Here is a 241910-nt window from a genome sequence, read left to right on the forward strand (position 1 = left end):
CAAACCCAAGGACAAGAGGTGAGTTAGATCTCGGGGTTCGTACAGCTGGAGGGCGGCTGTCCTGCGTGTTCCCTCGAGCGCGTTCAGTCTGACCTCTGGAGATCCCTGTCCCCAGGAAGAAGATGAGCGCCCCCCTGGACTCCATCGGAGGGTCCTTTGTTTCAAGCCTACGGAGCAGAAAGGTGAGGGAACTCACTGGACCACGTTTCCTTTAGCTGCATTATTGTTACTCAACGGTCAAGGCGGTTCCACTCGCTCCGCCGCCGCCTGGAGCGCAGCCTTGCCCACGTGTGACAAAAGCCGACGATTGCTGTGTTGCAGGACGACGGCGAGGACCGCGGAGAAGTCGTCAACAGTGAATGAGAGAAGAGCGCGGTCACACACTGCGCCTGGGCCTCCCGTCCAAGGTGGGCCCTGAATCCTGTGACCGCCTCCTTGCGACTTCTCTCATTCTTACCCTGTCCTTCAGTCTAGCAGAGTGCATTCACATGAAAAGACCACCTTCCTAGATTTAACGCAGTCTAACAATACTATGAACAACTTTCTCGACTTCAGTGTGGCTTGAAACCTCGTTCTCACTGTAATTAACCAGTACAGAATTACAAAGAAAGCGTAATTCTAATCGACGCAAGCGACAGCTAAAGTTCAAGAAATGTGTATTATTTATTGCTATTTATATGATACAAAAATATTGTAGTGTTCAATCTTGCTCTTCATGAAGGACTCTCTTAATGTATGCATTGAGATACTGGCTGTTAAAAATGATGAATGTGAAATACAAAGTAAAACAAATAAAAATAACGAACAAAGAACACTTGAGTAAAACTGCATTTATGGGTAAGAGACACTGGAAAACACAACCAGTATCTTCAAAAAAGAACAATTTATTTTTCACACTAACATTAATAAGAAAACAATATCAGATGTCAAAAATATTATGTGCTTTTCTTAATTTCTTGTTCTTTGTCATATATACAGTTAAAATTTAGAGGCAGGGTTTGTGGGTATACATAGACAACACGAGAGGGGTAAAAAAGATGGTAATTCACTATGGAGACAATCTGATCCTGCCAAGAAAAGTAATAAACAGAAAAGGTCAACTCTGTTCAACACAGAGACACAATATCAAACAAAAAAGTTCCTTCTACCGTTCTGGAAAAAAGTGTCAACCGTTTCACAGAATGGGCCTTTAAAATGAGTCAGTGATGAACAGAAGCCAGTACATGGTTCCTCCATCGTTCCCACGCACCAGTCCAGGTAAAAACACACTGCTCAGAATCAGAACCTTTCCGCTACAGGAAAGGCGTAAAAAAGTAACTTTCTCTGACACGGCTTCTTGAACTGTAGCATACTCCAGCTACCAAATTAACTCCAAATACCCAATAAACTGGAGCTCCAAACTCCACTAAGCAATGGCTCAACGCTCTCCAACTCAAGCACCTAATGAGCTGGGATGGACTCAATAATTTGAGTAACCAATGGATTGAGTCTAATTGGTTTAAGTAACCAATGTGCTGAGGCTCCCAGCTCCAGGAAGCAACGGGTCAGCGCTCTCCACATCGAATAACCAATGGGCTGGCACGTGATCCTCAAATAGCTACTGGGTCGGGGGCCTTTGAACTCAAGTAACCCATGGGTTAATGTGCTCCAACTGGAGTTTGGAGTCCCAGCGTATTGGGTACTCAAGTAACCAGCAGCTTGGACCAAATTTCCATCCCAGATTCCCCAGATTCTTCTGCATTCCTCGTGTTGGATTTCTTTTCGAGGTGCCGGAACTCAGGGTACAGTAGACAGCTTCTGGGAAATGAGGATGATGAACACCCTTCCTAATGTCAGCATGTGGACCAAACCTTAGAGCTGTACTCTGTCAGAACTGCAGTCTCATCAGTGGCTGCAGTTCTGCGCGTACAGGGAGCGAGTTTGCGACTGAAAGGGCAACATGAACTGGAGAAGACACTTGGCATGACACAAAAATTAGTAACTTTCAACAGAAAGGTACAGCAACCCACAGCAGCAGTTTCTTGACCCACACAAAATGCGCTTAACTTGAAATTACAACTATTTTGGCTGATGATGTGACTGCTGTGTCATTGCTTGACAGACAGCCTATCTAATGGATGAAAATTAAATTGAAACAAGGCACATCCTAACATCCATGTCAAATTTAACAAAAGGAAACAGTGTGCAAAGTCAGAGCATTTTCAGAAAACCTCAGTTTACCGAAATATGTTTCCATCATCACACATGTTAAAATTCCTGAATTTTCCCTCCTCTGTTGTAATTTTTAGTCCGACAGCTGAGCGTCTCAGAGCCTTGAATTACACCTCAGTCAACAACAGACTTGGGAAGGAGAAGGCTGAAATGCCACTGATAAAACTAGGCATTAAGAGGCACAGGAGTCCTGACGGTCATGGAGAAAAAGGCTCCTCAGAACAGTGCTTCTCTTAATAAACAGAAGGAAATGGGCGATAGGCAGGACAGTCCCTCCTCCGTCTGGACTCAGGTGTCTTTCTTGTGCCCAGATCGCCGGTCCTGGCGAGAGTCCCTGCACTTGTGGCAGTAGAAGATGTCGGGCACGTTGGACTTCTTAATCTTGGCGCATGAGAGGTGCACCCAGACTGCACACTGATTGCACTCGATCATTGGTCTCCCGGCGAAGGGTTTCCCACAGTAACAGGTGATCAAATCCCATGAGTCATCACCTGCAAGGGAGGAGGAGAGCTGCAAAGGTACGTGCACAAGCCCTGAGGGGCACCCACACGAGGAGGGAAGCTTGGCCGGGACCAGTGCTGGCAACCAAAAAGGACAACGGTGTTCCCTTCGCAACGCATCACCAACAACCTTCTTCTACCAAGGCAGAGTTGCCCTCCCCTCCCCTACTCACCTGATTCCACCATGATGTCCTCGTCCGTGATCCATGCCTCGCTTTCACTGGAGCTCATCTCAGTTTCCTGGGGAGACTCGTCCTGCGGGACGTCCTGCTCTCCCGCCTTCCGGCCCACAGCCTGCCCGGCCTGCCGCGCGGAGCCACTCTCGTACCCCAACTTGAGCTTCTTCACGTCTTTGGGCACTTTGGGGTTCTTGCTGCGTTTAATCCTCGCCCGCTTCTCCCCTGGCATGTCTCCACCTTCGCTCTCTCTTGTGCTCAGAGAAAACTTCTTAAGCTTTTTGTCCCTCTTGCGCTCAGTCTTTCGAGCGTCATAGGAAAAGTCCTTCAGACGCAGACCGTCCAGCAGGGAGTCGTCCACGTGCAGCCGGTGCAGCTTCCCGCTTTTGTTGGAGCGCGCCTTGTGCACAAAGGCGTGGAGGTCTGACGGGCTGTCCGCCTCCCCAGAAGAAGCAGAATCACGCGAGGAGCTCGAGGAGGCTGGGGACCAGGTGCTCTCCTACAGGGAGAAACCAAGGTTTGACAGGACTGACAAAAAGCAACAGGCTCCTGCCCCACGAGACAGCACAAGGTTTAGAGTAACTCAGGCCCTCCCTGAACAGAGTCAAGAATTTTCATAGACACACACAAAACCCAAGGTGTGTAAACTATTAAATCAGTGTAAGCAGCTTATCACTGGATTACGCATCAGATAAATGAATAAATGCAAATTGAATGAATGAGTCAACAACCAGCACAGAGAGGGATACGGTCATATTTCCATTTGACATTTAAAAACAGTTTTACATTTAAAGTAGGTCAAAATTAATAAAACTGATTTTAAAAAACAATGTATGACCACTATTTCCAGCATGTGCTTCAGGGATAGGCTCCAGACCACCCCAACCCAGTAGTGGGCATAGGGAGTGTGCGAGTGAGTACTGGAAAGACTTGACAGAATATGATGGATGGAAACTCTCAGGACGTTTCTGTTCTGAACTGTGTATCGAGGAGTTTGTAGTTACAGTGACGTTGGAGTTACGAATTCGCTTGTTTTGTTCGTAAGCGGAGGGTCCGGCGCACAGCGGTTACAGCAGGTCACGGCAAGGGTCGCAGCACAGAGCCAAAGAGCGCAAGGTCTGGACTCCCGAGAGTCGGAATGTCGGGGCCTCGAACCCACCTCCTCTCGGCTCGGCGCGTAACCGGCGTAGGCGAGCACGACGCTGCAGAACCGGTTAAAGTCCTCCACGGTCCTCCTCCGTGGGGGCTGCAGGGAGAAACACACAGCGAGTGACAGTCAGCGGCAGTAGAGAGAGAGAGAGAGAGAGAGAGAGAGAGAGAGAGAGAGAGAGAGAGAGAGACACACACACAGAGAGAGACATTTCCACTGTTTACACTCACCAGGGCCTCTGTTTTGCATTTCACTGCTGTATCTGTGAGAAGAAAAGAAAATTAAAGGCTGTTTTTCCGTCAAGTTCACAAGTTTCAGTCACAAACCTGTTTAGCTAACGGCTAACAAAGGAACAGATTCTACTTCGTGTCGTTATTATTATTCGTACAAGTATTTATCCGCATGTTCTTTTGTTCTATAGACACACGAAGAAAAAAAAGAGAAAGAAAAAGAGAATAAAAAGTGTTTTCCAGCCGAAGCTCCGCGGACACGAACGGAACGGGACGGGACGGGACGAGACGAGACGAGACACGTCTTCGCCGCCCACACACACAGCGCTACTAGCCGAGAAACCGCTGCAGACCGACGAGCTGCACGTTATTTTCACACACATATATTATATGATATTATTATTACACTCTAATTACTCTCTACTCAAGTTTTTTTGTCCGGCTTCCAACGTCGTATAATAAGTACATGGCATGGTGGAAACGCCGGTTATTTATTTACTAGTCTAGAGTAGAGAGTTAATCACATCCGCATTTCACACACTCCTCGGCGGGACGAAAATACACACATAAGTTGCAAGAGACAAATTACAATATTATCATGAAACACACATGACATGGTATCAGGTATAAAAACGACTGAGTAAAAGTTACGCCCCTGGCTTGAGTTGAAGTCACCGTGTGGTAAACACCAAATTCTCGTCGTGTTAACAGCATCGATCGACGACAGCGGGCCTTTTCCTCAAGTCAAGAGACCAACTTGGGACTAAGACAAATTTCTTTCTAAACAACAAGGAAGGCGAACAACAAGTGCGGGATTTATTGACGCGATTAAAGAACTTATCTATCCCTTAGGCTTAACACGTAACAGCTGCGTCCGTCGCGCACTAACGTACAGAGTAAGTTACACAGTGATTACACACACAGTACACGGTACGTTAAGCCATACAGACTACAGAGTACACAGTCAGTGATAGTAAAACGCGGTAACACGTGTAGCTGTCAGCAGCGGCTCACCACGACTCCTCAGAGCGGTTCAAAAGAGACCCACCTACCTTGGCTTGGTGCTCCCCCATCGGAACATGACATGATGATGATGATGTGTTGCATGACATGGATGGTGTACTAGTATCCACACAGTCAGAGACGCGCTCATCAGCCGCGGAGCCGCAGCCCGTCTCCTCTCTCATCCGGAGGAGGCCCGGGCGTGGAGCTGCCTGGAGCTCCAGCGCTTAGTTCTACCACTGCTCCTCCGCTCCGGCATCCTTCGCTTTGGAAAGACGGGGCGGGACGCCGAGATCCGGGAAACCGCTGACTGGGTCAAGCGGCACCCAGCCTGGGTCCCAGGCTGCCAGGCATGAGCCGAGAGAAAAAAACGGGGCGCTGCGGCGGGACGACCCGAAACCGGCTCCAGTCCCGGGAAAACAGGTTGTTTTTCCCTCGGCAGAAAGCAGCGGCTCCACGCCACACGGGACCGTTGCTGTCCAGAGATCCGCCGGCGGCCCCTTGTGGCGAGAGCAGCACAGCATGACGGGAAGTGTAGTCTTTCCAGTGTAGTCTTTAGAGTGAGTGTCCTGCACCGCTGCGGCGGACTATACTATAGTCCCGTGTACTGTACTGTACTGTACTTTTCCTTTTGTACACACTTTTCTGCAGAGCGCGGTGCCCAGTAGGTGGCGGTATGTCGTCCGCAATGAAATCCACTGCCGAAGAAGAAGGATTTCCGGCGCGTGAAGTCCGAACGTACAGAAACGCAAGCCAATAATAGACTATTGTTTTCGCCTGCAGATTAATTGGAAAGAAATATATCTATTCTAGCAAACGTTGTCATTTATTCCGTACGGAATATATATATATATTATATATATATATATATACACACAATATTATAGAATCATTAGTTATTTCTCAATGTCTGGCGTTAGTAGGCCGCGGGGAAGCCTCGGACTCGATTGGGCAAAGTACCTGTAGAGCGGTCGCACTGCGCGGGTCGGTTCGTGTCTACCGAGCAGTCATGTTGCTAGACGTCATTCAGTGTGTGGAAAGCGGAAGATTCGTCATCATCCAAGGTACAACAGCAGCAGGTGCCTCTGTATCGCTCTGCTCCGGTAGTAATACTAGGCAGAGTGCCTGGAGGTTCCTCTTACTGTGTGTGTAATGATGAAGAGCAGCGAGGTGTTTCGTTGTTCTCCTCTTTCCTTTACAGAAAACTGAGCACTTTGCCTTTTTCCAGACTCGGTGCAGTGCTGCGGGCGGCAGCTTCTCCAGAGCTTCATGTGTGCAGCGCTAAAGCGGTGAGGAGTCGCCCTGCACTACAGCCAGGCATCTTTACCCAGAAGTTTACTCCTTTTTACTGCATTCTCTCGTTCTCCATTCCTTGCTCTGTCCGAATACAGAGTAAAACAAGGCACTGCTGGAGGAAGCTGCATGCGCCAGGCTTACCGCGCTATGTTTCAGGGAGGAGGTTGTCCACGTGTTGGCGTTCGATGTTGCAGAAGAGGACTTGCGGGTGCCATCGGACAGCGGCTGTGCGCAGAGGTAACCGGAGACCGGAGAGGGTCGCGAGCTGGACCGCACAGGTGTCCTGAGCTCGTGTGACACAGTGGCATCGCTCACGGGGATGCAGTAGGTGGCGCAGCAGTTAGAGCCACAGCCTTGCATTGGAGCACCCAGGTTCAAATCCCACCTCCTGCTGTCGTGCTCTTGACTGAGGTTCTTACAGTAAAATGACCTTGCAGTGTAAATGGGGAAAATGGCTGCAAGTCACTTTGGAGAAAAGCACCAGTGGAGTGAATGAATGAATGAATTAATTCAATTCATAAAACCTCCCCGCGTTTATGTCTCTGAACTGAGTTTTAAACGTGTCTCTTGCCTTTTCTGTTGTGTAGGCTGTGTTTCCACGATGGGTACACTGACCCCCTGGGCTGGAATGACAGCCCACCGCTCACGGTACTCCAGTTCAGTCCCGGTGAGATCCACGCCCTCCTCAGCCGCTCGGAGCATCCGAAACCAGTGACACTGGTCATCGACTCGCTGTCCTGGGTCCTGAGGCATCACCCTCCGGCGGTTGTCTGTCAGTGTCTCCAGGAACTCAGGAGAGGTTTGTGTCTCCGTTGGTCTAGACTGTCCTGGGAAAGTGTCAAGCAGAGCGTCAATAATGGGAGTTGATGGGAGCGAGATGCTCTCCTCATGGCTCAATGTGCCTTTTCACCCACAAGGTGGCGCAGTGAGAAGCATTGTGGCGCTTCTGCACTCTGACTTGCATCAGCAGGGCATTGTGGGTAGCCTGTGCCACCTGGCTACTGCCATTGTGACTGTGGCACCAGCGCTCAGGGGCCATCATACAGTTGCCAAAACTACACGACGCACCAGATCCGGCAGAGTTACTCAAGAGGTGAGGAGAGCTGAGATGTCACACTGGTTGGTTGTGAACGTATGGTAAAGGTTAGGCACAGTGGTGATGGTGGTGGTCCTCATTTTGGCAGCTCCGATCTGCTTTATTTTATGGTGGAAACATGCAGGTGTTGTCAGTTATTGGTGGAACTGTTCTCCACTCTGTCACTAAATGTGTGTGTTCACCTCATCAGGAGGAGTGTTTCATTATTAAGGAGGACCTGACAGTCACTGTGCAGAAACAGACACATCACCCTGGACAGAGAGACACTGAACAGGAGGAGCCTCAAGTAATAATCGTGCTGTTACACACACACACACACACACACACTGAAACAAGCAACCAAACACATACACACTTATGCTCTGACTACAGACAGTGATCTTGTCCCTAATGAATTGCGCTGTAGGAATTTCCTCTTGCGTCTACGAAACAATATTGTATTCGCTGATTTACAAAAACTTGAGAATGTTGTTTTTGCTTATCATGAACAAATAATGTAGGTCTGAACTTGTGTTCAGACATTTGTGTAAATCTTTAATCTACGACATTTTTTACATTTGTTTATTTAATTGACAGGGGTGTGGTGGCGCAGTGGGTTGGACCACAGTCCTGCTCTCTGGTGGGTCTGGGGTTCGAGTCCCGCTTGGGGTGCCTTGCGACGGACTGGCGTCCCGTCCTGGGTGTGTCCCCTCCCCCTCTGGCCTTACGCCCTGTGTTGCCGGGTAGGCTCCGGTTCCCCGCGACCCCATATGGGACAAGCGGTTCTGAAAGTGTGTGTGTGTGTGTGTGTGTGTGTGTGTGTGTATATTTAACTGACACTTTTCTGTAAGAAGAGTCTCTCGTCTCTAAAAAGAGTTAACATACCTACAATGATTTACACATTTATCCTGTGGGGTATTTTTTACTGTATCAGTTCAGAGAAAGTACCTCTCTCAAGAGAGGAATATCACAAGGTGGGATTCCAGCTTGATTCCCGTGGGTGAAATTCAGCATGTCTAACCACTGTGCCACCAGCAGCCCTATGTGTTGTGCGTGGAACGTTAATCGGTGGGTGTGTGTCTCCGTACTCAGGCAGACCCTGCTGCACACTTGACTTTCAACCTTCGCCTGTCCGAGGCTGAGAAAGAAGCCAAGGATAAACTGTCTCTGCCTTTTGTCTTCAGCCAAGAAAAGTAAGATTTCTTTGTTTCTGTTACTTTTGCACCACTGGTAATTGTGCTGCATAAACTGTGACATCCAGTCTCTGTAAGGAGACAAGATGAGGTCATTTGACGTTGTCGTGATGACGGGATGGTGAATTTGGTCTCCCTGTGGTCATTTTTCCTAATGGCCAGCAGACTTTTGTGTAACCTGGTCTCTTGAGTTGGATATTCCTGCCAATGACTACATTAATCGTATGCCGTTCAGACTTATGACCTTTCCCTGTCACTCAGAACTGCGGAAACTCAGTTTATTTTCAAGAAGGGTCTGAAAACTCACCTTTTCCAGATCCACTTTGCCCAAGATCTCTCCAGCTCATTTACGGTGTAACTGTTCACGCATCGTAACTCCATAAGCATCCCCAGATAAACCTTTATTCAGCCACTACTCTGGCATTGTACTTGCTTATTTGTGTATCTTACGATATTTAAAAAAAAAAAAATGGTGGGAGGGTATCGGGATTTGTCTATCCTGTGTTTCATGCACCTACTCGATCGATGAACATTGGTGCAGCAAGTGGTAAGTAATGAACTAGGTTTGCTTGAGACTTTCTTGTCTGCCTCTATGTCTCCTCCTCTTAATGTAATGAATACATTGTACTTTTGCTGAGCTGTACATCGCTTTGGACAAAAGTGTCTGCTAAATGAATAAATGTAAATGAAGTGGGTATAGAGCTGGTCCAGTGTTCCACGGCCAGGGCGAAAACCGCATTGCTCCTCCTGAATCCGAGGTTCGACTATCGGTCGGATTCTCCTTTCCAGTACCCTGGCATAGACTTTCCCAGGGAGGCTAAGGAGTGTGATCCCCCTGTAGTTGGAACACAATCTCCGATCCCCCTTCTTAAAAAGAGGGACCACCACCCCGGTCTGCCAGTCCAGAGGCACCGTTCCCGAGTGCCACACAATGCTGCAGAGGCGTGTCAGCCAAGACAGCCCCACAACATCCAGAGACTTGAGAAACTCGGGGCGGATCTCATCCACCCCCGGAGCCTTGCCACCGAGGAGTTTTTTGACTACCTCAGCAACTTCAGCCAGAGTAATGGACGAGTCCCCCTCCGAGTCCCCGGCCTCAGCTTCCTCTACGGAAGGCGTGTCGGAGGGATTGAGGAGATCCTCAAAGTACTCCTTCCACCGCCCGAGGACATCCTCAGTTGAGGTCAGCAGCGCACCACTTCCACTGTAAACAGTGTTGGCGGAACACTGCTTCCCCCTTCCGAGTCGCCGGACGGTTTGCCAGAATCTCTTTGAGGCCGACCGAAAGTCTTCCTCCATGGCATCACTGAACTCCTCCCAGGCCCAAGTTTTTGCTGCGGCGACTGCCAGAGCCACGTTCCGTCTGGCCCGCCGGTACCCATCAGATGCTTCAGGAGTCCCATGAGCCAGCCAGGCCCGATAGAACTCCTTCTTCAGCTTGACGGCATCCCTTACCTCCGTTGTCCACCACCGTGTTTGGGGATTGCCGCCGCGACAGGCGCCGGAGACTTTATGGCCGCAGCTTCGAACCGCCATCCCGACAATGGAGGTGTGGAACATAGTCCATTCGGACTCAATGTCCCCAGTCTCCCTCGGGACCTGGTTGAAGCTCTGTCGGAGGTGGGAGTTGAAGACCTCTCTGACAGGGGCCTCCGCCAAACGTTCCCAATAGACCCTCACTATGCGTTTGGGCCTGCCAGGTCTGTCCAGCTTTTTCCCCTGCCATCGAATCCAATTCACCACCAGGTGGTGATCAGTTGACAGCTCAGCCCCTCTCTTCACCCGAGTGTCCAAGACATGTGGCCGAAGATCAGAAGAAACGACTACAAAGTCGATCATCGACCTCCGACCTAGGGTGTTCTGGTGACAAGTGCACTGATGGACACCCTTATGCATGAACATGGTGTTCGTTATGGACAAACCGTGACTAGCACAGAAATCCAATAACAACTCACCACTCGGGTTCAGATCAGGGAGGCCGTTCCTCCCAATCACGCCCCTCCAGGTGTCACTGTCGCTGCCCACGTGGGCGTTAAAGTCCCCCAGTAGAACGACAGAGTCCCCACCAGTGGGAGCGCTTTCCAGCACGCCCGCCAGGGACTCTAAAAAGGCCGGATACTCTACACTGCCGCTAGGCGCATAAGCACAAACGACAGTGAGAGACCGTTCCCTGACCCGAAGGCGCAGGGAGACAACCCTCTCGTTCACCGGGGTAGACTCCAACACATGGCGGCTGAACTGGGGGACTATTAATAAGCCCACACCGGCCCGCCCCTCTCACCCTGGGCAATGCCAGAATAGTGGAGAGTCCACCCTTGGTCGAGAAGAGTGGTTCCAGAACCCAAGCTGTGAGTGGAAGTGAGCCCGACTATATCTAGACGGTATCTCTCAACCTCCTGCACTAGCTCAGGCTCCTCCCCCGCCAGTAAGGTGACATTCCAAGTCCCAAAAGCCAGAGTTGGCGCCCGAGGTTTGGGTCGGCCGGGCACTCGGCCCCGACCACTGCCCAAATCACAACGGACCGGCCCCTTATGGCCTCTCCGGCAGGTGGTGAGCCCACCGAAGAGCAGCTCCACGTCTTGGCTTCGGGCTGAGCCCAGCCAGGCCCCGTGGGCATAGACCTGGCCACCAGGCGCTCGCATGCGAGCCCCCCAGCCAGGCCTGGCTCCAGGGTGGGGCCCCGGTGACCCTATACAAGGTGGGGTAAACAAAAACCTTGATTTAATAGTCATAAGGGGGTTACCCTCACTAGGGTGTTGGAGGGTTCATGGGAGTTTGCCCAACCAGTCCATATGTGTTTTGTGGACTTGGAGAAGGCATTCGACCGTGTCCCTCGTGGCATCCTGTGGTGGGTACTTCGGGATTATAGGGTTCAGGGCTCGTTGCTACGGGCTGTTCATTCCCTGTATGACCGGAGCAGGAGCTTGATTCGCATTGCCAGCAGTAAGTCAGACCTGTTCCCGGTGCATGTTGGACTCCGCCAGGGCTGCCCTTTGTCACCGATTCTGTTCATTATCTTTATGGACAGAATTTCTAGGCGCAGTCAGGGAACGGAGGGTGTCTGTTTTGGTGGCCGCAGGATCTCGTCTCTGCTTTTTGCGGACGATATGGTCCTGTTGGCTTCATCAAATCAAGACTTACGGCGTGCACTGGAGAGGTTTGCAGCCGAATGCGAAGTGGCGGGGATGAGAATCGGCACCTCCAAATCCGAGGCCATGGTTCTCAGTCGGAAAAAGGTGGCTTGCCCCCTCCGGGTAAGGGGGGAGTTTCTCTCTCAAGGGGAGGAGTTTAAGTATCTCGGGGTCTTGTTCACAAGTGAGGGAAAAATGGAGCAGCAGATTGACGGACGGATCGGTGCGGCGTCCGCAGTAATGCGGTCATTGTATCGGTCTGTTGTGGTGAAGAAGGAGCTGAGTCGTAAGGCGAAGCTCTCAATTTACCGGTCGATCTACGTTCCTACCCTCACCTATGGTCTCGAACTCTGGATCATGACCGAAAAAATGAGATCGCGGATACAAGCGGCGGAAATTAGATTCCTCCGCAGAGTGGCTGGGAGCACCCTTAGGGATAGGGTGAGGAGCTCGGAGTAGAGCCGCTGCTCCTCCGCATCAAGAGGAGCCAGTTGAGGTGGCTCGGGCATCTGTTTCGGATGCCTCCTGGACGCCTCCCTGGGGAGGTGTTCCGGGCATGTCCCACTGGGAGGAGGCCTCGGGGCAGACCCGGGACACATTGGAGAGACTATGTCTCCCAGCTGGCCTGGGAACGCTTTGGGGTTCCCCCAGAGGAGCTGGAGGAGGTGTGCGGGGAGAGGGAAGTCTGGGGGGGGCCCTGCTTGGACTACTGCCCCCGCGACCCGGTCCTGGATAAGCGGAGGAAGATGGATGGATGGATGGGTGGATGTAAATGAAGTGGAGGCGCTGCAGTGGTTACTGGCCAATAATGTGAAATATCTCTTCATATGGTATAATTAGTTCAGGTTACTAGCCCAATCACTCCAGCTCCTCTGTCCTCTTCCCTCTGTGCAGGAAGTCCGCTCTCCTTCAGCCTCGGCCTGGTGCTGGCCAAATCATCTACGAACCTGACGCCAATGATGACTTTGACCAGGAGGACCCAGACGATGATCTGGATGTGTGATCTGGAGAAGTGGACCCCAGAAGCCCAAGCTGTGAGGGACAGATTCGCCATAGGTTCACTGGGCAGAGTGGAGGACAGTGCGTACAGCCATGGAGCCAATGAGGGCCTTTACTCTCTCTTCTGTGTGATCCTTTGGGGTGTAGTAGATGTTTCATAACTACTGTGACTTGGATCATAATGCTGTTGGAAATCCATTGGGAAGCGAATGAGCTTATTCTGTTTAAAAAAAATTGTTGTATTGTTTACATTAACCACTGAATGTGGGTGCAAAGAAAGGGGCTCTAAATGTTATATTTTGTTTCTACAATAAAATACATTTATTCATTTATCTGACATCTTTCTCCAAACCAATTTAGAATGTCAATCTGCCTATAGTTATTTACCCATTTGTACAGCTGGGATTTTTTAACTGGAGCAATTTGGGGTAAGTATCTTGTTCAAGGGTTTCACAGCCAGAGGTGAGATTTGAACCTGTGACTTTTGTGGCTAAAGACGGCAGCTCTAACCACAAAACTACCAGCTGTTCCTACATTAAACACTTAAAACCCTGTTTATATTGTGTTCACTTCATTTTCATGTTCAGATTATAACAAGATTCATCTTTGGTGACAGTGTCATGTCTTCACACCAGGGTGAGAAGTGAGCTTATTCTCTGCCCACAATGATCTGCAGTTCCAAAAATGGTCTAAAAATCATTTAAGATGATCCTCATGTGGGAAGATTGCTCAGTGAGGGTTGGGTTTGTGAACTATCTCATATGTCTTAACGTTCACTGAAGGGAAAAATATTAACCATATAATATATACTTTAGAAATAAATACAGATTAGTCCTTTACTGAAGATTTTTATAACTGAACAATTTAACATTTTATCCTGTACTGTACCTCCTGCGGCCCCGCCTCTTTGCCCGTGGCCCCTCCCCTCCCCTCCCCTCCCCTCCCCTCCCCTCCCCTCCATGCCTTGCTCTGTCGGCGACGGCTCTCTGCAGAGGACATCTGTGACCGGAAGTGACATCAGGGCTACGATGGCGGCTCGCAGTTTGGTTCCGGTTCTTCCGTGAAGTCGAGGAGGTATTGATGGCGACCAGTTTGAGCACCGGCGTGTGCTGAGGTTTTCTCGCGTTTGCGACGAGAAACAACAAGTGAGAGGCGGTCAGCTTCGGCTCATTGTCCTCGCAGCGACGCCGGTCGCGTGCCTCCTCAGGCACTGAGGCAGCTGCCGCCCGCGCGCTCTCTCTTCTCCTCGCGCCGGCCGGGACTCGCTCGGTTCTGCATCCGGACGGAGTCGGAGAGAATGGAGCTGAAGGAGCTGCAGGAGCTTCTCCGGACAGCCTCCCGCTGAGGCGCTCCGCCGCTGTTTCGGCGCCTCCTTTTCGCTCTCTCTCCCGGCTGTGGAACTTAGACAGTCACACAGTGCCCGCCGGGGCTGCGGGCGGAGTGAACCGCGTCCGCACCGCACCGCTCTGCTCTCCCGGCGCCGGCCGGGACCCGCCGGGTGCCGCCGACATCATGCTGAAGAGCCGCCAGTGGCTCCTGGGGCTCCGCTCTCTGCTCAGCCTCACGTCCCGGGTTTGGGCCTTCGTCGTGTTCCTGCTCAGGAAGCACCTGCGCACGGTGAGCACGAGCGCAACGCGGAGTGTCGTGTGTGTGTGTGTGTGTGTGTGTGTGTGTGTGTGTGTGTGTGTGTGTCAGACTCTGTCTGTGTGTCATACATACATACATACACACACGGGCAGCTGGTAGTACAGTAGTGTAGTGGCTGGAGTTGCTGCCTTGGGATTCGAACCTGCGACCTTTCTTTGGTTCCCCTCTCCAGCTGTAGTACCAGCCTGGTACTTACCCTAAATTACTCCAGTAACGTTACCCAGCTGTATAAATAGGTCAGTAGTAAAATACCTTAACATTGATTGTAACTTTTTGGAGAAAAGTGTCCGCTAAGTGTGTGTGTTGTACGGCAGGTCTGCAGCACCGACACCCTGAGCAAAACACAGTTCTTTCCTTTCGCTTTCTCTTCGGCGGATGCTCTCGTGCATCTGTTTTCGGGTCACTGATCATCTACTTTGCCGCACTCTTTACCACACGTGTGTCGCATCCTTGATTTCCTCCCTCCTCTCAGCACAGCTCCTTCTGTTTGAACCCGAGCGCCGGGGTGTTTTCTTCATTTTACTGCTCTTCAGCTTCATTTACCAGAGGACACGTGGTCAGGGACCTTGGTGTGTCACCACAGGCAGCAGCACAGGGGATTTTGTGTGTTGTGTGACAAGGAACACAGAGCTAGTTTGAGCGACACCCCCCCCCCGCCTATTCATTGGTGTGTGGTGTCTCCAGTGGACCCTGCTGACCACAGAGGGTGTGAAGAATTGGTGACACGATGCCATACGTCCACCCTGTGTCTAACCTGAGCTACGTGGACACATTAAATACCGGTAAACGCAGTGTGAACCTTAAATGCAGGGAAGAAACTCGAGCACCACAGGTCAGTTACAATACTTTTAGTAAACCTGTGTGTCCAGTTCCAGCCAAGTGGCTCTCGCTACAAAGGGAAAGTAGGTGATGAGGAGAAAAAACCTTTGAATATTTATATGTTGTATTGTGGCTTAAGACCCCCCCCCCTCCCCAAACCTCTTGAATTCAAACCGTGGTCCTCGGGGTTCTTCTGGCCTCTGATCGCACCCATTTATAAAAAGCTCCAAAAATGGCCTTTCCAGGGTTCTGACATCAGTCGTGCTGCCGAATGATGTGTTTTAAAGCACTGGCTGTGCTGGCTAATGATCAACAGTGAGGAGAGCTGTGTGTTTGACTGACCCAGAAACACGACCTTGAAGTCTGTTATATGGAATTCAATGGCTCCTCATGGGATGTTTTTAGCATGAGTTCAAAGATGTAACAACCTAAAGACCGTGGCCTTCACTGTTTAAAAAAATAAATAAATAAATTGGGCCATCTTGTTTGACAATGTAATTCAGGATACCTTAGTTGTGTTGCTGAACCACAAAGACAAGCGATGCGGTCCCCACCTCCCGTTCCCTAACTCCCCGGTGGACCTCGATCCCGCTTTTCCGTGAGGTTCTCTGCACTGGGATGTTGTTTGGTTTAGACCGCAGTCCGTGTCCTGTTGCGCTACAGATGTGGTACGAGAGGAGGAATACAAGCAAGTTGAGGCTATAAAGCTGTAAAAGAAATGTTAAAGAAAGAAGGCCACCTGTGACACTTTTCTGGCCTGGTTATTTGGTGAACGTTAGGAACACATCTGTGCTAAGGTGAGGATTTTTTTGGTCCAGTTCATTCTAGGGTCGACAGAAGAGCACAAATGGAGTGTAAGGGAACAGCTCAGAGATGATGGTGAAACGAAGGCTTTGCACAAGCAGAAGGTGAAGCTTGTCGTACTGGGATCGGTCACGATCCTGCGAGGACCCAGAGGCTGTGCAGAGAAGGACTTTGCCCTTTATGAAAGGACACAAACACGTGTTCATGTGTGTTCTAGAGTTACACTGGATTTGTTAACCCTTTGTGACCTTTGATGTAACTTGCTTTATGTAACTGATTTCCTAACACTGTGATACATTGTGCTGTGATGAACAGATGTGAACGATTTATAAGCTGGTCTGTATTCACACATGTTTAGTGTCTATGTAGAAAACAAAGGGGGGGGTTTGCCCCATTTACCACTTTGAGTGTTTTTTTGTGTGTGACTGCAGCCATGTGGAAACATTTAGGGAAATTGCATAGGGGAGCTCCAACTCTTGTCAGCTGCATGTCAATGGGGACACTTTGTTGTGAGCTTGAGAAGTGGTTCACAGAGCTCCTACACACACACACACACACACACACACACACACACACACAGAGTCTAGTTGACATACTTGGACAGCTGGAGAGCTCTAAGAATATCCTCCTGGAGTTTGGGACACTGGGCTGAGCAACAGGGAACAGATGTGTGCTTCTGTGTGTGTGGATTCCTGGGCTACTCCTAGTGTGTCCCAGGCCAGCAGCGAAGGCTGCGATTTACCACGTTGCTGGACAGGACTGATTAGCACATGTATGCGTTAAGAAGTGTCTTTGTTATGTAAATAGGGGCTTATTTGAGTTTGGAAATAGAGATGTGGAAGTCTTTCAATCCGATGTCCTTTGAGTTGGACTGTGATAAAAGCTTGTCAGAACTTATTACAACTGTAATCAACCTGAAACAGTTTATTTTAGATTTACTGTGTTTGCTGGATGGGCATAAGTTTCTTTTTGCATTTTTGTTGCTTTGCATGATAAAAGCTACATGAACTGTGTCTTTAGCAGAGCATAACCAAGGATTCAGTAACAATAGAACATAGTTTACTTCTTTAACGTGGGTGCCCTGTTCTCATCTGATGAGTAGAGCATTCAGTGATTACTTCGGTCTTCTGCTCTGTGTGTGTGTGTGTGTGTGTGTGAGAGAGAGAGTGTGAGAGCTGGAAAAGGTGTTCTGACTGCATTTTCTGCTGTTTGAGAGGTGCAGATAAGATGAATTTGGCCTGTTAATACCCCATCTACCTTTGCCTGTCACCATTACTTGTACCTTTTCCTGAGACTGTGTTCCCTGTGTCCTGTTTCAGATCATTCAGTACCAGACAGTGCGCTATGACATTTTACCCCTCTCACCCATCTCCAGAAACAGATTGAGTAAGTTTTACCAGGGACATGTGGACACAACACAACATTAGAACACAGCACTGCTCATCTCTGTGACTTCACCTTATCTAGATTCATTTAAAAAAGTAGTGGCCATGTTTTCATTTTAATTATTATTAAATGTTATTGTCCATTTTAAATAGGATTTAAACAGTCTGTTTTATGTGACCTGATGAAGTATGATGTACATACAGAATATTCCAGTTATGCAAATGTTGCTATGAATTACCCCCACGCTCTGGTTTACCTGAATTATTTGTGAAATTTGAATTTAGTCAGTCATAACTGGAAACTCGGAGAAACCTGAATTGCATTGGGCATTTTTTGAGCTCCTCTGAAATGAAAAGGAGCCTTCAGAAAGGATTTGGATTTGTACAGATGAGAGCACATGGTTACGTGTTCAACAACACACTTCACGTGGGTCTGCTAATCAGGGTCTCAAGGTGGCAGGATCACACATTCTAGGTACAGATGGGTCAAAGGTTTTGTGTGGACGTTTTAATGTGAGCGTAATGACCAGATGCGGTGAAGAGGAAGATCCTGGTGCTGGATCTGGATGAGACGCTGATCCACTCACACCACGATGGGGTCCTGAGGCCCACTGTACGACCTGGCACACCGCCTGACTTCATCCTCAAGGTAAACAAAGAGATGGGCTTCTGCATCTTGCAAGCTCTCGTCTCTTTCACTCTTGCATGCAATTTGGTTTAGTCTTTCTCACACACAGCATATTTGTATGATGTAACCCTGAAGGTAAGTAAGTGTAGGGTACACTATTGTTTCATATTCCTCTGATATGGCAGCTTTCAGTGTTAATGAACTGAATAACTGGGTAGTAGCAACTGTTTACAGAGCCATACCTACAGAAGTGTCCCATGCACATTTAAGAGGTGTGTGTGTGTGTGTGTGTGTGTGTGTGTGTGTGTGTGTGTTACAATGACCTTTTCCTCTCTCTCCCCCATTTCAGGTTGTAATAGACAAACACCCAGTCAGGTTCTTTGTGCATAAAAGACCGCATGTTGACTTCTTCTTAGAGGTGGTGAGTATAAAGGAACGTCTGAGTGGATGTGCACTCGCTGTAATTGTGTCTTGGCACACAAGGACCAGTTAGTTGGCTGCTGCATACATGTGGATGTTGCTGGTCAAGAATATGACTCCCCAGGTTGTTGGAGCCTCCTTTCTCACACTAGTGTCTCTGACTGCCTCAGGTCAGTCAGTGGTATGAGCTGGTTGTGTTCACTGCCAGTATGGAGATCTATGGCTCAGCAGTAGCCGACAAACTGGACAACAACAGAGGCATCCTGAGGCGGCGATACTACAGACAGGTGATCCTCTGCTTTGCCATCTCACTTGCTGGTTGAAAAATGGGTTTTGCTGGCAACGGTTCAAGATTCAAGAGTTTATTGTCATGTGTCCAGTAAACAGTTTTACACCATACAATGAAATTCTTACTCTCTGAATCCTCTCAGCAGCCTATGACATAAATTGTAAGGACATAAGGAAAGATGAACACAAGGCATAAATCACAAATTTACAAAAATTACTATTAGTGCAAAAATTCAAGAAACAAAGTTTATATATGTATATAAAGTGTGGCAAACACAGAAAATTAACTTTGACACCGGAGACGAGGGAAGTAATGTTACAGGTAATCTTGTAGCTTATGCATGCAGCGCTGCAGGACCTTCCTTCTCGCTCCTCTGTTGAATGATGGTTTTAGTAACCAGTCGTCCCCCTTCTGCCCTGTGTGTCCCCCACAGCATTGTACCCTTGACCTGGGCAGTTATATAAAAGACCTGTCGGTAGTACATGGCGACCTCTCCAGTATAGTCATACTGGACAACTCGCCCGGCGCTTATCGAAGTCACCCAGGTGAGTGGCATCACACCTAGACCGTGACCAAAATAAAAGTGCAAATGCTTTCTCTGTTTCGCCACTTGTTGTGGTGCAATCTGCAGAGAAATCACACAGCAACTGTATGCAGCCTACACACAAAGTGCTCATGTGCTATTTGTTCAGCAAGCGATGAAGCATCAAGTGAATTTTGCCTTGAGATGTTTGTTTTCCCACTGAATTTCTCCAGCCCTGGGACTGTATAGTTTATCGTCTGTCATTCAGATCTTTTAAAGAGATGAACTGGGGAATTTTTTTGCAAACCCAGCTGTTGTCGGAGACCATCTGTAGAACAGTTTCCTTAGAGCACTGACCGCTCGAGGAGATCTGGAGGTTGTGAGAATGTACTCCCTTATTTGCTTTTTACTGCTCATGCTTCTCCAGACAATGCAATACCAATAAAGTCGTGGTTCAGCGACCCCAGCGACACAGCGCTTCTCAATCTGCTGCCCATGCTGGATGCACTAAGGTGAGGGACGACCGGTGCCCACCCCCAAGGTGGGAGCAGCCTTTTCCCGTTAGCGCAGCGCTAACCCGTTCCACTTGGCTCTCTCGCAGGTTCACCGCTGACGTCAGATCCGTCCTCAGTAGAAACCTCCACCAGCATCGACTCTGGTGATGGTCCTCGGGGCTTCGTCTGCACTTCGAAGCCCCTGTGGCTGCTGATGCCCCCGACCGCTGGCCCCCACCTCTAATCCATTATCTGTCCGTAGCCCACCTCAAAGATGGGGTGGATACAAAGACAAAGGTGGAGGAGGGATGGAGCAGCATCAGGACTGGAGGAACTGGAATCAAGTCGGGAGGCGAGCTGTCCTCCTTTTCTGCAAAACAGAGTCTCTGCCTAACAGTTCCGGGTACCGTGTGTGTGTGTCAGGGTAGAGGGGGAGTCTGAGAGCGTGTGTGCTTGGAGTGGTGCTTATGTCTGTAACCACATGTGTGTGCGCGTTTGCAGGGTGAGCTTGAATATCTTTTTTGCAGCAAGTCTTTTTCACTCAGAAGAATAAGATCCAAATGGACAGGGAAGGATAGAGAGACGATGAAACCAGCCTTACGCTTTCTCTCCTGGATACACGTTGCCCTGTGCCCAACCACACACCCAGCCACACACCTAGCCATCCCTGGTCTTCCTGATGAGATGAAGAGCCATCATTCCCGCTCAGTGAGTTTGTTCCACTGAACATGGCCAAGGGTGATGGGACATGGCACCCCGGAGGTGTGATCTGTTTGTCTCCCAGAAAGTGACCTGCGTACCGGCTGCCGTGTTGCAGACCGAGTGTTGATGACACACAGATGTATGACATAAGGAAAGTGAGGTGTGGGGTTACCTTGCTTGTGTGTCTAGTGAAACTACCGGATAATCAGTGCTCACTTGATTTTTTTTGGTCAAAATTATTCATAATCATGAAACATGGACAGAAAACAAAAACTAAAACGCGACGACTATGGAAAAAGGACAATGTAGAACTGGAAGGCCATACCTCATTTTCCTTCTGTGTGCCTCAGTCCATGTGCAAAACTGTGAACCACAGCCCAAAGAAGACTGGAAAGTGGTTTCATGTTTATTTTACATTTCTTTCATTTTAAATATTTTCTTCATTTGTCTATACTTTTTTGTTTTATGCTGACTCAGCATCCATCTTGACAGTATCAGCACTCTGGTATTGTTGAATTTATCACCCCTTTCCCTGAAAATGCCAGTTGAACAATTTTTAGTCCAGTGCTCCAGGTGGCCTCTGTTTGGGTTGGTTCCCAGGTCTGATGTTTGAGGTCTGTGCGCGTTACTAATAAAAGAACTCGTCTGATTCGCCTGCCCTGCCCAGCTCGTTCGGCCATGTGAACGTGGTGTTGGTGTCATTTCGGGTGTGCAAGGTGAGCTGTCCCACTGCAGTCTTATTGAAGAACCACCTTCCATCTCATTATGGTTACTGGGTTAAGTGGAGCCCTGTACTAAAAGTATTGTGATGGTAAAGTGGGTATTTTGTTTAGTAGGTCTGTTTCAGGCATCAGATTGGGTCTTGTTCCATGGTGGTGTTAGAGGTAGGGAGACTCGACACGAACGCTGAAAATGACCTCTCAGAGCTACGCCGTCGCCCTGACGTGACAGTCCACACTTTGGCAACTTGACTTACCCCAAGTGTGTAAGATTAATGGATCTATTGATTATGATGATGAATAACAAAGTAATGAGATGCAGCATCTCTTTCCTTGAAAGACTTGGAACAGCAGTCATTAAAGTGTGTACTTTGGGGTGTGAGCGGTATGATTCATCTCAGTTGAAGTCGCATTTGAACTCTATAGTTGAGGTGCGCGTGAGTCTTTGGCCTTCGGGCCGGTGCATGTTGTAAATCTTGCACTATTACCGTTCGCTGCTTTCGTTTGTTACCGCCATTAATTTAATTACGCTTTTTACACAGCTGTATATTTTAGTATCGTAACTGAAGGTGAGCTGCTCCAGCAGTTCGTCAAACTGCAACCACAAGCCTACAGCTTACAAGGTTTTAACCGCTACGCCCCCTGCTGCCCTCTTCACGTTTAATAGTGCTAACGCCTGCTGCTGCAAGCAACTTCAGTAGCTTAGTAGTCCTGTCAAATGAGAGCATTTGTGTTGCAGTTTAAAGATAAGCTGTAGTGAGCGTTAAGCCTTTGTGTTTCTACAGTATATTAAAAATGCGAACACGTAGATCCCCGCGAACACCCCGTGACAAGTCACATGGCAGGTCCTCATCACCACCTCTTCTGCTTTCTCCTTCCGCCTTTCCGGAAACGACAGAACATATCAAAACAAAATAGTCCCCGTTTGAAAGGTACAGAATAGATGTTAATTTCGACAATGGGCAACAAGTCAGCGTGACTGCACGTAACCATAGTGATCAAGCTAGTACATTCCAACTTTCAGTGTAGCGCAGTGCAAGGAGTTTAAGTATTTCCAACGTCTTACACTGACTCTCGACTACGCATCCAGCAGTTAGAAATGCAGTTAGCGCAGACGAATTTCTGGCGTACAGGTATGTGCGAAATCCCTGACAGAATTGGTCAGTAGATATTTCGAGCTTCCTACCTAGGGTATTTATTGTCAGAACAATTCTTTATTTAAAAACTAATAGGGTACTGTTAGACTGCTGCATATCAAGGTAATACAGTGTTTACGGTACAGACGTCAAACGTCAGAGAGCGGAAGCCGGAAGTGATGCTTGGGAGGCGTGGAAGAGGTCACGAGGAGCGCGTCACGTCTGATTCGTCATTGGTGACGTTGTTTTTCAGCCAAAGCGACTGATGGCAGAAAAACTGGAAAAGTAGCCTGCCTCATTTGAACAGGTGGTGCGTTTTCTTACTATTATAATAAACAAACACATAAAGGTTACCACAATAAGTTACTGTGCTATCAAACATGTCACATTTGGAATTCCACGGGGTTTAGTTTTGAAAATGCTACCGGCCTAAATGATATTAATTTTGGAACTTTGTAAAAAAAAACAATTGCAAAATGATCACATTTCACTTGGCATACACACAGAAATCGGGGCCGCTTCCGCAAACAAACAGGTCGGGGTTTCCCAGAGCCGCGCGCCGCTGAAATGCGCCGTCTGCGTAGCCGCGCAGCCAATGGGCTTCGGCGCGTGACGCCAGACTGAGCGCAGCTGCGCTCTGTGAATCGCACCGTTACGTTACTACGCGTTTCGCTTCACCTGTTGTTGTCATCACCGACCTCGTCGTCGTATCCCTCCGCCGCAGCGCAGCAGTAGCACTCGGCCTCGAGAGCGACCCGTAGAGACAGACGACGTGCAGCTGGGAGCCCCGCACGGAGAGCCTCGTCAGGCAGCTCGTTCACGGCGCCCAGGATGAAGTTTCAGTACAAAGAGGAGCATCCGTTCGAGAAGAGGCGGTCAGAGGGAGAGAAGATCCGAAAGAAGTACCCGGACCGGGTCCCGGTGAGTCTTTCCGGGCCGAACGGGGCCGAACGAACGCCGCCGGGGCCTCGCTGAGGTAAATAAATGTTATTCATGAGGCGGCGGAACGAGCGAAGCAGGGCGAAGCTTAGTGCGCTCGAGCCCTCCGGCGTTCGCGAGGCGAGGCGGCCGGGCTTTCCGGCAGTGCACGTGCAACTCGGAGGCGGCGCGGATTCACTTCAGGAGCCCAAGAAGAGTCTAGAAGAAGAGTCCGTGGGACCGCGCCGGGACTGGAAGACAGAGACACAGAAACAGGGCGGCACCTGCATGTCAATCAGCTACTCTAGAAAGAAGGCGAAGGTTCATCCAGCAGTTCCCACCACCACTCCACAAATCACGTCGAGATCGTCCTTAAAGGCTGCTGGGAGGGAGAGAGAGAGAGAGAGAGAGGGAGGGAGGGAGGGGGTCACTCACTGTGTGTGTGGGGTTTAAACAGCTGAATGGCCGCAGGAAGCGTAGTGCCGGCAGCGTAGGTCACCTTGGCTTGGACAGAGTGAATATATAATTGATTCGTTTGGAAGGTGCTTTTCTGCAATGTAGAAATAAGAAGAGTCCCAGGAGGGTAGGTGCTCGAAACCCATTTTCTCTTCTTATCGTTTGGAATCGGTAGACGTGTCCAGCCTGGATGCGTGTTTTTCAGAATATCGTCTTCAAAGGGCTTTAGTTGAACTCACCACTTGGTTGTGTGTGTGTGTGTGTGTGTGTGTGTGTGCGCGTGCGCGCCTCGTTGGCGGGACTCATATTTTCAAGTCGTTTCTGGTCCTCTCTGTAAACTTTTGTTCATTTCAGTTCTGATGCGACCTTTTCTTCTAGGTGATCGTAGAGAAAGCTCCGAAAGCCCGGATAGGAGATCTGGACAAGAAGAAGTACCTGGTGCCCTCGGACCTCACAGGTGACATACCTGTACTCTTGTATTGCAGCTCCTTCAGATCCATGCTGTTCATGTGTAGCACCTCAACACGTCTTCTACTCAGAGCAGCGCCATGTGGACAGTGCTGGCATTGAGTAGAAGTTAAACTTTACAAGCGTTTCAGATGCTCCTCGACTTAGGATGGGTTTCGCTGACCGTAACCCCATCGTAAGTCGGGGACCACCTGTATATTACATAATCGACAGTCAAAATGCTTATTAACTGTAGGTCCAAATGCTGTGCGACATTCACGTGACACGCATACAATTCGTGTTAGTCGCGGTATGTCGCACAGCGCTCGGACAGTTTCTTTGACCTCCGCAGTTATAAACTGCAGACGTGCTGGTGTCTCAGGCATCTCGGTATAAATAAGTTTAGTTTGTACTTATTTTTCTACATATTCAAATATTTCTAGTTTTTATTCAGCAGAGATATTGTAAAACAAGGATGCAGTGTTAGTATCTAAAGCTTGTGTCTGTTGTTGATGCCCTTCTGTTTACCCAAGTTGTACGTCGCTTTGGAGAAAAGCTTCTGATAACTGTCAACATACGTGCAGCGAGACGCACTGAACTGGTCACGGTGAAGGCAAGGCTGGCGTAGCAACGTTGCGCTCTGTTCTCTGTGCTCCTCCTCAGTGGGCCAGTTTTACTTCCTCATCCGAAAACGCATCCACCTCCGAGCTGAAGACGCCCTCTTCTTCTTTGTGAACAATGTCATTCCGCCGACCTCCGCCACCATGGGCCTCCTTTACCAGGTAAACTTTTTCTCTGTGCCCTGTTTCATCTGTTTGGCTCTATTCTCCTGCCCTCCCTCTCTCTGTCCTCTAGTCCTTCCTTTGTGGCAGCTCCCTCTGATCACCTGTTCTATTTACTTTCTCATCATCGTCACTGCTGAATGTGTCCGCTTCCGTCTTGCTGAACCATTAATGACTGCGTTTCGTCTTTCCCAGGAACACCACGAAGAGGACTTCTTCCTGTACATTGCCTACAGTGATGAGAGTGTATACGGAGGATGCCAAAGGGACGCATGAAACCCCTCTGTCCCCCCCCCCCCCCCCCCCCAATCCCCCACCATCTGTTGAGAGATGAGCCCAGCTCAGCAGCCTAGAGTTCTCTCGCTAAAGAGACACTCCTTTGCCCCGTTCTGCTCTTTGTCTGTGTTCTTAAAGTTTGAATTTTACTGTCTTACTCTTTTGTAAGAAAGCTTTTGCCATTGATGAGTTTGACGTCCTCATTGGCGTTCGATGACCAAGGCAGAGAAGTATCACCGGTAAGGCTGTAATTAAAGAGCTAGTTTAGGTGGCGCTGTTTTGAAGAAGTGAATTCCCTGTAGCCCTCTGTCAGGTGCATTGGTAAGTTTCAGCAGCTTTATTCTTAATTTAGCACGCAAGTGTTAAAAAAAAAAATTCAGACGGGATGAAGAGCTTCCTTTGTGTTTCCACTTTAAGTAGTGCTATTATTATTGTTATGGTTACTGTACCTAATTTTTAGGTTGCTTGGTTGTAACGCATTGTGCCGTTTTTCTTTTTATTATTTTAAACCATGACTGTATGCAGCAGGATTATTGGCTCCAAGTGCAACCATATAAACTTGCCAAAATTATTTCCTTGATTCTTTGTGATGTCTGTTTTGGGAACTTTCCCCATGCTGTAACAGTTTTAATGACAAATGATCAGTTTCAGAAAATTCATTCTTGAAAGAATGATCACAGCACAAACAATGCAGAATATGGAATCATAGTGCAGTTCTAAGTGTGTAGGGGTCTTGTGTAGCTTTGTTAGCTCCTAGTTTCAGTGGGGTGGACAGTACGTCGGAGCAGGACAGTGTTGGAAAGAAGAGCAACAACTGTTCTGCGAGAGCAGCAAGTGGCTCTGGAGGAAGAAGAACTTAGAAGACGGAAAACTGCTGCTTCTGGATGATCCCTTTTGTGTTGGAGCTAAAAGTGCTGTGTGTAGGGGTGGGGGGGGGATCCAGTACCTGGAGGAAGGTCTGTCCTACGCGTTTTGTACCAACAGTGAGCCCGTGTGGCTTTGCGCTCTGCAGTGCCACTCCTCACTTAGTCCAGGTGCAGCTCTGCTGCTGGGATGGTCCACGCAGCCACGTGAGCGATACTCGAGCCCTCAACAGACCGCTACCTGTAAATATTTGTACTTGTTCAAACCCTTCAGTTGCAGTATTAATGGGTAAGTCGAGTCCTGTGACCTGAATCCTTACCATTTTCAAAACCCCTTTGTAGCTGCAGAAAGAGTGGAAGGGCAATAAGAGCACATGCTTCAATAAAACCTCTTGTCCTACTGTGTTCTACGTAGGATGGATTGAGGAGAAACACAAAATGTTTTCCACACACACACACCATTTAAATAATTTATAATCTATTTCACTTAAGGTTTTCCATTTCATATGCATATTACTGCTGCCTTCTTTTCTAAAACTACGCATATTTACGTCTCTTTCATTGTGATTAAACGTGAAATACATCAGGGCAACTCCGTGAAAGGAGTCGAGCGGCTCACTGTAAAAACTACAACACCCAGTACCGCCTGCGCTCAAATAGGAAGTTCCTTATTTGACCCGGGGCCCATGAGTATTACGTCACCGGAAGTGCGACTTCAACGACTCGAATACCTGAAATTGGTGAGGGAAATTACCGCCAGTTATTTTTCTACATACTGCTGTACATTTACATATACCGCCAGTGTGAATACAGGATTTGTGCTGAAATAAAGTCGGGGTTAGGAGGACTTGTCCTTCGTTGTAGCTCAAGTGGCTGCTGAAGTGATGTACAGTATATTATATACAGTGTAGACTGGGTGAGATGTCAAACTTTAAATAATTCCATTTCTCAAGCTAATTGAAACTAACCTTTCTGCTCCTGTAATTAAGTGCTTTTGTGTCCAGCTGTATAATCGTGTACTGTAAGGCCTGGAAGAAGGCTATGCATGTGTTTGTGTTTTTGTTCACCCAATCCCAACTGTGTTGGTTGTCTATGAGCAGGATGTAATATGTAATAACAGCAGCCCCCCTGTCCCACCCCAGGGGTCACTATGCCTGCCCTGCTGGACAGACCCCAGCTGTCCAACGCCATGGCCAGAGCGCTGCACCAGTGCATCGTGAGGGACCGAGAGCGCCGCCGACAGGGTACGCAGCGTGGTACAGGTTAGGACGGCACGCACACGGACGAGCGCTGTCCTGCTCGTGGCGAGGCATCGCTTCATTAACTCCTCTCTAGGGTAATAGTGCGGTAAAGATACAGGTAGAGTACACTGTGGCGACTGCGGCCCTAGAGCACTGGCGTCTCTCACCCGTTCCACTCAAGGCAGAGTGGAGTACAGCGCGCAGCTGCTGAATGGCACTTTCAGAACCCGTCCCATGTCGGCAACTGTTGTACCAGCTGCGTAACGTCTGTGTGGAACCGAACACCTTCACGCCCTTCCTGCTGTAGAGTCACACCGATGGTCCTCGAGCTGACGCTGCATCACGGGACACGTTACAAAACGGGTTCCGTGTCATTCCTCAGCCCCTGTACCAGGGCTGTGCTCACCGGCTCTCTCTGTGCCACAGAGGAGGAACAAGTGGACAAGATGATGGAGGAGAAAATGAGGAAGGAGGAAGAAAGTAAGAGAAAGAAGGAGATGGAGGAGAGGATGTCTCTGGAGGAAACGAAAGAGCAGGTCAGCGGACGCCTCTTTCCTCCAGCACTGAAAGCTGGGTGGAGCCTTCAGAGGTTGGCTTGGACTCGGTGCCCTGGAAGGCTGTTGTGCACAGTGCGCTTGTGTGTTGGCGCACACCAGGAAAGGAGCTCTCTCTCTCTCTCTCTCTCTCTCTCTGTCATACATTTGCTTTCAGATCTCCAAGATGGGAGAGAAGCTGGCAGGTCTACAAGAGGAGAAACACCAGCTTTTCCTCCAGATCAAGAAAGTGCTCCACGAGGAGAAGAGACGTCGAAAGGAGCGAAGATAACGTCATTTTGAGCTCGTAAGTGCGACACAAGCCACGCGTTTCAGTTCCTCAGGAAAAGGCTCACGGTGCACGAGTAGCTCGGCTCTGGGTTCTGCTAAAAGTGGTGCTTCGTCCCTGTCCACTCCAGTGATGTGACGGCTCATAGCTCGGCCGCGTACCATGTCGATTGCTCAGCCACTCTGCGCAGGCCACACTGCTGAGCCCTCAGGGTACGAGTGTTCAAGTAGCACTAAGTTATGAATGAAAACTAAAAATATTAACAATCAATATGAATTCAAGGTCCCAGGGAAGAGTTTCCAACCCAAATTAAATGTAATTAACTGTTGGGCACTGATTCCCCCCCCCCCGGCAGCGTGGTGAGTCCTGCTCAAGCCGGCACCATTCTGGGGCAGCGCGGGAAGCAACTCTTCCAAACCTCTGTGATCCAGGTTCGTATGACTTGTCCTGCAGACTTATGTGACACCACCAGGTACTTGTGTGCAGCTTAATGTGCCGAGAGTGCATGTCCAGCTCTTTGTTAGCAGCGCAGATGCTCCCGTGTAGAGCGTGTGTTGTGTGTGTTCGCCGGACCCCAAACCCATTAGCGCATTGCTGACCCGAGTGTGTTGTTGTGTGACAGGGCCATTATTTCCAGGTGCAGCCAGGTCTCAGCCCGGGAGGTTCTGAGCGGAGAGCTTTCCCTTCGAGCTGGTTGGCACATGGGCCCCGTGGTGCCCTCCCTCCTCGGTACGGCTCTTACACCCACAGCCCGGTTGTCCCAGTTGGCTTCGCTGGTAGTTTGTAGCTCTCAGGTACCGGGGTGTGAGTGTCTGGGACTGGAAAAGTGCAGTGGCGACATCCCTCTTTCTGTAGACAGCTTCTCAGCGGGGACTCGTGGCCCCTAAGGGGCCGCAATCTCTGTAAACGCACCCACGCGTCATCATGGCACCCAGGTAATGACCTCACCCGTCTCCAGGTGTGTCAGCGTTCCAGATGGTGCCGTTTGTGCCGCCCCAGCAGCAGGCCTCCTCAGTCCACAGACACTTCGTCTCCCAGTCAGGTCACTGGCCCGCTGGGCTAGCGGTCACCTTTTCAATGGCTCTCTCGGGCACCCTGTCGTCATCGTCTTCCTCAGATAGAGCTCTGGTTTCCTTCTTGCTTTCATTTTTTTAAAATGGTTCATATTGTAGCCTGGGGGTGTGCTGGCGCAGCGGGTTTGACCGGGTCCTGCTCTCCTGTGGGTCTGGGGTTCGAGTCCTGCTGGGGATGCCTTGTGACGGACTGGTGTCCCGTAATGGGTGTGTCCCCTCCCCCTCCAGCCTTACACCCAGTGTTGCTGGGTTAGGCTCCGGTTTGCCGCGACCCCGCTTCGGACAAGTGGTTTCAGACAACGTGCGTGTGGGTTCATATTGTAGTGCTTCACAAATTGACTGAACTTTCCTGAACCGTAGACACACCAACAGTCTCTAAGAAGTGTGTCGTCTCTGGCGCCAGCAGTCTTGCGCTGTTCAGTGTCACGAGGCTCATTCTGACACACTGAACGCTGCTGCACCTGACAGTCACTTCCAACTTGGTTACATTGTTTTACCATTCTTTTTTGTGCTTCCTGTCACTCTAGGGTTTGCTGAGTCTCGTCCACCTCCCAGCACTCCTGTCCAGCTCCTCCACCACAGTGCAGATCCTGTAGCTAAGGTGTGCTGACTGTCCTGTGCGTACACACACACACACACACACAGTGCGATGCTGTCTGAGAGAACTGATCACTTCAGTCACCATTGTTGTACCGTTTTCTGCAGCTCACCCTACCATGTACCCACTCTTCCCAACCTGCTGCTCCTGGGATATTTGCTCAGCAGAGCCAGGCGGTGAGTCCTGCAGTGGCCTGATACAATTGCATGCTTGGCTGAGGGAGACCCTGTCCTGTTTGGCTCTTTCCCGCATGTCTCTCTGTTGCGTGTGACACACAAACAGCAGTATTTTGAACTCCCATAGGCAGCGTTCCAGGTGCCTCCACAAGCCTCCTCCTGGCTTGCCTTCGTACCCCAGCCGCAGGCAGGACAGCGGCCCCGAGATGGTCGGGGGAGGGGGCCTCGTGGCTGATGAGGACACCTTCTGTTGCGGATGCACTCAGGTCTCTGTGGGGACCGTGACGCTGAGCACAGTAGTCACCTGAGGACACTGTGTACAATCCATTGTCCTACAGGAAGTTCTTTACAGCCACTGACATGTAGAAATACAGCATCTCTGGTATTTTACCCTTTGCTCTCATTCTGAACGACCACTTTGTGGCTCTGCCAGTGCTTTGAAAATGAGTCCAATACTGTAGCGGAGTCATGGTGGACACTGGGCCCCTCTTGCTGGCGCTGTAAGAATGAGCTGCTGTTCCAGTGTGTGTCCTCCTGTGGGACCTGGAGCTCTTTGTGCTGGATGAGTGAAACATGTCCTGCTGCTTTAGTGAGCGGTGGGGGTTCCTTTCGCCCCCAGAGATGGAGACTGAAAAGTGTTGAATTATTTGTCACCTTTCATCACATCCCCTCTTCCACACTGCGTTAAAGCAAACCTGGTGGTGAACCCCTCATGCCCCCACGAGGTCTAAAGGAGGAGTCAACCACCATGGCTTTCACTGCTACCACAGAAGAACAGTTCTGCTTTATTAGGTCCATTTGGGTACGTTTTATTTAATTTCAGAGAGGTCTTCCTCACTTGCCTCCGTCTTTTCCTTCCCAAACTTCAACATAAGTGGGAGTTGTATATGTAGAGGACAAACATGAGGATTTTGTACTTTGGGCTCCCAGATCCTCACTGTGTTTTTGCCAAAAATAAAAGCAACTGGACCCTCCTTTTGGCGATGTCCACCTTCCTGCCTCCACGGTACCATGGGAGACGAAGAGCGGGGGGGGGGGGGGGGGGGGGGGGGCAATGCTAGCGGTAAACAAGTCCCCCATGCGCACAGTAGAGCAAGGAGATGGGAAAACAGCAGTGCTCTGCCACGTAACCCATGAACCCCCCATGGTGACTAATAAGCACATAAAGCAGATGAATGAAGACATTACACTTCACAGGACACACCCATGAAATTCTAGTCTTGCTCGGCGGAGAACCAAGGCTCACTTCACACAACGCTGTGCGGTCACTCGGCAGGTTGCCGTAGGACACCTAGAGGACATGACAGCGAGGAGAGAACGAGTCACACGTGTCCCTGGAGCAGCTCACACCTCCTTTCTGACACAAAGAGGGCAACTTATGGAGGTCAAAAAGGTTTCCTCAAGTCAAACAGTCGTTTCTTTTCAAAACGCCCAAAAGTAGCAGCAGATTCTGACCAAATCAACCTGAACAATTACTCACACATTTATCCATGAGTGAAGGGCTCACCTCTGGTGGCTCCAGCCCAAGTCACCTGTTTACGAGAACGTTACAGCTTTGCACGTGCAACACGACAGTAAGTTTGTATAAACAATACAGCTGAATATGTAAACAACAGATCTGCATTACGATGGGGTTTGTGAAATTCAAAGCACGATGATTCCGTACACGTGGTATTTGGCCATAGCCGTGGACCAGTCCGTCCTCAAGCAGCTCTCTGCTCAGGGTCACGGTTGCCCAGGGAGTGGGACCTGCTTTGAGTTCACGCCCATTTTGGCAAAGACCCAATGTGCGCGGGAGCTCAACACGCATTGGCGTTTAGGAAAACACATTTACTCTTTACTGACTCTTCTCCAGCCCCCGCGGTCCGTATCTGCATCAGTTCCTTTCCCCATCCCCGTGATGGTGCCAGTGGGCTACAGTTGAGTGGCCCACAGCGCCCCTGGACACCGGTCGGCAGAAACATAGGATGCCGCGTGAAGTGCTGCGGCCATTAGAAGCAGCAGGCTGACCTCAACGCGGTACACGGCCGTGTACAACACCCCATCTCCGCTGTAGGGCGAGCACGAGAATATGCACCTTCCACTTCGCTCACCTGCGTTCGTATACCTTGTATATGTGGACATTTTTCCCCAATTGTTCACCACATTTATTGTCTAGTGCCACTCGAAAGGTGAGCAGAGAGAGAAAGAACAAGAGTCGGGAAGAGAGGAAGCAGAATCGCCATAGAGGTCATATGCTCTTCTTTAAACAAGCTGTGTGTGTTGTCAGTTCCTGAGAAGGAAGCAGCAAGCAGCAAGCAACAGAAGAGACAAAAGGCAAAGTTTCAGGAAGGAGAAGACTGAAAATGCCACAGAAGTTCTCACAGACCGATCACATGTGAGCAAATGCATCAAGAAACAAACCACCAAACATGCCCATCCTACAACTGGACAGTTAGAACACCTTCTGGGGCCCAATTAGAACAGTCAATTATTTAATTATTAAATATTGATGTGGGACGACAATGAACATGAACTCACGGTACCCGCGGTAGTGTACGGTCCTCCTCGTATCGTGATCTAAATATCAGCTCATTGACTACAGTGACATGCGGTCAGAATTTCATGCACATACACACTGGTGTAAGGAAACAGCAGCTCAGTTGCCGGTGATACTTGGACCTACCAGGTGATTCATTAGAAGCTGGATGTTATGAAAGATGTAGGATGTAAAACAGTGTAAACAGACTCCTTGTGTCTAGTGTACAGAACACAGCAGGAGTTATATTACATATTTGTGATGCACTTCTTGACCAAATGCTACCGCGGTGCAGCTGCTGCCAGTGCAAAGTTTTGATGACTTCTTGTTAGTGTAGCATGCGTGGGCCAGCCGGGCAGCCGCAGCGAGATGACAGGTGAGCTCCATTTACCTGTAGCGCCTCACTTAGCCATAGCTTTGATGGCAACTGCAGCCTCTTCGTTCATTGCAGACAGAACCGTGATCTGTTGCACACAAACACAGTAAATGATCCCCAAAGTGCACACAGGCCCTGGTGGCACAGCGCAGCTTAAGAAAAGACCATGGGAACCCACCAGAATCTCCTCTGCGGCCTCAAACTTGCTTTCGATCTCTCTGCCCAGGTCTCCGTCGGGCATCTTCAGGTCCTCCCGCACGTCACCACTGTCCTGGAGCAGAGACAGGTACCTGTCTTGTATTCCAATCAGCTGCACAGGAAACACACACAGTGGAATTCGAGTCATCAGAGGAACACACTCCTCCCTGTACACCCCTACGGTTCTGGACCCAGAAGCCTGGCCACCCTCTCCCTCTCTCCAGCACCCACACCTGGTAGTCCATCCTCTTGATATTGGGCACATCCATGTTGTGAGTGGAGGGACAGATGTCCTCATACTTCTTCCCAGTGAAGATGTCTATACCCACCATGTGAACCTGGAAGCGCGCACACACACACACGAGCTGTAAACACTGCAGAAGGCAGGTGAATCAAAGTGCTGCCACACTCCATCGGCTCACTGGAAACCATTCATACTTTTGAAAATCCATAAGTTGACTGCTGCTAACACGAGGACCAGTGTATCCACAGAAACGACCGTTTCGTTCAGTCATTTACTTTACATCTCAAATTAAGGCAACTAACAGATTGAGAGGAGTGAGAGGAGAACTTGACAAGAGCAGGAACGATGTTTCCACAGCCAGAGCGGAGTGTGCAGGGTAAACGTGAATGTTTCTTTTCCCTTCTTCAGCTTGTCCATGTTGACGTATGATGTCAAGAACAACATCCTACAACAAGAACTCTGCACAGCAGCAGCATTTCCTCTACTGCAGCTGATCTTAGTAGCGCTTAAAACCAGCAGCAGGACAGCAGCTGCATGAGCTACAGAGTAATGCGAAAGAGAAGTAGAAAACCAAACGTCTTGGCTACGACACTTGTGTGTTTTCCCCGTCGGGACTGCTGGTAGAAGTGACCTGATGGGTGGCTCTCAGTGACACAATACAGTATGTTGACATCATGGGGAGGACTTGGCATTTACGCCATGATCAGCTAAATCAACACGAACACTGCAGTGTCACTAATGTCAATACTGGCCTCATGTGATCTGCCCAGATCTCCAGGCAACACCTCACTGGAACAGCCAGAGACACAATGAGGCTGGGAGCAGAATCGATGTCCAGTGCCTGCGCGCGCTTGCTCTTGCTCGCTCTCTCGCTCTCTCGCTCTCTCTCTCTCTCTCTCTCTCTCTCTGCGTGTGTATGCGTGAGATTCAAAACCAGAAACACACAACACACACGCTGGAGGAACACCTACCTTGGCGTGACCGTGCTTGCCGGTCTTGGAGGTGGACATCTCAACGATCTTGCAGGGCCGCCCCTTCAGCACGACGAAGCCGTTCTTGCGCAGGGCCGAGCACTGCGTGGGGAAGGTGGCCGAGGCCCCGGCGTCGCCCGTCCGGAAGTCCAGGTCTGCGTCTGCCATGTCGGCCCTGGAGGATGGAGGTCAGGCAGTTGTCTCAGCCGCGTGTGGGAAGAGTGAGCGGCTCCCACAGACACCACACGTACACTGTGGATGAAACTCTTACTGTGTGTCTGTGTTGTACAGTTTCAAATGTTACCTCTGCTTAGATTTTACCGTGACCCTTTCAAGTGGACGAACTGAAAAGATTTAATCGCTGAAGGCAATTGACACCATATTTTGCACACGCAAATGGTGCAAGTGAAGCCCAGTCAGGGCTGTTCCGTGTGTGTGTCTGTCTGTATGCTGTCAGTCTACACACTCCGGTGCTTGATGTGTGTCCACACCAGACACATATACATTCATTTGTCCAGCTGACACTTTTCTCCAGAGCGACTTCCAATTTTTTACCCATTTGTACAGCTGGGTAATTTTATTGGAGCAATTCAGGGGAAGTGCCTTGCTCAAGGGTACTAGAAGCAGAGGTGTGATTTGAGCGTGCGCCCTTCGGGTGCAGCTGCCCCGATGCTCCATGCCAGGTGCTACAATAAGGATAAAGAGAAGCACGCGAACGCACGTTGTTCCCGGACTGTGCAGAAACAGCACTCCGTAGGAGAGCTCGAGGGGATCGTGCTTCAGCGAAGAAACGAAAGCCCCGAAAAGACGAAAGGCGTTTGGAGGAACTTCTCACCAAGAGGGCAGAGAAAGGAGGGAAGCAAACGCTCGGCAAAGGTATCACGAAAGCGCAGTTGCGCTCACAGGATGCGCGAAGCTCCCTTCAGCAGACTCTGCGAAAGCACTACGTCTACGGTACCTATTCGGTGCTGTGGGTTTTTTAATACGTTTGCGTTCGGTTTCCCCCGCGAGACTCACGGCAGTAGAGACGTTTCGTATCTGGGACGTCTAACAGCGCGTTACGATGACGACGTTCATCCGTGCGTCCGCTGTGAAACAGCCCCTGGGCCTGGCGGGAGGACAGCGGTGCCCGTTAAGCCAGGCCCCGGGCGGGACGGCCGACGAACACAGGACGGGGCCGCTTCGCACCTCTCCCAACGGCTGCGTTGTGACCTGACGAGCGTGTGTTGCGCGAGCGTGTCGTGCGTGCAGGAACGCGGAGCGCGGGTACGGCCGGCGAGAGCACCGGCGAGAGCAGCGACACACACCATGGGCCACGGTGAAGGTGAAAGTTGTACTGTGTGTACCGTTTAGCCAAATTCAGTGAACGCGGCGCCACATCACATCATGTCCCCAAACAGCGGTGAGCCGAGGATCCCCAGAGCTGTGCTGCAAACACACACGCGCACCGGTCAGTTGAGTTTTCTTCATAAAACCATTCTCTGATTCTGTTACGGTTCATAAAGTCCACACGTCGCCATGATTATCTGGCAGCAGTGCGGGAGCGCCTTCCGTCCTCAATGCTCATCAGCACGTGACGATGCGGATGAGCGAGAAAGATGAGGGACACCGCCGGCGGAGATTATTGGGACGAACCGCCAACAACTCAACTGGCACGCGATGATGATGATGATGGTGGTGGTGGTGGTGGTGTCTGGACAATCTTTCAATTTCTCCTTACTTGTTTTTACATGCCGCTTGTGTCGTCCCAGCGAGTCTCGATCCCATTCTAGCGCCAACTCTTCTCTGTCGTGTGTAACGTTATTGTGCTGCAGCCGACGCGACGCGACGCGACACGGCCACCATCGCCGATCGCTAAGCCCCGCTTAGTTGTAACTCCGGCGGAGCCGCTCTGCGACCGCCAAACTTTACACGACGAGCGAGCGAACTAACTCACTCACTCACCTGTTTCGAGAGCTTTTCTCCACAACTACTAGGCTAGGTGAGCGCCGTGCGCGCGCGCTGTCCCGCTCTCGCGCTTCCCGCCGCCGCCTGCAGTCGGTGGCGCCTCGTCTCGCTCCGTCGGCGCTCTACCGCGCTCTCATTCCACTCGTGCTGTGTTGTCGCGCGGCGAACAGGCGCTAGGTCCGCCGGCGGTAACCACAAAAGCCAGCGTCGAGACGGCGTCGTCGCATCTGCGCAGGTGCCTGGTTCGGCGGAGCCGGTGCGTGGACGCGCACGCACGAAACGTCGGCAATCTCGCGATCACGTGACGGACACCTTTCTGCGCGAGCCTTCTCATTCTCCCGGATGCCGAAGCGGAATATTCGTCTGAGGCGCAGCGGGAGGGCGAGTGTTTGGGGGTCGGACGCGGTTCTCTTACACACAAACACACACACGTGTACGGCGGCACAGGTGAAAAGGGGATGGAGCGCAGAAGTGGAAGAGAAGAAGGTCCCGACACACTTCACTTGCCTTGTTGTTTAGTAACTGTGTTAGTTGGCGGAGAGTCTGGAAGGCAATCATGTGCCGTAACTCGAGTGTCTCTTGCAAACTCCAGTCTCGGAAGAAAAAAGTGAAATATTTAACGGGGAAAAAAATGCAAGTAACGAAATCTCTACTTTTAAAGACCCAGTTTTCCCCATTATTGCACTAAAGTTTTCTCTCCATTTGCTGCAATGCAAAGAAATAAAGACGCCACAGCACGGCAGCGACTGGCCTGGCTTCAGCAAACAAACATACAAGTATTCAGTGTAAATTAAATTAAATTACCCGGCAGTCTTATCCGCCTCTTGGAGTTGTGTCTCGCTTTGTGCCTTCTTACTTTTGCATGGTGTGTGAGAGGAGTATTTATCTCTTTCATTTTTGCACAGCTGAAAATATCCCCGATATGTAAAATATTGTTATATACTGTATTTATTTCTATTGCTTAATTTTCTGACGTTTACACGCTGACCACTGTAGTAGTATTATTACACACTCTATTAAGCGCTAACAGAGAGAGATGTAAAACACTTCAACAAAATGTGGACAGAGGTGCTGTGAAAGTTTGAGTTCTAAACAAATCCAGAGTTTTTGTGAGTTGTGGTAGGAGGGCTGTGTGTGTTATACCCGGAGTTTAATTATGGCCTCCAGTCTTAAATGTATTCCAGGATAATATCACTGTGTTTATACTATTGTTACCTTCTTTTTTGTCTTTTACGCATCTTTCATTGTAATGTAACTACTGTAACACTCCATTGTGCTGAATGGGAAGTTCCATCATTTCATTTTAATAAAAATATAACTATTTTCTCAACAGAGTAACACAATTGAGCTCACGGAGTAATAAGTGACGGAAGAAAACAGACATTTCACGTTTTCCAATTAGGAAATAAACGAGCCAAGTGGCAGCTGAGGAGAGGAAAAAACCCCCCCCCCATCTGTGAATTCGCTGTAACAACGTCGGTTTCAAACGTGCCCGATTTCCCGCGGTCGCTCCACGCCCTCCGCGCGCCCAATCGCCACGCGCCTCCCGGCCAATAGGGCTCCTGCGATTGGAAGGTGCGGCCCAATAAGGGCCGAGCGCTGATAGCGTGGCTCGTGAGCGGAGCCGCATAAGAAGTTTGGCAGCGCGGCGCGGGCGCGAGGCACACGCGCAGTTACTGAGCGCGAGAGGGAGATGAGCGACGCCGAGGGACAGAGCGTCCAGCCGCCCGCGCCGGGGGACTCGCAGCCGCAGCCCGAGCGGAAGGTGATAGGTAGGGCAGTCGGGCGGTGGCGCTGGTGCCGCTGGTGCTGGTAACTAATTGACAGGCTGACTCGCTTACTACTTCCTAAGTTAGTAAGTAGCGCCGCCGCCCCCCTCCCGCCACAAACTAGCTGTTCCTTCTTCTAGCGGTGCCTCTAGTTACTCCTCCTTTATTTCTCTGGACGGAGCTCCAGTCCCGGTGGCTGTGACCCGCTACCTGTCAGACCCCCTGCGGTCCGTATTAAACACAGGCCACGGTGGGCGGCTGACGCGCTTTCCGCGGCGCGTGCCCGGGGTCAAAGTCCTGGTGCGGGTTAATGATTGATGGCGCGGCCGGAGACGCGCGCTGATAAGCGCTCTCCTCACTGGGAGGTGAGGAACCGCTTTGTGACCTGCATGTCTCTCTCTCTCTCTCTCTCTCTCTCTCTCTCTCTCTCTCTCTCGCGCCTGTCCTTTCAGCCACTCTGGTCCAGGGTACCGTCAAGTGGTTCAACGTGCGGAACGGCTATGGCTTCATCAACAGGTACCATTTGTTTGCATCTGTCATCACCGGGCAGCAGGGGGGGCTGTGGTTAGAAGTGCTGCTTCCCCCTTGAAGGATGTGGGTTTAAATCCCTGCTCCTGCTGTGGTGTCGCACCTCTGTCAGGGTGCTTGGCTTGAGCTGATTCACTAAGAATGACCCAGCTGTACCTATGGGTGTAAGGTGCACTTAAATCTGTGTGATTGTTGCTCTCCTCATTGTACAAATGGACTCTGGCACATCAAAGTATAACGTTCCCTGTCTCCCCTCCCAGGAATGACACCAAGGAGGATGTGTTTGTCCACCAGGTGAGTGTTCGTGCTCGGTGGGGACCTGCCCCCCGTCACGGAAGAGCACCACCTTCACACGCTTGTCCCTCTCCAGACGGCCATCAAGAAGAACAACCCCAGGAAGTTCCTCCGCAGCGTCGGAGATGGCGAAATCGTCGAGTTCGACGTGGTTGAGGCGGCCAAGGTGATCCAGTGGCTTTCCTGGGTGCGAGGGCTTTGAATCGGTGTAGAAGTGCTCTGGGGCACGACTGGACCGTTCTCTCAACGATCCTCAGGGTGCGGAAGCTGCCAACGTGACCGGACCAGGTGGCGTTCCCGTCAAAGGGAGCCGCTACGCTCCTAACAAACGGCGATTCCGTCGGCCCTTCATCCCTCGTGGGCTGCGCCCTGCCCCGGGCGACCAGACCAGGCCGGGAGAGGTTCCCTCTGCCCCCGCTGCTGCAGGAGAGGGGGGTACTGCTGCTGATGGAGGTCCGCAGCCCATTCCCCGACGACGAAGACCACGTCGAAGGCCAGACGCTCAAACGGTCGTTGTACTGCAGCGGTTCACCGGTGCTCCTGGGGAGCGCTGGTCTCATGTCCACTGGGATTGACAATGTGGTTCTGAAACCTCCAGTGTGACCAGTGTTCTCGCTCTCGCTGTTCACAGGCAGCAACTACGGAGCAGAAGGAAGGTGGAACTGCTGCAGGAGGAGACGCACCTGTCCAGCGGAGGAGGTTCAGGCCCCGGTTCCGCAGGTCAGGTGCTGTGTGTGTGTGTGTGTGTGTGTGTGTGTGTGTGTGTGTGCGCGCGCGCAACGTGCTTGGTGCGGCTCGGCTTCAGTTTCGGTAAACGGCCGTTCCTTGCGCTCAGGCCTTTCCGCCCCCGTCCGCCTCCCGGGGAACGTGTAGAAGGGCAGCAGCCCCTCCCGACCGAGTCGCCAGCGAAGCCAGTGTCGGAGGGGCAGAGCGAAGGGGCTTCTCCCGGCACCCTGGGGCAGAGACCTCGGCGACAGTTCAGCCGCCGCAGGCAGAGGACCTCAGAGTCGTCAACAAGCAAGGTGACGAGGGGAAGGGAAATGGCTACTAAAGGAGGAGCAGGGGGCTGTAGGTTCCAAACCTGATGGTGAACGGCTGCTTTTCACTCGTGTCTTGTATCTGCTTCTTTAAATAAAGTGGTGAAATGAACAATTTGCAATATTGTGTAATGCTTAAATTTGCTGGATCTGCATGTTCATGTCCACGAAGTTCCCCTCCGTTGCTGTTGGCTGTGAATACATCTGAGCTCTTTAAACTGCTGTATGCGAGTGCGGTCCCATGTGACTGGTGTCCCCCTTGTTCTCCAGGAACCAGCAGACAAGCAGCCCAGCAACCCTGACTCCACCAGCCAGACTGCACAGCTCACAGAGCCAAAGTCCCCTGGCAGGATTTCACCCAACAGCTCCTCCCAGACACCACCAGAGACTACCAAACCATCAGATGAGGCAAGTGCTTCAACTAATGAGAAGGAGCTGTAGCAGCTGCATGCATACTTCGACTTAGTGGTAGAAATGTTCACATGCTCAGTAAAGCTGGACAAGTGGGACTTGCAACATGGATAATGAAGCACTTTGCTGCAAAGAGTAAAATGGTGTCATGGCACAAGTGGAGATGAAGTGACGATGTAGCTCAGCTGAATCTGTCCTGTCGATACAGCGTGCCCAACCAACCTGCTGGTGGTCCTGCCTCTTGTCTCATAGCTGCCCGTTTCCCTGACAGGTTCCGGTGTCTGCGGCAGGGCCGCCATCAGACTGACTCCGGCACTCGTGGAACGCGTGGTGAGCCTAGCGAGAGGTGAGGAGCCATGTGCTCAGCTGACCGTCCTGTGTGAGCAACAGGAGCCGCTCGGCAGCAGGTGGATGTGTAGCTCGGGTCTCGAACGCAAGCACTTGATGGTGTGGGAGCGAATGGCCTCCAGTGCCTGTGGGTTGGAACGCCTCACGTTTCAGTGTCTTTGGGGGGGGCACCTCGTGTTCAATCACGGCTCTAAAGGCTTTAGCACTCAGTCTGTAGGGCTCAAACCACGTAGTCGTCTTTGGGGTCAGAGTGAGTTGTGCCAATGGTCATAGTGACAACGCTAACCCTTTTCTCAACCCTCCTCTCTCACCCTGTCTTCTCTGTAGGTCCCAGGGTGGGGTAGCTGGGGGGGTGAGCCTGGCCAGTCTCTCAGCTTGCCCACTGTGCGCTCTACTCTCCCTCCCCTGACCCATCCTACCCTTACCTGTCTTGTTTGGACCCTTCGGCAGTGCATGGGGAAGGGGAGGGGTAAGAACACTGGATTGTGGAAACTGAACTTGTACAAAAAAGGACCTGCATGAATGCCCAGTTACTCCATGGTGCCCCGGTTTAGTTTGATCTACTGAAAATGGGCAGAGCAACAGGAAGCAGCCCAAACTGGCTATTTAAGTTCATCAAGGGGAAGTGTTGAGGGTGGTCATGTGTTGGGCTTCTTGGATCAGGACCACCTCAAGGGACAAACTATGCTGGTTAAGGAGGTCCCTTTCCCCAATTTTTTTTTTTCTTTGGAGGGGATTATGTGTCTAATATATAAAATTTGCAAAACTTGCTCTTTGCTGTCCTGTGGTTATTGTGTACAAAGCAGCCACAGGCCTGTGCCACCACTCCCACTTGGCTTTGCCTGGTCATTGCCAATAATACACATATCCTGTATTAAACACTCTTTGAGTATTGATGTCAGTGCCCTCCAGGTCTCCAACCTGTCTACCCTTTGATGGGGTTAAAGGGTGTGGATTACCAACCTCCTAAACTCCCTGTTACTGAGGCACCTGTAGCAGAATGTGGCCACTCCAGCGCTTGGCCAAGCCCTCCGTCCTGGAGGATGTGACCATGACTTATGCAGAAGTGAAATGCTGTTGTAGAATCTCTGCTTCATGTCTGTGTCCCCATCAATGACTTCAGTGCCCTCAGACTGCATTTAAACAAAGGGGTCACTATTGTAGTTAACTTGATCACACAATGAGTTGGTGACCATTTGTATAAAAGCCTTGCAGTGGACAGCAGCAACAGCTTATTCCTTTGGGCCCTATGCCTGGGGGCAAGAATCTCTCTGCTGCCTTTCTATTGCTATGTAGTGAAGAGCCCCAAAGGAGCACTTTCCAGAGTACTGGAGTTGGAAAGGCAACGGAAAGCCTTACCTCTCAATTAAGGTCATGATAAAGGGCACAGCTTAACACTATTACAAATGACTTTGTTTAGCTGGCTGCTTAGTCCTAAAGATACTTTATGGACACAGGGTCAGAAGTGCTTTGTCATGAAGTTTGGATGTTCTGCACAGGGTTTCCAGTGAGATTTTCTCTATTGAAAAAAGGCATTTTGCTAAATCCAAAAACAGTTTGTGGATCAAAAATGCATTTATTTTTCCCATTTGAGCAAGAATTTTAACCTAAGTGAGTTTCCAGCTATGGATTGTATTGTGCAATGGAAGACTTGTCTTTCAAAAATGTTTTTACTTTTGCGTGTAGTCTGTGTGTTTGTTCCTAGACTAGCAGTTTTTTTTAATGACTCCAAATGCCATTCAATGAATGGCTCAATCAACGGTCATTGTTTTCTAAGTAAGTTCAACACCAGCATATATGGTGTCTGCAAAAAGCAGGCTTGGGAACTGATGGATGTTCTGTGGCTTTTTACTATGGTCACTCCATGCTTCTCAGCGTGGGGCTCTTTACACCCATCTTGTTTCAGTGTAATATGGGAATTAGGACTGTAACGCTGCTTTTATCCGCACTGCTTCACTACAGTTGAATTAATTTCCTCATTAGAGTGACCCACAATGACAACGACCATCCAAAGCTGAGTGACGAGTGACTCGGACTGAACGAAATCCCAGATACCCTGCAGCGGAGGGTACCCGGGAGCAAGCTGGTCGAACCCGCTGTACTGTATTCCGTCCCTTTCGCTTGGGTAGCGAAGGAGTTTCCTGGTGGCAGACTTTACCACTGCTGTAGTAACATTGCTGCGGGGTCAGTGCTCTCTAATTGTCGTATAAACACAGTGTTGTCTCAGGCAGGACTCATTACATAATTTATAGTACATTCGCTTTCTTTACAAGGCGCAATAAAATGTCGTTACAAACACTAGTAACAGATGGCAAACATCTCAGTGTAAATGTGTGGCAAGGCTGTGAATGAAACAGAATGCAAACAAAGTCAATGTTGGCTGAGAGGCCCTTGCACTGGCAGTATGACGAACTTCTGCTCAAAGGGAAATGTGTAACTGTGAGATGAGTAGGCATGTGGAAAAGCTGTAGAGTGTCATTTCTGCGTAACGTTCTGGAAAATTCCCATTGATGAGCCACGACGCCGTCTACGTTTACTTCTCCGTGTTCTGCGTGCACTGCGTTTGGCCTGGAAGCCTGAAGACAAGACATGTGCCTTCTTCTCAGGACACTTCGGTAGAATCAAGAGCAAGATTCAGTGTCATCGGAAAGAATGTTATGTACATACAGCAGATTCAGTAGTTTTGTGCATCCACAAGCGCTACCTACAGAATAAAGTGCAGGAATCTCGAAGTGTTTTGTAGAAAAATACGTGTTGCATGCTTTCATAATGCAGCTTTCTCCCTGGTTCTCACCTCAGTTCGTGCAAAGTGTGCCGACACCTCAGTTCCCGTCTTACCCCGCACCAGGCTCCTCTTTTCTCCAGACTACCCCCTTCCAGTTAGCCCTCCCCAATACCTTGTTGAGTTCCCCAAATACTCGAGGTCTCAGGATGCACCTCTCTTTGCTGCCTTTCCTTCTTCACCCCTCGACCTTAGCTGAGGTTGGCCTCGCCCAAGTACTCCAGCTCCGTGCTGGCCTTTCCCAGGTCAGGGTCTAGGTCCATATCTGTCCTGGCCACGGAGCGCTGGAAGCCTGCTGAGATCTGGTCAAAGGTCTTGCCCCGCGTCTCGGGCACTTTGAAGAAGGTGAAGAGAAGGAAGAAGAGGAGGAGAGCTGCGAAGATGAGGAAGACATAGGGGCCGCAGAGCTCCTGTGGAGGGGGAAGGGAGCCAGCCGTTAACATCGCTGAAGCGTGCAATGAGTTGCGCTCTGTCTTGATGAATAAAAAACAAGATTACTGATCATGAAACTCTCTGCTGAGGTTACGTTGAACTTAGACAGTCGGTGGAATGCTCCCGTTCACACTCACGGCAATGTACTGGAAAGCCATGCCGACAATAAAGTTGGCGGTCCAGTTGGAGCAGCCGGCGACAGCCATGGCGGCGGGTCTCGGGCCTTGGGAGAAGAGCTCAGCCACGAAGAACCAGGGAATGGGTCCCGGTCCGACTTCGAAGAAGGCCACGAAGCCAAAGATGGCCACCATGCTGATGTAGCTCATCCAGGGCACGTTCTCCTACAGGGACGAAGGCTTCATGGAGACGGCGAGCAACAGGGCGACTGGCCGCTCGCTCAACGTGCAACATTTCATAAAACGTCTCATTGGTGGGCAATAAAAGAGCGAGAAAAGACTGACCAAGAGTGAGAGAGCCACGGTCATGACTACAGCAGAGACACACATGCCAGCCAGTCCCAGCATGTGGAGTGTCCGCCGACCCGTCCTCTCCACTAGGAAGAGCTGTCAATTGCACGGAAACAGAGAGAGACGAGTCAGGCTGCTGCTGGGTGACGATGTCGCATTAATACCTGTCCACAGTGGCAGCCACACCTACGCACACACACGTAATTTTACAGTACCAGTCAAATGCTTCACTTTACCTGCTTGAAAGCAGACTTTCCTGGGCCTAAAACCAGAAACCGTACGTTTGAGGAGTGCAAGTCCGTCTTACGGACCAATTTACTTTGAAACACGGCAGCTCTCGATTAACGCGGCCATCGGTTAATCTGGCAGCCATTAATTTGGGACAAATGGAAAGAAAAAGAAACAAATTGACAACAGACAGCGGAGCGATTGCTCAGATCTTCCTGATTTTGTAACGTTTGAGACCCTTAGCAAGATACCACAAAGAGATGTGACGCCAGCTAACAGGATGGTCTTACTTGACGAGCGAATCAAACGGCAGATTAATGTTTTTAGCATTAAGATTTTTCTCTGACTGGTACCATTTGGTCCAGAATTAATTTCATTCATGTACAGAGTTCTGTTGCTCAGTAAACACAACTTTGTCTTTCACTTCCCAGGTTTTTAACCCCATGGTAATATTGACATAATTGGCCCAAAGTGTTCGAATCCCGAAGTGTCCCACTGAACCGGAATCTGCTGTATTTGAGTCCAACTGCTGAGTATTTGCAAGACACGCAGAGGCTGAGTGTATGAGTTGTCTGTGTGGTTCCTACTGGTCAGGAGCTGCTTTGCTGGTCATAGAGTTGGTGAGCTTTACCAAGTCCATAGCAATCTCAACCAGAAGCTGTCATTGCATTCTTCGAAAGGATGCCTTTTCATCGGGATTACAGATAGTTGAGCAGTCCTTCGTTCTCGTGCAAGATCCAGACCCAAAACAAGCTCCACATTTATGCAAGAACTCTCTGGACAAGAAGGAAAGTGAAGGACACCTCAAACTACTGACCTGGACACAAGGCACCATCAATTATTAAAAAGTAGTTTCAGAAAGTGTACAAACAACCTTTGACTGCACCCATATACTGTTTCATCACTTTCATTCATCCAAGTAAAAGCCGGCGGAGTGTTGCTCCCATCACCGTTACCCACCGAGAGCACGGTGAAGGCACAGTTGACAAATCCAGCTCCAATGGTGGCGTAGACAGGACTCTGCACTCCAGCCTTCTGGAAGATGCTGGTGGAATAGTAGAATATCTGCACAGGAAATGGATGAAGAACTCATGTGGTCAGACTGAAGGAGGCGTGATGGTGAAGGAGATACTCAAGGACATCAGTTTCCACGAATCCATGCATCCAGATCCTGTCTGTCTTCTCCCAACTTCTCCCACTTGACTGAGAACCTCATAGCTCCACTCCCAGTGTTCCCAGTGTTCCCACCCTCAGAACTCACGGCGTTGATCCCAGAGAGCTGCTGCGACAGCTGGAGCAGGATGGCGATGATGATGGGCTGCCGGTAGAGTGGGGAGCGGAAGAGCTCGGCGATGGAAACCTTCCTCTCCATGTCCATCCTCCTCTTCTCCTCCTTCATCTCAGCCAGCGTGTCCCCCACCTCCTGTCGGCCTGTGAGTCGCCGCAGACCTGCAGAAAGGCGGAGCGACCGGAGTGGGTTCCGCTGGGCAGGGAGCGCGGGCGCGGCCAGAGACACCGCGTCTACTTCCACGTAGAACGCGGGGAGTCGAGGATGGTCTTTACTTTTTCGTTACTTTGCTGGAGTTAAATTTCAAACTGTGACTTTCGGTAAAGCATCGAAAGTCTGCTGCTTGTGCCCACGACTAGCAGCAACGAGCGCGCAGTGGAAACGGTTCTGTTCGCCTGTTAGAGTGGGTTTCGCCTCTTAGTCTCTTCAGTGCTCATCACGCTGCCCTCACCGCTTTTGGCATGGTGCTCCTGGCAGCGGATGATGTACAGGTAGCGGGGGCTCTCCGGGCAGAAGGGCAGCAGGGCCATCTGCAGGACGGTGGGCAACACTGTGACCCCCAGGAGGACCGGCCACAGCTCCTGGCTGCCAAGGAGGGAGTCCAAGCCCAGGATCTGGAGAGCAGAGGAAAGCGGAGCGACAACAGGAGGGGGCAGCGAAGGGATTAGCGCAAGGGAGCACGATAATGTATCTCGTCAAGTATGCGACTCCCACGTGGTGGAACGAGCTCCCTCTGTCACTCAGAACTGCTGAGTCCCTCCTGGCATTCAAGAAGGCTCCTAAATCACATTTCTGCTGGAGTTGCTTCTCCCCTGACTTGTTGTCTCCTGCATGCGCGGCGAACGTGTATTGTTATACCTTCATTTTAAACGAAATACAGTCAATAAAACCCCTGTATGCGCAGCTCCCCGTCAAGAGGACTCTGCTGATGCTCTGCTCTGCATCCACACCTCTCTCTCTCTTGGTGTATTTTTGTGCTCTTCAAGCAGGCGCCGGTCACTCTGAGGAGAGGAGCGCGCCGAATGAAGACGCGTAAATGTCAGCGTAACTACGTTTGCTTCTGTGTCGCATGTTTCCGGTACGTGGAGCTTACGCTGATGCTTTGATCTGTAAACGTGTTTCGACAAGTGTCACGAAACGAAGAGAAGAGCCTCATCGCAGCAGCACGACCGCCAAGTGTTTCCTCGAAACGCTCCGCCGAAGCGCAGGTCCCTGCCGCGCGCTTGAACACGCACTTGCGGACGCGTACCTGAGCCACGAGAATCCCGGTGACGATGGCCAGCTGGTGCAGGGTGCCCAGGGCCCCTCGCAGGCTGGTGGGGGAGATCTCGCCCACATACATGGGGACCAGGCCAGACGCCAACCCTGCGAGGCGCAAAGGCGAAGGAGGGCATTTACGTCACGCGCTACAGCGTTACACGCAGAGGAGCCCCGAGCTTGTTTCCTCGGCGCGTCTCCGACGACGCGATCGATAACGGACGCTCGAGACGCTGCGTGCGCAGATGAGCCGTGTCGCGCGACGCTTGAACGTGTGCGGCCGAAGAGCCGAAGGACTCACCGCAGTATGCGCCGATGATGAAGCGGCCCAGTATCATCATCTCGAAGGAGCGGCTGATCTTGGACATGCCCATCATGCCTCCGCCGATGAACGCCAACAGGTTGTTGACGAGCATGGCTTTCCTCCTGTCAGAACAACGGGCGAAAGACGTAGTAAAAGACGTAGCTGTGGAAGCAAAGCTTCTTTGGCCAAAGCCCTTCATTCACCACACTTTTTCCTCCCAGTTCAAATGTGGTCATTTCACCAGCTCTACCACCCTGCGGGGTGTGGAGGGGCGAGCAGAGACGCACACGCTTCCTGGGTGCTGCACCGGTCTGTTCGGTCTGCTGGCTGCACTTTGTTCCAGCACCAACGGACAGGTTGATGTGACAGTGAGGAAGGAGACTCAGAGCCATTTAACTCCCTCACCACACCACAGTACTTTACCATTTCATTACCTTTATTTATCCAGCTCACACTTTTCTCCAAAGTGACTTACACTGTTAATGTACCTACAGTTATTTACCCATTTAAACAGCTGGGTAATTTTACTGGAGCAATTCAGGGTTTGTACCTTACTTAAGGGTACTATGGCCAGAGGTGGGGATCAAACCTACAACCTTTGGGGTGAAAGGCAACAGCACTCACCACTCCACTACCAGCACAATGTCATCGTGTACATCATAATAAAATGTTGTTACCCTTCACTGCTTTAGCAGAGCAATTGGTTTAAAAAAAATAATTGAATTGCTGTAACTGCTTATGTGAGAGATGACCGATGACGTTCTTTCCACAGCAGTGATGTCCTCCAGCCACTAGAGGGAAGGAGAGTAACGAACGGATGTGACTCTCAGAAGCCAAAAGTTGGGCTTTCATGCGTTAGAAGAAAAATCGCAGCATCGGTGGACAATGTGAGAAAACGCGAGCAGCCCTGGACAGTCTGTCTGAGCGTCAGTTACCCTCCCTGGGTCACGTGACTCGCTCAGCTGTGGCCTCCGTCAGCCTTGTCCTGGCGAGGGATGCTGGCGGGGGTCAGGGAGCGGGGGGCAGGGGACGGTGAGTCAAAATAAATACTCTGCTTTTCTTGCCCTGAGGGTCACGCTGGCTTCAGTTCGGAGTCCTGCTTCGGTTACCATGGAAACCCGGCCCAGTATTTGGTTTGGCCGCCTGTGACTTTTCAGTACACGTGTGTCATGTGACACGTGTCAACGGGGCAGCTCGAGAGCACCACACTCCCGCGTGGTTCCCTGCACCATTCACAGCAGATGGCTTCGTCCACCGTGCCTCTCGGAGCCGTTGAAAGCGAGGCCAAACCACGTGGAAAGTGCGCAGCCCGTGCAACTCGAAATTGTCATGGAGCCGCTTTCAGGTGTCCCTTACCTGCCCAGCCATTCGGAGAGGAATCCCACAGTGAAGGAGGACAGCATGCCCCCCACGGAGAAGATAGCCACTGAAAGGGACCACAAGGAGGTGAGGGTGCTCTGGGGAATGGGTGCGTCATACCTGTGGAGCCATGTGGCGTTGTAGTCCCGCTCGATAATCTGGGGAACAGAGGACAGAGGACAGGGGACTGAGCCAGGTGGACCGTGTCTCGAGTGAGGAGGACCACAAAGGACAAGGCTGCTACGACTGACACGGGGCCTGTCGAGATGTCACTCGGACAGGGCGAAGCGAAGACGAAGGACGCACGCAGAGGAACGCGAGGAGCGTTTGCGGACGACGTCGTGCTTCTGTTGCAACGCAGTCGTTACGGAACGGAGAGGAAGGACTTTTGGCTCTCCGGCCACCGATACTTTCTGTCCGAAACCCCCTTCGCTGCAGTATTCCACCGAACAAGGTACGTCGCTGTCACGTGAGCGGCCTTGCTCGCTCCGACCGCGTCGCGATTCCGTCAAGCGCACGCTCTCATTTCGAAACGCGTGCGTTCGTGTCGAAACGTCCCCGAAACGTACGGCACGGTCTTTCTCAGAGGTGTGAAGAGCACCGGGGATGCGTTTGTGAAGCGGAAGTGAAATGGAGCCGAGAGCCGAGCCATCGGTGGACCTGCGTTCGCAGCCTGCTTCGAAGGACAGGAAGGACAGCTCCGCTGCGAGCTCTCGTCCGCGTGGCCTGCGAGAGGCTTTCGAGGCCGAGGGCGCGGGGGCAGAGTTGCCGCAGATCGGCGTGTCCCTGTGCGAACGTTCGAGCCCCTTCGCGCGTCGCTGAACGGACGCCAAGCAAACCCCGTGAGCCCCCGTCCCCAAAATAGCCATCTTTCCCATGGCGCCACGTTCGGGACGTCCCTCCCTCCTCCAGTTGCACCGCAGCTGCGGCGGACACCGGAGCCGGGGGTATTTGGAGAGGGCGAGGCGGGCGGACGGCCGCACGGATGGACGGACAGATGGACGGACGGGACGGTGAGGTCCTGGGGCTATTTTTGGGGGGTGCCGTTTCCGCAGCCACACGCTGTACACAGGCTGCCTTTGTTGACGCTACCGGAACGGCGCCTCTTCCTCGAGGTCCATCGCAGCGCTCGCCTTCCTCTTTCTCCCTTTCCCTCTTTCTTTTTCTATTTCTGTTTCTATCTCAAACACTCCTGTTCTGTTCCGCAGCGGCCGCTCTGTAAAGGTGAAGGTAAAGGAAAGGTACCTGCGCGGTACTGCAAGCAGTCGCTCACCTGCTCCCGTCCACTTACTTTCCCCTCTTTGCACGGCAGGCTCGGACGGCACCCGCTGCGCGGGGGGCCTGGGGTTCAAGTCCTGCTTGGGGTGCCCTGCGATGGACTGGCATCCCGCCCTCGGCGTCCTCCGCACGCCCTCCCTCCCGGCTCGCCGCGACCCCGCTCAGGACAAGCAGTGGCAGACAATGGATGGACAACCCTACCCGTACCCCCCACTGTGACACCAGCGGAAAGGGGCGAGGGGGAGCAGTACTGAGTACTTGTCCAAAAAGCTACTTGAGCACAAATAGAGTAACTGCCTTGGTGTCAACCTACTTTATTAGTCCTTTTCACATTCTCAACGCTAACAGCGCTCACACCTTCAATATGCATTTTCAACTCATATTATATATAAACATTATATTGGGTATTGGGTACAAGGCTGAGGGGGGTATTCTCTGGATGGGATGCCAGTCCATCACACTGTAGCCACACACACCTGAACTGCACGTCTTTGGACTGCGGGAAGAAACCAGAGCACCCAGAGTAAACCCAGCAGACATGTGAAGGACATGAAACCTCTACGCAGGCTGAGAAGGGATCGAACCGGCATTGTTTTGCGCCACCCAGGTGCTCACTGTGGCGCCGCATCACCCTTCAAACTAGTGAAATAATTAGAAAAGAATTAAAGCAGCGCAGTTTGGTGGTAAAGTGTCATTCAGAGCTATTTATCTGACCCTTTTCTCCAAGGTAACTTGCAGTATTAGAGTGATACGCTTTATGTGCCCATTTCGACAAGTGGGTGATGATTCGCTGGTAAACAGCTGGCTACTCAGTCAGTGCAGCTCATGTGACAGTTATATTATGGTGTGTAGAACTAGTTACCTATTATGGTACCTAAGATGCCAGGGGGGCGACACGCCAGTTTTACTATAAGTGTGGGAGAAACGCTGTGACAGTACAGTATTGAGTCTTTACATTCAACGTGAAATTGCTGTAAATGGTAAATATTCACGGAACGTTTCACGTTACATAATCGGAGGTGAACGTGCGTCCTCAGCCGACCCCGGGTGCGAGATTCCTTACGAAGGGACGCGGGCAACGCAGCTCACGGTCGCCGTGCCCCTCGCTTTGTGTTTTCAGTTGAGACCTTTCTTAAATTGTCTGTTTTTGTACTGCAAAGAGTTCTTACCTTCTGTGGAGCGTTGATGACTCCAATATTGTACCCAAACTGGAGGGATCCCAGAACCGCAGTGAACACTGAGAGGGCAAGGGTTCCAGTGACAGTCTGTGGGAGAAAACATAATCACACTGCGCCCTGCTGTTGCCATGGCGACACAGGATGCTGCGCTAAAAATCATGAGACAGGCCACAGGTCGTCACGGTGGACGTCACGCGGCCCTGATATTCGTCCGGCACCGTGTGTTTCTGTGACGAGCAAACTCCCAACAGCCCGTTGACGACCATAAGAGCTCGCAGGAGAAGAGAACAGCCGTTTGTAGAGCACGATTACTCTATCGCTCTCTTATGGTTGGGTTAGGGTTAGGACTTTGGGATTAGGGTTAGGTGTTAGGAGTTGGGGGTTAGGGGTTGGGGTTAGCCTTAGGGCTCGGGGTTGTATCTTTCAGGCATGCTATCTGCAAGGGCCCATGATGAGAGCGAACACACTCTGCGCGCGTGTGTATGAGCGCGTGTCTTCGGCTCAACGTTCGGCATCTGCTCCTAAGACACACTCGTGACGGAGTCGTAATTCCTGCCCAAGACTCCCTGCGAAAGGCTATATTTGCGCGTGCCGTGCGGCCCCACCCAGCTAAACAGCGGGACGGGCAGGGTGCCTGTACAACAAAGAGCGTTTGTTTTGGCACGGAGGCACGTGGAAGCGGTGCGACGCCCCGCTGAGGACGGAACTCGTGAGCACGAGCTGCACTTTGCCCCGCGAACCGCGCGTCTGCCGACCTCCTGCTATATTTAAGAGTGAAGGTCGGCGGGAGGATTCAGGGACGTGGAGCGAGCACAGCGCTCTGGGCAGCGCGAACCCTGACGCTCCCCCCCCCGCCGTTAGGTAACGCACAGCTGTCCCCACGCTGACTGACGGTCCACGGGACCAGTTGGATCGACCTCCGCTTCGCGCCTCTTTATGTACTTTTATATCTATACCGACGCACCACGTTTAGGAAAATCTCTCTAGCACGGTAAACGGTGGACTCGTACCCTGCGAGTACACCCGCAATGCGCTGAAGTTGTATTTGTAAAAAGTGATACATTATTCATTTGGGTCTTTTCATTCCAAAAGCGCGTCTACATCTCGATCTCGGTATGAGCGCACGTCGAGCGCTGCGTTCGTACCAAGGCTGTAAAAAGAGAGAGAAAAAGCGGAATTCGTTTCTCTAGCCGTCAAATATTGAGGCGAACAAGGAGAGGTGTCGTGTAGGAAAGAGCTTATGGGCGTCGTTTTCGCCTTGCTTTGACCTTGAGGTGCTCATGCAGGAGCCACATTGTGTTCAGTAAACAGAAGAGTGGGAGGGAGGGAGGCAGCAAAAGGCGGAACCCAGAGGGGCTTTCCTTAAAGACTCTCAGAGCGCCGGGCGCAGCTCAGGCTCTTTAAACGCCGCAACAAGCAGGACGGCACAAACACACTAGCGGAGGCCTGCGGGAAACTTCACGCTGACTTCACGTACGAACGTGCCCTCGGCGCCGTGTCCCTCGAACCCGTCGATCCCGAACCTCCCGGGACGCAATATTTTTATCGGTCGGGTGGCTTCTCCGAAAGTGCGGCTACGTGCACACCTGCGCTGCGCCGCATCCGTTCCCTGTTAGATCAGTGCCTAACAGGGGCGTGCAAGGGCCGACCCCCTCCCCGCAGCCCGCAAACACTGTGTGCGTGGAAACTAAACAGGGACGAGTGTCTCGTAACGCAAAAGCAGGTTTCTCCTTTGAGCCAAGTGAAATACACACGCACACAGTCTGAACCACTTCTCCCATTGGGGGTCGCGGGGAGCCGGAGCCTAACCCGGCGACACGGGGCGTAAGGCCGGAGGGGGAGGGGACGCACCCAGGACGGGACGCCGGTTCGTCGCAAGGCACCCCAAGCGGGACTCGAACCCCAGACCCACCGGAGAGCAGGACCCGGTCCAACCCACTGCGCCACCACCCCAGGTAAAATACCACTTTGGATTTGGCGGTGTGGGTCACGCAAGTATTTGCCCAGTTTGCACCCATCAGTGCTGGGGGTAAACAGAGAAACATCTGCTTACCTGGCAGAGTTTTCACTGGGATTACAGTGAGCTCGTGCTTTTTCTCATCCAGTTTTTATCATCATTTTCACAAGTGGATCATTTGTCCCGGAGCACTTCGGGGAAGTGTCTCGACCGAGGACGACGCGGCAGAAGCCGGCAGTTCAAACCTACAACCTCCGAGTCGACCTCTACGCTACCTGCTGCCCTGGGATGAGACCCCATCGGGGCTCGCAGCGTTGCCCTCGGTGGGAACATATTGATCAGGAAAGACTCTTCCCATGTAGCACAAATGTATAATGGATTCAACTCACATTTATCTGACACTTTTCTCCAAGGTCACTTACAGTGTTCTGCTTACTGCTGTTTACCCCTTTATACAGCTGGCTAATTCCACAGGAGCAATTTAGGGTCAGTGCCTGGCTCAAGGGTACTATAACTGGAGGTGGGGCTCAAACCTGCAACCTTTGGGTCCAAGGACAGCGGCTCAGACCCCTGCACTACCACTCCCGCTGTACAAGTACGCAGTAAGAATTACCCTGCTGTTTTAATGGGTAAACTGGTGTAAGCAGCTTAGTGCATTGTAAGTTACCTTTCGGAAAGTTATAAGATAAATGATTAAATGTAAATTTTTATGTTCCGACGAATAAAAACAGCACAGCGAAAGAAGAGGCAACTTTTTCCGTGGAATTAAAGTTAGGACAGAACATGTATGATATTCGTTCGGAAAACGGCGCTGAATAAAAGTACAGGATCCCCAATTTAGTGCTCTATGTATCACATTTGCTCCACAAAATCCTTGTTCATTTATAACGAATCGCAGAAAAGGATTCGCATCCTAACAGAGGGCTCCGTGTGCCCGGGATACAGGTGAGCGCCGTGAGCCGAGCGAAGGCGACGCGCCAGCCGAACCTTTCAGAGAACAACTGTCTCCTGCGTATAGATAAGAAATCATTTCAGTAGAGTTTTTACCCGCAGAGCGCAGGGTAAAATACACCACACCATGCCACGGCCCAAGGAGGCAGCGAGCGCAATCATTTACTGACGCCTATTTTGAGAAATAATTGCATATTGTAGATATGGTTTTATTTTATTATTATTTTTAAAGAAAACATCTGTTATAAATAAGGCACTATTTCCTAGCAGCACCCAGAAAGTGAAATTTGCATTAGGCTTAGGGTTACTTCCACACACCGCCGTATGTAATAACCCGTATACAGTACGTACGTATAGCACGTTACCTTATTGATAATCATATGTCAATATGCTCCCTCTGAAAGGCAAACGTCTGCATGTTTTCCTCTGCTGTACAGTGAACTGAAGAAATCACAGCATTTTTGCAGCCCGGCGAAGGTCTGACTTCGCAGGGCTGCTCGCATTACCTCCCCTCCGAGCTGCTGAAACCCAGCCGGCATGTCTCCGAGAGCCCGACGCGGGGCTGCAGCCTTGTCCCGTCGCGCTGGAAGGCGTCCGCAGCCGTGGAGAAGCACCTTCGCACCTTCAAGTCCGCACCGTCACACCTGAACTTGAGGCAGAGGAGGGCAGAGCAGCGCGCTGCAGAGGGAGCAGCAGATCCTCATGGAGGACCGGAGTGAGACGTGAGCAAAGCACACACAGCCTGTTTATGCCCTACACAAGGAGGGTTAGGGAGAGAGAGAGAGACACACACACACACACACACACACACACACACACACACACACACACACACACACACACACATACACATACATACACCTCCCTCAGTGGGTTCCAGGAGGGGGAGGGAAAGAGGGTCATTTCCATGAGGAAAAAGAAACTCAGAAAAAGAAGAGTGACCTTCCATGTCCTTGCGCAGTTTAGAGAAGCGACTGCGAACCAATAGAACTCAGTCAGTCAGTCAATCAATCAATCAATCAATAAAACTGCATCACATTTACACTTATTCATTTAGCAGACACTTTTATCCAAAGCGACTTACATCACATTACACCAATGGGGGGAGGTATCAGGATGCAGACATGTGATTTTGGAGTGCAGTCATTTTGTGTCAAACTACAGTAAAAATTAGTGTACATCACACTAGTAGCTGCATATGGGTGTTTTATATTATAAACAGACGAGACAGCACACATTTATTGAGCACTTCGGCGATCAAGGAGAAGGGAGTCTGAAAGAGGTGAGTTTTGAGACTCTTCTGAAACGTACAGAGGGATTCAGCAGTTCTGAGTGAGAGCGGGAGGTCGTTCCGGCACATCGGAGGCAGAACCGAAAACGTTCGGCCCTTTTGCGCGCGGGACCACGAAGCGAGCGGAGCCGGAGGAACGCGGCGGTCCGGCGGGGGTGCGGCGAGCGATGAGCTCTTGTAGATACGAGGGAGCGGATCCGCTCGTGCGCCGCTCGCGCGAGTCGTAACCGGACTGTCGAGTTTGATCCGGGCAGCGATAGGAAGCCGACGGAGAGAGACGAGGAGGGGGGTACACGGGAACCCTTCGGTAGGTCGAACGCGACTCGTACCGCGGTATTCTGTATCAGCTCCAGAGGCTTGATGGCAGAAGCTGGAAGAGCAGACAGGAGAGAGCTGCAGTGTCCAGGTGGAATGTTACTATGTATCTATGTACCTATATCTTATGTATCTAGCTGTCTGTCTGTCTGTCTGTCTGTCTGTCTGTGTACTTGGCAGCTCTTTTTTGTCAAGGTGATCTACAACATCGGGACAAACTGACCACATTACTGTGTTTAAAGAAGCAGAAACAGCAACAAGGTAATACTCTTTGCTGAAGTATAACAATGGCTGTTTACACCTGCTGATGAACCTGCCGATAAAATCAGAGTGTTAACTGGAACACGGTGTCACGGACATGCGGCGTGTCCTCGGTCTACGACGTGACCGGACACCTCCGAACGGCCCGGTCGACCCGGCTTGCGCGGGTGGCCATTGTCTGTCTTTCCATTGGCCATAAATGACCTGCTATTTCAGGACACATGCCAAAGAGGTCAGCGGCTCTAACGGCCGAGCACAGCTGACCGCCACGCCCCCTCGCGAGCTCCGCACGGAATCCCGGTCCAGTGCAACAGGTGCACGACAATCGTGGAACGTACCGCCTCCCCCCTGAAAGAAAAGGGGCTCCGAGCACGGCGGCGCTGCGGCTCACTGGGGAATTACTGCGCTCCCGAGGTGAGGCAGAAAACGTGGTGGAAAATCGCCCGGCCTGTGGTTCTCCTGTAGCGCTGGACCCGGCCCCCACCTCCCCCAGTCGCCTTGTCTGCATCTCCAAGCCCCCCCTTCCCATCGTACGCTGAACGGAGCCCCCGATTGAGAAAGAGGGCGTGAACATGACACCTCCCGTCTCAGGCCGGCGCTCCGGGCACAGTCACGTGTGGCTCACACTAAAAAGAGAGTAACCGGACCCCCGGCGACGAGGGCGCCAGGTCCAGCAGAGGGGCTTAAAGGAGCATAATGCTGCTCATTATCACATATTATGAGGGTTGCGAGCGGCCAGAGGAGAGCGGCGGGCAGCCGAGAGTCCTCCGCTGCAAAGTGAACGCTGGGCACAGCGAGAGTTCTCCTCGGACAACATGAGCTGAGAACCTTCCGAAAGCAAACAGGTCTTGGGTTTGGATGACTCATCTACTCTCTGCCCCCCCTTCTTTGTTCTCCTTTTGTATTTCATTGCACAGACTTCCCTCATGTAACTAGTGCAGTGGCCAGGAATGGAGCACTCACTCTCTCTCTCTCTCTCTCTCACACACACACACACACACACACACACACACACACACACACACACACACACACACACACACACACTCACGCACTCTGCATCTCCGCTTTCCATCTCAGCCGGGAACTACCTGCACTTGGACACAGCGGCGATTTGTGCCCCTTCTGGAAAGCTGCGGAAAGATGTCCCCTTCTGGTGGGAAACACGCAGTGCCGGCTGTGAGGGTCACTTCCATCCCAGACGTTCCTTCAGAACATGAGCCGGCGGGGTGGGGTGGGGTGGGGGCACCCCTCCCCAACCCCCCCCCCCCCCCCTCCGGGTCACAGCACAGTGATTTTTCGGGAATGAGCCCTCACCGAAATTGAGGACATAATCTGGCAAGCAAAGGAACTGCCTCTTTTTAAGAGGACCAAAGTAGCGCAAAATTGATTTGATGACGCAAAACGAAATTTTCTTCGGAGTAGAACAGTTTACAGGCTGGGCTTTGAACACACAGCATCCCGGTGCAGCTGCGTGCAGTGAGCTCCGATGTGAACGCCATGGCGAAGCGAGGGCGCAGAACAGAGCGCGCGGTCCGAACGCTGCTGTCGTTACTGCCTAACAGGAACTGTTGAGTAATTCAATTTAAAAAGACGCGGCTTTCAAAAAAATGCGTGGGGGCGCACGGCCACAGGATGACGTTTTAATGCGAAAGCAGCTCCTCAGCAACAGGTCCCCGATTGGCTGCAGGCCGTTTCCTCCGCTGGCGCTCGGCTTCACTCGGCGTGGCGTCCGTCACACTGACTCACTTCCACCGTCGCTCGCTGCTGCTCTCGGCCCTCATCTCGGCGACACGCCGTGCAAATTGAGCGAGCCCTTTGTTACCCCCCCCGGGTCACACAGAGTTACAAATTAACCCAAGTCCTTTGGGTCCAGACAGTGGACAGCTTTTTTTTCTTTTTCTTTTTCTTTTTCTTATTATAGCGGACAGCTTGCACACTCTGAGTGTTTCCAAATAAACGGAGAAGATTGACATTTCCAAGAAATGTCTGCGAAACACTTCCTGGCTCCGTTTTTCACACACGTGGGTTCTGAACTCATCACACGTCCACGCGTCGCCGTGGCGCAGTTGAAAAACATCGCACGCCCATTGGTCCCGTTGCACAAACAAATGCGAGCCCTTCGTGGCGCGACCACGCTGCTACGATGTCATGCTGGTTACACGTGACATGTGTGAGGTAACGGTCCGCGGTAAACGCGACGCTGACGGACAGCTCCCGACAGCCAATGGAAGGACGCAGTTTGACGCAGTTAGTCAGCTGAGAATGAGGAGGCGCTACTGAACGCCCAACAGTCACAGTGACTTGACCGGATTTTGGGGCAGCCGGTAGAGCAGTGATTCGAGGCCCTGCTGCCGCGCGCTTGGATGTCACAGGTTCGATTCCACGCCATAATACCTGCTGCTGTGGATAAATCAGTGTAAACAGCTTAACATTGTAAGGTTCTTCAGAGAAATGCATGAGCTAAAAAAATAAATGTAAAGAGCTAAATGAATGGGCTGGATGAAGCACAAATCGATGGGATAGACAGGATAGTAACAAGTGAGTGTGACACATAAGGGCAGAGAGAAAACAGGCCAGGTCCTGACCCTTTTTCTATTTATAATACCTAAGAATGTGTATGAAAAAAGAGCCGCTCCATTGTTTCAGCTGCATTGGGTCATTTCCGGGAGGGATGGGTTTGTGCTGATGACACAGAGCGTGTAGGTGTGCGTGGTTTTGTGTGTGCATGTGCGCGCGTGTGTGTGTATGTGTGTGTGTGTGTGTGTGTGTGTGCTTTCAGACAGCTTGGACGCGGGTGTGCCAAGGTGGAAAAAGTAAACAAGAGTGTTAAAGTGAGATGAGCAAGCGAAGGGTGTGATGAGAAAAGGAGACGGAGCAGGCGGCGTGGATCCGGAGAGGGGGGAGTGCGGAGATAAAGGAGAGGGATGTGCGAGGCCTCTGACGATGTGACAGGCAGAGAGGGGGGCGTGGCAGTGGCGTCAGAGCTGCAGGAGCCGGTACGAAGAGGAAGAGAGACGTTGAGAGAGAGAGAGAGAGAGAGAGAGAGAGATCGACTCAGCAATAACGAAAAAGGCTGCCAGCACGCCGTGATGCTCTCCGAAGAAGCCGAGAGACGGAATAACTGCGCGGGACTCCCGGCGTGTGCGGGCAGGGCCTGAGCAGAGAGGGGAAACTGAGCAGAAGATCCAGTTGCGTGACATTTCGGAACTGAAAGCGGCTGCAGCGCGAATTCATGAGTCGCTGAACAGAAACAGAAAGGGGAGAGATGACCGCTTTAGCGTTGCTGCCTCACCCGTGTTGTTCTCCTGCGCCGTTTTGATTTCGGGGCATCTGAGAATCTGGTGAACTTGTCAAGTAAATATATGTGGTTTATTCGATGAGGTTTGCTCATTCTTGCTTCCTGGTCCTCCTTCCTTCAGCAGTCTTTGCTCCCGGTGTCACCAAATGGCAGATGCTGTGCTAACCTCGATCTTTCTTGGGCAGGCTTGGGGCATCCTGTCGTCACAGCAAGATAAGTTTAGCCTCACGCGACCTCCCGAATTTCCCGAAATTTCGATTGGGTGATTGGGGCCTTTGTTTTTCATCGCTGGTCCTGATGTGTTTATGGTAGCCACCACCACCTCCCCTTCCAATATGTGACTACCTCCCCCTTCCGGTTTGACTTAGAGTAGAAGTGAGGGCAATCGGCCTGTTTTTCCATCCAGAAAACGATGATCATGGAATCGGACACGATCCCCACAGCGCTTTCGAACTTCGATGCTAATGTAGGGGAACTTTCTCAACCTGCAGACTTCTTCCCTGGCAGGTGGGTAACTCCATTTTAGAAAGAAGTAGCTCACTGCTGTAAGCATTACCCTGGATTCCTCTTCACGAAATATTAAAGCACTTGAGCTCCTAACTTGTATTTAATTTCAATAATTTCCTTTAATTTTAACAAATCGCCCACAACCGCCCCCATCAGAGCATTCTGCCTCTTAAGAGTTTGTTTGTTCAGCAGTGCAGAGCAGAGGAGACATGTGCTGCGTGGTGACGTTTGGAGGCAACCATTTTCCTCATGAAACCAGCTCATGTGTTTCTTTCTTGCCTTTTTCATCCAAAATAGTCTTATATTGCTTCGAAAATTGCTGGAATAGCTGGGGATTGTGTTTTAATCTTCCAGGCCCCTCGAAACCTTTGCATTTGTCCAGGCAGGACAGTGCGCACCATTTTACGATTCTCAGTATACAAAACAGAGAGGGGTACTGCAGCTTTATACGTTTCATTCCCGGAAATTTGTTCTTGTTTCGGAGTTTTCTGTGTTTTTCTTTGAACTGCTTTGTTTTTGGTTATACATATTTTAAAATCTATGTTTAAAATTGTTCATGTAAGTTCTGCTGGGATTTGTGGTACAATGCAAGGAAAACGTGGTATCGGCATCGCAGGAGGGTAGGCTATTCAGTGTGAGGAGCCATCAAAACAGAAATCATTAAAACAATGCATTCATTACTATGCAGACAATTTCCACATTTTAACATATTCACTTTCAAAACATTCCAGTAGTTTTATGACACTGTTGTGTCCAAATACATGCAGTAAGACTTTAAAATGGAATCACTCTGCTCCTCCGTGCAGGTAAACCATAAATGATGTACATATCAGTGTGAATGTTGAGAATGTATTTGCCTTTCCTTGTCTGCTTTTTCCTTTTCTTTCTTTCAGCTTCTCCTTTGTTTTGAAAATAGAGCAATGATCACCAAAATGCACTAAAGCAAATCCTAAACTTAATTGTGATCATTGATAATGGGGTCTAATACTATAGCATTAGGCAGCTGGTAGTGTAGTGCTTAGAGCTGTTGTCTTTGGACCCAAAGGTTGCAGGTTTGAATCTCACCTCCAGCTGTAGTACCCTTGAACAAGGTATTTACCCTAAATTGCTCCAGTAAAATTACACAGCTTCATAACTGGGTAAATAACTATGAGTTATTTTAGAGAGAAATGTCAGGTAAACGCACTCATTTCATTGCAACCGAATCTTATTTTAATCTACAATTTGCTTTTGTAGCAATGTATATTATATTATATTATATTATATTATATTATATTATATATTTTTGCACTGAGGCTTTTGCCACTGAATGTAGCCTTTATGTGAAGAAATGTTGTGAATAGTTGACTTTCTGAAAACTGTTATTAGAGTGCTTATGAAAACTGAGACTAGCTAAAAATCCATTTATCTCCTTACATCTGGCTTAGGAGCTCATATTTTCACTCGATTTCAGATCGAAACTCTTTAAATGACTATCCACCTGGCAAAAACTGATCTCATTTTTTTAACCATTTGAAAAAGCTTTGTCTGACGCAGTGAGCCTCACCACCGTGGTCTCAATGGTTTTAGTTGTGTCGTGGAGTTATGAACAGAGGAGTATATTAAACAGTCAATGTGGGAGTGTGATATGAGTGCGTGTATCCTTTAGTTCGTAAATTGCGGTTTATTGTAGGAAACGGTTACTGCTAGTGGCCGTCAGGGCAACGTGGAAGCTGGCTGACAGGTGTAGCACACATTTCACAATGAGAACGAGTTCTAGAAAGAGAAAATGTGACTATAAACATGAAAACACATGGGGTCATCCTTAGTAATACTTTCTAGTTCAGATGTAAAGAAAGAAATACTTGGTTAATACCCTTAAATATAAATCTCAACAATCTTTTAATATCAATGTGTTTTGAGATTTTCATTAAAACATCTATAATTATGGATTAATTGGTATATATTCTGGAATACACTTCGGAAATGTACAACTGGTGGTCCCTGAAAGGCAGAGTCAGTAAAATTCAGGGAAGGACTAACTCGTAACTGGAGGGAACTCAAACTAAGGCAGCAGAGAACTAAGCAAACCAGTTAGTTAACCAGCTGAATTTTAAAAAATTAAATAAACACACGCGCCACGCACACGCACACGCACACGCACACGCACACATTTTCGGAACCGCTTGTCCCATATGGGGTCGCGGGGAACCGGAGCCTACCCGGCAACGCAGGGCGTAAGGCCGGAGGGGGACACACCCAGGACGGGACGCCAGTCCGTCGCAAGGAACCCCAAGCGGGACTCGAACCCCAGACCCACTGGAGAGCAGGACCGTGGTTCAACCCACTGCGCCACCGCACCCCCCAAAAATTAAACAGTGACTATTAAACATTCTCGACTACAGCCTTGGCGGTTAAACAGAGAGAGGAGTATGGTTTTATGATGAGAAGACACATTTTTTACAACGCCACTAATGCGCGTTACATATCTAGTCTAGAAAAATAACATAAAAAATTACTTAATAATATAAAATTAGCACTTATGAAGTGGACTGTGTACAAAGAGTATTAATATGCATGAGGGCTGTTTACAGGTACGAACCTCTAACTAAAGCGCTGGAAAGTTCTCTGAATGACCGTTATCACAGCCTGCAGCCCAAGACAAAAGCGCGCGGTTTTCGTTTCCTGCTCTCTGATTGGACGATTGGATCACCTGACATGTAACCTATGAACTCTGCTTGGCGGCTTCTGAAGTTTTAATCAATCATATTGTCGTTGTTTTGGAGGTGAATTCATCATGAAGTTGTAACTGACTGAAGAAAGTTTTACTCTGTATAGCAGTTAGGACTGTGCAGAGGGAGCGAAAAACAGCTAAAACGTGAAATGTTTTAAGTTTAGCAAGAAGACGTGAGCTCGCGCTGTGTGGAATCGCGACGTTCTCATTTCCTCTTCTGAGGCGAAAAATCACGGTTGAGTTTTTCTACACCCATTCATTCCTCTTTTTCTTTGGGTCACAACAAACTCCGACAAATCGTAGAACACCAGATTTCGGTGAGCTGCTGGCCAGGTTCTGCCCGTGGAGTCTTGTGTTAGCTGGTTTGTATTCTGCTTATTTGAATTACTCTGCCTCAGTCATTATGCACCTAGGTTTTATGCAAGTTAGTAACTAGTTGGGCGTGTAAGCAAGAAGCAGTTGATATGTTAAATTAAACTACCTCATCATGATGAAGCCAGATGAAATGTTAACGCACATGACGACTCTCATGTAACAGGATAAAACTAACTGGTTATTATTGGTTTTCATCCGGTTGGAAACATCACCTAGTCGCTTTTCCATGAAAATAACATGTTACATCGGCCTCATGAGTGTCGGAATACTGGCTGCTGCCATTTCTGATGCCAAGTGTGTCTTTCTCAGTGGCTCGCACCCCTTTCTCTTCTGCCTCTCCACCTTCTTTTTCTGTTCTGTCAGTTTCTGTGTGTGTGTGTGTGTGTGTGTGTGTGTGTGTGTGTGTGTGTGTGAGAGAGAGAGAGAGAGAGAGTGAGAGAGAGAGAGAGAGTGTGAGTGAGTGAGTGAGTGCAGGGGGAGGAGGTCGACATGGCTGAGCAGGAGGCCGCGGACCTTCCCTTGAGCCAGGAGACCTTCCAGGAGCTCTGGAACCTGATGTAAGTTTGCAGCATATATGTGCAGGATGCTGCGTGCGTCTCGAACCCAGGGCCGCCCCGCCACCGTGCCAGGGCCCCCCTCTCTGTGCTCGGATGAGAGGTGTGGCAGCCTCTACATTTGACCCGAGCAACGTATATACATTTGTTTTGTAATTATTCTATGTGGTTTCAGGTAGTCGCTAGCTTGAAGTGACTGAAGAAAAATCTTTATCATCTTGCAGATCCCCTGAGTTTGATGCTCCTCCAGGTGAGAACAGTGATGTGGAAGAGAGCAGGAGCTGGGAAAACCTGGAAAATGTAAGTTCTTCATCCTTGTTCACGCTCAAGCACTTCCTAGCCATGTTTATCTTTAGTATGCTGTCGATAAAGTCGACAAATTGATTATGAATAACTGTTTTACTGTGACCTTCTCTTGGGCAAGCAGAAGGAAACTAATTATTCTGAAACTTTGATAATAGAGTAGTATTTTTGTTGTAAAATAATAAAATACTGATATGTAATCTGTAAACCTTAAAGAGGAATGGAAACATATGTATATATATCATTAAGTGTCACTGCATGAGAAGAGCACTCTATAAAAATAAATAAATTTAAAAAGTCTGATTTTACAAAAATCAAGTTAAAAAGCTGGATTTTCCTGCCATATTTTGTCCTTTTTGGAGCATTTTGATTTTCTAAATTCAAATTTTTATATGCACAAGTCTAAATTGGATAAGTATATGTTGTACTGTCCTGTGAATGTTGGAGTAAGGGTTTTTTGTATGATGTATTCAGAATTCATTAGTTTTAAATAAGCACTTTTTGGGTTAAGTGACCCCACTTTAGGTGTGGCTGATGGGTCTTAAATCCAGTAATGGTAGGAAGTTGATGAAAGTAAGTTTTGTAGTTATTTAATGATGGTTGCCACAGCAGCTGGCACCAGTGTCTCATAGTACCTGCACTGCACATTTGGATGTGGGTTTGAATCCAGCACAGTCTGTGTAGCTTGCATAGTCTCCTTGTGTTTGTGTGGGTTTCCTCTTGTAGTCTGTCATATATTTCAGGTGAACTGTAAATTTGCCTGTGTGTGTACAGTTACCTATTTGTTACATTACTCTGATGTATGTATTTGTGAATGATTGTAGAGACTTTACTGTAGTCTACCAAATACATTATCAAAGTTTTACTTAAATTTTTAAACTGTATATTTTTCTTATTAATGTTACTATTAAATACTAGTTACTGGAGATGTGCTTAGTTTTTTTTTTTTTTGGTTATATAAAATATTAGAAATTAAAATTAGAGGACCTCTTTGGCACAGCATTTTCTGTATTTAGGAGAATAGGGTTTATTTGCATGCTCACTGATTTAATTTTCAATATAAAGATATATAATAATTTGTTAGACTTCTGTATTCTGAAAAGACGTATACTACACTATATACTAGTGGTCCTCAACTTACAAATCGGGTATTTTCTGACAGCCTTGTAAGTAAACATTAGCAATTAATACACACTCAAATACTTGCTAAAACAAGTTATTTTTAAATTTACAGTATTTATTGGTGTTTTGTAACAGATGGCTTCAGAGTGTTGGAGTAATGGTCATGATTTAAAATGTCTTAAAAATGAACAAGTTCACATTTTCAGCAAGTTACTGAGATCTCTGTGCTGTCACTATGTCTCCTGCAATAGAACAGACTAACTCAGTTGGAATGGATAGATAGATGTGATTTGGCCAGAGGAGCAAGCCTTGCGAATCTGGTCGCATTGTCTTTCCACCAATCAACAGCACTGCTGTTGAGAGCAATACAAGCCATTGCACTGAACAACTTCACAGCACTCGTATGTACCACTTATCAGTGTGTGCTTTGGTCCCAGGAATTTCTGCTTTGATGTTAACACAACCAACGCAATGGCGTGGCAATGGGGGAAAACAAACTTGTGAGTCACTGCACTTGGCTGAGGAGCCAATTCAATCTGGATACCTACAACCCCCTTTGGGCTGCTAAATTAAGAGTGTGCTGTATCTGTGTGTGCATGGTGCCTGTCATGATGGCAGTTCCATGGTTTGACTCCTTGAGCTCCCAGGGTTAACAAAGGGAATTTGTTAGGAAAAGACTCCTGCAAACTCCTTTGTTCTGTCTTTCTCGCAGCTGTAATGCCTGCTTGTTTAACTTCTTGCAGTGATGACGACACAGATGTGCGGTTATTTTTGTCATATAACTGCTATTGCAGAGGAGCATGGTTTTGTGACTTTGTTAAATTTTTGTGTCCTTTTCATAAATAATAGGGAAACCAAAATATTGCCACACTGACTTATAATGAACTGGTGTATTGTCAGTGCATTTCTGAAATTAGTGTTATGAGCATTGAGGTGTATGTAGTATAGTAGTGACTCACAGAAATTTCAACTCTCGTTACAGAATACCGGACTAATTTTGCTAGCATTATTATGTATAGCGAAACCTTATCTGAAAAACCTACAGGTTTTATATTTTTTCACACATTCATTTTAAAATAATACGAATATGGAATATTAATAAAGTAACAGCACTATTTTCACTTTCATTTCTAAATCTGTTTTATTCAACGTTCGCTTTCCTGAAAAATGATTTAGCTCTGAAAAAAGTAGCTCTCATCACTACAGCATGTCACACTCTTTTCATGCAGGTACAGTCAGAGCCCCCTGAAGCCCTCTTCCAAGAGGAATTAGAAGAGGCTGTGATTGAGAGGCCTTCCACCTGCAGCCCTCAGCCTTTTCTGTCAACTGCTGATACCACTCCCTCCCCTGCCCTATCCGTGATTTCTACTGCCAACTACATGGGGGAGCTTGGCTTCCAGCTTCACTTCCATCAGTCCGGCACAGCCAAGTCTGTCACATCCACTGCAAGTGCCTTAATTTGCATCCACTTTTATAAGCACCCTCCTTATCTATAGTCCATTTGTAACAGTGCTCATGTTCACACGTACGTCCACATGCTCAGAATGTTCGTCTGAAAGGATAATAAGAATGCTAAACTTTGACCCTGATTATCTTTCATCTAGTGGAATAGACCACAAATGCTTTTCATCGTGGCAATGATCAGACACTTATTTGTCCGTGTCCTTTTTTGAAAGTGTGTGTGTGTGTGTGTGTGTGAGAGAGAGAGAGAGAGCGCGCGCGCAAATGCTGATACTCTAGGTGTCTATGAATGTCTAAAAGTGTGACTCCTCTCCCCAGTATTCTCCAGACTTGAATAAGTTATACTGCCTGAGTGGGAAGACATGTCCTGTTGAGATACACGTGGACCAGTCTCCGCCCCCAGGTGCTGTCCTGCGTGCCACTGCTGTCTACAAACTGCTGGAGCATCGGGCAGTAGTGGTGCGTTGCTGCCCCTACCATGAGGGTGCTGCAGAGAATAATGAAGGTGAGGACGCTGGTCCCAAAGTGTGCAAACCTCTGACCAAATTTCAGCTATTGAGAATCTTTTGTACTGCCACTCGCCTCAGGCCCGGCTAACCGTAGTCACCTGATACGGGCAGAAGGCTGTCAGCGAGCTCAGTACATAGAGGACAGTGCCACTGGAAGGCATAGTGTCCTGGTGCCCTATGAACAATCCCAGGTAGGCTGTTCCTTAGCCTCTCCCATGCTAGTTCGCACAGTGAGTTGTTCAGAAGTGTACTGTCGATAATCAGACCCCTGTCTGTCTCTAGCCAGGCACAAAGTGCTACACAGTGTTCTACACTTTCATGTGTAACATTAGCTGCAGGGGGGGCATGAACCGTCGACCCATCCTCACAATCATTACGCTGGAGACCCAGGGGTAAGTGACTATCTGCACGTGCCTCTGGGCTCCTGGCCACTTTGTGTGACCTTTATTGCTTTCTACTAATGCTGATTCAGAGGCACTTGTGATGACCTCTGCCAATCTCGTCTCATTCAAGGGGTGAGATTCTGGGACAAGGCTGTTTTGAGGTGCGCGTTTGTGCTTGTCCCGGCCGGGACAGGAAGAATGATGAGGAGAACTTCAGGAAGCGCAATGCGTGTAAGTCCTCTGTAAAGGACAAGTAGCAGATGACAAAGTGTTCTGGAATACTGTTGCTGAAACTTACATTTGTGTGTGATAAGGAAACCAGAACTTGTACTACTATTAGCTTTATCAGGTACCAGAATAAGTCTGTCTTCCCTGTGCCTCTAGCTTTCAGCGAAGTGTCTCATCTTGAAGTCCAAAACAAAAAGATCAAGTACAGCAACACTAGTGCTGATGATGGGGTATACACACTGCTGGTGAGCTATACACATGCAAACACACAGGTTCTTATTTAACACATTGAGTGTCTGAAATCTGTGTATTCTCCTGACAATGTACATTTGGCTCCCCAGGTCCGTGGGAAGGAGCGATTTGAAATGCTGAAGAAAATAAATGACAGTTTAGAGCTGTCAGACAGCATTCCAGCTACAGAACTTGAAAAATACAGACTGAAAGTGTGAGTTTTTATATAGATATAGACCTGCCCATCATTTTATATACCACAAGCCTTTTATATGAATCATTTCAACATCATTCTCAAATTACCTGTTTTAGTGTGTATGCACATTCAAGTAATTCTGTATGAATTGTATTCAGTAGATCATTTCCGTTAATTTTATTTTATGTATTATACCCTTTCCAGCATTTTGGTTCAGGTTACTGAATAGAGTAAAATTTTACCTGACCTTACAAAGGAAATGCGTTCCTTAGAAACCCTTTGTAAGGTGAATTCTCGTAACTGATAATTACAATTAGTTTAAATGGAAACAACTTATGTGTTCCTGATCCCAAAATTTACAACAGTTTATCATGAAATATCACTAATCCCATTAAAATTAAGTTACTTCAGTAGTAAATGTTAGCTATAACAAAACAAGGCAGTTTCCCTTTATTAATTACTCTGATGCTGTATGGCTGCCTGCCTGCACTCATTCAGCTCTTTTATAGCTAGTAGGTATTACAGAATTAACAAACGGTCACAAATGAAACAGACACATGTTGCTCGGTGTTTATGTATTAGTTTAACCTTTTATTGGGGGGAAAAAGGCAGGACGGTAGAGAGACAAGAAATCAATGAGAACTACAGATGAGCTCACAATTGCTGGGTATATTGTTACATAGCTGCTGTATGTGAATGACTGTAGGGAGTTTACTGCAGTGTATCTAACACTAAGCCACTTTGGATAAGTGTCAGCTAAATACTATAGAATAATTGTTGTATGTTGCTTTTGAGAAAAGTGTCTGTCAAATGAATAAATGTAAATGGCTAGGGCTGTTTGGGTGCCAGGAGGAAGGCAAAATCCAAATTTAGTTAATAAAAATGCAAAGAAAAGCCTTGCAGGTTGAAGTAGGGGTATTCAGTGAAACTCTTTGTAATGTCATATTCCCATAACGCTAATGAACATATACATGGCTGTATGATTAAAAATAAAATTAGCTCAGAGGCATTGAACAGTTAATATGACAGACAACGATCATGAATAAAGTGTAGATGGTGACCTCTAGGGGTGAGGCCTGGTGGTTTTTTTATTAACTACAGCCTTGGCACTGTTTCTTTCCTCTGACACAGTAACTCAGGAGTCCACAAGCATGAGCGTCAGGCCCCAGAGCCAAAAAAAGGGAAGAAGCTGCTGAAGAAGAAAAGCTCTGACCGTGGGGGAGAAGCTGACAGAGATCCTTAACATCCACCCCAAAGAACCTTGTCCTGTCTGTGGTTAGAAGGTGTTTCCCTGCATTTCTTGTACAGTCAACCCGCTATGTTTCTGGACAGAGTGACTTTTTTGCATTATTCATGTGCCAAAAATAAACTGAAATGATGCAGCTGAAATTGGTGTCAGTGCCCAGGTATTAACTTACCAGATATGGAATACTGGGCCCATACGTTTGTCAGTTTTATTCTGTGCTCAGTTTACTGTGCATTCAGTTTATTTTTATAATATGCATTGTCCAGCTTTGGTAGTAAAGTGATAACTGATTGATTAAAAAAAAAGAATGATGGTTTAACATGCTTTTGCCATATTTACAGGTAAAATGTTTGAATTTCTGTAAATATTCTTTTTTTAAATTTTCTATAAAATGTAAGTTTTGATAGGTTAGACTGAAGAATGCAAAGCATTACTAGTTTGCAAATAAATCAGCTTCAGCTGAGGACTTGCTGTGGTATACTTTCGTGTTTGTCAGATGCTGAAAACAATTCTTAAAACCTGTTTGAGATCTCAGAAGCTGTGAATAAAAATCAGCATTTAGGCAGGTGAAAACAAATAATCAGCTTAAGACTTATCATTTACTAACAGTGTACAGACACCCTTTGACTTAGGAAGATACAACCCCAATTCCAAAAAAGTTGGGACAATATGGAAAATGCTAATTAAAAACAGAAGGAGTGATTTGTAAATTGACTTGTATTCAAACAAAAACAGTATAAAGATGAGGTGTTTTCCTGTTTTACCTAATCAGCTGCATTTTTTTTTTTTTTTAAAAAATGTACATTTATTCTGAAATTGATGCCTGTAACACGTTCCAAAAAAGTTGGGACACTCGAGTGTTTACCACTGTGTAACATCACTGTAGGGTGTTAGTAACACTTATGAAGCGTTTGGGAGCTGAAGACACCGGTTGGTTAAGTTTAGCAAACGGAATTTTCTGCCATTCATCCGTTATACAGGTGTTCAGCTGTGTAACCGTACAGGGCCTTCGTTGCTATATTTTGTGCTTCATAATGTGCCACACATTGTCAGACACAGGTCACGACTGTGGGCGGGCCAGTCTAGTACCTGCACTCTCTCTTTACGCAGCCATGCACTTGTAATGGGGGCAGGATGCGGTTTGGCGGCGTCCTGTTGGAAAATGCAGGGACGTCTCTGGAAAAAACGACATCCGGATGGCAGCATATGTTGTTCCGAAATGGACTTAACTATACAAAAGAAAGGCATTAAAAACCCAATATACTTAATACCAAAAAGTAGTAAACGGCTGAGAAACCTCGCTTATATCGTCAACCCAATTTAAGAAAAACTGGTGATACCTCAAACACAACCAGATCAGTCAGGGTCCTGTAAACATTCCTCCTGCGGTATCTTCCAGATCACTGCTATGTTATGCTGAACTTGACAAACTCGGCTGACTTTCGTGGTTTGCATACTTTGCAATATGTAAAGCAGAAGGTGAGAGGCATGTGAGTGTGTAACAGTATCTATGTTTCCAGCAGGTCTGCACTAACTGGAAATGTACGAAGAGGTGGAACAACAGTTTTCTGTTTTAATCTCTCTAAAAGTTATTGTTGAAACTGGTTCCTGTGTCGGCTGAGATAAGACACTAGTGCGGCAAATAATGGGAAAGAAAATTGACGAGGACACACGATGTCGTTGTGTGGCATTGCTTCGAGAAACAGCCCAGAGCCCGGATGTACGTATGTTCTAAGTAATAGAGTAACTGTAATGATGACGAGCCTCCCCTGCCCCTGGTGTGTGAGCCATTCGTCACACAGCCTATGACAGCGGAGTGCTCGGAGGCGTGTTCATGCAAATCTTCTTAGCATCTCTATCATTTTCCATATTCCCCTCGTTGGGCCAGCAGAACTTGCGAAGGAACCGGAGGACTCAGGTCACACTGAAAAACAAAAGCGGCCTCTGCATGCAGCAGCAACACGTAAATATGGTCATATTTGCTCTTCACAAATCGGCATTCCTGCCAACCTTTTTCTTCATTCATTTAGGTTTTGCCTTCATTGCTGGTTTTATTTGAATGAGAAATATAGATGATGTGATTCAGAGTAAGGGCAACTGCTCCCAAGTACAGTATCAGAAAATGATAATGATAATTAATGCCATTAATAGAGTAAATTTAGTTACTGGATGCAACTGTAATATACCGTATGTACTTTAACTGAGGGTTATATAAATTCTATACCTGACATCACCGACATTTAGAAGCAAACTACTGTTTCACATGGACCTTTCTTGTCCTTCTCTGTCTCATTTTGCACTTTTTCCGGAATATTTTTCATAACACTTGGGTTAGTGGATATACAAAACAACATAAAAAAATATATATAAATGACACGTCAAATAATATGACTAACAAATCAGCAGGAGAATATTATGCAAATTAGGAATCTTTTGGCCTGCTAACAGTAAAATAGGAGACCTTTGGATGTTCGCAACTCCTCTGCATTTCCTGCTGTCGTGGCGTTTATTCTTAATTAAATTATAGGGCTCTCCTGCAGCACCAAGCTACATATAGAGGATCATCCTTGTGGGGAAGTTTCACTGTCATCTAATATGTTGTCTGGAAAAATCTAAGTGCCAGACCCAAGATATTGCTTTATATTTAATTAATATATATTTAATTTAATATTTAATATAATTATGAAGGGGGAGTGCGGTGGCGCAGTGGGTTGGACCACAGTCCTGCTCTCCAGTGGGTCTGCGGTTCGAATCCTGCTTGGGGTGCCTTGCGGCGGACTGGCGTCCCGTCCTGGGTGTGTCCCCTTCCCCCTCCGGCCTTACGCCCTGTGTTACCGGGTAGGCTCTGGTTCCCCGCGACCCTGTATGGGACAAGCGGTTCTGAAAATGTGTGTGTGTGTATTTAATTTAATATACAATATAATTATATATTATAAATTTAATATATAATATATAGTTCTAATTTTGTTTTTGTTCCTATAAAAATGAGATGTTTAAGTCTTGGTTAAAAATCGTTTACAAAAAAACACTCCTGAAATTTAATCTTAAAAGGCAATGAAGAGTTAGTTTTTCTTTCTCTACTGGTTTCATGTTTTTACTAAACTCCTTGAGATGAGTAAATGTGTGCGTCAAGTGTGTGTTTACATGACATTTCGCCGGAGCTTCCCAGCCTCCACCCTTGTACAGTTCTGCACAGCACAGGGATGATTGCCGTCCTAAAATGCCGTCCAAAGACATGCTGTTAGGTGGATTGGTGACTCTAAGTCACCCATAGTGTGTGAGTGACAGAGAGAGTGTGTGTATTCCACTGATGTATGGATGAGTGACCCATTGTAAGTAGTGTATCTAGCAGTGTAAGTCACCACAGTGAATAAGGTGTGTGGGCTGACAACACTACATAGAGTTCATTGGAAGTTGCTTTGGAGAAAAGCTTCTGCTCAATGAAGTCATGTCATGTAAAATGCAGCTGAATTATTTCAAAAGCGCTGCTGCTGCTGCTGCTTAGGGACTTTGGCACAAACATCTTTTCCATATCGTTTTCAGTTTTATGCCCCTTGGCTGGGATTTGCACACGTCAACATGGGAAAGATGGCACTTCTGCTCCTTCTGGGTGAGTCGGGCATTTTCCTCATGAAGCATGCAGAGAGCTCGAATGGAACAAAGCGAAACGGATCTGCGTAAATGCAAATGCTGCTCAGGTACAAGAGGAAGTGCACTTTGCCAGTTGCCCCGAAGGACACCAGGGTACCGGGCTTCCGGGATACAATAATGTGGCAACTAGGAGAACGTTTGTGCTGCTCTTTGGATGCCAGTCTTTCCCGAAACTTCGTTTGACCAAATCTGTTTCTCCAGCATTCTCCAGCATTCATGGAAGCATTGAAAAATCTGCAGTTGATTTTTTACAGCGGCAGTTTTTAATCCCTAAAAGTGTGTGTTTATTGTTTATCTGTGCCCACCGTCCTTTACTGGACCACGGCCAGCGTGTCCTTCGCCGTGTCTTACCATGTTCCTGGTCACATGTCCATGCATGCTCCTTCTCTCCTGCAGGGAGCCTGGGTGTGTGGGCAGAGCCACAGTACTATAAGCACAGCAACAGCTCCACCTGGGAGGAGGCCAGGAAGCACTGCCAGCTCTGCTATAAGGAGCTGGTCAGTCTAAACTCTGAAAACATCCAGCTCATTGTGCAGAACCTCACCAACGACTACTGGGTCGGACTCCGCGAGGACCTTAATGCTACCATGCTGTGGTCTGTTTGGTCCAATGGCGATCCGGTAACATTTCAGAACTGGTACCCAGGTCACCCAAAAATCCTGCAGCAGATTCCACCGACGCCAACGACTCCCACGACGACAGCAACCCCAATGCCCCGAACGTCCACCGGACCCGAACCACTTGGACACGATCATATTTGCCGCATCGAACTCGAGGACCTGTGCCGAAACCTTACCAACATCACAGAACTTTACATCTACAATGGCAGCGAGCACAGGAATGAGTTTGAAACCCCGGTGACGGAGCCACAGCCAACGGTCACTGCGGAACCAGAACCGGTCATCAAGAACCCTTGCACAGCCTTGCTCAGCTTTGGTATGTGGATGGAGAGGAACTGCTCTGGGCTCCTGCCTTACATTTGCTATGAAGGTAAGGGGAACATTTCTCTTGTCTGATGGGATACTGCACAGCCCAGTATGCAAATGCACAGTCCACTTGCTCTTCCTGACATGCAAATTGTGAAATAAAGTTGCTTTGTCGCCGCTGTTCTCTTTACTGACCAGACCAATGTCTGCTCTATGTCTTGCACAGTTTCCCTCTCATACTGTGTACTTAGACTCAGTCTTCTCCTTTCTTTCTCTCCACCCTATTTGTCCATCAACAGATCGTTTCTTCGGCTCGGTCAACTTCTCCAACGTGACCCTGAAAAGCGCTTCCTTCAACTGGAGTCCAGGGCCGGGCAATATTGACTTCTACAAATTGAAACTGAGTGGAGACATCAATTTGACCGTAAACACAAGTTACCTGTTCACAGATATTTCAAACCTGACGCAGGGCACGCTATACCAAATCCAGGTGTTCCCTGTGAAATGTGGGAGGGACCTCAACCCACAAAACATCTCCTTCTACACCAGTAAGTAAATCTTTCATTTTTACCAGACAAACGAGAAGCTATCATTACCATTATTTATCAGCTGAGTGCCTCACTGAGTGCACATGGATGCTCTTTGTCTCTTCCCACCAGAGCCCGATGTAATTCAAACGCTAAGTATCAAAGATGTCGGAACAAACTCTGTTTGCCTCTCCTGGGTGAGACCAGTCGGAAATCATGACTTCTACTCTGTGGAAGTGGTTTATTCTCCCAACATCACATGTAACTCTACGACAGAGAGCTGCCTGGTCACTGGACTCTCCCCTGGTACATTTTATCAATTCAATGTGTATGCTGAAGTGAAGGACCAGTCCATTGTGGGAGATCCAACAAATATTTCCTCCTATACCCGTAAGTGAAGTGTATTAAGGTACTTCAATCTGAAACTGCCAGACTTGTAAAGGAGACAGTCTCACTTGAAATTAATCATCTTTCCTCCAGGACCCAATAAGGTAGTAAACCTGAGAGTCCTTTACTATAACAACACTTCGATCGTGCTGGCATGGAACAAGAGCGAGGAGGTTTCTCTCGAGTTTCAAGTGGTGGTTGATGTTGGCTGGCAAGGGAATCACCTCCTCACTCAGAACACGACTTCCACGAATGTTATTGTGGATAACCTGACCCCAGGCACCATTTATTTCTTCACCGTGGTGCCACAGGTGCCAGATTTGACACTGAATGGTGAAAATGTAACAATCCCTGGTTTTACCAGTAAGTGAAACTGCGTCGTTTTCCAAAAATGTGACACTTTGTTAAACTTGCATAGCGCAGAGGCATCAACGTAAGAGTCAAGCCCCCTGCTGCTGTGCAATCTCACAAACTTCTGGCCACAAGTGAAGACACGAAGGACATAAGGATAGAGACCACCTGAACATAACTGACCTCATCCCTCTCCTTGCCTTTGTCCCGCAGTCCCAAGCCCCATATCCAACCTGAATCTGTTGAGCAATGAAAGCGCCATCACAGCCAGCTGGACCCTCCCAGTAGGCAATGCTACTCAGTTTAACCTTACGATCCAGTCAGATGATACAAACCAAAAGTGGGATGCAACAACCAATCTCACACAATACACCTTCAACGTTAATAAAGCAGCTGCCAGTTACACAGTCACGGTGTGGACAGTAGTGGGAAATATCAAGAGCGAATCCGTCAACGGCTCCCGATACACGCGTGAGTACCTGGCCACTGTTCCACTGCCTTTTCACTTTCATATCTTTCTCTTGCACAGCACACGCTTTCTGCTGGAGGTTGAGGCTTCACCTAACCTTAAAAACGCGTACACTTAATGACGCGAACCTCGTGTTATGAGCCTCCGAGTTTCAAATTGTCAAACATGCCGAGCTTTTAAAGGCTCTTCATCACTTTTTAATGGAATGTTCTCATCCGGTGTATTTTTATTTATTATAGCTATATATTTTATTTTACCCAGTGAATACATAGACACATGTCTTTTATTACATTTTTCTGATTAGGAATTAAAGACCAGCTGCTGCCAACATTGTTCATGTGATGCGTCGGTCGCTTCCTCGTGGACCGTTTTGTTTCCTACGAGGCACGCAGTTGTCTTTTAAGGTTGAACACTTTCAATTGCAACATCCATTACAGTCTTGCTTCTATAAAGCATAACACAGCGGACAGGGAAAGGTGAAAATTACGTATTTTTTAGTTTTGGTTAATGTAGATAAATAATATTAAATGTTAATAACAGATAATAAAACAAATTGGTGTTGCATCTACATTGTATCCTGTCCCACGTCTGATGTCTCCAGGGTAGAGGAACATTGATGCTGTATTGTATGGAAATAGATAAAGTCATAGAGCATTTTCAATTCATTCTAGCTTTATCTGATGTTTTTAGCAAAACCTAACCCGTGATTAAATCGAGGGACTAAGATGTATGAGAAAATGTTATACTTTCATTAAACTTAGATTGTGACATAGTGACTGGACTTCTAAACAGCTGGACTAGAATTCCTGTCTCTGTTGCGTCTGTAAGATGAGGTACAAGTATTTTGTTTTAATGACTATTGAACTGTTATATGCGACACAGTGGTGCAGCAGGTAGCACCATAGTCCTGGTGACTCATAGTTCTGAGGCTCTGGGTTAAAACCTGGCTCAACCTGTGTGCAGTTTGCAGGCTCTCCAAGGGTGTCCTTGGGTTTCCTGCCGCAGCCCAAAGACATGTGTCTCAGGTTAACTGATCACTCTGAAGAGCCTGTAGTGTGTGTGTGTGTGTGTGTGTGTGTGTGGTTGCACTGTAATAGACTGGCATATTCAGCTACCTGCTGAATACTTAAAACATAAATGAAAACTATTTTTACAAAACGGGTTTTATGAAATCAAAATACTTCCACATCAGCCAGCAGCGTTTAGTGGGAAAGTTTCAGCAGACCCAAAATAAAATATAGCTCCTTGCACAGAGAAATGTTTTCTTCTCCTTTCCTGCTGTGGCTTCTGTCCATCACAGGACCACCTGTTGAGGACTGGTGTGTCTTGTCACATGCAGTGTTCACACACACACACACACACACACACACGAGTCCTGCTTGGGGTGCAGTGTTCACCTCTCATGAATTTCACTGTCTGCCTCCACAGTGCCGGTAAGACCAGGATGTCCTTCAGTTTTGAGTAAGAGTAACACCAGCATCACTATCCAATGGGAGGTCCCTCCTGACCTGGACAACATGACAACACAATTCCTGGTGACCTATCAAAGCTCCTTCTGGCAATTCAAGAGCAGCAGCACTATAAAAGGCAACAAGATAACTGTTGACAATCTCCAACCAGGAACCTACTACAATTTTTCCATTCAAACTGTAGCTGACAACAAAACAAGTGATGCTGTTTCGATCACTAACATCACAGGTAAACCTCCTTTTTTGTTACCTGTTATTGTTCCTCAATTTATTCATGTAACATTACTCTTGTATTCAAGTACATCTAAGAGCAAGGCGAAAAACATCCACAATTATTGGTCCTCATTTGAATACAGTTGATTGCAGATACTTTTTAACTTACCCTTGAAGACAGTATAGTGAGTACAGGTCACCAAGGTTCTGTTGTGACACCTGCTGCTTCGTAGAGCTCTTGAACATTGAGGATCCCATTTGAACTGCTTCACGATATTGAGTAGAATAGGATTACGTACACGACGGAGAATTCAGTTAGCTCTGGTGCCAGCAGAAGACCGTGCAGGACAAAGTGTGTTTTCTTGTGTGACGTCTTGGGCGTGTCTCCATCAGTGCCCCGAAGGAAAAATCTGACCATCTCCATTCAGTGCTCTTCCAACAAGACCCTCTACTGCGAAAACGCAAATAGCACTTTTGCAGTTTTTCAGCAGGTGAGCGTTCAGTCCTCACACTCTGCTCTTCACATCTCTCTCCATCCACTCTCTGTCAGTAGGCGTTCCAGTGTGGAGGAGTCAGTGTGAAGGTGTACAAGTGCGGGATTGCAAACTACAACATAGAACTTACATTTACACTAGGCTACCAGTTTCAGTATGGGCATATGATGCATGAAGGAGAAAAGTTTGCAGCTCTTTGTGCGTCAATGCATGGCACATTTGACAGCTTATTGGATTGATTAGAGAGTGATGGAATGTGATGTGTGTCTGCTGTGTCATGTGTGTCTGCAGTTTCAAGAGAAGCTCAAGTCATTGCTCGAGGGGAACGTGTACTATTTACCACTACCACCGTGAAGGCGTCAACCTTCGCTACACGCAAAGTCGTCAACCTCCTCCAAAGCAACTGTCGTACTCACTGTTTGGTGAAAAGCAAATATTTTAACTTTTTTTATAGTCTGTCTTCTGCATTTACATTTACTCTGCATTTAGCTTTTACAAATGCATTATCAACAACAAACACTGGTAAAGATCAACAAATGTAAAATAATCTTGTACAGAATGTGTATAAGTAGGCCTCCCGCACACTTATCCCTGTTCCCTGAGACGAGCGCCCCAGAACGCTGCTCCCGGCCTCTTTCTCCACGTCTGCTTCCGCTGCCACCCCGTCTCGTCACCGGCAGGACATGGAGCTTTTCCCACCTGCACCAGAAATGGTTTTCCACTATCTCAGTTGTGTCTCTCACTTTATAATATTTTGTTGTTCAGAAGTCACTTGCTCTCAGCCTGCATTTTTACATACGACTGTGCTGTCTTAGCAGGAGCCGCTCGGTCTCAACGCGGAGTTATTCCGTTCAAGGCTGTGCTGATGTGTTGACGGCTCTCCTATCCTCTCTGCGAAACGTATGGTGCCCTTGCACTGGTTTCTTCCCGTCTCCTGACTGGCTCTCCAACATTTTTCCTTTCCTCCCATTAAATCATGTGTCTCAAAGAGCGAGCTCATGACATCTTTGTGTGCTGAGTAATAAAGAAAGATGTGTTGACAAAGACTCTCGCGTGTAAATCTGGCTTCTGCAACGAGATGAAAAGTGTCAGGTGTTGCAAGTGAAGACGGGGGGGAGAGGAGACCATCCACGGGGGGCTCCGAAGGGCCGCGAGGGGGAAGATGGTGGGCCTGCCTCCATTTACGTGTATTCTGTCAGCAGACACTTTTCTGCAAAGCGACGCACGTCTTAGACAAAACCACAGAGCCTGTTAGAGAAACGGAAAGAGAGACTTGGATGCAGACATGTGATTCCAAAGCTGTTAATTTGTCACATTACAGTTACATTTATACTCACATTCCACCATATGAACCAGTGATGCAGGTTCGAATCCCACCTCTGGCTGTAGTACACTTGAACAAGGTGTTTACCCTACATTGCTCAAATACATAAATACACACACGCATACATACTCAGCTGTATAAATGGGTAAATTGTTGCACAGAGAGTAACATTTAATTGCAAAATCGAGCTTGGTCTTCACCTGTTGCAAATGGGACCACATGGTACTTTATTACACTATTACATATACACTGGTTGCTCCTCGCAGAGAAACCCACAAACATAGCAAATAACGCGGCAGATTTAGAACAAAAAATGTCCGTAAGAAAGAGCAGAAATGAAATGACATACATGACACAAACAAAAAAGCAAAGTACAGTGACTAAACAACAAAAATTGGCATAATAAATACAGATTAATTATTCAAGTTTAACTAATTCAAAGCACGATTTATTAGTCTTATCATCCAGGGACAAAAGTGCCTACAACAGTTTTTCAAAGAGCTGCACGAGCCACAGCACACTCAAAATCAGCACCGCCGCCTTCCGCCCGCCATTTTAAACACGGACCAATGCGATTGGCTAGCGTGGAGCGGCTCGACGGTCGCCGCGGATGTGACGTCACTATCGGGCTCAAGCTGGCCCGCCATCTTGCGCCGGTGGAGAAGCAGGAGAGCGAAGTGAAGGCGCGGTTGGACTCTCGTTCCAGCACTTCTTCACACCAGTGTAACAGCACTGTAACAGTACTAGATCGTCATTATAGCCCGAGTGTTCGCGCTTAAAAAGCTTCGCTCTGTTTCTTTATTCAGTGAAGAGATGATCTGACTGAGCGGCTCGAATTCCCTGAAAACGCCCGGTCCTTTACCTTTTATTTTTGCCGCGTCCTGACGTGACTTAACTTAAAGTTTAAGTTAACGTCACTTAATGACTTCGAGGAAGAACTTCATCAGTCAGCGTCTCTTCGCTCGTGTAGGCTGTCTGCTTACTTTTCTTGGCATGCTGTGTTACGTTTGATTCCTTTGTTTTAGCCCTGTCAAGTGCCTTTTTTAAGTTTTTAAACTCAACTCAAGTGTGTGGGGAAAGTTGTGCTTTTCCTTGTACAAACAAAGTTACTAAAGCTCTGACTGAAGCACACGGCTTTACTTTACTCCTTGAGTCCTTCGGGAAGGTGACTGCTGTCGCGAGCGCAATATTTTCATGTGTCTTGTGCGTGGCGCAGTACGCGTATGCGTAAACGTTACCGCTGGTGCCCCGGACACACTGACGCTGTGCCGCCTGCGGCTCCTGTCCTTGGGCCTCTAGGTGTTCCGTAAGGCAGGCTGAGTGGGCGCCTTTCTCCTCGACTCTGTCGCTGCTCCTCGCCCTCGCACCCGGACCGCTCTCTCGGGTTTACCCTGGAGGTCGAAGACGGAGATGCCCTCGAGCTGCGCCGCCATCAACTGCTCTCTGGAGAGGAGCGCGGACACCTTGAAGCAGGGCGTAACCTTCCACAGGTCGATCCCTGACACCTGTCGCGCCGCCGCCGCCGCTCTGGATGCGCAGACGCAGAGTGAACGACCCGAACCCTACGTCCGTTGCAGGTTCCCCAAGGAGCCCGCGAGGCGCCTGCGTTGGTGTGCGGCCCTGCGCAGACAGAGCAGGGACCGGCAGCTGTGGGCCCCCACCAAGAACAGCGTGCTGTGCAGCCGCCACTTTGCCCCCGACATGTTTGACCGCACGGGGCAGACGGTGCGGCTGCGTGACGACGCGGTGCCCACCGTCTTCGACTTCCGCAAGTGGAAGGTACCGGTGCCTTCTTGCCGGCGCACCCTCTTCGAACCTGTGCGTAACGCTGATGCTCTGGGCTGTGGCGTCGCGACGGCTGGCGAGTGTATCGACGGCGCTCGTATTCGTACTGGGGCACTCGATGGAGTGTATAGTTTGTCTCTTCCGCTTCTGTGAGTGAAACGAGGAGCTGCACTCCTCCCCGTTGCACATGATATCACTGTGCCATGTGGAATGTGATTCTCCTGTCCCTCAGGGCCACTTGCATGGCACGGTGAAAGGGCTGCTTGCTTAGCCTGCAAATCCATGCAAAGAGCCACATTTGCTCTTCAAGCCCCTTGCAGACAGAGCAGCACCCTTCAGACCACCAGCAAGGTTCTTTCAAAGGCTTTTTTGAAAAGCTCTCCCATAACATCACTTAAAAGTAGCTCTTTACAGGGGGCACTGGGTGGTGCAGTGGCTTGAGCTGCTGACTTCTACTCGCATCCCGTCTGCTGCTGAAGTACAGGTGCAATGATAGCCTGCGTGGTATCTGACCCTCAGAGAGGAGGCAAGATGGAGGTGCAGTGGAGGAAGGAGGGTGGCAAAGGTCCCAAGGGCGGTGACGGGTCGAGAAGGATGAGTGGCAGCACAGAGGAACAGGATGAACCGACGACAGAGCGGAGTTCAGGTGAGTGCTGGGCCTAGCCGGGGGCTCTCCTCCCGCAGTTTCCTGTACTGCGGTTGTGGTGGAGCCGTTCTTCTGGCCAGTGGAATATGTTCAGTCTGGTTTAGTAAGCAAGCGTCGCTGATGCTGTGTTCTGGTCCCAGACTCCCCGGCCGGTTTGAGTGACCTGGCCTTGGCAGCAGAGCTCATGGAGCTGGTCAGCGACACGGTGCGCCAGGTGCAGCTGGGGGTGCGGAGTCAGCGGGGCTTCCAGAACGACCACGGTGACCTGCCCGTCCCGAGCGACCCCGACCGGCTGTGCGCCATGGTGCGAGGCCTGGCGGCCGACCAGCACCGACAGGAGCAAGCTCTCCTCAGCCTTCAGAAGGCCATAGAGGGGAAGGACAAGCTGCTGCTGAGGAGGAAAGTGAGAGCTGCTCCTCTTGTGTTCTGTCACATCATTTATTCCTTATTTTGCAAAAAAGTAGATTAATATTTGAGTCAACAGCTCAGTACAGCAATATGGATGAAGGGCTCAGCTGGCTGATGGACATGAGGAGAAGACCCACGCCAGCATGCTCTCATGTGCAGAGCATTCCAGTGCGGACACCGACTGAAACTGAAACCCCCATGTATGGGGAAACGTCCCGCTCTATATTCAATGTGTAAAATTGGGTCTGCAGTTGTTGCGATTTCAAGCCCTACTGAAGGTTACATGTTTAGCAGGAACCATTGGATAATCTTTTGTTTCTCATGGTTTGTCTGTTAGTCCCATTTACTGGAGCCACTCACTTGTGTGTAAGACAGCAGGTCTCCTCTCTAGCGCATTTAAATTGGAGGCTCTCTGTGTTGAGGGCAGCTACCACGTTGCGTACTGCGATAATGTGGCCCTCAGCTCTGTTTGCCTCTGCCCACAGACGCAGTGGGAGTGGGAGACAGCCGCCCTCACCACGGCCCACGACTCCCGCATCCGTGCTCTGGAGGAGCAGCTGCAGCACGAGCGCCTGGAGGCAGGCGCCATCCTGGAGGAGCTGCGGCAGGCCCGGCAGCAGGTGCGAGCCAGCGCGGAAGCCATGCTCTCCTTGGGCACCCAGATGCGGGAGCAGCGGCAGCCGGTGGCTCGGCCAAATCTACTCAGCGCTCGCACCCTGAGCCGCGCCCCCCCCAAGTGGCTTCGCTTCTACACAGGCTTCCACTCCTACTCCCGCTTCAGGGCCTTCCTTGGCTTCCTGCAAGGCGGGGATGAGGCAGGGCTGGACTGGGATGCGGAAGTCAAGATGGAGGCGGACACCGGGGATGAAGGGGAGGTTCTGCGGGAGGGGGACCTCCTGCAGGACACTGCTGACTTGCCTGACCCCCAGACAATGGTAATGTGTTTGGGCCTCGAAAGCTGCTTGACTGTGGTTTTTGTGAGAAGCTATAAAACTCCTTGTTTCAGTAGGCTGTCTTGCAACTTGGCTGTCCTTATATGTGGGGGTCGGGGTGCTGTAGTACAGTAGGTTATCTGAGAGCCAATTACTTTGTTTGAACCTTTTCAGGAGCTGGAGCCTGCAGACCTGGTGGAAAGTGCCGTGTTTTCCATGGGCGAGGGCAGCGAAGACGAGAGTGGCGAGTCAATGAGATGGAAGGCAGGGGGTTTGTACCGCAGTGCAGGGGGTGCCCCCACACTGCTCAGCCCTGAGGACCAGCTGCTGCTGGTGCTGATCCGTCTGCGGCTGGGCCTCCTTCTCCAGGACCTGGCCTTCCGCTTCCGTGTGGCCGAGTCGACGGTGTCGCGTCTCTGGGTGCACTGGATGGAGCTGCTGCAGAGGAAGCTCCGGCAGGTGCGCAGCAGGACAGGGGGGCTGGGCTGGGCTGTCACATCCATGTGTAGCATTCTACTGTGTTTTCACCAGGAATAAAGGACACCACTGAGGTCTGTACAGTTTGCCCTTGTGGTATGGAGGCAAGATACACGTTTGCGGTGTACAACAGCGCAGTAGTGTTCAACTCTTTCTCCTCCTCTCCTCTGGTGCCAGATCCCCGTGCGCTGCAGTCAGCACTACGTCAGCTGCTTTCAGCCCCAGCACCCGCTACACGTGGGGACGGGACGCACGCTAACCGTGCTGGACTGCTCCGAGCTGCTGTTCGACACCCCGTCCCGGGAGCGGCAACGTGCAGCGGGCAGGTCGGGGGCGTCCCACTCGGCTGAGCCCTACCGCTTCCTGTCCCGGCACCGCGGCTGCGCTTTGGTTTCTCCTGAGGGCTTCCTGGGCTTCGCCAGCTCCGTACGCCTGGAAGACTTGGAGAGCCGGGTGGCCGAGCCCCATGGCCCTGAGACCCCTCTGCCGGACCTGCCGTCCTTCCTGTCGTCCCCCGTGGCGTCCTCTGTGCCCTCCCGGGAAGTGCTCAGCGTGCGCAGCCTGACGGACAAAGTGCTGACGTTCCGGTACCTGAGGGCGGTGCACCCGTACAACTCGGCCTCCCAGCTGGACCGTGCCTGGGAGGTGTGCTGCTACCTGGCCTGCCTCCTGCACCAACCCATGGGTCTCCACTAACAGCACGTGGCCTGAAGGCACTACCAGAATGTAGAAGGTCTTTCTGTGACAGTTGCACGTCGGTGAAGTCGATAGTGTCGGTGCCATGCGTGTATTTCTGTGTCTGGCAGAAACGGTTTTGTTTGGTGGTAAAGCAGCTTGATGTTAAAATAGCAAACGGCTATTGCACATTTCCTCATTTTTGAACTGCTCAACTCTTTACAGAGAACGGCTTTTTTCTTGTTGCCCTCAAAATAAAGGAAACTCTTTTTTTTAACTTGGGGAATCCTGAGAATGAGTGTTTTCACACGTTTGCCCAAAGATGCTTCGTTGGCGTTGAGCTTGAAGGGAAGTGTTGACCGGCAGGAGGGAGGGCTGAGAGAAGGTGTCTCACATGAACAGACCCCTTCAGGACTGGTGGAGGACAAAACGGAGATAGACAGGGAGCCATTGAGAACATGGCAAAATGGCACGACCAGAACACCAGTTTGGCCTCCCAGGTGCTGCTGACATCCAGCCAGGTATTTGTGCCATTCTTTTATTCCAGGAAGCAGAGCATCTGTTCACCAGAGGCAATTGTGGGTCCGTTAACTGGAGGTCATTTGACTTGTTTTCCTTATTTTTTATTTATCTATCTGTCTGATGCTTTTCTGCAAAGTGACCAGCAACGTCTTACTACTTACAGTGATTTACACATTTATACAGCAGGGTGATTTTTTTAAAATTTTTTTATTTTTTTTTTGCCCTGTGGAAGTTTGGGGTCAGTACCTCGATCAAGGCCACTACAGCAGGAGGTGGGATTCAAACCTGCAGCAGGTACCTCACTGTCAATTATTTGTACTCAGGATGGAGTGAGAGCAGCAGTATTTACTGGGCGCTGTCTATTAGGCTTTGATCCCAAACACTGCCGTAGTGGCAATAAACATGTGCTGTTACTCAATAATGTTATTTATCTAAATCTCTGCTTACCTTTCCCTTTGTCCTCTTTTTTTATGGATCCACTTCTGTGGGGGGGTAGCAGATAGTATAGTGGTTAGAGCTGCTGGATTTGGACTCAAAGGTTGCAGGTTTGAATCCCCCTCTCCAGCAGTAGTACTCTTCAGCAAGGTACTTGCCCTGAATTGCTCCAGTAAAATTACTCAGTTGTATAAATAGGTAACTTATCATTGTAAGTTGCTTTGGAGGAGAGTGCCACCCAAATTAATAAATGTAAATGTGTCACTTGGAGAAAAGCATCTGCCTCTCGCATAAATATATGTGTAAGTTTTTGGCCTTCAGATTTGTGTCTCACGTTGCTAACAGCGGGTCAAAGACTGAAGGGCGTGAGTGAAAAGGTGATTCCCAGTACTGTGGCTCAGTGGGCTCTTACCATGATTGTCACCTTTCTGTTCTGTCTTGCTCAGGTGGCTGGTGCAGAAGGGTGGTGTGTCTGCTGGCCGCTGTGACTCTCACCAAGGGGCTCCTGCTCACTGTGGCTTTCTTCTGTAAGTCACTTGTCTTTACGGCGTGCTCCTCCAGGCCATACTCTACTCAGACTGCTGCCATGTGCACTAGCCTGCTGCAAAGAGAGTAGCTTTGCTTCCTCCTCCAACATTTGCAAACGCTTCTGAAGATGTTACTGCGACAGTAACCGCAAACACCTTTGTAAACGATGAGACATGTATAATTTTTGCTATTATACCTGCAGGCAAGAATATTTAGTATTGCTGTGAGCAACGTCTCGTGTTCATGGGTAATTCACAGAAAAGCCCCTGAGTTGCCCTTGCCGTTACACAAGCCTTTTTGGCCTTAGTTTATTCACTCCGGTCCGGAGTCACCAGGTCATTGCAGTAATTGTTTTCCGATCCTGCATACGTCTTGACCTGAGATGCCTCCTGGCCATGTGTGTTTTGTTCACTGCAGTCTTGAAGCTGGCCGCACGGAAGCAGGAGCACCTGGCGCATTGCCATGCCCACCTCAACGCCACGGCAGTCCTGCTCAATGCCACCCAAGGTGCGCGAGGAACTCGGTGCAGGGACCAGGGCTCAGCAGTGGGCAGATCACACATTGTTTGGCTTTAGCCTATGGAAGGGCAGAGACGATTCCCTTGCTCTCTTAAAAAAGGGACCAGTTGTTCAATATATTTAATTTAATTGTATACTTCGGGGGGGGATGCGGTGGTGCAGTGGGTTTGGCCGGGTCCTGCTCTGCTTGGGGTGCCTTGTGACAGACTGGCATCCTGCTCTGGGTGTGTCCCCTCCCCCTCCAGTCTTGCACCCTGTGTTGCCGAGTTAGGCTCCAGCTCGCTGCGACCCCGCTCGGGACAAGCGGTTTCAGAAAGTGTGTGTGTGTATACTTGAGTAATTCTTCAGTAAATCAAAACATTACATTATGGTATCGTTATGTAAATTCAGTTCTGATTATTAATTCCTTATAAGAGAGGAGGGAGAGGAGCATCAGCTAAGTCTGTGCAACCATTTTAATGACACATTGTTCCAATAAATTGTTGAGGAGCTTAACGCCATTCGACATCTTAAGTGGATGATTGAACTTAGCAGTCAGTCTCAGTAGATGGGAAAATGGACAAATGCACGGGAACATACAGCATCACTTTCATACTGAATATGTCTGAGCAGCACTTACTGGGTGCCATTGTTTTGTATTTATGTTACACTACAAATGAGCTAAATTTAGCTCTGTAACTTTTCATGAATAAAACTGGTTTTCTTATTCCCTCCTTATTTATGTGCAATCGTAAAGCTAAACCCAGATGCGCACCATATAAAATCTTTACTGCAGCCTATATAGCCTCAATCCTCATATTACCAATGGTGGAATTATGAAGTTTTGAAGATGTTGTCTGTTTATTTTTAAGAGCCCTTTCATCACTTCTCTGTTTCATTAAATTCTTCTTTGTATCAAAGTAAATCGATGGCAGCAAATTACACCTAAACAGAATAGGACTGTGGAACCACCTTAATTTAACTCACTTCCGTAGTGTTTACAGCATGTCAGCTGTTCCTGGGTGTTTGTGATCAGCAACACGGCGAGGAATGTTGCACATGTTTATGGGATGAATCGGTCAACAGTCGGCATTGAGCAGAAGTTCGTGGGACGACATTTTTATTTTTATAATTTCAAATTAGATTCAATGCGGTTTGAAGATGCAGTTGAAAAGATAACCTCACACTTGTCCTCTGACCCTCCAGAGGAGATGTGTACACACTGTCCGCCACCATGGTCCTGCTACGAGACCCGCTGCTACTACTTTTCTGCAGGACGGGAGGGGGCCCGCACCTGGAACGAAAGCGCCCAGTTCTGCATGCAGTGGGATGCCAGCCTGGCTGTCATCGATGATCTCCGAGAGATGGTGAGTGGAGCCAGGGCCAGCGAGAAGGGAAAGGGAAGACACTGAAATACACACGGCCTTGATAGGCAGAGCCCCCGTTTCCTTCAGGAGTTCATCCAGGCAGAGATGAGGACATTGGCGCTGCCACAGTTCCCGTGGGTCGGTCTGACAGACAGTGCCGAGGAGGACCGGTGGCTCTGGCAGGACGGGAGCCTCCACCGCGATCGCGCTCTGTGAGTCACGGTTTTCACCTCTGGGGACTGCTTGTCCACGAATAACAGCACACGTTAAGTGTGGTTCTTAGACCCGTCATAAAGTAACCATTAAAGGTGCAGTAGCTGTGAGTGAACGGCTCTGTCTGTTGGATGGATGTCTGTTTTTGAGGAACCAGGAAAAATAGGCAGAGAAGAGCTCAGCAGGATGCCACACTGTAGTTTGGAAACGTGTGAACTCCCAGCTGAGCACTGCTGTCTCCGGTGTCGCCTGTTGTTTTTCACACCTCTAGTAGATGAGCCTGCTGCGCTGTAGGAACATGCAGAATGAGGTGGTGCTTCTGCCCGTGTGATGGCTTTGTGTGACCGTGACGCTTGTCGCGTTGTCTTCTAGGCCCAGTGTGCAGTGGAACTCTGACCAGAGGGACTGTGTTGACGTCAGGGGAGACGGGAGTCTGTTTGCTGTCAACTGCGAGGCGGTCGGGCCCTGGGTGTGCGAGAGGCCTGCAGTCAGACGCCATCTGGCAGCCCCCAGCTCCAGCCCTGGCCCTCCAATGGCCCCCAGGTCACCCTGACTGTGTGTGTGAGACGTGGGACTCATTGCGCTGCCGTGCACAAGTTCAACTGAACTTAGACGGGAGTTGGATGGTAACACCCTGAGTGCTCAGCAGACACTCGCTTCCTTGCTCATTGTGGGGTTTTGGACAAGCAGATCATGCTGCACAGCTGAGGTGGAACAGAGCCCCTGGACTACTGCTTATTCCGTTGCTCTCGTTCAAACCCGTTCCCAGCTCTTTTTACGCACTGCTTTCCCCAGAAGCTTGTATTGCTTCTTTCTTGAATACACTGTGAAATGTGTGTGTGTTTGTGTGTCTTTCCTTGTCTTGTTTTCCGAGCTGTTTCTTGGTTCATTGCTTTATGATACTGACAAGGAAGTGGAGCTACAGGGACTCCCCCCTCAACCCAGTGGCGGAAGGTCAGTGCAGGTTGTGTCCCTGACTGGAACGCTGCCACGTCTCACGCTGCTAATGTGGTGCGGAGGAGTAAGTTCATAGTACATAGTATCTTTGCAGCCACCTTTGGTACCATTGGTTCCACCTACACTTTTATTGGCACATTTACATCTCATGCAGTAGTTCTCTAGCTGTCTACTATGTTAACAAGATCAGAGTCAGTGGATTTGCCTTCCAGATTACAGTTCCATTGATTCTGTTGCAGTTGGAGCTTCGGTTTCCCCCTGTTGAAAATCGGCGAAGGCTCCTTGTCAGCTTTGTGGAAAACTTAATACTCATCTACAGTTAAGAGTGACAAACGTGACTGTCGCAGTGTGTCAGAAAAAATACATACAACTGTGCAATATATCACTTAGAGAGAGTGGAAAGAGACAAAAAGGCTGTAAGGATATAACAGCTGCAAAACGCCAGTGTGAACTTCCTATATCCTTCCCGCACTCTGCAATATGTGACCCAGAAGGTATGAGGATTTTCAACATTTCTGAAATGTACATTTGCTTGAGTACCAGGGCTTCTAAAATAATCCTATTTTCTTAAGCTTTTTTTAAGCCTCATTCCAAGAGAACTTAGTGTTAGCTTTGTACAAGAACAAGTTACTTACATTTATTTACATTGACTCTTTTAGCAGATGCTTTTCTCCAAAGCGACGTACGTCTCGGAAAAATACAACGAATACAATAATGAAGGAATGATAATGAATACAATACTTATTACTGTTTCCAGCGAATGTTTTACTATATCAATTCAGGATAAGTACCTTACTCAAAGGTGCTACGGAAGGAGTGGGTTTTAACCACAAATCTTGACTTTGTAGGGCGGCAGCTCTAACCACTATGCCACCTGCTGCCCAGGTAACTATACAGGTATAGCTGTTTTTCTCCACGACATCCTCCAGAGTCCGTACAGGGTTTCCTCTCCGTTTGTCTTCTGTCATCTCAGTCACGCTTGTTGCACCTGGACTTTCCAATCACATGGTGGTTCCTGAGCTCGGTGAGGAGATGGTGATGAGGGTTCGCCCATCCAAGGGGGCGAACAGCGGGTAGAGCTTCTCGCGGAACGTGTCGGAGAAGGTGAAGATGTGCGACTTTTTGTCCACGTTGTAGAAGGAGATCTGGCCCTCCTCGTAGTCCACGTAGACACCCACCTTGTGAGGCACCAGGCCCACGGGCAGCGCCGTCTCCGGCTGTGTGCAGGCGTAGAACTGGCGCGTGCTGCGCCACAGCACCCAGTAGCCGCTGCCCGGAGTCATGGCGAAGCGCCCTTGCTTCTTGGAGGAGGCTGTGGTGACGCCGAGCCGCCAGTAGCCGTTGTTGGCCAGGCTCACCTCCCAGTAGTGGCGGCCGCTGGAGAAGCCCTCCCAGCCCAGGACGCAGGGCCAGGCGTCGAAGCGCTGTGTGCTGAAGGGCACCTGGGTCTCGTTCAGCGCCTCCTGCACCCGCTTCCGGTCATCTGACAGCAGCAGCCAGGGATGGTTGGTCTTGGGGTCCAGGGACACATCCGCTGCGCAAGGAAAGGGAACATAAGTCAGCCTTCTCGCACAACCCGCAATTCTCTGCAGAGGATCCTCGTTGAGAAGTTAAACATCATTACCTGCAGCGCTGCAGATCCAGCTCCACACTGAAAGACAGGGGTGATGAAAAGTGATGAAACCAAGATGGTGTCAAGAAATGATAACCTTTTTTTCCTTCATTAAATCGTCTTAAAGCAAGCAAATGTACCTGAATTAGGGATGTATCTTGGAGTTCCTGTCGGGCAGACAGCAGATGCACCATTAGAAGGTTCGAGGAACCCTTGCTGGAGCTTTACTGTAATGGTGGTTCGGCTCATGCAGACAGGTGCCCGGACTCACCTGATTTCCACGTGCGCTGCTTGGCTGTGAGCCACAGCTGGGGAATGAGCTCCTGTGAGCGAAGAGAAGGCATTTAGGTCGCGGTGCACGCGTCTCGCTCAAATGGGCGTCATTGAGCTGTGTCACTATGGAACACGGGTTTTTTCCCCACAGTAGTTAGAGTTGCTACCTTTGGCCTCAAAGGTCAGAGGTTCAAATCCCACCTCCAACTGTAGTAAAATTACCCAGCTGTACAAATGGCCTGGAGCTCAGACTCAAAAACATTCACCGCGACCTGACTGGTGATGTGTGCATGTGCCATTGTGGACATGGAAGGACTTGCGGACGAGGTGGACGGACGTGTGCCTCACCTTACTGTCCTCCTTCAGCAAGGACCAGGTGATGAACTCCAGCAAGGGAAACAGGCCCACGAGGTTCCTCTTCCTCAGGCCGAGCTGCCGGAGCCGCTGGGCCAGCTCTTCTCCCGGCACCCCGCAGTCCTGCCGAAAGACACGACCTCTCGCGTTGGACAGGCTCGCTCATGTCCGCGGAGGAGGACAGCCCAGAGCATCTGGATGCGCTGATTCTAATGTTGTGTGGATGGGTTGATCTCACCGCCCGAATCAGAGCCCAGTGGTTCCACGTCTCATACAGATCAGTGTATCTATGCGTTGTCCTTCTCGTGGGCACACGCACACATCTCGGGCCCCTCACCTCAGACACAGCCAGGATCTCCTTGGCCCACTCGGTGACCCTCTGCTGCAACAGCTCGCCGTCCTCGACAACTTTGCCCCCTGGGTCTCCGTCCTGCGCGCAGGGACTCTGTCTGGAGAGCTGAGGCACAGAAGGCCATGGTGACGTGGTGAGGACCACAGAGCATAGAGACTAAAGACTTTATCGTGTCACTTTTGTGGGTTCACGTCCCCAGAATGGGGTCCTGTGCTGCCTGCGCCCCTGAACAATGTCCTCAGAAAGCAGACACGGGGCCAAATGTCACACTGCCTGTTTGCTAAAGGTCCTGCTCAGCAAAGTAGCAAAGTGTTGGAAAGTGACCCTTTTGCTGCTCCTGCAGTCCCAGCATGCCTCACCATGTCCACGTTGCTGAGCTCCTTAGCCCAGTGAAGGATGAGTTTACGACTCTCCTCGAGACTGCGCTCGGCGTGAGGGTCTGCGCTGTGCTGCCCGCTGGTGCCGGGCCAAGCCGCTCCGTCGCCGGTGCCCTACGACGACAGAGCACAGGTGCGGCTCGGGTCACGACGCAGACCCCTTCCTTGGCCCTCGGTCTCCCCGGGTGACCCCATCTCCCCAAGCAAAGAGCCTCTCCGAAGCCTTGTGGCCCGGTGATCTCCCAGCGCTCTGACCCTCGACCCTCCCTTCCCGCAAGGAATCGGGCCTCACGGACGTAACGGCGAGCTGTAAACTGTGATAAGAACTTCATTACTGCCGCTTATGAGGTTATGAACTGTTTTCCTGCATCAGCGAGCGATGGCTGTGCTGCGGTGTCCCTTGACAGCGCTTATCAAAGTCCCCGAGACCAAAGGCTATTAAATCCTTATCTCGTCTTTGCACGCAAACCGAGACTGCGTGAGGCTCGCGACTCAGGTGTCCTTACACTCAGGATGTACGAAAAACAAGGTAATTAGGGTTCGCTGACTGCGCTAATCTCGTTAGGGGGGCACTTTTCGGAAAAACTGCATATTGACCTGGATAAAAGCTGGAACTGGGGACGCTGGTTCTTCGGGGAACAACCGCAAGTTTACAGTCTGAGCGCTTGAATTGGTGGAGGATTCTGGGTAAGCGTCACTGAACTGTCCTCAGTCACTAGTCAGCTTCCTGACGTCCATGCAGCCAGAGGTGGGAATTCAGCGGCACAGATTTCTCTACATTACTCTCCTAATGGAAATATTAACAGGAAATTTACAGAGTTTTTACACCATAGCATCAAAGTGCACGACCCGTAACGGGAAACTGTAAGTGGACGCAATGGCCCTGCACCGAGACGTTCAATCGTTCGTTTTTGGTGCACAACCTGCACGGGCTTGGACTGAATCGGGCCTCTTGTCACCGGCACCAGGACCTGAAGCGGACTGTCGTGTGGCTCCGAATGCCTTTAGTTTTATTGCATTTACTGTTAGAGGACCATAAAAGGGCAATAACGTTGTGTCGTCCCGCACGCCGTTTCCCTCCGCTCGTTTTGCTGCTGGGGCCCGAAGCACTACGGGCCACCTGGGACGAACGGACGGACGGACAGAGGGACAGAGCACTTCCGCAGACCCACCTGGCAGAGCTGCTCCACCTGCTCCTTCCACTGCTTGATGAAGTCAACACACTCCTGCAGGCTGCGCAGCTCCCTCAGGCCCTGCTGCCGCGAGCGCTGCCGACGGGAGACACGGGAAGCAGAGAGGGAGGTACGAGGACGGAGAGAACCGGTTACTGACGGGTCGGCGAGTAAGGCACTGCACAGTCAGGACGGGACCCCCCTCCCCCGCACCGAGCCCCCGGTCCTCTCGCCACACCCAGAGATGTGGCTAAGGGGTGTCCGAAAGCAGCCAGCAGCCAGGGGTGACGAGTCGAGGGGCTCACCTGCAGACGCGAGGAGGCAGCGCCGGTGCTCCAGCGCACAGGGTTGCTGGGGGCCGAACTGTGGACCTGAACCTGCTCCTCGGGCAACGTCCAGCGCACGGCTCCGATCGAGTGGCTCTGGGTGGACACGTCCAGCCGCACGCGCTGCTGGGGCATCTCTGGGGTCCGAGGGAAACGACACGTTGGCTCAGTCGCTCGCAGCCTCCTCTCACTACCACGGTAAAGCCGTGCTGTTGCGCTCAGCGCCACGATGCACCGCTCCTCACAACCTGCTTAGCATTCGGACTCGACGCCATCAGCACGCAGAACGAGGACGGTCTTGGTCGCAAACGGGGGACTTACTGAGGGTCCTGTCCTTCAAGATGCTCTTCATTTCGAACTCGGCCATGCGTGCTGCGGCGAGTGACCTGCGCCGTTCAAACAACCACAGGTACGGTGCTGTTCAGTTCAATTCAATTCATTTTTATAGAGCGCTCTTCTCACGCAGTGACACGGAGCGCTTTAACACAGGCATAAGGCAAGAAAATCAAAGAAGACAGTCGACTAATGGCTACCGTAACAAAGTACTTTTTATAGAGCTATAAGTATGCTTACTTATACTGTTCTACTGCCCTTTGCCACCTCGGTATGAATTCTCACAAAAGTGCGTCACCGAAAAGCGGTGAAAGCTGAAACGGCGCAATCGAAGCGAAAAAGCCAAACTAGCAGCGGCAAAATCCTCCGACCAGCTCGACGGTGTCTCTCCACCTAGTCGCTTCCCTTCACCGTGATCAGGAGGCGTTGCCCTCTGCTCAGGTTACCCTCTTAGTTTTGGCTACATAGCTGTTCCACACATGTGATCGTCTCTTTGCGAGTTCTGCCTGGTAAATATTAAAAAAACTCCGTCCACCTGCAGTTCGATGAACACACAGTCTATACTAGGAGGTCTGTACAAGGACTATGCAACGTATCTCGTACTCTGTATTACGCTTGCGTTGCGTAACGATGTACGCGTAATCGTGCTCCTCGTTTGTCCAGATTTTATTAAATTTTTAACTCCAGCTCTTCCCTCAGCATTTCCAGACTAGTCCCTTAACTGCTTTGTGGACACAAATCTATTGGCCCATCTTCTTAACAACATTCATAATTAACAGGTGAACTCACCTGCTCAACAGCCCCTTTGTCGTTCTGCTAAAGTAACGCGATGAATGAAAGACGTTTCCCCACCGTTTCTAGCGGTCGCAAACTGGAAAAGAGGCATTTAGGCAAAAGGCTGCATTGATCAGGAAAAAAGGCGGGTGTGTTCAGGTACCTGAGCGAAGGAGGCCTGGCCAGGTGTGCAGGTGTTCAGCTGAGCGGCTGTGGCCGAGCGACTGCTCCGCCTGCCCTGCGCAGCGTCTTTTACCGACGGGCCGTTGCCCTTCGGACTCTGCCTCTCGCACTTTTACTTGCGTTTTGGCCTGGTGAATGACGCCAATTTCATACCGCCCTGGCATGACTTCCTCCAATCTTACCTAGGTGATGGCCTGCGATAAGATGACGTGTAACGGTTTACACTGGTGCCGCTTCCCTCCCTCCTTTCTCAGCAAACGGAGCCTCTGGACCAGGTCCCCGCGACGCACTTTTACCGACACGTGACCCGAGACGCACACGACGGGACGTCGTTCACCTTTACTCTCATGTCTTCGTCCTTCAGTGGTTCGCTTCCCGACGACCTGTCCGTCAGACGCCGAACCAAAGGAGCAGCTCGGCGAACAACCTTTCGCTTACTACAGTATTACGGTAACAAATGAGGGTGGGAATCGACTTTCCCGTAATATATTTCCTCTCGCAGTTTAGTGCGTGTAATCACCTAAATTCTAATGCAATTAACATTCTCCCAACTCACGAAGTGTAATTAAACACAAAAAGACAAAGAATGAGTGGCCGAAAACAGAACCGTAAAGTAACAATAAATGGGTAATAAAGACATCCTCTGAAAACTCTATGCAAATTTATTACCAGGAGCACAAATGACAGTACTTTCATTTTTAGAAGATTTATAACAAAGGACACACTCTTAAAATTTCTGAGCGCAAAGCAAGGGCTCCGTACGATTAGAGTCAAAAATTCCCTCCTTGGAAATTCGGCATGTCTGACATTTGCCGCAGTTTGTATTTTTCCACTCTTGTTTCGATATTCCCAGTTGGCAAGGTGACAGGGTGACGCCAACAGGTTTCCGGGAAGGTGCGTAAAATTTCTAGCAAGGAGTCCAGTGTTGATGGGTGTGTTCATCACCAGGTGGCACTTTGCGAGGCATGCACACACACAACAGATTCACAGCTCTGGTTTCCCCGTGCACCCGCTGGCTCGCAGCCCTGCTCACAGTTGCGCCTGCTGGGTTACAGCCCCGGCCAGCTGGTTACGGTCTCGCTCACCAGGTCACAGCATCGCCTGCTTTTCCATTTTCAATCACATTTGGGCTGAAGGAGGACTGATTGCTGCCAGGTGACCATATTTACAGCCAGCGCATATCTCTTAAAACAAGGAGCTCTGTGAAGATTAACAGAACTAGTGATCCTCCTCCCTCAATTATGAGCTCAGTAACTTGCAGAGAGCAGCATTATATCATCCAAACTTCCCGATCAAACCTGGCAGCTGATATGGCCCGCTCAGCTCTCACTTCCTTATTCCACATCAGAGTCTCAGGGGAATGTGCTTGATGTAATGATTTGGGAAGGAAATCTCAGGAGCTGCTATTCCATGTCAAAATCAGGTGCTCGGGAATTTTGGAACAGTTCTGGTCATGGGGACCTTCTGTTCATCCTGCATTTTATTTGACCAGACTCCTCGAGTGGAACCCAGGGGTCTTCTGCCTCATAGCCTAGCTCCCAAAGACTGAAGGGCATCTTCAGCTCTGTCAGAACAAAACTATTTGTTTTCATGGGCGAGAAAGTCTGAACGCTGAATAAATGCCGTAAATGCTGTGCAAGCTCAGAATCCACTCGTTGGACAGTGAAGCCAGATTCGACTTTAATGCTGTAGTCCCTCGCTCTAGGAAGCCAATGACCCTAATGCAAAGTTTTTAGAAGGAGAACTTGAGGTTCTGCACCACTTTTCATTTCACCAGCAGGGAACCCTATCCACCCATCATCAACAACCTCTCCTCCGAGTTAGGACTGCAGTGGTTCGGAGCCTATCCCGGAAGCATTGGGATTGAGGAGGGGCTCTCCCTGGGTGGGACGTCAGTCCATTGCAAGGCAATCATTCTCTCACACACACACACCTACACCTACAACAGTCTCCAATTCATCCGAAATCCACGTGAACATGAGAACAGCCCAGGTGCACCAAGACACCAGTGGTACCTGCTGAGCCACAATACATGGCAATGTCAGTGTGGTTAAAAACAGGTGAAAACTGTGAGTTGTCATTCAGGTGAAATGTATCGGATGAGTCATGCGAAGAGCCAGAAGTGGAATACGTGACTCCAGAGCAGGAAGGTGTTTACACGTGAATGTCAGGAATGAACTGCTTATTATGGGTGTTTCCCGTTATCACGGTGTGCCATTGCCTTCATGCAAAAATGAGCTGCTGAGACAAATGAAGAGAGAGATAACACTGAATTAGACTTATCTTTATTTGGTGTGCTTCGGGTTGCTGTGCTGCAAAGTGTTTGCGTGAACTCCGAAATGTTCATTGACAATTAAAAAAAGCAACTGGCCGAGCTGGTATCGGATAAAGAGTCGACAGTAGGGGACCCTCTGTCAGGTCTCAATCTAACTTTAGAACAGCAGGCGTTGACGTGGGAACATAATTACATTCATTTTTCTTTCATTTGATCTTTAGAGCTTTTGGACTAACTCTTGACTGTTAACGTTGGTGCTCTTTGTACCTTTTAAAGCTCTGCATTTTCAAATTATTGGCATTAAACTGTTAATGGGTCAAATTACGTCTCGGGCTCTTCCCTGACATTCCGCCGAGTTTTAACTTATTGTATGGAAATTGCTTTTCCGGGTGCAACCTTTGGAAAGCAAAGCACTGTGCTTTACTGCAGGAGCATAAAAGAGCCATGACCCAGAGGAGGAGCAGGAGGCCAGGGAGTTAGTTCCAGTCCTGAAAGAACTGCTTGAAGATGACCCGTTCTCGGCCTTGTGGGATGATCTCCACCTGGAGCCGGAAGGAGAGCGTTAGTGACTCGTCCCGAACACGTGTGTCCATGGGCAACAAAGGCGGTAGTGAAGGTTTGCTGTGCTGAGGGAACCCATCCAGCCGCGCACACGGATTCTGTTCCCCGTGAGGAACAAACGAACAGCTGCCACAGTTTGCTAACTGTGTTCTGTACAGACTGCACAAATCCTGGAGATGCCAAATTCGCGCAAATTACCCAATTGTCTAGTTGCACTGTTGTGATGCGGAAGGTCAGTGTCCTCCATTTGTCGTTTGGTTGTACTCACTTGGTGTGTTTGTGCAACAGGTAAAACTGCAGCTCTGTCTTTGTTTGGTCCACTTATGAAAGTCAAAGAATAGAGACAATATACTGTTCAAGAGAATTACTGAGAGCCAGTACTACAGCAGAGGGGATGTGTTCATGGTGCTGTTGTTCACCTGCGTCTTCATGCGGGGGTAATTCATCTTCTCGATGAAGCCATCGGCCATCTTGAGAGCCTCCCTCTTCTCCTCGGCATTGGCGCCACTGCCTGTCATTCAAATGAAGGAGTTAGCGATCCCACCCAGCAGTTCTCAGGCCACTTCCCCACGCGGCTCGACCTCACCTTTCCACACAAAGATCTTGCCGTTGGCCCCATTGTCCAGTATGAAGCAGTCGTCGCGCAGCAGGAGGTCCCTTGGAAATGGGCTTTTATCAGACACCTTGGTCAGCTTCATCAAACCCGTGGCATCAGACACCTGTCCAGGTAAGGATGGCAAAAAGGAGATTCCACATCCAGAGTGCACAGAAAAAGTGTGAACATTGTGTTTGCACTGAGTGAGAACAGTGCATGGCTCCACCAACCTTGTACAGGGAGGCAGAGTTCGAGGCATCAGCTCTGCTATCCTCTTCTGGAGTGCTGTCTTTCAGGTCGGGGACTGGACCCAAAACCTCTCAGTCACAAAGGTGGACGAGAAACGCACTACATCAAGTCACAGCAGAAATTGTTTCGTTCACCAGCTGACTGAATGCTAATAAAATATTACCTGGAAAACAATGTTGCTGTTGATCTGAAGACGTGCACTTTAAAGGATACACTTGTATTGGTTGTAACCTGGACATTTCTGGTACACATCTGCTGGTTAATGATGCTTACGTGGTTTGTATTCCTTAATGTCATTAAAAACGTTTAACAGTATCTTCTAAACAGAAGTGCACATATTAATGGTGCACCGGCACACCACAATGAGCAGTGTCTAATGTCTGAGTAGCACATTTCTCAGAACCATTTATACCTTTAAATGTGCTACGCCACAATTTTTGAAACGTAGAATATCATTTTAATTAAGCCTGCGGCGTATATGATCATGTCCAGGTGTGGACAGCACTACCTCCAGCATTTCTGTTGTCTCCTCCCCTTCGCTGACGTTAGTGATCTGGGCCTTGCCATGTCTCTCTGTGTCACGGATCAGAGTGGCGATCTCGCGCACCTTCTGCTTCTCGAAGATGTTTGCTTGGGATCCAACCCAGGACACAATCGTCTGCACCGCAGCCACAGGTGCAGGGTTACATATGGAGCATACACACACACACACTGTTATCAAGGAATCAGCGTTCTCCGGTGTCACCTCGCCCAGGTCCAGGATGAAGCAATCTCCTTTGTTGAAGCTCTCCCAACTGAGCTCGACCTCCTTAGCCCTGATGTTGCGCTTGCCCTTGATCTGGTAGAGCCTGTGAACTGGGCCGCAGCCAGACTGGCTCTTCCGGAAACCCGACTCGACACCACCCTCCTGCAAGAGAGAATGCCAGGTAAATGGTGCAGTGAAGTGGAAGAGGCCTCCATGCGAGGGCATTCAAACAACAACAGACAAGTGGCTTCTAGCAGGGAATTGCATTACTGATGGATGAGGATCTCCAAAATTAATGTGTTGGTACTTAGCTTGATTATGATGGCACTTTGCTCACAGTGCAGGAGCATCACAACACAACATGCTGGAGGATGTTCACCGCAGTTAGTGAATTCTGGGAACTGAACATCAAGGTTTTATCTGAATGATATGAAAATGACCACATTGCCTGGGATGCAAAGGAAACCTTGAATTTTGAAGAGTAGGTGGAGCAAAAGGTGGGGGGGCATGAAGTCAATGTGCTTCTGAGGTTCAAGGAAAAAAGCGTTCCTTTACCAGAGTACAGCCACAACCCCCTTCCCCTAGGGATCTGTCCTGCTGCTCACCTTGTAAGTGACTCCTCTGGGGAAAAGGCTCATGAACTCGGAGGACTCGTAACCCTGCACCTGGCGGTGCTGGATGGGGTCTCCTCCCAGGAAGTTGTCCAGCTGCGTGGCCAACATGGCGCAGGCCACCTGCTCATCACGAGACGACTTCTCACCTGTGGCAAAGAAAAGGGCGGGGCAGGATCGGCCACCCAGGTGAGACCGCAGGGCTCCAGGAACTTTCCTCATAGTAACAGTCAACTTGGTGTGAGCAAAACACTAGACGCACTATGGAAATAGCCGCTGCACTTGAGTAGTGGCACAAAACTTATGACACATTGATCGGCATATGGGACTTGGCCTTCCTCTCTACTTGAGAGAGGCTTCCCTCCTCCTCTCGCCTCTCCGTTCCTTCACCTCGCTTTCTGGAATACACCCCTAACAGTGCCTTCCCCCTCAGAAGTCCTCAAACCCTCCCTCACCCGTAACTGACTTACCGATCCACATGTGCAGGTCTGCACCCTCTTCGCCGCGATTATGCAGCACCAGGTATGAGTCCCCATTGAAGAATGCACCGAGCTCCGAGGGCTCCAGCGGCACGGCCTTCATCTTCTCTACCCGCCAGCACCTCAGCCCCGGCTCTCGTGCCTCTGGGCCAAACTGCCCCGGGGCAGCCTGGAAAGGAAGCATTCTGCAGGGGCAGACAGAGAGGAGGAGTCAGACAAGGAGGGGGAGGAGCTAGTTGATGTGGGAGGAGTCAGGAGTGGAGAATGGACACCCATAGGAGGAGGACATCAGGGCTTCAAGGAGGATGATGTCACTGTTACGTAACAGGAGTCCCTTTACCACATTTAGCCTACGTCCAAGCCGTAGCAATTGCCCCATTGCGGCATGTTTCACACAGGTTCTATCTTCAGCTCGGCACTCGCACTTTTTGTAGAGTTAATACACTAGCGTGCAACTGCAGACATTGGTGCTCAGTATTGGAAAGCAGAGAGATGTAGCTGGGTTTTGTTCGGTGGACATGAGGCTTAATATGTTAACATCAGTGTGGCGACAGCAGTTTTGAAAGCATTTGAAATTATTTTTAAAAACCTGCTTTACCTATTGGGCTGATGGTGGAGACGTCCCTCAGTGTCAGATACGATGACCTACTCCTAGCAGGAGCACGGCAGGATGTCATATGGAATAACTTCAGACTTTCACTGCTCTGTCACAACCATTCGCACATCACATCAGACCGAGGCGGTGAGAGAGGCGTCTTAGCAGAGATACCCAGCAATTCATGTGGCCTGAGGATTTCTGTCCTTACAAAAGCGTTTATTTCCTACTTATCATGGGTGTATTTCTACCATGGTACTTGAAAAGGTGTAAGTACTGCTCAGTGTGACATGGTGTACTGCAAAAATGCAGAAAAATCCATATTTACACGTAACATTTATGACATCGGTAAATGAAATGGGTCCTTTTAACACCGACCAGACAAATATGAGGACAAGAAAATACATTCAAACATAAATGCATATTACAAACAAAAACTGTCTACAAATTGCGAACAGGCATGAAACCAAAAGAACACAAAAGAGTCACGAATAATCAGTCAACTGCGTCTCCTCTACAAGTTAGCAAACCGTCTTGTGTCAAGCGGGATGTGCCCAGAGGTACAAAGAGGCTGTTTGAGCAGCGTGCGAATGAACGCTCTGGAGTTCAACTGTGGAACTCAGGTCATCGCCATAGAGGAAAAGTGGAAACGTGAACCTGCCACCCACACTGCCATGAAAATCTGCAGAATGTCATTGCAGGGGAACCAGACCTGCAGCATCGGTGCGTGTCGCTGCTTACCGTATTCATCCAACCCCAAGGAAACACACACACAAATCTCTGCACACACCCACACCCACACCCACACAGAAGTGATAACGGATCATGCCGAAAAGTAACGGTGGGACATTTACATTACCTTTACATGTATTCATTTATCAGACACTTTTCCCCAGAGCGACGAACATCTCATAGAAAATACAAAGTGTTCATTACTGTAGCGGGAAGAGACACTTAGATACAGTACAGACGTGTGATTCTTAAGTACAGTTAGTTTCTTCCCACCATATGAACCAACGGTCATCACACAAGTAGGGACAGGCCAAGTCATGCACCGGAATGCTCACAAACGCGCTCACGCAGCGAGCGGACAGGCCCGAGGTGCGTCCGAGGCCGCGGGCCGAGGCGCGCAACGCAGGAGCTACGCTGAAGAGCAAGTAAGGTTGAAAACGTTTCGGTACACTTAACTGCATTGCTCCCTGGGCCAGCTCCGGCGCGGGATCCAACTGCGGCTCCATCTTGGTCGGCCGTGCGTGAATGAGTCTGCGTGTGCGTCTCTGTGTATGCGTGTGTGTACTTGCGCACCCAGGTGAGCGAGTGCACCACTGTCCACCCTCGCTTGGCCCTGTTAGTTTATATGCAGGAGGTAACCAGAGCCAGGGCAATAATCCGAGCGCCCATCAAGAGGACGCCCCGTGGGGGGGCCGGGAGTCAGGTTCCTCCCCGTGGCTAAAGACCACAGGGATAAATAGTACACCTGCCCCACCCCCCTCGGCGGCTCCAGGGGAAACAAAGGGAGGCAAAGCGGCAGAATCGAACGAATCGAAGGCAGGGGAGCAGTCGCCTGTGGGCAGCGTTGACGGATGACCAGTGAGCATCACGTTGTCATCTCCGCTCTTCCAGGAAGAGGCAGATGAGCAGGGGTGCGAGTGGAAGGCTGCATGTTACAGCCGACTCTGAGTGTCCAGTCACACCCATATCAGAGGAAAGGAATGTGTGATCATCTCAGCTATCAACTCCACGAACCAGTTCCTAAACTAACAACGAAACACGCTGCTGCAAACTATGAAAAGATGGGAAGATGCCTTCAAGAAGTTAATTTCTTACCTTGATGTCCCGAGGAGGTCGTGTGCAGATCAGTGCTGAACAAGGAAACGGGTGGCACAAAGAGCCATGTTTTGCAGACTTCCTGCCTCAGGTCTCGGAGCTGCAGGAAACCCACCCCTTGGCTGCAACACGACCTGCATGAGAGGGAGGAACAGAAAAAAGGCACTTGGACCATTTTTGGATCTGTGGCCTCTGGTCTTCCCGTCATAGAGAGACTAGTCTGTTGGAGCTTTTAGAGAGGCCTTAATGCGTCTTAAAAAGATCACTTGAACTAACTCTTGACACATACCTTGACAAGGAGATGGCTGAGACCATTTTACTTCATCACCCCTCTACGAGGTTCTACTCTGAGTTTGTGAGCAAAGCTGTAATACACATGTATTTACTACAGAAAGCAGGTCAGTGGGAGAAGGAGGACAGAGATGGCCTCAAAGGAGGGAGGGAGGGAGGAAGGAAGGAAGGAAGGGAGGGAGGAAGGAGGGAAGGAAGGGAGGGAGGAAGGAAGGAAGGAAAGGAGGGAGGAAGGAAGGAAAGGAGGGAGGAAAAAAGGAAGGAAGGAAGGAAGGAGGGAAGGAAGGAGGGAGGAAGGAAGGAAGGAGGGAGGAAAGAAGGAAGGAAGGAAGGGGGAGGGAGGGAGGAAGGAGGGAAGGAAGGGAGGGAGGAAGGAAGGAAAGGAGGGAGGAAAGAAGGAAGGAAGGAAGGAAGGAAGGAAGGAAGGAAGGAAGGAGGGAAGGAAGGGAGGGAGGAAGGAAGGAAGGAAGGAAGGAAGGGAGGGAGGAAGGAAGGAAAGGAGGGAGGAAAGAAGGAAGGAAGGAAGGAAGGAAGGAAGGAAGGAAGGAGGGAAGGAAGGGAGGGAGGAAGGAAGGAAGGAAGGAAGGGAGGGAGGAAGGAAGGAAAGGAGGGAGGAAAGAAGGAAGGAAGGAAGGGGGAGGGAGGAAGGAGGGAAGGAAGGAAGGGGGAGGGAGGAATGAAGGAGGGAAGGGAGGGAGGGAGGAAGGAAGGTAATCTGGAGAAGGAACACAGCTGCATGGCAGTGGACGTATACTGAGGAGGTGTGGATCCCTCAGGAGGAAGCTGGATTGACCAGTGCAGAATGTTGCTCTATTGCTCTGCTTACTTCACAAGTCTGACTCCTGCTGCCAAACCGCCCATCCAGAAGGACGTTCCATACCGACCTACGTTAAGTCACACTAACCCTCTTTTCCAAACAATTATTGCACGAAAAAACTCACTTTTTTGCACTACCACTTTAAAATCTCAGTTTACATTTCTATGTATTTATCGACCACACCACCGCGCTTTATTCCATTTTATTCCCCAACTGTACTTGAGCTGAGCAGCTAGCAGGGAACCCTGGACAAGTGGCGGAAACTCTTGCACTTCATGACTAACATGATCAACAGGGTAGTATTGTACTGTAAAAGTGATCCTTGACACTGTATGAACTGTAATTAAATATCGCCTCACGGAAGAGCTGCTGGGGGTGCGGTGGTGTGGCAGGTCTGGGGTTCGAGTCTCGCTTGGGGTGCCTTGCGACAGACTGGCATCCTGTCCTGGGTGTGTCCTCTCCCCCTCCAGCCTTGCGCCCTGTGTTGCTGGGTTAGGCTCCAGCTCGCTGCGACCCCACTTGGGGCAAGCGTCCCCTGATATTGGGTTGAGGATGACCGGTGGTGTCGTGGTTGGAGCAGCTACCTCTGACTCTAAAGGTTGCCAGTTCAATCTCTGCCTCTGGCTGTAGTGCCCTTGAACAAGGTGCTTGCCCTGCAATTGCTCCAGTAACCAGTTGTGGCCCTGCGATGGACTGGTGCCCTGTCCAGGGTGCGTCCCCCCCACACCCCTTCAGCCTTGTGCCCAATGTCTTAGGGATAGGCTCTGGCCCACTGTGACCCTGCTTGGGACAAGAGGGATTGAAGCTGGCTGGTTGGTTGAAAGAGCTGCTATGAGTCACAAGCACTCAACTTTGGAATCCTGCATCTGCAGACTCTGCCTATATTGACTTGCGTGTGTGTGTCATCACCGACACGTGTGAGATGTGCACAGACACCCAATTAGTAAGGGCTTTTATTGATCTGCTGAAATTCCAATGCAGAGAGGAACTCCCTTGTTTCCATAGCGATACATTGTTCTCTCCAAACAAGAGAGACTCACCACATCCAGGACTCCATGCTGAAGAAGTGGTCGTGAGGGACGCCACACCCACTGGAAACTTCCAGACAGACAGACATACCCGTGACACCTAGTCTGCCGGGGTGCTGTACTCCAGAGCGAAGGCCACGTACGCGAACACACCCGCAGAGCACGAGGAGGAAACGTCCAAGAGACGAATCCATTGCTAGCAGAAGTCCGAGCGTTTCTGAACCTGTCTGGAAACCAGAGGCACTTGAGCTCTTCTCCATTATATTGCTGCCCGTCTCCCCTCCACCACGTGTGAAGTGATACCTGAGCCGGGAAGGACATCCAGCAACATGAACACACCACCACAAAGACCAAATGATGTATGGTGAAAACAGGATGTTTTACCAACTGTGGAACAATTTAGTAAGAAACAGGAGCAAATGTGGATGGTTTGAAAACACACTCAATGCAAGTTATCCAAAGTGCAGTGTAAAAGCTGGAGTGGAAAACTATCCAGAGTCGCCCTTGACTCGATGGCACCGAATGATGTAGAGTAGTGGTTAATGTCGCCGCCTATCAGCTCTCAAGGGTTTCGGTTCAAATGCCCCCTCCTGCTGTAGTACCTTTGTGTAAGAGGTTCAATGTAATTAAAACCAAGTGCCTTTAGAGAAAAGCATCTGCTAAATGAATGCCAGTATCTCAGCTCTCTAGAGCTGTGCATTCATGTACCATGTTTACTTATTTCTGAGGTTCTACAAGTTCATCTCCCCGGTGACTAACTACTGAAAGAAACTCCTGCCTTTCACCAATGCAGTTGCTTCAATGCAGTTCAGAGCAGTGAGAGCGCCACCTGGTGTCTGGGTCGAGCCACTTCGTAAATGCTGCGTGTACCATGCAGAACACAAGAGACTGACAAAGTAGGTTTTGTAAAACTTTTTAATCTCAATTCAAAAAAGATACAGCAAATGAAATATTGGATCAGTTTCTATACAGTGGCAAATTTCAATCAATTTTCCCCACTTCCCCAGAGACCCTGTCCAGCCCTGACAAACTTGGAGGAAAACCCTGTCTCACCACCAACTCACATTATACGAGTCACTGGGACGGACACACACACACACACACACACACACACACACACACACACACACACACACACACACACACACACACACACACACGGGTGCTGGGAGTCTGACCCCAGATCTGAAGTAAGATTCATTCACCTGCGGGCAGCAAATGTCACACCAGCAGCATCCAAGTCCACCTGAGGCCACAGATCCATTTCAGTGTTCCCAGGAGACAATGGGTCAGTGCTGGTATGCCAGGAGGGCTATTAAAAACTGCCCCATACAAAAACTTTGCCCTCAGTCAGGTGCACGAAAACCAAAGGAAACACGTGAACAGGGTCAGCTGTACACAAAAACGAGCTCGATTTAGGATTTTTCACCTGGTTCCAGCCAGAACCGAAAACCTCAAGATCGATTCCCAGCTTCAGTCGCCTCCGGACACATCCCATTAACACATGCACACAGACACCGCAGGAGATCAAAACACTGGTTTGGGAAAGTACAGCTGCTTCTGGACAAGAAGACAGAGGTGGAGAGTCAGCGTTGATGAGCTTAAGACCACTGCAGCCATCTGGCTGCTGGTCAAACACCCTGCGCCGTGCTGCACTTGAGGAGTGTCTCTCACACACCGACAGCAAGGGGACAGTTCAAAATTGCACTCAAATTTCCACATAGCTTTTCATACAAAAGAATCACCCAGTCAACTCGTAGGGTCTCTCCTGCCAACGAAAACAAAACCCAAAACTGATGGGGGTGACAACTAAAAAAAAAAACTTCAAGATTGGCAAAATATCTTCAGTTATTCTGAATACGTTTGCAAAGACAATGAAGTGATTTCAAAGAGAACCTATTTATACAAACATTAGTTCAGGATGGAAGAAAGTACTGGTTGAGGCGGTGGGATGTGGATTAACTGGTCAGCAGATGTCACACATGCAAACAGTGACTAAGCACCAAGACAACGCCCCTCCGACAGCCCCCTTGAGTTCAACACAAAAACAAGAATGAACCTTGAAGTTTCCTGCTCCCTCCCCTAGGTCACGGCTGGCCAAGCGACAGGTGGGGGAAGCCAACAAGCCTGAACCTCACAGCACTCGAGCTCGAGGCAGAAACCAGAGCCACAAGTCACCGAAGAGACTGTCCTCCAGCATCCGCGGTGAAACGGTGTCGCGTAGCCACGCATCTTGAGCCCTGCGATGTTCCCGTCACCCAGCGCTCGATTGCACATTGGCCTCGGGGACTCAGAAGCGCTTTAGTGTTCGGCGCAGCAAAGCCCAGGCAACCAGGCGGGCGTCATCGTCTCAGTGCAGTTTCAGTTGCTACGAAGTTTTCAAAATCCCTCCATATGCACACAACAGATTCAAGGTTCTGCAAACCAACCTTCAACCTGCCTCAGAACCCGACATCGGATCTCTCAGGTTCACATCCATTTTTAATGGCCTGTCAGCCAAATCAACCTTCTCTATATAATTATATTTACAGAAAACAGATGAGAAATAAGTCCAATAAAATGTAACGAGATCAGCACAACTCACTCTACTGCTCTAAAGTGATTTTCACAAGAACTCTAAAGCTTCACCATTTGGAGTTTAAAAATAAAGAAATATTTTGTTGCTTTAAGGCATCAGGCAATACTGGAGCACTCCTGTATTGTCACTGCCAACGCTGGATTCAGAGGGGAACCCACAGAAGGTTCATCTGCTCCCGGTGAGATCCTGTCCTCTTCTCGTAAGAGGTGTGTGGGTAAGTGGGTGTGTGTGAGAGAATCCAAAAGGTGCCTTTCTGCAGCTCAGTCCTTCAAATACAAGAGTAGTGACTATGGAGACCCCCACAGGGAGCAGAGGGTGGTCCTTAAGTTCATGTGTGGAAACCTGGGCTCCTGCGCCACCCCCCAGTGCCCCACCAGCAGCAAGGGGGGAGTCCTTCAATGAAGAGGACTGACGGGCAGGGACATCTTCGGTCTTTTCCCGAGAGGCACTCAGTTGTCATCGTCGCTGTCGTCAGGGCTGATGGCTGGGCTTGTGAGGCTGTAGGTGGGCGATGTGGGGCTGTAGCCTGGAGAGGTGGGGCTGTACGTGGAGCCTTTGGGACTAGTGGGCGAGTAGGTGGGTGATGTGGGAGAGTACTTTGGGCTGGTGGGCGAGTACGTTGGAGAGGTGGGCGAGTACTTGGGGCTCGTGGGGGTGTAGGTCGGAGAGGTGGGCGAGTAGGTGGGAGATGTAGGGCTGTACTTGGGTGTCGTTGGCGAGTAGGTCGGAGAGGTAGGGCTGTACTTGGGTGACGTCGGCGAGTACTTGGGGGAGGTCGGCGAGTACTTGGGGGAGGTCGGCGTGTACTCGGGGGAGCTGGGGCTGTAGGATGGGGATGTGGGGGTATACTTGGGGGATGTGGGCGAATAGGAGGGTGAGCTGGGGCTGTAGGACGGCGAACTGGGCGTGTACGTCGGCGACTGGGGCGTATAGCGAGGGCTTGATGGCGAGTAGGAGGGAGATGTCGGAGAGTATGAGGGCGACGTGGGGGAGTAGTTGGGGCTGGTGGGAGTGTAGTTGGGTGACGTCGGGGAATAAGAGGGTGATGTAGGAGAGTAGGAAGGGGAGGTGGGGGAGTAGCTTGGTGAGGTCGGGGTATAGTTGGGCGATGTGGGGCTGTAGCTCGGAGAAGTGGGCGAGTACGATGGAGACGTCGGAGAGTAGCTGGGGGACGTAGGGGAATAGGAGGGCGAGGTGGGCGAGTACGAGGGCGAAGTGGGCGAGTAGGATGGAGATGTTGGCGAGTAAGAAGGAGAAGTGGGGCTGTAACTCGGCGACGTGGGACTGTAGCTTGGCGATGTGGGCGAGTACGAGGGAGATGTCGGCGAGTACGAGGGTGACGTCGGCGAGTACGAGGGTGAGGTGGGGGAATACGACGGGGAAGTGGGCGAGTACGAGGGCGATGTGGGTGAGTACGAGGGCGATGTGGGTGAGTACGAGGGTGAGGTGGGGCTGTAGTTGGGACTGGTGGGTGAGTATGATGGGGAAGTGGGCGAGTAGGATGGTGATGTGGGAGAATAGCCAGGACTCTGCGGGGTGTAGCCCCCAGGAGAGCGTGGCTCATATGCTGGAGAGGTCGGGGAGTAGTTGGGAGACATAGCGCCACCTGGAACGATGAACACCATGCTTTAGAAATAAAGCTGAAGTTCAAAGCTGGCAACAGCATCACAGGTAGCGTGGACGAATGCCTCGCTCTGCTGTGAGAAGGGGGCCCCCCACGAGAGGACTTACCGGGGGATGGAATGTAAGGGCTGGCAGGGCCTGGAGAGCCAGGTGAGCCAGGTGTGGGTGACCAAGCTGGAGAGTACCCTGGAGAAAAGCCGCTGGCATCGGAGGCGGCACTGGGGGAGAAGCCTGCAGCCCCTGGGGTCATTCCGCTGCCTGTGCGGGGGGGGGGATACAAAGTCAGAGAGCTCTGCCACTGAGCAGACAGATCACAGCATTTCACCAGGAAAAATGGCAAGTGACATGACTGACCCACGCTAGGTGACCATGCCCCGTAGGCAGGTGTGGCTCCAGTGTTCCACGGTGTCATGGATGGCGACATCCCGCTCATGGGGCTTGGGGCAGAGCCAAAGAACATTCCTGTTGCTGAAGGAGGAAGGGAGAGGGTGTAAAAACCTAAATGTATACACTAGTTCACAAGCATGCTTTTCACGGTGCACGTATGCGTTCACATGTGCACCCAGTACTCACGGCCTGCTATGCTGATCCCGGGAATGTTGGTGGGAATCTCCATGCCATACTTGCACTTCTCGGCATCCAGCAGCAGGTCGAAGCAACCAGTGCCAGCAGGAGCCAGCTGACCCAGCATGATGTTCTCCGACACCCCCTTCATGGGGTCACACTCTCCGTGAGAGGCAGCCTCCATCAGCACGTCCACCTGAAACCAGGGGAGAGAACCATGACAACCAGGTCCGACAAACCGCTTCCACTGCTCATCCTCGGTTCCTGGCAGCAATTCATACAAACCACTTAGCCACCGTGCTCACCGTCTCTTCGAAGGAGCACTTCATGAGCGGACCCGTGTCCTGTCGGTTGATGCCATGCCGGGTGATGGCCATCAGGTGACCACGGCAGGTCATCGTGTCACAGAGCAAGGCCAGGTGACGGTAGTTCACATAGGAGCCATCAAAGGAGATCACATGGTACAGCTCCCGTTCCAAGGCCTTGCGCACAGCCTCGATACCCAGGACCTGTGGGGTCATCACCTCCGGGGTCAGCTTTGAAAACCCTCCTCATGGCAACACACATCACACCCAATAGATCTGTTTGGTCTGTCTCTCACATCACACTTCGTAAACCTACGCTCAGAATCCGTGAAACGCACATCTTCGAAGAAACAAATGTTGACGTCTTGGTTAATTCTCAGCAAAGGATTACTCACTGTGAAGATCTCCACAATATCGTTGGAGGTGGTTCTGACTGGGTCCACATCCTTCTCACTCAAAACCCTCATGAGACCCACACCATCTGTCTCCAGGATCCACTCCTGCAGCGCCTTGAACTCCCCGTCTTCCGTGATGATGATCTTCTTCTTGTTGTCCGTCTGCGGAAGGTGCATGTACACCTAGGGCCACAAACACAGGATACGCTACTGAACACATGTGCTGAGCACCACGTTCCGTGCAAACATGCTGTACAGAGCACACATTACATTCAGCAGATGCTTCTCTCCAAAGCGATGTACATCTCTGAGAAAACCAAAGAGAGTGCATTGCGACAACAGGAGAGATATGGATGCAGACATGTGATGTTTGCATACAGAAGAGACGACATTCAAGGTCACTAGCTCCGTGAGGAGGTATGACGATGCAACAGTTACCAGAACTACACATACATACTACAGAAACCCAACTGTGCAAGAAAACGTGCGTGTGTAGGTTGTAGGGGAGGAAACAGGCCTTCTGGCAGCTGTGGTTCAAGTCCCACCTTGCTGATCTGCTCAATGCCCTGCAGAGTCATGTCTGTGAGCATGTTTGACTCAATGCATCGTAGGAATACGTCGTCATCCATCTTGTCCACCACCTCTTCATCCTGAGTGGCAGAAAGAAGCAGTTACAGTACATCTACGATCCAGCATTACCAACACACGATGCCTCACAAGAAAGATCCGCACCTCTTGGAACTTGTTCTCGTCGCTGTTCATGATGCGAATTCGAAGCACCAGCTTCTCCGCATTGTCATCGTTGAAAATGCAGTTCAGATCGTCACCAAAGCCTGAGAAAAACAGCCATTTGCAAAGTTAATTGCCATCAAGTTCTCTTAATGGCAAACCTGTGTGAGGGAGCAATTGCTCCACACAAAAACCCTTTCTTTTATGTCATGGGTTTGTCCTGTGGAATTCACAGAAGCACAGCTTGTGTGAGTCAGTTACTTCTGAATCTGACCTGCGTTGATTTTCTCTGCAATCTGTTCCATTGTCAGCTTGCGGTCGGTCATGTGCTTTCGGTCCAGCTCTATGCGCAGCAGCCAGGGTGAGATTCGAGTCACATCAAAGTCGGGCATCTCATAGTAGACATTGACCCATTCTTGGTCCTCGGTCACCACTGTGTTCTGAGGGTTGGGGTCGTAGTAGATGGCTGTGTTGGCCGTCACTTTGCGCAGAGTGGTGTGCTCCAGTCGGCACAGGATATCCTGTATGAGAGGGCAGAGTCAGAAAATACCCAACACATGACAAACTCAAAATCAGACCATGACAACTCAAGGGAAGAAAGATGAACCCCACAAAACAGATGGAGATAAACAGAAGCAGGGTACCTTGGCCCTTTCTGCATCTCGTGCCGCCTGACCCAGAAGGAAGACAGTGAGAGACGGTGTCTTGGGTCGTTTGGAGATGTTGATGAGCTCCTTGAGTCGAGGCACACCGAGGGTGACATTCTTAGCAGACACTCCGGCGTAGTGGAAGGTGTTCAGAGTCATCTGGGTGGCAGGCTCTCCCAAAGACTGGGCAGCCAGGGCACCCACCATCTCTCCAGGGTGTACCTGGGAGAGCCCAAAGATTAAGCTTAAAGTTAGACAAACCAAGACGATTGCTTCCTTTGCATCACGTTCCTGCTACTAAACTGGATACAAAACATTTCCTTGATCCAATCCCATTGCAGTCTGGACTTACAATGGCCTGGTTGAACTTGGTCTCAATCTCCCCCAGCAGCCACTCAAATGCCTCAGTACTAAGGCGGAACTCCTCAGTCATGCGCCGTGAGCACAGGGTAGAGCGCAGGTGGATGTTGAAGAGCAAGGTGGCATTTTCCTGAGCCTGCCGACTCAGGGGGTCATCCCCATTCACAATCACCAGCTTCTTGCTGAGCTCCTGCACACCTGGACATGATCGTACAGTATTTCACTTTCACTGGCACAAGAAAAACATGAGCAGAACTAGCAAGAAGTCACTTGTCGTTTGGTTGCGTCACAGCCTAAAAGCACATTTCAGTACAGCAGGTACTTGACCCTTGTGGCTCAGCAAGTAATCCGTGCCATTCCTAATATAGTAACAGGAAGTGCAGACTTTACGCAGAAGTTAAAAGGGCTGGTTTGGATTCAAGCCTAAGATGTTGAAACTTTAGCAACAGCCTGTTTTTACACCCTTAGACACACTATGCAAGATGTTAAGGAGAGGCCACCTGAGAAAGACATACCATCAATAACCCTCAAAGGGTGGAGATCTGTGGGGGTGCGAGGATTGATGCGGAAGATCTTCTGTGCATTCCAGATCATCCTTGCAAGGTTACATGGCAACACCACCTGCAGAACATTGACAAGAGAACAAAACAAGAAAAGCAGTCATGTGAGTAACATTACTGCAGTGACTAACATTTCCAGGGGACATGTGTCCTCAGGTCTGAGAACTTTAGGGAGGAGCCATGTTTGATCCCTGACCTTGCTGTCGCCTGTTGGGAAGATAGCCCGCAGGATTTCACGGTCCTCTCTCATCTTCTCAAACTCATGCTCCAGGGCACTCTGCACATGTGCATTGGTCATCACATCCTTCACCACATCCTCCTGTAGGGTGCGCCGTAGTGCTCGCTCATTGGTGTAGTCAAACTTGAACCTGCAGGGTTAGAGAGTGTGCCAGTGTCCTCAAGAAGCACCAACCCAATAGTGGACTACACAGTGAGATAACCAATCTGATAAAGTGCCAGAAACTCACTTCTTCTCGAAGGCCTTGTTGGAAGGCTTCAAAGTAGCCATGTTCTGGAACTCCACCGCCTCGCCTGCCAGCCCATCCTCGCCATAACGCAGCTGCACCACCTGGTTGATGGAGTTTCGCACTGTGGCATCATACTTCACCATCACAGACTCCATGGACTTGATGAGTCGTCGCTGGATGTAACCTATGAATGGAGAAGGACAGAAGGATTTCAAGATGCAAGAAATTAAATGATGCAAACACATGCTTCATGACTGGGTTTTAAAAAAAAAAAAAAAAAAAAAAAAAAAAGCTGGCAAATATATTACACATCACCAAAGGAGAACACAAAGTTTTCCACAACATGTTATTGAGCACAGCTTCCAGTCATTACCAGTCTCAGCAGTTTTCACAGCTGTGTCAATGAGACCCTCTCGTCCACCCATGGCGTGGAAAAAGAATTCTGTAGGTGTGAGGCCAGCCAGGTATGAGTTCTCCACAAAGCCTCGGCTCTCAGGCCCATAGTCATCCTTGATGAAGTGGGGTAGCGTGCGGTGCTTGAAGCCAAAGGGGATACGTTTGCCCTCCACATTCTGCTGTCCCACCACTGCAATAACCTGGAGAGAGATTATTCTGTGAGCAGTGCTTGTTCATTCTGATCACATTCTACTTTCTAAACAAGCTCCTCTCATGTACCTGTGAGATGTTGATTTTGGACCCTTTGGACCCAGCTACCACCATAGACTTGAAGTTGTTGTACTCAGACAGAGACTTCTGGGCAGAGGAGCCAGTCTTGTCTCGAGCATCATTAAGGATACGGTTGACCTGGTTCTCAAAGGTCTGCCTCAGAGTGTTGCCAGGTGTGGGCTCCAGCTCATTGTTGTGGGCTTTCTCAATGACCTGGAAGACAAGGAGGGGCATGCTTAGCAGTGTTATTCTCCCTTAACATTCGTTCCATCAATGGAAAAGTATCCAAAGTGGGAATGACAAAAAGGGGAAAGTAACGTATCGGCCCTGATTAAATCTCACTTCTATCACATCCTGTTTGGCCTTCTTGATGGTATTCTGAATGTCCAGGTAAGTCTTAGCATCAGCAATGGAGTCACCAATTCCAATGGAGTGACCTGATAAGGAGACCAAGAGGACATTACTTTAAGTACTCTGGAATCTTAAATATATGCCAAAACAAATAAGCTCAAACTTAATCTCAGATTCTCACCCTCAATGAGTAGCCAGTTGTTGACCACTGTCTGAATGTTGGAATAGAAGAGACGAGTAACATCATGGCCCATCTCCAGATAGGAGATGTGAACAAGAGAGCCAGCAGAGGTACCCAGGGACTTCTTGCAGAGGATGCCCATGATCAGCTCCCCATTTTCCACAATCACCTGCGAACCAGACACAATGCACTCACTCATTTCGTTACCAGACAATTTCACTTCTAAATCGACAGAATAAAAATCCCCCATAAAGTACCCAAGGATAGCCTACCTTGGTGTCTCCTGGAGAGATATGCTTATAGGGGCCACTGTCCTCATCATCAGGGTGGGTGCTGTGGGTCCGGATGGCATTAATGTGTCCCGGGATGATGAGGCTGAAGACCTGTTTTCCGCTCCAAAGAGGCCGCGGCTTCAGGATGGCTGGTTGAGGCACCTTGCCATCCCACGTGGAGAGGAACATGAGGAGGTTCATCACCTCACCCTGGAGAGAACATTTGGAGTTCATTCATACTTACACTAATATGAAAAGCCCCTATTTAGATGTTCTCTAAAGGGTCTCAAGTTCCAACCAGGCACTAAGACTACCCCTTATTTTCAGTGAAAAACTTAGTCGGACTGTGACTCTCAAGAACCACTACTAAATGCATGTAACGAAGCCACAAATGGCTGGAGAAAACACTTGCAAATTCAGTCTCACCCTTTCAAGGAAGACATCCCTCTTTGTGAACTTGCGCACAGCAGTGAGGGTGTCCTGCACGATGCCCATAACAGGCCTGTTGGACTGGGGGGTGACGATCATTCGAGGCACCATGGCTAGCTCCTGAATCTCGGCTCGTGTTTCAAGAGACTGTGGCAGGTGGAGGTTCATCTCATCCCCATCAAAGTCAGCATTGTAGGGAGTAGTGACACTAGATGGGGTAAATGGGGGGAAAAATGGCATGTTGAATGTACTTCTTTGGTAAAGCCGAGTAGACCGAGCCAGACTGTCATCATTTATCGCATTTAGGGCTACTATTAGTGATCTATAATTAGTCCATCTGTCTAGACATTTCAAAACGTAGCACACATAGGACAAGGAGGTTTTACTAAATCTCATGTAAAGTTTGATATTGTAGATGCAGTTACTCAAGATACCCTAGAGCATCTTCCACTTGTGACTTAAGACGCAAGGTTCTTGCTGGGTGTGAAGAAGCCTACCTGAGATTGAGTCGAAATGTGGACCAGGGTAAAATTCGAACCCTGTGCCCCATCATAGACATTTTATGCAATGTGGGCTGTCTGTTGAAGATGATGATGTCCCCATCACACATATGGCGTTCCACCTAAAATGCAAATGAAGAGATCAGAGATTTAGTTTTGAAAGCTAAGGGTGTTGTTGCTTTCTAAGCATTTCACCGTAGTGTTTGAGAATTACACAAGGAGGCAGTGAGACAGGATTGTCACCTTATAGCCAATTTGGAGGTGCAAGTCGCTCGGTTTTGGGTGGAAGCGCAAGTCTATGCGGTCCCCATTGTCACGGATGATGTACTTGGCCCCTGGGTACTGACTGTTTCCCCGCCGCACCAGCTCCTGTAGCCTGGATGATGAGAAGCTAGCATTAGCACATCGTGATAAAATGCACCAATTTGGGAGAGGACGCACTTTGTAAACATGACCAAGAAACAAATGAGCTGTTGCCCATCGGGGAGTGCCGACGTACCGGTCAATGTTGAATGGGGTGACAATCTCTGGGAAGGTCATATTTGCCGCGATGGACCGAGGCACGCCCACCTGGTCGATTTGCAAGTTTGGGTCGGGGGTGATGACAGTTCGGGCAGAGAAGTCCACACGCTTCCCCATCAGGTTACCTCGAACACGTCCCTCTTTTCCCTTCAGACGCTGCTTGATGGACTTGAGGGGGCGCCCCGACTTCTGCATGGCCTAAAACCAGACACCACTCTTGTTTAATACATTGGCCTTGAACAAATGCAGCTTCGGGGGGGGAATGAGACACGCACCTAGTATATAAATATAAGAATGTCAGCTAAACATGAACGATAAATATAGGAACATTTCATGTTTACGCCAGTGCAGATGTTGAGTCTCTGCATATCACATCACATAGTGTGTGAATGACAGTGTGTTCCACTGATGAATGGATGAGTGACCCAGTGTAAGTAGTGTATCTAGCAGTGTAAGTCACCTTGGTGAACAAGTTGTGTGGGCTGATAAAACTACATAGAGTTTATTGGAAGTTGCTTTAGAGAAAAGCATCTGATAAATAAATAAAAATAAAATAAATGTAAATGAATGTGATGAGCAGCATTACTCAGAGCAGGTTTGCATGGTCTCGAGATCTTGTACCCTGGGCAAGCCTGGTAACTCGTTGTCCACCATCGTGGCCACATGAAACTGCAGCAGCTTGACGTCCTCAGCAATAACATGTGCAGCGGCACCACTCTGCTCGTTTCGCCGCAGCTGGTTGTTGATCTTCACAATGTCTGCCAGCTTGTGCGTCAGGTCATCCTGTAAAAAACCCAGGTATACATTTCATATTCAGCTGATGCTCTTCTCCAAAGCAACTTATTTTACACTACTGAAAACTGCTTGCCCACTTACAAAGCTGGGTAATTTTTATTGCACCAATTTAAGGAAAGTACCCTCCTCAGGGATACTACAGTGGGGTGGGATTTGAACCTGCAACTTCCACATCCAAAAGGTGGGAGCTCTAACCACAGCGATTCCATTTCAGAAGGATCTTTATACTTGTGAAGAACCCCAAAATAAAAGGTACCACCCAGACGTGCCCAAGTGCAACATCCATTCCTGCCCTCACCTGGTTGCGAGCAGAGCCCTGCATGACCACGGCAGGTCGGACAGCAAGAGGTGGCACAGGCAACACTGTGACGATCATCCACTCTGGACGTGCAAACTTGGGGTCCATTCCTAAGATGATGTCCTCCTCATCAGAGATGCGCTTGAAGATCTCGTGCACCCGCTCAGGACTCAGCAAGATCTTTTTTTCCTGGGAGTCCTCATTCACATGCTTCCACTCTGCGTACAGCTCCAGACCAGAACGCCTGATAAGGGGCTGGTAGCGACCACAGCCACCATGGCCCTGGTGGACAGGAAAAAGATGAGGATAAGTCATGGGTTCAACACAGTGTCAGTAGCCACAGAAACAAAACCCAACAAAGCGCTGATCAGGATTTGGTCAAGACCCCACAGCACTGTGCTGTACCTTCTCCTTTGTGATGTCCTCCTCTGTCTCAGCCTGCTCCATGCCAAACTTGTTGTCCATCTCCTCCCCTCCCTCACAGATATTTTTGCCTTTACACAGGTCGTATACATGAGTAAGTCGTTTCCTTGGCTGGCCCTTTGACTTCGCCAAGATGTCCTTTATCTTTGGGTTATTCTGCGAGACAGAAAGCGAAAGTCATAAGACTGCTGCACACCATGCAAACACTCAGTGAGCAAAAACCAGACAACTATTGGAGAAATAGCTTATCACATTTGGTACAGACAGATTCATTCTATAGCTACAAGCATGACATGCATCGCATTTTTCTTTTTTTTTTTTTAAATGAAGTACAGGATGGCACAAGGACTAGAAACCCTTTTGAGAAAAGAGCTGGATTAATCAACCTTGCCAGTTGATTAATTTTAAAATTAAAATTTTCAAGGGACTGGATGAGCGCTGCCAGTGTGACAAAGTTCAACAACGTTCACTTACTGTACGTGGACGCTAAGAGATTAATTCAGTACTAACCGAATCAACCAACAGCTTAGAGCAGAAGAAGCAAACGCAGCGCAAAATCTTCATGATCTTGTTGATGAAGCCCACATGGAACACAGGCTTTGCCAGCTCAATGTGCCCAAAGTGACCCGGACATTCCGTCATGTTACCTAGAAACACGATGAAGAAAACAACAAGCACATCACAACACAAGCACTTTCCCCAGCTGTTCACGGTAAGTTGAAGGAGAGTTTCACGAAGGAAAATTCACAGACACTACTGCAAGAGTCACGTGGAGAAATTCTGCACAATTGTTGACGTACGTATGACTTTCACACCCTCCCCAGCAAAAGCAAATTAAATTTACCTGCACATGTTTGGCACCTGCCTGTCCTCTCGATGACCCCCTGTCGCGGGTCCATCAGCCCACCGAGTTTGGGACGACCTCCTTCGGTTGTCTCAGGGTACTTGATTCCCCCTTCTGTCACCGACATCCGTTTCTACAAAGAGGGGGGGGGGGGGGGGGCAAAAAATAAATAAAAAATCTAGTAGAAAAAGCCAATGTTTGTAATTACTCAGTGCACTGCATCACCCATAACGCTACTCTACATGAAAAAGCCACCAACAAATGCAGCTTTGTGACTTGACAGGAGGAAAGAGAAATATGGTAACCTGCCTGCTTTCAAGATACAAACTCCACGTGCAATAATTTACTTTCATGGAGCCAGAATAAAAAGCAAGCACTTGGGAATTAATGGCACATCTTCACAGTCTGGGGTGCAACACGCTGTGCGAACGGAACAGCGGCGAGTCGCGAGGGACCCGCGAGCCCGCCTATGTGAACACGTGGAGGCCACACAAGCTACACTGTGGCACCGACTCGCTGATGCACGTCAGTGAGGTAGAACACATGCACGGCAACATTTCAAAGTGTGCTTTATTGGCAGAATTCAAAGTATTAAAAACACATATCATATGAAGACAGAAATTAACTGAAAACCTCGGAGTCAGAGTAAGTACGAGTGAAAATAAGGCAGTAGCGCGCTTAGCAAAAAAACAGTATGTCGAGAACAGTTTCCCCCCTGCACATAAAGTAAACACTCGATGATAAAAAAAAAAAAACAGCGCGCCGTGAACTTCTGTCCTGGGCTTAGTTCTCTTTAATGTGTGTGAGGTGAGAGCCCAGCTGCTCGTGTACACGCGCGCGCGCTAACTAAACTAGCCGAGCTACAGCTCGTTAGCCTGAACGGCGGAGGAAACCCTGCAACTGAAAGCGAAAACTGCACCGAAACGCGGCAAAATGCATCGAAAAACGCGACAAGGAGCAGGAACAGCAGGGCGAAGAGGCGCCGAGCGGAGGACACCTCCTCCCGGCCGACACGTACGAGCTCGTCCGGGCTGATGATGCCGAACTGCACTCTCTTGATGAGGCGCAGTGGGCATGCGCTGTCGCCGGAGGGCGGTCCGTGCATCCTGTCTATTCAAAGAGCCGCGTCCTCCCTCAGCACGCCGCTTTGTGAGCAGGAGCAGGTAAAACTGGCACACGCACGCTCTCCGAGCCCCCGCCGGCCACCGGGACGTCTCCGACGGCGACTTCCCAACCACCTGTGTGGTTCGCTGCTCTTGGCGACTGTTTATTTATGATTGTATACTAATTATAACCACCAAGGGGTATCTCCTCCCCTTTTCCCGAACTACACTCTGGTGCGCTCTAAGCGCATCTGAACGCGAAGGGCTGCCACACGGCTTTATATAGACTGTACCAGAGGCTACAGGTTGACACAGTCCATACAGCACGGGCTGAGTGGTTTGGGGGCGGGCTGTGTAGCTGTATAGTAAAACTCTAATTGGCTGTGCTAGAAAGCGCTCTGAATAATTAATTTGACATGACATAAGTCCAATGAATGCGCACGCTTTTTTTTCTCAGCGAATTGAAATAAGAGGAGTACATAAAATAGCCAAAACGCATTCCTATTGGTCACATTGGATAGTAGGGGGCGTCCCGAAGTGCGCCTTATTACGAAATATTCAGAATATCGGAAACTCGTTTGTGGTTTGTCAAAAAACTGATGAATATGCAAATATCCACATGCGCCCACCAATGGCTAAAGCGAAACGGCTGACAATTTTCGTTAGCGCCGCCTTTTTCCGAATAACTCCGAGTGATGCCGACTCCAAATTGTCCCCTCTTAGGAAAAATAAAAAAAAATATCCGCCCTGTGTCGTCCGTCTCGCTTTGGATCAGCTACGACTGTTGGAAAAGAAGAAGCTCGCGCGTTAAGGCCTACCTCGACTTTTACGGAAAACCAAATGTATTATTTGGAAAAAGATGCTTATATGGCTAATTAAAGCGGCTCTGCCGACATTATCTTTTTAAACTTTTTGGTCGATATGAACTTTTTTCCTTTTTTGGGCTATTTTTTGTATTTCTCGGGAATATGTGGGGATCCTCGGACTCCGATATAAACAAAGACCGAGAAGCTACTGCTGCCGCCGGTTACGTCGTCTAGGAAAGTCCGAAGAAAGCCTGTAATGCTTTTAATATTTTTTCTTTTAAAGGAACTTGGTTTTTAGCTTCGGTGTGATTTAATAAGACTTTACTGCACGATATTTCGTGCTTTGTTGTAATTCACGTTAGGTTTTTACACCAAATCGTAAATGAAAACTCGAAGGCCGGCGGTATCTGACTAAAGTTTAGTGAGACAGTACGTGGTTTCTCTAAGTATCTTGTTTTTCTACCCTCGTAAGGTAACTATTTACATAATGTTAGTAATCTCGTTTATATTTGTCGGTGTCCTTACACGATGGGCTGACTGAAACTAAGCCTTAAGGCAGTCGGTAACATTGGCCAGCAGCGCGTCACTCACTGTCGTCGTCGACCTAACTAACTAAGTTGACAAACAGCAACAGTATTAAGCTGTAAAAATATTAAAACGTGGTGTGAGACACAAGCGTGGTGACGCTGGGATGAAGCCGAGCTCGACAGACGAAGCTGGCGGAGCCGCAGAATAGAAAAAAGAGGAGAAGGAGCAGAAATGTGCGCGTTTCGCTCGAACAACATGGCGGCAGACAGGCTGGCAGGGTGTCCCGTGGACGCGGACACGACGGCACAAACTGCCCGTTTCTTCACATTTTCTCTACAAACTGGGCTTTCGCACGACCAGCGGCGTCAGCTTGAGCCTCTCTCTGTTACTTCGCCTTAAGATTTGTTGCTATAAAGCCGCGGGATGCTGCCGAACAGGGCGGATAGTCGTCGTGTCGTGACTGTCGCGGCGCGGGGACAGAATGGCTTTGTTTCCTGAAAAAGCGCTTTTATTCTCTCAGAAAACGTCCCCTCATTAATGCTTTGGGATTGAGCGCCCCTATTTTTAAGAAGAAATGCGTCGGAGCGGGGCGTCGAGAAAGAGCCTCCCCGCATTCCGAGCAAGCGGATCATCATCATCATGTGTATCGATTTGGGGGGGCTCAGTTTGCCGATCCGAGCCTTTCGTACGTGTATTTAAACCTGCGAAATTATTATTCACTCATTAGGTAGGTTTGCGGACGAGCTACTGTCTATGGCGGCGGTGGCGGCTGAGCTGAGCTTCTCCGTCCGCGGGCCCAGGCGTGTTAATAGAATCCATTATTGTTGCCAGTAATTTGTGAGCGGCTCTGTAGTTCCGCTTTCTCGGTCAAACTGCTCTCTCCGTCTCCCTCTTGTTGGTAAGGGGCCTCCCGACGGATTTCGCCAACTCTGTGTGTGTGTGTGTGTGTTAACATGGCGGAAGGGGGAGCGCGTCTGCAAATGGAAGCTGCTGTTTTTGAGCCGCAGCGCCCGACCGACTGTTCTTGGCGACTCGCGGTTCCACGGAGGCGCCTTCGGCCCCTAAAATGCCCCAGAACCGCGCCGTCGAGCGCATCCGAGCGGAGAGACGATCTGAACGACCACCGAGTTGCTCCCCCCGCGTGCGCGAGCCTGGAACTGGCGCCCGCCGCCGGTCTGTTGCGTAATCCGCGCGCTGGGAGGCCCGCTGTTGCGAAGGAGGGCGGGGCGCACGAGCACGGTACGTATGCACGTAATGAGCACGCGTCGAACGTGTGCACGGCCTTGCGAGCCCTGCTGCGTTGCGCGTGCTGGCAAGCGGTCGGTGTTTGTGCGCTTCGTACGCGCGCAATGAATCCCCCTTCGAATCTGTTAAATACTGATGTTGTCAATAAACTAATTAGCAGATTAATTTCGTCTGTTGCTTTGCTCGTGTAGAATTTACAGTTTCCACCAGTAGGCGAGGCTGGGGGGCACTCGCTGAACCCTATGCCTGTCCATGATCATAGGATGGCTCCCCCCCGAAATCACCAATTTACCTGAACTGCGGCGGGAAACCGGAGCACCTGGACGAAACCCACGCAGACACAGGAAAACGTGCAAACTAGACCCGAAAACTTGCGGCCTGTGACTCGGCAACGCCACCCACTGCACCACCGTGCCGTACCAACTCGTTGCTGTTGTTTGTAGCGGGTACAAAAGAAAAACAAAACTTCGCTTTAATGAACAAATGACGTCAATACATGAAAGGTTTTCTCTGCATCTTGTACTCTTCCTCATCACTCATGATTAAGACTTGGGTTCATAATGACGTATCTTAGTGCATATATCAAACTCGGAATTAAAATGACAGCGTAAGTTGGTGTGAAAAAACGGTCATTTACTCCTTAGTTACAGTGATGATTATATGTTGCTTTTCTTGCAACTGTGTTTTGACTGTTTCCTTTGATTCGCGGTTTAACTGTAAAAGAGTCTGGTAGCCTGTCACTTGTGTGCAGATCCAAGGTTCAGTAAGTAGAATCGTTGTGCTGTTGGAGTAAAACACAGTAAAACATTCCGCTGCTCCTTGTGCGCTGCTTGTGTTTGTCTCCCTCGTGCGCTCAATCCGCGGTGTTGCCCGCTTCTTCCGGTCAGGTTGCGCAACACGGTCTTCTGCACAGCGCCACCTGGTGGCGAAAGCCTGCTGGTGGAGGATAGTTGGCACATGATGGAATAACAGCGCAAAGGGTGAAGGTTACCCTGTTAAACACTTACTGGCTATTTGAGCATGCCTGATCACATTTATTTTGGCTTGAAAATGTTTACGTTGAGTTGGATTTCCAGTTCAGTATCCCGTGTTAGCTTATGAATGAGGTGAACACTCTCAGTAATGAAACGTTCTGTATAAGGACCCTAAATATTGTGGCTGAAGTTAAGTAAATTTATATAATAAAGTATTTGTTGAAATGAATGCAGTTTGTTGTGCTCAGTGAAAGAGAGAAAGACAGGTATAGGTAAGTTTACTTATCCCGAGAGAAAGTGCGCAGGGTTACAGCAGCACCTACCAAACGCTGGAGCCACAGAAGACACACGTTCAGCAATGCGCAGACACGGAGAAAGCAGTGCTGAGAGTTTAAATGCCCACTGCTGCAATGATCTTCCATCCAGAGTCATGCAACTGTACTGTATGTTGTTGCACTGCACCTCCCCTCTGCCTGAGAGAGCAAGACCGCGTGAAGGAATTGGCGGAGAGCTCCGACTGCAATCGGCACAGTGTCCAGGCTGTGGAACTGGTCCCCACTACGACATGACCGCTGTTCCACCAGCCCCTGGTCACAAGCACTGCAGGATGACCGCCGCGCCTCCACGGCACCGCCGTGACCTCCGTCCGTTGGCGCAGTCCAAGAGCCGTTCGAGAGCTCCAGCCCACGTAGAGCACCGAGATGCCGTGGAGCAGCTCAGCCCGTTTAAATGGAAACCCTGAAGTGAGCGCCTGTCAAACCAGAACACTGGTAGAGGGAGGGGAAGAACGGAAGTGCTTGCCTGGGCCTTCTGCATATGTGCGGGGGTTGCAGAATCAGTTGGCACAAGGCTGATGGGGATACGCCCGAGGTGGGACACCAGTCCATCGCAGTGTTGCCACACACACAGATGCGCTCACTGTGAGCAATAAAGTGTCACCAGTCCAGCTGAACTGCATATAGTTAAGTACTGTAGTTTAATGCCGAATGATATTCATTAATGAATGATGAACACTCCTGTAATTGCCAGCTATTTTAACAAAAAGTGGCCTAAAGGGAATCGCAAACCAAACGTTGCATCAGCGACCAAACAGCAGGACTCGATATAATGAGGTTAATGGGACGTCCATTGTAAGTCCAGGTCATCGTAAATTACATATATGTTGTAACTCAACCATCCGTGCTGCATTCCAGCTCCGTGTGAAGAAACGTACCTCTGCACTCGTCTTCCCACTCTGATGAAAACACTCTCATGGCATTTTACTGCACTTGATCCCATGGATTTGGTGCTCCCAGTATCACCCAGCATCATTCAACATCATTCAGCATCTCTCAGCATATGGACAAGGGTCCTTTTCCTCCTCTAGGTTTCTGCTCATTCTTCTGAATCCTTCAGTGTGGCCTAATTTGGGGATCAGGGTTTCGGGCCCGAAACTAAAAGTAGCCAGTAGAATGCTGAACTGGTGAAACCCGCACACTGGCGCGTTCTTCCTCGTTTTTGTTTTGCTTACTTGACATTCTTATATTGAAACAAACTGTTAAAGCCTTTTAACAGCACAGGTTGCGTATTGTTCTCAGGGGTACCACAACCTTCAGCACCAAAGACATGTTTAACCACTACTCCACCAGCTGCTTCTTGGGCCTTGAGCAAGAAGTCACATGGCAAAGTGCGCAGTCACATTGTGACTAAACTTCTCACCAGCTGCATCCCCATTAAAGGAGATCTGAACTGAGACTCAAATAACACTGCTCTATGAAATTGTCTATCCAAGAGTCCCTTGTGTGTGTGTTTCTTTCTCATTTTGTATATATTATATATATATATATATATATATATATATATATATATACATACATACACACATTCCATTCAGAAAGTATTCAGACCCCTTCACTTTTTTCATTTTTGTAAATGTTGCAGCCTTATGGTTAAATCATTTAAATTCATTGTTTTCCTCAATCTACACTCAATATCCAATAATGACAGTGAAAATAGGATTTTAGAAATTTCTGCAAATTTATTAAAAATAAAAAAATTGAAGTCACATTGGCATATATATGAAGACTCTTTACTTAGTTTAGGAAGCAATTGTAGCAGCAATTAAAGCCGTGAGTCTTCTTAGGTATGACGCAACAAGCTTTGCATACCTGGATTTGGGGATTTCCTGCCATTCTCTGCAGATCCTCACGTTCTGTCAGGTTGGAGGGGGACCGTCGGTCGACAACTATTTTCAGGTCTCTCCAGACATGTTTACAAGACTTGATCAACCGCTACACCCCAACCAGACCCCTTCGCTCGTCTACTTCTCACTTGGTGGTCCTGCGCACGAAAAGTAAAGCACGGAGGTTTTCGGTTTTGGCTCATTGTGGTGGAATTCACCTCTCCCTCAGAACTGCTGAAACTCTTTCTACACTCAAGAAAGGTCTTAAAACTCACCTCTTCTGGACTCACTTTGCCAAAGATCTCTCCAGCTCATGTATGGTGTAAATGTTCATGCATCATAGCTTCATGATCATCCCCAGATAAGCCTTTACACAGCAGCTACTCCTGTATTGTATGTAAATGTTTGTGAACCTTTTAAAAAAGAAATTGTCGGAAGGAGTTCAGGATTCATCTATCCTGCGTTTCATGCACCTACTCGAGGTAGGAACATCGGTGCATCAAGTGGAAAGAAACTAACTACATTTACTTAAGAATCACATGTCTTTTCCTCTTAATGTAATGTACAAATTGTATTTTCGCTGAGATGTATGTCGCTTTAGAGAAAAGCGTCTGCTAAATGAATAAATGTAATTGTAATGTCTTTAAGTACAGGCTGGGGCTGGGCCACTCAGAAACATTCACAGAGTTGCTCCTAAGCCACACCTGTGTTGTCTTTGCTTTATACTTAGGCTCATTGTGCTGTTTTAATTAAGGATATCTCTATACCTTACTCTATTCAGCTTTCCCTCGACACTGACTATTCTTCCAGTGCCTGCTGCTAAAAACAGGCCCACAGCATGATCCTACCACCACCACGCTTCATTGCTGCGATGGTATTGCACAGGTGATGAGTGTTACCTGGTTTCCTCCAGACATGACGCTTTGTATTGAGGCCAGACAGTTCAATCTTGATTTCATCAAACCAGAGAATCTTGTATCGCACAATTAAAGTTCTTTAGGTGCCTTTTTTACAAACCCCAAGCAGGCTTTCATGTGTCTTTTATTGAGGAGAAGCTTCTATCTGGCCACTCTGGCATAAAGCCGAGATTTGCGGAGTGTTGTCGTGATGGTTGTCCTTCTGGAAGTTACTTCTGTCTCCACACAGAATCTCTGGAGCTCAGACAGATTGACCATCGGGTTCTTAGTCACCTCATTTACCAAGATGTTTCTCCACCAATTTACATTTATTCATTTAGCAGACACTTTTCTCCAAAGGGACATACATCTCATAGAAAATACAATTTGTGCATTACCTCAGGAGAAAGAGATAAAGCTGCAAATGTGTGACTCTAGAGTACAGTTTGTTTCCTTCACCATATGCACCGACTTTCATCACACAAGTAGCTGCATAAAATTTTACCAGAATATTTCAGATTCCTAATCACCTTCCTAGCAGTTTTTTTTTTTTTTTGAGATACATATAAACATTTACATCACATTGCAGGAGTGGCTCTGTAAAGGACTGAGCCGAGCATCATCATGAACAATTATACCTTACATGAACTTAGATCATGGGCAAAGTGAGTTTAGAAGAGATGAGTTTTAAGACCCTTTTTAAATGTGGAGAAGGATTCAGCAGTTCTGAGTGAGAGGGGGAGGTCGTTCCACCACAACGGAGCCAGAACCAAGAACCTCCGTGCTTTACCTTTTGTGCGCGGGACCACCAAGCGGGCAGATGTGGAAGAGTGTAGCAATCTATTTGGGGTGTAGCGGTTGATCAAGTCTTGTAGATAGCTGGGAGCAGTTCTATTGCTGCATTTGTTGGCCATAAACAAGGTCTTACATTTAATCCAGGCAGCTACAGGAAGCCAGTGCAGATAAACGAGTAAAGGAGATACATGGGAACACTTCGGCAAGTCAAACACAACTCATGCTGCAGCAGCATTCTGTATCAGCTGTAGAGGTTTGATGGCAGTAGTGGGAAGGCCAGACAGGACAGAGTTGCAGTATCTAGACGGGATGTCACCATGGCCTGGACAAGTAGTTGGGCAGAGCCAGTTGTGAGGTAAGGATGGATCCTGCGGATGTTATGCAGGAAGTATCTGCAGGTCTGGGTTGTGGCTTTGATGTGCTGAGAGAAAGATAGATTGAGTCAGTCATCACTCCCAGACTCTTAGCTGAGGAGGTCGGCAAAATGAGTAAGTTGTCCAGTTTGATCGAGAGAACATGACAGGAAGATAGGCCAGCTGGGAGATGCAGGATCTCTGTTTCGGAGAGATGAGTTGGAGGTAGCGATCAGACATCCATACAGAGAGGCAGGCTACGATGTGTGCAGAAATGTCTGATGCTCCAGGTGGAAAGGAGAAGAAGGGCTAGGTATCATCTGCATAGCAGTGGTATTTGAATCCATGGGAGGCGATGATAGGGCTGAGGAAGGAGGTGTAGCTCAAGAAGAGCAGAGGACCCAGTACCGACCATGCGGGACACCAGCTGAGAGAGGCAGAAGAGAAGAACAGGAGCCCTACCAGACCACTTGATAGGATCTGTCAGATAGGTAGGACTCAGCCCATCTTAGTACCATTCCTTTGATCCTAAGGTAAGAGAAGAGAGTAGAATTTGGTGGTTGACAGCGTCACATGCTGCAGACAGATCGAGGAGATGATGACTGAGGAGAGGGAGGCGGTTCTAGCCGACTGGAGAGCATCAGACACTGTCAGGAGCGCTGACTCCATGGAGTGACCAACTTTGAAACCAGACAGATAACTATCGAGGAGATAGTTGATCACAGGCCTCCAGCTCTAGAGTTTTAGCCAGGAAGGAAAGGAGGGAGGCTAGCCTGTAGTTTTGGACTAAGTTAGGATTAAGCCCCTGACAAGCCCGTTGTGCTCTTTTTTTTTTTTTACCAGATTCTGGTTCACCGCAACGAATCATCTGGGTACAAAGAACACTTTACGCCCTGTCCAGGAGCTACAAATCCGGTACCGAGAGTATGTCACTGCGGGGATATGATCCCAGCTGCTCCACTGGGTGGATGATGCCCCTGCAGCTGGCCACCCAGGCACTCAACGGACTCTTTCCCTGATCCAGAGGAGGTACTAATGGCCCTCTGTCCAGGAGGACGTACAAGAGTTTGTGGAGGCGTGCGAGGTATGTGCCCAGTTCAAAACCCTTAACCAAAAGCCCACTGGGTTGCCAGAACCGCTCCCTGTCCTGTCTCAGCCTGCTCCCAGGTTGCAGTAGACTTTCTAACAGACTTACCTGCCTCTGCTGGCAACACCAATACTGGTTTCCATAGACCGATTCTCCAAAGCATGTCGCCTGGTCCCATTGCCTCGCTTCCCAAGTGCCCTAGATACAGCTGAACAGTTGTTCCAGCACGTTTTGCCTCTATGGGTTGCTGGAGGACATCGTTTCCAACAGAGGGCCGCAATTCGTGTCCAAGGTCTGGAAAGTCTTCTGGCGGAAACTGGATGTGTCGGTTACTCTCACCTCCGGTTATCACCCCCAGGCTGACGGGGAAGTCGAGCAGCTTGACCAGGACCTTGGCTGATTTCTCCAAAAGTATTGCAGCCGGAAGCAGGACCAGTGGGCACGGTTCCTGTCGTGGGCCGAGTATGCCCACAACTCCCTCTTGCACTCTTCAGCAGGTCTCTCCCCATTCCAGTGCCTCCTGGGGTACCGACTACCCCTATTTCCATGGTACCCTGGCCCCTCAGATGCCCCAGCCGTCGAGTCCTGGTTCCAGAACAACGAGGAGGTCTGGTGATCAGTTCAGGAGCACCTGCGCCAGAGAACACACAACTACAAAGAACAGGTCGACAAACGCTGCCGCACCCTCATCTTCCAATCAGGGCAAAGGGTATGGCTTTCCACATGAGACATCCAACTCAAGCTCACTTCCAAGAAGCTCAGCCCCCACTATATCCATCCTTATAAAATCATCAGATGCATCGCCCCCCATCACCTACCAGTTGCAATTGTCCTCACACTTACATATCTGTCCCACATTTCACTGCTTAAACCATATAGGACCTGACTGTTCCAGACACCCGAAGGGGTTCATTCCCTCCTCTACTCCCAGTAACACTGTGGAGGGTTGTATTACCTAGCGGACTGGGAAGGTTATGGGCAATGAACGTAGTTAGGGCACAGGCGTGTGACATCCTAGACCCCTTTCTCATCTCCGATTTCCACCGGGACCACCTGGACCGGCCAGTGCTGCAACTTAGAGGACGTCCTCCTTCCCATGGCTGCAGGGTGGCAAGAGCTGCCTGTTAGGGGGGTTTACTGTTATGCCCCCCACCGCTCACCTAATGGGGACACCTGAGGCCAATCAGGACCAGCATGATTTAAGGCACTGAAACACCGCCCTCTAGTTGCAAAATCTCACTAATCCTGAGACAACCGTTCCCTCTGCGCTCTCAAGTACTTCCTTGTTATTCCTGCTCCAAAGCCCCTTGCGTCCTTTCCCTTTTGTCTCGTTCCATGTTCCCCTGGATATGACTGCTCGCTTTGCCCCACGGCCACAACTTCGGATCCTCGCTGCAACCCAGTTCGCCCATCAACTGACCATATGCCCGTCCCCATCCACGAGAACCCGTCTAGCCTGCCTGATTCTAACGAAAGATCCTGCACTTGGGTCCAGCATCCCCCGTGCTGTCTTTCTGTCATGACAGCATGTGTATGCTCTTGTGTTTATAGGACCATGCTTGTGCGTGTGCTTACATGTATGTTTGCACATGTGAGTGTGTTTCTGCGTGCCTTTGTAAGCACCCCTCCTCACTCTGCTCAGTATGCTAGGGGTGTCCGAGCCACCCTGCCAGGGAGTGCTGCATATCCCGCCTCGCTGTGTCCTGCAGGCGCACTTGGCTGCGTAAACAGACACGGAGGCTGATAAATGAGACGAAGGCCGAACGGCGGATGAAACCTCGTGAAGCGAGAGCGTTAGTGGATGTGCGCGCTTCTTTCTCGGAGGATTGGTTTATCCTTCCATTTGCTCACTTCTGCCGTCTTTTTCTTGGCACAGCCTCAGAACTGGGGGGTCAGTTTACTGCGATTCTCTGGACTCCGACACGTCCTGCGCAATGAGGCATTGAAGTGGCTGTGAACTGTTAATCGATGCTGAACCAAAGCAGATGGGGTTTCAGTGGGACGGGGTGTGGGGGGGACAGGCTCTGAAAGACGGGACCCCTGTGGGCTGCTCATTGTGGACGCCCAGCACCTCTTCCTGCAGAAGTCTGGGTGCGAAATCAGCTGCTTTTCCTCGGTGCCGCCGCTGCGCTCGGCTCCGCTCGGCTCCGCTCGGCTCCGCTCGGCTCCGCTCGGCTCCGCATTGACGTGGGCTCCCTTGTGCGGCCCCCCGGTCGCTGCCCTCATCTCCACTGGCCTCCCTTTGTCCGCCAGCTGCTGGCTGGCCCACAGGGTGTATGTGACACGCGGGCTGCACTGTGCGGCCGCCTCCGTCTCAGACTCTCCTCAGGTCTCCTATGCTCGCAGCCCTTCTCCCCTCCTTCCCTCTTTCATTTCTTTTCTCTCCTCCGTGGCCTCTTGTTTCTGCTGGCGAGCTGCCACTCTCTCTGACCATCTGCCTCTCCCTCTTTCTTTCTCTTTACCTCTCCTTCTCTCGCCTCGTGTTAGCACCACCATTGTTGTTTTCGTTCAACGGGGACTCGTTTTTAATTACAAACCTCCCCATGTTCTTTGCCACACATCTCTCCTTCCTTTCTCTCCCTCCATCCTCTCGTCCTCCTGTCCTTCTGTCCTGCTCTCTGCGTCTCCTCCTCTTTCGTTCTGGGTGTGCTCGACTTGGCTCTATTTAAAGCGACCCGACGGGCGAGCGAAGCGGGCTGTTGACAACACGCTCGAAATCGTGCAGCCGCAGGAACAGGAAATGTGAAACGCAGCGAGTGCCGAGCCGCAAAAAAAAGGGCCGCCGCACCAGAGTGTGTGATCGCTTCCTCCTCCGCGGTTGCGACGCTGAGCCCTCTCTCCTCGCTGCTGAACACGAGCAAAACAACCGGGCCCCTTATCAGACGGTCACCCCCTGTCCTGTCCGTCCAGAACGGAACACAAACACAACAAGCGCGCTCAGCCCCCCCCCCCCCCCCCCCCCACCCCCACAACCCTACCGCTCCCCGGGTGGGTACAGCATGCCTGAGTAGCTGCTGGGAGATGAAGAAGCTAATTAATTTGATTTAGCCGTTCTTTCCCTGGCAGCGGAAAAACTCCCCCCCCACCCCCACCAGGCACCCCTCCCTGCCGATTTTCCACCCCACTCTTCCAGTCCCTCCTTGCGGCTCTCTCTCTCGCCCTTCTGTCGCTCCCTCGTTCCTGCGTCTCTCCATGCGAGCTCTGTGCGGACACTGTGGGTTGTCCCTGCTCTTTTCAGTCTCTTTGGTTGGCTTGGTGCTCTTTTACTTCTCAATGTGTCTTCAAACCAAACCAAACCCGAGACACAGAGACAATCGGTGTCACCCAAACCTCAGACCTCAGCTGCTCTCCAACAAGCAACGTCACTGCATTTGTTAATGCGCACCTAGAAATCATCCTTTTCCAAAAGTGTTCCTCAGACCATCGCACATAATGGCTGCATCCTTGTCTTAGTCAATCACTGTTACACTCTTCACATGTTTGTAACTAGATTTATTATCATAATAGAAATATAACAAAGTCCATTTAAAATCCATTGTTTCACACTTGGAAGCTATAAACAAAAATGACAGAGAGGCTGAACTCTCCAGGGCTGGTTATAACCAGGGTATGAGTTTCAGCCGCACCGTAATAAATAATGTAGAGCATCTGACTGGTCTGTGGTTCTGCATGTCAGAATGTGTGCGTGTATGTGCGTGCGCACGCGCGCACAGTTGATTTATAGCTTGTATGCGCACATCTTGGTTGAGGAGTCTCTGAGTGAACCACACACACAGTGGGCAGGATCCTATCTAGCATCTGTGCAAGGCAGTTCCCAGGCCTACCCTCTGCCATGATCCACGCCTCTCCTTGCACGAACCCCCAGAGACCACATGGGACCACCTCTCCATTCCGGTCTTCATCCTGGTCTCCTTTGCAGCATTTCTAATGTGGACATCCCCCCGTTGGCCTGTCCCTGGCATCCAGTGGGTTCGGTCCCCAGTGCATCAGAAGGTCCATTCATCATCCGTCCATCACCCGTCCATCTTTTTCCAGTACCAGCTTATCGCGGCAGTCTTGGTTATCTTTAATAACAGGGCACAAGCTGGGACTCACTGTGGACGGGACCCCACCTGAGATGGATTTGTGTCGTGTCCCTGCAGCCGAGTCCAGATGGACCACACTGTACGTCATGCGGTCGTTTTACAGTGATAGAGATGTTTCCAAGTGAAGAAGGGAGTCACAACAGGATAATGAAAACACGGCTTCCATATGAAAGAATCATGCACCCACACCCTGGCTGAAACCGCTTGTCCAAAGAGGGTTCACGGCGAACCGGAGCGTAACCCGGTAACACAGGGCGTAATGCCGGAGGGGGAGGGGACACACCCAGGATGGGACGCCAGTCCGTCGCAAGGCACCCCAAGCAGGACTCGAACTCCAGAACCACCAGAGAGCAGGACCCTGCCAAACCCGCTGTGCTAGCGTGCCGCCCATATGAAAAAATAATAGAGAAAAATTCACTGAAGCGTGCAATCAATTTGCTTGAGAACAAATATCTATTGCCAAACAGCAGTGACCCCATGTGACCCCTGAATGGATCATCAGGCTGCTTTCGCACAGAGGTCATCAGGAGATGTACGGTTTCCCCGCAGTTTCCAGGTCTATCTGCCGTGGACGGCAATGTGCCGGTGTGTCCACATCCATGGCTTTATGTGCTGAACGCTGCGCAACTTTTATGGCGTTATGAGACATAAGCTAAGTATTTTAAGTCACCCGGAAGTTGTTCCACAAAACACTGTTTTAGTTCACTTGTTATATGGAGCTGTAAGTTGCACCGTAAGAACTGACTGTAAGAAAGGAAAGCTTCATTTTCTGGGTGCAGTTTTAACTCACCTGAAACAGTCCCACTGGGGAGGCGCAAGGACACGCCCCCCCATTCTCCATCGTCCTCGGCAAGCGCCCGAAAACACACTGCACAAGAGTACATGTCAGAGTGGTACAGCCGCACACTGGCGAACACAAATGTGTTTCTGAAACGCACGACGGAAAGTTTTAAAGCAGCGCGTGGCCGACTCAGCAGAGCAAAAGGCCGATACGTGGCCCGACGGGCATACGTGCTAAAAACATAGGCAGCCACGCATTCACACGCAACGTGTCCTCCCCACACATAAAAAGGTGAGAGTGGATCGGAGGGGAAAAAGCAACAAAGTTCTTCCAAAAGCTGGAGAGGTCACAGGAGCGGCACCCAATCGAAGCGCGGTTCCCATGGAGACAAGTGCACGGGTATACAAAGAGAAAGGGCAGGAGGGAGGGGTGCCGGGAGATGGGGGGAAGGGGAGGGTTGGCTCAACGCAAAATAGAATGGAGGGAAGTGTGAGGGTTCCAGAATCTTCCAAGAGCCGTTCCCTTCACCGCTCCGCTGCGGCCTCCCTCTCCCCCGAGCCCCCTGCGTCGGCCCCGCGTCGTCCCGGGGACGCACTGCCCCGTGTCACGCTGTCTGCCCCACTGTCTCTCTGACCCAAATTGTTCTCGCTGGCCCGAGCTGAGCGCACGACTCCCGCAGCTCGGCGTCGGCGCTGGGCGAGGGGGCAGGGTCCCGGGCACGAGGTGGAACAGGTGTCACCCGTCCCTTCGAACACACACATGCACGTGCAACACAGGTGTACCACGCAGCCCTGGTCTAGAGCAAAGCCGTGACTCAGAACAAGGCAACGGGAATTAGTCAAGTGGCAAGTCAGCTGGTTGGTTAGTTGGTTAGTTAGCCAGACTTTGGTGCTGCTTGACAGACGGATACAGTAAAAGGGAAAATGGAAAGTCGAACACGTTTCTGCCTCCTCCGGCTCCCTTTAATCTCCCTGCCTTGTTTCAACAACTTTGCTCATTTTGGGAGCAGCGCATCCGTTCGGACCATTGTCTGTCCCCCCGCCCCCACCCCCCACCCCCTGCCCAGGCTTTTTTGTTGGCATGGCTCCTGTTTGTTTTCAGCCATTTTGGGGACTGGCAGTGCTTGTAACAAACTGCTTAAATGGCGTCCTCTCCCTTGCTCGCTCGCTCACTCGCTCGCTCGCTCACTCCCTCTCTCTCTCTCCCTCCCTCCCTCCCTCCCTCCCTCCCTCATTCTGCGTCTCCCCCTATCTCTGAGCTCTGTGTGTATACAAAGTAGTGAGTGCGCAACTACATTGAAATAAAAAGGACTCAAATTCTGGAGCAGGAGGCAAGAAAGAGAAAAAAAGAGGGGCATGAAAGAAGAATTCTTGTTGGAAAAAGCAAAAACACCAAGAATCATGTGTCAGAGGCAGTGCTGAAGCGAACGAGCAGGCGAAGCAAGTGACCGATCGAGCGAGCAAGCAAGAGAGAGCGAGCCAGAGAGAGAGGGAGGCCGAGGGAGCGAGCGAGTGAGCGAGGGAGAGCGAGAGCCGTTCCTGCCCTCCGTCTTTACACACTGCTGCCTGTGTGTGTGCCGTCTCTCCCCGCACACACACGCACGCACGCAAGCACGCACACACACAGCACACACAGACACACACACACACACACAGACACACACACAGACACACACACACAGAAGGAGGGAGAGAGAGCGCGAGAGAGCGAGCGAGTGAACACATCGCAGCGGAGATGCAGCTGGAGCCGTCCCGAGGTATGTTTCCTTGTTGTGTGCTTACCTAGCGGAGAGCGAGAGGGAGGACAGCGTTCGACACCTCATTCATTTCTCTCTCTTCTTTGCTCGCTGCTTCTCCTCGCTCGCTCCACTCTTGTTGTTTTTGTTTAGTACGAAAAAGGGCACTCGGTGTGATTTTTTTCTTCCTTTTGCGTGTGTGCGCATCAGCGTTTCCGAGTGCGTGCGTGTGTGTGCGTGTGCGTGTGTGTGCGGCGTTAATGCGGCCCTCTCCCCGGTCCCCTCCGGTCCTGCTGGCGCACCACGCAGCGCATTCTCAGAAGCAGCGACTCGTTCAGATGAGGTCGTGACGGAAAAAAAAAGCAGCGACGTCCCATTTTAAAAGCTCTGTGGGTTCGAGGCTCCTGGTCCGTGACTCTGGAACGGGGTTAGAGCGCGTCTCACGCGAGGGCGCTTTGTTATTCCGAGGCCTTTTCTGTTTGTGGCGGTTTCGATGGCAAAATAACCCTGAGAGTTGTGTATGACGCACAGCCGTGCGCTTCCCGGAGGATGCACCCACTACGCAGAGCCATCTCCTGGTGCTCGGTGCCTCCCCGCTCTGCCGTCTTCTCATTAGAACATCCACTTTTCCTTGTCGCTGTTTGGAGCAGTGATCTTGCTCCAACCAGGAGGGCACATTGACGTCATGGTCCTGCTGTTATTTCCTTAGCCCCCCCACCCCACCCTTTCCCAAACAAGAAAAAAAAAAAGTAGGTCTGCCAAACATTCCCACATTCCTCATTATTGGCCCCGCTGTGGTTCGCTTTTATCACCAATTTTATAAGTGATAAGTGTGTCATACATCCGCAGGGCCAAGAGGTCAGAGGTCAAAGGACAGTGAGCCCTCGCTGTTCAATGCCGTCACATATTTCTTCTTATCAGTTCAGTCTTTAAATGCCAACAAGCCATTTTACCATGGGAACACTGCTGGACAGACCTCACAGTGGGATTTGCATACCGCTCCCAGTTAATGGCAGCCGGCAATCGTCTCCTCGTGCTACCACCACGTTGTTGTGTCCGCCGCGACACGGCAGGTGCGCTGTGACAAAGGCTACCATAGTTCAGTGACCCACGGTAGAGTACAGATTTTCACACGTTGAAACGAAAATAGGCCCACCGTCTCATTTTGCGTTCAAGGACCAACAGAAACATCTTCCGGCAAGTGTTTCCTTGACGCCGTCACTCCTCAAACTGAGGCTAATACTTCCCATGATTCACTTACACTGACAGAATTACAGGACTTATTTGCTGGGCTAAAACCTCACAGACTGTGCAAAGTGCTGCCTTTCGGAGGGTAGACGTGTGTAAAATCGCCATGGTTGGCTTTCGGCAAAGAGGCCCGAAGCTCCACGTAGGATCTGAGAGACAAGGAGACCATGAAATCTGTACAAGGAAAAGTTGTGTTTGAAGTGAACTCCCCCTTCTTCCCCTCCCCATGCTCCTCAGCTGGCTACAGGACTGTGTGTTTGGTCGGAGGTTGCGCAGAGTTCAGACCCCTTGTCGACAGCCCCAGCCACCCCCCCCTGGCCCCTCGGCTGCCCGCACGGACCCAGGTGGCGCAGCTCTCCAGTACTGTGCCCTAGATGAGCTTCTTCCCCTCTCTCATCCCAAATCTAGATCCATACAGGAGAGCTTCCACACCCAGCACACGTGGATAAGTGCCGTGAGAAGGTGCAGCCAATGAGCGTGTTGCTCAACACCTTCCGTTGCGTAGCTTCAGATGCGTGTGCTTGCTGTGTCTTCTTACAGTCCTGTAGCCCCCTGTAAAGGAAGTTCCTCGGTGCTGAGTACAGAACAGCTTCATGTTAATTATAACAGTCACTGAAATACATGCAAACATAAGGCTGAAAGTTCAAATGCATAAAGCAATATAAAATGATGTTTTTAGGGTGGTAAAAGGAAAAGGGCAGCTGCAGGGGGAAGACTTTAAAAAATTATGTGAGCATGACATGGGAATGAACAGCTGAGGGCAAAATGGGACTCGGGACATGGGGAAGAACCCGCAGAGACAAGAACACGGGGCTGCAGATGTGGCCCCCTGCAAACGGAGCAGCGCTATTTTGGTACGGAGGCCACTGTGGCAGCCTGGCCTGGTCCCGGTGTGTCGCGGCCCTCACAGGGCTGGCTGGTTGCAACCTGGGAAGTGATGGGCCCGGGGCATTGGGGCCCCGGGGGTCAGGTGGTACGAGGCGGCCTGGGGGGAGGGGATTGCACATAGCCTCCGTCACGCTTGGCCGGCCTGTTTGTGGAGAGGCGTTGTGCGTCAGAGGGAGACGGAGCGGCAGAGCGGCACTGAGGGGGCGGTGGATGTGTGTGTCAGCGCAAACACTGGGTGAAATCGTGACTTTGTCTTGGCCTGTATGTCAGCTGTTCTCTGCTAGTTTCTCTGGTCCGTGGAGGACTGTCATGTTACTTGGTGCACATGCTAGCACAGGTCTGTGTGTCCATCCATGACTTGCAGACATGTACGCGCACCATCATGCAGTGAATACACTCCTCCACCCGCATCATTTCAGTCCGTGCGCACAAACATAGCACTAACCTGCATACCGGATGTATGCCATGTCCGTACTGTTTGACTGTGTGCGCAACTGTTTCACACTTTTAACTTCTTCATCCAGGGCACACAGTTTGTGTACCGCACTGTCCACGGGTGTTCTGGTGAATGGCGGGTACATCCGAATGTGCGTTTTTGTGCACGCCGTCGGCCTGTTGGCAACACATGTCAGTATGATCCTGAGCCCTAGCAGCATGGCTAGCCTCGGCCTGCGAATTGCAGTGAGTGCATGCGCCCGTTTCCCGACTCGCCCTTGGTCTCTCTCTCTCTCGCTCGCTCGCTCCCTCCTCTTCTCTCTGCAACAACAGTGCTGACCTAGTTTCTATCTGTTAAGGGCTGCCTGTGGAATTTTACAGCGGCCTGCCTGCCTCGGCCAACGGGGCAGAAACACAAGAGTAGAAGCATGACGGAGGATTTTTCTTCTGTCGCATCATTACGGCCCGACGGCCATCCACCCTCAGTCTCTCGCTGCGTAGGCTTAGCGGAAAAGAAAAGCAGCAACAACAACGAGGCTTATTAAACGTACTTTGCGGATGTTGCGAAGTGGGACGTCTGCCGTTACCGCCAGCAAGAAGAAATTAAAATTGCAAAGCGACGGCGTTGTGCTGGCTTCCCTCGCTGAGCTGTGACACAGCATACCGGATACAGTGAACGAGATTAAAAAACCCTGTGTGGCCTGAATGATCAGGACCTGCACTCAAACCAGAGGACGCCAGCGGTTACCAGGGAGGGACCTGCCTGTGACCAGAAGCAGCCCCTTTCTGCCGTCTGTTTGTCACAGGCCTATTTTAAGTTCCCCTGGCTGTGTATCAGTCAGCACTCTATTTTGGGGAATCCTGATTAGCTCAGAATGACTTTCTATTAGGCAACAGCAATGCAGAGCCGATCTTCAAAATGCCGTCCGAGCTCTTTGCCAGGCCAGTACCAAAATCTACATGGCTGCATAGCTGTTTCCATCTACCCAACCCCCCAAAACTCTTTTTCAGACATTTTTAAAACATGTTTTGATTTTTGTATTTAACCAGGAATTTTAGTTAATGTAGCCTTTATATAAACTTAGATTCGAATGTGTATGTCATCACATAACGAACATGATAAATTCAAATATTCAAAAAGCTGTTGACTTTATATACACACACACATTTTCTGAACCGTTTGTCCCATACGGGGTCACGGGGAACCGGAGCATACCTGGCAACTCAGGGCGTAAGGCCGGAGGGCGAGGGGACACACCCAGGACGGGACGCCAGTCCGCTGCAAGGCACCCCCAAGTGGGACTCGAACCCCAGACCCACCAGAGAGGAGGACCCGGTCCAAACCACTGCATCACCGCGCCCCCTGCTACTTTATATATAATATTTCACAATACATTTTGTCTCTCTCAGTCACTAACTTATTTCTGTCTTCTAAAGTGCCTTACATCAACTGTTTTGGAAGGATTCTGCAGAATTTTCTTTGTTTCTTGAAAATAATCAAATACTTTGTTCACCTGGATCAATTTAGAATTAACTGTAGATTGAATGAGAATCAGATGGAAATAGATGGCAGACAGAGTGGAAATAAATGCCTACATTTTAAACATACCCTCCTGTTTTGCCACATTATGCAGCGGCAACATGTGAACATGAAGCATTCACTCTTTTTGCAACATGAAAGCAAAAGTACAATGCTAATGTTCACTACAAGACCCACGTGTTAACTGAAGCACAACAAATGAGTGATAATTGCCTTCCGTTAATAAAACTGTGTACTTCCCAATGTTGTATGAAGCCCTCTCTGCCCCTCTCGCCGGCAGGTGTTGGTGCGAGGTCATGGTGTCCTGGACAGACGTCTGGGACCCCTTCCACGCGGGTGCGCTCCTCTCACAGCTGAATGAGCAGTGGCTGGCTGGCCCTGCCCCGTTCTGTGACGTCACGCTCGTCGCCGCCGACGAAGCCAAGTTCTTCGCGCACCAAAGCATCCTTGCTGCCTGCAGCCCACATTTCAGACAGCTGCTGTCCTCTTCCACTTTGGCTCTCCTCAAGAAAGACCGGGTGCTTGAGCTGCCCCATCTGCAGTCAAGGGTGCTGTCCAACCTACTGGACTACATCTACACCTCACGCGTCTCTACGGTGTGCAGCACAGGGACCACGTGGCTCTGTGAAGCAGGTCGGAGCTTGGGTGTGCCTTTCCTGGCTGGTCTAAAAGTGGAGGAATCCAATCACATGAAAAGCAAAAGTGGACAGGATAGAATCGAAGGGATGGAGGAGACAGACAAGGCGGGTGCCGCCAAGAGCGCAAAAACACCCCTTTGTTTTCCCCTTGGCATGGTTTTCCCCAGCCTCGCAGCAACAGAAAAACATTGCCCCTCCTCCCTCTCACCACGCTCTCCCGCTTGCCTCATGGGCTCTGAGGAGCCCCCGTGGAAAATGGCCACCTCCATAGGTAATCAGCTCCACCACCTTCAGAACAAGCCTGTGACTTCCCTGTCTCCCTCTTCTTCATCTCCCATTGATCTAACGGCACCTGCCAGGAAGGACTCACTATCCTCACCCACCTCTGCCACAGTGAGCTCTGCTTCCCAGTTCCAGAACCTTCCTCTGCAGTCTCACCAATCTGGACCACTGCTCGTATATCCAAAGAAAGCCACAGGGGAAAGCTTCCCTGCCGGCCTGGACTCTGAGCACTTGACCACAGAGACGGCTCAGATACTGTTCAACATGAGCACTGCAGCCTTCCATGGCCGGCGGCCAACTGAGCCGGAGCAGAGTTCACGAGGCAAACCGGGGCGGCTGGACAGCCCTCCCAGGGGATCAGGACTTCCTCACCCCAGTTCCTTGCCCCCCACTCTCTCTCCTCCTCCCCCTCATGGCTCTTGTCAAACGGTCCCAAAGCCTGAACTGCTGTGTGGGGTATGCCACCGGTTGTTTAGCTCTGCTTCAGCCCTCACAGTCCACATGAGGCTGCACCGCAGCGGGCGTGCTCTCAGCTGTCGGCACTGTGGCAAAGCCTTCATCCACAACAAGAGACTCCAGTCCCATGAGGCAGCCTGCAGACAGGCCCCGCATATCCTGCCAGTTCAAACAAAGCAAGAGCCGCTTGAAGAGGGGGATGACGAAGGAGAGAGAGTGGGAGCGATGGAAGACCAACCTGAGCAAGGTCATGCACTGCCCGGTCGACCTCCAAAGAAAGGGCGGGGCTTCCTCCGGCAGCACTCCCGTGGTTTCCCCCAGGCAGATCTGCTAGGTGAGGAGGACCACTTTGTGAAAGTGGTGGATGGACACATCATTTACTTCTGTGCTGTGTGTGAGCGCTCCTACATGACACTGTCCAGCCTCAAGCGTCACTCAAATGTACACTCTTGGCGCCGCAAATACCCCTGCCGCTACTGTGACAAGGTCTTCGCCCTGGCCGAATACCGCACCAAACATGAGGTCTGGCATACTGGTGAGCGTCGCTACCAGTGTATCTTCTGTTGGGAGGCCTTTGCCACCTACTACAATCTCAAGACACATCAGAAAGCCCTCCATGGCATCAGCCCTGGCCTTATCTCTAGTGAGAAGACAGCTAACGGTGGCTACAAGCAAAAGGTCAATGCCCTCAAGCTGTACCGCCTGCTGCCCATGCGCTCCCAGAAGAGGCCTTACAAAACATACAGTCAGTCACTTGCTGACAGCTTAATGTTGCCCCCAGACCCTACTGTGCCCCTGCCTTTGCCCTTGGACTGCAGTCTAACCTCTGCTTTGGGCCCCAGTGAGCTGCACTCACTCACTGGAGATGGTCACCCACAGGGCATACAACATGGCCCCACTAATTTTCCATTTGGAGTCAGCAACGTGGGTTTGGATCAAGGGGAAGCCTCCAAGCTTGCCTCTGCTCTGTTGGACACACCCATGAGAGTAAATGAAAGCGAGACAGCCAAAAAAGAGCCCATCGGCAGCAGCACTCTTAGACTGCCTAAGGGCAACGGTGACTCCAAAGTCGGACTGTCCTCAGTTATCACCTATGGACACCCTAAGCCGTCAGTCATTGTGCATGGAACAGCTGTCTCCTCCTCTGTCATTGTTCACAGTAACCAGATAACCGCAAGGGTTGACAGAAGCTGTCATGACGGCTCTTCCCCAGAGACCACCAGAAGTGAGCTGTCCCCCAAGGCCAAGCACCAACCCTTGAAGAAGCATATGCTGAAGGAGTACATCCGGGCCCAGAGACAAGCTTCATGGCAGGGGGAAGGAATAACTGTCACAGATGAACCAGGAAATGCAGAGGAAACTGTGGGAGAAGAAAAGGCGAGACCCCAAAAGGGACGCAAACTGCACAACAAAAGCATAACCTACATGGCTAAGCCAGCCTGTATGGCAGGAGTATCTGAGGTCAAAGGCATTGCTCCTCTCTGCCAGATCACAGTGCGTATTGGAGAGGAGGCCATTGTCAAGCGGAGCATCTCTGAGACAGACCTCATGAGGGATAAGAGCTCTCCACTGCCCAACAAACCAAAAAAGACTGACTCTACTTTACAGGAAATTACAGAGGCTCAACACACACACCATCACCACCACCGGCACAGACATCGACCCCACCGTGATCCCAGTGAGCAAGCAGAAGGAGACATCAGAAGAAAGAACTCAAAATCTCCTAAAGCCCATGGCAAGGTCAGACAGTATTACTTCCGTCAGGAGGTGAGAGAGGAGGACAGCGACCAGGACACAGAAGACAACCTCTGGCGGCCTTATTACAGCTACAAACCCAAGCGGAAGGCCTTACACGTACAGAAGGTTAAGAAGACAAGCTGGCAGCGAAAACTGCGTTACAAGCACTCTCTCAGGTTAATGAGGAGGGCAGAGAAACTCATGGGACACAACCACAAGGAGGAAGATGAGGGGCAGGAAGAGGAAGCTGAGGAGGGAGAGGAATTGGAGGAGGAAGGAGGAGAGAATGAGGGGAAAGAAGCAGAAGGACTAGCTGAGGAACACTCCACAGAGAGTACACACAGAAATTCCACTCCATCCAAACAACAGCAAGGTCAGGACACAAAAGAGGAAACCTCACTCTTTGGACTCAGCTCACCTCAGTCCCCTCTCCAGCCTCTCCTGGATGCCCCCTTCCCATTATCTACCAGACAGGAGACACACCACCTGACTGACCAGTCGCCTGAGTGTGGAACCTGTGGACGACGGTTCTCCACCCCTCGCAAGCGTGACAAGCATGAGCTGACACATTTGCTAGAGTTTGTGTGCTTGCTTTGTCGAGAGTCTTTCTCCACACAGACACGACTGGAGAAACACCAGAGGACCCAGCATGCCCCCTCTCAGCCTTCCCCCATGTTAAAGAGCCAGCCACCGGACTTGGATTTAGAGACAGAACAGAAGTTAGACAGGGAGAGGTTGGGCTTAGGGAAGGGGAGCCCAGGCCGAGTGGGAAGGAGGCCCTCAATCAGACATACATGCCCTCACTGTTCCAAAGTGTGCAAAACAGCTGCTGCACTTGGGCGCCACGTGAAACGTCATGAATCAGGCAGCTCTGTTGCAGACAAGGAGGCTGAAGGTGCAGTCCTTCATTCCCATAAGGAGGTTTCATTTCCAGGGATAGTGCTACCTGAACTTTCTACAGACTCAGACGTTAAGTCGGCCTTAGTTAAGTCCATCCCAGTCATTAGCTACCCTGTATTAACCCCACAGTCCAACGGAAGCTGTGAGTCTCAAGGCCCCAGTCTTGAGCATGTGGGAAAAGTGGAGGCAGAGCACAAAGCATTTGAAATTGGGATAACCTCAGTGGGCAGAAATGAAGGGTTTTCTGCCAAAAACAATCATTCTCATCAGGAACCTCCTTTTTCAGCCACCACCATGTCCTCTAGCCCGCACAGCGTTTTGGTTCTCAGTAGTAAAGAATCCAAGGATAAGACAAGTTCATTCAAAACTCTCAGAGACACAAGCCCAGGAGAAAAAGGCAGCCAGAAAAATAGTCCAGCACCAAAAAGTGAAGCGGGGGAAAGGTCTCCAGGCATGGCATTGAAATTGCAGACCAGACCTAACTCTGCTGCAACAGTGCCTATAACGATGGGAGCCAGTGGAAGGGGCTCTGTGGCAGCTACAGATGCTGCAAATCATGAGGAAGGGTGCACTCCCAGTCGAGGAGTCAAGAGGTCACACAGCGAGAGTGAAGATTCCACCATACCCCAAGATCTCAGGGCAACAGCCCTGTGTAAAAGCCCCAGTGCCAGGCAAGCACAGGATTTATCAATGCCGTCCTTCGTAGGGAGAGAAAGGGATCTTAGTCAACAGGCCAAGCCAAATGGAGCCAAGGAGCAGAGGGAGATGGTCCTGCTGGTGCCTAAACAAGAAGTGGAGACGCCAGAGTACTGTGCTGCTCAGACCACAGCAAGCTGCACCCCACAGAAACTCTCTAAGTCACCCTGCTGCTCCCCACATGGCACAGACCTCCTGGCACGAGCGCAACTGGAAAGTATCCCTACACCAAGGGGGGCCCAGGGCCATGAGAGACCACAAATTCTGCAGCCTCCATCCTCCTCCAGAGCGAATGATCGCCCCTCAGCCCACGCCCTTTTGCTGCCTAGGGCGCCACCTCCAGAGCCTAAGCCTGAGGAGAGCTCCACGACAGCCTCCCATGGGGACATGGGGTACCCAGTCCAGGAGTTTCCTCTCCCTCTCATTGTGCCTGGGGGCTGTCGCTCCAGTAAAAAGCATGAGGATAACATTCTAGTATCCTACCCTGCCAGCCCCATCCCGTTTGGCCCACTGGGAAAGATAGGTGCCAACGGGGAACTGGCCAAGCTGCCCTTCTACCCTGACCCTTACCAACTTCTGTATGGTCCACAGTTACTCCCCTACCCTTACAACTTGGCTGCCTTGCCCATGGCCCTGAACATGATGGCCCCTGGGGACAAGGTGGAGCCACTGCCCTTCCTGCCTGCCCTCTTCAACTACGGTGCCGGTCCGTATGTTGGCACAGCACCACACCCACTGGTGGCCAACCCTGGCCATTACAACAGCAGCAGCAGCAGCGGCAAGAAACGGGACAGCAACAACCCATAGGTGGGAACACCCAGCAGCGGAATATTTAAAGGAGGAGGGTGGGCTTTTTCAGGGAGGGGTTCTTTTCTCCTTTGAGACTGAATATAGTTGCTCAGTCCCCACGCCTCTTTTGTAAAGTAGTGATGAGACCTAGGCAATTTTAGATGAGGAGTAAAGGGAGGAGGAGCTTTGGAGGGGGAGTTAAAGGGGGGGTCGGAGGACAGACAAAGATGGACTACCCCTCCCCCACCCCCCATTTATCTAGCACTTCCAGTACACCTCTCTCCTTTTGTCCTTTCTTTCTGTGGTAGTACTAGTGCTCGATTAACTGTCCTCTCAGACTTGTTATAATATTAATAACTATGATATAACAATAATTACAGCTAACAGGGTGTGTGTTTTGCAAAAGTAGTTCAGTCTGCTTCCCTTTATAGTGACCGCAAAAGAAAAAGAAAAAAATACAAAAAACCTCACTTGAGGCTGGTAACATATTAGGAAAGAAAAGGGACGAGTCTGAAAGAGCATCACTGCACACTGCAGAGGTCAGAGAGCTAGAAGGTGAGCGCTTCTGTACTTGTGCGTGTACATTTACGCGCGACACTGTGTAACATACATGTGGGTGTGTGGACGTGTATGCGGGGATGCATACCTGCCTGTGTGTCGCTGTGCGGGTGTGTGCCTGTATGTGTGGGTGTGTGCATGTGGTTCGGCACGTGGGCGTGGCATCCTCTGCCTCTCCATGCTAGAGCAATTTGCAGTATGCGCTGTGCCAGACAAGTTGGCTGCTGTGGTCTTTGTACCGAGTCATTAGATCGAAAAACCACCAGAGGACTCTGCTGCTCGCAAAGCGGCAATCCGGGCGACTCAGTGGCTCGAGTCGAATTTATCTGCAGCAAAGATGAGTCATGACCAACTGTAAAGTTAGCGCATCTGTTGTGCCTCCACTAGCGGACGGCAAAATGACAGGAGGTGTAAAGTCAAGTTGAGGGTGTCCTTTAGTTTTATCTGTAGGGCGTTGCACAGTGCAACTCCAGACTTTGAAGTCAGTTATGTTATCAGCTGTTATATTCCAGATTTTAGCTGAGCTCACTCTTGGGGACATTTTGTGCTACTGGCCACATGGGAAAACCTGTAGAGCAGATGCTAGTTTATGTACTTCCAATTTTCTCCTGTTATTCATCTCATCTCTTCCAATTATTAAAACATGACATGTCACCCTTACTTTAGTGGCCTTTTCTGTACCCCTCCATCCCCCTGGTGTCCCCAGACACAATATTTGCTCGGCTGGGTCTGAGACAGACAAGGAACATGAGAGGAGAGCGTTCGGGCTGAGCCCTGTGGTATTTCAGAGAGACACTTTAGGAGGCAGGTACAGCCCAGTTTGTGTCTAAAATGGAGCTCCCTGCGTCATGACAGAGACGGGTGGGCTGAGGAAAGGGGGTTCGCTTTCATAAGTGACAACTTTGTATCAGTACCTGCTGGATGGGTTCTGTGGCAGACAGATATATTCCCTTCATTTCTTGTGTGGACAGACGAGGGGAACGATATCATCTGCCCCAAATCCCACCCCCAGCTGGAGTGGGGTGGGGAGGGTATACAGTCTGTCTCGGCGGACTTCCCTAGTCCCTGGTGACCTCTCCATCATCTGTATGTCCCTATGTTTTTTTATATGACTTACATTTGTTTTACATTTTTCCCTTTTGCCAGACAGAAGAGGCTTCTGTTTAAAAAGGGGTCTGAGTACACAGAAATATGAATGTAATTTAGTCATGAGGTTAATGAAGTACAAAAAACAACAAAAGGTAGATGGATTATGTTCTCTGACTTGAATAATACTATGTTAAAGATCCACAGTCACTTTGTCATGAGATCTGGTATATATACAGTAGTCCTATAGGAACATGTCTATAAACTTGGGTTCTGTATTCACCAAGCATGAAGATCACTTGCTTCTTTACAATAGACTCTGGAATTGCTTCACTTTCATTTCCGTTAGTTTTCTTTCAGTGCCCTTGCTTTGTTTTTATTTCCTTTAGGTCTTCATATATATTTCGTGCCCTTGTGTTTTCAAAATTGAAAACCAAAAATATATAGCTGGCCCATGTTCCTGTCAATCAGTGTGGGAGCTGTTGGGTCATGACCCCACCCCCTATCCCCCTTGCTTTATGCGTGGCCTTTGGAGTCGTGTGATTGGGCTGTGCAATGAACCTGCAACACTGCCCACTGGTGGAAGGCACACCGTAAAGCGTCACGCAGTAAAGTGTAGGTCACTCGTGTGGTGGACTGCGGCTACAAGCCTTTGGTGTCACTTTAAGAAAAAAAGGAAAACCAAAATAAATCATGTGAAAACACTGAGCATGTCTACGGTACACAACCGTTGTCTCTTTCCAATGGATTTCTTTTAACAGAAGTCCCACAATGGTTTTTGTTGTGGTGACATGCCCTGTGTGGTCTCGCTGGTTCATCAAACACAGGAACTGCCCACACACACCCCATAGCTCTGTGAACACATTAAAGTAAAGCCGGGGGGGGGGGGCAGGCAAGCGATGTTTTGAAATCAGTGTTTATGCCTTAAGGGGCACCTGATGAGAAGGAACATGAAACGATGAGTTCATCGACAGGACAGACCTGTTGTTCTCGTTGTGAAGAACAACAAGAAGCTCTATTTACAAACTTTGGCACATTGTGCTTCTAAATACATCTATACATGGAGAGTTCATTTCTGATTAAAAAAAAAATGAGCATCTCCAAATTTGAGTTGGATAGCATACCTCATGGCATAAAAAACCATGAATCACTTGGATATCTTGGACAGTGACAGAATAAGGGAAAAACGAGCAGTTACTGAAGCCGGTCCACAGTTTGAGCCAAAGAAGTGAGGTGGAACAGGCTGCTGATGTTCTTGTGCTGAAGTGAAGTGATCACAGCCTGAGAAACCCCCTGCTGTCACTTAGGCTCCTTTCAGCCCCTCTGGATTTCAGTGTCCTGTTAGCTGTCTGACATGGAAGCTTGTAGCCCAGGTGACCCCGCCGTCCCACAGTCTAACCTCATGGTTTCTCTTTGTTCGTTCCTCCTTCTTCCTGTTTTCTTCCATCCCGCTACAATCAAACAAATAAAGTATTAACCTGATGACCCAGCGCAATGTGTGACAGTTTTTCAGTTGATATTTCTCCATTGACCTGATCTATTGCCTCTCCATTTTTACTGTAACATCTCCCATAACATTATGCAATGACTTAATGCGGTGCCAGCTTGTCACAGATTTAATATTATTACACATCCCAAGTATTTAGTTATAATGAGGCATAAATGAAAATCTATCAATTTGTGTAAATATGTACTGCATTGATCTGCATGCACTGTGATATGGTGTTCATTCTTTCCACAAGAGGGAGATATTGCCTTCATCTAAACACAGCATAGGTAAGACTGGGTAAAACTGGGTAAGACAGGCTGCAGAGAAGAGGACTCATGCCAAAAGACATGGGTTGCACTTCTTATCTTAAAGTTTTTGGTTTGAAAAATAATTTGGCATGTTCTCATCCAGGACAAAGAGCAGACTGTGGCACTTCATGGCATGTTTTGCATCATCTCAACACCAAGCTGAAATGCAGAAATTACAAGTATAAAAATAACTTTTGTATTAATTTCCAAATTTACCCCAGTTTAGTTTTTTCCAGTTCAATGCTTGGCTGCTCATGGCCCCTCAGGTTTGCCAGAAGGCAGAGGGCAGAAGATGGGTGCTCATCCAGTTCGAGGCCTGGCCTGCTCCACCCCTTTCGGAGGGCCAAATGCTCATAGGAGGAGCCAAGCGAACCTCACCACTGGCGGCCAGTGACTGGCTGTTGCGTGAAGCGCATACCCACTGCGGGTGGCTGAGTATCCTGCCGTTCAGCGGAAAAAAGCCAACAGGGGTTTCCGGTCACAATCGGCACACAACAGAGTCCAGATCTGAATCATCAACGCAACTGTGCCATAGGAGGGCTCCTTAATCGACTGAGCAACTCAAGGGCCCCATCTGTACACATGCCACCTCAGTTGCTTTCAGACATTCAGTATGACTTCAAACTGCTGTCAGTAAAAATAATAATAATAAAACTATGGGACTGGCACTTTCATGTACTGTACAAATTATGAATACAGCTTTTAAGTGCATCTATATTTATACTTATGAAAGCTACAGTTTAGATGGGCATCTTATTTTTTTACATCGTGTATATATACTGGCAAATCCTTGTGCTTGGCAATGATTATTTTAAATGAATGTATCTGTTTAATAAATCTGAAACCTTTCCTGACACATGAGTGACACATGAGTTTCTGAGAAAATGCAATTGTGATTTTGAGTTCAGAAATTTCTTCAGTCTTTTTCAACATGAAAGACAGATGATCCAGCAGATCTCAAATGCTGTGTTGTGAAATCACTTTGGCAATGTGACCACTTGCAAAGACAGACTAACTATGTTCAAGTGCTGGAATTGCCAGGAGTTTCTGGAAGCCGCGGCATTCCAGGTATGACTGCATGCTTCTGGAGGAACACATTGCAGCTCTGTGTTGACAAACTGGGGACAGCATTGTTCCCAGGAAGTGAAAAACACACCCACGCAATGTGCACACATACAGCCTGATTCACATAGGTCAGTCAAGGTTTCTCTGTAACCAGTAAACAAACAGCAGTTACTTCACAGAGGTAAAGGTTATTGCAAACAAACCCTGCTCATCAAAAATCACGAGAGAAGATGAAGAATGGCTGGCTGACTCTGCTGACTCAAGTTCTGAATTGCTCAGTAGCAAGCTCTGTGTGAAGCCCAGTCCTAAAAATAAGCTCTGGCACCACTCTGGCTATCAGCTGGATAACTTTTAACATCAAAATTTCAGTGAGAAAGCCCCACAGTTCAAGGACCCAAACTGACTGGATATATTTTTTGTGAACAAATGAAGTGTAATTCTACACTGAAATGGCAAAACAGAAGTTGCTCCGCGAATACAGGTCCCGCACAGTACATCAGTACCGATGTCATCCAATGAGACATAACGAGTTTGAGAAAATCTCTATAAGCAACAGGAAAGAGCTGCATGTCCCTTCTAAAGTGGATACCCAACTGTGAACATCCATTCATCGTCAACAACTACTTATCCCGATTGGGGTCATGGTGAGCAAGAGCCTAACACGGCAACACAGGGTGCAAGGCCGAAGGGGGAGAGGACACACCCAGGACGGAACGCCAGTCCATCGCAAGGCACTCCAAGCAGGGCTTTAGCCTCAGATCCGACACACAGCAGGTGCCGGATGAATCCGTCACGCCGCCACCTATGAACAAATCGCACTTTTGTGCTGTTTTCATTACATTTGACTTTGGGAAGCATTGCTTCATACAGACACATTTTAAATGACAGAAGTCATTACACATCCATGTCAGATATAGCTAACATACTGCAGCTGTAATGACCTTTAACAAAGTTTCAGCCTCACCCAACACAGCAGTGTTTAGGTTTTATCTAATATGCACTTTTGGAGCCAAGATGAGCAGTGCAGTTATTCACATATATGTAACTTTGGCCATTAAAGAATCTGACTGAAACACACACACACACACACACACACACACACACACACACACTTTCAGAACCGCTTGTCCCATACGGGGTCGCAGAGCCTACCCAGTAACACAGGGCGTAGGGGGAGGGGACACACCCAGGACGGGACGCCAGTCTGTCGCAAGGCACCCTAAGCGGGACTCGAACCCCAGACCCACCAGAGAGCAGGACTGTAGTCCAACCCACTGCGCCACCGCACCACCGCGCCCCCGCTGACTGAAACACTAAACACAAAAACTGTCCTGAAATATTAATCAAAGCAACAGTCAGGACTGCAACAATTAATACAACTTAATCAATCACTCAGCTATCCTGTGTTGTGCCAGCAGACCGTTTGCTGAAAAATCTTTGAAACATTATTATGAATGGAGGTTAGAATGAGGATATGGATATTGAAGTTAATAATACTATACTAGTAATATACAACTCACTCCCCCGCCAAACAAAGAGGGACAACAGAAAATCTCGCCAACTTTGCCAATACGGGGCAGCTGATGGCACAGTGGTTAGAGCCACTGAAGATCAGTTCATAAGGTTACGAGTTTAAATCCCACCTACTGATGTTGTATGTACCCTAAACTATGCCAGTAAAAAATAGCCAGGTGTCTTAAAGAGTAAATAATTACAGATAGTTTAAGACTGTAAGGTGCTTTGGGGAAAAGTCTCAGCTAAATGAACAAATGTAAACAAACCCTTAGACATTTCAGTTAAACATGTTTTCAATGAGTGTGCCTAATATGCCAGTCTTTGACTGACACCACCCTGACATCTGAGAAAGACCTATATAAAACAGACATGACAAAAACACACATTCAGCGATCAATACTTTCTGGGGAGGACACGTGGGAGCGTCACGTCAACATGTTTGCCCTATGCCCAGGGTTTTGGTAAACCAACAGCAGTGCAAAGGCATCGTGGGAGACAAACCTCAGGACAGACGATCTCAAGGTTAACTGTGAACCTTTAGGTTTCGTGGGGCCCTTGAAGTGGTTAAAGAATCCCGAAAGAATGGACTACCCTTCTCTTTTTCTGCTACTATGTGTGAGTTTGACACAGTTCAGTCAAGGGACCGACAACATGAATGGATTCAAGAATGTAAGTAAAATAGTACTTGCAGTGCACTTAGTTCAGTAAAACATAACACACGATGAAATCTTTTTTCCTGGAAAAGTGAAATAATCATTTTTATAAAACATCTAAAATAATGTAATGGATTTAGAGAATTTTAAACATTTCTTTTAACCTTCGATGATAAATTAGCTATAACAGTTTACATTTGCAGGTTTGAGTGAAATTTCAGTTACATTCAGTGTATGTATTCCTTTTCAGAGAAGAAACTATAAGCTAATGTGCTGTTCTCAGTTGACCCCATTAGCTTTAAGCCTGTGTGGAAATTACAACAGATTCCATACAAACCATAAAAAGAACGTTTAACATATGTTAGGTCAATTTCAACATGAAAGTTGTAGGGGTACGACTGTCCAGGGCATACATCAAATACATTTCATCGAAGAATTTCAGTCACTGGGTAAAATGAGTGATTCTGAAATTATGCCGTGTGACTTGTTGGTTTAATGTGTCCAAGAGGCTGGTAGTGTGAGTGTGTGTGCTCCATTTGCAAAAATGTGACAGTGGGCCAGTGTGTTTCGTGTCTCCAACAATGTGAGCAGTGCGAGTTATGCGTAAGGAAGTGTGTGACCTCTTTATCTTTTAGTTTTAGAGTCTATGTGTAGTCAGTTTATCCCTCGGGGTTAGTGTGTACGCGTACCCAACATACCGATTATCCACACGCGACCAATGGTGGGCGTATGAAAATGAAGAAGGCGTTAAGGTGTTTTACAAAAAAACTTTTAAAAGTATCCGATGTTACATGGTTTAAGGGCAGCAGGTAGTGTATTTTTCAGTTATTTCGGTAAAAGATAAACTTAGCTATTAAATAAGCCAACAGCAGGCAACTGGGGAGACCTGGCTGTGAAAATTCAAGTTGCAAAAGGGTTTTGAGGAACATACTACTTTCATAAGAAGCAGAAGACCATATTAATAATAAGTATAGTAAAAATAACAATAAAACACCATTGCAATTGCTGCTTTCTTTTTCTTTCAGGAATTATGTGCAATTTAGCAGATGAATTAATAATTGCCATAAATAACCGCGGCTTTGCCAACTTTCAAGTAGCAATTAAACAATCACGTACGCAGCTCAAGTTACATGAAGGTATTTACATTAAAATTTAAATAGTTCATGTTTAAACGGTTCTTTTCAAGCAGTTTAAATGAATCACTGTAATCACATGTTGATCATGAGAGCAGCGCGGCCGAGCTAGTAGTAGCTCCACTGGACGGAAGGACGGACAGACGGACGGACGCCCACCTCACCTGTGACACTTGGCCACCACTCTGTCTGTCTGTGCCTTGCTTGCGTGGTCCAGTGGTTGGGTCCGAAAATGTACACTCACTTGTTGTTGGTCAAACCGCTCTTGTCTTGACTTGTGATCGGGTTTAGTTAGAGCACTGCAGGTTTATTCGTGGTAACGTGGTTAATAACAGATGACACGATGTAGCTCCGGCGCCGAACGCACCTGTGTGTGGTACACTTTCAAACTTTCGAGAAAAAAAGCAACACGACGTCGTGGGCTCCGCAACGCAACGACGTCGACGAGCTGACAGACCACCCGGGGCGGACCGAGGTAACTTAGCGACACACATAAAAATAATTTTTATCATTTCGTATTGTAGAAACGCAACCTCAACAACCTCTCCCATTTACACGTCCATTTCTCAGTAACCTTCGGTACTAACTCTGTGTAAAAGTTCTTTACTGCTAACTATTTAAACTAAGTTTCACAAGAAGCGCTTACCCGCCCTTCCTGTGGCGTTAGGACCCCGCCTCAGCATCATCATTGTCATGAACGCCGCCGGCTTCGCCGGTTTCACCTCCTGTCCTGTCCTGTCCTGCCCTGCCCTGGGGCACAAGCCGCCAACAAGCGCTCTCCAGGCGTCTCTGCCCTGTCTCCAAGAGCTGAGATGTCTTCAAGCTTCCTTCTTGGTGTTTCTGTGGCTTGCCCTTAACCCAACCTAACCCTAACCCTAACGGTTACCCTCCCTCCTCCTTTCTCAGCCGGGCTTGGGACCATCATCCATGGCGGAGTAACGCACGCGCCAGGCAGACGAGAAAAGAGCGGGAACATGGTGACGACACCATTGGCACACGTACATCAAAAAAGGAAATAAAAAAGTTCAAGTATTTAGCAAAAAGTAAATGCGTAAGGTAAAATGCAGGTAACATATCGGGGCGGGGGTTGTTATGAAATGATCAAAGTCAAAATTAGAACCGCAGATTACGAACAAAATGCTATAGGAAAAACCGAAACGCTCAATTTATAAATCAACATGGAAGTCGTGCCTTCAGTAAATCAGTTAGAGAACAACTGAGACAAACATAAAATTCAGCTCTCACAATAAGGCAAACAACGTGTTCTTACTTTATTATATTTATTGTAAGTCACATTTTTTCTGCAAACGTTTACCCTTACATTTACAGGACAAAATTCAATGCTAAACCCCAGTTAGTCAGCAAATCAACTACAGTCTCTTTGCATGGAAAAATATTGACAATTCGTTGTATCACCACACTCTTCTTGTGTGGGTTGCACATTGTCACGCTGTCCACCCGGAGCGGAAGCGCCGGACCCAAGCGCAGAGCACGGGAAAGTTCCATGAGGGGAAATCCAAAAGTCAGACGTGGTCACAAGACAGGTAAACGATCACCGATGAACATGAGTTGTTGAAGGGACAATCCGAAAGCCGTGTTCCAAAGAGACAAGCGAGAGGTCGATGAGTACCGAGAATGGAGACGTAGGGATTCGGGACGGGAGCCACGCAGAAAACAAGACTGAACAAGGTTCCGCGTCCGACTGCGTTCCGAACCTTCCTTTTATGCACTTGATCCGCCACAGGTGATCCTCGTTGCGCCGAGGTGGAGGACATGACACACGTGATAAATGATAGTCCGTGATATGAAGATATCTGACATTGTATAGCCATGGAACACTTGGCAGCGCTGAAGTTCTTCAGAGTGAAAGTGACCTGGATGGTCTGGGCCAGAACTGGGACTAGTGGTCCACAATGGCCAGTGAAACAAACACAAGGTGACAGCTGACAGTAAGCAGGTGTGGCCATTGGTTTGCAATAAAGATTATTTGGTTTTTTAAGATTACGGTTACAATACTAACTGCACAATGAGTAGAAAGAGAAGAGGGGCACCAAATCCACTTGAGTAAGACTAAAAAATGTGAAAACATTTTTGTGTTTTAAAGGCTTGTGCATGAAATGGGGTTGACAGTGTGTTGTGTTTAAGTGGGGCGTGACACGGTTGTGTGTATTGCAGAAATCCACATCTGGAACAGGGCTCCTCAACCTTGGCTCTAAGAGCCCCTTGATGCACACCAAAGCAAATCTTTCAGACATCCGGAGGTCAGTCCTACTGCAGTCACATATTTAATCCTCTAATCCCTAGTTATTATTATCTTTCGTAGCTGTCTGGTTTTTCGTGTTCTTTTGTTATTAAAATGCATTGTTGTCCCCTTTCCATAAACAGTGCTGGTGACACACCAATTGGTTTCATCTAATAAAATGAGGCTATTGTACTTAAATCAGTTACCTTCACACCAGCTGATGATTTGCTGCGTCTTTTTTGGGTTGATGGCAGCATCAAATCTTCCTTCGATTTCCGGACCCTGGACCCAGAGGGGGTGCTGCTGTATGGTGACACGCGGGGCGGACTCGACTGGTTTGTGCTGGCACTGCGTGATGGATTGCCTGAAATGCAGATTGGCAAAGGGGATGCAGTAGCCATCGCAACGGGGGGTCCCAGGCTCAACGATGGCAGGTGGCATCATGTACGTTGCTCCACTATCGCTCTAGTGTCCTAAAGGTGTTGACTATACAAGTGTTTAGCACACAGGTGTTGATAGCACCTCTGTTGTGTATCATCACCAAAGTTCCTTTTCATGCACTGCAACTTATGTCCCATTGGGTTATTCAAAACAACTTCTTCTCTTCCCCTCTGACCAGTGTAAAAAGAAACACACCCATCTGGTCCAATTCCTGCCCCCACCCTTTATTAGTTTCCGTTAGTAAAACCTCAATGATGCAAGCTTTGAGCTGCTCTCTAAACTGGTGTCTATCGTGTCCCTGTCTCCTCTCAGAGCACACATTTCTCTGTGGTCGCCCCCGGACCCCTTCGTGTCACTACAGGTGCAGTTGCGCAGCGAGGGGAGATCAGTTGTCCTGGAGGTGGGCGGAGCCCCCGTGCTGCTAGTGGGACTTCACTCTCAGCATGCTGTGGAGGACACCGCAGGACAGATCCGACTTTCTTTAGGGGGTGTGCTGGTTCAAGAGCTGGAGTTTTTCACACCGGTCAGGCAGACCCTTTTCATGTGATTTACTGTACATATACTTGTCTCATTTACAATGAATACTACAAAGTATTTCATTGGCACATTTTCATCCAACATGACTTATAGTGCTACATACACCACCTATAGTGAATGACTCATCTACACACCAGAACAATGTAGTGCACACACACGATATACATTTACATTTATTCATTTAGCTGATACTTTTCTCCAAAGCGACTTACAATGTTCCAGCTACTTGCTTATTTATGCAGCTGGATAATTTTACTGAAGCAATTTAGGGCAAATAACTTGCTCAAGGGTACTACATCTGGAGCTGGGATTTGAACCTGTAATCTTTGGATCCAAAAGGTCCAATGGCAGCAGCTGTTATCACTACACTACCAACTGCCCAGAAAGATATGTCTATGGATGGTAGGGGGCAACCAGAGCACCCAGAGAATACCCACATGAACATGGAGGGAACATGCAAACCTGACACAGACCGAGCGGGGACCAAACGTCCCATCGCGCTGTCTAGGTGCTGTGAGACAACAGCGCTACTCACTGTGCCATTATCCTGTAGATTTCTGAATGCACACCTGACAACAGAGAGGTGCTTTTTCGCAAGATGACAAGTTCAAATCCAGACAATATCCACTAAGATAAACAGGCAAATTTGTATCAGTGAGACTTTAAGCAGTTCATGTGCTAATAATGTAGCTGAGCAAATGGATCACATTGTTGGTGGAGTCATCCAGTGAGCTCTTCAGAGTGTGTCCAAAGATAGTCCTGCAAAACTTTCACTGGTATCAACAGCAGCCTCAGGCCTGAGCCAGTTCTGACCCAGAGCATTCCCTGGGTCAACCCCTGTGCACTGCAGGTGCAGCCTCAGATGGATGGCTGCATACGAGCTGGAAACTGGCTAAATCACAATCTCACCTGGGAGATAGACCTGAGGGAAGAAGGCCCGCCATGCTTCACAGAAATCCACAAAGGCAGCTTCTTCCCTGGGACTGGCCTGGCTTTGTTCAACACTTCTGGTACGAAGGGATCGTATTGTTGTGTGACACAAGGGCTACTTCATTCCTATTTCAGTGTTTCACATTTACACACTGGGTAGATGATGGAGAAATGGAGAAAGGACGGTTGGAAGGCCTGCGGAGACATGTGTCATTGGGTCAGGGATATGGGGCAGAAAATGTGGGTGGTCATTCATTCAGAAAGAGTCCCTCATTTCAGCCTTCCTGGCACATCAGGCAAACCGCAAGGTTGTCACCATAGAGATGGAAGGGCCCTTTGCAGAATGGAGTGGCACCGCGCTGACCATACTAACCTCTCAGCACGACCCAGTGCTGACCATTACTGCCCAGAACCAGACTGAGGTACCCACACCTTGCTTGTGTAGGACATTTCCACAAGACTTGTTATGTACGTGTTTCCGCAGACATCAAACAGCTGATATCAACTGAACTCATGTTCTGAACTCATTTTCCTTTTCTCTTACAGGAACTTAAAGTTGTTTTCCGTGAGCAGGTAGTAAGTGTGCCAGGAGTTCATGCCAAGCTGGCAGTGAACTTGTCAAGGCATGCAGTGAGCATTGAGTCAGACAATGCCATCATCGCAGAGTTCCAGGATGACACACATGACTGGCTGGACAGGTGGCATGAAGGGATGGCGCTGGCCTTCGGGGGGGTCCCAGGTCAGTTGCCCATGAGATGCATTCCCTGTGAACTGACCATCCTGCGATCTAGTAGATGATTACTGAAGTGAGAAGATTTTGATTTTCAGCTTATGGGTGGAAAAACATGATTTGGCTCTAAAGCAGAACCGCAATTGTAATCTTTGGTTTGGGTCAAACCATGTAATCTGGGATTAAACGATTATTTGCTGTTACACTGGAGCCGTAAGCAAGCGACCGTGGTGGTGGGCTTCTCTTTTTTTCCAGAAGACATTGCTGATGACACCACTGCTGAAAATGGCTCGAGTTATCTGCATGGTTGTGTGGGGCGGATCAGGATACAGGAACAGGAGGTGGACCTGGACCGCGCCCTGTACAAGCACAGCTCTGTCTCCACACACAGTTGCCCTGCCTCAATCAATTTCCTTGACCCCTGACCTCCAGTCACCTATTGTAAACTCACCTGTGTGGCTCATTCCTTCTGCTGCCTCCTCTGTGTCCTCAGACCCATCCTCCTGATGCTCCTCCGTGACTATTTCATGTGCCTGGCTGGATATGTGCTAACTGGAACTAGACAGATGAATGTGATATACATACATAGGCTTAATGTTGGGTATTTACTTATTTTGTTATTGTCTCATTTCTGTAACGCTGAACAATAAAACTTAGTCCTTTGGGAATGCTTGAAGCACTTTTCTGTTTTTAACTTAACGGCCATTCAAAAATACTTATTATTGTACTTGAAAAGCCATTGAAGAATGAGTCAGTTACACGTGTACTGACCTTTTCGGAGGATGTAAGAGGTTCATCACTCTAATCTTGTCTCGTTGCCATGGTTTCATTCTTTGGGCTTTCTCATTGGTTCATCGCCACCCTGGCAGCATGACATGGGTTCCGTTACTTCTATTTCCTCTTTTGTCCATTTCAAACATGTTTTAGTAGGTCTTTACTACCAGTTGTAATGCAGGAATCCTTCCGTTCACTTGGAAGCATGTTTTCCTTCCTGTCTTCTTCTCTGTCCAAATAAAGAAGGTTGGATTACATCACTTGGCAAGTCACCAGATATTTAATTTCCCAGTAATTCTTCTTATCACATTCTGTCGTCTTTGAAGCAAGACACTTTGCAGAACTTTCAACTACTGTAGCTACATTGAGCACAGGGGTATGTCAGTAAATGCAGGAGGTGTGCCCTTAAACAGGGGGGCATGTCCCTAGATGGGACTCCACCATCATGCCCAGGGGTGGTAAGACAGAAGCCGTTAAACCCTGGACAGGAACACACAGCTTTATACCTCAGCAGCGCTCTTATTCACCCGTTGTGTCTGAACGGCTGGCACACGAGACCCCACACAGAGGACAGACCCCCGAGGCTGATTCTGTCCCGTGTGCTAGCAAAGTTCCTGCTGTGGACTAAACTCAATGAGTTTCTCATCAAGGGAAAGGCCATGTTTGCACAAAGAAGGCAGCACCAGTGAGCTCTCAGATGAAAGATCAAGGGGCCCTTACCAATGGACCCACCTGACAAATGGAACAATGTCCAGTGTGGACCAGCAGATCCCATGGTAAGGCTGAGGTCAGCAGGCACACCCCATACACATGGCAGCCATACCGAGATAAACTTGTTAGTCAAATACAAACGAGTCAACAGTATTGAGACATTTGTGTTCAAACTGTATTTTGCTTAAAGTGCCTGAATGATCTCGTACCGTTTGAGGCAGTGCGTCTTCAGAGCCCAGACACACACTCCTGACTGCAGTGTATCTAGAAAATGCACTCAAGGGTAATAAACCAAAGAAGGAAAAGATCTATCTTTCGCTGCTGTGACAGACAGCACAAAAGAGTTGAACTTTGCACTTGGTGAAAGTCAAATGTCACTCCAAGAGGATATTTGGTTTTTCTTTTGGTTCAGCAACCCTGCAGTCAGTCCGTGACGAACAAGGCTAATAAAACCAATACTTCTGCTCTACTTCTTCCACGAACGACAAAGTCCCAGCGGCCAGGAGAAGGCAGGTGCGACCGTGTCCCAGGTGATGTTGACTGTGGCGCCCCCTGCTGCCGGCTCTGGGGAATGCACTGCACACACGGCCACATCCTGCGCTGTTGTCATGGATGACGTCATCCCGACACGCACCATGACATCACGAAGAATAATAATATTACACACACACATATTTTCTGAACCGCTTGTCCATAATAATATTACTGCATCGCTTCTGTCCAAATGATGATCATAACATAAGAGGGACTGAGAACAATCAATCATGTCCAGGCCAGACTGGTCGGTGTTTCTAGCATTCTCCACCAACTACTCTACTAGTATCTTGAGAATGACATCGCGATCCCATCGCTGCAACTTTGCTTTGTAGTCACATTGTCACAGAGTCAGTATCACAAAGCTACACTGTCACAGAGTCACTGAGTCACATGGAGTCAGTCACTGTAACATCATATTGCCACAGAGTGACGCTGTCACAGTCACTCACTGTAACTGAGTCACATTGTCTCAGAGTCACAGTAACAACATTATCACATTGTAACAGAGCTGCTCTGACACATTATCGCTCTTTCAGAGTCACACGGTCACGTTATCTGCGTGTCACCGAGTCACAGCGCTCCCCGCGCCCCTCCGTCGCCGAGCGCCACACTGCCGTAAAGCGGCGCCGACCCGCTGACCTCCTGCCGTAAAGCGGCGCTGCGCTGCGCTGCGCTCTGCTCCGCTCTGCGCTACGCTGCTTTGCCGCAGCCCAACCGCCCGCCTCTTGAGCTGTCGCGAAGCGCGCCGCCCAGCGAAGATGGCGGCCGAGCTGCATCCCCGCAGCGGAAAGCTCATCGGCCTGTCGAACTCGAACCGAACGGCGCAGCGCAACCAGCCCGTGCAGGAGTTCAACCACGGGCTCGTGCTGAGCCGCGAGCCGCTGCGGGACCGCGATGTGTTCACGGTGCGAATCGACAAGAAGGTGAGTGAGAGAGAGAGAGAGAGAGAGAGAGAGAGAGAGAGAGAGAGCGGCGGTGCGCGCTCAGCGAGCGAGCGAGTCGAGTCGAGTGTGTGTGTGTATATATATATATGAGAGTGACAGATCTCTGGGGAGTGGACGGGGGGACAGTAGGGTACGGTCCAGCCAGGGATCCGACGCGTGCTCGGTGTCAGGCCCGCGTGCTGCCCCGCGGTGTGTGTGTGTGTGTGTGTGTGTGTGTGTGTGTGTGTGTGTGTGTGTGTGAGAGTGTGAGTGTGAGAGTGAGTGAGTGAGTGAGAGAGTGGGGGGTTCGCTGCCGAGTCTCTCCCGCAGCCATGAGAAACGCAGCCGTGACTGCAGTCATCATCCTCATCATCCTCATCTCCTCCCGAGCGGTGAACTTCACACTTGGACACAAAACAGGACCGACAGCCTGTGACCTTCTCACTGACACACACACAACACACACACAGAAGATCCGCGGTGATTCTTTCTACAAACACAACTTGTTTGGTTTCTCCTGTTCAGTTCTGCACCCCACGTGTGTGTTGTATTATAGTATATTGATTGTACATGTTGTGTGTGCTCTGTTAGTGTCTAGTTTTACACACACACAGCGTTTCCATCCATGATGTCGCTTTACAGAGAACAGCGTCTGCAAAATGAGTCCATGTAGGAACACACATGATCTATTCCTCCAGCTTCCTTGTTTCTTCACCGCACGCTTCGTGGTAACAAGTGAGCCTGAACCGCGGTACGTACGCGCTCTGCACGGCGACACCCCCGCCCCTTAGCTGCAGGGACTCTCCCCCCGGTGTCGGTGACGGCGTACAAACGCGGTTATGCCACAGAGCGCTCGTCCTCTGCTTAAAACGGGCGACCGGCGGCGGCGGCGGCGGCTGCGCTCAGCGGGGCTCTTTTCGACGTGTCGGAACACAAAGGTTGGTGGGTGTTTCTGGGCCAGCGATGCTGCACTGCTCAGCTGTCCCCCAGTGACCCCCCCACACGCACACGCACAGGTGTCCTTAGCAAAGGGGATTCCTGCTTCACACTTTGGAACCCGTGTTCCTCGCGTTCTGTGTTTCGCTGCTCAGCTCAGCTCCGCTCACGTCCACGTTCTCACCGGTTGGGGTATTTTACCGCAGGCGAGTACCCGATGGCTACGCAGCACGAGCTGTGAACGAGGTGTGGGGGGATCACTGATGAACAGATGGGGATTGGGGTGAAGCAGGTGAACTTTTGACACCTTCGCTGAGCGGATCCTGCGTTCTGTTGCTCTGTGTTGGTGTTCGGAGGTGTTCGGTTCTTCCCGCGAGATCGGCTGCCTCCGAACCCGTCGCCGCGGACGCTGCAGGTGGACATCGGGTCCTGAACGCAGAGCTGATGGGCGGAAAGTGCTGGAACATGGAGATGGGACACGGACAGGAAGAGAGGAGTCTGGCTGGAGCTGCGCTGGACATGTGTGTTGGAAGTTTGTGTGTGACGAGGGGATGATGTCGTGCAGGGCGCGCTGAGTGCTGCGGTCCCGGTGTGCGACGCCGAACCGTGCGTCCTGGGTTGTGCTCTGATCTGTGCTCCTGTCCAAGCTGTAATTGACTGCACACGCACACATCCCTGTGTGTTTACTGTCACTTGCTCCCTGACCTCTTGCTAAATATCTTCACACCTGAACAAACATTCAGAATCCACCTGAGCGTCATTAGGCAGTTGCAAGAGCTGTGAAATAACTGGTATGTGCATCTGTGTGCGTGCTCGCTCGCTCGCTCGAGTGTACCCCTCGATCATCCTCCCTCATATTCCGCACCCCGTTGCCATGGTGATTTTTCTTCCTCGCTGTGTTTACAGGTCAGTGTTGAGCTGTTTGACATGTTTCTCCAGGAGCCTGGAGGACGGGTGCGCGCACACACACACACACAGAAACAGTAAAGAAGTGCAGAGCTGCATGACACGATGTGCAGCACGAGGAATAACAAACCGTTGAGGAAGACGTGGGTACGCGTGGAGGGACTCAAGTGGGGTCCTGCGCTGTCCAGAGGGCACATTGTCATAATGACATCGCAGCGTCAACGAGTGATGCGGTGTAATAATTTCATTGGCCAGGAGCAGTATGGGGAGTACAGGAGACCCTTTAGGAAGTGTGTGGGGGTCCGAGCTGCAGGCCCCTGGGGGTCCAGATGTCCACGACAGTCATTAGTGCTGGAAACGTTGCGTGGTGCGCATCGCAGGAATCGAAAGCGGCCTCATCCTGCGGCTCAGATCCTACCCTGTCTCTATGGCGCCCTGCGCAGGTCAACTCGTGGAGCGGCTCCATCGAGATCGGTGTGACAGCACTTGACCCGGCAGCCTTGGACTTCCCAAGCAGCGCCACGGGCCTCAAGGGCGGCTCTTGGATCGTGTCGGGCTGCTCTGTGCTCATGGACGGTCGCTCTGTGCTGGAGGAGTATGGTCGCGACCTGGACCAGCTGGCCGAGGGCGACTGCGTCGGCATCCAGAGGAACAGCCAGGGCGAGCTGCACCTGTGGGTCAACGGCCAGGACTGCGGCGCAGCCGCCAGCGGCCTCCCCGCCCGCCTTTGGGCCGTCGTGGACCTCTACGGCAAGTGCACGCAGATCACGGTAGTCAGCTGCGAGCCGCCGCCCCCCGGGACCGAAGCTGAGGGGCCGTGTGAAGAGGAGCCCTCCAGGACCCACGGCGAGGACATGGCGAGCGGAGCAGCGGCCATACAGCCTGCGGTGGTCAACGGCACCGTGGACGAAGGTAACGGCACCGGGAGCTCTGCGTGCCCGTGTGGTTTACCCTTCGTTGTGTCATGGAGGGACACTGGGTGTGCGGCTTATTTACCTCCTCCCCCCTCCCCACCAGTGCCTGAGCTCCCCGTCAGCCAGAACCGACCCGACAAGTTCCCCAACACGCTGGAACCTGAGGCAGGTGAGGGAGGAGGCCACTTCGTGCCCTCAGTCGTATGACCTCCCCCTGTTTGGCACCCCTGCCGTACTGACCGTGATCTCTCCCCCCCCCCCCCCATGCAGCGCTCACGGAGCAGCAGCTCTTCGACGTCTTCAACAACGCCATCGTGTCCCTGTACCGCGCCGAGGACGACGGTGCCGGGGACGCAGGGGGCGCTCTCTCTGATGTGTCCACCAGGGGGTGCGTGGGGGGGATGAGCAGCAGCGGCGTGCTTGCGGGCAGCAGTGACTTGGCGAGTAGCGGCGGGGGCGCCGGCGACAGCTCCGGCAGCAGTCCGGCCGGAGGGGGCGGGGCCACGCTGGGGCCCGCGCTCGCCTCCGGGGGCGTGACCACCAACGACGCGCTGCTCTTCCACGAGAAATGCGGCACCCTCATCAAGCTGAGCAACAACAACAAGACGGCGGAGCGGCGCCGACCGCTGGACGAGTTCAACAATGGCGTGGTGATGACCAACCGGCCGCTGCGGCACAACGAGATGTTTGAGGTGAGGGTTGCGCCCCCAGCTGGGTCCTCCTCCGAATCACACCTGGGACACACTTGTGACGCTGACCACACTTTGCCGTTTTCCGTTTTCTTCCTGCAGATTCGCATCGACAAGCTGGTGGACAAGTGGTCGGGGTCCATCGAGATCGGCGTGACCACACACAACCCCAACAACCTGGACTACCCAGCCACCATGACCAACCTCCGCTCGGGTACTGAACGGTCCTTCCCGCTCATTTACGTACTCGCCTCACGCCTGCGCTTGCCGTTTGGGGCCTGTTTCCATCCTGCCCAGCTGTGTTCCGGTGTCAGGATACAGCGATTGGCTCAGAACGTGCTATTATTGACATGGTCATACGGTATACTTTGCATATATCGTGTGAAACAGGTTTGAAACCTCTGATTCCGTTCTTCCTTGCAGCGTTTCAGAGTACTTTTACTGTACTGGGAATCAAACAGAGTAAACTGTGATTGAGAAACTGTTAATAGGGCTTCCATGTATTACGAGTCTCCTTTTAAGTGTAAGGCTGCTGACTGCGTGCGTGCATGTGTGCGTTTCTCCTGCAGGCACTATCATGATGAGCGGCTGCGGCATTCTGACCAACGGAAAGGGCACCAGGAGGGAGTACTGTGAGTTCAGTCTGGATGAGCTGCAGGTGAGTCGCTGTCGCCCTCCTGCTGCTTCCACTGGGCCTCGCCGGGCCGCCGTAGTGCCGACAGTTGTCTGCTGCCTCGCACACTTCCTGTATCGCTTGCTTTGTTGCCGCTGAGCTGTAGTCCCACACGCACTGCGTTTGCTCCGATGGGCCCTTGGCGCTCGAGGGGATCGCTGTGCAAAGCTTTGGTTCTTTGCCCTTAATGTGCAGAATTGTCTGTTATTAGCTCCTGAGCTGCTCTCTCACATTCTAGCACATGATCTACGATGACCCGATGGATCCTTCGCTTGGTTCCGTTCTCCTGCAGACCTCCACTAGTCCAGCGCTGCTCTCTCTCTGTCTTTCCCAGGAGGGCGACCACATCGGGCTGATGCGCAAGTCCAGCGGAGCCCTTCATTTCTACATCAACGGCATCGACCAGGGTGAGCTCAGCAGGCAGGGAGCACTTCCTGTTGTCCAGCCTCATGGCGCACGTGTTGTGCTGAGGAGGCGACTTCGAGCACGTGGGACATAGCGGCATCCGGCTCGTTTTTTTCCTCCCCTCCCTTCCTTCTTTTTACCTGTACTTACCGAGAAGGAAACCGCGGTGCCGTTACTTCAGCACACATGTGAGTTTGAGCCTTCCGCTCTACATGCCACTTGCCTTATTTGAAAGGTAAGAGAAACTATGAAAAGATAAAATATCGATAAGACGACACCTAAACGCAAAGCAGTAGAGCTCCGGTTCAGACCGTTTGGCGTAAAAACTCAAAAAAAAAAACTAGTATAACAAGAATGTTGTATTGCGATGACAGTTACTGTAAGAATACGTGAGATCGCAGTACAAAACACAATCCAATTAAAATGCTGCAAACAGTTCTGGTTTCAAAGGTTATCAATTAAAAGGCATTAAAAGGGTCCATTAAAATGAGAGAAGGGAAGATAAAATGATAACACTTCATAAGGTAAAATGTGTGAATCAAAGTGTTTCGGTGAAAGTGCTGCACGTATTGAATATCCACTGGGAATTACAGTTGTTACGGTCATTAAGTCAGAACCGGTGCACAACACGACTCGGTGAACTTTGAAATGACCCCTTAATGACTTCTTCGACCGCCTGCAAGTTACTGTACTCCGCTGCAGTGTAAACCGCACTACCGGAATACTGCAATATGACCGTGCCAACCTGTGGTTCTGCTGACCCCGCGCCGACCCCTGTGCCCTCAGGCGTGGCCGCTTCCCAGACTCCCGCCGTGGTGTACGGCGTCGTGGACCTGTACGGCATGGCCGTCAAAGTCACCATCGTGCACAATCACAACCACAGCGACCGGCTGCGGCGGAACAACGCCATCATGAGGGCGCTCTCCCCCGACGTGGGCCGCCCTCGGCCCGCCCTTTCGCTGACCCCGGACCCCGAGGTGCCCGACCGCCTGCTCTTCCACCCCAACTGCGGACAGAAGGCGGCTATAATCGGCGACGGCCGGACGGCTCTGCGGCCGCAGTGAGTGACGCCGCTCCTCTTCCGTCAGCGGAGCGGTCTGCAGCGGTCTGGTCGCGATTGCGATCGCGGTCACCGTCACGTTTCTGCAAGGGCATCCGCCGCACCCACTGAACACGGCGCCGCTTCTTCCTCTTCCTGCCCCGCAGCGCCACCGACGACTTCAACCACGGCGTGGTCCTGAGTAGCCGCCCTCTGCGCTCCAACGAGGTGTTCCAGGTGCGCATCGACAAGATGGTGGACAAATGGGCGGGGTCCATAGAGATCGGCGTGACGACGCACAACCCCGCTTACCTGCAGCTGCCCTCCACCATGACCAACCTCCGCTCTGGTGAGACACATGTGCGCACGCACACACACACACACACACACACACACACACACACACACACACACACACACTCGCACTCCAGATGCTTTCACTAGTACTCCCTGTGACTTCCACAAGACCCCCCAAGTTACTTCCTGGGCAAAGTGCATGTCATGGAAAATGAATCAAAATGACAAGATGAATGGTATTGTTGTGCATGACTGTTAAAACCGCTAAATGTGTGGCATTAGTAACGGTAGCGTTTCTTTGTAGCTTCTCTTTAGATGTTCTATAAATAAATAAATACATGAATAGATGTTCTGTTTTCATTTTACTCCTTTGTCGTCTACAGCCGCTTGGTCATGACTGGAGTCTCTCTAGGAGACATACGCCGTGAGACGGGAACCGCCCCGGACGGAGAAACGCGCATGATTTGATACACACATTTGATACACGCGATGATAAAGTCCCCCACGGCCCGTGTGTCTCGCAGCGTGAAGCGCTCGAACCCTGTGCTCTCGGAGGGTCTGCATGGTGTTACTGACCCATTGAGGGTTTCTTTATGCTGCTGTAAGAGTGGTCAGGGAAGCAGTTGCTATGATTTAAATCTCTGAGCTAATAGTTACTTGTTTACAGCTCATTTCTAAGACCCGGGTTCAAATTCCAGCTCCCGCTTAGCACCTTGATCAAGGTACTTAACCCTGAATTGGTACAATAAAAATTACGTTGCTGTTTAAATCACTGTTTGTTAATCACTGTGGAGAAAAGCTTCAGCAAAATGAATTAATAGTTGTAAGTGTTGAAACTGCGGTTCGAAGTGCTATTTACATTTATATTTATATTTACCTTAATCGGCGGCTGTGATTGGTTGAGATTGTCCGTGTGACAAGAAGTAGGAAGCGTACATCTGATATGGTTACGGAAGAGCTGTTGCTGCAGTAGAAAAGCGAGAGTGATGCCACTGAGGGACGGGAACCCAAAACTTGTGACGCAGGCACAACAAAACGCCCGTTTCGGAAGGAAAATGGGGCAAAAAAGTGCAGAACATTAAGGCGCCTTTCTGTGTGAAGACAAGTCGCGTGTTTGAGTTGCGCGACCTCTGCTCCCCGTCTCTCAGGCACCTGGATGATGACGGGGAACGGCGTCATGCACAACGGGACCACCATCCTGGACGAGTACGGCCACAACCTGGACCGGCTAAAGGTGAGGACTGTGCCCCGCCCCGCCCCGCCCCCCCAGGGATGCTGCTCCTCGCCGTGCCGTGTGTCCCCGTCGCCCTTTCGCTGCTCATGCCCTGTGGCCCCTCCCCTCAGGCAGGCGACACGGTCGGGGTGGTGCGCAAAGACGATGGCAGCCTGCACTTCTTTGTGAACGGGGTGCCCCAGGGGCCGGCTGCGTGGAACGTGCCGCCCAGCGTCTACGCCGTGGTGGACCTGTACGGTCAGGCAGCCCAGGCCACCATCATGGATGACATGGGTAAGTGGTGATAGGAGGCAAGCGGGTGTGTGGAGACGTGGAGCACAGGGTGTTGAGGGACAGGCCTTGGGGTCCGGGCGAGAGACGGGTGTGAGAGCAGAAGCTAAAGTGTCGTCCGTGACCTCGTTCCTCCTGCCCACCGCAGCTGACCTCCCCCCGCTGCCAGATGACAGCTCGGAGGGGCCCGCAGCCACGTCCCCCAGCAGCCCCTGCTCGGTGGGTGGGGCCAGTGCTGTCAACGACCTGCGCTTCCACCAGCTCCACGGCACCAATGCTGTCATCACCAACGGGGGGCGCACCGCCCTGAGACAGAACTGCCGCAGCGAGTTCAACGATGCCATTGTCATCTCCAACAGGTGGGGGTGCTCCAAGGTGTAGCCAGTCTGCATGAAGTGGAGCAGTTACGTAGGGTGCGGGTGGAGTCGCGTGGGAGGTGGGTGGAGTTTTTTCCATTTTGACAGCGATCGTGTGTGTGTGTGTGTGTGCATGCGCGCGCTTGCAGATGCCTTCGAGATGGCGAGTTGTTTGAGATTGTCATTCAGAAGATGGTGGACCGCTGGTCAGGGTCTATAGAAGCAGGTGAGTTATGGAAACCAGCCATTAATGGAGCTCATCAGTGTTGTTACCCTGAAGTCCATTGTGACTCCACAGGAGACCCCAACCTGTGTGTGTGTGTGTGTGTGTGTGTGTGTGTGCGCGTTTGGCAGGTGTGACTGCAATCCGGCCGGAAGAGCTGGAGTTTCCCAACACCATGACGGACATAGACTATGATACCTGGATGCTCAGGTATGTGCTGTGGACTTTCCCTCTTTTGTCTGTTCTTGTTGTGCCACTTTTTACTTTGTTTTGCTTTTTTTTTATTTCTACTTTTGCGCTTTGATTTTTGTCCGTTTTATTTGAATGCGCTTGTGTTTTTGCCCGTATCCCTGATTCTGTGGCTCTCGAACCCTCCTCTCTCCTCAGCGGCACAGCAATCATGCAGGATGGAAACACCATGCGCAACAACTACGGCTGCGATCTGGACTCGCTCACCACGGGTTCCCGCATCGGCATGATGCGCACGGCCAGCGGGGACCTGCACTACTACATCAATGGGGTGGACCAGGGCATGGCTTGTGCCGGCCTGCCGCCAGGTAAAGACCTGTGGAGAGCTCGCTCTCTCTCCCACGCGCACAAAAACCCCTGGCCAGTCGTTACAGGAGCAGTAACAGACAAGGTCTTGTAACATGTTGGAGGAACCAGGAAGGAGTGAAACGTTACTGTTGGAGCTACACTGGCTCCTCCTTTTATGGTGACCAATTTAAGAAATTACATACTATACAAACTTCCCCCCTGAATTTACATTATTAAATTTTCTTTGCTTTTTTTTTTTTTTTTTTTTTTATAAAAACGTCTGCAATCGACATTTGTAACACACACACACACACATTTTCAGAACCGCTTGTCCCTTACGGGGTCACGGGGAACCGGAGCCTACCCGGCAACACAGGGCGTAAGGCCAGAGGGGGAGGGGACACACCCAGGACGGGACGCCAGTCCGTCGCAAGGCACCCCAAGCGGGACTCGAACCCCAGACCCACCGGAGAGCAGGACTGCGGTCCAACCCACTGCGCCACCGCACCCCCCTACATTTGTAACACTGCAAATGAAAATTGAATGTGTCTGAGGACTTAATAAAGTATTTTGAGAAAAAAGGTTTAAAAAATGTAAGAAATTTGAGTGAAGAAAATGAAATGCAAAAGTGTCTTTATACTCTGAGATGGTAACTGAATGGGAGTGTGTGTGGGGGCACCGTAATCCTGCTCACCTCCTCGGTGTTCACAGCTCCTGCCTGCTGATGCTGAGCGTCGCTCCTCATAAGTAATGCGATGAGGAACATTGCACATGTTCATGGTTTGAATCGGAGACAATACATTTTGTTGTCAGTTGTAAATTAGGTTGAAGTCTAATGTAGCTACAGGTCATAAAAAGTGTGTGTTTTTTTTTTTTTTTTAATTTTTTTTATTTTTTAAAATTATCACTGTGCCCAGTACTTTTAGAGAACCTCACCAGTGACTGGATTAAGAGATCTCAGTGTCATTAACATTCGGATGATTGGTGTAAAAAGTCACTTTTGTGCTATGAGCAGTTATGAACAAAACTGAGTCATGAAGAGTCCAAGTTGTGTTCATAATCCGAGGACACTGCGGTAAGAAGTTTCCTCTTGGAAACTTCAGCTCGCCTTCCATACACAGCAGCCCACTGTCTGTTCCCCTCCTTGCCGTGTCTCAGAGGTGTACGCAGTCATCGACCTGTATGGCCAGTGTGTCCAGGTGTCCATCACCAGTTCGTCGGGACCGCTGGACAACAGCCTGTGTACGAGCAACATCACAGAGAAGAGCTTTCCCATTCAGTCCCCAGGTACTGCGTGAGTGTGTCAGAGTGTGTGTCACGCACTCTGTGTGTGTGTGTGTGTGTGTGTGTGTGTGTGTGTGTGTGTGTGTGTGTGAGAGGCAGAGAGAGTGCGCGTGCATTGGAGTTCTGCTGTCTAACTCTGCCGCTCTCTCTGTCTCTCTCTAGTGGCTGGGGTCGCTCACCGCCTGCACAGTAAACATGGCAAGAATGTTGTGCTGCTTGGGGAGGGCAGCCAGGCAGTGAGGATGGGAGGATACACACATGGCATCGTCTTCAGCGCCAAGGAGCTCAAGACCGACGAGCTCTTTGAGGTGCGCGTGCGCGCGTGTGTGTGTGCGTGCGCGTGTGCGGTCGCTACGCAGACGTGACCCTTTGCGGTCCGCTCCCCCAGGTGAAGATAGACGAGGTGGACGAGCAGTGGTCCGGCTCCCTCCACGTGGGCCTGACCACACTGCCGCCTGCGGAGCTGCCCTCCTGCCCCACGGGGGCGCTCTGCCCCTCGCTGCCCCAGCTGCGCGGTCGTGTCACCTGGCTCCTGGCCGGGACCGAGGTGAGGCGTAACGGCGTGCTGCAGAGGCAGAACTACGGCTGCTCGCTGGACCGGCTGATGGTGAGCGGAGCGGAGGGATCCGGGAGGGTGGGGGGACGTGGGGGGGGTTGTGCGAAGCACTGCTGGTTCAGGGACCGCAGTGACCGTGTCTGAACCGCTGCTTTTGCCCTCAGGTGGGGAACCGCGTGGGTGTCAAACGCTGCAGCGACGACACCATGCATATCTTCATTGACGGAGAGGACATGGGTCCAGCAGCCACTGCTGTAGCCAAGGTGATGTGCTGAAACATCTCTCTCGCACGCACACTCGCACGCTCACACAGCCCACTGCTGACCGGCCTCTCTCCCTCCGTGTGTCCAGAACGTGTACGCCGTGTTAGACCTGTACGGGCGCGTCACGGCCATGTCCATCGTGAGCTCCACGGTGCTGGAGGACACGGAGAGCAGCAAGGCGCCCTCGCTCTCCTCTGACAGCTGCAGTGAGGGCGAGGAGGAGCACAGCCTGGTGAGGGGGCGGGGCTCATCGAGAGCTCCCGACCAGAGCCGAGCAGGACCGCGGAGTAGTCGGACGCTTACGGGCTGTCGGGATCAAACCACGTTTGTCCGGCTGATGCCGCACTTTCTGGCGTGTCGCCGTGTCCACCTGTGATTCGATGCTCACGATGGTCCCTCTGTGCCCCGTGTGCAGTGTGAAAACGAGGCGGCTCCGGTGCCCACGGTCATGACATTCCTGGAGAACCATGGCAAGAACATCCAGCTGTCTAATCAGAACCTGACGGCATCACGTGTGTCCAGTTACAACCAGGGCCTCCTGGTCACTGTGCAACCCCTTCCGCGCCAGCAGCTCTTCCAGGTGAACACGCTGACCGTGGGGTTCTCTCCTGGTCTCCTGGTCACCACTCCTCCTGGAGCGCTACTGTCCTGCTGTCTGCGGTTCTGACCAGGTCTGCTTCCTCTCAGTTCCAGATTGACCGCCTGAACCTCTCCTGGACCTCGTCCCTTTCCCTGGGCGTCATCGGCCACTCGCCCGACCGCCTCAACTTCCCCTCAACCGCTTGCTGCCTGAAGCGCTCTGCCTGGCTGCTGCAGCGTGACTCTGTCTTCCACAACTCGCTCAAGGTGCGTGTGTGTGATGGCTGCCAACCCTCTCCTGTCCTTGTCTCCCTTCTTTCACGATGCCCCTCCCTGTCTGTCCTCCCCTCAGATTTGTGAGAACTATGGACCCAACCTGGACACGTGTCCTGAAGGCACCATTTTGGGACTGCTGGTGGACGCCAACGGCTGCTTGCACCTCTATGTGAACGGGATAGACCAGGGTGTGGCGGCGCAGGACATCCCCAACCCCTGCTACCCCCTCATCGACCTGTATGGCCAGTGCGAGCAGGTCTGTGTCCCAGGGGTTGTTTGAGCACCGCAACTTCCCGTTTCGCCCTTGCGCGTTTGCCTCGAGTTCTGCAAACCTTCCAGGGTGGAGGCGACACAACCCGGCGGTGTGGTGAGACCAGCGGGGGAACCGTGTCTGCAAAATGCAGCTAAACTTCATCCAGCTGTCAGGGCCTTCCCTCTGTCCACTGTGAGGACACACACGCTTAGTGAGTCAGTCAGAGTCAGTGGCGGTCGGTCACAGTTGCTGTCGTCCATATTATTCGGGAGGAATCGTTTCCTTACACCTACGATCACGTAAACTCTGACCGATATTACTCCCGTAAGAGCTGCAGCTCATGGACTCCCACAGGTATCCCGGTTCTCCGACTCACAGCGGGTGTTGTATGTGATGTCACGGCTGCAGGTTACCATAGTGACGAACGACGTGCCAGCAGTGGCGAGGAAGGGCCGAGAGTCCTGTTGTCAGGGTGACATGGAGAAGGCCGACATGGTTGATGGTGAGATGATGCACATTATGTTCTTATGTGCCCTGAGCTGCTCAGCATCTGCCTCTGTTCCTGCGGTGACCGTGTGTGTGTGGCTCCGCCTCCTTCTGGGCCACCTGGTCTCACACGACCGCGTTTGCTGACCACAGTCATTAACATACGCCCCGCCTCTCCTCCCAAATGACCCGCTTTTCCTCCCTCTTCTCTCCTCCAGGGATCAAGGAGAGTGTGTGCTGGACTCCCCCGCCGGAGGTGAATCCCAACAAGACGTGCGAGTACCAGGCTTTGTGTTCCCGCTTCAAGGACCTGCTCACTCTGCCAGGTGAGGGACGTCAACCTCCCCACAGCGTCTCCCCCGCAGCCCCTGGTTTCCCCCCATCCCATGAACATGAAGCTCTTGTCATCATCAGCTCCTCATTGTTTGTGTATACCTTGTTCTTCTTCCTCTATTTATCTGCTCATCCATTTTACACACACACACTCTCTCTCGCTGCCGCCTCCAGATGGCTATTTCAACGAGGACGCCAAGTTCAACCTGTGTTACTGCGAGTCCTGCCACAAGCTGCGTGGAGATGAGCCCTATTACAAGCGTGGCGAGCCCCCCCGCGACTACGCCCTCCCCTTTGGCTGGTGCCGCTTTGCTCTCAGGTGGGTGTGTCGCTGTGCCCAGCAGTGCTGCTCCGTTCCTTCTAGCGGGGACCTCACCGCGGATGAAATGGCCGCAGAGAAGCAGCCTGTTCTGCTTCCTTTCGCTGCTCCTTTAGGTCAGGGATGGTCGTCAGGATGTGGGCTCGCTCATCAGGATCCACTTTGGGTTTTCTCCCGGCAGGATCAAGCCCCACTGTGAGGTGGCCAACGGGTACAAGAAGTGGCACATGGCCTACCACGGCACAAGCGTCGGTTCCCTGAGGAGGATTCTGGACCACAACCAGATACTCTCAGGTAGGTGCTGCTACCCTGGAGCACAGGACGGCACTGTGACTGAGACAGAGCCGCGTGGGTTAAGTTCCGCACAACTCGGAGTAAAACGTAGTTCGGCGAGCAGCAGGCGAAGAGCTTTAAACACGGACACAGGCTTCTCGACATACCTTGTGTGGGTGTCTGATTCCAGCTTGCTGCTGGTTCACATTCCTCCACTAGCTCCTATATTCAAAGAGCTAGAGGGCAGTAGTAAGAACTAACAAATAATCCCATAATTACGAGAAATTTATTTTTTAGGCTGCGCTTACAGCGTTAACCCCTCATGTTGGTAACACACTGCTCATGTTGGATACACTCAATGTGCACAGCTAACGGGTTACAGTAAATGTGACGGCGACTGACGGCTGACGGTGCGGACGTGGTAGTGATGGCTCACAGAAGAAGTCACCCGATTGGTTTTAAGGAGTTTAAATATTAAATGTGAGAAGTTCAGCAACCAAAAGGGAGAGGCAAATGTAATGGAGTAAATGTACATTTTTTTTCAGGTAAAAAGTTTGGTTACAAAAAACTGCTGTGGGAATGCTGATTGAATGATTGACTGCGTTCTCAGGGAGGCCAATCGGAATGTAGTGTTGAGCTTTGTCCCGCCTTGACTGACAACATAGTTCATTCACAGGAAGAAGTAATCACAGAAGTCTGGGTGGAAAAAGCGAATGATCCCAGTTATTTAAAAGAAGAAAAAAAAAAAAAAATACACAGCTGTATAAACGGGTAAATAGTTGTAAGTACCTTAACCATGTAAGTCGCTTTGGAGAAAAGCATCGCATAAAAGTTGTGTGGACATTGTGTGTGGTAGGTAGTTCCCACTGTGCACTCGAGCCCAGGTTCGAATCCCACCCCCTAGTGTAATACTCTTGATGGCAGTACTTTCCCTGAACCAGTACAGTAACAAAGACCCCCTTTACACTGTAAGTCACTTTAGAAAGAAGCGTCAGCTGAAGGAACAACTTAGTGATGTTATAACCGACAAGAGTTCGAGGGCAAAATCTCTGAAATTATTTGCCCTTTATGTCAGTTACTGTTGAGCAGAACTTTGAAGCACTGTCACCGCTGTAGCCTTCTTCCTACGTATAACGCACCCCTGCCCTGCCCCCAGTTGGCAGCAGACCGGTCTAACCTCAGAGATGCTCTGGCTGCGGAGGTTGGCGGTGCTCCGTTGTCTCGGTGCAGATGTCAGAGACTCACGGGAACGGGTTCAGGGTGCGAGCAGGGTGATGGAGGGAAGCTGGAAGGAGGCCGAGGTGGTCCGCTCAGCGAGTCTTGCGATGATGGACCGTTTGGTCTCCTGCAGGGCCTTCGTCCATCTTCTCAGTGGCCCAGGTGAAGGTGGAGGGTCAGAACGGCTACAGCGAACCAGAGGAGAACAGCGCTCCCGAGAGGGAGGTGCCGAAGGTGCAGCTGTCGCCTACCATGCGCTACTCTGGCCTGGAGGCCTTCGCCCCCAAAGTGCAGTGAGTCCGGGGGGGTTGAGATTGAGAGGAGGGCGGGAGACGAGGGCAGGAGGGTCGTGCTAACAATCACTGACAGTGTTTTCCTTTTCTCCGCGTCCTCCGTGGTCACGGCCAGATTCCGGGACCCTCGCTCTCAGCGCTATTACCACGCCCAGGTAGCTTTCCAGGTGTGTGTGCGGCCTGGCTCCTACAAGGTGGGTCCTCAGAGTTTGGGTGCGAGCGAGGCGCTGGACCCCCGCTTCAGCAACGCCGAGATGGAGTGGATCACCAAGGAGAAGGGCGGCATCCTGCTCTACGGGCTGCTTATCCGAGTGGAGTGAGGGCCGGGGGGGTAAATCTGAGTCCGGTCGGTCACCTCAGATGGCAACTAAACGGCATCCCTCCTCGCGCAGCCACCCCCCGCCCCCCGCCCCATCGTGACTCGCCTCGGACTTGTTTCACGTGGAGGATCGGAGGATGAACAAACACCTTTTTCATTGACGTTTTTTTTTTTTTTGTTTGAGAGGGTGGGTTCGGTTCGGAGAAGAGACAAACTGCCTGCACTTTACGTTTTGAATACGAGTGGGCGATTTTTAAACTTTCCATGGATTTAATGGTCACTGCTCTCTCTCTCTCGCTCTCTCTCTCGCTCACTCCTTCCCGTGCCTCTGAACAGTCTGCCTGCCTCTGCTCCCTTTTGTTCGCTGTACGCAGACGACGGGCGGTCGGGGGGGGCGTGGCGTTTGGACAGGGATGAAAACCAATCACCTTCAGGTTCTCTCGCGCAGCAGTCCGATTGATGTTTTTTCTCAAACCGTCGAACGAAGAGATGAGCTTGTGGGAAGGAGCTGGGGTTGACTCCTTTGTGCCTGCAGCTGGGGGACACGGAACCAGAAGGACATGAGACACGCTGACGGAGGACAGCCCGTCCACTTCTCTCCCTCACCCTGCTTCTCACACACTTCTGTGCGTCACCTTTCCTTTAGTGCCCCCTTCTGGTGAGCACTTCCTGAAGCGCAAGGACGTGTCTCTCGCCTGCGGGTAAAGGGAGCTGGAAAGGCTCTTCTCCAAGAAACGGTGCTCAGTGAAGGTCAACTGATCCCTTGGCAGAAGGCGCTGGTGCCACCAGGATTGCGAGACGCAGCAGAGCAGATCTCCTCTAGGACGGATCGCCACGCGCTCTGAGGATCTTTTCGGCGCCCGCTGCCGCCCCCGTCTGTTTGAAGCACACCCCCTCGGTGCTGACATGGTGGCACCTGCGTGTCTATGGATTTGGGGAAGGTGTGGATGGTGACTGTGTTTGCAGGAGCACCTTTGGCTCTTCTGGCTCCACCCGGAGCTTCTCGTCCTTTTCGCCAGGTGATGTTTACACTGCGGCCTGGACCTCCTCCCCGAGAGAGAGAGAGAGAGAGAGAAAGAAAGTTGTAGTTCCGTAAAACTGTCCAGGCACAAAGTTGTTGCAAGGCATGTTGGGAAATGGTCTGAATGGTGACCCTGTGCCTGGAGTCGGTGGGACGGTTATAGTTTATTCTCCTGCAGTGGAAGTGCGTGCACTGACAGGTGACTTGAAGAGATCTTTCCAACTCCAAAAAGCTCATATCTTAGGGTTGTGCAACTACTCATTCGCCTTCATCTCCAAAGCATATCTGCCGTGTAAAGCAGCACTTTTGCGTTTCGTTTCATTTCGTTTCTGTTGCCAAGTTGATATACATGAGTAAATGTATGTTCGCAGGTAGATTCCCGTAGCCTCGCCAGGGCCGTGTGGGTTCTAACGCTTCCTTCGTGCTGTCGGAGGAGGCCTCGCGGATCGATGCTGCTGTTCCGTGGCTCCAGGGGAGACCAATAAACAGGACGTGTTTGCAATGTCTCATCGAAAATGTGAAGAAATGGGCTTATTATTTAAGTGTGGCACAGCTTTTTTAATCAATGTTTCTTTTCTGTCTGTTGTGCTGTACAGACTGTTACACAACATGAACCATATCGCCCTGGTTTGTAAAGAACAAAGAACGTATGCACAGTGTATGGACTGCAGTGCTGTGTGGCCTCTTCTTTCCCGTGTGTGTGTTCGTTCAGCTTCGGTGCATTTTCACCATGTTGTGGCCGAGGAAGGACAAAGTACGCGAACCATTTTGTTCTACTCCACGTGCTCATGCAGAGATGGAGAAATTCCAGCATTTGAGATGTGCCATTTACACACCACCAGCTGGCCCCCCTCTTCTGCACACACACACTGAGCCCATTAGTAATATAGAAATATGAAGGAAGCCAAAGATATGTATTTTATTTAATATAAAAGACACAGACAATGAGTTTTTCATAACCCTGTTCTGTTGCATATTGACGCTTCGGTTTACATTTTTAGCTGAACGCGAGGGAGGGGAAAGCTGGACCGCAAAGGAAAAGGGTTCGAACCAAACGTGACCGTCGAAAAATCGTGGAAAAGGCAGAAACGTGCCACATGGGGAGGGTCACGGCGGGGCTCATCGGGCGCTGCTTCACCTCCAGCACCAGGGACGGACGTGTGCGTGCGAACGCACGGGCTGGGCAGCTCACCTGGGGCCGCTCACGCTTGACATTTTGTTTTCTGACACGATGCAGATGCCACCGCCGCCTGCTGTGCCAAGGCGGTTGCCTTCAACCTACTATGCAGGACCATGGCAACGGTTCCCAGTGCAAGACCTCACCCTCTTTCCTTTAAGCCACACACTTGCTGGACTGACCCTGTGAAATATGCCGTAAAGAACGGGTAGGGGGTAGCGGTAGTGCCTCGCAGCTCGGGCTGTGTGGTTAAAAGAAGGCCTCGCCGAACCACTTTTCTGCAGTCGCTGTGAATTGGCTTCAGCTCAACCGTGCTTACCTTGCCCTACCCTTCTAAAACTAAGTACACTGATATATGAGCACTGTAGTAAGCAGTGCTCCGCCCAGTATGCAGCGGGACCCCCGACGGCACCAAGAGCCTCGGCCACTGCTCCACCAGTCTGGTCGGCGTGGATCCGGAAGGAAAACGGAAGGCGGCGCCACTGAGGACAGACCCCAGCGAAAGTGACGTCTCCAACACCTTCGCGTCACTCCAGTTTTGGCATCTCCGCGAGTTTCACCAAGCGCTTTGAGAATCACGCTCATGGCTGCTGCGGCATGGGTTCCAAGGCCCAGAATTCCAGTTCAGAAAGGACTCGTTTTAATTGTAATTCGGCCCCAAAGAAGATGCTGCTGAAGCCAATTCAGACATGATGCCCGAGATCCACCATCTCCTCCTCCCAGGCGAGCCGGTTGCGCGCTGGGCCGGCACCTCGAAATCTGCGGAGAGAGCGAGGGACGCGGACGAGTTGCAACAACGAACGCTTCGGGGACGCGGAGGAGCCGTAGCGTACGCCACCGCATTAATGCGACAAACTCTAGTTTCCCACGTCCCCTTCCACCCGTGCAGCCGACCTGGTAACGCTCCAAAACCTCTGACTCCCGTTGCCTGAGCACCAAGGACCGCGGTCGAAGAGCCGGGCCTCCTCTCACTTGTCTTTATGCCGTTCCGCTACATTTTTTTTCTAAATATGTACCGCAGTGTCATTGGGAAACAAAGCACCGATGTCATCGACCTTCGTACAACTCAAGAATAATGACGACCGTTTCGGTGCCGTTTGTCAAAGACCGCGATGACCTCTGCGTCCCACCCTCCATGGTGACCTCCCGCTCGCTCGCTCGCTCACCGCAGACTTTAAAACGAAGGTAAATTCACAGCCCAGGATGCTGTTTTTTACAGCGGCTCCACTAGATGCAATGATCGAGAAGAAGCGTCATCCGGCGAGGCTCAGGCCGGGATCGGTGGTACCTCGACCCCTCCGGACAGGCGGCGGCGGGGTCCGGAGCCGAGCAGAGTCGCGAGCGCCGACTGCTGCGCGGAACGCAGAGGGGCCTTTCCGCACGCTTCCAAACGCGAAGCAACGTGCCTTCTGGACCTGACCGCTCTCCTAGAGCCCGGAGGTGTCCCCGTCACTTCCGCTTCTCTCAGTTCATTGCTGGAGGACAGGCCGCACACGCTGCCCTGGGTCAAGGGTGAGAGACTCACACAGGCCGGCACCAAACTTGTTGTCAAGTCTGTCCCCGTGGGGGTCAGGCTGTGCGTCACGAGCTCTCGTCTCTCGTCAGGAACCTTGGAGATGGAGGCCGAGATGAGGCGCTGCGGCTCGATGAAGGTTACAGGGTCGCTCTGCGAATCGGACACCAGGGAGTCCCTTTGAATACATTATTTCCTAAAGGTCGAAGTGCAGAAGTCGAGCTGGAGAATCGAGGTGAAGGAGAAAGCAGAGACACGGGCAGAGGAGGAAAAGGAGTGTGATCAGGCTCGATCCCAGTTTTTCTCTCTGTCTGTCTCTCTCACACACACACACACACACACACACACACACACACACACACACACACACACACACACACACAAGGATTGAGATTCAATTCGTTCAAAACAGAAAACCCTGCATTAAAAAAATAGCAAGCGCTTCAATGTAACAGCCGACTCTCTTCTGCAATCAAGAAGTTGCCATTAAGCTTCGTGTTCGATCATCACGTTCTGGAACAGAAAGTCCAGTTCAGGAAAGAATAAATACATAAATAAACGGGCGAAGGAGACGTGGTCGTCTAGGAACGTACCGATCGCCAACTGCACGACTCAACAGAAACGTCACAAAAACACAGCTGGAGCCTCTACTTCTGCCTCCAAACGGAAATAAATAAAAGCAAATAAATAAAACCGCACTATGTCTTCTTCCGGTGCAGACGACCTTTGCACCTCGGATCTCCTCCCTGGAAATGTTCCGGAAAGCGTCACAGCTGTGGTCTTGGCCCCTCCCCCTCCAAAGAAGCCCCGGGCCACATCCTCAAATGCCTTTTCGGGCCAAATTTGCTCACTTCACATTTAACAGGAGCCAAGGGTGCAAGGAGGGAGTGGGTTGGACTGTTCAAGGGGGTGGGGGGTGGTAGGGAGTACAGCCAGCAGGAGGGACATGTTCTCTGTCACTTTTGCCTCCTGTGTGTGTGTGTGTGTGTGTGTGTGTGTGTGTGTGTGTGTGTTGGGGGGCTCAGTGTAACAGCTGAGAGAACAATGGGGGGAGTGCAGAAGAGGGGGGCCCTGGGGGGAAGGGCGACCAGGAGCACTTGTGAGCTCTTCTTCTTCCCTGCTTCTCTCCCCTCTTCCTCCATTCAGAACTTCTTGGGCCCCCAGGCGGACGTCTGCTTCGGCGCCACGCCCATGCCGAAGGTGGGGAAGTCCTCGGCACTGCTCATGTCAGGGGCCTGAGGAGAAACGACGGCTGCTCACATGAGGCCAGACACACAGCTCAAAGTAGTGCTCCCAAGGGGACGGGGAGGACAGGAGTGTAGAAGCTTTTGTGTGTGTGTGTGTGTGTGTGTGTCCCCACAAACACCGTCCCTCTTCAAAAGGACGCGCGGTCTGCCAATCATTTGCTCCACACACCTTGTTGCCTGCGGCGCTCCAGGGGGCGTCTCGAACCACAAAGCCCTTGACAGGCACCCTGCCGTCCTCGTCTGCCCCCCCAGCCCTGGACGGCGGCTTCATGTACGCAGCCATCGTCTCCGTCTCCGTCACGCTCATCATCTGCAGGAGACCGAGGCAAACCGGGTTAGGCAGTGAGAGAGAGACACACACACACACACACACACACACACACACACACACCTCCCTGAACTCACATATTCCTCCTCCAGGTTGAGCAGGTGATCGATGGCATTGTCCACATTCTCCGGGAGTCCCGTTACCGTGACCCGGTCCGGATCTTCAGAACCGGGCTGTGGGAACCGGATGTCCACCTACGGGAGAGGAGCCACGGTTCTATTTGAGGACTGACAGTTCCCACGGTGCACTGCTCGCCAACGCTGGCATCCGTGGCCCGTACGTATCGAGAAGAGCTCACAGTCAGTGGCTCAACTGCGGACTGACTAATTTCAGGAGTGCGTTCATGAAGTACGTCTCCACTGGACCGACTGCTCCACTAACCACTTTTACCGCACCTCCTTTACTATGCTGAACCCCCCTCAAGCAGGCATACCTTGAACTCCTCCATGAGCTTGCGGACGGCTTTGCCGCGGGCGCCGATGATGCGGGCGTGAACTCGGTGATCCAGCTTCACGTCCTCGCTGATCATCTCCTCCAGGGCTGAGACCAGCTTCTCGATGGCCGCGCGGGCCTCCTCCACATTGTGCTCGTACCCTGAGATGGTGATGAGGTCCTGAGGAGTGGCGTACAGAAAGTGAGGGACGGGGGGCAGGAGGGGAAGAAGGAGCAGGAAGCATGAGCGCTAGAGCAACTCCCAAAAGCCAAAGTGATGGATAAAGAGGAACCATAGGCATAAGGGGAGGGACGGACGGACACACGCACGCACGCACGCACGCACCTGCTGCTCGTCACCCTTGTCGGGGAACTGCACGTTGACATCATGGTCCTTGCGGATCTGGGAGATGACGGCCCCTTTGCGGCCGATGATCTTGGGGTGATATTTGGGGTGCACAGACATGGTGAGCCTGAAGCTTCGCAGCGCCTGGTCCACCGAGGACGAGCAGAGGGTGGGAGGGGACAACGAAAACACCAATCTAACAAAAATATCAATGTGCTTCGCGTTGCTCCAAGAGACGGACGGATGTCGTCCAGAGCAACACGTATAAACCGTCAGATCTTCTTGTGTGAACGGTGAGCCACGTTACCCCCAAGTGCGTGTATGTGGTGACATGTGGGGGACGGGGGTGGCGCTGGCCGTTACCCGGTCCTCCTGCTCCGCCTGCAGCTCCTTGACCCTCTCAAGCAGAGCTGCGTGCGCCCGCTCCACATTGGCCACCTGGCCAGTGACCTTAATCACGTCCGACTGCTGCTCCGGCTGCGGCACCCAGATGTTCACCTGCAGACACACACACGGGTTACAGGACAACCACAAGATTTCCACACAGTCTCAGAGTTCTTTACTTAAAGTGTTAAAGGAAAACAACAAATAGCCTGTTTCAGTAGCGCTGCGCTCTCGCGCTCGCTCACACACACACACACACACACACACACACACACACACACACACACACACACACACTGACAATGCTGCGATGAGAGCTCCTCCACACCTCGTATCCTTCCATCATCTTGCGGATGCCGCTTCCTTTCTGCCCGATGATGTAGCGATGGAGATCGTAGGGAACTTCCACGTCCACAGTAACCGGGACCAGAGCCTAGAGAGAGGAGAGCCGATGAGCGGAGCGCAAAGGAAGAGGGAGCCGGTCCAAAGGGAGGGAGGCCACCTACCAGCAGCGCTGCCCGTGCCATCTCGCACTTCTCAGAGCGCCCCGAGATGGTGATGATGTCATTCTTCCGTGGGACAAACTCCGCTTCTGGACCCGCGTCCCCGTTCTCGTGCGCCGGGGGGTCCGTCCCTGGGTGCGTAACCAAGGCGACGACAGAGCGCTCTCAGTGAGTCAGCCACACCCAGAGAACAGCGCTCCACCCGTCCGGTGAGACACGAGCGCAGGCAGAACGAGTCCGGAGCGCTTCCTGTATTTACCCGAGAGTTTAGCTCCAGGCAGGACCGAAGCGATGTGAACGCCAGAGACGCGGTGATGAAGGTCAAAGCGAAAGTGAAAGTGATGAAGGTGATGCCGAGTGTGGCGCGGCGACACGACGAACCTGCGGACTCGTCCCTCTCGGGAAACTTGATCTGGACCTCGCAGTCCCGCGTGATCTGCTGGATGCGTGAGCCCTTGGGGCCCATGACCGCGCGGTGGTACCGCTGTGGGACGATGACCTCCACTGTGACCTGCGCCTCCTGGAGAGACAGACAGAGGGAGTGACTCACACACACACGTGCAGGCACATAAACATAAGCGCACAGACAGACACACACACACACACACACACACCAGGTCCTCAATGATCTCCTGGATGCGCCTCTTGGCTGCCTCCACACACTCTTTGGCCCCCTTGAGGGTGACGCGGTCGCTGTGTGTGCCCGTGCGTGGGAAGCTCACAGCCACGCCCCCGTACTCTTCCGCCAGCTCGCGCAACACCTGTCCGCGGCGGCACACAAAGTGACGGTGGTGCCGTGGATCCACCACCATGCTGTCCTCTACCACGTCGTCCTGAAAGAGACCAGAGACGACAAGTCCTTGCGACACTGAGAGTATTACTGAGCTGTAGGGCCTACCTTCCCACACACGCGCACACACACACACACACTCATGTGATGCAGTGTGTGTTCTTGAGGAACACCACTTCGATGGCTTCTTTCTTTCTGTAAAGACGGTTAGAAACAGAAAGCCGCCGCAGCCCACCAGGTTTCTGACGAGGGTCTCCAGCTCCTTCTGGGCCAGCCGTACCGCCTCCTCTCGGCCCACGATGGTAATGAGCTCCTGCTCGGGGTCGTCCGGGGAGGGGAAGATGATGCGCGCCCCCGTGCGGTCCCTCACGCGCCGGATGTTGGCGCCGCCGCGGCCAATCAGGAACTTGTGGTACTCTGGCTTGGCCTGCAGCTCTGCGGTGAAGTTGTTGATTTGCTGGAAAGGTGGGGGGGGGGCTGGCGTCACGACAACTGCATGCGGACAGCGACCGAACGCGGTCCTGCCTCGCGGCGACCTACCTTCTCCTCAGCCAGTTGCAGCAGCTGTCTGCGGGCGCGCTCCACCTCTCCCGCCGGGCCGCGGATGGTGACGCGGTCCGAACCGGAGCCCTCGGATGGGAAGTGGATGTGGACTCCACCGCACTCCTCCATGACGGAGCGCACCAGGCAGCCCTTGGAGCCAATCAGGGAGTTATGCAGCTTGGCTGGGATGGTCACCTCTGTCTCCTTGATGTTTGCCTAGAGAGGCAGAGAGCAAAGAGCATATGGCAGAACGAACGGACGGACGGACAGATACACACAACAACTGCGTGTGACATCCAGGCGAGTGTGTGGGGCACAATCCGTGGTTGGCTGTTTGTTCAGAGCGGGTGGGGCAATCGCACACACACTCGCGCACGCGCACACGCACTCACCAGCTCCTTCTGGATGGCCAGGATGCGGTCGCGCGCCGCCTCGCAGTTCCCCTTCCGGCCCGTGATGACGATCATCTCCGAGTCGCTGTTTTCTGTCGGCAGGTCGATTTTGGTGTTCGTTTCCTCACGGATCTGCAGAACAGGAGGACAAGGGGACACAGCGCCCTCATCTTCACCGTTTCTGCAACTTCACATTCACACCGTCTGTTCTCAACCGCTACCTTCTTGATGTTCGCCCCCCCTTTGCCGATGATGTTCTTGTGGAACTGCTTGAAGATCGGAACTGAGATGGAGTAGCTGTTCTCAATCTGCAGAGGAAAGAAGAAAGAGGACGGAGGACACTGAAGGAATGTCAGTCTGCAGCCTGCGGTTCAACGACAGGATGCCAGCAGGGGGCAGGAGGACAGGGTTTCCTTAAGGGTCTGTACCAAGTCTGCTATGAGCTTCTGAAGGAACTTGGCGCACTTCTCCACCTCGTTCTTGGGCCCACGCAGCTGCACGATATCGCTCTTCTGGGACGGGTCTGGGAAGTTAATGATGACCTGGGGGTGGCAGACGAAGGGTGACGAAAACAGCGACTCTCGAGGATCCGTCGCACAAGGGGAGGGGTCACACGAGGGGAGGAGTCACGAGGGGACCGACTACCTCCGGGAACTTGTCCCGCACTTCTTTGATCTTCTCTCCTTTCTGGCCAATGATGGTTCGGTGGAATTTCTGCTCCACGATCAGGTCCTTGGTGCGTTCGTTCTCCTGTGTGACAGCAGGTCAAGAGGACAAGAAGTACACGCTGCCATCAGCGCCGTCCCTCCCGCCGCCTGCGTCGATTGCGTCGATGCCGCCCGGTCGTCCCCCGGGCCCGACTCACCATGCGCTGGGCCATCTCCATGAGCTCTTTGCGGGCCAGCTGCACACCCTGGGGGTCCCCCTCGATGCGCACCAAACCGCTGCGCTCGGTGTCCTGGGGGATCCGCACCGACACCTTGTACTGCTCCTTTATCCGGTTAACTGCACAAGGCGACGGGCCGCAAGTCGACGCAGGATTATTACACACACACACACACACACACACACATTTTCAGAGCCGCTATCATCGTTAATCGTATGGATACGTAAGCGCATAGGGTGCGAATTTACACGTAAGGAAGGGGGGTGGACCTTGCAGTAGCTCTGCTTTCCTTATTCAAATTGTGCCATATTATCGTCAGCTCAGATCTTCGTTTCAGTTTGACACATTAGGAAATTAAGTTTATAGGAATAATGTGTGCTTTATTAAAATTAACGTGTCTAATTCCACAGAGTTTATCTCAGTAACTTTTGTTGGGACGAATGAAATTACTTTCATTATTCTATTACAATATTTGTACCGAACACATCGGAAGACAGAGAGAATTGCGTAGCGTGACTGGAGAGTAAAATAAACTCTGAGGAAAGGGCAGACCCCGAGTACATCCGTGTCACGTGTGCTGTGTGTGCGTGCGTGCGTGCGTGCGTGCGTGCGTCCGTGGGCGCGCACTCACTGTTCGCCCCATTCTTGCCAATGAGATGTCGGTGGAAGCGCTGCTCAATGTTCACTTCGGTGTAGTCCATTTTCACCAGCTATGGGGGCGGAGGGTGGGGGGGAGGTCAGGAAATCCGAGCTTCTGCCTCCGCTTCATCCACCGAACTGTCAACCGCTCCGATATTCAAATTCAACCTTGCAAGACGTACCCCGTTTTCGCAGGTACGTGCTTTGCCAGAAACACCGCGCACGTAGCCCCCAGTTTCCCCCAGAATTCACCGGAGCTCACCAGGTCCTTGATGATTTCTTGGATCTGGGCCTGTGCCTGCTCCACTTCCTCCGTGGGACCCTCCAGGCTGATCTTCTCCTCCCCATCGGTGAACTCAATGTGCACCTGCACACAGGTTCAGGTCACAGGTCACAGGGCACAGTTCAGGGGTCACGGTCCACACCGGTTTTCTAGCAGGTCCCCCGCTCCTCCACCCACGGGTCTCACCTTGGGCAGCTGCTGCGTGATACGGCCGATGTTTTGACCTTTCTTCCCGATGATGAAGCGATGCAGCCAGGCAGGAGCCATCACCTCCACCACCGTCACACTCTTGGCCTGGAGGAGGCTCGGCAGGAAGGAGGACCAAAGAGCGCAGCGTCAACTCCCTCCTCGCACCCAGAGCCAGCTCCACTCCTTATTCAGGCACCGCACGGACCGCAAAGTTTCCGGGCTCAGGACGTACGAGAAATGCGTTACAAGAAGAGAAATTTCGACTCGTATGCGAGCCCTTGCGACATGGAGCAGCACACAAGGTGAGCACCCCCCTTCCGCACATGGTTTGGCTTCTCCCGTCTATCTCATTTGTCCAGCAGCAGCTCTCGGAAACCTTGTAACTTTTTACGACAGCGTTAAAGCATCATCTATCATAATAAGGAGCCTTGAAGCGAAAAAGCTTGAAAAGGCGAAAAGGCAAAGGAAAGCCTTACCTATCACTTAAGAACCAAGTGGTAAAACATTCTCTAGAAAGGCAATGTCATTGTAAATGACTGATTTATTTTTCATGTTTCATGAATCATCCTTTACAAGCAGCTTGGCATAGAGGAGCTACGAGTGTCACGAGGGATTACAGTAACGGCATTATTAGAATTGCCTCCTTAGGCTCTGTTCTCATACTTTGGACCTGGTTTTCATTTAGACTCTCGTGCTTCGGGAAATAGGCCGGGGTATAACGTCTTGTCCTGTGCACCCCGAATGCCCCTTTACCGTATATTACAGGTAATTTTTTTTTTTTTTTAAATAAGCAGAGTTTCAGGAACAAATTGTACTCACTACATGAGCCTGTATTTCAGACTGTAGAGTGAGCTGGGGGCACTGGAGACCGGGACGGCGGATCTCCGAGCAGAGCCCCGGCCGGCAGGAGAAACGGCTCACCTTGGCGTACACCTGCGTAAGGGCGGAGCCCAGTTTGTCAGGCTCCCCCCTCAGGATGATCGTCTCCGAGTCAGAATCCAGCGGCGGCATCTCCACGGACACGCCTGTGCTCTCCATGATCTCCTGCAGCGTGTTCCCCTTGGGCCCGACTATGTATTTGTGCTGCGATTTCTTCACCTCCACCGAGATCGTTGTGGTCTTTCGCTTCTGGAGGACGTCGCGGCAAATACAGAGCGAGCGCGTGTGCGAGGGAGAGAGACAGAGCGAAGAAACTGCGTGAGGGAGAGAAGGAGCGTGTATTTGCGTGCGCCGCTCACAGCGCAAGTGTGTTTGCTCAGCTTCGGTCTTCACTTGCATGCATTTAATTTTCTAAGTCATTTCCACATGTAATTTCTCTCGTTCCCACGTTCCCTCTGTCCTCACCTTCTCCTCATAGACGGAGCGGATGCGAGCGATGGCCAGGGCCACAGCCTCCTTCTCGCCCGTGATGACTATCTCGTCCTTGGCCAGGCTGGGCGGCGGGATGCTGATTCGAGCGCCCGTCTCCTGGCTCATCTCCTGCACCAGACGGTTGTAGGCACCGGCGACGAACGGGTGGAATGCCTTCTCCAGGGAGATGCGCTCCACCGCCCGCTTATCCTGAGGTAAACGGACCCAGGCGGTCACGATTTCACCCAGTCGTTCCAGGACAAACAGAAAATGGCACATTTCGCTTGCTTTTTTCGAAAACGCCGCTCCCGTTCCCGCGAGCCCCTCCTTCACCTGCTCCGCAGAGATGAGCAGGATCTCGTGGCGCGCCTTCTCGATGCCCTCCTTCGTGCCAGTGATGCGGATGTTGGCGCTGGGGTCCTCCGGCCGCGGGATGGCGATCTTGGTGGCCGTCTTCAGCTCGAGCTCCTGCAGCTTCTCTCCGTTCTTCCCGATGACGAAGCGGTGGTGCTCCTTGGGGATGGCAACGGTGGCCGAGGCCTGCGGGGCGACAGGGTGGCAGGCGGCAGAGTGGGAAAACGGGGCGGAGCGCGGAGAGGCACCTAAAGCAACGCGGTCCTCCTTCCCATCGGGACCCGTCGGTCGAAACTGCGGGAAACCTGGGACCGAGAGCCAAGGTCCTGAGGCTAGAAAGGACGTGGGCCGCTGGGAAAGAGCCCTACAGCACTCCGAGAGAGGTGTCCCCTGGGTCGGTCTGACGACAGCGCCAAAACACAGCGTGCTGTCCCACCGGAGCGATTCGGAAAGGCAAATACGCGAGAGACACACACACACACACACACCATCGTGTCCCAACGTGTGTGTTCTCCAATGTTCTGAAGTGACCCTTCCGGCATATCCTGAGAGCCATTCGTTGTTGCCCTCTCTAGAGGACATTCGTTTTTAAGCGCATCTGCCGAGTTGTACATGCTGAAGTGGCGCGTTGTAGTGCACCTCGTGGAGGACGCTGCACACTTTAAAGGACACTGCCTATTGGGGTGGGGCTTACAAAACTTCCTGGGGGGGGGAACCTCCTCCGCTGCCTTTCAGCAGGAAGCTGAGCAACTGCACACGTCCGAGATGTTCCTTTAAGAAGCCCGTCAAGGTACCACCGGAACGGACAGGGCTCATAAAGCACCTCTTCTTTTTCTCACAAACGCCGCGCGCTCTTCGACGCCCCTGACCCCAACCCCCAAGCCACGCACCTGGGTCTGCAGCCGTGCCACAATCTCCTTGCGCGCCTTCATGACCGAGTCCAGCTTGCCTGTGACCATAATGGAGAGGCCCTGGTCCTTGGCCAGCGACAACTCGATATGCGCTCCCGTCCGCTGCATGATGTCCAGACAGACCTTGGCCTCCTCGCCCTCGCCGAACTGCCCGTTGTCCCTGTAGCGCCGCTCCTCCAAAGGCACGTGAAACACCTGGGGATGGGGGGAATGGCCGCAAGGGAGCTGTGAGTGTGACGCCGAACCAGAGCAGCTCCGTAGCGTGGTGCGCAAAGACACACGCGGACACGGGCACGGCGGACGGAACGCGGTAAAGGTGAAGCCGCTGTGTCACCTGCGTGATGACGGAGGCCTTGATGGGCCGGATTTTACTCCAAGCCCCCGTCAGTTCGCCACCCTTCTCCCCAGGAGGCCCCTTTTCCGGGAGGGGGGGGAAGGCCTCCAGGTAGGTGGGGATGTAGGCTTCGTCCTCGGGAGCGCCCCCTGCAGGCAGACGGCATGAAGGACGTCTCGTAAGCAGGACCTGCTCCCGCTCGCTTTTCTTCTGTCCTTGGGCCACGGAAGGACGTCACTGCCCATCTCAAACACGCTCACACAAACACACACGCAGACTCACGCGCTCGCTCTCCAGCTCACGCGCAAACCGATACACCCGGTGTACCACGGTACCTGTGATCTCCTCGTCCCGGAGTCCACTGCGGTGCTCAGCGAAGCTCTCCTGGGTCAGCACAGCCACCGAGCTCATGGTTCCAACGTGCACGCTGGATACACACAGAGGTTACACACGGAGGCAACACACACACACACACACACACACACACACACATGCGGAGGCCTTGGCTGCTCCCCACAGTCATCAGCAGTACCACAGGTGGTGAACTAACGTGACAGTAGAGACAGTGACAGGGGACAGCAGCAGCCCCCAGGGCACCATCTTCTCCAGCAAAACAAAGCAGGAAGCCCACAAATGATTTGGGGGGGTGTGTGTGTGCGCACAGTCACAGCCTCTCAATGATGCAGCACAAAGTGAACCCCGAAAGCTTTTAAAATGTGCCCCAGGACACAAGGTGTGGACCGGGACGCAATCGCGTGTCAGCAAAGTCGGAGCAAAGCCGGGAATCGTCTCGTCGTTCCGTTCATTCCGTTCGTTCGCTCGTTCCCACCCACCTGCAGAAGGGTCCGTTGCCGGAAAGGTCCGTCCTGAAGGAGGGCCACCAGAGATCTTTCAGCAAGAGTCCGCGTGCCAGTGATCTGAGGGAGGACACACACTGCAGTGATGAACATCTCTGCACACAGCGCACACACCCAACTAGCAGGGAAAAAGGTGCCAGGTGCCACATGTGGCCAGCTGTGCTCCTAGGAGGGAGCGTGTGCAGTTTTCACTGTGTGCCCGCAGGCGAAAGGTGGCCGAGGACAAGGCAACAGGACAGAGACGAACAGGTAAGAAATGGGACTTTCTTTCACAGTAAACACCAGGTAATACATTTATTCACTTAGCAGACACTTTTCTCCAAAGCGACTCCCAATGAACTCTATGTAGCGTTATGAGCCCCACACACCTTATTCACCGCGGTGACTTACACTGCTAGATACACTACTTACAAGGGGTTACTCATCCATACTTCAGTGAAACACACTCACTCTGTGACACTCACACACTAAGGGGGAACCTGAACAGCATGTCTTTGGACTGTGGGAGGAAACCAGAGCACCCACAGAACATGCAAACTCCACACAGACCGAGCGGGGATCGAACCCACGTCCTCTCGCACCACCAGGCGCTGTGAGACAGCAGCGCTACTCGCTGTGCCACCGTGCCGCCACACGGCATACGTAACGGTATGGTTACACACCGCACTGAACAACACGGTGAGAGCGGTGCCACGGTCGCGCCGCTGAGGGCCGCCAGCCTCCACCGCAGTACATCTGCGGCGCGAATACGGTAAATGTTGGCAATTAGCGTTCACCTCCTGGAAGTCCAGCACTTACACTGAGAGAAGAGCTTTAAAGGCACCGAATGGGAACAGGAGGAAAGAGTGAAAGTGAGAACCGTTGGAGGTGAAGGAACACGTTGCTCTTCCAGAAGCACAAGGGAGGGGAAACCACATATTTGAAGTGCTCTGCGCATGTCGAGTTCCAGGGTGACAGGACCTGTGACACGCCCGCAGCGGTGCGGTGCGGTGCGGTACGCCAATGCCGAAAAAGACACCCGGACCCCCCGGTGCAGATCGCAAACACACAAACAAGCGGCGGCAGCCATCTGGGACTCTGAGGGTGCGAGGCTCCCGAAAAGGACCCTGCGAAAGTTAGCGCTACTCCGGGGAGGGTGCAGCTAATTGGTCGCTCTGCCTCGGAGAAACGAGTCTTTCCAGAGGGACATGGAGCGCCGTGTGGCTCAGAGCGGCTCCCTCGTGGCGTTTTACACACACACACACACACACACACACACACGCTACACCTGTTCCCTTCCACACACACTGTTCTCCCTGTCACACTTTACTGTTCACTCTTTTAACTGGCACTTCTCTCAAAAGGCACTTACACTTATTTACCCATTTACACAGCAGGGTAACTCTGCTGGAGCAATTTAGAGTAAGTACCCTGCTCAAGGTGCCTTGCGACGGACTGGCGTCCCATCCAGGGTGTGTCCCCTCCCCCTCCGGCCTTACGCCCCGTGTTGCCGGGTTAGGCTCCGGTTCCCCGCGATCCCGTTTGGGACTAGCGGTTCGGAAAATGTGTGTGTGTGTCTACCCTGCTCAAGGTTCCTGCAGCTGGAGGCGGGATTCGAACCTGTCGCCTTCGCGTCCAAAGGCCGCTGCTCCACATAGTGGTTTCTCTTTGGATTGCTGGAGAATGTTCAGGAAACGGTGAGCAGGGGCCGTTGGGCGGAAACGTACCGCGGTTCTGCAGCGGCCTACAGAGAGCGGCAGCGTGGTGCTTAGTCCCCGAGGTTGCAGGTTCGAGTCCCACCTCCAGCTGTGGTACCCTTGAGCAAGGTACTTACCCTAAATTGCTCCAGTCAAACATCACCCAGTAACTTAAGTGCAGACTGACACTGTAAGCGCCTTCGGAGAACAGTAAATTGGAGGTACTCGAACTGTACCACACAGTACGGTAAAAGCAGCGCCCGTCCGAGCGGAACGGCGGACGACGAGACCTGTTCACAAGAACGACGAAGCGGAGCGGAAGAAAAGAAAGAGCTCCCCGTTACGGCACCGCGACCGGCGGCCTCGCAGGTTCTCCCGAAAAGGTCGGCGTCGGTGCTGCGGAATCGAGGACTCCTGCGCTCGGCGGTGGGAAAACACGCGGGACGGAAGATGCGGGAAAAACGCGGCAACGTCACGTAGCGACGTACGCGTGAAAACAACGGAGAGCTGGCGGCAGCGTAAACTCCTTTCTTTGGTTTTTCCTGCCCACTTTCGGCGGAGCGTCCTGATCGGGGACACGATGGCGAGTCCGGAGAGTCACTTTAGCACCATGGAGAGCGCCGGTGATTCGCTGCTACATACGCACATGGAAACATATACACACATGCAGTATAAATACGTATATACACACACACACACACACACACACACACACACACACACACACACACACACGCAGGTATATAGATATATATACAGATAGACAAGCTACTTCATTGTAAACAACACAACATAGATATATAGACAGACAGATCATATAGATAGAGAGACAAAGATACTATAGCATATATATAGATATACACATAAGAGACTTTATTGGCACTGTATGCAATTGCTAGACAGACATGCGGGAAACTGTTAGAGACAAGGAGCCCCGACCCCCCGCAGACACCGCTCGTAAGTGTGTGTTTTCACACAGCGCGAGATGAGAGTAACGACGTGCTTTACCGCTCGACGCGCGATCATCTCCACGGGGGGGGGGCAAAAGTTGAAATGAAGCCCGATCGATCCGCGCGCGAGGCCCAACGTTCAAACCCTGCTCATCATGCGTGCCGATGATGATGATGATGGGTGTCGCCCCCCCCCGCTACGATCAAGCACCGCTGCACAGCAGCTGCTGACGAGGAGGAATTTCGCGCGATGTGACGGCACACCGACCGTGCTGCACGTCAAGTGTCTCGTCTCGCGCACGACTTAGTCAGTGCCGCGGCGCGGAGGGGGTGACACTGAATCAATGATTGATTCAGCGCAACGGCAACAAGGAGCAAGAGACTCACCAGCAGCGACGAAACCTTCCGCGTCTCCCAACAACATCCAGCCAGAGACGAGCAACGGCGCGGACGTGCGCGCACACCAGCAACGCGGGCGACACGCACGCACGGACGAACGAACGAACGAACGAACGAACGAACGACCACGAACGCGAACGCGCACGCACGCACGCACGCACGCACGGACGAACGAACGACCGCGAACGCGCGCGCACGCACGCACGCACGAACTCTGTCCGGAAACGGCTCCTCGGATGGGTGTGTCGCCGCGCGCTGACGTCACGGAGGGGAATGACAGCTTCCGGCGGAGCGCAGAACTGGATCCTGTCGGGTTGTGAGGTTTAGACCCAAAGATTGGAAGTGGATTTTGAGAGAGAGATGCAGCCTGGGCCTAAGAAAGAGGGGCTTCCCTCTCTTTGCCTTTCTTTTCCCTTTTACTTTAGAACACGATGCTTGGATTTTACGACTGTGAATGTTATTATTCTTATTCTTATTATTATTACAGTAAGAAGGACATCATTTGATTTGTCCCACTCGTAGGAGCGTCGAGCAGCCATTTGACCAGAAACAAACACATGATTATCATCATTCGGGGATCAAGTTCCACAGATGGAGGCATTGAGAAACTACAATATGTGCCATACATTGAATGAGTTTTCTTTTCTTATGAGCCAAATTATTACATGTGTGTAAATTTACAAGTTCAAAGCTCTTCTGCTGTTTGTAAAAAAATTATTAAACTTTACAGGAAGAATATTTTAATTTCTACTGAACTGTGCCTGTGCTCAAATCTTACAGTATTTGTCATTAATCACTTTTTATTTTCCTTCATTGAGTTCTGTATGTTTTTATTGTTCTGTTTGTTTGTTTGCTTGCTCTTAAATTCCCTCTGGCATTTTTTTTTTCTTTTTTTTTTGAATGTCTGGATCTGGTTCCTTCTTCTGTACATGATCCTAACTTGTAACTGTTGATTTCGGCCGATAAAGTTAAAGTAAACAACCGTGTTGAACACTTGCACTGGTAGAAAGACATTTTCCCTCATAAAGCGATCTTCCCTTTACACACAACAAAGTAACCCATAATACACACAGCAAAATCCTGTAAGGGAAGCACAGTGTTCAATCAAATGTTGTCATTGTACCCTGTTTTACTTAGTCTCTTTGTACACAAAGTCATGGTCACATTTCAGTCACCTTCTTCTAATCTGACGGACTGGTACTCATTTCATTTTTGCCAGATTTTACAGTGAATCTGTGATGTTTTTATTGCTTTGTAAATTCAGTTTGTTTTTTACTTTCTTAAAGATTATGTGGAGAGTGCACTGGGTCAAAAATGAAATGTATGAACATCTGACGTGTCTCAAGTCCGTCCGTCCATCCGTCCATCCATCCATCTTCTGTCCCGCTTCTCCTAAAAGGGTCACGGTGCAGCAGGGAGAGCAGAGAGGCCCAGCCGCCCCTGTCCCCCGGAACGTCCTCCACCCCAACCTGGGGGACCCCCAGCCGTTCCCAGGCCAACTGTGGGATATAATCCCTCCAGCGGGTCCCGGGCCGACCTCGGGGCCTCGTCCCAGTTGGCCGTGCCCGGTATACCTCCAAAGGGAGGCGCCCAGGGGGCATCCTTATAAGATGCCCGAACCACCTCGACCGGCTCCTCTCGATATGGAGGAGTAGCGGCTCTACTCTGAGTTCCTTCCTAATGTCCAAACTCCTCACCCTGTCACGGGGAGTAAGGCCCAACACCTTGTAGAGAAAACTCACTTCAGCCGCTTATATCCGCAATCTTATTCTTTTGGTCATTACACAGAGTTCATGACCATAGGTGAGGGTAGGGACGTAGATCGACCGGTAAATGGAGAGCTTCGCCTTATGGCTCAGCTCCCCCTTCACCGCTAGAGTCCGGTACAGTGACCGCATTACTGCTGCCGCTGCTCCCAGTCTGTGGCCGATCTCACGCTCCCTTCTATAAGGGAAGCAAGTCTCTCGGGTTTAAGAGTTCTTCAAAGTGCTCCTTCCACCTCCCAACAATGTCCTCATTTGAGTCCAGTGTTTCTCCACCTCTCCTGCGCACAGCTTGGGCAAAGCTCCTCCGACCCCTCCTGAGCGGATGGTTCTCCAGAACCTCTTTGAGGCCGACCGAAAGTCATTTTTCAAGGTCTCTCCAAACTTCTCCCATGCTCTGGATTTTACTTCTGCAACTGCAGCCGCTGCCACTCTTTTTTTGCCTGCCGGCACCTATCTGCTGAGTCAGGAGTCCCCAGAGCCAACCAGGCCCTAAAGGCCTCCTTCTTCAGCTTGACGGCTTCCTTCGGCACCAGTGTCCAACAGCTGATTCTTGGGTTGCCACCATGGCTGGCACCAACAAGCTTTTGACCACAGCTGTGCCTGGCTGCTTCCACAATGGACGTTCTGAACAAGCTCCATTCAGACTCTATGTCCCCTATCTCCTCTAGGACATGGGAGAAGCTCTCCCGGAGGTGTGAATTAAAATCATTTTGGACAGTCATTCTCAGTACACCCTCACTATGCACTTGGGCCTACCGGGACTGTCCATCGGTTATCCCTGCCATCTGATCCAACTCGCCACCAGATGGTGATCCGTTCACAGCTCAGCACCTTTCTTCACCCAAGTGTCCAGAACATGTGGCCTCAATTCAGATGAAACTACAAAGTCAATCATTGACCTTTGGCCCAAGGAACTCTGGTACCAAGTACACTTATGAGCATCCTTGTGTTTGAACGTGGTGTCTGTTATGGACAAACCATGGCTAGCACAGAAGTCCAACAACATTTCACCATTTGGGTTCAGATCGGGCAAGCCGTTCTTCCCAATCACCTCCCTCCAGATTTCCCAGTCATTGCCAACATGAGTGTTTCAGTACCCCAGCAGGACTATGGAGTCTGTAGGTGGGGCCCTGTCCAGAACCCCATCTACTCTCTCCAAGAAGGTGGGATACTCTGAACTGCTGCTAAACAACAATCAGAGTTCTCCTCTCTGTGACCTTAAGTCGCACTGAGGTGATGTTAGTCTGGATCTTCACTCTACACCCGGTCACCATGGAAGACCCTACCAGAAGCATGCTGCTCCTGACAACATAGCTCTGGAGATCCCTAGATCACGCAAGCCCCTCCGCCACGAGAAGGCCCCCATCCAGGAAGGGTTGTCTCAAGTGACCCATCTAAATACAACAATTTTTCCGGTTTGACAGAACCTTCCAACAGGACTTCCTTTCTCATCATGACGTAGGTGTAACGCAGGGCTCGTGCCCCCCCCCCACTGAGCAACGCTGGAGTGAAGAGTACGTGCACAGCAGTGTAAGCATGGTGACACATTTCAGTTTTGAAATGTGCACGTCTGTGCGAACCTCTCCCCGTAGGTGTGGTAAAGTACTCCTCTCCCTGTGAGTGTGGTAAAGTACTCTGCTCCCTATAAGTGTGGTAAAGTACTCCTCTCCCTGTGAGTGTGGTAAAGTACTCTGCTCCCTATAAGTGTGGTAAAGTACTCCTCTCCCTGTGAGTGTGGTAAAGTACTCTGCTCCCTATAAGTGTGGTAAAGTACTCTGCTCCCTGTAAGTGTGGTAAAGTACTCTGCTCCCTGTAAGTGTGGTAAAGTACTCCTCTCCCCTGTAAATGTGATAAGTACTCCTCTCCCCGTAGGTGTGGTAAAGTACCTCTCCCAGTGGCTGTTGTACCGCGAAGGAGGAAACAAACAAAGGCTCGCGGAGGCCGCACGCGCACAGACGCGGAGCGCCGCTGAAGGAGGGAATTTATTTCATGGCAGCAATTGGAAGTGAAGCGAGTTGATCGGACGCGTCGCAGCAGCTCCGCGATTCGTGCGAATTACCGACATCGTTCGTGTCTTTACTGTCCGTGTCCCCCGTGGCGTGTCTGTGATCGCGCGAGGAAGCGCGTCCGTCCCGCCTCGCGGCTCCATTGTGTCTCCGCTCGGATCTGCGGGTTTCCTTCGTTGACCGAGTGGGGACCGAGTGGGGACCGAGTGGGGATCGAGCGCGCGGCGGAACAGCGAACGAGGCTTTTAAACTCCTTTTACGCTTTTACCCGTGTTTTATACTTTTATTTACACCGTCCCGTCCGCGGTACTTCCGAGCGAAGAATGGAGCGCTGCAGGATTCTGCCTCGGTGAGTCACACACACACACAGAGCATATTATACGCATACATGATACATACATTCACATGATCATGATGATAAGTGCTCGCACACGAACACGAACGAACAGTGTCTTTTCCACGTGTGCCTCGCTCTCCCAGGTTCGGGAAGTTTAGCACGTGCACAGCTGAGCCACAGTTGGGCACATTTTACTGTGGTATTTTACTCCGATTAGTAGTACGCGGCAGAGCGAAGTTCTCCCTGCAAACGCAGCTGTGAATCAAAGTACTTTTTACTTCATCAGCTCGGTGTTTCTTTACTCTGCCAGAGAGTTGGATTCAGACGATCAGTGTGCGCGCGACCTACGCACTGTACTGTACTGCACTGCACTGCACTGCACTGCACCCTACTGTACTACCACCGGTGCTGGCCATTTGACCGTAGCTCTCGTAGCGCACACACACACAGATGCGGTACAGTGTACACTTGACTTGTTCGTTATTGCAGTACACACTCCAGCGCAGTTACACAATAGTCAGTAAATTGAAGACTGGATGAAAGAGCGAAATGTTTTGTCTGACAGATTTTTTTAAACGAAGAAAGATTTTATTTCCCGGTGACAGACAGTTTACTCTGGTAACGTAAACGTGTATCACCGACCTGTAACCTGGTGCTTTACTCCAGTGCCAGGAGGACAACCAGTGGTCTGCTCTCTCTCTCTCTCTCTCTCTCTCTCTCTCTCTCTCTCTCTCTCTCTCTCTCTCTCTCTCTCTCACTCATACTCTCACTCACACACACACACACACATACATACACCTCCTGATTCCCAGGAGTGATGCTGGGGGTCCCTTGTCTCCGTGTTGCAGTTTGAGTCAGCAGTGAAGTGGAAAGGGGTAAGTGGACTCCCTGACATCCAACAGGAATGGTACAGCTGTGCGTGTGTGGTGTTACATGGGTGCAAATCATCTAGCACAGTCTGTGTTTACATGGCTCAGTTGCGTGATGCTTCTCCTTTGATCTGCAGGTTCCGCCCTCCCGCGTGTGTCCCGCGTTCAAGTTCTTGGTTTTAGGCATCTTGTAACACACCTCGTCTGCACAGCGTGTCGCTAAACTCTTTCACTGAACAGCAACAGGGCAGATCACAATCAATCGGTGTACGGTGCAGTGTGTGGTTGTGAACGCTGCGATTTGTTGCAGTGATGTTCCAGTCCTGTAAGAGCGGTCACTCTGCGTACGACCTACGAGACAGCGGCAGCATCTGTACCTGAACCTTCAGCTGCTGATGAAACACACACTGCTAACAAATAAATGTAAATGAATGAGTCCTGCGGACAGAGAGCCTGGTTCCAGCCCGGTTCCCAAAGTCCCAAACAATTATTCGTTTCGTTCAATATGAGTAACCAAGTTTGGGGCGAACGTGAGCATCCTCCTGCTCATCCTCCAAGAGGGCTTAGCTCCAGGGTGAGCTTCATGTCGCTTGCTTTGCGGAAGTCGGCACCGGAGGCACAGCGAGTAGAGCTGCTGTCTCACATCGCCTGGGTGCTGCGAGGGGATGCGGGTTCGACGCCCACTCAGTCTGTGTGGAGTTTGCATGTTCTCCCCGTGTTCCTCCGGGTGCTCTGGTTTCCTCCCACACTCCACAGACATGCTGTTCAGGTTCACCCAAAATGTCTGAGTGACAGAGAGAGTGTGTGTGTTCCACTGACGTATGGACGAATGACCCATTGTAAGTAGTTTATTACCGTGGTGAATAAAGTGCGTGAACTGAGAACACTACATAGAGTTAATTGGAAATCACTTTGGAGAAACTTCGCTAAATGAAAGACCATGAGGAAGTTCTGCAAGTGCGGAGTCACTGTCGCTATACCTCATTTCCACTCGTTGTGTCAATCATCAATGGGTGGGCTGGAAACATGCTGCACTCTTCACACAGTTCAGGGAAGCACATCTTTTTAATTGCCCTTCTGTCCCTCCCCACACACTCTTTGTCCCGTTTATATGTAGGTAAACACTAAACAGCGAGCGTGTCAGCTGGTGTGGAAAGGAAGCGGGTGTGTGTGGGGATGGGATACTTAGGCGCCAGCAGGTCTTCCATTCTCCTCAGCTCTCGGCTGACCAGCGGTCCTAGAGGAAGAGACCTGGACCAGAGCTGAGCGCAACCTCTCAAGCTGGTCAGTGAAAAGGGCAGCTGCAGCATGACTTAGTCAGTTAGTGTGTTCACTGTAACGTGTGTGTGTGGGAGAAGCAGAGGGGCTGTGACGCTGGCCTCATGTACTCTGTGGAAAGGAGACTGGGACACACACACAAGGTTCAGGGTGTGTGTGTGTGTGACTGCAGTAACTGATGCCCGAGACACCATTGATCAGCCTTTGTCTTGTGATTTGGCTCTCAATCCAGAGAGGGGGTGCAATGTGTAGAGCCCTGTGCCGCTGTGGGGTCCCTGTCACACATATACACACACACATTATTGTGTAGAGGCGTCATTGAGCTCTTGATGTTTGCAGTCCCTCATGCTGGGTGCCCTCTGTGGTCAGTTCAGCAGGTCCCGGAGCATCCTCCAGCACGCCGTGGAAACGCTGCAGAGGATCCACTGGAAACTGCCGGAAGTGCGGCTCAGGGGGACATGGGGCTCTGGTGTAGGTTTCTCCACAAACGCTAGTTTTGCGCTGTTACTTGGGCTCAGATCGGTTGTGTGATGTACTGTGATCAACCTGCTAAAACATGTGATATTACCAAACTGTTTCTCGTGTTGCTCTAAGGTGGAGATGTAGTGTGAACACAGCTCATATATGTTACGTACAGTATGTAGTGTGAAATAGCTCAGTAACAGATGCTGTATGGTTTTTTCGTGAATGTGTAATGCAAAAATGTTCTGCATTAAACTGAATGCAGGGCACATTGCTGTGTTTATGGGACAAGTTCCTTCAGGCCTCTTGCCGTCTCGCTCTGCGTAGCGTGTTCTTGGAAACAGAAGCGTGGGAGTGTGTTCCCTCCTCGGATTTCTGCGCTTATGGGAGTCACCCAAAGTCTCCTTTCACTTCGGGAGCTGACTCGCTAAGATTCATGTGTATTTCGTAGCCACGTCAGCAAGGGGTGGGGCAGAGCACAAGGTGTCCAAGGTGTCCCGGGTGTCCCAGGCCCCACTGACACTAGACTGCTGTAGGACCGGGAGACACATGCATTTCACGTCAGACAAGCATTTGTTGAATTCCTGCACCGTTCATAGTTGACGTATCTTCCCGCAGCTTAAGCGACACTTTGCAGTCACCCGTGCCTTCCTGCTCTTAGAAGTGTGCTGTTAACATATCCTGTAGTTAAGGACAGCTTTCTCCTGGACATCGACCGTACTTGCGTCCTGAAAGTCAGACAAATTTGGACAATGCGAGGCTAGTGATGTGCTTTACCTTTCACTTACCTTTCACTCATTTCTCTGTGTCTTTTGGCAGGTGAAAATGAAGAGCCCCTTCTAACCTTTGACTCTTAGCATGTGTAGAGGAGGAAGGACCAGAACTGATCTTGAGTTATTAAACCCTGATAAGTCACCAAACAGCTGTCCCTTCTGGAACCTTCTCTCCTTTCTCAGCCTTCTGTTTTTGCTAGAATGGAGAATAGAGACAGACCCCCTGTGGGGCAGAAACTGCTAGCTGAGGGTTTGAAGTGCCCTTCGCCTACTGTTCGGGGAGATATTCCAAATAATGCTGGAAAAGTGAAGAACATTGTGGAGAAGTTCAGCCAGAAAGATTCTCTTGGGGCTATCAAGGCCCACAAAAGACCCAAGAGAGCCCCCACTGTGAAACCCAAACCAGCTCTAACTCCCCCGGTGAATGCTGGCCAGGCCCCACCACTACCTGCGAGGAGAAGTCGCCTCTCTAAACAGAATGCCAGAGGAGATGAGACGACTGAGCCGCCAGAAGGAGTAAAGGTCACAGGGGCTCCTGCGGAACAGGACAGAGGACGAGCAGGTAGATCATTGACACGCACCTCTTCCTTCTTCGTGCTCACGTGTGGCTCCGGCTTACTGTGTTTCGCTGTACGTTATTACATTTAATATGACACCTCACATGGGAACGATTTACATCAAGCTAGACTAAAATCAGTTGCGGCTTTTCATAAGCATAGTGATCCAATACAGTGTTTGTGGTGGAGTGACTGTCCGGCGTGGTGATTTTCAGTGAAGGAGTTGTACACATGCGGAAGTGATTCTCGTGCAGTAGCAGAAGACATCTGGAAACGGTTCTGGTGTGGTAGCGGTACGGCGTGGCGATTCGGATGGAGTAGCGGTACACATTTCAAAGCAATTTGGGTAGCGTGGCAATTCTGGTGGAGCCCGGTACACATTTGGGAGCGACTCCAGTGGAGTAACGGCACACACTTGGGAGAGATTCCATTGGAGTTTGGCACACACTTGGGAGCGATTCCGGTGGAGTAGTGGCACACATTTGAGAGAGATTCCGGTGGACTTTGGCACACATTTGGGAGCGATTCCAGTGGAGTAGTGGCACACATTTGAGAGAGATTCTGGTGGAGTTTGGCACACATTTGAGAGCGATTCCGGTGGAGTAGCGGCAGACACCTGGGAGCGATTCCGGTGGAGTAGCGGCAGACACCTGGGAGCGATTCTGGTGGAGTAGCGGCACACATTTGGGAGAGATTCTGGTGGAGTAGCGGCACACATTTGGGAGCGATTCCGGTGGAGTAGCGGCACACATTTGGGAGAAATTCCGGTGGAGTTTGGCACACACTTGGGAGCGATTCCGGTGGAGTTTGGCACACATTTGAGAGAGATTCTGGTGGAGTAGTGGCACGCTTTTGGGAGAAATTCCAGTGGAGTTTGGTACACATTTGGGAGAGATTCCGGTGGAGTAGCGGCACACGTTTGGGAGCGATTCCGGTGAAATTCTTAGTTTACTTCTCTTGACAGAGTACTGTTGAGGTGCTACCGCTAGTGTTCAATGTTCTGGGCTCTTGGTGTACCTCATAACTGGTGCAGCAGTGTGCCATACAGCTCTTATCATCTTTCACTCTTCCTTCCTCATTCCACTCACACAAGTCATTGAAAGAGCAGTTTGTTGGATCCAGTGTTGACTGTTGTGCAGGGTCATGTGACTAGCCAGGAACCTGTTTGATCAGCACACCGAGAATAGACATCCCTTACCCTGAGAGGGAGGGTGGGGCGCTGCCATATTACATTGTTTCAGTAGCGGCACAGGTCTTTTCTCTGGACTCCTATCTTTGATACATGTTCTATTGGGATGACAGTTCATATGAGGCTGAAAGATCCAATTCTACATTCTTTTGCCAGCTATCGACATGTTACGCTGTCATGTCACTGTGTCATTCACTGTACAGCTGGTATGTAAGGCAGCCTTCACATCACACCTCCAGCACTCATTGATCACAGCTAGCAGCAGACCACACCTCTCCTCAGAGCCAAAAGAGTTTTAGTGAGCAGCAGTGAGAAATTCAGTTGCCCCTTGGGGCCTGTGGTACTTGCTCACAGTGGTCATCGCTCAGAGATTCATGTCTTATTCATTTACTTTGAGGCAGGAAGGAGGAAACACAGCAGGTTGTCTCGTGTGCTGTTTAACTCAAGTCCTTGCTCTAGTACACTTGAACATGGTTTTAAACTTTAACAGCCCAATTGAAAGGTCAAAGAGAAGATGGGCAGCTCATGTGGAGGGGCTGGGTGTTCAGTCGACCACGAAGGGTTCATAAGCAACATGATTGCAGTGTACAACATGAAAGGCAAAGAAGCAAGAATAAGGAGTCTGTATAGCCTATAGACTGACCCCGGTCAGTGGACAGTCCTGATTGGTTGATTGGTTTGCCATTGACCTTTGTGGGGTCCTGGTTGTTTCGAACCCATCTGGACTGACTAATGCTCCAGTGTATGAGCTCCATACCTCTCGTGCAGCATCTTGACCTTGATGCAGTGTTTTGATGGCTGGGGCAGCAGATGACATTGTGGTTAGAGCTGCCACCTGTGGGTTGCAGGTTTGAATCCCCCTACTGTAAACTTAACATTGAAGAAAGTGTCAGATAAGACCAGCCCTGTCTCTCTCAGCCCCAGATGGAAAGGCCGTGGAGGAGCTGGTTGCTGTCACAGTAGCCGAGGAAGCGAAGAGAGAGCCAGGCATCCCCGTGAGGGTGTCCTGTGAAAAGGACTGCAGCTGCATCTGTCACCTGAAGCGGCCCGGCATGAAACTCGTCTGGGTGCCGAAGGCAGAAGCGGAGAATGAGGAAGACAATGAGGAAAATGACGGACAGGATTTTGAGGTCCAAAATGCGGACGAGAGTGGAGAGGAGGCGGAAGAAAGCAGTGGAGGAGACGATAAGGGAGCAGAAGACAGGAGCGAGTCTTCAGGAGGGGAGGAGGGGCCCCCTGAGGGACAGCTCGTGGACAAATCGAGGTTCCACCACGTTCTGCAATATGCCATCAAGAAGAGAACCTCAAACATCTCTAACGTGGCTGACACAAAGTATGATCCCACTGATAGCTTTGCACAGCCAGCCTCAAGCGGCAGCCCTTCGCCGGAGGAGGACGAGCCCATCTACGATGATGTCCTAGAGGTCGCACAGCAGCCAGTCCTACAATTGACCCACAGGACAGGGAACAAGATGGCTGTTGGTGCTGAGCAGCTGAAGATGGCTCACCTGCCTGAGTTGGCCTCCTCAGCCTCAGGCACGACCGGTGAGTGTCAGGTGGCTCCACACTCCTCCCAAACTCCTGGGGCAGAAGAGATGGTCCCTCCGACCATTCCTCCTCGGGTCCCCATCAACCAGGACAAAGTAAAAAGCGGCCACCCTGTCCCCATGCCCCTCGGCATCCCTCTGCCCCAGCCCACCCTAGAGGAGTGGCGTGCTTTTCGATCATCTTCCCCTGGGCCACAGCTCAGCATACCACCTCCAAGACCACCCCCCCGGCCAGCCAGCCCCCTCATACCCCAACCCAGAGGAATGGATCCACCCGCCAGATCGAGCCCAGATGGCAGCAGCCTGAACTCCCAGTCTGCCTCGTCAGTCCTACGCCTCAAAGGTGGGCACTCACCAGGGGGACGCGTCCTCTTTCAATGTGCATCGTTAATCAAAGGACAACTGTGTCCTTCCTGTTTCTGTTGTCTTTGCAGCAGTAACATCTTCTTTGACACCTCACTGCATTTTTTTTCCTTATTGCTTTTGTCATCCACAGATCAGGACAGTGAAGCTGGAAGTGATGAAGTGGACACGGTTGGGGAGCTGTAAGTTCACCTCTCCTCCTCAGCAGTAATATGTTCGTGATGATGATCAACATGTAATAGATAATACTAATAATAAATCATTCCCAGTCATAATTGCAGGCCACCTACTCTGCCCCTTTGCCCTCCCAGGTGTGTTTGAATCACTCAATCAGAAATGCTAGCATTAAATAAGCAGTTTCCAGTGCAACTGGGGGGTCATGCAGACAGGTCCGTCTTGTCAGCCAGTGACTTTCTAAGGCCTCGCGATGTCAGCCTGACGAAGGGGTGTAGAACGATATGTACACTTCACCATTTACGATTCCTATACATGCAGAGAAATCCAATGGACTGACATCTGGATAGTCCATGTTTAACTATGTCCATGTTCCCCAGCCCATCACCAGCCCCCCACTGCAAGAAGTCCAGAGATTGGAAGTCTCAGCTCCAGGATGGTGAGGGCACACTGGCCTTTGACCTACCATGGGAAACCATGAGCACATGCAGTACATGCACACACACATTCATTCAAAGTTCACCTCCTATGACTGTATGACTTCGGTGACGTCCTCATCTGCCTTCCTGTGGTCTGTCCTCAGAGCCTCTCTACCAGACATACCGTGCCACCGTCATCACCAAGGAGATCCGGCGGCAGACAGTCTGCCGCAACATCAGCAAGACAAGCACAGACTACAGCATGGACTGGGGGCCTCGCAAGGTGATCGCAGGCGGGGCCAAGGGAGGCTCCCTCAAGAGCACCCTGTGGCAGGACCTGCCAGAGGTCAGGGAGAGCGGCATCCTGGAGAGACTGAGCCCTGCGGAGTGCAGTCACCAGGAGGTAAGGGTTGTAGGGTAAATGATGCTGCTGCTGTTGTGGGGCATACAGTTTAGTGCAGGGCACTGTTTGCTTAGGCTTTTCAGTCTGTGATCTCTTGTTGCTTCTCAAGAGCATGTTTGAAGTTCTGACATCAGAGACCTCGTACCTGCGCTCCCTCCACGTGCTCACCGACCACTTCATGGACTCGCGTGAGCTCAGTGACACACTTATCATCCTGGACAAGAAGAGGCTCTTCTCCAATATCCTGCGGGTCCGGGAGGTCAGCGAGAGGTGAGATAGGTGCTCAGAAAAAAGCAGTGGGGGAGCTCAACAGGCAAAAAGCAAGAAAAAGGTGCACAGATTTGTGGGTCACCTGAATATTTATCCACTCGTTTATCAGGCATTATCTACTTCTTCCTTTAGGCTTGTTTTGTTGGTTTTTATGCTCTCCTTTTGTTCCTGTCTGTATCATCAGCACCATTCAGTTGTCACTTCTACAAAGCTTGGTTCATTAAGATCTGCCATCGTAATGTTTAATCATCACATCTTGGCATCTGGTTTGATAGTCTCTCCTCCTTTGGCAGGTTTTTGATGGACCTGGAGAAACACGTGGACCAGAATGTGGTGATCTCGGACATATGCGACATCATCCATTATCACGCTCAGCATCACTTCCCTGCCTATATTGACTATGTCCGCAACCAGGTCTACCAGGAGAAGACCTACACCAGGCTCATGTGAGCACCAGACTCCTTGTGGGGAGCCCTGCTGTTTGCTGCCTCTGTTCAAAAGCACAAAAGCTTTACAAAATTCTTTGCGAAACGAGTTTTGACCAGAACCCTAACTGTGGCTTCGAAGTCATACATACAGCTGCAGAGGTCAACTGTTACTGACAATACTGCTTTGGTCCCTCCCAGGCAGGAGAACCCGCAGTTTGCAGCCGTCATCACCCGGCTACAGGAGTCACCCCAATGTCAGCGCCTGCCCTTCATGTCCTTCCTGTTGCTGCCCTTCCAGCGTATCACTAGGATCAAAATGCTCATAGAGGTGACGATCCGGTGACCCTTCACTGGCTGGTGGTTGTATTATCACTTTAAATGCTTTTGTGTCTGTCTTTCTTGACGTTACCTGACTTTGTTCTGCCAGAATATCCTGAAGAGGACTAAGGAAGGAACCAAAGAGGATATGACGGCCTCCAAAGCATTAGGATCTGTGGCCAAGGTCGGTTACCCCTCCCCCACTTCTGTAACCCTGCCCCCTGCAATGAAACACCCGAACCTTGACTCTGACTAATACCTTCCCACGCACCACCTGTATTAGATTATAGATGACTGCAATACAGAGGTGGGCAAGATGAAGCAAATGGAGGAGCTCATACATATTACCAACACATTGGACTTTGAGAAGCTCAAAGTGAGTGATTCACACTGTTACCCGGTTTGACATGTTCGCGTTGATTCTGCTCCATTTTGTTGAAAGTGCGCGGAACCTGCTCACTCTAGACACATCTACCCACAGGCCATACCAATCATCTCCCAAAACCGCTTCCTGGAGAAGCGGGGAGAGCTTCAGGAGATGGCCAAAGGAGGCACCCTCTTCAACCTACGGCCCAAGTTTACCCCCATCTTTCTGTTCCTCTTCAATGACCTCCTCATCCTTGCTAGTAAGAAGAGGTCAGTCAGTCTGTGCCATGTGACCATTAGGCTGTGAATGCCAGCCATGTCCTCCTTACTGATGTGTGGATTTAGACATGACAGGACATGCACCGACTTTCTCCTGCCAGCTTGGAGCGCTATGTCGTGATTGACCACGCCCACCGCTCACTGGTTCAGGTGCAGCCAGTGTCCGAGCAATCTAACAACCCAACACTGGAGCACTGCTTCTGCTTGACGCTGCTCGAGAACCACCAGGGACGCATGATTGAGCGTCTTCTGAAAGCCCCCACCCAGTGAGTATTGCCTCTCTCACAAACACAGTGCAGGACAGAGGAACCAGTCTCCAACTGGAAATGTATTCATCTGACCTTCACAGGTCTGACATGGACAGGTGGATTGCAGCCTTCCCACACCCAGATCACCTAGAGAAGGAGACTAATGAGGTGGTTTATGAGGACTGGGGTGAGTGATGCCATCTATTTCTGCCCGACCATATCAAAAGCAGTCAAGTGTAAAACAAGTAGACAATGTATGTGCATTCATATTGCACTCTTCAGACTGCCCCCAGGTGCACTGCGTAGAGCAGTATGTCGCTGAACAGGCCGACGAGCTCAGTCTAGAACCGCTGGATATCATCAACATCCTGCGCAAAACCAATGAAGGTGAGCTTCCTCATGGTGATAATGTCTTCAAGTCTAGTGAACCAGTCTTTTTTTGGAAGGCAACTTCTCCTTGATGTCCATCTTTAGTCCTATCCAACCTTCTCTCCTCCATTTCTTCATTATGTCTATCCCCTCCACTCCAGGCTGGTATGAGGGCATACGGCTTTCAGATGGACAGAAAGGCTGGTTCCCAGTGAGGTACGTACAGGAGATCACCAATGAACACGTCCGCCGACGGAACCTTCGTGAGCGCTATAGAGTCATACAGGCAGCACATGCTGCCACAAAAAGCTGGACAAGCTCATGAAGGTGAAAATCTCATCAGTCTTCACCTGAACCAAGGGTCTGCTGAGAGTGCTCCAATACACGACACAGATTCTTCGTACTGTCACTGGGACGCATTCCAAGGAACACTCATGCACCACACCAAGGCACTGTATCGGCAATGCAGTGGTGGATCATGGCCAGTGGGGAAATTGGAATCCTGCTGGTGCTCTGAAGCACTGCTGATCAGAAGGACAAAAAAAGTGTAACCTGAACCCAGACCTGGTCAGACTCCCAGCTAGACAGTCCTCAGGCAGATATTATGTAACATAAAAGCACCAAGGTACACATGGATGTCTATGCTACTGTTTGGGAGAAATACCATCCATGGACCTGTATATATGATGTGGTGTAGATCTTGCTGAATAATTCCAGCTATGTTTTCAAACTCAACAAATAAATACTGCTATACCATTCAGTATGTAACTGGTACCAGTAACACTTTTTATAACACCAAAAAAAATTTCAGCATCTCCTACAATTTGCAGCAGTAGTCAGAAACTATAAATACTTAAAGTGAGAGAAAAGCAGAAATGCTGTTTAAGTATTTTGCTCAGTATATACTCCCATTACATGTTCTTACTTAAACTGAATTTGAGCCCAACCTTCAAAAACACAGAGTACAGTGATCATCTCTTGCTCCTTGTCTCGGGGACCACCTAGTGGCCACCCCCATCAGGCCCCAGGTGCATGCTGGCCCTCACCTGCCATTGTTCTACACCCTGATTCCATCGCTCTGGGTGGAGGTCTCCTCTTGGCAGCCTGTCCCGGTGTTCCCCTTTACCCCAATTCCTAGTGTCCCTGTATAGTAGCTCATCGGCATGTGTGAAGTTCAGCTCTTCCACAAAGGGTTTAGAGTGAACATCACAATTTACACACTGTGGGGCCATAGCTGTGAGCTCTCTACACGTTGGGGAATCAACTATTTCGTCTGTGCTTGGGAGGTTTCCTTTAGCCCCGTGCTCTGGACTAATCGCGTCAGACCCACTGTGTTGGGCTCCATCTTCCATAGCCATCAGGTCAGCTGGAGTGGAGTCCTGGGTGGAGTAGTGGAGTTTCAGGAGGCTGGTGATGGCCTGGTCTTCCTCCATGGAAAGCTGAATGATCTCCATTCTGCGTCTCATGGCAAGTGGAGATACAGACAGTGCTGGATCACATGGGGGTTCCAGACTCGTCACCCGAGAGCCCAGATCTCTGATCAGATGTGGTTCCCTTCTGAAGGTGTCAAAATGCAGAGAAGGGGCAACGCTGGTGGACATTATGGGACGAGGGGTGTTCAGCTGGCAGCACTCAAAGACCTACAGGGAAGACATGGAGACAGCATAAACACATTTTATACAAACAGCGTAGCTTGTTTTATTCATAAAGTGTAGAAATACAACATATTCATCTCACTGTCACATTTGAGAGACAAAGCTACATAATTTCAGCAATAAGGATAAAAATCAGTATTGTATAACTCATTCTCAATATAATCCAATGTGCTCAAAAAATCTGAAGGGGGTGGGGGACAATTCAGACAGTGTAGATAGTCAATAATTCTTCAAATCTTTCTTATCTGAGATGCAGAATAAATTCTGATAAAATTTTCCACCAGTATTTTAGGTAAAGTGACAATAAAAAAGTGGGTAAACTGGTGCATGCGATGGCCATAGCATAATCATGTCTCAAGTGGTTTTCAAAAACTGTACACATGTACAGAATACTGTTCAAAAAGAACATATAAAATAATATTCCAAACTGTCAATTTTTACACGAATGGAAGAGATGTCATCGAAGACAGCGGCAGTAAAACAGATTGATTTAGAACAAGCTGAGCTTAAATGGAAAACGGTTTACTGCACTGACCTCCAGCTGTGATACACTGTTGGACACACGCTGCCCGGGTACCTGTGTTGGGTCCACATAAAAGAAATCTGACGGGATCATGGCTGGCACTGGACAAAGGCAACAGAAGACACAGATTCAGCTTTATGTTCCACTGAAATTATATTCATACTGTACTCTGAACAAGGAATTAATGATTACCTTTTACATATACAGACAGTTCCCGAATTACAAACGTCCAATTTACATACAACCCGTACTTACGAACCACCCCCTTGCTGATCGGAAGTTGATTTTTTTTTTTTTTTTTTTTTTTTTGTCACCCTTAAGTAACAATCAATGGTTGGTAATAACAAACGGGCACTACTTTGCGACGTGCATCAAAACATTGCACGTCTAGAGCGGTTCGTGGGCTCGCGGTTGGGGCATGTGGGCCCAAGGTCGGACAAAGACTTCCTTCTTTTCCTGTTCAGTGTCTCGTGTGTTACTGTATTTGACTAAGTTTTTTTTGTTTTTACCCTCCTAACCATGGCACCAAAGCGTAAATGTGATGCAAGCGATGGTGATACATCTAGAAAAGGGAAACGATCACGATTGAAACTAAAGTGGAACTAATAAAGTGAAAGGTGAAACGCTAACGGACACTGAAAAAACGAACATTAGTTTCTTTAATGTTTTGCGCACACACACACACACACACTCACTCACTCACTCTGAGAGGGCACTTGGCTACAAAAGACACTTCTAGTTGCGGAAACTCACTTGAGACAACCCCCCTCAGCATTTTCAGACCTACCTTGCTTTGCTTTTCCAAGTCCCTCATCAATCCCTAGTCCTTTTCCACGTCTCTTTTATAACGAGCGCCCGCTTTGTCCCTCGACCACGATTTCGGATCCTCGCCTCTATCCAGTTCACCGACTGACTGACTATTCACCCGCTCCCGACCACGAGAACACATCTAATCCCTTGGTTCTGAATAAATGATCCTGCACTTGGGTCCAGCCTCCGTGTTCTCTGTTCATCATCACAGTAGTAACATTCATCTCCTTCTATGTCTCCCTCTATTATAAACACACACACACACACCTTCAGAACCGCTTGTCCCATACGGGGTCGCGGGGAACTGGAGCCTACCCGGCAACACAGGGCGTAAGGCCGGAGGGGGAGGGGACACACCCAGGACGGGACGCCAGTCCGTCGCAAGGCACCCCAAGCGGGACTTGAACCCCAGACCCGCCGGAGAGCAGGACCGTGGTCCAACCCACAGCGCCACCGCACCCCCTCCTATTATAAATACTGTAGTTATATTTATTATTGTTATCATTACATTGTATTATTACTGTATTGTTATATTAAAGATTTTTTAGTATAGCCTACAGTGTTTCTTTAATGTGTTTATGCATAGAAAGGTACATGGTATATGATATACTAAGACAAACATTTGACAAACTGATATCAGATACCCACAATACCTAACTTTTCTGACTTACATTAAGATCCAACTTAAAGACGGACTGAAGACACTGAACTCGTTCGTAATTCGGGGACTGCCTGTATATTGTAGCTTCCCTCCAAGGAGCTACTAGAGGGGTTCAGGAGACAGGGTTCTGGAAAAGTGCTCTTTACTGAGTACGTACATGTCTACAGTCAGAACTTTGACGAAGCCGCACCACGCAGTACAAGAAAGCCTTCTGAACACTTGAGAGCTCTCGCAGATTACTCTGGGCCCCCTACACCCCACAATGGTTAAGAGGTTGCCCGTTGAACCCCCCACCATCCCCCAGCGGGAAACAGAATGTCAGGGTGCCACAGTGGCACAGCGAGTAGTGCTGCTGTCTCATAGCGCTTGGGTGGTGCGGGAGAACGTCAGTTCAATTCCCTGCTCAGTCTGTGTGGAGTTTGAATGTTCTCCCCATGTCTGTGTGGGTTTCCTCTCAGTGCCCTGGTTTCCTCTCACAGTCTAAAGACATGCTGTTCAGGGTTTCCCCCACAGTGTGTGAGTGACACAGAGAGAGTGTGTTTCACTGATCCATGTATGGATGAGTGACCCATTGTAAGTAGTGTATCTAGTAGTGTGAATCACCTTGGTGAATAAGGTGTGTGGGCTGATAACACTACATAGCATCCATTGTAAGTTGCTTTGGAGAAAAGTGTCTGCTACGTGAATAAATGTAAATGTCAGTAACATTACATCCAGTCAGAATATAACACAGGATGATATACAGGAATGGATACTATCCATCCCTATAGAACATCAACTATTTACACTAACCCCAGCAGCTCCCCTCAACACCATTACTATATACAGTTTATCTGCAGAACAATGAAGACCTTTTTTTAATTTAAAAATTAAGATTTTCAAAAAACGATGCAAAAAGTACAGATACACATACATACACGCACAGCTGTGTGTATGCATAAATAACCATTTGCAAAATGCACCTTCAGAACAGCCATGTAGACCTACCACAGCTCAGAATATATATTATATATGTGGTACAAGACTTGCACATGACTCAGGCTCAGTGCTTCTCCATCAAAGTTTGCAAAGCAAGCCCTTGTTAGACATATTTCACAGCGCTCTTTATCCACTGTTTAAAACCTCATCATCTGTTAGTTGTTGCATTTGTGCTGTTCATAAAAGAATTCTCTCTTACTTTTTGAGGTAGTGATTACATAACATGATGTTACCCCACCCTGAGAAGCTGGCCCCTCCAAAAAAGAAAAACAGACACAACTGGTCTTTCTTTCTTTATGCTGTTTTGTGTTGTTCAAAGTATGGGTCTCTACTTTTGGAGGTATTAATGCTTTAACTATCCCACTGCAGAATGGTGGGGGCACAAACTACTAAAGAATAAGCCCAAATTCTTTTACTTTTAAAGAGATTAATGATTGTTTACATAGCATGTGACATCACTCAGCCCCCCCTACAATGGCACAGAAACCCAAATTCAGACTTTTTCTTTAGTGGCATACTGGTGCCATTTAAACTGCGGTTCTCTCTCTAAAGATATAAATGATTATAAAAAAATTAGAAAATTGCTAACATCTCAAAAACACCACAAATTCTAATTTTCACAGCACAAATTATGTTTTTTTTTTTTTTTTAATTTCTGCTATTTGTAGGGGGACCACCTTCACAGAACTTACATAAGCATGTACATATTTATTTACGTTTTCATATAATAAAACATTGTATATGCCCATGGACAGACATACCATACAAAAAGAGAAAACTCAAATACAAAGTCCGGGAACAACACACTTTCAGAGCAATGGACTACCTCCCTCAATATAGTCTCTTTTTCTGAGAATGGATTGTACCACACACTTTTCTGAACCGCTTGTCCCATACACCTCGTAATTGCCCCCCCCGTTAAATCATGAATGAACTGTGATTAACCACATTTTTTGGAAAGCTGAGTTAAATTTCACTTGATACACCCAGGCCTGATTACTGCCAGACCTGTTGAATCAAGAAATCACTTAAACAGAACCTGTCTGACAAAGTGAAGCACATCTTAAAAAGCAACACATCATGCCGCGATCTAAAAAAATTCAAGAACAGATGAGAAACAAAGTATACACACACACTTTCTGAACCGCTTATCCCAGACAGGGTCACAGGGAACCGGAGCCTACCCGGCAACACGGGGCGTAAGGCCGGAGGGGGAGGGGACACACCCAGGACGGGACGCCAGTCCGTCCCAAGGTACCCCAAGCGGGACTCGAACCCCAGACCCACTGGAGAGCAGGACCCGGTCCAACCCACTGCACCACCGCACCCCCTGGATTGTACCACATTTTTTTAAATTTACATTTACCTTTTACTGATTTAAGTGCCTACTGTCACCTCTACTTACTAGTAAAGGAGTTCTTTATTAGAGAAACACACATCACTGACAGTGCCTCTCACTCATGAGTCATTGTGCTGTGTTATAAATGAGGGGCTCAATACCCCAGAACTTACCTGGAAATCCCACTTCTCTGTGCCTGATAGCCTCTCTGCTATACTGCATGGACCCAACAGCCATGTAGAGAGACTGAAATGAAGGATGGTGCAGGGTTCGAGAGGAGGAGGGAGGGAGGACTGGGGTCTGTGGTCCCTGGAAAGAAACAAATACGGAAATTGTAACATCAAGTACATTAACCCTTGAATATGCAGATAATAAACATACCATGCCAAGCATGCAAAAGCTTTCTGTAAGCCCATTTTAAATAGTGAGAGTTTTTGACGAGTCCACGCACTTTTATTTGGCCGCGGTCCACATCTGATTCCTCTGTTACTAGTTTGTGCTCCTGGGCCATCTGAAGATCTGTGAAGTTTCGACAGTTCTCTACCTGTGGTAATACCTTCTGTTCAGGACAGGAACTATATAAAGGTAGACAACACAAAGGAAAAAATGTCAAAATACATTTTAGATATAGTATAATAGAAGACTTACATTTAAATTTATTTATTTATTGTACTTTTGCTGAGAGGTACGTCGCTTTGGACAAAAGCGTCTGCTAAATGAATAAATGTAAATTTATTTAACAGATGCTTTTCTCCAAAGCAACTTCCAACAAACTTTATGTCATTTTATCAGCCCACACACCTTATTCACCAAGGTGACTTACATTGCTAGATACACTACTTACACTGGGTCACTCATCCATTCAATAGTGGAACACACACTCTCTGTGTGTCACTCACACACTGTGGGGGAACCTGAACAGCACGTCTTTGGACTGTGGGAGGAAACTAGAGCACCCCAAGGAAATCCACACAAACATGGGGAGAACATGCAAACTCCACACAGGCTGAGCGGGGATCAAACCCACGTCCTCTCACCCCACCAAGGCACTATGAGACAGCAGCGCTACTCGCTGTGCCACCCCATTCAGCAGGTACCTTTCTCCAAAGTGATGGACACCTCAGAAAAACCATAACACTGCATTTCACCAACAGGATGAGATCTAAATGTAGACTGATTTGTCAAATACCATTACATAAACCAGTACACATTACACACAAGCAGCTGCATAGTTTTTTTTTTTTTTTTTTTAAACATTGTACATGTTTATTAAGTATTTATCAAGCACACAGGAGATCAGGGGTGAAGTGATTCTGAAACATGTGTTTTTAAATCCTTCAGGATTCAATAGTTTTAAGTTGAAAAGGGAGATCATTCCACCACACTGGAGCCAGAACCAAAAACCTTTGTCGTTTTTGTTTTGGACCTCTTGTACAGGGAACCACAAAGTGGCTAGAAGTGGAGGAGCATAGTAGGCTATCATGTCTTGTAGGTATCAGAAAGTAGATCTGTTGATGGTCTTCAGTCTTGGATTCTTGTAGCCGCCTGCATCAAGTTCAATGGAGAAATGAGGAAGGGAGATTTAAAAGAACACTAACTTCAAAAGGTGGAAGAAAATCTACAAAAAAAATTTCAGAGTTCTAAGATTTATGGAAGAGGGTGGAAGACATGTCAGGCCTGGTCCAGGAGCTGGGTATATTGTGTTATGATATGTAGAGTCTACAAATGCTTTAGAGAAGGTGACTCTAAGATAAGGTTACTGTTTCAGTGTGCAGAGAGAAGCAGAGATCCATGTCAACTGTTACACCAAGGATCTTAATTTATGAAGACAAGGGGGCAGCATGTGATACGGTGATTAGAGCTGCTGCTGCTTCTGGACTTAGGATAGTACAGGTGTGAATCTAACCTCCAGCTGTAGTACACTTGAACAAAGGGCAAGAGTGGTTCAGTAAAAATTACCCTGCTGTATAAATGAGTAAATCATTGTAATTACCTTAACATGTTTCCTTGGAGACGAGCAGCAGACAAATTAATAAAAGTAAAATTAAGGGAATGGAAGGACAAACAGATTGATTACAGTCTTGAAGAAGCTCAGCTGAAGATGGTACTGGGACATGCAGAACGGAAGAGGATAGAGCCATGTCATCTGGTGGAGGAGCTGTATGTTGTGTAAACAGACATCAGAACTCATATTGCTGTGCTTACATGTTATCAGTGTTTCAAGACACGTGATAGACCACATTGCTCTTTCCATATCCATCTGTATTTACAGGTCTTCCGAGTCATCCAGTTTCAAGCCTAGGTCTAAGAGCACTGGAAGTGGTTTTGTCTTCGTTATAAGAAAATTGACATTTATGTTGCATACGATTTTACCAATTCAGATGTTTTTGCTCTCTAAGATGTATACAGTTCAAGATTTCTTGACAAAGGACATTTCTGATTGGATATGACCACAACTACTTCTGCTCACTTGGTGGTCCCGCGCACGAAAGGCAAAGCTTGGAGATTCTTGGTTCTAGGTCCGTTGTGGTGGAATGACCTTCCCCTGTCACTCAGAACTGCGGAAACTCTGTCTATTTTCAAGAAGGGTCTGAAAACTCACCTTTTCGGATCCACTTCGCCCAAGATCTCTCCAGCTCATTTACGATGTAACTGTTCACGCATCGTAACTCCATAAGCATCCCCAGATACAACCTTTATTCAGCCACTACTCTGGCATTGTACTTTATTTGTGTATCTTATAATATTTAAAAAAAAAAAAAAAAAAAAAAAAATTGTGGGAGGGTATCGGGATATGTCTATCCTGTGTTTTATGCACCTACTCAAACGATGAACCTTGGTGCAGCAAGTTTTAGGTAACAAACTAGGTTTGCTTGAGACTTTCATGTCTACAGCTATGTCTCCTTCTCTTAATGTAATGCATAAATTGTACTTTTGCTGAGATGTACATCGCTTTGGACAAAAGTGTCTGCTAAATGAATAAATGTAAATGTAAGGAGGCCTCTTTAGTTGTTCCCTCTTGCAGTCACCATTCCTTGCAATCCCTTATCCAGACATCTTGGGCAAAGATGTGTTTGTTTTTTTAGAAGTTGTATGATTGTTTAAATGCACCCTCCCATCAACATTTGGCCATTTTAGAGTGTAACACAGATGTAAATTAGACTTACACAAGTGTTTTCAGGAGCTATGATAATTTTTTTTTGTACTATGTCAATACATTACATCTTGGACAACATATACATATGGTTCCATGGACAAAGGTCCAGTGCAAACTACAGTCCATCAGTAAATGCTTGATCAGGTACTCCATGTCATGCAGCAATATTCTCATATGAGATGACTGCTTTGCTTGTTGTTGAGGAACATGTCTATTTCTATGAAACCTGAGGTAGTCAATCCAGGCACTCCACCACCTTCATGAAGGTGCACATCCTGAATGGAACATACGCGTGCACAGCAAGGACAGCCAACGACTCACAGGTCCAGAGCTACCAAAGCCATGGGTTTGAATCCAACTCGGTGTATGGGGTTAGGACCCAACAGACTATGGATGGAAAGCAATACTGGAAAGTCACTTCTTCCATTAAAACCATGCTAGTGGTCACTATGAGTTGGACTCAACTCAGTGTCACCTCCATATACACCTACTGAACTGATAGCCATTCTTGCCTGTTATGCATCCTCACAAACAACCAATCATTTATTCCAAGTTTTTAATCATTCTCCAATATTTAACTGATAGCTTTGCTCAAAAGGTACTTAAGGGTTGACAAGATTATCAGTTTACAGGAAATACCAGTTTGTTCTTATCAGGTTGAACACATCTCACCCCTAAACTCTCACCGTCCACCATACTGGCTTGTTCACATTTTTCATTGTAGTGTGCTTATTAACGTATGTCAGTATTTAAGAGACCGTTAGCTTCCTTCAGCCTTAGTTTAACCCAAAACTCTCAGCTACTCGCAGGCCGCCATCTTGCGCGGTTCCCGCCTCGCGCCGCCACCATCTTGGCTACTCATTATTTTCGCTGTTTAATCCAACTATAAATGTTTTTTTTTTTTTTTTTTTTTGCACTTTCACCGCCTCACTTCTTTTTTCCGAAATCTACGTACGAGCAAGTACCTTAAGACTTCCAAAGCATGAGGTTTTACTGAGAAAGACGCTTCGTGAAGTACTGATCCAGTCGTTATACGTCCTTCCTTCTTCTCTTCTTGGCACGAAATTCTCTCCTTCGGTCTCTTTCCTACAAATCCACGCTTTCACCGTCCTGAATTAAAAGAACTGTCGGTATTTTGTGGTGTCCGAACCGCTCGGGTCAGATATAAATCGCGTTTTTGAGTAATTTTCCTCACTTCACTCTCTCCTTCGCGCTCGGGCGGCTGGACGCCACTCCAAGTTGGAGACGGAACTTTCTTCTCGTTCAGTCTCCCGTTCAAAACATACTTAAGTCACCGATCAATGACTCTCTCTACCCGAGCTTCCTCCAGCTCGAAAAAGAACAAATTCGCTTCAACAGTTTAATTAAAATGAAACACGCTTCGGCCGCGTCTTTCTTATTTATAAACCCTTAGCAGCATTGTGCGTCTTCGTGTTTAGACTTCACTCAAGAAAATGGCGCCAACACGCCAGTCCACGGTGAGGCGACTTCACATTCATTTTATCAGACACTTTTCGTTTCCCCAGAGCGGCGAACATCTCATAGAAAATACAGAGTGTTCATTACTGTAGCAGGAAGAGACACTTAGATACAGTACAGACGTGTGATTCTTAAGTACAGTTAGTTTCTTTCCATGTATGAACCAATCCAACCGTTCATCACACGAGTAGATGCAATATCGACGATTCCTCACACCTTCCTACTACTTTCGCCCTTATTTTCAATATAATATGTTTTCTTGTTTTATTAGGTATTCGCTGGTAAGGGGGCAAGTGTGGTGTTTGAGAGGAAATTCTGTTTCACTACTACTAGTACCATAGTACGCACAGCAGCAGGGCGGTTACTCAGCGTGTCTTTACGGTACGAGTTAATTACACCGTACATCCCGCCAGCCAGCCATGGACATGACATATTTAAAAAATATGTATTTAATTTTAGTGTATTTTAAAATTCTAGTTATGCGGTTTTTCACAACTTTACCCAGCTACAATACAATTTAAAATACGTAAAGCCGAATATACTACGGTCCGCGCACGCCGTCACCGCAACATACCTTTCCTTTCGTAACTCCGTCTGCTCTCGGGAAGGTGGCAGCGCTGCAGCGCGCGCCCAGGTCCGAGTCCCACCCCCCACGTCGCACGTGCCACCTGGGGGTCCCAGGCGCAGGCGCACGCGCGCAGAGGGGCCGGTATCGCCTCAAACTTAGTTCAAAAGAAGAAGGTGGGTCGTGAAAGAGGTTTTCGCTCCACACCAAACGCGCTCGCCTGGTTTTTTTTCCACACGGAAAACGAAACGAAACAAGAACGAAGAAGTTTACAAAAATCTCACACCTTCCCGGGGCTCCGATCGTTTCCGGCTGTTGGTCGATATCATATCGGAGCCCATGTCCCGGTGTGTCCACTTTCATAAATTCATATCATCAAAGATGTGTTTTACAAATTGTGTTTACATAAACATAGCATAGACGTTTACACAGTTTGCCTCGTTCTGTTGTGTACATTGATGTGTCCAGTTAAGTTCCGATCAGTATCAATTCGGTCCAATGAAACTAGCACTGTAAATTTAAATATCGATCTATGTATCTGCCTCAGAACAGAACTGAAGCGCTGCAGAATTATATAATATTGTCAACAGTGAGTCCCACTGTGTTTCTGCTGCTTTCACTAAGGCTCATTTTGTCAAATAATTATTTTCTATTTTAAGTTTAACTGTTCCAGGCTTTCACTCCAAGCAACGTACTGGGTTGACCTACTTGTTGTACTGATTTACCACCATGTACACACCTAGACGAGTTTCACCGCAGTAGACTAGGGTATGTACCTTCATCAAAGGCATTAGAGCAGGAGAGGGAACTCGATCCTGGGACCGCTTGTCTAAAGAAGTAACTTCTAACCACTGTGCGACCTGCTGACTTTAGTTCATGCCCGTCATCTATTCTGCCTGTTCTGTAAGTGCACATTTTAATTTCTTTGACAGCAAAACCCTTTATTTCAGTTTAGCACAGATAAGATAAGTGCAGCACAGATATATTGAGAACATTTTTTTATTTGGACATATTCAATAAAGAATCCTAACCCTAACCACATCGACTCGCAGGGTGCCAACGTGGGGACTTCATCGACGGTATCAAGTGGGCACCTCCCTTCCTCGGTGTTTTCTTGAGACCTACGACACCTCAGAAAGGCTCGATGATGTGATGATTGTGTAATGTTATGATACAATGTGAACTTAGTCCTGCAACACTAAGATGGAAAACCACACACAGGTCTACATAAAAGAAATAGCTTTCCACAGTTTGGCAGTTTTAACTACTCTTTTAAAAAAGTAAAATTTACCTTACAGTTTTTACACATACTGCACATCTTACCTTACAATAAATACTCAGTTTGAAGACAAAAGCAGGGGCCCATCAGCAGTTTAAATTCTGATGTTAAGAGCTTATCTTATTATCCCCATGTTTACATAAAAATACCAACAGGGCCCAAGTAGTCACTCTAGCCTTATAAAGGACAGTTCCCCCTGCTTATGTTAAGAAAGGCTCATTGAAGCGGCGGCCCCCCACAGCCCTGGAGTTGTCTTTTAAACCTGACCTCCTTTCACATGAGAAAACACACCATGAGACCCCCTGGGAAGAGCAGATCCTTTCACAAGTGCAACTGCAGTCACTGTCCCAACCCCCACTGGTAAATGGGGGGTCTCCAGGTATCACACTTGGGTATCTTTGAGTAATTGACAACCTTCACACAAGGGAAAGAAATCAATGTGTTGTTTGTTTCAGTTCTATTCTCTTGGCTAGGACTAGTGAATATGTGTGTGAAAATACCAATATAAATGCTGCTTTCTTGCCTGCCAGTAAAGATGGCCTCATTTACACTGTTGACTGTAGGAGTGATGGCCTTGTGGGTAGCAGTGCTGACACTGTCCTGCTTCTGTAGCTCTGGGTCCTGTGGCTCTTCTTACAAGTGCTCACCATAATGCTAAGAAAATGCAAAACACTAACATTTCAATATCAACACGTTCTCATTAGTTCATGAAAATGGAGGAAAAGGGCTATAGGTGGCTGGAGGCTGCATGCAGTTCAGGACTCAGGTTAGACCATCAGAGACACAGGACTCAGCCCTTACCTCATAGTCCAAGACCAGGCTGGAGAGGGGCAGTTCCACAGCGAAGTAGTCCTTTGTGGTGTCCAACAAATCACCCTACCAGCTGTGCCAGCTTCCAGTCCATTCTTGAGCCACCGATGTGAATCTCACTGGAGAGCCAGATTTGCGAAGTGCACGCTGCGGATATGGTATTCGTGGCAGAGAGTGTACGTTGGCAGCGGTGGGATTAGCCACATTACGATACGTATTGCTCGGAGCAGAGATGATGGCTCTTACCACACAGGCTCTTAACCACATCTACCAAGTCTCACAGAGTGGTGGCATGGTAGAAATGGACCTTACTGTGGGAGCACATGTCTCGGGTAAAGATAACTTCCAGGATGTATGATCTACATACATAATTCCCATCTGTACATACTGGATGAAGAGGTAATAGTGTGCGTGGCATTCAGCCTGGGTGTGCTGAGGGTTTGGGCGGGTCCTCACCTCCTGGGAGACAAAGGGGGACCTGGGAGATGTACGCACGGGTTCCATTGGCAAAGGGCAAGAAATGCTGAGCCCCACCTAAAGAGCCTTCATCCGGGACAGATGCTGCATAGGGACACTTTCTGAGAGAACGCACTTGGGGTCACAGCAAACAGGCCTGGACTGCAATGGTATCTGAAAGACAAGGAGGAGGTGGCAAAAGTGACCTCACCTTGAATGAAAGTGCTTGTGAACCGTTCATCATTTTCAGGTGAACGAGCTGGAGCGTTTGAGTGTGGAGATGGTGAAGGAATGGGACAGAACTCCAAGAGTGTATGAGAACGAAGGCCACTAATGAGGGTAGGTTTTCTTACGCAGAGAGTGCGCCGTCAAATCGGCCGTTGGCCACCCTCACTGTTGGTGAAGATGGGCATTTGTGGGGCGTACGGCGTGTGACGCTGGCAGAAGGAGTAATGCCGGGTAAGACCCCGCTGGCTTTCCTCCCACTCATGTGTGGTGAAGAAATCCATGGAAAAGGACTACGGTGTACTGTGGTCAACGACCCTGCTCTGTGAAGAACACCACAACAACATGATCTGGCATCGTAGGGAAGAAAGAACCTTCACCTCACAGAAATCACTGTAGCTGCACTGGGGTTTTCCCTGGGTACATACCGTAGTACCTTCACATACCCTCTGTACCCTCTGCTCTCAAAGGAATCGTGGCCTTCAGGACTGTCTCCCACCCCGAATTCATAGCCATACGTCTACCACTGGGATCCGTGGATCTCCGCTCCCCACCCCCACCCAGTTATAACACTGATATACATTTATTATACCGACTTAATTTTGATATAACCGTGGAAATTACGCGGTTAGTAACACACAGTCCATCAATGTCACGCCAGAGACGCGCGGCGCTCTTTCCGGCCGGATGTCGGTATTTGGCGCTCAGCGACCCGCGATGCGTATTTTTCCCTCTTTCGTCGTTTTTCCGCGAAGCGACACCACGCAGACGCTCCCTGGGCCGCGCGCCTCCGCACCGCACCGAACCGCACCGCTCCCGTCGCGTCGCGTTGCGTCGCGCCGCGCGCCTCCCGATCGCTCGTGCGTCGCGCCGCTGGAGGAGCGACCGGCAACCGGAGTCGTTCGGCGCGATTTCCCTCGTTTTCCTGTGAACTGCAGTAAATGGAGGAGAAAAGCGGATCATTTGCTCGTCATGGCCGCTAACGTGAGTGAGCAGGACAATTAAATAATAATAATAATAAATAGACACTTTGCTTCGGCGGCACATTCACGGCAGGCAGTTTATTGTGTTATGTTGCGTTAAGGGCCACAAAGAGGTATTAATACTAGGTAATAACGGGATAATACTGTGGTCACCCTTTCATGAGCAATTTTTCCATGAGGAGAAACAGTCCGTGCTGGGATGCTGCGGGGGTTAGCGTTGCTAGGAGACCACAGGAGGGAGGGGCCTCACACACACCAACGGCACACACCACACATACAGGCCAGACACACACACACACACCTTCGCTCTGCTCAGAGGTGGCCAGCAGGGGGCACGGTGGTCAGAGCCGTCGCTTTGCACTCAAAGGATCTGGGTTTGAACAGCTACTCCTGCTGCAGTACCTCTGAGGAAGGTACTTGCCCTGAATTGGTAGAGTAAAAACTGGACAAACTCTCTATTATACGTGTGTTTGCATGCATCTCCTTTCTTCGTGGAAGCACAGAAGCCGGAGAAGGACCAGAGGAAGAGGCTCGCTCACTTCCTGTCCGACTTGGCCGTCCTGGGCTCCCTTCAGGTACCGTGATCTCGGCAGCGTCCGCTCCGTGTCCTGCCAGCTTAACTGCTGGATCTCTGGCCTGTCGGACAGGTCAGTGTGGCCAAGCCCTTCTGTCCTTCCGCTTGCAGGGTTTCCGCTACTTCCAGCCGTGGCTCAGAGGCCGAGAGGAGCTGCTGCTCACTGTGGTCAACGAGGACAAGGTGAACGTCTCACTTCAGTCATTTCATCTTCGGCTGGAAGCAGGGGCCACGCCTGTCTGCAGATCCGACCTTCTGCTGCCCTGGCTAGTACTCTGCAGTGTGTTCTCAGTGTGTGTGTGTGTTTCCTCTCCTACCCCAGGGCTGGTGCTCTCCTGGCTTCCCGGTGTCCGCCGCCTCCTCCTTCAGCAGCTCCAGCTCAGGAAGCAGCGGGAGCCCCGAGGCCAGCCGGAGCAGCAGCGCCGCGGTGTCCCCGCCGCTGTCGGCCAGCAGGTAAGCGAGGGACCACGGTGGGGGGAGGGAGGGGAGCACGCGCACTGCACACGCAGCCACGTCCCCGTACGCATCGCTTCCTCTTCCTTTCCGCCGCTCAGGTGCCAGGAGGCCCACCTGCTGCCTGCCTCGCCCAGCGAGAAGGAGATTGCCGTGCCCGTGAGCAATGCTTCCGGAATATTCTGTATTGATCTGGACAGGAGCGATGTGCAGGTTTTACGCGGCCTGTTGCCAGTGACGTTTCTTTCCTCTTCGCCTTTTGTCAATCCCCGTTTATGCAGGAAATGAACTGCACTCTCTTCCTGTTGGCGGGTTATGCTAAATACGGTCGACCGTATGCCTGGATACGGTCCAATCACGAGCGCCTCATCAACATCGGAGGCGCCGACTCGTTGGTTCGAGACACGCCGATGAAGCTCAAGTCCATCACAGACTGGCCTTCGCAAGGTGGGAGGCAGCGAGGAAGAAAGCGCTCGTGGTTTCGCACGAATTATTAAATTGTTCCTCCGTTTCACTGTGAAAAAGTACTAGGCGTTAACTGGCACCGTTTGTCCAGCTGAGGCTCACCAGTCGCCACCAGGGATGTGGACGTGGCGGCGTGGCTCTCTCTCCCTCGCTGCCCCTTTCTGACCCACCCTCCCTCCCTCCCTCCCTTCGTCCCCCAGGAACGCAGGTGTGGGACATAGTGAGCGAACTCGTTGGCCTGTGCACGGTCCCCCCTCCTGCAAACCCCTTCGCCCTGGACATGAACTACGTGCAGACGCTCGCTCTGTCGGAGCGATTCCTCGTGTCGGGGGCCCTCGTCCACTTCCTGGAAGCGCTCCTGGTCCACAGCAGCAGGGAAGAACCTTTCTACAGAAAAGGTAGGCTGGGCCGGCCGCCGACACGCGCGCTCCTCCACACGGGGGCAGCGCTTGCCGCTCGTTCCCTGAGCGCTGCCATTTCTTGCTCTTGTTGAAGCTGTGCACGAGGCCCGTTTCGGGGACAACGAGTAGCGCCTTTTCTTCTAGTCTTCTTCTAGGAACCCGTGTCACCGGGCCCGAGGTCCAGGACACGTTCTGACTTCTCCTGCTCCACACAGTGCTGGAGGAGGTGGAGGCCCTGAGGAGACTCCATGTGCAGAGTCTGGGGGAGGTGCAGCAGCTGCGCGGGCCCAAGCAGGGCTCGCCGGAGGGTCGGCCGCGAGACCGGCGCTAGGAATCGCCGAAAGGGTCGAAGGTCACACGGGGACAGCGGGACTGCACGAGCAGGCCGTGGCGGAGCTACACCTCTAGAGCAACGGAGGATGTCCGTCGTGGGGTTCGAAGCGTGGCTCCATTCCCACCGCTGAAAGCGAATGTGTCAGTTCAGCTTCTTCACTCTTGTTCACCTCAACTCTGCTTTGTTTAGCATTATTAGTGAGCAGATCTCCCAGCAAGGTGTCAGTATGCCTACACCTTTGTGAACGTTGCTTTCGATGTACATCGTTGGTGTGGAACAGCGGACTGGTATAGCCAGCGAATAAAAGCAGCCGTGCTTCTTGGCACGCAGGCACCCGTGCCGCGTCGCTCGTTTTATTCCACGTCCGTGAAGCTGTGCAGCAATCGAGTTAAAAATCCCCCCTGCGAGAGCGACGTCTGCAATTGCGGAAGCGGAAACCGAAGGAGAATAAAAGTACAAGGTGGAAGTTCCTGGCAACTTTCAGTCCAAAAGATAGGACTATTCTCTGCAGTGACAGACAGAGACAGACAGACAGACACACACACACACACACACACACACACACACACACACGAATCTGAGACCACTTCTCCTGAACAGGGTCACAGCAAACCGGAGTCTAACCCAGCAACACGGGGCCGGAAAGGGAGGGGACACACCCAGGACGGGATGCACATCCATCACAAGGCACCCCAAGCAGGACTCGAACCCCCCTGCCACCCACGGTGACACAGCTCACTGAAACAGAGCACCTCAGGTGAGCCCATCAGCTGGTACAGGTGTGTGGCGTTGAATGTCACCATTTACATAGATCAGTGTCTCAAACAGCATACTTTGGCTGACAGGGTATGGTAATCAAAGATAAGAGGGGGCAGCAGATGAGCAAACAAGATTAACATCGTCGGTTATGATTTAAAAAAGTTTATTCGGTAAAAAAAATTAAATATGCAGGCATCAATCAATATAAATATTAAAATGCAACGTTAGTCACTCGTCTGTTCGTACAAAGTTGAACCAATTAATCATGTTTCGGAGCAGTTTCTAAAAATAAACCCAAATCCTTCAAGCACAAAAGTGGTTAAGGTACTTCGATAAGAGCTGAAGAAGCACCAAGGGCTCAGCCACCGGGGTCCTCCTGCACTGAGCTTCACGGCGCCAACCGGTTGGTTGTGGGTTTCGTGGCAGTGCTGATGCTAAGCAACTTGACACTTTGGGGAGACGACACGGTGACGGGCGGAAGGACACCTCACGTGGGTGGAAACTCGTTCACGAGAAATCCAGGTGTGGAGTGAACCGCTCGTGCCAGAAACACCTGTGCGATGCTCATCGTGTCTCCATGCATCTCCCGCAGTGCAGTGCTGCGTCGTTCCTCCTTCCCGTCTACTTGGGCAAGTCTGCTTTCGCCATGAGTTCGACAGCCTGTCTGCCAGACATGAGTCCCCACACCCCCCCAGCATTGCTCAGGAACAAAAGAGCCCTGTTTCGCAGCTTAAATGCTAAAAGGTGAGCCGGTAAAAACGCACTAATCCGCTCATGAAAGCAAGAAATAATCTGCCAGACTGATGCTGGAGCTGGAACCCAGTCTTCGGTTCCGTGTCCCAGCAGCCCCGTCACCTCCACTGCAAGCAGAGGCTCTCAGAGCCCAAGGTCTGCGTCAATGTTGAACGCCAGAGGCCGAGAGACACCGGGGGGGGCGGGGTCCGGCCCAGACGTCAGTGCGAGGGTCGCCGGTCGGATGCGGAGCCCCTCCTCACAAGGGCGCCGAGGGGGCTGGGCGACAGCGAGCTCCTCTTTCTCCAGCGAGCTGTCAGACACAGTTACCGTTACACGAGTCTGCGGTTCGCGCAACACAGGAAACCGTTCCCACAATGCCTTGCTCACACTTCTCACTCACCTTTGCCCAGGCTGGCAGGCAGCGTAAGACTGCGCGAGGCAGTGCCAGGAGTCGCGGGAGGCTCTTCCTTCTTGGGCATCAGCTCCCCGCGCGAGGCGCCAGCATCGTCCTGCCAATCGCTGAACGCCCTCTGGAAGGAGCGCGCCAGGCACGCGGTCATGTCCCGCGCCCGCTCCGCCCGGCTGCACCAGAACACGCGGCACAGCAGCTGCTGCCCTCGCTGGCGGCAGATGTAGAGGAAGACATTGGGGCGCGTGGAGTCGGACGCGCAGTACGCGATGTCCTGCAGGAAGCTCTTGGTGAGCTGGCGGCCCGTGCTGAGCTCCTTCACCTCGACGTAGCGCGGCCGCACCACCAGCGCATGTTCCTTGCCCAGCTTCCCCGGGGCGCGCTCCAACAACCTGCCGATGGCATCCTGCGCCTGCTCCAGGTCCAGGGAGAAGATCTTCTCCGTGCCCAGGTAGTGCACCTTGAAGAGCGGGTCACCGTGGGACAGGCTCTCTGTACGGTCGCGCCGGAAGCGGCGCCGAAAGGCCGCCGGGGAGTTCTTCAGCGTCTGCACAAGGTGGAACGTGCCGAGGGACATGGTGGACCGCCGCAGCGGCAGCGCTGCGAGTGCTCCGTGGGGCCCCTCTGCCGCAGGACTCGTCTTCCTCCCGATTCTCGCTGCTGCTCCGTCTCCTGTGGAGCTGCATTCAGCAGCCTGAACCTGAGAGCACAAGGTGAGAAGGTAGTGAGAACACGGTCCAACACAAGAGCCTCCACGGGACCCACGTGGACAAACACACTGGGGTTGGGGCTACAGCGGTCGAGGAGACGGCCGCATCACACAGAGGTCCCTTACAGCAGTAAGGCCTTTGAGGGAATGTTCACTTGCTGCACTTTGCAGCCTCAGCAGGAAGCCATGAAATATTAATGTGAGGGACACGGACGCCCTGGGCTCGCACTCCCCCCGCCCTGGCGCCGCCTCCTAACCGCAACACGTCCAACAACCAGCTACAGAGAAGCTCACAAACGAATTGCCCAGCAGCAATAGCCGGCGTCACTTGACCTCCCGAGGCTCCTGGCGTCCCCTTTCCCTCCTTTGGGACCCAAGGCGTTGAGCTGGGAACCTCAAGAGAGGGAGGGAGGGAGGAGGGGGAAAAAAAAAAAAAAAAAAAAAAAAAAAAAAAAAAAAAGCGTCCAGAAGGGCACGTGTGGGACAGGATGCCTGCTGGACGCCGTCGGGTTCAAGAGAATTTCTCCGAGCACCGAACGCTCAGCGGGAATTAAACACAAACGTGCTTTTGCGGGAATTTGGAGGAAGGCGCTTCCTGCCACAGAAGGAAAGACTGGACAGCGGGACACACAAAGGGGCCTCGACTCAGCCAGGACATTGTGTACCGGCGCTGTCCACACACAGCCATTGTGCATCTGTTCCCCCCCTTCCCTTTTTGCAGCCCGTTCCCACCGCTGCCGCCGGTCACTCCTCCCCAGGAAACCGCACCGCACCCCCTCCCTCCACACCCAGCGAACTCTTTCGGGTCTGCAGGACAATGGCGTCCTCAGGAGCGTCGACATCAAACGCGACTGCAGGGAACGATAAACCGCCTGAGACGGCCACAGAAAAACAAGTCAGCAATTGCGCGCACACGCACACACAGCCAACGGGCAGGGTGAGACTACGAAAGGCGCGTTTATCCCTCTCTGGACCGCATGGCCCCCAGGCACATGGAAAAGGAGAGACTGGATCCCAGCAATCCAGTCACGGCGACTTACAGGACTTGCGCACCAGTGGGCGCCAGTCGGCACTTCGGCCCTGAGAGGAATGCAAGTGTGAAGAGCAGAACAAAGAATTTCCCCTCAGTGTTGAGAAAACAAATTCAACTGAGGGGCGTCAACTGGGCCTGAGAGCACGACTCCTCACTGTGCGCGAGAGAGAGAGAGAGAGAGAGAGAGAGAGAGAGAGAGACACACACACAGACTACTGGAGAAAAACCCAGCAAAGTACTGTTGAAACAAGTGTTGCTCATTAACCACATCTGCAGAGCCATGACAGGAAATTCACTTCAGCCAGCAGGTGGCGCAGTGGTTAGAGCATCACACTAGTTAACGGCACCAGGATCGAATCGCACCTCCTGCTCTACCGCTGTTGATCGAGGTACAGTACTAGGGTGAACGAACGCAGTAAGAGTGAGTGCGATGTTCATTCAGCACTCAGTCACTGTGGGGAAGAGTCACGAATTAAGGAGAATAACGGCGTTCAGAGCAAAAACAACAACAACAACAACAACAACAACAACAACAACAACGGAATGAAGGGCCTGGAGACCCTCATGCACAGTGCCGGGGGGGGGTCCAAGGATTCAGCAAAACAGATGGTAAAGGTACAGTGCAATTCACCCCCCCACCACCAACTCACGAGCACGATGTCCTTGTTTCTGGGGGGCTGTCAGTGCGGGAAAACGAGTCACCATATTATTATTTATTATTATTATAATAATAATAATAATAAACCAGCTCCTTCGTGACACCCAGTTCGACTTAAGGAGAATTCGGAGCAGAGAAGCGCGCGCTGTGCGGAGCCATTAACACCCACAGGTGTGTTTCAGGTGTGTTACCAGCCGGCTGTGTGAACGAAGTGAAAACCCACCACAAAGCCTCTTTTAAAGCGATAGTTTAAGACACAGCGAACAGCTCGAGCCGCCGGACCTGAAACACTCAGAACGGGGAGAACATCCCTCCCTCCCTCCCTCCCTCTCACACACACACACACACACACACACACACACACACACACACACAAAAAAAAAAAACTCACCCCCTCCGAGGACTCCAGCTGGCCGCTTCTGTCGGGCTCCCCGTCCCCCGGAGCCGATCCTTCTCCTTCTCCTCCTCCTCCACAGACTCCGGTGTGGAGAACGAGACGCGCGCGCGACTCCCCCCAAAGGTGATTCCAATTGCGGCCGTTTGCGCGTCTAAAATGGGCTTTAAAACCGCGCCGTTCACCTAACGAACTTAAGTTGGAGGTCAAGTAAAGAGAAAGAGGAGGAGGAAACGGCGCGCGCCCGCAGCGCTGCGTTACTTTGCGCTACACAGCACAGCGCGCGCTCTGCGTAAAGTCCAAACCGAGTGTCTGGAGCCGCCTCCCTTCACGCCCCTTTTGTACGGCCCGGGGCGCGTCCCCGCTGTGCGCGCTCCCGACACACGCGCGCCACCGGTGCCCTTGGCTTGACCAAGGCGCGGTAGATGGAAAAGCAGGAAAATGTGAAAAGAAGGGGGTAAGAGGGGAGCGGGACCCCCAGCGGACCGAAACTGAACGTGCGTAAAAATGCGGGGTTGAAACGGCTTTTCGGAGACACAGAAACGGGGACAAAGAGACAGAGACAGAGACAGAGAGGGACAGAAATAGAGACAGAGAGACAGAGAGAGAAGGCGATCAACAGGCCGGTCTGTGGCGAAACGCCCCCTGTATTGATCACTGTTTCCTCCTTCTTTTCCTAATCAGTTTTCACACTTTCTGCTCATAAATGTTAAACTTTGTCACTCTGCAAACTTTCTATAAACGTTCAGTTGTTTTTTCATACATAGCAGCAGGGGGCGCAGCGGTTAGCGGTAACTGCACTCGACGGCTCGAGGTTCGAATGCCACATCCTGCTGTAGTACACTTGACCAAGGTACAGTACTTGTGTACACTGTGTACAGTATCTGGGTAATAAAGGTGAGACTTTTGAGGAAAGTCTCAGGCAGATGAAGCAACCTTTGCTTCTATTAAGCAGTAAGAACTGAACTCAGTCATTTCCAGGAACATATGGATATATATTTACATTTATTTATCTATCGGACACTTTTATCCGAAGCGACTTCCAGTGAACTCTGTGTAGTGTTACTATCAGCCCGCACACCTTATTCACCGTGGTGACTTACACTGCTAGATACACTACTCACAATGGGCCACTCATCCATACATCAGCAGAACGAACACACACGCGCACGCGCGCACACACACACACACACACACACACACACACACACACACACACACACACACGCTCTGTTTGGGGGGGGGGATAACAGTGTCTGATTTGGTTTTCCTGGCGAAGCAGTGAGTGTGCTTCACATTGTTGGAAGCTAAAAGAAAAAACACCTAAAAAGTGATATGACACACTGGGAGCTCCAACCACTGCAGCAGGACACCTGGTAGCGTAGTGGTTATAGCTGCTGCCTTTGGACCTAAAAGGTTGCAGGTTTAAATCCCACCTTCAGTCGTAGTACCCCTGAGAAAGGAACTTTCCCTGAAATTGCTCCAGTAAAATTACCCACCTGTGTAAATAACTGTAAGTCCTTTTGGAGAAGAGTGTCAGCTGAATGTAATCTTATTTTTATTACCATTTCTTAATTTAGAAAAAAAAAAACTGATTTTGGGTTTTCATGGTTGGATTTGTCTCAGATATAATCCCGTTTCCAGGTTTTGTGTGCTTTATTGGCACAACAAATTAGATACAAGTGTACTGGCAAAATGAGCGAACAGTAAAAAGATCTTCAATGACAGTAATAAAAACAATAGCAAATAATATAATCAATAATAGTTTTGTCACTGTCCGAAAGAAGTGGCTGAGAGGCAAAAAGCTCCCACTGAATTGCACGCGTGGCCCTGTCCTCCATGTACACTAAGGGGTACCCGTCCACATGCGTGCGGGCGTCTTGTCCCAATCGCCCGCTGGTACCAACTGTGCGCCTGTCCAGCCACTGGAGTTTCTAGGCATTTAGACTGAAAGCACACGTGTCCTTCGCTGGCTGCTCACGGTGCCGAGGTCCCAGTGGCATTTTAATTTGTGGTCCCGCGTGAGGACACAAAGACGTCTTCGTTTCGGTGGAGAGGAATGCCGCGGCACCTGCCAATCTCGTGCTGCCGCTTGAGAGGGCGAGGTGCGAATGCGGTGGTTCGAGGATAGCAGTTAGTTCAGAAAAACGGGTTCCTCTCCTCTAGAGCTGCTTAGTCCTGCTCCTTCTGGTGTCTTCATGGTCCGTTGTGTTTGAGCCTCCAGACGTGTTTATTTTTAATTTGGACGGAAATAAACATCTTCTGGAACACCAAACTAAAAAGGAGCGCCAGTTTCTCTCCTAGTTCCCAGGGCGGAATGGGATTCGTCTCAACACGAGATCCGCTCCCGATGCTCACGCCTCATGGTCTCTCTTGAAGACGCCGTCTCTGCTCTATTGTCAACGCTGTAGACCTTATCTGTTTCTTTGTCTCCCTGTTGATATTTTAATTTTGCAATGGTTTGATCTTGTCATTTGTTGGATCGTGTCTCACAGGCTGATCTTGTCCTACTACAGTCATACACTCTGACATTGCTGTCATGCAACTGCTACCTTGTACTCTCAAAAGCACTAATGCAGTGAAAAAATCCTGACTTTTCAAACATGACACATGACCAATATGTCATAGTGGTTTCATAGCTTTCAAACATGACATCAGCTAAACCGTGAACAATAATATCAGAATGAACAAAAAAGTGTTCTTCTCCAACCAAGTGCCGAAGGGAGTTCAAAATCTAAGTCCGAGGATTCTCAGTTTTGTCCCCAGTGTGGTGGAATGAGCTCTGTGTCCCTCGGAGCTGCTGAATCCCTCCCACATTAAAGAAGGGTCTCAAACCCATCTCCTTTAGAGCCACTTCTCTCCCGATCTCCTGACAGCTCCATCAATGAGTCCAACAACATCTGCTATGACCATCTATGTGTTTGCTATTTGAACATCACTTGCACACGAGCTCCTGGAGGGATGTGAACCAGCAACATGGTAGTGTCACACACACAAGTTGTGTTTCTATAATCCCATGTCTGTGTCTGTAGCTCTTTGTCTGTTCTTGATGCACTTTTACACACAGATGAGACTTTCATCATAAGGCATTCAGATAATTCACATTAATTCCTCTGAAAGGTTTACTTTTTAAACTAAGCGTTTCAAGCTGGATGCTGTTCGTTGTCATGTGTTCAGATTAAAATTTTCTTGACCGGTTTGAAGCACTTTGGGCTGTAATTCTGTTTAGTCAAGGAGACGAGACACTATCAGTCAGTATATACCTATCAGCCACTCTGTGTCCAGCAGCGTCCAGCAGCGTCCAGCAGCGTCCAGTGCAGAACAGCCTCTTTGGACACACATCTCAGCACTGGGGAAAAGGTGGAGTAATTTCTTTACTGTAACTAACTGGATCTGAGCCCACCCCCCTCCCGCTCTGCATGTTCTTACGGGAGACAATGGGAAGGACCTCTTGTCCTGCAGACAGTGAAGTGTCTCGCTGTGTGTGACGTTTGTTCGCAGCCCCCGTATTGCTCTTGGAGAGCCTCTCTCGCAGTGGGAGGGGAGGGGAGCAGCTGAAGAGAAAGCTGGACGATGTGCGTCGTACTGCTCGTCCCATGATGCCCTCAGCCGTGGTCCAGCACTTCATGCGCCACCAAAGGCCTGAGTCACACGGGGGCCGTTTGCTGAGTAAGAGGAACCGCGCACACCCGACAGCCGACCTCGGCCCGCAGCAGGCGTCTCCTAATATGGTGAAAATGAGCGTCTGCGGCCGATCTCCGCGTCCAGTTCAACTGGGAGGAGGAGGGAAAAGTGGTTAAAAATAATGCTGTGCATTGCATCATGTCGCGAGGAGGAAGTCCCTGTCGTCTAGAGTGCAGATTAGCTCATGCTGGACAGATCCACAAACACCGTGGGTAAATTCCTGAGCATTCGCCGCTACAGAACAGCGTGGCGCTCGGGGCTTCGCTCGTACTTCTCCGCAAAGTGATTGCGTGGTTGCTGCACATCGGTGCCACAGCAGGAGCTTCAGAGAGAAACTGCAGAAGGGGGTGGTGGGGGGGGGGGGGGTTGCTGTGTCAGAGGGAAGAGTCAGTGAAACCGAACCTCCATAGTGACACATTCACACCTTTCTTAAAAGTCTCGAGCATTTACGAAGTGTGTGTGTGTGTGTGTGTGTGTGCGCGTACAGAAAGGCCCTCAAAGATTGCAACTGCACTGAACAGGTACTACACTGGAAAGGTACTACACTGGACAGGTACCACACTGGACAAGTACTGCACTGAACAGGTACTACACTGGAAAGGTACTACACTGGACAGGTACCACACTGGACAAGTACTGCACTGGACAGGTACTACACCGGACAAGTCCTACACTTGAGAGGTACTACACTACTCCCTAAAGCATTAAGAGATACACATATAACAACATGTGAGCTGCATGATGTCATAAACAAAACAGGAAACGAGGGGGCGGTGGGGGGGGGGGGGGGGGGTGGCGCTTCCCGGGCTTCTTAGAGCGCTTTGAGGAAGCGTGACGTCACGGGGCTCGCGACCTTCCATTCGGAGATGATGGAAAGAGGGCCGTTCCGTTGAGTTAATACTGTACTATTTTCCCTTGAGCTCCGGCTCCGCTAAAGACTCTTTTATTCGCACACCTTTCGCCGACACGGGAGGGCGAAAATTAAACGAAATTAATTTTCCCGCACAGCCCCTGTGACATTTTACATTTATTCATTAATTTACACTTCAAATTGTACTGTTTGAGTGTTGAGCACTTTTTCATATACTTAAGGACTGTGCTGTACATGGAAAAATGTTCCATTAAATCTGAGCTCTTCAATCGCACTTGTGTCTCGACGTCATTTCCTTCACTCGCAGTCACATATGGACCGGCATATTATTATGTACGCTTTTCATCATCGGCATCATCATCATCATGACACGGGGACGATGACTGAGGTGAACAAAGGGCTTTTGGTCCTGCGGCTCAGCTCGTTTCCTCCCCACCCTGCGCGCGCACTGTAACTCGGGCTATTTTTAGCAGCGAACGACCCGCCACCACGTATTTTATGCTAAAAGTAGAAACTCGAGGGGACACGGGTCCGCGCGCGCGCTCTCGTGGTGTAAAAAGGGCTTGTGTCGGTGAAGGAGCAGCTCCCACCCAGACTGGCCATTATTATTATTATTATTCTTGCAAGAACTGATGCTCTTCTCCAAAGCGGCTCACAGTGTCACGCTACTTCTGCTCACACTTTATACAGCAGGGTAATTTTTACTCTATGTATCAGCACAGGGTAAGCACCCTGCAGAAGGCGGGATTGGAACCCGAGTCATTGACAGAAGATATGTTTCTGTCAATTATTAATATATAAATTATAGTTAATTTATACACAGGGGGCGTGCTGACGCAGTGGGTTGGACCGGGTCCTGCTCTCCGGTGGGTGTGGGGTTCAAATCCCGCTTGGGGTGCCTTGCGATGGACTGGCGTCCCGTCCTGGGTGTGTGTGTGTGTGTGTCCCAGCCTTGCGCCCTGTGTTGCCGGGTTGGGCTCCGGCGACCCCGAATGGGACAAGCAGTTCACACGATGTAGTTAATTTATATAATTAAAACGTTATTCATACCGTGAAGTGCGGGAGCAAAAATGACACAAAGTTACCACTGTAGACTGTAGTAAAGTTAGTAATGATCTCAACAAGTAAAAGAGCTGCAGACCTAGCCGACTTTATTCAGCCCTGCCAGGCCTAGTTTTACAGTTCGCCATCGCGTGCTTCTCTCCCGTTTCTCCTATTTCGTCGTCATCTCAGGGGGCGCAGTGGTTTCGGCACCAGCAGCAGTTGCGCTGCGGCGGCGGCTCTCTGGGCTTTTCCCCACGAGACACCTGGACTGGACACGTTCCTCCTCACAACTTGCGACACAGCGCAGCCTGGCGGCAGCTCGCGGCAGCTCACGGTGCTCACGGTGCTCAAGGTCCCACACCGAGTGACTGGCCTCGAGACGGAACCCGGGCCCGGCCGCGGACACGCACTTTTTTTTACACCGTCCGCTTTGCCGGGTTCCCAGCGACGAGTTGCAGCAAAGCAGTCCAATCGATACACAGCCGCACGCGACGCTGAGTGATTCGGCTAAGCGCGCGGTCGCCACAGCAGCAGACGCGTCTTTCCGGACGCCGGCACGTGGCTGTCCCCCGCGCGCCACCTAAGCCAACGGTCCCTTTACAGCCCAGGTCACTTTTCGGCGGGGGCGTAACCCACGTACGTGCCGCCCACGTGCCGCCCGGGAGCGCGAGGAGGTGGATCGCCGGACCTACAGCGGCATCGCAGCCAGGCGGCGCTGTTCAGCACCAGTGGCTTGCGCGCATCGCGTAGCCAAGTTGCCGCCCGCCCCCCCACACACATCCCAACCCCCCTCGACGCTGTCATCGCATCCCAGGGAGCGGCTTGAAAATGGAGTTCTCGATCCGCGTGGCCACGCTGGAGGACTGCAGGGACATGGCGCGGATGATCGCGGTGAGGCTCGGCGACGTGCGGACAAACATGGATGGTGCAGAGAGCGCGTGCTGCTGAAGCTGGAGACTCCGTGTTGGATGTGCCACATATGCGACGTATGCGACACGCGATGCTGGATGTTCCATATTCGATATGATTTAAACGAACGCAGTTTGATGTTCGGAGACATTTATTGGCAACGAGTGAAGTGTCTCACTTACTCACTGTCTCATTTTACTGTCTCACTGTGTCATTATGATTATGGGGGACGCAGTTGCGCAGCGGATTTGGCCGGGTCCTGCTCTGGCTGGGGTTCGAGTTCCGCTTGGGGTGCCCTGTGATGGACTGGCATCCCGTCCTGGGTGTGTCCTCTCCCCCTCTACCCTTACGCCCCGTGTTGCCGAGTTAGGCTCTGGTTTTCCACAACCTCACTTGGGAAAAGCAGTTTCAGCCTCTCTGTGTGTGTGTGTGTGTCAGAGAGAGATCTCAGTAGTTACGGCCCAAAAGCCACTATACACCACTGTCCTCCTGGAGCACAAGTGGCAGCAACCTGAGGAGCGTAGCTGACAAGAGCCACTTTAAGTGCTAGTTTTTGTTTCTTCCTATATCTTGCAGTGTGGGCTTTGCACACTATTCTACTTACACTGATTTACCCCTTTCTAAAGGTCCTAGAGCAGGAGGAACAGGACTCTCTGAGTTGAAGAGAGCAGCTCCAAGTACCACACCAGCTGCTGCCTGTGCTCATACATTTTATAACTCTTTTCTGGCTTGCAGGAGTTGGCTGAGTACGAGAAAGTTCCAGACCAAGTGAAAATTACACAGAGAGGTAACAAGAAGAGTGTATCTTCAAGCGCAAACACATCACTGTTACACCTGCGAGTGTCGTGTACATTTGCTTTCATTCCACGGTTCACTCGCAGCCCTGCATGTGACAAATGCAAATTATTATCAGATCACAGAATAGAGAGTTTCTCAGCGGCGGTCAAACACAATTTGAACGTAGCCACAGAATGGACATCGTCTCCAATGTATATGAGATTATGTGCTGCACTCTGGGAGAAGGGGGATGTACAGGGAGTCAGTGGCATTCCCAGGGCGCGTGTGAGGAGGAGCAGCGTGACTGACGCCGCTCGTCCTCGCTGTGCTCCGTGAGCTGAACGCACACTGACCGGCACTCTTGTCCCGCTGCAGACCTCGAGCAGGACGGCTTCTCCAAAAACCCCTTCTTCCAGGCCATCATCGCCGAAGTGCCCGAGCAGCACAGGAGCAAAGAAGGTGAGGAGCGACGCGCCATCTCCGAACCGCGGCACCGCACACGTTCATGCTTTCTGGCTCATGGTCATGTTCGCAGCCCAACGCGGTGGGATATGTTTGTCTGGTTGTACGACAATTCCGGCCCAGGGGGCAGTGCCGCTCCACAGGAAGAAGCCATGGTGCACTGCAGTCGCCCCGGTACCTACAGCCTCAGTTCAGCCCCACAAGCAATAAAGTGTGTGTTTTGTTACGAAACAGGAAAGTGGTTCTGAAGCACCTTCAGCCCTCAGGTGCAACGATGGTTCATATGCACAAGTTTGATGGTTTGGGATTCCTGTGGAGTGCCATGTGTACTGACCAGGGTACGAGCAAAGCTGGAATGGCCTGGACACCCCAGTGAGCGAGTGTGTGTGTGTGTGCCTGTGTTTATTCGCAGGACACTGCAAAGTGGGATACGCCCTGTACTTCTTTGCGTACAGCTCATGGAAGGGCCGCTCTGTCTATATGGAGGACCTCTATGTGATGTCGGAGTATCGAGGTGAGTTGTGGGTGGTCACCTTGAATGTTTTCAGTTAAATTAACAAATTAGTACGAATTGAATTGCGTGCCCTGATTGCTCAAGTGCGTCTGTGTATGTGTTTCCAGGGAAGGGCATCGGGAAGGCGCTCATGAGTAAAATTGCACAGGTGAGTGACCGTGAACCCCAGGTGTGGCGCTGTGGGCCAAACAGGACTGCCAGAGGTCAGAGAGGTCATGTGAATCAGAGTACAGTGGGGTCAAAAGGAGTGCAGAGCAGCTCAGAGTTGGAGATTTACCACGTGCGCTTATTTACAGCTCGATGTGAACAAATACATTTACATTTATTCATTTAGCTGACGCTGTTCTCCAAAAAAATGTTAATATACTGAAAATTATTCACCCAGCTGGGTAATTTTTACTGGAGCAATTCAGGGTAAGTACGGCAGACACGGAGCCAGCGACGTGTCACACTGCTACCTGCCTACCTGTCGTCCTCTTTCCCTACAGCTGGGCTTAGCGGCCGGCTGCAAACAGCTCAACTTTGCCGTGCCGAACTGGAACAAGCCGTCCGTGGACTTCTCCCTGAGGCAGGGCTGCTGGAACGTGACCTCTGACCTGGGCTACCACTGCATGCGCTGCGAGGGACCCGCGCTCGAGAGCCTGGCACGGGGGGAGGCCAAACACTGAGGCAGGACATTACGTCGGGCGAACAGGGTATTTCGCACAGGGTACAGCGTTTGGCACACGACCACTTGTGTCCCACTCGCTTCCGTCCCTCTTCCGTCAGCCTGCCGCCGACGCCGTAAAGCACACTTATCTCCACAAAAGCAGAGCCGAAGAGGGACTAGTTCTCCACAACAGCCTCGCTTCGCCTCATAAAAATGACACACACTTGGAGGCGAGGTGCGCGCGCACACACACACACAAACACACACACACACACACACACACACACACACCACATACGTGCAGTCAGTGTGAGAAATAAGTAATGCTCTCAAGGAAGTAAAGAGAAAGTGGTGAAACTTCCCGTGACGTTTCTATCTCAGTTTATGTCCATCTGTCTGTCTTTTTGTGCCTGTCTGTCCGTCCGTGCCTATCTGCATCTGTGTGTCCATCTATGTCTATTCATCCACCTATCCACCCCCCCGAATAACTTTTGAGGGACACGTCACAATAGACGCTGTGTCACTTTGCTGCGATGTGCTGTTGTCATCGCTTCTCCTACCGAAACCTCTTATTCTCTGAAATGGGCTCGATGAGGAAACTCGCGTCTCCGAATGAAAGTGCTTTCTCGCGAAGGCCGGAGAGGAGCTCCAGAAGCGCGTCGGGCACATGTGCACATTACTGGTGCTTTGGTTTTACCAGACTGCTGGAAAGTCTCAGTGAAAGGTGAGCGACTGGCTCAGCCGAAAATGCGGTTCATGTATTCTATGTGCATTTCTCTACAATAGCGCAGATATTACCACATTCTTACCCAGTTTGTACTCTGATATGCACCGAGTTCTCTCTGCGAGCACGTTCTCGCACCGGCACCTGCAGGCCGTGTTTCCGCACGTGTTCGTGGAGGCGGCGTTGACTTGCGCCACGATTCCGACGCTCCTTTAGGCACAGCTGTGTCCTCGACGGGGTCGTCCTTCCCGCTGCTATCCGTCCAAACCTGCAGGCAGACACGGTCCGAAACATGGTATTTCTGGAGAGTAAATGCTGGCAAGTGATAGTGTTGTTGCTCTTTGCTCATGGAACTCCTGCCCCCCGTTACAAGGTCATAAGCGTAGAGTATGTCCCATTTGTGTGTGTGTGTGTGTATGTGTTTCTCCTTGCGACATCCTCTCTCTCCTCCTCCTATGCTGTTCCTCAGGTCACCGTCACAAACGTGTTTGTCACCCAGCGTTGACTCCACGTACGAAGCAGGCCCATCGTGCCTGCAACACATGAGCTCTTCCTCTGTGTCGAGCTGCTCCGAGTGCTTGTGAGGACGTTCTCTCTGCCTTCAAACCATTACACTTTTTGTCACCTGAACTGGATCCGGTGTGAAAAACGCAACAGACTGAAAACAAGTTTTAAAACATGTGCAATACATTTGTTCATGCAGAAATAATAAACCATTGAATCCCCCCTTGACCTCATTTTTGCTGGAGTAACATGATGGTCCTGTGTAAATGATGGGCGTCAGGGTTTTACTGTGCCGTGAAAAAGTATTCGCCCCCTTCCTGATTTTTTTTTTTTTTTTTTTGCATATTTGTCACAGTTAAATGATTGAGATCACACGCACACACACACACACACACACATTTTCTGAACTGCTTGTCCCATACAGGGTCGCGGGGAACCAGAGCCTACCTGGCAACACAGGGCGTAAGGCCAGAGGGGGAGGGGACACACCCAGGACGGGACGCCAGTCCGCCGCAAGGCACCCCAAACGGGACTCGAACCCCAGACCCACTGGAGAGTAGGACCCGGTCCAACCCACTGCGCCCCCCTATGATTGAGATCATCAAACAAATTTTAATATTACACAAAGATAACCCCAGTAAATACAAAATGCAGTTTTTAAATGATGATTTAATTTATTAAGGGAAAAAAGCTGTCCAAACCTACCTGGCCCTATGTAATTGCCCCCCTAAACCTAATAACTGGTTGTGCCACCCTTGGCGGCAACAACTGCAATCAAGCATTTGCGATAACTGGCAATGAGTCTTTCACATCGCTGTGGAGGAATTTTGGCCCACTCTTCTTTGCAGAATTGTTTTTCAGCCACACTGGAGTGTTTTCGAGCATAAACGCCCTGTTTAAGGTCATGCCACAGCATCTCGATCGGAGTTAAGCCCCGACTTTGACTAGGCCACTCCAAAACCTTAATTTTGTTTTTTTTGAGCCATTCAGAGGTGACTTGCTGGTGTGTTTCGGATCATTGTCCTGCTGCATAACCCAAGTGCGCTCGAGCTTGAGGTCACGAACTGATGGCCGGACATTCTCCTTCAGGATTTTCTTGTAAAGCGCAGAATTCATGGTTCCATCAATTACGGCAATTCATCCAGGTCCTGAAGCTGCAAAGCATCCCCAGACCATCACGCTACCACCACCATGTTTGACTGTTGGTATAATGTTCTTTTTATGAAATGCTGTGTTAGTTTTACGCCAGATGTAACAGGACGCACACCTTCCAAAAAGTTCAGCTTTTGTCTCATCAGTCCACAGAATATTTGCCCAAAAGTCTTGGGGATAATCAAGATGTTTTTTGGCAAATGTAAGACGAGCCTTTGTGTTCTTTTTGGTCAGCAGTGGCTTTCGCCTTGGAACTCTCCCATGGATGCCGTTTTAGCCCAGTCTCTTTCTTATTGTTGAATCATGAACACTGACCTTATCTGAGGAAAGTGAGGCCTGCAGTTCTTTAGATGTTGTTCTGGGTTCTTTCATGAGCTCCTGGATGAGTCGTCGTTGCGCTCTTGGAGTAATTTTGGTAGGCCGGCCACTCCTGGGATGGTTCACCACTGTTCCAAGTTTTCTCCATTTGTGGATAATGGCTCTCATCGTGGTTCGCTGGAGTCCCAAAGCCTTAGAAGGGGCTTTGGAACCCTTTCCAGACCGATACATGTCAATTACTTTGTTTCTCAGGAGGTGCGGTGGCGCAGTGGGTTGGACTGGGTCCTGCTCTCTGGTGGGTCTGGGGTTCGACTCCCGCTTGGGGTGCCTTGTGGTGGACTGGCATCCCGTCCTGGGTGTGTCCCCTCCCCCTCCGGCCTTACGCCCCGTGTTGCCAGGTAGGCTCCAGTTCCCTGTGACCCTGTCTGGGATAAGCGGTTCAGAAAGTGTGTGTGTATACTTTGTTTCTCATCTTGAATTCTTTGTTCTTGAATTTCTTTAGATCGCGGCATGATGTGTTGCTTTTTGAGATGTGCTTCACTTTGTCAGATAGGTTCTGTTTAAGTGATTTCTTGATTCAACAGGTCTGGCAGTAATCAGGCCTGGGTGTGGCAAGTGAAATTTAACTCAGCTTTCCAAAAAATGTGGTTAATCACAGTTCATTCATGATTTAACAGGGGGTAATTACTTTTTCACACGGGGCCAGGTAGGTTTGGACAGCTTTTTTCCATTAATAAATGAAATCATCATTTAAAAACTGCATTTTGTATTTACTCTGGTTTAATATTAAAATTTGTTTGATGATCTCAATCATTTAACCGTGACAAATATGCAAAAAAAAAATTAAAAATCAGGAAGGGGGCAAATACTTTTTTCACGGCAGTGTACTTTTGAGTTGCGCTCAAACCCTCATCAGTCCTCCCTTCTTCTGACCGTCACAGAGGTGGTTCGGACCCAAGCACGGGCGAGGTCATCTCAGATCCAGTCCAACACACGGAGGCAGACAAAATCGGTGGTCAGGGACAGGCGTAGGTCAAGCGAGGTGCAAACGTCATTTGGAGGGCCAGACAGTACTCAAAACAAGGGAAAGCAAGCAGAGGTTAAAAGCCAAGTAAACATGGACCAGGGTGCAAGCCAGGGCATTGCAAGATTCTGCAACTTTGTGCCGGGACGGCACTGCCTTTATTCCTGGCCTTGATTACCGTCAGGTGCGGCTGCTTGGCTTGTGGACGACACTGACATTTCTGAGCGCTTTGGGTTTTGCTGCCACCCCATGGACAGCAGACAGTCTTCTGCCAGAAGGGACTCTCCTGCTCTGTGGAGGTGAGGGGACTTCTACGGATGCAGATGTTTTATGGACGTCTCAAGGACCCCCGTTGGACAGGCTAACATTAGTGCTGGATGCAGTAAGCAGGGATGTAGAACATCTTCCTAGGCTTACAAGTACACTTTGCGTGATAAAATCCGCTTCTGTTTGGAACAAGTGGGTCAGAGGAAGTACATCACACACGCAGTAATCATCACCCCTGAAGGTCAGGGCTCGCCCACAGCTCAAGCAGAGCACAGCGTGAAACCTCCGAGATACACTGTGTACCACGGTGCACATTAAAGGCTCCAGGCAGGACACGGTGACACGCCGTGGGGAGTGACTTGGCGGCCTGTTCTTGAGTCTCCTTCCAGTCCAAGCGCTTCAACAGAAACATCTTAGGTCTCCAGCTGGACACCAAAGCATGCCAACAGTAGCACGTGGACTTGTAACGCAAGTAGCAGGTGGAAGTGCTGGAGGCAGAATGAACAGTGAAGCGGAAAGTCGCGTCGTAGCGGAACCGACTTCACGGGACACGCGCGTGGCGGCTGAAGCGAAGAAGCGTTTGGCGCGACACAGCTCGTGGCTACAGGTGTGTCACCTGCGCGACAGGGGC

The 241910-nt window shown here is 50.3% G+C and overlaps 23 protein-coding genes and 1 long non-coding RNA gene across 42 annotated transcripts; 15 read left to right on the forward strand and 9 right to left on the reverse strand.

Moving 5' to 3' along the window:
* Positions 1 to 945: 945 nt before the first annotated feature.
* Positions 946 to 5802, reverse strand: phf23b (PHD finger protein 23b). The gene is made up of 5 exons (XM_018733216.2): positions 5320 to 5802; positions 4268 to 4299; positions 4047 to 4133; positions 2885 to 3386; positions 946 to 2702 (listed from the first exon to the last, which is right to left on the reverse strand). The coding sequence occupies exons 1-5, from the start codon at positions 5372 to 5374 to the stop codon at positions 2500 to 2502; spliced, it is 879 nt and encodes a 292-aa protein (XP_018588732.1). The 5' UTR covers positions 5375 to 5802; the 3' UTR covers positions 946 to 2499.
* Positions 5803 to 5931: 129 nt separating this feature from the next.
* On the forward strand, positions 5932 to 13379 carry elp5 (elongator acetyltransferase complex subunit 5). 2 transcript variants are annotated; one of them, XM_018733214.2, is made up of 8 exons: positions 5932 to 6333; positions 6498 to 6558; positions 6722 to 6802; positions 7153 to 7364; positions 7483 to 7658; positions 7852 to 7947; positions 8733 to 8833; positions 12859 to 13379. In XM_018733214.2, the coding sequence occupies exons 1-8, from the start codon at positions 6279 to 6281 to the stop codon at positions 12965 to 12967; spliced, it is 891 nt and encodes a 296-aa protein (XP_018588730.1). In that variant the 5' UTR covers positions 5932 to 6278; the 3' UTR covers positions 12968 to 13379. The 2 variants fall into 2 exon arrangements, with proteins under 2 accessions (XP_018588730.1, XP_018588731.1); XM_018733215.2 differs by having other exon boundaries at positions 6280 to 6333; positions 6471 to 6558.
* Positions 13380 to 13965: 586 nt separating this feature from the next.
* Positions 13966 to 23334, forward strand: LOC108923112 (CTD nuclear envelope phosphatase 1A-like). 3 transcript variants are annotated; one of them, XM_018733643.2, is made up of 10 exons: positions 13966 to 14580; positions 17553 to 17619; positions 18149 to 18267; positions 18596 to 18667; positions 18837 to 18953; positions 19389 to 19500; positions 19906 to 19990; positions 20080 to 22526; positions 22676 to 22836; positions 23259 to 23334. In XM_018733643.2, the coding sequence occupies exons 1-8, from the start codon at positions 14476 to 14478 to the stop codon at positions 20138 to 20140; spliced, it is 738 nt and encodes a 245-aa protein (XP_018589159.1). In that variant the 5' UTR covers positions 13966 to 14475; the 3' UTR covers positions 20141 to 22526; positions 22676 to 22836; positions 23259 to 23334. The 3 variants fall into 3 exon arrangements, with proteins under 3 accessions (XP_018589159.1, XP_018589160.1, XP_018589158.1); XM_018733644.2 differs by lacking the exon at positions 22676 to 22836 and having other exon boundaries at positions 23259 to 23304; XM_018733642.2 differs by lacking the exon at positions 23259 to 23334 and having other exon boundaries at positions 22676 to 23133.
* Positions 23254 to 25979, forward strand: gabarapb (GABA(A) receptor-associated protein b). The gene is made up of 4 exons (XM_018733646.2): positions 23254 to 23450; positions 24282 to 24360; positions 25014 to 25132; positions 25328 to 25979. The coding sequence occupies exons 1-4, from the start codon at positions 23361 to 23363 to the stop codon at positions 25406 to 25408; spliced, it is 369 nt and encodes a 122-aa protein (XP_018589162.1). The 5' UTR covers positions 23254 to 23360; the 3' UTR covers positions 25409 to 25979.
* A 1040-nt stretch (positions 25980 to 27019) lies between these two features.
* LOC108923114 (uncharacterized) lies at positions 27020 to 31215 on the forward strand. The gene is made up of 7 exons (XR_001965197.2): positions 27020 to 27187; positions 27414 to 28352; positions 28690 to 28765; positions 28957 to 29063; positions 29935 to 30008; positions 30113 to 30181; positions 30309 to 31215. It is a non-coding gene; the product is annotated as an uncharacterized LOC108923114 (long non-coding RNA).
* A 2-nt stretch (positions 31216 to 31217) lies between these two features.
* Positions 31218 to 36696, reverse strand: LOC108923210 (eukaryotic translation initiation factor 5A-1-like). 6 transcript variants are annotated; one of them, XM_018733851.2, is made up of 6 exons: positions 36209 to 36316; positions 34489 to 34663; positions 33507 to 33611; positions 33254 to 33385; positions 33091 to 33163; positions 31218 to 31472 (listed from the first exon to the last, which is right to left on the reverse strand). In XM_018733851.2, the coding sequence occupies exons 1-5, from the start codon at positions 36253 to 36255 to the stop codon at positions 33101 to 33103; spliced, it is 522 nt and encodes a 173-aa protein (XP_018589367.1). In that variant the 5' UTR covers positions 36256 to 36316; the 3' UTR covers positions 31218 to 31472; positions 33091 to 33100. The 6 variants fall into 6 exon arrangements, with proteins under 6 accessions (XP_018589367.1, XP_029113024.1, XP_029113025.1 ...); XM_029257191.1 differs by lacking the exon at positions 31218 to 31472 and adding an exon at positions 31690 to 31713; XM_029257192.1 differs by lacking the exons at positions 31218 to 31472; positions 36209 to 36316 and adding an exon at positions 36433 to 36696 and having other exon boundaries at positions 31720 to 33163; positions 33254 to 33346.
* A 1297-nt stretch (positions 36697 to 37993) lies between these two features.
* On the forward strand, positions 37994 to 41764 carry LOC108923209 (Y-box-binding protein 2-A-like). The gene is made up of 10 exons (XM_029257476.1): positions 37994 to 38207; positions 38657 to 38720; positions 38993 to 39026; positions 39103 to 39192; positions 39284 to 39535; positions 39658 to 39746; positions 39862 to 40048; positions 40334 to 40471; positions 40746 to 40820; positions 41150 to 41764. Exons 1-9 carry the CDS (start codon positions 38129 to 38131, stop codon positions 40779 to 40781), a joined length of 969 nt encoding a protein of 322 aa, XP_029113309.1. The 5' UTR covers positions 37994 to 38128; the 3' UTR covers positions 40782 to 40820; positions 41150 to 41764.
* A 622-nt stretch (positions 41765 to 42386) lies between these two features.
* Positions 42387 to 61038, reverse strand: LOC108923140 (solute carrier family 2, facilitated glucose transporter member 4-like). Its single transcript, XM_029257632.1, has 12 exons — positions 57262 to 61038; positions 54810 to 55056; positions 51387 to 51482; positions 48937 to 49097; positions 47578 to 47702; positions 47269 to 47384; positions 46471 to 46633; positions 45993 to 46180; positions 45692 to 45796; positions 44498 to 44599; positions 44174 to 44377; positions 42387 to 44014 (listed from the first exon to the last, which is right to left on the reverse strand). Exons 2-12 carry the CDS (start codon positions 54840 to 54842, stop codon positions 43796 to 43798), a joined length of 1512 nt encoding a protein of 503 aa, XP_029113465.1. The 5' UTR covers positions 54843 to 55056; positions 57262 to 61038; the 3' UTR covers positions 42387 to 43795.
* A 2444-nt stretch (positions 61039 to 63482) lies between these two features.
* LOC108923185 (cellular tumor antigen p53-like) lies at positions 63483 to 69560 on the forward strand. Its single transcript, XM_018733794.2, has 10 exons — positions 63483 to 63623; positions 63845 to 63920; positions 66275 to 66490; positions 66825 to 67011; positions 67094 to 67206; positions 67298 to 67407; positions 67529 to 67629; positions 67783 to 67871; positions 67968 to 68071; positions 69185 to 69560. Exons 1-10 carry the CDS (start codon positions 63556 to 63558, stop codon positions 69294 to 69296), a joined length of 1176 nt encoding a protein of 391 aa, XP_018589310.1. The 5' UTR covers positions 63483 to 63555; the 3' UTR covers positions 69297 to 69560.
* Positions 69561 to 70835: 1275 nt separating this feature from the next.
* Positions 70836 to 79025, forward strand: LOC108923026 (receptor-type tyrosine-protein phosphatase eta). The gene is made up of 11 exons (XM_018733476.2): positions 70836 to 71019; positions 71191 to 71262; positions 72843 to 72909; positions 73347 to 73940; positions 74176 to 74424; positions 74536 to 74793; positions 74884 to 75153; positions 75355 to 75612; positions 77039 to 77308; positions 77686 to 77783; positions 78078 to 79025. The coding sequence occupies exons 1-11, from the start codon at positions 70945 to 70947 to the stop codon at positions 78138 to 78140; spliced, it is 2274 nt and encodes a 757-aa protein (XP_018588992.2). The 5' UTR covers positions 70836 to 70944; the 3' UTR covers positions 78141 to 79025.
* A 699-nt stretch (positions 79026 to 79724) lies between these two features.
* LOC108922902 (uncharacterized) lies at positions 79725 to 84310 on the forward strand. 2 transcript variants are annotated; one of them, XM_029257155.1, is made up of 8 exons: positions 79725 to 79833; positions 80410 to 80600; positions 80688 to 80889; positions 81415 to 81541; positions 81682 to 81944; positions 82435 to 82884; positions 83056 to 83340; positions 83536 to 84310. In XM_029257155.1, exons 2-8 carry the CDS (start codon positions 80521 to 80523, stop codon positions 84052 to 84054), a joined length of 1926 nt encoding a protein of 641 aa, XP_029112988.1. In that variant the 5' UTR covers positions 79725 to 79833; positions 80410 to 80520; the 3' UTR covers positions 84055 to 84310. The 2 variants fall into 2 exon arrangements, with proteins under 2 accessions (XP_029112988.1, XP_018588830.2); XM_018733314.2 differs by having other exon boundaries at positions 79748 to 80076.
* Positions 84311 to 84382: 72 nt separating this feature from the next.
* Positions 84383 to 88380, forward strand: LOC108922880 (C-type lectin domain family 12 member B-like). Of its 2 annotated transcripts, none has more exons than XM_018733290.2 (6): positions 84383 to 84554; positions 85437 to 85517; positions 85936 to 86025; positions 87222 to 87382; positions 87470 to 87594; positions 87968 to 88380. In XM_018733290.2, the coding sequence occupies exons 1-6, from the start codon at positions 84500 to 84502 to the stop codon at positions 88146 to 88148; spliced, it is 693 nt and encodes a 230-aa protein (XP_018588806.1). In that variant the 5' UTR covers positions 84383 to 84499; the 3' UTR covers positions 88149 to 88380. The 2 variants fall into 2 exon arrangements, with proteins under 2 accessions (XP_018588806.1, XP_018588807.1); XM_018733291.2 differs by having other exon boundaries at positions 87291 to 87382.
* A 1173-nt stretch (positions 88381 to 89553) lies between these two features.
* Positions 89554 to 93370, reverse strand: LOC108922901 (E3 ubiquitin-protein ligase TRIM39). Its single transcript, XM_029257689.1, has 11 exons — positions 93329 to 93370; positions 92998 to 93141; positions 92693 to 92788; positions 92299 to 92307; positions 91503 to 91634; positions 91129 to 91248; positions 90786 to 90914; positions 90436 to 90487; positions 90305 to 90331; positions 90177 to 90203; positions 89554 to 90086 (listed from the first exon to the last, which is right to left on the reverse strand). The coding sequence occupies exons 1-11, from the start codon at positions 93368 to 93370 to the stop codon at positions 89554 to 89556; spliced, it is 1311 nt and encodes a 436-aa protein (XP_029113522.1).
* A 3233-nt stretch (positions 93371 to 96603) lies between these two features.
* On the reverse strand, positions 96604 to 102544 carry capgb (capping protein (actin filament), gelsolin-like b). The gene is made up of 10 exons (XM_018733496.2): positions 102535 to 102544; positions 102246 to 102379; positions 99815 to 100008; positions 99339 to 99493; positions 98734 to 98895; positions 98497 to 98646; positions 97970 to 98056; positions 97731 to 97863; positions 97564 to 97655; positions 96604 to 97125 (listed from the first exon to the last, which is right to left on the reverse strand). The coding sequence occupies exons 3-10, from the start codon at positions 100005 to 100007 to the stop codon at positions 97060 to 97062; spliced, it is 1038 nt and encodes a 345-aa protein (XP_018589012.1). The 5' UTR covers position 100008; positions 102246 to 102379; positions 102535 to 102544; the 3' UTR covers positions 96604 to 97059.
* Positions 102545 to 107337: 4793 nt separating this feature from the next.
* On the reverse strand, positions 107338 to 119231 carry polr2a (RNA polymerase II subunit A). The gene is made up of 29 exons (XM_018733680.2): positions 118909 to 119231; positions 117891 to 118023; positions 117557 to 117693; positions 117029 to 117202; positions 116624 to 116905; positions 116152 to 116313; positions 115508 to 115728; positions 115252 to 115384; positions 115006 to 115130; positions 114506 to 114716; positions 114080 to 114289; positions 113808 to 113976; positions 113618 to 113712; positions 113285 to 113488; positions 112983 to 113205; positions 112610 to 112793; positions 112339 to 112510; positions 112098 to 112203; positions 111575 to 111780; positions 111220 to 111444; positions 110850 to 111096; positions 110579 to 110679; positions 110392 to 110496; positions 109847 to 110029; positions 109452 to 109655; positions 109156 to 109342; positions 108937 to 109050; positions 108691 to 108840; positions 107338 to 108565 (listed from the first exon to the last, which is right to left on the reverse strand). The coding sequence occupies exons 1-29, from the start codon at positions 118993 to 118995 to the stop codon at positions 107409 to 107411; spliced, it is 5907 nt and encodes a 1968-aa protein (XP_018589196.1). The 5' UTR covers positions 118996 to 119231; the 3' UTR covers positions 107338 to 107408.
* Positions 119232 to 134354: 15123 nt separating this feature from the next.
* On the forward strand, positions 134355 to 146475 carry zbtb4 (zinc finger and BTB domain containing 4). Its single transcript, XM_018733581.2, has 2 exons — positions 134355 to 134460; positions 138831 to 146475. Exon 2 carries the CDS (start codon positions 138847 to 138849, stop codon positions 144064 to 144066), a length of 5220 nt encoding a protein of 1739 aa, XP_018589097.1. The 5' UTR covers positions 134355 to 134460; positions 138831 to 138846; the 3' UTR covers positions 144067 to 146475.
* A 3996-nt stretch (positions 146476 to 150471) lies between these two features.
* On the forward strand, positions 150472 to 157705 carry shbg (sex hormone-binding globulin). Of its 4 annotated transcripts, none has more exons than XM_018733248.1 (8): positions 150472 to 150738; positions 154031 to 154116; positions 154352 to 154541; positions 154900 to 155061; positions 155926 to 156085; positions 156285 to 156427; positions 156552 to 156744; positions 156994 to 157705. In XM_018733248.1, exons 1-8 carry the CDS (start codon positions 150652 to 150654, stop codon positions 157158 to 157160), a joined length of 1188 nt encoding a protein of 395 aa, XP_018588764.1. In that variant the 5' UTR covers positions 150472 to 150651; the 3' UTR covers positions 157161 to 157705. The 4 variants fall into 4 exon arrangements, with proteins under 4 accessions (XP_018588764.1, XP_018588763.1, XP_018588765.1 ...); XM_018733247.1 differs by having other exon boundaries at positions 156991 to 157702; XM_018733249.1 differs by lacking the exon at positions 150472 to 150738 and adding an exon at positions 150900 to 153399 and having other exon boundaries at positions 156991 to 157703.
* Positions 157706 to 159472: 1767 nt separating this feature from the next.
* On the forward strand, positions 159473 to 176293 carry neurl4 (neuralized E3 ubiquitin protein ligase 4). Its single transcript, XM_029257621.1, has 29 exons — positions 159473 to 159680; positions 161966 to 162434; positions 162540 to 162605; positions 162707 to 163128; positions 163228 to 163339; positions 163695 to 163783; positions 164133 to 164205; positions 164990 to 165263; positions 165410 to 165591; positions 166688 to 166773; positions 166884 to 167046; positions 167192 to 167402; positions 167549 to 167625; positions 167754 to 167832; positions 168010 to 168179; positions 169318 to 169446; positions 169606 to 169751; positions 169832 to 170050; positions 170164 to 170262; positions 170351 to 170494; positions 170678 to 170842; positions 170950 to 171108; positions 171194 to 171373; positions 171779 to 171872; positions 172075 to 172182; positions 172364 to 172508; positions 172690 to 172802; positions 174133 to 174292; positions 174408 to 176293. Exons 1-29 carry the CDS (start codon positions 159516 to 159518, stop codon positions 174610 to 174612), a joined length of 4704 nt encoding a protein of 1567 aa, XP_029113454.1. The 5' UTR covers positions 159473 to 159515; the 3' UTR covers positions 174613 to 176293.
* A 2384-nt stretch (positions 176294 to 178677) lies between these two features.
* On the reverse strand, positions 178678 to 192254 carry hdlbpb (high density lipoprotein binding protein b). 2 transcript variants are annotated; one of them, XM_018733571.2, is made up of 28 exons: positions 192104 to 192254; positions 189067 to 189150; positions 188569 to 188660; positions 188234 to 188382; positions 187879 to 188094; positions 186968 to 187174; positions 186629 to 186844; positions 186206 to 186412; positions 185282 to 185389; positions 185075 to 185179; positions 184805 to 184883; positions 184153 to 184292; positions 183933 to 184037; positions 183716 to 183829; positions 183509 to 183595; positions 183288 to 183419; positions 182893 to 183111; positions 182633 to 182809; positions 182177 to 182395; positions 181944 to 182082; positions 181566 to 181693; positions 181388 to 181492; positions 181039 to 181173; positions 180676 to 180819; positions 180331 to 180510; positions 179975 to 180091; positions 179739 to 179879; positions 178678 to 179557 (listed from the first exon to the last, which is right to left on the reverse strand). In XM_018733571.2, exons 3-28 carry the CDS (start codon positions 188642 to 188644, stop codon positions 179465 to 179467), a joined length of 3738 nt encoding a protein of 1245 aa, XP_018589087.1. In that variant the 5' UTR covers positions 188645 to 188660; positions 189067 to 189150; positions 192104 to 192254; the 3' UTR covers positions 178678 to 179464. The 2 variants fall into 2 exon arrangements, with proteins under 2 accessions (XP_018589087.1, XP_018589086.1); XM_018733570.2 differs by having other exon boundaries at positions 182588 to 182809.
* A 3508-nt stretch (positions 192255 to 195762) lies between these two features.
* arhgef15b (Rho guanine nucleotide exchange factor 15b) lies at positions 195763 to 207232 on the forward strand. Of its 4 annotated transcripts, none has more exons than XM_018733836.2 (18): positions 195763 to 196236; positions 197037 to 197099; positions 198741 to 198842; positions 199653 to 200168; positions 202271 to 203242; positions 203396 to 203444; positions 203817 to 203875; positions 204020 to 204258; positions 204368 to 204528; positions 204822 to 204974; positions 205155 to 205284; positions 205384 to 205458; positions 205558 to 205650; positions 205756 to 205910; positions 206021 to 206185; positions 206269 to 206354; positions 206450 to 206554; positions 206698 to 207232. In XM_018733836.2, the coding sequence occupies exons 4-18, from the start codon at positions 199808 to 199810 to the stop codon at positions 206859 to 206861; spliced, it is 2967 nt and encodes a 988-aa protein (XP_018589352.1). In that variant the 5' UTR covers positions 195763 to 196236; positions 197037 to 197099; positions 198741 to 198842; positions 199653 to 199807; the 3' UTR covers positions 206862 to 207232. The 4 variants fall into 4 exon arrangements, with proteins under 4 accessions (XP_018589352.1, XP_018589351.1, XP_018589350.1 ...); XM_018733835.2 differs by having other exon boundaries at positions 196083 to 196236; positions 198746 to 198842; XM_018733834.2 differs by lacking the exon at positions 198741 to 198842 and having other exon boundaries at positions 196083 to 196236.
* Positions 207233 to 207310: 78 nt separating this feature from the next.
* On the reverse strand, positions 207311 to 217849 carry LOC108923200 (uncharacterized). The gene is made up of 5 exons (XM_018733839.2): positions 217713 to 217849; positions 212954 to 213077; positions 212676 to 212811; positions 208727 to 208815; positions 207311 to 208176 (listed from the first exon to the last, which is right to left on the reverse strand). The coding sequence occupies exons 2-5, from the start codon at positions 213011 to 213013 to the stop codon at positions 207538 to 207540; spliced, it is 924 nt and encodes a 307-aa protein (XP_018589355.1). The 5' UTR covers positions 213014 to 213077; positions 217713 to 217849; the 3' UTR covers positions 207311 to 207537.
* A 3359-nt stretch (positions 217850 to 221208) lies between these two features.
* On the forward strand, positions 221209 to 224076 carry LOC114912137 (uncharacterized). Of its 2 annotated transcripts, none has more exons than XM_029257601.1 (8): positions 221209 to 221457; positions 221960 to 222031; positions 222142 to 222213; positions 222353 to 222483; positions 222585 to 222642; positions 222765 to 222930; positions 223149 to 223346; positions 223494 to 224076. In XM_029257601.1, exons 1-8 carry the CDS (start codon positions 221446 to 221448, stop codon positions 223502 to 223504), a joined length of 720 nt encoding a protein of 239 aa, XP_029113434.1. In that variant the 5' UTR covers positions 221209 to 221445; the 3' UTR covers positions 223505 to 224076. The 2 variants fall into 2 exon arrangements, with proteins under 2 accessions (XP_029113434.1, XP_029113433.1); XM_029257600.1 differs by having other exon boundaries at positions 223565 to 224076.
* Positions 224077 to 224471: 395 nt separating this feature from the next.
* On the reverse strand, positions 224472 to 228271 carry LOC114912097 (low density lipoprotein receptor adapter protein 1). Its single transcript, XM_029257166.1, has 3 exons — positions 228210 to 228271; positions 225578 to 226286; positions 224472 to 225487 (listed from the first exon to the last, which is right to left on the reverse strand). Exons 2-3 carry the CDS (start codon positions 226161 to 226163, stop codon positions 225396 to 225398), a joined length of 678 nt encoding a protein of 225 aa, XP_029112999.1. The 5' UTR covers positions 226164 to 226286; positions 228210 to 228271; the 3' UTR covers positions 224472 to 225395.
* Positions 228272 to 234728: 6457 nt separating this feature from the next.
* LOC108922899 (diamine acetyltransferase 2-like) lies at positions 234729 to 237686 on the forward strand. Its single transcript, XM_029257551.1, has 6 exons — positions 234729 to 234870; positions 235624 to 235675; positions 236041 to 236124; positions 236540 to 236641; positions 236749 to 236789; positions 237130 to 237686. Exons 1-6 carry the CDS (start codon positions 234808 to 234810, stop codon positions 237307 to 237309), a joined length of 522 nt encoding a protein of 173 aa, XP_029113384.1. The 5' UTR covers positions 234729 to 234807; the 3' UTR covers positions 237310 to 237686.
* Positions 237687 to 241910: the final 4224 nt, after the last annotated feature.

Source organism: Scleropages formosus, chromosome 13 (assembly GCF_900964775.1).
Source record: "Scleropages formosus chromosome 13, fSclFor1.1, whole genome shotgun sequence".
NCBI lineage: Eukaryota > Metazoa > Chordata > Actinopteri > Osteoglossiformes > Osteoglossidae > Scleropages > Scleropages formosus.

What these genes read in the sequence shown, in the direction of transcription:
- phf23b (XM_018733216.2), bottom strand. Translation starts at nt 5,374, where the DNA reads ATGCAACACATCATCATCATCATGTCATGTTCCGATGGGGGAGCACCA. An exon ending in TGGGGGAGCACCAAGCCAAG is followed by an intron (nt 4,300 to 5,319) that starts GTAGGTGGGTCT and finishes TTCTTCTCACAG; the next exon opens with ATACAGCAGTGAAATGCAAA. An exon ending in ACGCGCCGAGCCGAGAGGAG is followed by an intron (nt 3,387 to 4,046) that starts GTGGGTTCGAGG and finishes TTCTCCCTGTAG; the next exon opens with GAGAGCACCTGGTCCCCAGC.
- elp5 (XM_018733214.2), top strand. Translation starts at nt 6,279, where the DNA reads ATGTTGCTAGACGTCATTCAGTGTGTGGAAAGCGGAAGATTCGTCATC. An exon ending in ATGTGTGCAGCGCTAAAGCG is followed by an intron (nt 6,559 to 6,721) that starts GTGAGGAGTCGC and finishes GCTATGTTTCAG; the next exon opens with GGAGGAGGTTGTCCACGTGT. An exon ending in GACAGCGGCTGTGCGCAGAG is followed by an intron (nt 6,803 to 7,152) that starts GTAACCGGAGAC and finishes TCTGTTGTGTAG; the next exon opens with GCTGTGTTTCCACGATGGGT.
- LOC108923112 (XM_018733643.2), top strand. Translation starts at nt 14,476, where the DNA reads ATGCTGAAGAGCCGCCAGTGGCTCCTGGGGCTCCGCTCTCTGCTCAGC. An exon ending in TCAGGAAGCACCTGCGCACG is followed by an intron (nt 14,581 to 17,552) that starts GTGAGCACGAGC and finishes GTCCTGTTTCAG; the next exon opens with ATCATTCAGTACCAGACAGT. An exon ending in CATCTCCAGAAACAGATTGA is followed by an intron (nt 17,620 to 18,148) that starts GTAAGTTTTACC and finishes CGTAATGACCAG; the next exon opens with ATGCGGTGAAGAGGAAGATC.
- gabarapb (XM_018733646.2), top strand. Translation starts at nt 23,361, where the DNA reads ATGAAGTTTCAGTACAAAGAGGAGCATCCGTTCGAGAAGAGGCGGTCA. An exon ending in GGTGCCCTCGGACCTCACAG is followed by an intron (nt 24,361 to 25,013) that starts GTGACATACCTG and finishes GCTCCTCCTCAG; the next exon opens with TGGGCCAGTTTTACTTCCTC. An exon ending in CCATGGGCCTCCTTTACCAG is followed by an intron (nt 25,133 to 25,327) that starts GTAAACTTTTTC and finishes CGTCTTTCCCAG; the next exon opens with GAACACCACGAAGAGGACTT.
- LOC108923210 (XM_018733851.2), bottom strand. Translation starts at nt 36,255, where the DNA reads ATGGGATCGAGACTCGCTGGGACGACACAAGCGGCATGTAAAAACAA. An exon ending in CAAGCGGCATGTAAAAACAA is followed by an intron (nt 34,664 to 36,208) that starts GTAAGGAGAAAT and finishes TCCATCCTCCAG; the next exon opens with GGCCGACATGGCAGACGCAG. An exon ending in AGGCCGCAGAGGAGATTCTG is followed by an intron (nt 33,164 to 33,253) that starts GTGGGTTCCCAT and finishes TGTGTGCAACAG; the next exon opens with ATCACGGTTCTGTCTGCAAT.
- LOC108923209 (XM_029257476.1), top strand. Translation starts at nt 38,129, where the DNA reads ATGAGCGACGCCGAGGGACAGAGCGTCCAGCCGCCCGCGCCGGGGGAC. An exon ending in GCCCGAGCGGAAGGTGATAG is followed by an intron (nt 38,208 to 38,656) that starts GTAGGGCAGTCG and finishes CTGTCCTTTCAG; the next exon opens with CCACTCTGGTCCAGGGTACC. An exon ending in TTCAGGCCCCGGTTCCGCAG is followed by an intron (nt 39,747 to 39,861) that starts GTCAGGTGCTGT and finishes CCTTGCGCTCAG; the next exon opens with GCCTTTCCGCCCCCGTCCGC.
- LOC108923140 (XM_029257632.1), bottom strand. Translation starts at nt 54,842, where the DNA reads ATGCCGGCTGGGTTTCAGCAGCTCGGAGGGGAG. An exon ending in TCATCAACGCTCCACAGAAG is followed by an intron (nt 49,098 to 51,386) that starts GTAAGAACTCTT and finishes TCTGTTCCCCAG; the next exon opens with ATTATCGAGCGGGACTACAA. An exon ending in AGCTCTCTGGGATCAACGCC is followed by an intron (nt 45,797 to 45,992) that starts GTGAGTTCTGAG and finishes TTTCCTGTGCAG; the next exon opens with ATATTCTACTATTCCACCAG.
- LOC108923185 (XM_018733794.2), top strand. Translation starts at nt 63,556, where the DNA reads ATGGCTGAGCAGGAGGCCGCGGACCTTCCCTTGAGCCAGGAGACCTTC. An exon ending in CTTCAGGAAGCGCAATGCGT is followed by an intron (nt 67,630 to 67,782) that starts GTAAGTCCTCTG and finishes CTGTGCCTCTAG; the next exon opens with CTTTCAGCGAAGTGTCTCAT. An exon ending in GAAAAATACAGACTGAAAGT is followed by an intron (nt 68,072 to 69,184) that starts GTGAGTTTTTAT and finishes CCTCTGACACAG; the next exon opens with TAACTCAGGAGTCCACAAGC.
- LOC108923026 (XM_018733476.2), top strand. Translation starts at nt 70,945, where the DNA reads ATGGGAAAGAAAATTGACGAGGACACACGATGTCGTTGTGTGGCATTG. An exon ending in GGCACTTCTGCTCCTTCTGG is followed by an intron (nt 72,910 to 73,346) that starts GTGAGTCGGGCA and finishes TCTCTCCTGCAG; the next exon opens with GGAGCCTGGGTGTGTGGGCA. An exon ending in CTTTTGCAGTTTTTCAGCAG is followed by an intron (nt 77,784 to 78,077) that starts GTGAGCGTTCAG and finishes GTGTGTCTGCAG; the next exon opens with TTTCAAGAGAAGCTCAAGTC.
- LOC108922902 (XM_029257155.1), top strand. Translation starts at nt 80,521, where the DNA reads ATGCCCTCGAGCTGCGCCGCCATCAACTGCTCTCTGGAGAGGAGCGCG. An exon ending in CAGGGCGTAACCTTCCACAG is followed by an intron (nt 80,601 to 80,687) that starts GTCGATCCCTGA and finishes CGTCCGTTGCAG; the next exon opens with GTTCCCCAAGGAGCCCGCGA. An exon ending in TGCAGAGGAAGCTCCGGCAG is followed by an intron (nt 83,341 to 83,535) that starts GTGCGCAGCAGG and finishes CTCTGGTGCCAG; the next exon opens with ATCCCCGTGCGCTGCAGTCA.
- LOC108922880 (XM_018733290.2), top strand. Translation starts at nt 84,500, where the DNA reads ATGGCACGACCAGAACACCAGTTTGGCCTCCCAGGTGCTGCTGACATC. An exon ending in CCTGCTCAATGCCACCCAAG is followed by an intron (nt 86,026 to 87,221) that starts GTGCGCGAGGAA and finishes CTGACCCTCCAG; the next exon opens with AGGAGATGTGTACACACTGT. An exon ending in TCGATGATCTCCGAGAGATG is followed by an intron (nt 87,383 to 87,469) that starts GTGAGTGGAGCC and finishes CGTTTCCTTCAG; the next exon opens with GAGTTCATCCAGGCAGAGAT.
- LOC108922901 (XM_029257689.1), bottom strand. Translation starts at nt 93,370, where the DNA reads ATGAAGAGCATCTTGAAGGACAGGACCCTCAGTAAGTCCCCC. An exon ending in AGCTCAGCAACGTGGACATG is followed by an intron (nt 91,249 to 91,502) that starts GTGAGGCATGCT and finishes TCTGTGCCTCAG; the next exon opens with CTCTCCAGACAGAGTCCCTG. An exon ending in TGCTGAAGGAGGACAGTAAG is followed by an intron (nt 90,488 to 90,785) that starts GTGAGGCACACG and finishes CTTCGCTCACAG; the next exon opens with GAGCTCATTCCCCAGCTGTG.
- capgb (XM_018733496.2), bottom strand. Translation starts at nt 100,007, where the DNA reads ATGCTTCCTTTCCAGGCTGCCCCGGGGCAGTTTGGCCCAGAGGCACGA. An exon ending in CCAGAGGAGTCACTTACAAG is followed by an intron (nt 98,896 to 99,338) that starts GTGAGCAGCAGG and finishes TCTCTCTTGCAG; the next exon opens with GAGGGTGGTGTCGAGTCGGG. An exon ending in AGACAACAGAAATGCTGGAG is followed by an intron (nt 98,057 to 98,496) that starts GTAGTGCTGTCC and finishes TGTGACTGAGAG; the next exon opens with GTTTTGGGTCCAGTCCCCGA.
- polr2a (XM_018733680.2), bottom strand. Translation starts at nt 118,995, where the DNA reads ATGCACGGACCGCCCTCCGGCGACAGCGCATGCCCACTGCGCCTCATC. An exon ending in CAACTGGCTACTCATTGAGG is followed by an intron (nt 113,713 to 113,807) that starts GTGAGAATCTGA and finishes TCTCCTTATCAG; the next exon opens with GTCACTCCATTGGAATTGGT. An exon ending in CGGGATCAGCATAGCAGGCC is followed by an intron (nt 109,051 to 109,155) that starts GTGAGTACTGGG and finishes TTCCTCCTTCAG; the next exon opens with CAACAGGAATGTTCTTTGGC.
- zbtb4 (XM_018733581.2), top strand. Translation starts at nt 138,847, where the DNA reads ATGGTGTCCTGGACAGACGTCTGGGACCCCTTCCACGCGGGTGCGCTC.
- shbg (XM_018733247.1), top strand. Translation starts at nt 150,652, where the DNA reads ATGGACTACCCTTCTCTTTTTCTGCTACTATGTGTGAGTTTGACACAG. An exon ending in AATCTTTCAGACATCCGGAG is followed by an intron (nt 154,117 to 154,351) that starts GTCAGTCCTACT and finishes GGTTGATGGCAG; the next exon opens with CATCAAATCTTCCTTCGATT. An exon ending in CTGCCCAGAACCAGACTGAG is followed by an intron (nt 156,428 to 156,551) that starts GTACCCACACCT and finishes TTTCTCTTACAG; the next exon opens with GAACTTAAAGTTGTTTTCCG.
- neurl4 (XM_029257621.1), top strand. Translation starts at nt 159,516, where the DNA reads ATGGCGGCCGAGCTGCATCCCCGCAGCGGAAAGCTCATCGGCCTGTCG. An exon ending in AGACCGACGAGCTCTTTGAG is followed by an intron (nt 169,752 to 169,831) that starts GTGCGCGTGCGC and finishes CCGCTCCCCCAG; the next exon opens with GTGAAGATAGACGAGGTGGA. An exon ending in CGCGCCAGCAGCTCTTCCAG is followed by an intron (nt 170,843 to 170,949) that starts GTGAACACGCTG and finishes GCTTCCTCTCAG; the next exon opens with TTCCAGATTGACCGCCTGAA.
- hdlbpb (XM_018733570.2), bottom strand. Translation starts at nt 188,644, where the DNA reads ATGAGCTCGGTGGCTGTGCTGACCCAGGAGAGCTTCGCTGAGCACCGC. An exon ending in CCGGGACGAGGAGATCACAG is followed by an intron (nt 188,383 to 188,568) that starts GTACCGTGGTAC and finishes GTCTGCCTGCAG; the next exon opens with GGGGCGCTCCCGAGGACGAA. An exon ending in TTACGCAGGTGTACGCCAAG is followed by an intron (nt 185,390 to 186,205) that starts GTGAGCCGTTTC and finishes AGCCTCCTCCAG; the next exon opens with GCCAAGAGTGTGACGGTGGT.
- arhgef15b (XM_018733836.2), top strand. Translation starts at nt 199,808, where the DNA reads ATGGAGAATAGAGACAGACCCCCTGTGGGGCAGAAACTGCTAGCTGAG. An exon ending in CTTCTGAAAGCCCCCACCCA is followed by an intron (nt 206,186 to 206,268) that starts GTGAGTATTGCC and finishes TGACCTTCACAG; the next exon opens with GTCTGACATGGACAGGTGGA. An exon ending in GGTGGTTTATGAGGACTGGG is followed by an intron (nt 206,355 to 206,449) that starts GTGAGTGATGCC and finishes TGCACTCTTCAG; the next exon opens with ACTGCCCCCAGGTGCACTGC.
- LOC108923200 (XM_018733839.2), bottom strand. Translation starts at nt 213,013, where the DNA reads ATGGCCCAGGAGCACAAACTAGTAACAGAGGAATCAGATGTGGACCGC. An exon ending in TGGACCGCGGCCAAATAAAA is followed by an intron (nt 212,812 to 212,953) that starts GTGCGTGGACTC and finishes GTTTCTTTCCAG; the next exon opens with GGACCACAGACCCCAGTCCT. An exon ending in ACAGTGTATCACAGCTGGAG is followed by an intron (nt 208,177 to 208,726) that starts GTCAGTGCAGTA and finishes TCTTCCCTGTAG; the next exon opens with GTCTTTGAGTGCTGCCAGCT.
- LOC114912137 (XM_029257600.1), top strand. An exon ending in CCGCCGCTGTCGGCCAGCAG is followed by an intron (nt 222,484 to 222,584) that starts GTAAGCGAGGGA and finishes TCCGCCGCTCAG; the next exon opens with GTGCCAGGAGGCCCACCTGC. An exon ending in AGAAGGAGATTGCCGTGCCC is followed by an intron (nt 222,643 to 222,764) that starts GTGAGCAATGCT and finishes CCGTTTATGCAG; the next exon opens with GAAATGAACTGCACTCTCTT.
- LOC114912097 (XM_029257166.1), bottom strand. Translation starts at nt 226,163, where the DNA reads ATGTCCCTCGGCACGTTCCACCTTGTGCAGACGCTGAAGAACTCCCCG. An exon ending in GCCTGCCAGCCTGGGCAAAG is followed by an intron (nt 225,488 to 225,577) that starts GTGAGTGAGAAG and finishes TGTGTCTGACAG; the next exon opens with CTCGCTGGAGAAAGAGGAGC.
- LOC108922899 (XM_029257551.1), top strand. Translation starts at nt 234,808, where the DNA reads ATGGAGTTCTCGATCCGCGTGGCCACGCTGGAGGACTGCAGGGACATG. An exon ending in GCAGCACAGGAGCAAAGAAG is followed by an intron (nt 236,125 to 236,539) that starts GTGAGGAGCGAC and finishes GTTTATTCGCAG; the next exon opens with GACACTGCAAAGTGGGATAC. An exon ending in TCATGAGTAAAATTGCACAG is followed by an intron (nt 236,790 to 237,129) that starts GTGAGTGACCGT and finishes CTTTCCCTACAG; the next exon opens with CTGGGCTTAGCGGCCGGCTG.